Source organism: Tiliqua scincoides, chromosome 2 (assembly GCF_035046505.1).
Source record: "Tiliqua scincoides isolate rTilSci1 chromosome 2, rTilSci1.hap2, whole genome shotgun sequence".
NCBI classification, from domain to species: Eukaryota; Metazoa; Chordata; class Lepidosauria; order Squamata; family Scincidae; genus Tiliqua; species Tiliqua scincoides.
The window spans coordinates 73,713,562-73,996,466 of record NC_089822.1 but is presented as its reverse complement, the minus strand read 5'-3'; the positions used below and the strand labels follow the sequence as shown (position 1 = coordinate 73,996,466).

The following is a 282,905-nucleotide window of genomic DNA, read 5'->3' as shown; positions in this document are numbered from 1 at the left end:
AATGGAACGTACTTCTGAGTAGTCATGCATAGGACTGGGCTGTAAGCAGTCCTACTAGGGAAGGCTCTGAGCACCACCTAGCGGACACTTCCAAGAATAGCCCACTTAATCTCAGCCCAATAGCTCTCAGCATTGCTACCCCCCAATTTATGGCTATCCTGCAAGGTACCATTCAGGCACAAAAGAAATCTACACTGCCAATGCTCAGAGTTCATCATCAGTGTCCTTCTCCACCAGGGAGGTGTGGTGGGTAGGGAGGCAGAGTCCTTCGAAAAGCGCTGCCACTGTGGGTTCATTGCTCAGCGTTCATCATCAAGGTCCCTTTCCACCAGGGACATGGGGTGGGTGGGGAGGCAGATGAGGCTGAGCCTCCCCACTGTAATCCTTAAAGTGCTGTGGGTTCATTGCTTGGAGTTCATCATCAAGGTCCCTCTTCACCAGAGACATGCGGTGGCCAACTAAGGAGTTGGCCTTCAGTGGTGGGTGGGGAGGCAGGTGAGGCAGAGCCTCCCCACTGTAGTCCTTTGAAAGGCGCCACCGCGAGAGGTGTGTAAGCACTCACAACCCATGCGCATGCCTCTCTCTATGCGTAGTGGGAGGCAGAGAGGCATGCGCATGGGTTGTGAGTGCTTACACACCTCTCGAGGCGGTGGCGGCACCTCTCGAAGGACTGCGGCGGTGAGGCTGTGCCTCCCCGCCCACCACTGAAGGCCAACTCCTTAGTACGCTCTGTGGAGGCCCATGAGAAGCAGCCCCAAAGCAGGAGTCCCGTGACTTTGGCCTCAGCGAAGGGTGACCCGCCCCTGCAAAGGCACGAGGACCTCGCTGCCCATCACGATTCCAGCAGCCCTTGGAACGCCCAGCTCCCGCACCTGCCCCGCCAGAGCTGCGCACGCGCGGTGGAGCGCTCCCGCCCTTCTCCCTCAGTCGCTCCTTGATGGCGAGTCCTCCAGCTGGCGTCCTCAAAACAAAAGTGGGCAAGCCTCCGGAGACAGACCCGCGCGTGCGCATTGGGCGGTAGAGGCTGCGCTCCTTCCCTCCACCCCGGCTCCGGTCTGGGGGAGGGGCAGCCAAGGGGGCCAGCGCGGAGTGCAGGCGAGGCGGCGAGCCCCCCTCCCCCCAACTGACAGCGCGCCCCTCGGCCAGGCTCTGGAGGCGCGGCGCTGTGAGGGGCGCGAGGCCTGCCGCCCGTCAGCGGCGAGGGAGGGGATGGTGCCCGCTGCCCCAGGCAGGCTGAGGGGAGCGGCTGCGGCGGCTGCGGCGTCCGCCCCCGACCGCGTCCCCCAGCTGGCAGCCCGGAGGCGCCGCTCCTGAGGCGCCCCTTCCCTCCCGCGTCCTCAGCCCTGTCCGCCGAGGGGGCTCCCACCTGCCGCCACAGGTCGCAGCCCCGCCTCGCGACGAGGCCCTCCGGCGGCGCCCGCGGTTCAGCTGCAGAGCGGGTGAGGGGCGGCGGCTGAGGAGGGTCGTCAGGGGGGCCGAGGGGCAGGTGGCTTCGGGCTTGCGGGCGCCTCTGGCGGGCTTCTTCCCCTGCAGCGCTCGAGCCGGCGGGGCATGAACCTGGGGCAGCCCGCGGGCCAAGAAGGGGAGGAGAAGGAGGACGACGACGGCGGAGGCGGAGGAGGCGACATGGAGCCGCCGCCGCCGCCGCCTCCGGACTCCACTATGGCTGACGCCGCGGAGCGCAGAGTGGAGGCTGCGGCTGGGGAGCCCCTGCTCGGCGGGGGCCTGCCGAAAGAAGGGACGGAGGAGGACGCGAGCAGCAGCTGCGGCCCCCCCGGCTTGGAGCAGACCCTGAGCCCGGAGCTGCAGCAGGGCTACCGGATCCTGAGCGAGCTCTTACTGGAAAAGCACCGGCCGCTGACAGCGCCTTTTCTGGGTCCCCCCGGGGGCCCGGGGGCCGAAGGACCCCCACGGGGGGCCTCCGAGCAGGAGAGCCGCGGGCAGCACCTGTCGGGGATGTGGCTGCTGAGGATGGAGGAGAAGTTTTCCACCGGGCAGTACAAGGGGATCGCCGAGTTCGTGGCGGATTTCCGGCTGATGTTGGAGGCGTGTTACCGGCTGCACGGTGTCGACCACTGGCTCTCCAAGCAGGCCCAGAAGCTGGAGATGATGCTGGAGCAGAAGCTGGCGCTGCTGTCTCGGTATGTAGAGTGAGCGCGTCTCCACCGTCTTGGGACAAGAAGGAGGATAGTTCTGACTGCTGCTGGCTGTCCCAGTGAAACGAGCTGGTGCAGAAAGTTGTAGGTTTAAGGTTCTTGAGAATGCATCTACACTGGAAAGCTCTTCTTCCATATGGGAAGACACATGGAAGTCAAAGTCATACTGACTTTGAAAATCAGATTTGGAAACTGAACCTACACCCAGATTAACAGCGCAATCCTATGCATGTCTGCTCAGAAGTAAGGCCCATGGTTTTCAGTGGAGCTTACTCCCACGAAAGTGTGTATAGGATTGCAGCCCAAGTCCTGCCTCTGCTTGAGGTCATGATAAGCTAGTACAGTTGTTTTGGAGACAGAGCATAGTCTGTAAAACGGAGAAACTAAAATGCGAAACCACATCAGTCTGAGATGACAGGGGTAGACTTGTTTGTGTGTGTGTGTGTAGCTTTCAAATAGACTACAGCAGTGTTTCTCAAACTGTGGGTCGGGATCCTCTAAGTGAGTCATGAGGCAATTTCAGGTGGGTCTCTGTTGATTTCAATATTTTATTTTTAATGTATTAGACTTGACACTGCCAAGGTGTGTGACTGCATTTGGGGAAATGTTATACATCTGCCCTTTGAATAGGCTACTATGTATTTGCTTTTAACAATGACAGTAAATGGAACTTATCCCTGGGTAAGTGTGGATAGAATTGTTAAAAATTTTCCTGCTTGATGATGTCACCACTGATCATGACGTCTCTTTTGGTGGGTCCCGACAGATTCTCATAAATAGTGGGTCCCTGTACTAAAAATTTGAGAACCACTAGAGTACAGATCACAGGAAATCCTAAGAGTGCAATCTTAACCCCTTATGTCAGTGCTTTCCAACACTGACATAAAGCAATGAAACTCTGGGGTAAGGGAACAAATATTCCCTTACTTTGAGGAGGCCTCTGTGTGTGACCCCCAACTGCAGGATTCAGCACATGTCCCATTGGTACCACTATGCCAATGCTGGAAAGCACTGACATAAGGGGTTAGAATTGCGCCCTAAATTGCTTAATGATTGTGAGTATAGAACTAGGATTAATAACTGCACCTGGGTAAAAGGGTGTGATTTCCTACATGTGTCACAGAAAAACTTACAATTTTAAATTTGATAATGTATCAAATTAGACTTTAGTTTACTTCCTATTGTATTTCTGATTAAGAAACCAAGTTTTCTAAGACTAACACATTTTGTAATTCTTTGCCTTTTCCCTTTGGCATGTTTTCAATGGCATCAGAATTTCTGATGGTAAAACACACAATGATGCAAATAACTAGCAAACTCTGTAGAAGCAGAGGTAATTGTATGCACTCGTTCAAGTGCATATCAATGTGCTATGTCAGTTTACAATTTCAGCTAACTTTGTTGTAAGGTTTTCTTTGGAATACTCGGGGGTACTCTGGCCACTCCATTTGTAGCAGGTGAAGTTAAGCATACTGTGAGTTGAACTGATAGCATATTGTGTGGCAGTAGTTTAGGGCAGACCCACATAATCTGCGCACTTGGTAGCTGTTTAAAATTGCTATGCTTATATGCTATGAAATTCTAATGGCAAGCTGGTTGGATGCAAGTGTTCCAGGACACAACAGCTTAGATTGCAGTTTGTAAAACTTGATCTTTGCATGGTGGCACTTGCATGTGACAAACTCACTGTTGATTCATAGATGGTATATGCAAGATGCAGCTACCATGCACTCTACTGAATTGGGGCCCAATCCTATCCAGTTTTCCAGTGCTGGTGCAACTGTGCCAATGGGGCGTGTGCTGCATCCTGCAGTGGAAGAGCAGTCACTGAGGCCTCCTCAAGGTATAGGAACATGTGTTCCCTTACCTCAGGGTTGCACCAGTGCTGGAAAGTTGCATAGAATTGGACCCTTAATCTGCCCTCCAAGTTAAGTATCCTATGTGTCTCTGATGGAGTAGAAACAAGATGTTTTTATTTCATATTGCAATATGCAAGATAAGTGTGTTTATAATAGTTCTTGAAATAGAGTATATGTTTGATAACTAAAATAATAGTAATAGCCCCCCCCCCCAGGTATCTGTGTCTTGCTTAGTGGTTATGGTCACTTTGTGGTATAGGTGAATTAAAATGTATGCATACCCTCATGCTGATGCTAATAGTATGTTGATAGCGGAATCCAGATCAGCAATATCATGCCTCCACGTTAACATGTTATCTGTGTTAACAATGGGTATTGTGCTAAAAACAGAATGCACCATATACAACATTATGTTACCATTTCAGAAGAAATAAGCATAATTAGCGACAATGACAAAAACAGTGAACCCTTGATTTCATGGTCTAATGCAGCCATTTTCAACCACTGTGCCGTGGCACACTGGTGTGCTGCGAATGGTCCACAGGTGTACCACAGGAATTTGGGGGAAGGTCATTTATTAATAGGGCCAATGGGAGATGTGAGCCCCCACTGGCAGCATGGTGTGCCTTGTCAATTGTCAAAAACCTGGTGGTGTGCCTTGATCATTTTAGTGCCTTGTCAGTGTGCTGTGAGATGAAAAAAGTTGAAAATCACTGGTCTAATGGGAGAAGGGAATGTTCTTTAATGCAGAAAATATTTGTTTAGTTTTTAATGAACTTGAAGATGTCTGTTATTTCAAAACTCTGTCGAGGTCTTTTAAATTGAGGGTTCATTGTATGAATAGAAAAGGTCATATAAGAGTTTATAACAATGATGGCTTCATCTTTGAAAAATTGAGATGTTTATTGTGCGGGTTAAATTGATATGGGTGGCTGTAGTAGTACTTTTATGAACTCATATTGAACTGTTGCTTTAAAAAAGTCCAATACACCGAGAGTTCAGTTTTCCCAATACAGCAAGGATGATCAGAATGTGGAACAAGACTTTTGTAAGTGGATTCTATTGCTAGATATGCTCCAGTGCTAGATGTTTTAAAATACAGTACTACATGAATAATAAACAGCTCTCTACTCTCTGTTTTAGCGTATAGGTTTTATGCATAATGATCTTTGTTAGATCTGTTTGTGTACCAGTAGCCAAGTGGCAGATTCCTTAATTCTGTTCTTTTGTGACCAGGCATATCCTTTGCAGACCACCTCATTTTCTTACATGTAGTTGTTGCGAGGAAAAACATCAGAAGAACTTCTGAATAAAATTCATGTTTTTCCACACAGCTTTGGAAGCTATGATACAGCTGTGTATTGTACACGAAGCAGAAGAATGAATTTGTAGAGCGATGTGGGAAGCAACTGTTCGGCTTGTACGCGTTTTGTCACTGAACTTTTAGTTGAGCATGTACTGTAATTCAGGGCCGATTCCTACAGCAATGGAAGGCAGCTTCTATTGAGTTCACATGGAAAGCAGCTTGAAGGAATTATGTATGGTGGCTGCAGTTGATGTCTATTAACCACATAGTTTACCTGCATTTTGGGGGGGTCTCCACGTTACTGCTAGCATCTAAGCTCCAGTTGATTATCATCTTTTTTGTTGTCAGATCACATTAGCATGCTGTGAGCGTTAGTGGTCACAGAGTAAGAATAGCTGCTGTAATACATGGTTAACACTAATAGCTTGTTTGGGATAACTGAAAGATAGAATCTGTGCCCTCATTCTCAGTACATATGATCAGAGCTGATAACTGTCCATTTAGCAGAGGCGAATATGGAGTTCTTGTTTTTATTCAAAGTTTAGTGGGTTGAGACCACTATCTACACATAACTGAGTTTGGTTGCTGGATATTTTGTGCTTCTTGTTGAAAAACAGAAAGTCTCCCTGAGGTGCTGGAAATCTTTTTTAATAGAAACTGGAAGTGCCTTTCTGGCACCTCCAAGGGCCTCAGAACATCTCTGTACATGACCAGAAAGGTTCTGATTGCGTCTGGAGCTCTTGAAAAGGACAGAACCAGCAGATTCTATTATTAATAGGGGGTTGTCTGAGAACAGATTCTCCACGGATACTGAAGTTCAACTGTACTTGCGATGTATGTGCGGGGGGAGCACTATTTATATAGCATTCCCCCATATTCATGGATTCCTTATCCACGGAGATGGAACCCCCCTTCCTAGAACAGAACCCCTATGCATACACGGTCCCACCTGTATTAGTGACTGTAATAACTAAGAGAATAGAAAGGGAAATTGTAGGACCACTGTTGAAGAAAAAGGGACATTGATGTTGTACATGAAACTAAGGTGCTAAATTAAAACTAAGTTTTAAAAGGAGGAATCTTGACAGCAAGACACCAGCATATTATTTTCTGCACCATCAAGACATCTTTCCTGACAAGGGAACAACAGGCTTATTGAATAGTTATGAGCTGCTTTTTGGTGTTGCTGACACAGCAGGCTAGAAGGAGGTACTGAATAAACCTGCAGTATTCTGTGCTCTGACCTCTGGTGCATCAGGTCATCTGGAAGCTATTGATGCTTCATCTATTGCTGTAAATTCTGAATGTGCTCCTGCTCTTCAAGTAACTCTCCTGTCCAGTGAGGTCCAAATTCCTGTGGTAACCTATTTGCCTGGTCGTTGTCTACCCATTTGCTCCCATTTTACCTGTATTACCTTTGCTCTTTCCAAACTGCCCATCTAGTATTCACTCTCTGCTTGTCTTGTGCTGCAGTCTCATATGTCGCTATGCTCCCACTTGTTTATCCTAATAATCAATTACTTTTATCTGATACACAAAAGTGGCTGTTGCACAACAAATAGAATAAATAATAGTATTGCACATAGAGAGACACATGGATGCTGTGTATTTCCAGCTAAGAAGTATGAGGCTATTCCATCTTTGGCAGTTATCAGCATTTGGATGCTAAGTTTCTCAGGTATGGCTAATGAAGTACAAAAACTAATTGTTAAAATAAGAGCCCCTTCAACGTTAAGCATTTGTGTGTAGGAAAATGTTGCACTAACAACATAATTTGTGGTTGAATGTAGTGTGAAGGACCATAAGAGTAACTTCTTCAGTGCACCCCTCACTTGTTCAATCATTGCAAAATTACTTATAATTCATTGTTGGGTGTTTGGAAGCTCCTTCTTTGAAACTACTGGTACTATTTGACTAAAAGTTGTGTTCTTATGAATTTATTAATATAAACTACTATTAATCAGATATATACCCTATACTTTCAAACAAAGTACATGAATAAATGACCTGAGAGCCAGGATAATGTAGTGGTTCTGAAGTTGTACTTAGACCTGGAAGACCCAGATTCAATTCTAAGCTCAGCCATGAAGCTTCCTGGCTGACCTTTAGCCAGTCACTATTTCTCAGTGTCACCTCCCTCACAGGGTTGTTAAGGACAAAAGGAGGGAAAGAACTATGTACACCACTCTGAGATTCTTGGAGGAAGGGCAGTATAGAAATAATACAATAATTGAGCACCCACCAATTGGCAAAAGAATTGCGTTTTTGTCTTTATTCTCACTCAGAAACAGCTAATTTGCCAAGAGTATGTTTTGTAATCAGTCTTCAGGCTAGCAAGTTGTTATATTGAAGGTCCCTCAAGTATCACCACACACCACGTCAAGTACCACTAGTGATACCCATACCACTGGTTGAAAAAACACTGCTTTACAAGACCTGTCTGTAGTTGCTGGAATTGTTTTGAAACTTTGGTTGATCTTCAAGAATCCACTCAACCAGTCTATTACTTTAACATACATTGTCTGCAAGTTCCTAGAACAAATTTTCAATGCCTGACTTCTTGAAAGTTACCTAGAGTCAAAAACCCAGTGCAGTTTCCACCACCATTTGTCTCCTAATTTGACTGGAAAACTCTGGTTTACAAAGCTTTCCTGATATGAGAAATCCTGGTTTACAAAGATTTGCTTGATTTGTTAAGGGTTGCCCTGAAAGGAATATTGAACCCTTAGAGAACCTTGGATGACAAAGCAATCTACATGTCTTCATACAGAACATCTATAACAATACAGTCTTGGTTTACCATCCGGTTGACTTGTATAAGTCTCTTGAGCAGAAGGAGCATGTTGCTCAAGACAGAGTTCTCAGAGTATTGTTTTCTCTGTAAAGATGAATGGATTTGCTAAATCACTGGCTCCTGTGTGCTACTGTAGCCTTATGTATATGGCTTCTACGTATGTACTAGAGGACTTGCAATGTACTATATATTATTAAAATGTAACTGCAGTAAGTCTTTGACTACTGATGGACTGTACAAAATAGGTTTGTTAAACTGAAGGCCTAATCCTATCCAACTTTCCAGTGCCAGTGTAGCTGCAATTCAACCCCGAGGTAAGGGAACAAAGTTCCCTTCCATCGAGGAGACCTCTGTGACTGGCCTCCCATGAAAGGATTCAGCACATGCCCTGTTGGCACAACTGCATCAGCACTGGAAAGTTGGATGGGATAGGACCTAAGACTCCTTAAATCCATTTGGAACTAAAATGTGAGTTGTGTGGCTCAGTAGTTGCAAACACTTAATTCTTGGTGGTGGTACTGAACAACAAGCTTGCCTGCCTACTGCATACGTGCTACCTGAGGGTGGCATGTACACACATTCTGAATGTTTTGAGAGTGTTTACCTCTGCTTCATGGGCACTGACTGTACAGTTATACTGTAAATTTACAGAGCTTACACCAAACTAGAATTGGACTGCATAGACTACAGTTCTGTAAGGTGATCTGCCTCAGACCTTATCCATCATCCAAGGCTTTGATTATACCCTGAAGTGTGTGTATCTTGTATATAGTTTCTATGAAAAAGTAGCAATATTGCAAAAGCTCTTAACACAATTTGCCAGACTTGTGATATTATATGAAACAAATATCACATCCCTGAAGTTCTTTTGTACTCAAAACCTAAAAAGGGAATTCTGTATGTGCACAGGATGTGCTTTTTGTTTGTGTATTTTAGATCCAAATTTCAACACTAATAATACAATTGTTGCCTTCAAAGTATGAATCTTAAGGCTGCAAGGGAGCTCCAGAGCCCTGCTAATAAAGGAACTATGCAGTCCCTGAGTTTGTCTGACCGCACCCAGGAAGTTCCCTATGTAAAATTTCTTAAACTAAGACAGAAGCACTTTATATGCTGTTTGCAGAACTTCCTTCAAGCCTGTTTTATTAACTTTATAGTGGTGCCCCAAACTTTATTTCCATTTGTGTTGCTATGAAATGCAAATCAGATGCTTTTACTAGCGGGGTGGTAGTAAAGCCATCTAACATGTTTAGCACTGATGCCTTTCTGAGGAAAGGTCCAAGGAGGGGAAAATCAGTAATTGCAACTAAAAAATATGCCACTTTCTTTCCTTTTGCTGCAACTTTGTAAAGTGTGGTAACAATATGAACTGACCAAGCCTTGGCAAAATGAGGGTTTTTTTTCTTCAAGAGTTCTGTGAGAGAGCTTGTAAATACTGAACCAGTTTCAGGTTGAGTTGGAAGGGACTTTGCCCGTTACAAAGCATTTGAACCATCATGTCATGTACTTAACTGCAGTATGCTGCTAAACTGAAATCTCTACCTGACCACTAAACGTGCGATGATGCATTCATAACCCCAGTGTGTTTCTGCAGAGGGTAACTTAGTGCCAACATTTTCACGTTGTTTTGCATTCTTTCATTTAATAAAGTTTTTGTAATAGAAAATTTTTCACATTCTGTGTTGATTTAGTAATGCTACTTCCCACCTGGAGTTGCTTTTTGCCAGCTTGCACAGCACTCTGACAAATGTATTTCAAGATCAATGAGATTGAAGATATTTTGTAATCAATGTAGATTATTTAGTTGGGCGCTTTCTTGCTAAAGATGGCTACCTGCTCCCACACAGCTCTATCCTCTCCTTTGTTAATAATTAGTTGGCAACCTTCAGTCTCGAAAGACTATGGTATCGCGCTCTGAAAATAATTGTACCACCAATAATACCACAATAATTTTTGAAGCTGCAGTCCCATTTATTTTGGAGTAGATAATATTGGTGAGTTGTACTCTGAAGTAAACATACATAGAAATAGTAAGCTGTTTCCTTTTCCTTGTCTGACAAGACTAAGGGTGCAGTCCTAACCCCTTATGTCAGTTCTTTCCAGCAGTGGCATAGCAGTGCCAATGGGCCTTATGCTGCATCCTGCAGTTGGGTGTCACTCATGGAGGCCTCCTCAAATAAGGGAATTTTTGTTCCCTTGTCTCAGCACTGCATTATTCTTAGGTCAATGCTGGAAAGCACTGACATAAGGGGTTAGGATTGTGCCCTAAATGTGCCAACCTTTATACACTTATCTGGGAGTTCATCTTATTGAACTCAATATTTATTTTTGAGTGGATATTCATAGGATTGTAATGTTAATATGCCTGCTAAACTGAATTGCATCTGGCCTCCAGACTAAAAGAAGCAGAGGATGGATGGCACTTCATTGTTTGCATTTAAAGACTCCAGCAGGAAAAAATGCCACAGCAATCTTGAAATAGAAGAAGAAAGTGAAATCTCACTTAGCTCTCCAAAAGCACAGAAGTGCCTAGCCTCAAAAGACAATTCAAGCAGCCTTGTTAAGGAAGTTAATGAAGAAAGACCAATCAGAATTTATGAAAAAGTTTAGATGTAAGAATAACATATCCTTCTCAGGCAGAGGCAAGCTAGCCCCTCTGGCACCTGGGGCTATGACTCTCTATATCACACAGACATGTAAGTTCCTGACTTGGAAGTAATTGCAGTGATGTGATGATACCACTGCCAGTTTCTTCTGGATTATGGCATTTGGAGTGGTTGCATGTTGCTCTGAGCAGCCCACAACTACTCTGAGTGCTTGCAAGGGGGGAAAATAAGGTACTGTGGCAGCAAGGAGGCTTTCTCACCACAGCAGTACCTTGTACTGTGCCATGGGCAGAGAGACATTGGTATCTGCTGTCAGGGGTGCAAATTGGCACCCCCTCCAGGCATAGTGCCCAGGGCAACGTATCCCTCTGCTCCTCTTAGCTATGCCATTGTTATCAGGATACTTTAGTTGCTGAATCCTGCGCCTTTCATTTTTCATATGCCAGAGTCCATACCTGGCAACAGAGCTTGTTCTGAAGAACTTGCAAGAAAGTGTTGATGTATCCCTGACCAGGTCAATAGTGTGCATAGGACAGTCAGGGTGATTAAATCTGACTCTATTTCAAGAAAGATTTGTAGATGTGGAACATAATGCAAGTTACTGAGCAAGAGGATGATAAAGAAATTGTATAGTCCAACCTACACTTGATAGATTTTACAAAGAAAACTGGAATAAAAATAATATGTGAGACTTTCTTCCTCTCACATATTTCTTCTTCTCCCTTTTTCCAACTGTAGTCCCCCACATACTGCCCATCAAACTGCTCCTAAAACTCAGGAACTCCTAAAGTAGCTCCTACTACTCCTAAAGCCTGAGTAGACTCCAAAAACTCTGGCGGAAAAAGGAAATTTGAGCTTCTTGTTGACAAGAAATTGGGATTTCGGCTTCAAGGACCTATAGCATGTTGAAGTCTTTATGAAAGTCAGAAGACTGTTCCAGGCCTAAATGTAATGCTTTCTCAGATAGAAAAAAAAAATCCTCTACTTGGCAAGGAGAAAATAATTGAGATAGTGTCTTCCTGGATGCTTTGGTCAGAACATAATGGTTTTTTCTCACTTACAATGAAGATTAAAGGAGTTTTCTTTGCCTTTTCTGTGTTGAGCTTTGTTAAAGCTTCATCACAGAAGCCTGCCTGAGTTCGGTTCCCAAATATCAGGCATTTCTTTACATATAGGAAAAACTATAGAATTTCTTATTCAGGCAAGCTAGGCAAAAATTAGTCCTCTACCAGTAGCCAGCACTACAGTAGATTGCTGAGTACTTGTAGAAATATAAATAGCCCTGTTGTCAACTGAGCAGTATGAGACTGAGGCTGCAATACTAACCACACTTCCCTGAGAGTAAACCCCATTGAACAAAATAGAACTTACTTCTGAGTAGACCTGGTTAGGATTATGCCCTGAGTGCAATCCTGATCTTATTTACCAAAATGGCTCAGTGGGGCCTACACACAGTAGTAAGTAATTTAGATTACAACCTCATTTCTCTGCTTAAAGAAAATATAATGCATTCATCTTAATGTTTTAGGAAAAAAAGAAGTGGAAATTTAAAAATTGGTGGACCATTTGGTGGGTCACAGTGAGATACAGGAAGCTGAATTAGATGGGCTTATAGTCTGATCCAGCAGGGCTGTTCTTATGTTATTACGTTTGTTTGAAGTAACTTATTTGTCTGGCCCAAAATATGGAGAAATGTAGTAATAAGTATAAACACAACGTCACCACTTACCTTCAATTTTGCATGTCTCCTTTTTTGTATAACGAAGACTGCCCTTATTGTAAGAATATAATATGTTTATGTTTGTGTCTTGACAAAACGTGCATCTAAATTTTCAGTAAATGCAGTGTAATGTCCATGTAAGACTCTGACAAGAGTATTTCTTGGAATGTTACTGGGGTAATAGTAACCCCCTAAAGCTGTGTTTATCAACCAGTGGTATGGGTACTATCAGTGGTACTTGAGGTGGTGTCTCGTGGTACTTGTGAGACCCCTCGACCCCTGCTGCTAAGCAGTGAGACCACAAACGTGGCACAACGAAGAGCAGGAGGAGGCTTGGTTCGGTGAGCAGAGCTCCACAGAATGCTATCCTGTGTTCGTAACAGCCCTCCCTTCCACCCTGAGCCTGTTACTGGTGTGTGTTGCAGTCCCATCTGACCTCCTATCTCAGAAGTAACTGGAGATTATGTCATGGTGTGGTACTTCAAATAGGTGGACTAAGTGAGGTGGTACTGTGGAGGACAAACCTTGAGAAACACTGCCCTAAAGAAAACAGTGTCAAGTCATAAGTTAAAACCAAACTTTGTACCTATCCGAAGGGAAGAAAGGATAATAAGGAAGAAATCTTTGATGCTACAAAGGAGAGTAACCATTCTCATAACAGTTGTTTTCCTGTGTTAATAAATCATGTTACTCTACACACAAAGATTCACTATTTTGTACAAGGAAGATTCCTGAGACTGTTGGTTGGTACAAGGTGGAAAATACACTGGAGTATTGGATGGGAAAGATTACAGTAGATCTGCGGGTCCGGCATCTATGGATTTTACTCACTGTGGATACCAATGGATTATGATACATTCTGGGGTGACACTGGAAAGAGCAAGGAACCTCCATTAGACCGGCAAGTGGATTTTAATGTTTAAAAATAGCTGTAGAACCTGGGAAACTGCACAGTTTAGCCATACAAAGGTTTAAAAAAGCTGGTTTTGGCACACTATTTTCTTTTTAAAGCCCTTTAAATTTGGCCCCCAGTATCTGCAATGGGGGCAGTTTCCAGAATGGAACCTCCATGGATACTAAGGTCCTACTTGTATTCTTAGAATTATCTCTCAGGATTTACTTTGGCAGAATAGAATATTGTGTGCTATTTACTGAAATGATGATTCAACAAAGATGATAGTTATGTCACATCTTCAAGGGAAGACCTCAGTGCCTATGATGTTTTTGAAACATCCTGATATTTTTAGCCATGTTAAGGAAGAAACAAAGGTTTTACTTTGTATTTTTTAAAGTATATTGTGGACATTTCCTATAAACTACAGGTTTTGTAGGAGGAGGTCTGGTCTAGAGGGTTGAGCCTCCGTTTGCCTGAAGATAACATCCGAAGGTCGCCGGTTCAAGGCCACTGGCACCATGAATGGGGAGACCTTGAAGCAGCTGACAAGCCCAGTCGAGTTATTCCACCTGCTCTTGGAGAGATGAAGGAGCTGCTTGTCAGCCTGCGTGGGAGGAATCTGGAGGCCAGAAAGTGATAACAAACCATAAAAGATCCATCTGAAATGTTGTGGTTCTTTAAAGATAGAACCTTTCTTCAATTATAAAATTCCCTATGGGGATTTAGAATAGTCTGCCCATGTAAACCGCCTTGAATTAAAGTCTGAGGAGAAATCTGACGGCCAAGAAAGGCGGTATATAAATGCCTTTATTATTATTATTATTATTATTATTATTATTATTATTATTATTATTACAGGTAGTTCAAGGGCCTTTAAAAATGCAGATGGCATTAAATGACTGTTCTTACAGCTTCAACTTCAGGAAAGATGAAGTATTTGCTTATATGCCCAGAATAATGGCAGTTAGAATCAAAATGCAAACCTTAGGCTGCAATCCTATACACACTTGCCATGGGATTAAACTATTGAACACAATGGGAGTTGCATCTGACTAAACACTTGTAAGATTGTGTTGTAATTTTGCAGTTCCCAATTTAAAAAAAAACACACTTGTATTTTATGTATTAAGTACAGTAAACCACCTTGAGCTTTTGAAAAGGAGTATAAATGTTTTTAATTTTAAAAGTGCCAGTGAATTCTATAGGAATTTTAAAAAACAAGTGCGTCTTGGTATCCATGAGCGATCCATTCTCAGACCCCACCCCACCCCTGTGGATACCGAAAACCGCAGGTAACCAAATCCACTGTTTTGGCACCTTTAAAGATGCCTTCATTGTGAAGCCCGGAGACAAAAAATGTGATTTCTGTTTTTCCGCCTTTTAAGGCATTCTGAGGCCCAGGGAGGGATTTCCTGGAATGCCTTAAAAGGCATTAAAAAGTCACTTCCAGTTTCTCTCAGAAACCAGAAGTCATGTTTTTTGCCTCCGGGCTTATTTCTGAAGTCTTCAGAGGCCATGGTATGCATAACCATCAGAGAGGGTTATTTTTTTAAAACGAATATTTGAGATTCATTTTTATTTTTATAGAAATATTTTTCCAAGTATTATGCTATTAAAATATAGTAATAATTGAAAATAGCCTGCCTTCATAGTCATCAACAGAATGAGAGAAAGATGTCTCTCCATTGTACCCCCAAACATTTCTTATTAGGATGATAAAAGCTAGAAATAGTTTCCCTGTACAAAAAAAAGCAAGGCCTGATGACTTCTGTGCTGATTCTGCAAAGTTGTGAATACTACAGGTGGCTACTTGGTCTTCAGGAAATATAGAAGTAGCATGATACCCGTGCTTCGCTATTGGTATTTGACTACTTTAAATCCATTTTGACTCTATAAACTTTCCTCTGATTGCAATGAACAAGTGAAAGTTAGCACAACTACCCCATGTCAGGCAACACCCTATAATTATTGAAAGTCCTGGTTCCAACCATTTTTTTGTTTAATAAATTGTTATTTTTGTATTTTGAATTGGTTTTGTGCAATAATAGCATAGTACTTATGGTTCACAAAAGTAACCTGGTTTCCTTTACTTCACAAAAGTAAAGGAAAACTAATAAAAAAGTATATGTAGTTTGAATAAAGTGAAGTGTGTTAATGCAGAATAATGAAGTGAAATTCAAAATATGTTTGATGAAGAAATTACAAAGATAAGATTGTAGTGGGAAAAAAAAAATACCTACAACCGTTGTCCTCTAAAGGAGTACTTTGTAGACCACACTGGTGATTCTTCCCTCGGGTGCTAGGATCACCAGGCTGCTGGGTGAGTTCACTCTGGAGCAGGTGATGTTTAACTGCCCATGGGAGAAGCAGTTCTTCCTCAAGTCAATCCCTGCAACCTTCAGCGATTGCCCCGGGATGGTCATACCATGGTTATTGTTGATGGTCACAGCAAGCAGACTTTGAGGCGGAACTGTAGACTCTTGAAGTTGAATGGTTACTCTGATGGTATAAGTGGTGTACGTGGTATGAACATCGACTCCCCCTGAGCGCAGCCAGTGAACACTGTGGCCTCAATGTTGTTCCTGTGGAGGGCCTTCAGCTTGGTGGCATTGTAGAGTTTGGGTGGTTTGAGGTTCCGAAGCAACATTACTGGAGCCTCCGCTTTGAGAAGAAGCTTGTGGGCCAGGAAGCCAGGAGGATTGAGGGTGTCGAGGACCTCCACGGGGTAATGAACTGATCATCAGTTTGCACCACCAAGTCTATAGACCTATACTCCATTTCTGCCCCTCCAAACAACTTTAGAGTGTCATTAACGATGGCAGCCTTGTCATTCTTGGGGGTCTGAATGGCATGCTCACACTGCTGCTCCATGGACTTTTCTTTGTTATTGATGATATCAGGTTACATTCTGTTTGTGAGGTCTGCTAGGCTTGTCACTATTGAGCCCAAGCCTGCAGGATTGGTAACCTTTCCCTCATATTTTTGATACTCTCTGTCCCCTATTTTGTGTAGGAGTTTGGAAAATTGCACAGTGGAGATATAGCCTCTTAAGTGGACCCTTTATGTTCTTCCTGAGAGAGAGATGAGTGGCCATAGATATGATGCTTTGATGCACACCTTAATATTGTCAGCTTGAGTTTCCCTTGGTACTACTGGCAGAGTCTGCCAGAAGTCTCCAGCCAGCAACACAATGACTCTCCACATCGCCCCATTATTGCCCCGATCTTGTAGGGTTATATAGTGCCTCAAAATCCCTCTAACTCTTCTCTCAGTGGAAAACAGGGATAAGCAGAGCAATGGCTCCTATGAGGGAAGGTAGACTTTGCCACACAACCCGCAAGCAGAATTTCACATTGAGCCAAAAATACACTTCTGGTTTGCATGAGTGAGCTCCTCTCAGCAATTGGTAGGAGTTTGGGAACCTCTGTTCTAGACTGAAGAGCCCCAAAGTTGTAGCCTTTCCTCATAAGAATAAAGTGATGCCTCAGCCCACTAATCATTTTGGTCATTTCTCTTCTGCACCTTTTACACTCCTACTGTATCCTTTTTAAGATGTGGCTACCAGAAATAGAAAATATAATAAAATGGTTTATCACCTGCAATTATTCAGGTTGCTGTATAGGTTGATCAAAATACAGGTTGAGACTAATTATTCGCTTGGGTTCCATTCCAAGCACTCAGGTGGATTAAAAAAACACACTATAGCAAATCAATTTAAAAAACAAAGTTTCTTTGCTTCAGTGATTAAAAAACAGCCTTGCTGACCTTTTGACTCTAAGATAAGAGTCATTAAGAAGACAGTCCATCAGCACTTCACTCAGCCCCTCCCTTCACCAATGCAAAATGGTCATGTTTCTTTCATTCTTTCATGCTGGGGGAAGGGAGGGTTCCCGAAGGAGAGAGAAGGATTGATGGATTGTTAGCCTGCTGCCCCCCCTCTCTCTCGTGTTAAGGAGGCTGTTGTTAAAGGACTGTCCAGTTTTTAAAACTGATTTTAAAGGGATGCATTTTTCCCCTTCTCCAGGGATCAACACATTCTTTTTCATTTGCAGGGGCCATTTGTGTTGAGTCAAATCCGTGTATAAAAAATCCGTGTATAAGTAGGCTGGACCTATATAAGTAAAGATTTAAATGTTTATGTTTCAGAAATTTATGTAGCAGAAATTTTTTAAAAGTATTTTTTATTGTTGTTGGGTTTAATTTAGCACTATCAATGTATATATTATACTTGTTGGAGTGATATAAAAAGGCAGGTCCCTGATTTGTGTAACTTAAAATCAAAATTTTAATAGAAGGGGAGGGTAAAATGAAAGAGTAATCGATGATGATGAATAATGCAGTTGAATGTACTTAGGCTTCATTTCAGGAGGGTCATTCTATGTGAATCACACTTAGAATAAAACTTGTCATACTTAATAAGAAATGAATTTTTTTTGTTTTAAACTCACATAGAAAAAGTATATTTAAGTCTAAATTTTCACAATTTTAATAAAAAATGGTGTGCTAGTGACAGTTCAACTAGCTGTAAATCTGACACCAGTTGAGAGAGAGAACTAGAAGTGAACTCATTATAAAGTTCTTTTAATGAGCTTTTGTATTATATACAATGGGTTTAATACATTTTTAATTTTTTAAATTAAAAATTTTAAAATCAGTTTTCTCAAAACCAGACATTAAAAAAATTTTTTTTAAATCACAAAATTAGTTCATACTTGTCTGTAACTATCCACAAAAATTTTTGGGGGGGATGATGAAGGGCTCATAAGATATGAAAGGTAACACATAGTATATGATCAAGTGAAAATAGTGGAATCTGAATTTTCAGATTGAACATAAGAAGAGCCCTGCTGGATCAGGCCAAAGGCCCATCTAGTCCAACTTCCTGTATCTCACAGTGGTCCACCAGATGTAAATGGAACTTTATAATTTTTTATCAACAGCATAATTCTTTCACAGTATTTATACTGTTGTTTCACTGTGTATTACTTTTCTCAGTCTGTTCTGATGTAACTTCAATCAGCAGCCAGTATGCAGTATGGAATAATAGGCAGGATTGTATTGGCAATTGTGCAACAGAACCATTGCCCCTTTTCTCTTCCCAAACTCTGCTGGCAGATTTGCAGCAGAGTAGTAGTGTGGAGAGGAGGGGCAATTGTTCTGTACAGACAAATATGAACTAATCTTGTTTTTTTTTCAAAATTTTCAAAATGTTCATTTTTGAGAACTGATTTTAAAATTTAAATTGAGTTTTTAAAAATTAAAAATGTATTAAACCCATTGTGTTATATATCATATGAAAGCTCATTAAAAGGGCTTTAAAAAGAAGCCAATACTAGCTCTTTATCTCAACTGGTGTTTGATTTACAGATATTTGAAGTATCACTAGCATGCTATTTTTTGGTAAAATTTTGAAAATTTACATAACTGTAAGATTTAACATAATGAACATAGGGCAGTAGAAGTTGGTATTTTTGCATTACACCATCACATAAATAAGCACCGCAGATTTCATAAAAATCTAAAGAGGTCAGTTGGAAATAATGTGATGATTTGTCATGGAATGACCCAGTTAGGTACTTGCATAAGTCTCCACCTTGGCTTCCCTGCAGTCGCTTGTGTTGGCGCGCTTGTGCCGGCACAAGCAGCAAAGGTGGGCGGGGAGGAGGAGGGGGAGAGGTGTTCCTGGGCGGGGGAGGGCAGGCGTGCAGGAAGCCAGAGGCAGGGCTGGGACCCGGCAGTTATGCCAGATCCCAACCCCCATCCCCGTGGAGAACAGAGTGGCTTCAAGCTGCTTCGTTCTCCTCGGACGTGCGCTATCTCCAGAAGTGGCACAGGTCCGAGGAGGCCCATTGTGGCCAGCAGCCCTTACCCAGGGGTATGGGGAAGAGTTTTCCCCTTGCCTCTGGCTGAACCGCTGCTGCCCACAAACCTGTCTTGGATGCAGCACAAGCCTCCTGGCTTGCCTGCTCCAGCGGAGATTAGGATTGCTCTCTAAATTACCTGTTCAGAAGAAATCTATTATTTATGCAAAGAAAGCATCTACTCCCAAATATCAAATGATGACATAAAATCCAAAATTTTTCTAAGTGAAGAACATTTTCTGCTACGAAGAGCTAGACAGTCCAAATACAGGCAGCAGTACCACTTCAAGAGTAGCTTTATTTATTTTACTTTGCTCTTTTTGTAAAGTTTAAAAGTGTAGCTACTGGATTACTGCTGGTCAAGAAAAGTATTCTTGTGCATTGATTTGATTTTTCTTTCAAGGCATTTGAGAGAGAAGACAGCAATAGCAGTAACATCTACAGGGTTCTATGGGCTTGAAGATGAGAAGGGGACAGCTTATACTTCAACAAGGCGTCGTTCTACACCACGCAGTTTAGCAGGCTTGACCACAGGCGTGTTTGAATCCGTAATGGTTCAGGTTCTGAGACAGGAAGAGCAACTGAGAGCAAAAGAAGAAAAGAGGTAAAAGGCAAACATGGATTATTTGTAGCTGTTTTTTCCATTTTTTTCCCCAAACTTTGCTCCCTTGGGAGATCAAACATATCACTTGCTCATCATTGCTGACTCAAATACGGATATCTCAGATTTCTACATACACATTTAGGTAGTTTAGTATACATAGAACAGCATCAAGCATACTTTTATTATTTATTACTAAATTTATTTTTCATCTGAGATATATTTAGAGCACTGATTCTAAAATGTGTTTTAACTAATGCTTTGGGAATTACAACATTGATTGGAGTTAAAAGGATTTTTATTGTTCTGTTCCTTGTTCTGTGTCCGTTTATTCATAGTGTACCTTGCCTTTCATTATTGTGTTTCTGTACAGGTTGTTTTTAACATATCTGTCTGTTGAAATTATGCATGTACAGCAAAACATTTTGTATCAATATTTGCTTCCACATTTGCTAGAATTTGGTAATCCAGATATCAAAACACTTGTTCCAACTCTTAATTCTTTCAACACTCATTTTGTTTTTTAAACGTGGTTAATGGCTATCACGTTTCAGATGTTTATTATGGAAGATATTGTATAAGTTGTGGGGAGGAGTGAAGTAAGGGAGACTGGTGCCCAGAGGAAGGTGTTGATTGGGGAAGCCAACTCAGTGAATTTTATTGGGATGCTTCTATCGTTGAACTGATTTAACTTCCATGAAGACTTCTGATTATGCCTTTTTTTGAGAGAGAGCAAAGCTAGAATTGATTGGTTTGAAGAATGTCCTATTTCTATTATCTGGTCTGATGACTTACAACCCAATCCTGAGCTGCCCAGGGCGCGGGGCTGCAGCAGCGCTGAAAATGGCCGCTGCATCCTGCGCTCCAGGCAGCTGCCAATAGCTCCTCAGGAGAAGGGGACTTTCATCCCCTTCCCCTGGGTAAAGCGAATAGCCCCGCAATTGGCTACTCCAAAAGAACCGCCAAAAGATCAGTGATGAATCAAGAGCCTCTGTGTCGGGCAATGAGCCCAACGAGGAGGCTCTGGATTTTGTTGAATTTTACACCAACCAACCAAAAAAATGCTATTTATGTGTTGAGAGTAGAAGGCTTTATTGCTTTGGTTGTTGATGTTGACATTCTTGTAGGGGGATGTGTCATTTGTGTGTTTAGATTGAATAGAGTTGTAATTATATTTTCTCTGTGTTTAATCATAAATATCATAATCATAAATTGATCATAATGATGATCTTATGGTTGGTAAACTGAAACAGCTGGATCTTTCAATTTACCTCTTGCATCCTTGAGTCAGGTTGTTCTTTAATTTGCTTGACTGAAATTGCAGCCGTATAGGGAAAATTCAGGTTATGAAGGCTGGGCATTTTGAAAAACTTCATCACTGTCAGGGCAGAACTTATTAAATGTGCTCTATCTCAATCTCTGTCCAATTGTATGCGGATGACATGGTTCTTCTGTCCCGCATGAGGATTGACTTGAAACGCCTTATCTGGTGCTGTTATGACTCTTTAATATGTAATAGGTTACAACTGAATTTTGATAAATCCAAAATTTTAGGTTTTGGCAATCCATGAAAAGTTTTTACTTGGATGTTTCATGGTAATTCCATCCTGCAGGTCAGTGAATTAAAGTATCTGGGTGTTCTTTTTTACTGTAGACATTCTTGGTTGTTGCACTGGCAGACAGTGGTCAAAGCAGCTAATCTCCCTGCACAGGCTATTTTGCACTTCTACCACATTTGGGGAAACTCTTATATTCCTGCTAAATTTTTAATGCTAAATTTACTGTACAACTCCTGTATAGTATTCCAGTGTTTCTGTATAAGATCTTTGGAGACCCCCATTGTGTCCCCTATGCATCATTATGCCTTGAAGCAGGTCAGCATAGATTGGAGGCCGTGGCTTGAATTAGATTTTTAAAATTCTCAATGCGAATTTGTTTTAATTACTCAGGATACTCTACTCCAGGCGCTGCTCTCAGATTCAGTATTGCCCTTGGGTTTAACCCTGTTCACTAACAAAATGGGACTATCTCCAGTGTTGCTGGGCTCTTTGTCCCCAACTCAGGTGCTGGGTACACTTAGAACCAGGCTTCTGGACATGGAGAGGCATCGCTTTATGAAGCAGCTCTCAAGACATGCTCTTCATTACACTTTCAGCTGCCTCTACACTACGGTAAGAGGCCAGATTACTTGTATTTTTTGGATCACCCTCTCAATGGTTGGGTGTTTACCAGGGCTAGATGTAATATCATACCTTCTAATATCTTAACTGCCAGATTTAGTAGTTTAGCCCTGGAGTTGAGAGTGTGTGCATGTGGTCAGGGGTCTGTTGAATCATTGCAGCGCATTCTATGTTATTGTTTCTGATACCAGGATATTCGCCTGTATTATTTGAACTCTTTTTTTTCTTCTTTCCATTTTGGCTGGGCTGATAAGGATAAGAATCAATACATGCTGAAAGGAGCTAATAAGGAGTTGACTAAGGCCCCAATCCTATCCAATTTTCCAGTGCCAGTGCAACCATGCCAATGAGGCATGCGCTGCATACTGTGGTGGGGAGACCATCACAGAGGCCTCCTCATGATAAGGGAACATTTGTTCCCTCATCTCGAGGTTGCATTGCAGCTGCACTAGTGTCAGAAAGTTGGATAGGATTAGGCCCTAGTGTAGTTTATTATATCTAACTTACCATGCAGAGACATCGTAAATGGCTAGAATCTATTTCTGAGACTTAGGCTGCAATCCTAACCACACTTTCCGGAAAGTAAGTCCCATTGAACAAAATAGGACTTACTTCTGAGTAGACCTGGTTAGGAGTGTGCTCTTAGTTGTGTTAAAAATGTTTTTGTCAAGTTTTTACTATGTTTTGCTTTGTTATGGTATTTGCTATCTATTGGTTTTGTTTATTATCTATTATGCCAATAAAGGTTGTGGATTGGCATTTGTACTTAATTTCAGTTCTGAAACATACATCTACAATAACTCTTAACATCCTAGCATGAAACATACGTCTACAATAACTCTTAACATCCTAGCATCTATTGTCTTATAGTACAGTTGGGTATAGTATGTTGTAAGGAAGAAGAAGTTGAGTAAAAGAAAAGACCTGTGGTCCCACTGTGTTCCTTTCTTTTAGTGATATATCAAAGAACAGTAAAGAATCTCTCCATGGTAAATTGTCAGATTTTTATTTTCCTTCATGATATATTTAATTGCAGATTTTCTTACTTTTTAGTGCATTGGTGAGGATCAATAAAGCCAATATGTTTTACTGTGATTACTACACAAGTAGTCATGTGCCCTTTTATGATGTAAATTCTAATACAGATCTTGAAAGTTGAAATATTATCCCACAAATCAATATCCAGTATATGAAATTGATTGAACCTTCACCAAAATCTAAGGCTGTTTCAGTGCTGAATGTGAATCGGCTGCAATTCCTGTACCTTGCCTCTTCTTTTCTGCGTTGCTAATAGAGTACTTTATCTGTATTTATACTGGAAATAATTAAGAGACATCTGTTCCATGTCATGACATTGAAAATTTTCTCCTTGTTAATTGATGGGTCTGTGTTTGACAGTAGTGATTTTTTTGGAGAGTTACAAATTGGTTTGTAACTTGATTTGAAAAGCTTTTTAAAGGCATAAATGCAGATATATTTGCTTGGCATTCCGTGTCAGTCATTTTCTATACTCAAACCAACCCTTGTATTTGTATGTGTTTCCATAGCAGCTCACCTAAGAATGCATTGTCAATTGGAAGTATTACAATATACTGTAATTTCATGTTTGGAGTCAAAATTTTCTTTAAGGTTTTTCTTCTTGTTTCCTATTCGGTGTTTAAAGTACGTAGACCAGTGGTTCCCAAACTGGTGAAACACGATCCACCGGGGAAACAGAAGCAGAAGCAGGGCATTCCCCCTTAAGGAGTTGCCCTGCAGGGATGGCAGCAATGGTGCCAGAACAGTAGTTTCTGGACACAGCTTCCAATTGGAGATAAGCACTGTTTACCGCAGCAGGGAGGCCCGCAGAGGCGGCTGCAAACCTTCTGTGCCCTGCTGGAAGCCAGCGCTACCTCCAGATAAGTAAACAAGCTCCTTGGTCACAGCGGTGCTGTGATTGTGGCAGTGCTGGCCCTGCCCCCTTCTCGTCTCCTCGGAAACTTACCTGTTCCCAACTCCCTTGTAGGAATTTGGAAACCACTGGTGTAGACTCATACACATAGCAGAGGGACATCAGCTTTAAGAAGACATTAAGGCTGCAATCCTGTACACACTTATTGGTGACCAACAGCCTAATCCTAACAAAAGTTCCATGTGGCAGTCCAGCAGAGCCAATGCAGCCCTCACTGTATCCCGCACAGGACTAGAGGCTGCTGGAGGCCTCCTCGGGGTAGACAAAGCCCGAAGCAGCTTCCATGGGGCTACTCGAATCCACGCCAGTGATATCGTTGGCACAAATCAGACCCACCCCGTATTGGGGAGGGGGAATAGGATATGGCGGAGGCCTCTTTTACTATTCTTGCCCTCTCCCAGGTCTGGTCTGTCCCCTCCCTGCCTTCCCCATGTCCTGTAATGCCACCCCTGATCCCTTTCTGCCCACTCCTGCCCTCCTACTGGCCAGCAGAGCATCTACCTGCTCCAGCAGGTGCTGGCCTCCAACTGGCATAGGTAGGTCAGCACAGGCCATTCTGTTTCTTTATGGCACATTTGTGACTGTGTGTGTGTCCGTCCCAATGGTGGAGGCCAGCATAGGATTGGGCCATAAATTCAACTGAACACACTTCATTGTGTCCTGAGATTGCTGTAAACATGCATAAGACTGAGTAAATTTGGAGGATTGACTTCTGTGTAAACATAAATTAGATTGTACTGTTAGAATTCAGTCTTAAGACATGATCAAGCAGACAGTCATGCAGCACCATGTGGGTACACCTTTCAGATGAAAAATAGGATGGGATCCAGAGGACTGTGCAGGGAGCTTCTAAGTGTAGCGGCGAACAAACTGAGCTGCAAATTGGAACTTCCTTAGTTTGAATTTTATTACTATCCAAAACCCACTAGGTGGCTTTTGGCAAACCTCTCTCTGTCTCAACTCCCCAGATGCAATATGGAGATGATAATGTTGTTGGTAACATTGTTGGTAACAAAAGAGTTGGTAACAACTCTTACCAAGTTGTTGTGAGGATGATACCAAGATAGTACGTGTGAAGCACTTTGCAGGATCTAAAAGTGCTGACACCCGATAAACTGCTTACAAAGCTTTTTGGGAGCAGCCTCTGACATGGCACAAAAATCTGCAGAAAAAGGCCCAGGAGAGTCTTGATATGTGCGTGGAAGTGCTTGCCTGCACATATTTGAGGAGCTCTTTGGATCTTGGCCATTGGACTGCAGTTTTAAGTATACTTAAATAAAAGATTCATTTAGGAATTTAATTCTGTTGCAGTGCAGAACTATGCTTATTTACTCTGTAGCAAGTCTCGCTGTCTTCAGTTGGGTTTATCTCCAAGGAAGTGTCTTAGAATTAAGCCCAAATCCTTTTGTTTTTCTCCCCTGCCGATACAGCCGCACTTCCAGTATGCATACTACATCTGGGGTGGGGGGCAGTCCCAGAGTCGTCTTCCTTTGTTACCTTACCCGGATGTAAGTCTCCAGTGCTGAAACAGGTCTACTTGGACCTACACTGGCAATTTTGCCGGTGCAAGTCCAAGTGGGCCCAGGAAAGCAGATAAAGGCCTGGAAGGAAAGTAGGATATCAGCTTATCCACCCCCTTCCAGCCCTCATTCCGTCTCCATTTTCCCCTGTCTCCTTCCAGTTCCGCCCCCTCTCTACCTTCCTCCTACCCATTGTCCTGATTGGTCACCCCTTGGTGACATAGAAAGTCTGCTTGTAGGCTGCCACAATCACTTGCCACTTGCAGCAGCAAACCAGCTGCTCTGAACTGTTAGTTGTATTTTACAACAGCCATAAAGGACTAGTTAGTTCCAGCAGCATAAGGCCTTGCATAGGTTTGGACGGTTAATTTCTTACTGGAAACACTTATCTGGGAGTAAATCTTGTTGAACACCATGAGGCTTACATTTGAGTAAATGTAGTTTTGGGTTGTTAATTTTGTAAATAAATCTACAAGAGTCACTACTTTACAGAATTTTAACTCATCTACCTGTAAATTGATATCCAAATTAATTGATACCTGAATAAGAAAAAGAACAAACTGTATTCCAGTTTGTATATGACTTGGTAGCCCAGAGGCTAATCATGGGCGATCAGCCTGTTCTAAGCAAATGTATTTGGCAGCATTCTCCTGAATTAAAAACTGAAGAATTCAGAATAGTTCTAATTAAATAGAATCTTTTAGGAATATGAATATAGAGATAATCTTAATTTAGGATTAAGATTTAAGTTAAAATCTAGGACAAAGAAGAAATGCGCCTTACTGAAATAGAGGTCATCTCAAGTTTTTAGCGTTAATAATAGTATAGAGACACCCAGTTGTAATTGCGTTCTAATCTGTTGGAGATATTTGAAAAGTTATCAGAAAAATTTTGTTATGGGAAGGGAGAATCCTTATAAGCTAAGAAGCTGTGGGTTGCAGCCAGTGTTCTTTTTGCTTATTGATAAACAACTTGGGATCAGGGTACTTGAGGGACTGCCTTCTCTCATTTGAGAAGGTCAGCCACCTAACATTATCTGAGCTGGCTCTTCATTTGTCACCTCCAACTGAAACTAGGTTGGTGCTAGTAGCAGCACACAATAAGGTCTCTTCCATGGCAGCGCCATAGCTACAGAAGTTCCTCCCTTTAGAGTTGAGTACCTTGCTCTACTTGTCAGCCTTTCAGTGGACTTCAAAAACCTTTTTGTTTTGTCATGCATATATTAAACGTATTGATTTCATTTCTCTGCTGTTGTTTGATTCATTGATTTTTGGGTGCTGCTGCTAAGTTTAATTATTTTGTGGTGTTCTACTGTTTTCTATTTTTATTGTAATTGTGGTTTTAAAATTGTTGTCAGCCACCTTGGTTGCTCAGGTCACAAGGAGAGAAGCAAGATAGAAATATTTTAAATAGATATTTACGTATTTGTGGTGGCATAATTTCAACTATCATGTTACACAGCTGTGGCATGTTCGGATTTTTTCCTCCCAGTATTTTCTCGTCAGTGGCTATAGTCCAAACAGGGCATACAAATGATTGCTGCTTACTTAGTTTGCATCTTGAATCCTTTCAAGCTTATGATTAATTGGAGCTCATGTTTGATTGAGTGATAGGATGATAGCTGATTTTCTGGAAAAAAATTCTGATTGAGCAACATAGGAAATTTTCCATTGCTTTAATTGATTGGGATCTGATTTACCATGTCGAATTTATAAGCAAGCTAAAAAAGATACTCCATGTTAATTCTTGCATACTTGCATGGCAAAAAACGCGTTAAAAGCAAATCCATTTAAAAAACAATGTCCCTTTGCTCAGTGATTTAAAAACAGCCTTGTTAACGTTTATAATGCATCAGGCAGACAATCAGTCTCTATCCAGGTACTTAGAAAGGCTTCACTCTGAGGCAGCGATCCCTCCCTTCAGTGGGAACTGTAGTGTGGGGAAAGAATGGAGGAGGTGATAATCACTTCCACTTAGCATTCTTTCATGTGCTCAGGGGGAAGGGGTCACTTGCCTCAGAATGAAGCCTTTCTAAGCGCCTGGGGAGAGAATGATTGATGGATTATCTGCCAGCTGCCCTCTCCCACATCAACGAAGCTATTGTTAAACAACTTTTTTCCTTGTTGAAAGGGCTCTTCTTATCGCATTGAAATAAAACTTCCGGTGAAAAAACTGTGGATAATTAGGTTATACCTGTAGTCCCATTTGCACCAGTTGTTCAGTGAGATTTCCTCCTCCCAAGTAACAACAGAGCCCACAGGAGCCATGCAGCTGGAAAGCGTTATCACTACGAATTGTCTCCCCCGACATCCCTGTCTCCTCCCCCTCCCTGGTCTTCTCCAGCCAATTCTAAGGCAAGAAGCCCCTCGTGCTTCTCCTTCTGCCCTACCTCATCCAAAGAAAAAAATCAGACCACCCATCCTTCATCCAATGATCATTGGTTCCTTCAGAGATGGAAAAGAGAGCCCATTCCTGCCTCCCCTCCCCCGTTCCATGCAAAAGCAAAGCATTTTCCCTTCCCTGTATCCTGGCTAGAACTTCCCTGCTACTCGTCTGGTCTGAATGATGGCCCCGCAAAGACTTTCATGCCGTGAAAAAAGTAGAGCAAGCACACCCAGACACGGACAGACTTGAGACTGCATGTGTGGAGACCGAGTGCCAGGTCAGTGGCCTCAGACTTGAGTTAATGCCAGAGTCATTAATGCAGGTGACTCGAGTGTACACAGGTCAGCAAAAACACGTGCTCTTGCAACTCCCTGCTAGGCAGTAAGCTCCACTGAATGAAATGAGACTTATTTATGGGTAAACATGATTAGGATTGCCTTATTAATGTGGTTTAAATCTTAAATACATTAAAAGTTTTGCTTGGAAATTATTTTTGCTGGCATACTTGAAAGTTTTGGAGAACATGGCTACTCAATAGCATAGACTGAGCTTTCTGTTTCAGATTTAAGAAACAAATGAAAGCAGTGAGAATTGTTTACATATTGATTTTAGAACCACCAAATTAGTGTGCAGATATGTATATGCTTGCTTCCTAGGAATAGTTTCCTTCAAAAATTACTTGCAACTTTTGAAACTAATTTGACTGGTATCCATTCATTGTGTTACTATTTCATGATAGTATGCTTTTTGAGAAGTGGAAAATTTTATATGGAAAAATACAGTAATGAAAACTTTGTTAGAAAATGTGTTGCTCTGCTCCATACTGCTAGGCTGGGATTCAGATTTTCTGTGTTCTCTGACTGTCTGCCTCCTTCCAAACCCCTATATCTCAGGCAGACTAACTGTGTTCCTCCTACCCTGAATTTGGCTAAGCTATCTGTTATTACTTTCCCCTGTATTCCTGGACAACCAGCACCCAAGTTCATCTATCTCTTCCATGAAGTTCGTTCCTGATCTTCCTTTTGGCCCATTCTCCAGCTGCAACTGCTTTTCTGTCAGGATTGATTTGACAGGAGAATTGAATTCCACCTAATTTTCTGTAACCTAGATACCAGTAGACCAGTAGATACAGTAGACTGTAACTCATTGAAAATAGCATATTGTAAGGCATGTATGAATTTACACCCAGTCTTAGAACAGGCCAGAACAATGAAAGAAAAATTGATGTATAAAATGTGTTAAAGCACATTTTAAATGGGCCTCTAAAATAATCCCAAATTCAGCACTGTCCATGTTTAAAGAAAAAATGTTTTGCGTTGTTTCTAGAAGATGCCAAGGTACAGAATTTGGTGAGGTACCCAGGAAATTGGAATTCCACAGTTGGGGAGAAACCACTGAGAGGTTTTCTGTGTGTCGTCCTGCTGTTCATAATTGATGCAAAGAGGGTGCTGTTAAGAGGCTGCTTCCAATAGGACATGGAGAAGGAGGTTGGCCCTGAGGTATGTAGGGCTTGAACTGTATAGATGTTTAATAGGTAAAGAAAAATAGAAACTTCTATGGTGCTTGGTAGATAATAGAAACCACAATTAAGGGAGGTGGGTGGAAGGAATTTATGTACTAAAGGGGGAGTGCTTGGGGAGAACATTCTCGATCACTACACCACACAATGTTTAGTTAGGGTAGGTGCAGATATAGCACTTGCTTTTTTGATTTACAATAGAGATCATGTTCCAATTGGTTTATTTATCCTGTTAAGAAGGTGATTGTGCATTATATTGGGATGGGGTCTTCTATAGTTTTATTGATTGTTAGTACATTTTACTTTATTTTCTTGTGACTTAAATAGGGCGCATTCCTAGCCCCTTATGTCAGTGCTTTCCAGCATTGACATAAGGGCAGTGCAGCTCTGAGGTAAGGCAACAAACTTTCCTTTACTTTGAGGAGGTCCAACTGCAGGATGCAGCACATGTTCCGTTGGCATCGCTATGCCAGTGCTGGAAAGCAATGATGGAGGAACACTTCTGTTCTCATTGGGATAAAATTTCAGAAGAATTAGTGGATATGAATAAAACCTTTATAATTCCCTAATATTTGAAGGAGTTACTAAATATAATGAAAATATGTAGTGAAATATTTGTTACAGAGAAATAAAATGAATCTGAAAATACTTCTGATTACCTCTATGGAGAAGATAAATATGTTTAAAAGTTCAGTAACATTAAATAAAATATGTGATGTTTAGAATTTGTGGCATGATCAGACCAATGTCAAGCTCTTCAAATTCTATTAATATCTGTAGGAGAGATTTGCTGGTGTGCTTTGACTAGCTTATTAATCAGGAGATTTTTTTAAAAACCAAGAAAAATATAAGGTATTTTATATGTCTTTGTTTCTAAACATGCCTTGTGCAAGTAGAAAGTCACTTCTGCTTGAGTAAAACCCAACCTCCCCAATTTCCACCAATCTCACATTGTCCTGGAGGGTCCCCAACTCTTAACTGGATTCAGGGGAAGGCACAGGTGTTGCAACAGAGAGGGATGGTGAGAAAAGTCCATTGCAGAAGCAGTTTTATAAATGGCAATGAAATTTTTTCAGTTTATAGATTTATAATTGGATAAATTAGCCAAGTCTGTCTTTTTGAGCAATTAATATTTACAGCACAACTTTTTTTTATTTCGACGTTAAGAAAGGTGAATAACTAAAACTGCAGTTTTGTGAATACTCACCGCAGAGACTCACCTATAAGTTGACCCCACAGATAAATCGAGGGCAGGTTTTGAGGCAACAATCATGGAATTTTCTATGACCCTCGGATAAGTCGGAGGTTAAACTTAGGGGGGTGTCTGACTATAGCTTTGTCTGATTTTACCTGAGTCCAGTTCCTGCAAAATAACCTACCACTAATTGTTACCTAAGAACTGTAGTCTCTAATTTATTAAAAACATAGTAAAAGATCATAAGATACATTTTTATTCTTTTTTATATTCTGGTCTTCACCACCTTTTTGTAAACACTATCAGAGTAAGTGCACTGTAAACAACATACCAGTAAAACAGTGGTTCCCAACTTGGTGTTCACGTACTCCCAGGGACACTCAACAGGACCTTTAGGGGTACTTGAAAAAGAATGGCAGAAAAAGGCAGATCATGCTCCAGAATGCCTTGCAAGGACCAGCAAGACAGGAAGGGAGGTAGCTAGTTGACTGTGAAAGCCCCACCAATAGCTAGTTTTTGGTCATCAATTCATGTATGAACCAGTGATTGAAAACCAGCACAGTAAAAAAGCTGAAACATAATATAGAAAGTGATCAATCACCCAGAATTTCTCAGGACACTTCTTGTGCAAAGTCTCCTGGACCGCCGAGCTGCAGAACGGCAGGCAGGGGTGGGGAGGAGGTGTTCCAGGGAGGAGGCCGCGGGGTGGCGGAGAGAGGGCAGGCGGGAGGTGTGCTGGGGGGAGGGAGGGTAGAGGATCAGTGGAGCTCTGCTCCGCAGAATCCAGGGTGCTTGGGTAGGGCTGCGCACCCTTCACAAGCGCCTTTTCCTTTTCACAAGACCATTGTGGGGCTGCTTACCTCACTCGGGGTAAGGGGATGAATGTCCCCTTCTCCTGAGGCGCTTCCCACGGTAGTGCGGGAGGCGCTGGATTCGGTGGCAGCCTCTTCAGTGCCACCGAGCCTGGGCACCCCAGGCAGCTCAGGATTGGGCTGAGAGTGTTATAATGTATGTATTTCTGTTTAATATGGTTGATTGTTTGATTAAAAATATTTTGGGGAATTATGAAGGTAAAGAAAAATATGACTCCCAATTTTAAGCTTTAGATTGAGAAATGTATCAATATTTTGGAATAATTGTGTCATGCTGACTTTTCAATTCTTTGCCAATCAGGATTTAACAAGTATGTTTTGGACAGCTTGTAGTCATTGCCTTCTTCTCTTGGGCTGATGTGAAAGATTTATGAATGGTCATAATTTTATTTTCTTAATTTTAGATAATGATATATCCTTCAGGCCAAATAGCAGTGTTCTAAAATATTTTCCCATTGTTGTATACCAGAGATGTCAAATATAAGGGCCAGGGGCTGGATGCAGCCCATGGAAGCTTTTTATTTGAACCTCAGGCTCTCAGCTGCTGAGCAGTGCTGTTTCTGCTGAAAGGGCAGCCTGCATGAAAATTGGGCTCTCCCATATATTGAAATATGATCCAGATTTGTGTATTTTCTCTTCTGTCATTTGCAGCTTAAGAATTCCCAAGTGAGAAAAAGTGCTTATTTTTGGTTATGATCTAATGACATCACTTCTTGGCTAATGACATCGCTTCCGGCCTTCAGCAGGCATCATGAATGCTATTTTCCCCTCAATATGAAACGATTTTGACACCCCTGTTGTATACTGTGTTTGTTTTAACATTCTTATATATTGGCTAATGGTGTATAGTGGTAAGACTGAGTATGAGAAGATAGCTTTTGTTACATTTCCATTTTCTATACAATTTAATTGAGGAGAGATGTTTGACAGGGCCAGCCTTAGGACACTTTAAACAATTTGGCCAAATTGGGCCCTGCACCTGGAGACACCCCCCCCCCGCCCCCGGGACAGCAAGTGGAGTGCCCGCAGCCACAGCAGGCACCTTGCTCTGGCTTGGAATCATCCCTGCTGAGGCATTATGAAGAGAGCATGGCGAGTGGAGCATTGCCACTGGATGGCCCTCCTTCCCATCCACCCCGGGTTTGTTTAGCATGAACCCTGGCCCCAGAAGCAGTTGGCGGTGATACGGTAGCCGACTGTGTCGCTGCTTTAGCTCATCCTGGTGTGTAAGGGACCCCCACAGGGGCTCCTCCCCTGCAAAAATGTTTTGCATTGGACTCCACAGCTCCTAAGCCAGGCCCTGATGTTAGAATTAACATTATGAATTCTATAAGTCATAATACATTGAGTAGAAGAGGAAAAATAGAATAGGTGTATATTTTATTTCCCCCCCCCCCACTACTCAATATATTATGACTTACAGGATACATAATGTTATTTCTAGCATCAGGGCCTGCCTTAGGAGCTGTGGAGTCCAATACAAAACATTTTTGCAGGGGGGGGGGTCCTGCAGGGTTCCCTTACACACCAGGATGAGCGACAGCAGTGACACAGCTGGCTACAGTATCACCGCCAACTGCTTCTGGGGCCGGGGTTCATGCTAATCAAACCCAGGAGTGGACGTATAGTGTATAGATTTTTAATATATTCCTGGATCTATAGCTGTAGTGTCCAGTGGGAACAGGACAACATACGTGCATTTTGTCTACCATTTTGGTATTATCTATTTGACTTGCTCTATTTTAGTACTGCTGAATTATCCAATACTTAGTAAAAGTCTTGTTTCTACAAGTGTGTCTGCTTTCTGCTTTTAAAAATGTGTTGTTTTCTTGTTGCTGTTTTTATGTTAAACCTGTATTGTTGTTGTTTTTGTTTTATTAGGCTTCGAGAACAAGAAAGAAAAGATGCAGGAGAAGCTAGTCAAAAAGAAATAGAAGAATGGGAAAAGTGCCTCCTGGCTCAAGCAGCACCCACAAGGATGGAAAACATGTGGGAAATTCCAGCTATTGGTCATTTTCTGTGTTTAGCACAACATATTTTAAACTTGCCTGAAATAGTTTTCTATGAGCTAGAACGCTGCCTTCTGATGCCACAGTGTAGTGCTTTTCTGTCAAAAATAATGACTTCTTTGTTAAGTCCTCCTCATCGGAGATCAACCTTGCATCGAAGGCCTACTCTTCCTTACAGGACTTGGGAAGCAGCACTAAGGCAGAAAGTACAGCAGTGGTATACAGCTGTGGGACAAACTGATAATCCCGCCAGCTGTGCAGAGAAACTTGGTCTTTGTCCTCAATTTTTTGAAGTCCTCGGAGAAGTTAATCCTCTGGAGGAAAAACCATTTCATGAGCTCCAATTTTGTCAGAAAGTATGGCTGCTGAAAGGTCTTTGTGACTTTGTGTATGAAACCCAAAAAGATGTTCAAGATGCAGTACTTGGGCAGCCTATCCATGAGTGCAGAGAGGTGATTCTGGGATATGATTATTTAGAAAATGCTTATGTTCATTTCCCACAGTTCTGTGGTGCAGATGTACGAATCTACAAACAGAAGCCTTTTCATGCTCCCGAGTTTCCAGTTCCTCCCATCAAGGTAAAAAGAGTACCACGAATTAAACTGGAGAAAGTAAAATATGAATATGTCACAAAAAGCAATGGGGAAGTTAGACTTACTGCTAAAGAAGAATTATCTTCTCACACCAAGAAAGAGACTGGGAAGATCCACTTGGACCATTTGAATGCTTCCTCAGAAGAAGAAATGAAATACAACAGTGAAGACAAAGTTCATACAGACTGTAATTTTACAACAGACTGCTATAAGGAAAATAGGAATAAGGTAATTGTTCCAGGAGAGAATATTGGCCTTAGGGAACCTCTCAGCCCAGGTGAAATCAGGATTTTGGAAAATGGGGGGAAATGTGGTGAATCTTCAGTAGTGAAAACCGAGTCCACCCCGTTAAAGGAGAACACTCTTAAAACTTGCCAAATGCATGTGAATGGGAATCACAGTGACAATCCGGACACGAATTGCCACAAAGTTGCTAGAGAAGTGAATTCAGAGAATTCTTTTGAAAATAAAACACTAAAGCTTGGTAAAATGCGAGCAAAGAAGAAGAAAAAGAAAAAGAAGAAGTTAAAAGATATTTTGAATGAAAATCTTCAGAGAAAACGAGAGATTCACCTTCACTCACTGAAATCATACAAACCTGAGATCCAGAATAAGTTGTTCATGATGAAAAAGAAAGCAAAACACAAGAAGCACAAATCTGGTAAGATGGTTTTAACTATGTGGCAAGTGATGGGAAGGTGCTTTGAGCACTATACAGAGGCTGACGTAGTTCAAAGCTAAAAAACTTCCAAGCGTCTGGTTGCTCTTCTATCTATATATAATGCTGGCTCCTGTTGTTGTGATGGTTAATATGTATATTCAGCAAAAAATTTTCAAAGTAATGAAATGACCATAAAATATGATTGTGATGCCTAGGATTACAGGCGCTTTTTTTTGGCTATCAGGCGTGCTGTGATGCTTCCCTATTCATATTTTTCTAATCTGTATGGGGACCAGCAAAATCAGCATGGGTGAAAAGTCCTAAAGATAGACAGTTGCACAGAATACCTTGCATTAGTTAGGGCGCAATCCTAACTTTGGGGTTAGGCTGGCACAAATCACTTGCGCTGACCCAGGGGTGCCGCAAACATGCCATAAGGCACATTTGCACAGTCTCAGGAATCAGGGAGGCCAGCGCAAGGAATTGTGCTGGCCTCCCCACGCCAGATCCAGGCTCAATGGGGTAAGTTTGCGTCGGCCAACATGGGAGTCTGGGGTGTGTGTTGGGAGAGTGGGAAGGAATCAGGGAGGAGACATTCTAGGGCAGGGGAAGGGCAGGCAGCAGGTGTCCCTGGGGCAGGCGGACAGGCAACAGAGCCAGGATCTGGCAGTTTTGCCAGATTCTGACCCAGTTCCCAGCTGACACGGAGCAGCCTCTGGCTGCTCCATTGTACTTGAATCTGTGCCACCTCCTGAGATGGCACAGATCTGAGTAGACCCATTGGTACCAGTACAGCGCAACACGGTATAAGGGGAAAGTTTTCCCCTTGCCTTGGGTTGCACCACTTCTAGCCACATGTCCGCTGGCCTGCCTGCTCCAGCGTAAGTTAGGATTGTGCTGTTAGTGCCTTAACTTTACTGTCACTCAGGAGCACTACCATGCTAAACTAGTTCTGGGTGAAACAGTGTGAACAAGCCTTAAATTGACTTGAGTCTTAACTTGGGTTGTTTCAGTCTCTGATACGTAAGTTGAAATAGGAGCTCCTTTCACCCTTTTGTCCATCTGCATCCAGCTTCCTTGGTTTCAGGGTCCTTCAAGTCTGCTAACTACAGTTCCCAACCATTTCATATCTTTCACAGATGTTTGCCTCCATGGGGAGACAAATGTGTGAGGCCTTAGGCCACAATGTGAGGCCTTAGGCTCACACTGATGACCCATGTACTTAACCCCTCCCCCATCTGCCTCATGATCAACTTTTGTCTGCAGAGACCAGTGCTGATCACAGGAGGGGCTAAATACATGCATCATTGGTGTGCTCTTAAAAAACTTCACACATTTGTCTCCCTGTGGAGACAAACATCATCACAGGGCTTGTGACTACAGGTGTACTGTTAGTGACTGCTTTACCTCTGGGTTTCTTTGGCCCTTCGGAGATGTCTTCTATAATTGTTCTTCCTAAAGTAATTTAGGCTTTCTCATCAGTATTTACTGTAGCCCTGCTCCAAGATATACTGCTCTTGACCTTTCTGCCTCTAAACTATGTGGGGAGCAGGAAAAAGACGGACTAGCTGTTAATATGCTACTATTAGAAGCCAAACCTAAAAGGCACCTTTGCTTATAACTGCAGGCTGGTTTTGGAGCTGTGGTGACCTTGACAGCAGCCTGGGGCATTATGCTTGCAAACTTTGTTGTAACAAATTTCAGTAAGAGTTCATTATTCCTTTTTTTTATTTGACACAAATAGTGTACTAGGGATCATGCAGGACATTAATTTTTCCTCATCTGTCTCTTGTAGATTTTCCTTTGTCTCAGAGCCTTTGATGTGTTAAATTAACTCAATCCAACTTGCTAAATGTAAGCACAGTTAAACTCTTTTTACTGTATTTTGCTCTGGTCACTTGCCTGAGAATCTGCATGAAGCTTCCCCCTGACCTCCCTTTTTGCGTTTCTGCTGTTATAGTCAATACAAGGTTTTTATACCTACTATGTCAATACTTTGTTGAATAAATTTGTGTGAAAGATTGGTTTTAAGTTAGTGTAACATTGGAGATTACCAGAGAGCTTGGTAATATTCTTAATCAAAGAATATTTACACTAATGCATATTTTGTTTTCTGGTTTGTCACTTTGAATGATGTTTAATATTTACAATTCCAGGCATTCTTAAGTGGTCACAATAATAGTTTTTTTTTTACGTGGATTGAAATATGCCTGTCAACTTGTCATCACAGTCTAAAGCGGGGGTCTCCAAACTTTTGGCCAGAGGGCCGCATCAAATATCTGGCACGGTGTAGAAGGCCAGAAAAAAATTTAAATATAAAATTTATATAAATAAATTAGAACTGGAAGATGAGTGAATAAATGAATGAATGGGCTCATTCATTCAACCTCTCTGGTCCTTATAATACCCTCCAGATGCAACCAGAGCACAGCTCCAATCATGTTCAGCCAAGTGGGCCAGAGGCTTTCAGAGGACAGGAGGCTTGCCACGGGCCACATCCGGCCCCTGGGCCAGGGTTTGGAGACCCCTGGTCTAAAGCAGCAATTCAACTCCCAGGGAGTTTGAGCCCCATTGTAAGTTCTTGTGGAGGAGGGGGGAGGCAGTGATGCGATTGTCAGAATTGTGTCGCTGTCGAGGGGCGCAGGGGCTTGCTTAGACTGGAGCAGGCTCCCGGGAGTGCAGGGAGCTCTGCGCCAGCCTCCATAGGGCCTCCCAAAGTGTTCAAACTGTCAAAATAATTATCACAACTCATTTCCAGTTTTGCAACCAAAAACCAGAAGTGGGTTGCAATCATTATTTTAAGTGTCTTCACGCATCACGGGGCCCTGAGAAGGCTGGCGCAGGGCTCCTTGCACTCCTGGGTGCCTGCTCCAGTCTCTGGTAAACCTAAGCATGCCCTTGTGCCCCTCAATAGCACCTTAAGGGTGCAGGGGCCAGAGCTCTCTGGCTGGTGCATCCTGATGCCCCAGTTTGAGAACCACTGGTATAAAGATGTGGCCCATTCCATTGTAAAGAGAATAAGGATAGTGAGACATCAACTAATATAAAAATAATTTATATCAGAAATATACTGTGCATAGATTTAGCTGTACTTGCTGATAACTTCTGTACTGTGAACTAATGACAATTATCCACTTGATGAGATGGTCTTTGCTCATTTGAATATGTGTGAACAGCGCAAAAGAATCAGATATCTACAGTCTTCCCATTTTTACTTTTCTTTGTTCACTTGCCTGATTTTTACAGAACAATCTTTGTAACATTGCTGCAATCATGCTGCTGCTGGAGGAAAAGGGATTTAAAAAAAAAAAAAAAAACCTTACCTAAGGCAGTGCTGGCCTCTGTGGGGTGTTTGGGGAGCCTGTGGATCCCTTTACAGGGCTCCCCACATCTTCAAAGAGCTAAAAATAGTTAAACCAAAAAAAGGTCACTCTGGGTTTCACAATGAAAACCGGAAGTAGCCTCTTTTAAACTCTTTTTAGCTGTTTGGAGGCACTGAGACTCCTGAAGAGGGGTCTGTAGGCTCCCCAGATCCCCTCAGGAGGCTGGCGCTCTCAGGTAATTAAAAGAAACTCCTTTTACCCCTGGCAGCTGTGCAGTGATTGTGTTGCTGCCTTCACCCCTCCCCCCCAGGATTCCACGAAACTCCACAGATACTGAAATCTGTGAATAATGAAATCATGTGGGACAGGGTTGCGGTGCTGCAGGAACTCATTTGGGAGCCGCACCCAACCTCTGGAGGTCACACTGGCCTCTCAGTCTATTCAGAAGACCTCCCAGATGCAACCAGAAGCCACTTCTGGTTTGCATCCTTGACTTCTGGTCCACACACACAAAAAATCTTGAAGTTGTGCTTAAGTATAAAATGACTTAAGTACAGATCCCTGCAACCTAACCTGTACTTGAGTGGGGGAGCTGGTGTTTATAAAGCAATAGAGTTTTAAAAGAAGGGTAAAACAAGAGGGATAGGGAATGTGGTGGGAGAAGTATAGTGCTCAAGGAGGCATGTTTCTCATAGAGGCAATCTTGAGATTTAATTGGAATTCACTCAACATATCTTAAGATCCTATCTTGGTCACTGTGCTTATTTTACAGCCATTGCAATCAAGCCATTGGGCTCTCTAGCTCAGCATTGTTGACACTGATTGGCAGTGGCTCTCCAGGTTTGAGAGAAGAATTTTTCTTTCCTGTCCAGAGGTTCCTTTGGCATGCAAAGCAGATGCTCTTCCATTGAGTTACAGCTTCTCTCTTTCAATAACTTGTCTTAGTCATTGCCTGTCTTTGAAAGGGTGTTTTTCTTTTCTGAACATCAGAGCAATAATCCCTGATTGAAGATACAGTCTTTGGAAAAGTGGTTGCATGCTACTAAATGTTCCCTCAGTGAACTTTGTTCGTACTTATTGCTCATTACTCCATGCAGTTGCTTTTTTGGATCTTTTCCCCCCACTGGTTATCTTCTTCATAGCATAATCCCAGCTAATCTGGTGTCACATTGTGGGTGTAATGATATCTTAGTACCCAATGGTCAATCAGATTTAGCATTGTGAAAACATCATGGAAGACAATCATTGCTCTTACTCCGAATGATAGTGGCAGGAGGGGGGAACAGTAAAGACCTATATCTGGTATATGGAAGAGCAGGGAGCCTGGCTATAGCATGGATAATGCCAGGCTTTCAAGCCCAGCCTTTTGGAGCTTGGGACTAACATTTGGTGCAGCCCTCCCTGCTTGGTGCATGAAATGTGTTGTGCAAATGTTTTCCTTCTCGTCCCCTCTTCTTTCCCAGATCACCCTGCTCTCACAAACCCCTACATTGCCTGGATTAACCCCTGCCCAAGATTATACCCCTCCTTGCTTCTGTCATCTGCACATTATCCCAGATCACACCCTCTCCCGGGAGCATGGTAGTGGTAGTGGATGAAGTGCCACAGCCAATGGTGGGGAATGGGGTGAGGCCTTCTCAGCAGGGATGTGTTCTGTAGACACACCTGGCAATTGGGTGCCACCAAGGCCAATTGGAGAATTGCCCTGAAGGTTGCTGCCTGCCACACTAACAATGCAGGCACTTCCTGCCTCCTGCTCCAACTTCTATAGAGGCACTCCCCAGCCTACAGCTCCAGTTTCTGCATCCATTACTTATAAGTGGACATATACAGGTTAGGCTTCCTTATCTGCGAATTCAGAATTCTTGGTTTTAACAAACTGTGGGTTCCAAACCTGCAACATCACTGGAGGTGCTCTCCGGTGATGCCCAAAAGCCTTTCTGAAACCTGCAGAGGCTGGACACTGCTTCTACGGGCCTCAGAAAGTGCCCCCCCAATGTGTTTAAAGAGCACTATTTTTCTCCGAAGTGCTCTATAAACATCTCTAGGGGGCTTTCTGAGGCTTATAGAGGCTGCTCATGGCCTCAGAAAGGCTCAGATCCAACAGGAACAAGGTTCTGGTCACCTTTGGGAGTCCTGTTGGTTGCAACCTGCAGGTTTCATTATATGTGGGTTTTGGTATCCGCAGAGGGGCCGGGAACAGGTTCTCCCGCTGATACTAAGACACAACTGTATTTCATCACTATTTGCAGCCCCATCATCTAAGGGCCCAATCCTATCCTGTTTTCCAGTGCCGGTGCAACTGTGCTGATGGAGTGTACGCTGCATCCTGTGGTGGGGAGGCAGTCACAAAGGCCTCCTCAAGGTATGAGAACATTTGTTTCCTTACCTCGGGGCTGCATTGCAGCTGCACCGATGCTGGAAAGTTGGATAGGATTGGGCCCTCTATCACTGAAACTGGGAACACTTTTTTTGCAACCTGTGGTCAGGGCTCCAAAGTTTGGGATGATCTGTTTTCATTCAGCCTTTCATGCTACTCACAAAATTCTACTCTGGTAATGATCTGTTTTCAGTTGTTTCTGAGGAGCTGAGTCTATATTTTCTTAACAGTTGTTGTCATACAAGAGAAACAGCACTGTATTAGTCTACTGTTGTGAGGTGGAATGATCAATAAGTCATAGTGGAACTGAGATTATCTTTAATAAGGGATGAATGTTTTGGACAGCGGATATATGTGTGGTATCGTTGCATAGAGAACCAAAATCCCAGACACCTGCTCAAATTTGGGCTTTCTTAATATACATGAGGTTGGCAGTCTGAATGGCGGGGGAGAGCATTAGCACTCCCAATTTTTGGAAGCACCACCAATACAGTGTATAGTTATTTGTTTTTGTTGAATTCTTTGCTCCTTTTGATGAACTATAATGACCCAAAGTGAATGATTGCTTTTAGGGTTAATATGGACTATGTGCTCCTATCAGTTGTGCAAATACAAGGAACTGGGAATGTTTGCTTTCTTCTTTAGAGCTATGGGCTTTTACTGCTGACAAGCAGCTGTCCAGCTTGATGCAGGTGGAGTAGTACACTGTGATGGTGCAATTGTCATGTATGTATAGGATTTCAAGAAATCATTTTTATTTTTGAAAGTGTCTTCGGAGCCAACACAGCTAGCAGGCTTTAGAATATGAATACTGGAGAAAACCTATAAGAAGATTATCTATTTTTCATTATTGAATTAAGGTCTGAATTTTTCAAAGTTAAGCTGAGTGAATCTTAGGTCTAATTTTAACCCCTGCTAATTGGGTAATAACCCCTGCTAATTGGGTAAGAGGCACTTTTTCAAATGGGTGCTCCTTTTTTTTAGCAGGGGGAGAGTAACTGGCCCACCTCACCCAGCACTGTCTGTTCTAGTGGCTGTCTGCTGGTATTCATTTGCATCTTTTTAGATTGTGAGCCCTTTTGGGACAGGGAGCCATTTAGTTATTTGATTTTTCTCTGTAAACCGCTTTGTGAACTTTTAGTGGAAAAGCGGTATATAAATACAGTGGTACCTCGCATAACGAATGCCCTGCGCAGCGAAAAACTCGCAGAACGAAAGCGTTTTGCGAAGTTTGGTAACTCGCGCAACGAATTTTTATGACCTATGCTTCGCAAAACAAATTTTTTTTTTGTTTTGCTTTGGTTTGTCTTAAGGGGGGGAATCTTCATGTCAGTTTATGATCCCATTCACCCTAGTAAGGGGAGGATCTTCATGTCAGTTTATGATCCCGTTCACCCTAGTAAGGGGAGGATCTTCATGTCAGTTTATGATCCCGTTCACCCTAGTAAGGGGAGGATCTTCATGTCAGTTTATGATCCCGTTCACCCTAGTAAGGGGAGGATCTTCATGTCAGTTTATGTAAGTAAGTCCCATTGTGCTTGCTCCCAGGAAAGTGTGCACAGGATTACAGCCTTCAAACTCCCCACTCAGCATCCCCCCATCGCTCATTCACCCTCTCACTGCCCCATTTCCTTCACATTTCCCCCCATGATCACGGCAAAAGCAAGCAATTGAGTGCAGCTGCTCTGTCCTCCCCAGCTTAGAGCACAATCCTGTGCGTGTCTCCTCAAAAGTAAGTCCCATTGTGCTTCCTTGTTTCCCTCCCCATGATCATGGCAAAAGCAAGCAATTGAGTGCAGCTGCTCTGTCCTCCCCAGCTTAGAGCACAATCCTGTGCATGCCTCCTCAGAAGTAAGTCCCATTGTGCTTGCTCCCAGTAAAGTGTGCACAGGATTACAGCCTTCAAGCTCCCCACTCAGCATACCCCCAGTTTTTGAAATCCTCTGTACAGTATGTATGCCTTTAAAGAGCACTTAATAAACACTTTGTAAACCAAATTTGACTTTGTTCTGACTTTTCTTGCCCATAGGAACGCATTAATTAAATTTCAATGCATTCCTATGGGAAAACGCGCTTCGCAAAACGAAAAACTCGCATAACGAAAGGACTCGCGGAACGGATTAATTTCGTTATGCGAGGCACCACTGTACTGTTAATAATAAAATAATAATAATTTTATAGAAATACTACTACCAAGGATAAATAAAGCTGCCTGCAGAGATACCTGTGTACTGTGGTTCTGAAATACTGTAGCTTGCTAACAAATGTAACAGTTTCATTTTCAAGTCTGTATGTAATTTGATTTATTGGTGCAGATAGTAAATAATGTATATAATGTTTTCTTCTTCAAGGAAAGAAATCCATATCTAAAAAAGCTATTTCCAAGAAGAGAAAATCTGTTACAAAACCTGCTGTCCCAGAATTTCAGGTAAATAGATTTTTTTGTTTTCATTACTTTGAACACTGAATACTTTAATACAGGTGTGCGCTCCTTAGTGATGTTCCAACTAACACCGGGATCACATAACCAACCAACCACGTGTGGTCACATGGTTGTTGGGGGAGCATACCCCAACCCTCTGAAAGTGAAGGGAGCTCCCCTCCCCTCCAAAGGGTTGTCTGAGTCTCTTAGAGAAAGTGCACGTCCAATTGCTGGACTGAAGGAAATCGCATCACTCGTGCAATTTCTAGTTTCCTCCATGAAGGTGGAAGTCACGAGAAAGACACAATTTCCCTCAGTCTGAGCTTCGCAGAAGCAGCGAGTGAACCTGCACTGCCTCTGGGAATCTCAGACAACCCTCTGGAGGGGAGGGGAGCGGAGCATCCCCTTCCCTGCAGGGGGTCTGGATTGCATCAAGCACCACTTGACGACAGTGATCACTGTCCTGATCCTTGTTGTTAAGTGGCGCATGACTGTAATTTGTACTTCATATCATAGTAGGTGAAACTGAAGAAAAAATATTTTGTTTTACTCTGCTGGACAAATGCATTAATATAAGGTAACTGCATATTCAGTTGATACTAATTTATACTTGATACTAATTTATAACATGCTACGATTTGTCAAGGAATGACAATGGATGGCATCCAAAGATCCACATGTAGTTTTCCATACACATATTTGTTCTGTTCTGGCCAACATTGTGACCATAATGATGGTCTGTTAAATCCAAATATGTTTATGATAATGCACATGTGCAAAACATATATAGCTAGTTCTTAAAGAAATAGACAAAGTTTCTTATTTCTGTTAAATCAGGGTCTGTTAATCAAGAGTTTGTTGTGTTTATTGAAAAAAATAATGTGTGCAAGAGTAATTAATTCCTTTAACAAACACCTGCACTTCTTGTCATAGGTTATAGTAAACACATTGTCAGTATTAAATAATTTCCAAAGGTTTGTCAATATCAGAATTTTTAATGTTCTTTTCCTTGATTTAAAATGTTCTCCTTTGTTCTTATTTTAGCTTATTTGCACTAATCTTGATGAGCTCAGGGAATTAATTAGAAAAATTGAAAATGAACTTAAAGATGTGGAGAATATTAAAAAGAAATCAGTAAGTGTTTAATATTTTTCACTTTTTTGTTTATCTCCGGTCTGTTTAGTAAGGATTATCAGTTGTAGATATTTTTAATCTGTACTTTCTCTACATTAGATGAATTATGGAAATTTTTGTATGTCACTATATCTTCTTACTGGCTTTAGGGCCCAGTCCTATCCAAATTTCCAGCACTGATGCAATGCAGCCCCAAGGTAAGGGAACAAATGTTGCCATATCTTGAGGAGGTCTCTGTGATTGCCTCCCCACCATAGGATGCAGTGCATGCCCCATTGACCCAGCTGCACTGGAAAATTGGATAGGATTGGGCCCACCGTTATTAACTTCTAGGAAGGAAAACAATCGCAGAACTGTGTTTTAGCTTTACTTCTAAAAATTTTTTAATCAAGTAGAACTTGTGACTAACACCACAGATAGACAAATGGCATTTGTACTTCCCCTGCTATTCTCATTGCTGCATTATCAAGCACTGCCCTTTCTCCTCTCTTGTATCTAGTCTATGGAATTTAGATTGTAGGTGCAGGTAGTAAAGGAGGTTTATTTAATGGGGTTGGGGATGTGTGTGGCCAAACTGCTTCCTGAACCAGCTCTTAACATATATTTTCATTCTGCATCTGTGCTTGGTGGTGTTGAATATGTATCATGTGATTGCACAGAATTGAATTTAAAAAAAACACAACTGAACTTCAACAGCTGAAATTTATTCCCTTCAAGAACTGTTGATTAATGTTAGAAGGTACTAAAGAAGAATGCTGGATCAGAGAGACAACTTTTTAAGTGTTGAATGTTTTGCATTCTATTATCATGTAGGTTAAACAGTCTGATACTATGCATTTTTAACTTAGAGGTGAGCCCCACTGAGTTCATTTGGACTTGTTCTCACTTAAGTGTCCATGGTTAGCTCTGCAAGAGCACTGTATGCTTTTTTCCAAGCATTTTGGAATCTGTAAGTACAGCTCTGGTCTATTTTACGTTTACAAGGTAATGTGAATTGCAGACAAGTCCACTCCAGTTAAACAATAGCCGTATATGATGTTTGCTCTCCACCTCTAATCCTTTATCTAATTACCATGTTTTTTTTACCTAGTATTGCAGTGGATCTGGTATCTTTGTAAAAATGTTTCTTAAATTTCTTAAATTTTCTTAACTGCTCTTAAAATGCAACACCTTGATGATTAAATTTTGCTAAACATCCAAGAGCTCTTACTAGGTGTTTTCAGAATCTGATACATGCACTTAAAACAGTCCAGCCTTATTTATGTGTCTAAATCTGGGGATTTAAACCTAAATATTGGTTCCTGCTGTATTGTGCTAACTTGTATTCGGTGTGTTCAGAAATGGTAAGGCCATTTTTGCCCAACGCCTAAATGCAACAGGGATCAAATGTGTACACCTGTGGACTGGGCAAAAATGGGTTAACAAAAAGCTCAAAATAGAGTTATCATGCTTACATGGTAAATACTGCAATGAATTTTGTATTCCTTTCCTTTTTTTTTCTAAATGAGTTGCCATTTTTCTAGGCTCATCCCTAACTTTTCTTGACTGCTCATTTCATCTTTTCTTTTGCTGGGTTGTGTCTTTCTTTCGTAGTATAGTGCTCAGTGCCTGCATGTTTAAGAAGATATTCTGACTTTAAAGCCACACACTCTGTTTTGTGCATTCTTTACTTATTTTTTAAAGAATATAACTGTTTGGTTAGTGATATCTGCTTCACATTGGCCTTACATTGGCCTTTTTTATCCTACTCTTTACATATTTCTATATCTGATATAATTTATTAATCAGGAAATGTGTGTCCATAGTCATAGGTTTCATCATCGGATTGTGGAGAGATTGAAAGTTGCTAATGTTTTAAGTTAGTGCTAGTAAAATAAAAATAAACTAACGAAGGCATGATTTGACAGGTTGATCAGTGTCAAATTTGTTTCACTGTTTTCTTTATGAAACTTGGCCAAAACAAATCAGTTCACATTATCTAATAACAAACTCAGACACGTAATTACTGACAATTCCTATTGAACAGCTTCAGAATCAGATCTAGATGACAGTACCTGATGATTACCCATACAATATTGTTTCATAAGTCTCTAATACATATAACATTAGCAGTGCCAAATCTCTGCCTGCAAGCCTACAATCCAAATAGACAAAGGAAGAAACTGAAAGGAAATACAGTAGAGGAAGAGAGCCTGAGGTGGTAAGCTACAATTACAGTAAATACATTTTGAAGCCCTTATAGGAGGGCTATTGTTTGATTTTTTTAAAAAAAAAAGAATGAAGGAAAACAATCTAATACTGCTCAAAGGTTATGTATCATGCCAGCACTTCACTTCCATGGAATCCCCACCTGAATTGAGACAATTGTTTCCTGGGACAAGCTTTTGTCTCCCCTAGTCAAGAAAGTTGCTGCTAGAGAGCTCAGCCAGTTTGTATTTTTGTAAACAAAAGGCGTGAATCTTCTCAATGGCAATGCATGTGCTCAGGAAGCAGCAACTTTCTTGAGGAAGGGAAGACAAATGCTTGTCCCAGGATACAAGAATTGCCTCAATTCAGGTGGAGATTACAGCGAAGTGAATTGTTGGCATAGTCTGTAACTTTTGAACAGTATTAAATTGTTTTCCTTCATTTTTGTTTTTTTTAAAAAGCCCTCCTAGAACAGATATCTTGATGAAGTGAATTCCAAAGGTAAGATTTTGCGCCCACCCCCCCCCCCCCCCCAAAATGATGACAGTAGTAGACAGCAAGTGAAATTCTTGGTCAAGCTAAGGCTGCGGTTTTCAAACTCGCAGGAAGTTTGAATCCCGCAGTAAGTCTTTGCGGGGGCAGGAGGGAGGCAGCGGTGTGATCCCCAGTATCACGCCGCTCAGGGGGGCTGCAGGGGCTTGGTGCACTTGCCCAAGCCCCCTGCAGCTCCCCGGGGGTGCGGAGAGCCCTGCACAACCTTCGGCAGGGCTCCCTGGGTCAGGGAAGATGACAGCTGAGTGATTGCGCCCCGCTCCGCTAAACCGGAAGTGGTGCACAATTGCTCCACGTTCCCTTTTGACTGGGCTGCAGGGACTGGGGTGCACCCTCCAGTCCCTGTAGCAGCCGTCCCTGGCTGCGGGGAGCCGGGCACGAGCGCCTGCAGGGCTCCCCAGGTCAGGGAAAGTGAGAGTGGGGCGATAGCGCTCCACCTCCGCAAGTAGCACTCCACAAGTGCACCAAGCCCCTGCAGCCCCCTTGAGCAGCTCGATCCTGGGGATCGTGCTGCTGCCTCCTCTCTGTCTTCTGGCTGCCCCCGCCCCTTAAGGGGAAAGGGACCAGAACCCTCAGGCTGGGGCGTCACGACACCCCAGTTTGAATAACACTGAGCTAAGGGATTGGTATTTGAAGAATATGGAGCTCTAGGAGTAGAATATGGAAAAATTATAGAAGAAAGATTTAAAAAGGAGCAATTGAGTATTGACATTTAAAAGTAAGTAGTAGAATTGTAATTTGAACAAAGGACAAAGAAAGCCAGTGTAAAGAAAAAGGAGACATATGGTCATATTTATGGGCAAGAAGAAATGAGTTTAGAATCAAGAATGAATACCCTTTGTTTTTTCCTTTCTCCATCCTCAACCCATACCTTCCTAAAGTTCCTGTCTAAATCTAAAGGGCTAACAATCAGAGAGAGAGAGAGAGACCTGTAACAGCCACTGGAAAATATGCTGGGGTGAAGGGGGACAGTTGCTCTCCCCCTTCTAAATATAAGACACCATTTTGAAAGATGCTTCTTTCCCCAGTTAGCAGAGGGGTGCCACTATGTGATGTAAGGAGCTGCTGTTTTGAGAAAAACATAAAGCTCCATTTCATTTGTAGAACGAAATATACTCGTACATGGTTCTGTGTATTCTGTACACCCTGGCCATTGTGTTTTTGTTTTCAAATTGTTTAAATTAATTGCTAGTTAATATGAAAAACAATGCATGACTGATCAATGTGAAAATGAGTTGGGGAACCATTTATAGATATACAGTACAATCCATCTGATTAAATAGGCTTCCTGTAAGTCTGTCTATACTTTATTGATTTGATTTATATCCAAGCTACTCCAAGACTAATGTGGTATTTTCATATTTACAGGGAAGGTGGTATCATCGAAAGCAAGCTGTAAAGGAACTGCACTGTACTCTGATACGATTGCTAAATGAATTGTTACCGTGGGAACCAAAACTAATGAGAGCTTTTCAGAGAAACAGGTAATTAGTTGATTCCTTTTGAATGAGAAATGTAAGAGCCCAGCCCTAGTTACCTTATTTTGTAATTGCTTAATATGATATGGATAAAGAGCACTACTTTCTGCAGTACCTCTGAGTTGAGACAGTTTGAAAGCTGGAGGTAAACATGTAACCAGATCTGTATTTCCCTAGTCAGTTATGCAGTACTGCTGATGCTAGTTCGTACCACTGATGTTCTTTTGAAGGTCTCGATTAAAAAAGGACTATGATGACTTCAAAAAGCAACCAGACCATGACAAATTTACTAGAGAACAGTGGACTAATGAGGACAGTGAAATAAGTACTGGCAAAGACGTTTCCAGTGCATTAACCAGTGGGTCTTCAGAGCACGCTGACATTCTGAAAAGGGATTACACAGATGCAGGTAAGTGCTTTCCTAGGATTTGCAAGCACCTGAAGTGTTATAGCAGCTCTCATCTGGATTCTACTTTTAGTCAGCTACTAGGGAGCTTGGAATATTGGACGAGGCCAGGAGTAGTTACACATTTTTTAAATGTAAAAATTCAATAGCTTGTTCCATAGATAACGGCTGCAATCCTATGCACACTTCCTTAGAAGTAAGCCCCATTTAATATAGTGTGAATCACTTCTGCAAACACTTGCATAGGATTGCAGTGTTCCAGCAAAAATAGTGTGCATACTGCATAAATAATGTATATGTTCTATTGTCATCAATCATAATGTATGAATGATAACCATACACCTTCATAAATCCTCAGATTTTCCAGAAATTGTGTGGTTAGCATATTTTGATGAAATCATTAATAGTATTATCTCTTCAGAAGCTCTACTTATTCCTTAGAATGGCAACCTGCTCATAAACTGTTTTGGGGTTTTTTGGTTCTTAGAGCACGGGCTGGCCCATTCATGAGGCCGAGTGGGACAGTCACCTCAGGCAACAAATTTGCAGAAGCACCCATCTGTTTCTGCCCACTTGCTGCTGCTTCTCCCACTCCCTGGATTGCAAGAGGAGGAAGGGTACAGAGTGGAAGAAGATGTGTGGAGGGGAGAAGAGTGGTGGATTAGAGCATCTCAAAACACTCTTCTCCCCTCTATGATTTCTCTTCTGCTGTTTTCTAATTAAGAGAAAGGCAGAAGCAGAGACTAGCACATCACCAGGTAAGAGGAGCCAGTGCTTTGCACACCCTGTCTGGTGCCAGGGCTTTTAAAGCAGCTCTACTTAGAGGGCTAGTAAATTCATGTAAATTACAGTCTGGAAAGTGTTTATCTTTTTGCTTTGTAAAACAATACCTTTTGTCTCCCCAGATGACATGAGACTGTCAGAAATGGATATTGCTGCAGGAAAAGCCAGATCATTAAAAAAAGAATTGACTTGTAAAGAAATACAGAGGACACTGCCTAAATCGGTTAAACGTCAGTCCAAACAAAACAGTTACTTGGATGATAGCACAAAAGATTTTTCTCCAAGGAAGAAGCTGAAATTAAGTGCAGGTGATACTGCAAGCCTTACTATAGAGACTGATCTGCCAATAGATGGTTGCTTGAATAAACTTAAACAACGAGACTCCTTGGAGTCACTGGACATGTCTGCAACATCAATCTCAAGCTTGATGAAAGGGACCAAACCCATCCAGGCCTTGCTTGCTAAGAATATTGGGAACAAAGTGACCTTAACAAGTCAACTGCCAGCTGCTGCAGGTAGAAGCATTTCTGCTCCTGAAAAACTGATAACATCACCTATGGATTCTTCCCCAGTTAAACCAGTATTGCCCTGCCAGACCAGTTCAAAGAGTCCTTTACAAGTATTGTACAAAATGCCAGGTGGCCACTGTGTACCAATTGATCTGCATAACAATTCAGTGAAGATTCAGATGCAGCCTATGGCTGACTGTAAAGCAGGAGAAAAATCTCCAGGAGAGAAAATCATGCAGCAAATGCTTATTCTGCCCAAAAATTTTCTTATTCATCACAAAGAAAGTAAAAGTGTGACAAAAGAAATCCAGCCATTGCCACAAAAGACTACTGAGCAACACCATATTTCTCTTTCGCAACCGGCAGTTGTTAACACTACTTTAGCACCGGTCCTTTCAACTTCGGCTACAAATGCTGCTACCACATTTCTGCCTAGTACAGACTTTAAAAAGAATGCTACTCATTTGCCACAAGGGGTTAATGCCATTAACAGACTTCCAACATTGCCCTCCATAACCTCCGTAGGTAATGTGTTGTCATCAGTTGTGAAAATGAGCCAAAGTGAGTCCCCTAAAACTAAGACTGTAGTTTCAGCTGCCTCATTTCCTGTCGCTTCACCCACTGTTTCCTCAGCAGTTCAGACACTGACAGTAACAGTACCCAAAAGTGTTTCTGCTTGCACCAGCAATTCCACTCCAAGATTAGAATCCCCACAGAAAAGCAGTGACATTAGTGAACCTAAACAAGAACTGAAAACCATCTGCATCCGAGATTCACAGTCTATCCTTGTTAGAACACGAGGTGGGAACACAGGAATCGTTAAAGTGCAGACAAATGCAGACCAGATTTCCCCCAGTAACTTATCTCCTAATTCTGTTTTCACATATTCCCCTCAGCTACAGGCATTTTTAGTGCCAAAATCCACACAGTTGCCAACTTCTACTTTTCCAGCTGTAACAACAACGTCTAATTTCCCAACCCTTGTCCAGTCTTCAACGTCTGCTTCCAATTCAGCTGTTCCTGCTAGTAAGATTCAGGCAACAGGGAAAAACATGACACTTGCTTTTGGGCAGCCTAACAGTGGTACTGTGGGCCATGCAGTACAAAAAACAGTACAAGTGGCATCTCCCACCTTCTTGTCACCCATGTCATCATCCAACCTTGTTATGCCAGTACCACCAAAGGGTTCAGGTAATGCAATTAGCATTTCTCCAGGAAATATTGGGCAGAGTACCATAGGCACTACTCAAACTCCTTTTATTAATCCACAAGGTGATGTAAGTACTAAGTATCCCACTACACAGCCAGAAACCATGGCCACAAGCAATGGAAGTGTAATGAGCAATGCTCAAATTCCAAAACTGATGTTGGTCACAAATCCTCCCCTTCTTCCGGCCTGTGGAACTCCAGGAGTCAGCCTAATCCCTGCTCCAACATCCACTGCACAGAAACTGGTTTTCATTAATACTCCACTTGCCAATATTCAGTCAAACAGCAGTTTAACTGCGGAATCATTTAAACAGACTTTTCCTCCTTCTGTGGGCAAAACATACGTTAAAAGCACAGAGCAACCTCAGTTAGTCCTCATTCCATCAACTGTAGGGACATCAATAAAAGTAAATGCATCACCAACAGTTTCCCAGATAAAAGATGTGAAAATTGGACTTAACATTGGTCACGCCATTATAAATAGCACAGGTAATACTCATAGTGTTTCACCAATTAATATTATGCAGTCTGCAGCTCCCAAAGATGCAGAAGAAAAAGACAGCCAGAATGTAACTTTGCCATTGTCAACAAGCAGTGGTTTAATCCCACTATGTTCAAGTTTGGCAAGTCAGAGTATTGCATCAATCAAAGAGTCTCTGAATGTTGCAGCAAGAGCAGTAAACCTAACTGCAACTGTGACCACCACAACAAATGCATTTTTAGACTCTGTTTCTGTGACATTGAGTAGAACTATTGGTGGAACAAGGCCTACTGTTTTTGCTGGTGGAATAGATACTTCAACAAAAATAACACCAGTTTTGACTACTCGACTACATGCCCCTAATGTTGGAAATACTGTAGCTATATCAACTGTGAAAACAGGACATCTTGCTTCCTCTGTGCTGATTTCAACTACTCAGCCAACTGTGTCACATCAAGGTTTATCACCTACTTTTCAGTTGCCAGTTACAGTTGCCTTGCCTGGACCTGTGAATGGCACCCCTAAAATGATGCAGACAGGCCCCCAGTTGCCAGCAGTTCCAGCCACTGCACAATGTATGCCCCTTGCAAAAGGGCAGCAGTCCACATTGGTCCAGTTTCAGTCACCAGGAATTTCTGCTGCAGTGCCAGCAAATGGGAGTGTTCAAAAACCTCAGATGGTCTTGCCTCCTAATGCATCAAATGCAGGCAAGCTAGTTGGTTTTTCTAACTTGGTTCCCCTGCCTTGCCAGCCACTGCCTCCTAATTTTATAAAGCCAACTCCTGCTTTCACTTGTACTCCTGGTGCTTCTACCACTCCTACTGTTCCAGCTTCATCATCTGTGACTAGTGTGGGAGGACATTTGAATGAATCCTGCATTCAGCAGAAAATAATTATTAACACTTGTACTCCTTTAGCACCCGGAACTCAGATAATGATCAGTGGCACTCGGTTCATTGTTCCACCACAAGGCCTTGCAGCTGGCAGCCATGTTCTTCTCATCTCTTCAAATCCAAAACTTGGACCTCTTTTAACTGTTAGTAATGGCCATGGGTTTCAACGTTTACCCCATGCTCTTGCTACTCCGCAGAAGACTGCACAAGCATCAGGTAATGCATTAAGATGGCAACCATCCAAACAGCCACTGAAAAGTTCTACCAAAATTGTGAATTCTCTTGGGTCTGCAAATACTCTACCTATTGTACATGCAACCCCAGAAATTGTAAACAGTGTGGCAAATCCATGCACTCCTGCAATAACACTGTCCACATCTTTAAAAACAACTCCCCCATCTACTACTCTAGCAAAAACATCTTTACTTTCTACAACTCACATTGCTAACTCACAGCTACAAGGTAGTGCATCTGTACTGCATCTAGATACATCTATCAAAAAACTGATGGTGAGCCCAGAAGGAGCCATTTTGAATGCTATAAATACTCCAGCATCCAAAACTTTGGCTTCATCCTTCTCTTCTGACATGGTGTCCACAACCACAAATCCTGCAGTTGTCTTCCCAACTTTTCTGAAATCCAACATAGGTGTACCTGACACAGCTGCATCTTGAATTTAAAGTAACGAGCCGTTAAAATGTTGGGGCATTCTTTTGTGTATGGCATTTAATTTATAATTGTTGAAAACATTTGTTATGCTGTTCAAAATCTACCACAGGTGAGGCTGAAATGCACCCTAGGCGCATGTAATAATCAATTTTAATTTGAGCAGGTGGCAGCTGCCAGGCACAGAACAGGACTGTTTTTCATGCCACTGGGTTTGAGTGGATTCAAGAGTTTGTGTGACAGCCATATCACATGGCCAGCTTTGTCATTAACGGGTAACTGTTTTGTGCGCAAACGTAAAACAGCTCCTGCTTGCCCAGATGTTTTGTGCGTAAGGCCATCATTGATATTTCAAGAAATGGCTTGATACTAGATTGCAGCTGCTGTGGGTTTTTCATTTTTTAAAGTGGTGAGGGAATCCTCTTTAATACTTTTTTAGACCTGTGCTTTCAAAAGGTTGTTTAATAAAGTGGTTAAAAAAGACTATGTGTTAAAACATGTTGTAAAATGCAATGTTTAATTCTTGGCTAGCACATTTACAGGGATATGTTTCCTCTCACTATTCAGACTTTCCCATCTTGTTTATAAATAATACGGTATACTTTTTTTGAAAAATTTTCTTTGATAGTTCTTGTAAAAAAAAAAATATTTATGCATTGTAAAAATGCAGTCTATGGTGTAAAATTGTACATATTTCTGACTCCCTAACAGTATGTACTAAACTATGTGTAAAAAGAACTACTCTGTCTTATTTATGTTTTGTTTACATAATGTATAGTTTTTTAAGTATTTTAGTAATTTTGGACAAGTGTACTGTTAGCAATAATGCAGAAGAATCTGCATGTAATAATAAACAACGTTGCTGTATTTCTGCCTTGATAGTCCTGTGTCAATGTCCCCATAGAGGACTTGATAAGACAAGGTCATTAATCTATCTTTATTAAGAAATTGTGGGTAGCATCCTGGCTTGTGTTTCTGCTGTCTGGATTTCTGATCAGGAACAGAAGAATATTCTGCTTGCACAAGCGGTCAGCTCTTCCCTGATGGGGGCTCCAGACAATGAAAGCACTAGTCAGGATGCTACCCTAAGATGTTGGGAGTATACAAAAAAGTTGTGATTCTAAGCGTGCTTCAGCATCAGTTCTATTAACTGGTGGGATTTACAACCATGTCGATGTTCTTAAGGTTATGATTTTCTAGCCTTCTTGCATGTCATCTTTACATCAATTCTAACTCTCCCCCTCATGCTTATAAAATTCCCCCCTTGCTATTAAACTGTGGACATCAGAACTTGGCACATTTAACTATAATTTTTAGCTTCAGCTGTCCAAAAAGAAGATTGCTAGATTTGACAAACATCTATTAGATGAAACTTGGACTGAGGAATGTAGGAGTATTCCCTGCATTCAACTCTACTTGTTCTCAACTTTCTGCTCTGTGGATCATGGGGAAGAATGAGAGGGCTCTGTTTGCTCTTAGCAATATTAGCAGATAGTTAAATCACTTAAGCCAGATGGCACTGTGACATCATATTCACATATTGGATTGGATCTCAACTTGTCACTGTGTTCACAGAATTTCCCTTTATGAATGGGTTGAGCGCATGGAAAGGGTTCATGTGTGAACATACATCTTTTGTTTACAGGAAGAGCTTTCGTGGATACAGTGGTAAGCTGAATGTTCCTGTTGCAATTTCATGATTTGCTGGGAACATGCAGAGAAAAAGACCTTCCAAGAAAAAGAACAAAAGAGGCAGGGAAGCAATAGCTGGAACAAAAAATGGTAGAGATTTCTGCATCATTGTGCAGAAAATGTCGCTTTCATTCTCCCGTAGGTTCTCTGGAATTCAGGCAAGACTTCCTTCCCCAACGTGCCACTCACTGTGAATGGGGAAGAAAGGGAATGCATGTTCTTACCCAAGCGGTCAGGCTGTTGCTTCCAGTATTGCCATGCTATGTTGACAGTTTCATTGCCTACCAGCCATGGGTAATAGACTTTAATCCAACTCTACTTGCATATGAAAAATGTGCTGAATCAGTGTGAGGGAAAATTTACCTGATTGCCTCAGCAGATGTGTTCCCTTTTGCTCATTTCAACAGGTTTGTGTCTCCAAAAGGGTGGGCATGCATTTAGCAGGGTCAAAATGTTCACTAGTATTATTAATATGCTAACTAATCTCACCTGATCCTAGCAATTGCTGGATCTGGGTGTATGTACAGGCAAACACATATGAGATTCCATTTATATCAGTTTTACCAGCTGTACCAGTATTACAGTTTACCAATATTAATGTTTTTTGTACATTGACAAACTAATGCCTTCCCCCAAATCACAGCATTAGTATAGTTCCTATTGGGCAAAACATTCTCTTCAGTAATACCTTTTTTTAAAAATATGCAAAAACTGTTTAAAGATGGTGTGATATCGACAGAGATGCCCTGTCTTAGCAATTAATAAAAAATACCACCAACCCTATCCCGAAATGTACTCTTGCTAACAGTAATGCTCATGTTTTGATGACTATCAATTGATCAAAATAATTGGGGGGATGCCCCATTTTTCTAGACCTTATCACAATACTCCCTCACTAGTATATTTAATAGCTGGGAAACTCTAATTGGTTACCTTTGGGTACATAATTAGTTTTCTTAGTTGGTTTTCTTTGTTCAACTCTGCAGTAAGTGCCTGGATTACCAGTATGCCCAGGCTGAAATAACAGTAGACATGAAGCAATGATGTAAGAGAAGAACATGCATCAAACATGAAAATACTATTCCGTTACATATATTTAGGTCCAAATTAACCACAGGAGGGCTCTGTAGGCTTGAAATCATCCCCATCTCACTTCGTACAACTCATGTCTAGTAAGCTCAGTGAAGTGATTCTGCATGACAGACCTGCATGGGTGTCCTCTGCTAGACTGGTTTGTCTGAAACAAAGAGAATGTTGCTCATTTACATTTACATTTTTTAGCAGAATATCAAAAAGACCAAAGAGAGCAATGGAACTTGTGCAATTTTTAAAAATTCCATGGATTTGAGGAGGCCTGTTTTTTGCTTTTCAGTATTTATTATGCATTTCATTGAATAAGACTTGTAGAATAAAATCTCATAGTATATCTTATGCTAATGACTGCAGATAATTGGAATGAATATACAAAGGTTGTGATAGCAACACCCCAGATATCTCATGCAATAGGAAACAGCTGGATAGTCTTAAGCAATAATAATTTCTGGGGCTATTTATAATAGCATCTGTTCTTTTTCTTAAAATACTGCTAGAAATGAAAAATAGCACATGTGTTTGAGCCATGGCTTAGCACACATTTCCATTCTTATTGGTCCAGCTTCATGGTGCATAAGGTGGTGGCAATGGGCTGGTAGGGATTTTGTCATATGCTGGTGGAGCATCAGGCATCTGTGTCAAGAAATTTGAGAGAAGAAAAATATAACCATATGCACAGAAAGATTAGGAAGTTATATAAGTACCTAAACTAAGTTGCAAAGTGTCCCTGAAAGATTTCCCACATTTTTTTTTACCATAACCCATCATTCTGACATTACAAAATAAGAAACTATGTGTTTTTAATTCTTAAAAAGCCTTGGTTTTTATATTTTTTGTTAAATATATATGTTTGTTTACATATGCTCCACTAAGGCCTAAACCAAACATTAACATATTCAATGGAAAAATACATCCAGGAACCACATCTGTGGGTTTTGGCTTGTCTGGGATTGGTGACCCACACATTCACTGCAATCCAGGGTTTTCTTTGTGGCACAAGCCATACCAGCCCCTCCTCCTGTGTTGCCAGTCATCTGACAACAGACTTCCTGGATCTGCAGAATCCCAGCCATTTCCATCTGAGGCTTTGCTCTTCTCAGGGTGATACTTCATGGTTCAGGTATATACTGTACTGTAGTGTGATGCCTTGTCCTGCCTTTTACAGGGAACATTTCTCCCATGCTTTGCCCCTGAACTTCTACTCTTCAACCAAGGAAGTGAGGTTCCTTTTGAAAAAATGGGCTTCCCTGTCTGCTTCCAAGCAGGAAGTTTTCCCCAAAATCAATAAAAGTTCATTGGGGGAGGGGAGACAGATTGAGTGATTTCCCAAGGCAACCTTCCCATTCAGAACCAGGGAAGGGAGCTTTCCAGTTTTATGTAAGCAATCAAACACCCTACCACAATTTACATGCGCCACAGTCTTGCTTTTGTTCTAAGTTTTTGTTTTTGAAACTCTTTATTGGAGGCCCAAGAAAAGCTTCAGGCATTTGTTCCCAAACAAATCCCCTTAACCCCTCCTTTGGGTCAGCATTCACAAATTGAGAGTCTTTATAACAGTCTTGTTAGTAAACACCTTGTTAGTAAACACCTTCCCCCTTGGTTCATGAAGGTCTCTTTCGACAGCAAAGAAGCATCCTACTACTGAGAACGGTAGCTTCAGCCTCAGAAATATTGCTTCTCTCCCTGTCCATCCAAACCAAAGGTGAAGATCAATAGCAAAAACCACAGTTCACAAGCCTGCAATTCAAACTAGGTCCACTCTTGTGCCTTTCTCTCCTACTCTCCACAAGGGAAGGGGGTGGAAACAGCTGCCCCTTAAAGCTGGGACCATCAAGAGTAAGAGCTGTGGCAAAAGCCTCCCTCTTGGTTATCCCTTGGGCTGTCAAGGAAAGGTTTACTTAGTAGATGGAAAAGAAACAACTATCTTACCACATGGTTATAGTTGCTATTGTACTCCTGTAAAGGCAATTTGGAGCCCATCAGCAAGGCTCCTTGACCTTCTGAGGTCCTCAGAGTGGCTACTCCAAACTTCTTGCTCTGCAACACAGAGAGAGAAATGGGAGGAGAAGGAAGAGAAAAGGTACCTTTGAATGTACATAATTGGAATGCGGAGTAGGAGAGAAGATTAGGCACATTTTTGCATGTGTAAGGCTTACATTTTTTGGTCCATACTTAAGTCTAGCTGTCCAGAGGTCACACAATGACATAGGCTAAAATGTGTACCATTCTCTTCTATAGCTGGTCCTACATCATGCCATGGTGAAACCAATGTGCGTAGTGCCAGGTGCAAAAGAGGTGTTCTCCCAGCTCTGTTGCTACATTGCAGGGGTCAGAATTTTGCAGGGGTCATTTTCTTGTATTGCGTCTCCACAACACTCATGTAAAACACTGTTCAGTGGGACAACTCTTGCGTATATTGTCTAGCATGATGGAACCAGAGCATCTGCTTCCTATGACTAGGCCTAATGCTACAACACAGAAAAGATATGAAATTGCTTCTAAGCAGGGGTAGGGTGCACTTCCCTCACCACTGAGGAACTTACAGAAGTGTCCTCACACATGCAAAATTAGGGAGGACTTCTGAAGCAGAAAGCATAAATTCTAGGTTCACTGTATTTTTTTTAAGGCCCACTGGGTTTCTTTTTTTAAAGAAATTAAGTACTGGGGGATCGTAGAAAATCTAATTGAATTAATAATAATGTTGTGAGCTTTAGTTGTGTGTAATTGTGAGGAACCCAGCTATCCTTACCAAAAGGCTTTTATAACCACTGCGCCTTTTATAATACCAGCAGCCAATGATCAATAAAACTGCAAGAACCAAAACGAAAACGCCAATCCCAGCAGCCCTGTTGCAAAAGAAAAAGGAGACTGTCATTTCAAAACCCATTGCGAAGAAAGGGAACTTTCAATGTTCTCTATCAAATGTCAGTTTAATTAAAACAACTGCCAGAGGGGGAGCTGGATCTGTCTGTAGCAGCAAAATGCCAGTCAAGAGTCTTGTGGGACTTTTGAGACCAGTTGCAGCATAAGCTGCATATTGCAGCATAAGCTGTTCATGGAAACTGAGGTTACAACAAATGAATTAGTCTTTTGAGATGCACAAGAATCTATGCAGTTTAAAGCAGAGAAACACCAACTGTGACAGTTTACATAGCTTTCTAACAAATGTTTAATATGGAGAACTCCTTTTGTGTTGAAATGGAAGCATCAGTTTTGAAAATGTGCAAGAGCTGAGGTCAAAAATATTTCATTTTCAACTACTAGCTGCATATTGTGTGTATGTTTGCAAATCATCCAAGAGGCTCTGTCTGTCTCAGGTGGACCAAGTCCCACTGCAGGTCAGTACTCAGAAGAAAATTTGATAGTGTTGCTGAATATCCTAGGTCTGAGGGGACTTTCACCATAAAGATGCAATTTCATGCAAATTTACTTGTGAATATATTCCATTGACCTGTCTGGGCTCTGATGGAGCATTTCCTGAGTGATTTGCAATCCTCACAATATTTACACCCCTCCAGTCCTGCCTTCCCATGAATCTCTTTTCCTCCAAATAGCATCAAAGCACTGCAATGCAGTTGCCCCAAATTCCTTTCCCTCTCACATCTTGTTGTCTATCTTTGTATTGAGTTTCTGGTTTCTGCTTTTTTTTGTTTTATTTTTGTGTTTTACTTAACCCTGGACACACAGAACATTCATATAGGAGATTCACTTGTTCTCATTTTGTCACTAACACTAGATCAGAACTAGTTCCCCCCAGACAAAGGTATTGTATGTTCTTGCCGGACTTTTTATATTCCCCCATACACTTGAGGACCACCATTCTCACATTGACTCTACAATTGCCTTGATCGGCTGTGTAAACTGCAGAGAGGCAGTGTGGGTTATTCATTGCAACCTGTAGATTTCAGGGCTTGGATGCACTGAACCAGCATATCAGAAGCATAACAGTGACAAGAAATTCAAGCAAGCACCCCCTTAACTTTAGAATGATAGTTATCTTAAACTGGGAATTGATCTTATGTCTTGAGTTTTAGTAAAGTGTCATTCACCAAGCATGGTGTAAAATGGACAGAGCCATTTCTGCCTTCTTTGCCACAACTAAAAGATAAATATTTGTCCTTAAGCCATTTCTGCCCAGCCCACAGGTGTACACGTTTGATCTCTGTTGCATATATGCAATGCTGGGCAGAAATGAATTAAATTCAGAATAGGGCCTTCCCAGTAGTGGCACAAACTTCATGGAATTCCTTCCCTCTTAGCTTGCTCCCCCTTTAGAGGCTTTCTGACGAGGCCTAAAAACATGGTTATTTAGATCAGACTTCTGAGTCCTGGTTTTTTAAATATTGGATATTATGAGTTTTTATGCAGGTTTGGTTTTTATGAGTCTGACTCCTTTTTACTGTTACTGATTGCTGCTAGTTTTATTATTATTGCCTTCAGTCTTTTAATGTGATATTTTAATGCTGCCTTGTTTTAAGTAGATTTTAATGTTTGTGGTTTTTATTGTGCTTTTATGTTGTAAGCCACTTTGGATGCCTTTCCAGGAGATAAAGCAGGGTAGAAATTAAATAAATAAATAAAATGTGATGCCATGCTTACTCTTCTGCAGAAAGAGAGGGGTATCCCTTCCCCCTTCCAAAGTCACCATCTAAATAATGCTGTCCCCTGGGCATCTTGCTTGGTTACAGTTAAACCTGTAAAATAAACACAATTATAACTCTTCAGTATAGGATATCCCATAACATACTTGGGACATGGAACAGATGCTCACACCACCCACCCATCCACCCTCAAACACTTATTTTGCTTAACATCCAGTCTGAAGAAGAATTCTGGAAGAATGCAAAAGCTTGCCAACTACACTGTGGTATTTTAGTTGGTCCTGATCATGTCATCACCATTTTGGTTTGAAAGCTGCAGCTTATCTTTTAGTGTTGTATGTCATGCCTCAGCATTGCCTGGAGAACTGTGCTCCAGGACAATGGGACACTTTCTGCTAGGTGGGGCTAATTTTGTAATGGAGCCTTGCCACGTAAGAGGAGATCAGATTGGGCAGCAAAATCAAGTATACTTTAAATAAATAAAAATAAGCTTCCAGTTTTTCTATGTTTGGGGTCACTAGGCAGGTGCAGGCGGTGCAGACCGCACTGGGTGACACAATCGGGCGGGTGGCAAAAAAGAAAGAAAGAAAGCAAAATCAGTAAAAGACTGGGAGGCTGGATGTACTGAACTGGTAGACCTGGGCTCCACATTGGGAATCTAAGTTCCAAAGCTTCCTTTGCTGTAGTTGATGGGGGGAGAACCTTAGCAATGGGTATGGCAGCTGTGGCTATGGCTGGGGAGCCTCACTCCATCCGCCCTAGATAGGTAGACCTGGCTCCACAGACAAAAAGAAAGACCAACTCTGACCAGGAGGCCTGGTCTGGTAATTACCCTGCCTGGTAATTCTGGACTCTAGATAACCTTTGCAGCTGTCACTGCTGGGGAGTGTCAAAAGGGGAGTTTTGGACTATTTGAGAGTAAAGGCATTGGTGTAAAGGCAAAAGTTTGAAATTAATGTACACTGCTCAAAACAATAAAGGGAACACTTAAACAACACAATGTCACTCCAAGTCAATCACACTTCTGTGAAATCGAACTATCCACCTAGGAAGCCACACCAATTGAGAATCAAGTTCACATGCTGTTGCACAAATGGAGTAGACTCAATTCAAGGTGCTGGTTTTTTGACCTTTAAAGCCCTATACTGCTCTGGGCCAGGATATCTTAGAGACCGCCTACTCCCGTACAATCCGGCTCGTCCTCTCAGGTCATCAGAGAAGGCCTTTTTGCAAGTGCTGCCACCCAAGGAGGTCCGGGGGGCGGCTGCAAGAAATAGGGCCTTCTCGGTAGTGGCACCAACATTATGGAACTCTCTTCCCCTTGACTTGAGAATGGCTCCCTCTCTTGAGAGTTTTCGTCGAGGCCTGAAAACACTGTTGTTTAAACAAGCCTTCTGATTTCTGGCCTTCTTAACTTTTTTATACACCTTTTAGTTTTACAGGCTTGTTTCCTCAGTGATCTGCTCTTTTACTCTTTTAATCTGACTACTGTTTTTATGGCCTCTATAGTGTGTTTTTAAATGTTTTTATCTGCTATGTATTAATGTTTTTAAAATCTGTTTGTTTTTTTTAATATGTTGTTAGCCGCCCTAGGTCCCGTTAGGGAGAAGGGCGGGATAAAAATAAAGTTTTATTATTATTATTTATTATTAGACAACAGGTGGAAATCATAGGCAAGTAACAAGACACCCCCAATAAAGGAGTGGTTCTGCAGGTGGTGACCACAGACCACTTCGCAGTCCCTATGCTTTCTGACTGATGTTTGGGTGACATTTCAATGCTGGCGGTGCTGTCACTCTAGTGGCAGCATGAGGCAGAGTCTGCAACCCACACAAGTGGCTCAGGCAGTGCAGCTCATCCAGGATGGCACATCAATGCGAGCTGTGGCAAGAAGGTTTGCTGTGTCTGTCAGTGTAGTGTCCAGAGCATGGAGGCGCTACCAGGAGACAGGCCAGTACACCAGGAGACGTGGAGGAGGCTGTAGGAGGGCAACAACCCAGCATCAGGACCGCTACCTCCGCTTTCGTGCCAGGAGGAACAGGAGGAGCACTGCCAGAGCCCTGCAAAATGACCTCCAGCAGGCCACAAATGTGCATGTGTCTGCTCAAACGGTCAGAAACAGACTCCATGAGGGTGGTATGAGAGCCCGACGTCCACAGGTGGGGGTTGTGCTGACAGCCCGACACCGTGCAGGACATTTGGCATTTGCCAGAGAACACCAAGATTGGCAACCTCGCCACTGGCGCCCTGTGCTCTTCACAGATGAAAGCAGGTTCACACTGAGCACATGTGACAGACGTGACAGAGTCTGGAGATGGCAGGGAGAATGTTCTGCTGCTTGCAACATCCTCCAGCATGACCGGTTTGGCAGTGGGTCAGTAATGGTGTGGGGTGGCATTTCTTTGGGGGGCCGCACAGCCCTCCATGTGCTCGCCAGAGGTAGCTTGACTGCCATTAGGTACCGAGATGAGATCCTCAGATCCCTTGTGAGACCATATGCTGGCACGGTTGGCCCTGGGTTCCTCCTAATGCAGGACAATGCTAGACCTCATGTGGCTGGAGTGTGTCAGCAGTTCCTGCAAGATGAAGGCATTGATGCTATGGACTGGCCCGCCCGTTCCCCAGACCTGAATCCAATTGAGCACATCTGGGACATCATGTCTCGCTCCATCCACCAGCACCACGTTGCACCACAGACTGTCCAGGAGTTGGCGGATGCTTTCGTCCAGGTCTGGGAGGTGATCTCTCAGGAGACTATCCGCCATCTCATCAGGAGCATGCCCAGGCGTTGTAGGGAGGTCATACAGGCACGTGGAGGCCACACACACTACTGAGCCTAATTTTGACTTGCTTTGTGGACATTACATCGAAGTTGGATCAGCCTGTAGTGTGTTTTTTCACTTCAATTTTCAGTATGACACCAAATCCAGACCTCCATGGGTTAATAAATGTGATTTCCATTGATGATTGTTGTGTGATTTTGTTGTCAGCACATTCAACTATGTCAGGAACAAAGTATTTAATAGGCATATTTCGTTCATTCAGATCTTGGATGTGTTGTTTAAGTGTTCCCTTTATTGTTTTGAGCAGTGTATTTTGAGCCACAAGAGTGTTGATACCAAAATACAGGAAGTCAATTAGAATTCCACCTGTGAGAGAATAGCTCCAGAAAATATGGTTTATGTTTAGTCATAAGGTCACTGCAATTAGACATACTTGCTTTAACAGACTAAGGGCACCTGCATTCCAGCACTGACATAAGGACAATGCAGCTCTGAGGTAAGAGAACAAACATTCCCTGACTTTGAGGAGGTCTCTGTGAGTGGCACTGCTATGCCAGTGCTGGAAAGCATTAACATAAGGGGTTAGGATTGCGTCCTAAATGTAATTCAGTCATTTGTAGGCAAGTGGAACTTTTTTACAGATTGCTGAAAAAGTATGTTTAAGCAGGATAGCATGAGGATGTGAATTTTAGCTATGTATTCATAGCTGGATTCATTTTTGCTGGATTCATTTTTGAAGCATACAATTTTTTTAACTAAGCATTTTTTTCATTTTCCACTATGGATTATTTAATGATGTAAATATATTGATAGATTTTGCATGTTCTGTATGCAATGGTGTTTTGTATGTATGAATAAAAAAACTTTCTGATAAATTTATGCAGTTGCCATTGGTATAAATGCCTGAGGAAAATTAACCATTCACAGCAAATCAAAATGAATGGTTTAATCTAATTTGTATGACTCCATCCCTGAAAAAATCACATAAGCCCTTTTGACTGTCATCTTGCCTGCAGTTAAGCTGCTGAAATCCCATGAGAAGCAATGGGATTTAAGAAGCTCAACAGTGTGCAGGATCACAGCCTTTGGTTTCAGCTAAACAGCAGAAGAATGAACCAAAATAGCACACTCTTTATTTTCAGTTTAAAAGATATATTCCTATTTGAGAGGTATCACAATTTAAGAATGTATTTCCTAATCAAACACATTTCCTAGAAATAGGGAACTCTGAGAAAGCCTCTTCTAAAATTCTATTTTGAAAATACAAAATGACAATCCAGAGAAGTATATATGGGACTTACCTTTCTCCCAGATCCAGACTTTCTCTGAGTACTAAAGGCATCAGTTTTTCCCCCCTTTCCTTCTTTTTTTAATGTTTCTTTCTCAAGGCTAGCTCTCATGATAATCACGAGTTTGAATTCCTGGCATTGCAGCTTTTGATCACTCTAATTAGCGTGAAAGATTAAAACCAAAGGGATGGGCTTTGGCTCTTTTTACCATTTCCCCCTTATCTGTTCCCTCACAGCTAGAATAACTAGCTACTGAATTTTTAGGTCCTCCTGGAGCAAGTGTACACATAATAGTGTGGGGATTCCAGCTAATTTCTTTCCACAGTATAAGGTAGGGGTTGATCAATGTTGCAGGGGATTCAAACATTTTTTCTCAAAATAGCACAATTCTTGATTGTTCTGCAGGACAACTATCTTGAATGTAGAATGTTTGCAGTTGGAAAAATATCAACCCCCCCCCCCCCGCTAGAGCTAAACAAGAGCACTCTGTCCCAAGGACTTAACAAATAGCATTCATGACATCACTAGTGACACAAAACACAAACCCTCCTTCCATGACTGCAAATCTGTGTACTGTCTTATTGAAAGTATTTAACTAATTATTCAACAACTGTGTGGTACCTCTTGAACATGGAAAATCTGGCCTTATAAGGGGGAAAAGGGCAGATGAGCAAATCCATTGCCCTCTCCCTAGAAAAGATCATTTATGGATCTTCTTTCCCTATTTAATTTTGGAAGGTGGTGTATTCTGCATCAGTGATGTTTCAATAGCCATTTTCTCTGAGTAAAGCCACAGACTCTGGTCAATTTCACCTCCTACTGGATGAAATCAGAAAGCAAGGCATTGCCCTGCTAAAAAGAATGATGACAAATGTTATCTCCCATCATAATAAAATTGACAGGGATCCATTGCAATGCATCTTCCCCATTTATATAATGTCCCAAAGAGACTGCATATAGCACAAAGAGGGGCACTGCATGAGGATCATGCAGAGGAAAACCAAAAAATGTTTGGGGTGGGCTTTTCAATATAATCAAAGTTCAACTTTTTATTGAGCTTTATAGTAGCAATGGATTTTTTTTCTCAGAACACAAAGAACTGGAAAACTAGTGCAGCGAGCCCAAAGGAACTTGTTTTTCTCAAATGGAGGTCCTCTGTGTTTTTTACTCAGAAAGCTTTCAGTCAGCTCTGTGTAGACTAAGGGCGCAGTTCTATCCTGCGCTGAAACAGCTAACCAAGAGACTTGCACTGTATCCAGTGTGAAATAGGAGCCCAAAGTGGCTCAGCCCTTTCCCCTTACCTCCAGGTAAGGCACCCTGGCCCCTATGGGTCTCCTTGGACTTGCGCCACCTCCTGAGGTGGTACAAGTTTGAGGAGCCTAGAGCGACTTGAAGCCACTCCAAACTCCCCAAGAACAGGAGTTGGGATCCAGCATAACAGCCAGGACCCAGCCCCACCTCCCACCAGCCTGCCAACCCTGGAACGCTCCCTCCAACCTCTTCCCCGCCTACCCCAAAACCTTGCATTGGCCCAGCTGGGCTGACGCAAGGTTCAGTGCCTCTGTTGGCGCAGAGGCTTGGTTCAGACTCCACAGACACCTTACGGCACATTTGTGACCCTCCTGAGCCAGCGCAAGGGACTTGCACTGGCCCAAGGATGCCTCTGGATTGTGCCCTAAATAACAGAAGGATTGACTTGTTCCATATGACCTTGCCCTTCTCTGGGTTCCCCCCACATTCTAGTTTGGGTCTTTCTTTTATTTTTGTATAGCAGCCACATGGGGTCACAGCTTGGGTCAGATGAAGAGGTTCTTTCACTCTTTACTTCTATGATCTTTTCCCACTGAAAATCATACCACCAAAGCAGCCAATTAACTCTTAAAGTGCCATTTTCTGCAATGTCACCTTAGATTGACACTTAACTAGCCACTTTAGGGGGAATAATAGAAGCCACAGCCCCACACACAGCTGTTACACTAAAGAAAAAGAAAGATCTGTACTGCTCTGTAAATGTAATGTATAGTTCAGCTCTGAACTAAGGCAGGTAGTGACTAGAAGTTGCAATGGTGGACCTCCCATTATAGATAATGGGGCCCCAGGCGCGGAGCCTCACACACCTTTAGGACTCCACAGAAGCCTCTCAACGAGGTCGGAAACTGTGTTTCCATTTTTCCAGAAGCAAAGATTAAAGCCTCAGGGAAGCTTCCCCAACACATTCCATGGTCGAGCGAGGCTTTGTAAGCTTCAGGTAAGTGGAGGGGGTGAAATTCCCTGCAGGGGGCAGCAACATTCTGCGGGGAGGGTGCCATTGTGGACCTTTTCCCCGAGGTGTGGGACTGGGGAGGTTGACCATTGAGAAATGGGGCCTTGTTGGTTGTGGCACCACACCTCTAGAACTTCCTCTCCTGAGCATGAGATCTAGTTGGTGCCTTTACTGCTGGTATTCAGGTGCCCATGTATAAAACTACAGAGTCACATGTGTCTTCAAGTTACCATATAGTTGTGTACTACTTTATTTAAAAATTCATAGATTGAAAACAGCACATAGACGCAAGATAAATGAGGAATGGAAATGTGTTCCTTACATTGCAGACCAAGCCCTGACTCGAAAGGAAAAAAATGAGCAGAACCCAAAGCATGAGAAATTTTCTTGTATTATTGTGTTTCAAAACAATTCAGGCATACTGTATTTGCTTTCAGAACAAAAATGCATAATTGTGTATGAAGGAGTTCCTACAACAAGGAGTTCTTTGTCTCTGCCAGAGACGTAGGAATCGCAGCTAATGCATGTGATAACAAAACCAGGAGACTTATATTTTGCCATGGGCTGATTTAACATTTAACTTCAAATTCCAGATGTCAAAAGTCCATTATTCTTGTTGGCTGATAGAAAAATATGTTTAAAGTATTAATAGATGCTTTCAGTGCAGGCTGCTACAGAAAACTAATTCTATTCAACTTTCCAGCACCGATGCAGCTGCCATGCAGCCCCAACGTTCCCTTATCTTGAAGAGGCCTCCATGACTCCCCCCCCCCCCACTGCAGGATGCAGTGCATGCCTCATTGGTTGCATCAGTGCTGGAAAGCCGGATAGGACTGGGCTCCTATTTGCCTGAGCAGTTCAGAAAGAACAACATGAACTACCTGTGCAGGTTCCAGGTTTGCCCAACTGATATGCTGTATTTAACTCTTGAGCAACTGGCAGTTCCCTTGTTTTTTGTTAATTTGCATTCCAGAGGTTTCAGCAGTTGGCATCAGGCATCTTTCAATCCTGCTCAATGGCTATCCTGATGCAGTGGCCGCTGTGCCGGTGTAGGGTGTAGCAAATGTGCTGTAAAGCACATTTGCAGCACTGCATGAGTAAGAAGCGCTGGTGGGAAGGCAACCTTAAACATTCAAAGAGCCATTTGGACCCGTTTTCCAGAGAAAAGAAAACCTTGGGAGCCACAAAACTCTTTTGACATCTAAAATGAAGATAACACTGCATATATAGTTTTTTTTTTACCTTTATGCTCTTATAGGTCCCATTTTTATAATGTAGCCCCCTCTTGTCGCTTTTAGTTAGTTTTGTCATACATTCTTGTCCTGTGCCTGGTCAAGGGGGGGGGGATTTCTCTCTTCTTCCTGGCCACAACCATTTGCAAACAGTCTCTCTCTCTCTCTCTCTCTCTCTCTCATCCCTACTTTAATAGAATGGTGGGGAAAGAGAGAGACTGCTAGGATGGATGCAGAAGTTTTTATAGTCTCTTCCCCCTTCCTTCCATCCCCCCTTCCTCTTCCCCAGACCCCCCTTGACCAGATTCTGTGGGATCCTCTTTCTCCCTTCCCAGGCATCATCAGCACGTAATCCCAATCATGTACACGCGTGTCCACATTCGCAGTGTGTACACCCACCCCATCCTCCCCCCACACACACACTCCCCAAGTTTGATCCTTAAGCATAAGGTCTCCGGTGGGAGGCTCTGTGTGCCCAGAAAATGCCCCACGTTTGCATCAACCTCCCCTCCCTCCCTCCCTCGCTCCCCCTCATCTTTTCAAGCACGATCCTAACAGAGCCCTCTTCAGTCTTCCACCACCACCCCACTTCCCGGCTCTGCACATCTCTACCGAGAGAGCAATGCTGAATAGCACATTTCCGAGCCAGCCACCAACATCCCTCCTCTCTTCGTGGTAGTGATTCTGCTGCTGCTGCCATCAGACATGTCAAGGGGGGGGGAACGCACAAGCTCTGGTTCAGTTGGAAAGGGGAGCATCGCAAAAGCCTCCCCAGCCATGAAGCAGTTAAAGATTGGCTGCATTACATGATGGGACTTGTAGTCTTCAGGGAGATGTGACTGTTCTTTCCATCCTGGACTCTGGAGCTGCCCTAAGGTCCCAAGGGGGGAGGAGGAGGGGGAGAAAAAGGGCTTTGTGGGCGCTGAGTAGTGAGCCCCACTGAAAAGGACAGGGCTCCCCTCGCGCCCAGGGAGGCCCAAGACACCAGGCAGGCAGGCAGCCAGCCAGCAGGGACCATCCCTCGCGCTTCACCTGAGGGGAGGGAGAAGGGGCTCCCACCTGCCCTTCAAACCTGGGCTGTCACTGCGCGGGCTCTCACCGAGGAGGGGTGACAACACTTGGCAGCACCCTCCCTCAGCCCGGCCACGGGGGTCCCTGCGAAGCGCCCCCCGTGCCCGCCACCAGCTGCCCTGTCCCGCGGTTCAGCCCCCTGCCCGCTGCAGGGCGAAGGAAGGGCGCAGGGAAGAGGTGCCCGGCTGTCCCCTGCACCTGCTCGCAGTGTGGCGCCTGTGGGCACCTGCTCGCAGTGGGGCACGGGGAGCAGGTCCGGGAGAGCGCCACTGCCACTGCCTGCCTACGAAGGAGCTGCTGTGGGCGAGGGCGGCGCCCCGCACTCACCTGCAGCCAGCACCCGCAGCACATCGCGCCGGAGAGAGGCGCCCTCGGGGTTGGGCTGGCTGGGCGGCAGCAGCGGGGAAGGCGCCCCGCTTCCAGCCCCTCTTGGGAGCCGCACCAGAAGGCTGAAAGAGCCGCGTGCGGCTCTAAAAACACAGGTTGCTGACCCCAGGTCTACGCCATCCCACTGGCAACGGATCTGAAGCTATGGTTGCCAGTGCATGTAGATTCTGTGAAGGAAAGTTCTGTGTCAAGCGTTGCACAGGCAGGGAGAGGTGGGAATATAACAGGATAGGGTGGAATGGAGGTGGATCAGACCCAGATCAGCAGAGTTGGCCTCCGCCATATCCTATTCCCCCTCCTGAGCCTTTCCCCAAAAACCATATATTTAAATGGACTTGCACCAGCAATTTCACTAGCACAGATCCAAGTAGCCCCATGGGACAGGCTGGGGCTTGACATGGGAGAGGAGACCTTCAGCTTGCTCCTTACGAGCACTGGTTACACTGTGGGCCATGCAGCCCTGCTGTGCTGGCACTGGATAGGATTGGGCTGCCCATCTATCAAGTCCAGACTAGTTCTAGGTGCAAACCGGTGTGTGTAAGTGTATGCGTGCAGGCATGAGTTTCGGATTAGCAGCAATATGATTGACAGTCTAATTGCTTTTCTCAGAAATCAATGTATTTATTTCTACAAACCTTACTGCTTACTAGTTAAGTGTTCATGGGATTAATATGAAGAGCCTTGCTGGATCAGGTCAAATATCTATTTAGTCCAGCGTTCTGCTTTCCACAGAGGCCCACCAGATACGTCTGGGAAGCCCAGAAACAGAAGATGAAGGCACAGCTGTTCCCTCGCAACAGCTAGTCAAAGGCATCTACATTAAAGGATCAAGGCCTGATGCTTTAATCCAGGGGGTCTCCAAATCCTAGCCCAGGGGCCAGATGTGGCCCACAGCGAGCCCACAGCCAGCCTTTTGTCCCCTGAAAGCCTCAGGCCCACTCAACCGAACATGAACAGAGCTGTGCTCTGGTTGCTTTTGGAGTGTATTCCGAGGGCCAGAGGGGTTGAATGAATGAGCCCATTCATTCAGTTATTCACTAATCTAAGTTCCATCTCTAATTTATTTAAATTTTATATTTAAATTTTTTTCTGGCCCTCAACACTGTGCCAAATATTTGAAGCGGCCCTCTGGCCAAAAAGTTTGAAGACCGCTGCTTTAATCCATTATAACTATCACTGGTGTTTGGAGTGAACAAAGTTCCCCCACCCCCATCTTTCCCAACAATTGCCACTGAAAAATTCTCAGCATATTTCTCCAAAGCCTTCTGTGGTATAAACTACATGTATCTAATTCCTTCAGCCTTTTCACATACAATTTGTACTTTTAGGCCTTTCATAATGTTTTCCAGCTTGTACACTCTGCTTCCTTCTTGGACTAATTAACAACTGGAGACATTAGACTATCCTCTTCATACTATTTATTAATATTGTCCCTTGATAAGTTTCAATACTAGAGGTTATGGGAACAGCAATATAGATTTCTTAGGTTTAATTACAGTTCATTCTAGCCTTTCAAATGATCCACAAATTGTACTAGCCCATGCTAGTTCAATTCTAGCTAGTACAATTCTATGCTAGTTCAATTCTAGCATATCAAAACAATCAAGCAAATAAATCATTTACTTTGTTTGTTGTTGTCCTCTTGAGAAATGGCCTATAACAGCCAAGAAGGAAATGGAAAGGGCATTCATGCCCGAGAAGACTTTGCCAGATTCCTAAACAGATTAGAAGGGGGAAAACAAACAGGTCCATTTGTAAAGAAATATGCAGAGAATTTATGCTGCAATCCTACATACCTAGGAGCAAGCCCCATTAAACTCAATGGGGATTACTTCTGAATAGACATGCCCAGGCTTGCGCTTTGATGAATTGTTAAAAATCCATTTTCTCTTTTCTATTTTGTATTTAAGAGGAATCTTTGTGCTTTCTAACTGGCTGGATTGTGAGATATCTGTGCTGGATCCTTTGCATATGATTGGAAAGGTGTGAATCTTTTCTCTATACAAGAAAAAAATCCCTCACATTGAAAACAAGTATGTTCAGGAGAAGTGTTACTGGATGTACTTTTAAGGCATGTGTAACATGGGCACATGGGAGAAATCAATTTAAGAACATAAGAACATAAGAAGAGCCCTGCTGGATCAGGCCAAAGGCCCATCTAGTCCAGCTTCCTGTATCTCACAGTGGCCCACCAAATGCCCCAGGGAGCACACAAGACAACAGACACAGCCTGCGTCCTGGTGCCCTCCCCTGCATCTGGCAATCAGAGGCAGCCTGCCTATAAAACCAAGAGCTTGCACATACTACTGTGACTTGTAACCCGTAATGAACTTTTCCTCCAGAAATTTGTCCAATCCTCTCTTAAAGGCATCCAGGCAAGATACCATTACTACTTTCTGTGGCAAAGAGTTCCACAAACTAATTACATGCTGGGTAAAGAAATATTTTCTTCTGTCCTAATTCTCCCAACACTCAACTTTCGTGGATGTCCCCTGGTTCTGGTGTTGTGTGATAGGGAAGAGTGTCTCTCTGTTCATCCCCTGCATCATTTTGTATGTCTCAGTCATGTCACCCCTCAGGCGCCTCTTTTCTAAAGAGGCCCAAACGCTGTAGCCTTTCCTCATAGGGAAGGTGCCCCAGCCCAGTAATCATTTTGGTTGCTCTCTTTTGGACCTTTTCCATTTCCACTATATCCTTTTTGAGATGTGGCAACCAGAACTGGACCCAATACTCCAGGTGTGGCCTTACCATCTATTTGTACAATGGCATGACAATATTTGCTGTCTTATTCTCAATGCCTTTCCTAATTATCCCAAGCATGGAATTAGCCCTCTTCACTGCCGCTGTACATTGGGTCAACACTTTCATCAAGCTGTCCACAAGCATCCCAAGATCTCGCTCCTGATCTGTCTCAGACAGCTCAGAACCCATTAGCCTATATGTAAAGTTTTGATTCTTTGCCCCAATGTGCATGACTTTACACTTACTTAAATTGAAATGCATCTGCCATTTTGCTGACCAGTCTCCCAGTTTGGAGAGATCCTTCTGGAGCTCTTCACAATCTCTTCTGGTCTTCACAACTCGGAAAAGTTTGGTGTCATCTGCAAACTTGGCCACCTCACTGCTTAGCCCTGCCTCCTGGTCATTTATGAACAGGTTGAAAAGTACAGGTTCCAGGACAGATCCTTGGGGCACTCCACTTTCCACCTCTCTCCATTGTGAAAATTGCCCATTGACACCCACTCTCTGGACCTCAACCCATTCCTAATTCAGGAGAGGACCTGCCCTCTAATTCCCTGACAGTGGAGTTTTCTCAGCAGCCTTTGGTGAGGGACTGTGTCAAATGCCTTCTGAAAGTCCAGATATACAATATCCACAGGTTCTCCCGCATCCACATGCCTGTTGACTTTTTCAAAGAATTCTAAAAGGTTCGTGAGGCAAGACTTACCCTTACAGAAGCCATGCTTATTCTCCTTCAGCAAGGCTTGTTTGTCTATGGGCGCAATCCTAATGCCTTACGTCAGTGCTTTCCAGCACTGGCATAGCGGGCCAATGGGACGTGTGCTGCATCCTGCAGTTGGGTTTCACTCACGGAGGCCTCCTCAAAGTAAGGGAATGTTTGTTCCCTTACCTCAGAGATGCACTGCCCTTATGTCAGTGCCCTTATGTCAGAGCACTGACATAAGGGGTTAGGGTTACGCCCTAAGTGTTTTAAGATTTTATCTTTGATGAGGCATTCCACCATCTTACCTGGAACAGACATTTGGCTGACTGGCCTATAATTACCCGGGTCCCCTCTCCTTCCCTTTTTAAAGATTGGTGTGACATTTGCTATCCTCCAATCCTCTGGCACCATGGCCGTTTCAAGGGACAAGTTGCATATTTTAGTCAAGAGATCAGCAACTTTTCTTCAGTTCATTAATAACTCTTGGGTGAATGCCATCAGGGCCTGGTGACTTATTGATCTTTAATTTGTACAGGTAATTTCACATGCAGTGGTCGAATACAGTGGCCAATTCTGTAACTCAGTTAAATGGCATATAAGATGGAGAGAGAAAAAATTAAAGATGTTACAGTAGACAACATTTACTGTGGAGCTAATTCAGTAGTGGGGAGAGGGAATCCATTAAAAAAAAAATGCTGTGCAATATATTCAACAATCAACAATCACTCACACAACCAACCCTAAACGTAAGCGGTTTCTAGGTAAATGAAAGGAGAAGAGAATACTCAGACAAGAAATGGTACAAGGAAAAAGGAGTGAAAGGAGGGAGAACAGGATGAAGGGACATCAGAAAGGTAACCTGGGGAAGCTGGGTCTATAAAACCAAGGGATTTGCAGTCTCAGGAAGGAAGGCAGAGTGAAGAACCAAGAGGATGGAAAGAAGCAGGAAAAATATCAAGGTTTTATCTGAAGTGAAAGACTGTGGCAGAGTTGCAGGACAGTACCCTGTAGCCTGAACCAGGTGAGGAATGAGCCCCTAAGCAGTTCATTAAATCACTTCACTCACTTGTGGTTGGAGAAGTTTGTCTCTTACACAACTGAACTTTGAACTTGTGCACATTGTTAAGTTTTAAATCACTATGAGCAAAATCATAAGAACATAAGAACAGCCCCACTGGATCAGGCCATAGGCCCATCTAGTCCAGCTTCCTGTATCTCACAGCAGCCCACCAAATGCCCCAGAGAGCACACCTGATAACAAGAGACCTGCATCCTGGTGCCCTCCCTTGCATCTGACGTAGCCCATTGTCTAAAATCAGGAGGTTGATTTGAAATCCTAGGTTGAAATCCTATGGTTGTCTACTCAGAAGTAAGTCTCATTGTCTTTAATGGGACTCTCAGGATTGCATCCTATGCTATTTTTCTTATACTCTCTAGAGGGAGCTCCAGTAACACACCAGTGAACTACTCCTAGTATCACTGTGCAATCCTAGACATGTCTACTCAGAAGTCTCATTGTGTTCAATGGAGCTTATTCCCAAACCTAACTAGCTCCCCCAGTGCCAAGGCAGCTGTGCCAATGGGTCATGTACTGGATACTGCAGTGGGGCAATCTTGAAGCCCTCCTCAAGGTAAGGGAAGTTGCATTCCCTTACTTCAGTATAAACCTCCACTTCCCCAAAGCATCTTCTTAGATCTTCGGCAGCTATTTGCCAGAGCAGAGTAAGGGAGAGGGAAGGAGAGAGGGAAGAGGGAAAGGAGCCCAGTGCAAGTTGCTGCCACTGGGATCCACCCCTTCCTCCCCCGTTCAGCCTCCTGCCTTCCCCTTCCTCACCCAGAAACTCCTCTATTCCTCCCCTTCCCTGCCCCATTCCTCCCATTTCCTACTTCTCCCACACTGCATTCTGTGGGGGTGGCAGTCTCAGAGGTCTCCTTACGTCTGAGAACTTCCTTACCTCTACAAGTGTTCTTTACCTAGGGGTAAGCCTCTGTGGCACATATGGGTACACTCAGACTTGCCCCAGCAAAACTGCTGGTGCAGGTCCCCGTGAACCTGTGCTGCGGGCTGAGGTTAGGATTTTGCAGCTGCCTAAGCTGCCAAACCCATCCCCTTCCCTGCCCCCCTCCTGGACCCAATTCACCCCTGTTGCCTTCCCATTCCACCCACCCCATGCCCCCCGTAAATTTATTATTCCAATTGATTGGATATTATTATTAGTTATTTTTATTTATTATTATTTTACAATTTAGCCATTTAGTTATTTGATTTTTCTCTGTAAACTGCTTTGTGAACTTTTAGTTGAAAAGCAGTATATAAATACTGTTAATAATAATAATAATAATAACAATATTAATAATAATAATTCAATTACCATAGATACTCGCCTATAAGGCGAAAAATTCATGCCTTGGATTGCCAGCATGGATTGCCTCTTCGTCTTATCCCCGGGTCACCAACTAACTAGCTCGGACAGTTTTGGGGTATCGCGGCAGCTATCAGAAACCCAGAGGAGCTTCCATCTGGCTTGCAGCGCCCCTCCATTTGCTGCAATGCTTTTTTGGCTGCTAGAGACTGCAGCCTGTACTTGCAGGCATGACGGGAGCAGTCATGGAACCCCGGAGCTCTCCCATGTTCTGCAAAAGAAACAGGCTGCAGCCCCAGCATGGACGCAAGCTGCAAAGTCTGACTTTGCAGGAGTGCGGGCAAGTGGACAGGCTTGCAGAAGGGGAAAGTGAGGAGCTATGTATGGTAGCAGCAGTGGCTGCATTAGAAATCTCTCCAATTTGTGCTTTCAACTTGGAAGGCAGGGTATGGCAATCCCTTTTCCTCCCACTCAGTGTTCCTCCCTTGTGCCTTTGTTCTGGTTATTTGCACTGTAAAGATAAGATAAAGTCTATCTGCATTTTAAAGAGGGACACACCCACACTTTCCTGGGAGTAAGCCCCACTGACTATAATGAGACCTGAGTAGACATGCATAGAATTAGTCTCCAAGGGCTTTTGTGTTGTTGTGATGTCTGTATTGAGATCTGCCCCCCCCCCACTTCAAGTGTTCATTCTGAGTGTGAAAGGGCTTTTGCACTGGTGTTACTGTGATGTCTATATAGAGATCTTCCCTCCCCCACACCTTCTCCCTGTTTTTGCACTGGTCTGTATAGAGATCTGCCCCGCCCCTACTTCCATCTGTTGGTTCTGTGTGCAAGGGCTTTTTCAGGATCTGGCCTCGGGTAGAATCAGACAAAATTATAGTCAGACATCCTCCTAAGTTTTATCCCCGACTTATCCAAGGGTCATAGCAAATTCCAAGATTTTGGCCTCAAAGCCTGCCCTCGTCTTATCTGTGAGAACGACTTATCTGCAAATGTCTGCCGTATGTTATTTTTATTTGTTTTTAGTTTTAGCTTCTTGGGTCCTCTTTGTAAGAGAGAAAGGCGGGATATCATCAATATCTTAAATAAGTGTTCCATGGGGAGATATCCTTAGCAATGGGTTACTCACTGCTTACCAGCAGGATTACTAGAAAATGCACGAATGCTTTAGGTTTGAACAAGGACTGCACAATGGGAGTTCTTGACTGATGGTGTTAAAGGAAACCACCCACCTGGGGCCAAAAGTGAACTACAGGCACACATGCCCACATCCACCCACCCATGCAGAAGGATCCTGCATACTGCCAGGCAGTGGTGTAGCTAGGCCATTTGACACCCAGGGCCCATAAATTTTTGTCACCCCATATGACATAATTAATTATTTAATTGTTATTTATTTATTTATTATTAATTAATCAATAATTAAAAATTAATTCATTCACATTTTTATACCACCCTTCCTCTAAGCAGCTCTGGGTGGTGTGCATGGTTTCTCCCCTTATTTTGTCCTCACAACAACCCTGTGAGGTAGGTGAGACTGAGAGATAGTAATAGTCATGACATGAAATGAATAATAATAATGGCCAGAAAATAAATGCAGTGAATATTTCCCCACAAGCAATGGATGAAATTTTCATCAAATGGTATATAACATGATGGTATTATTCCTAAAAGTCATGATTTCCAGAATTTTGGTCACTAGGGTGTCATCCCCCCCCCAGATGTCTCATTGGCCTGTTTTGAGTTAAGGCAGTGGTTCTCAAACTTTTAACACTGGGACCCACTTTTTAGAATGACAGTCTGTCCAGGACCCTCATGAAGTGATGTCATGGCTGGAAGTGACATCAGCAAGCAAAATAAAATAATTATAAATAATTAAATTAAAGAAAAACAAAAAAGGAGAAGTCAGCCCTGTTTCACCAAGTGAATTTCTCTGTAGCCTGCCTGCAATAATACCCCCCCCCCTTAGAAAATCAGTGAGATTTTCAGCCCTCCCAATGCCCAGTTCAGTGTGAGTTCTTATATTTAAACCATAGCACTATCAGGACCCACCTGCCTTTACAAGTCTAAAAACACATAAAAATGGACCTTACCAGCTGAAGCCTGTTTTATTCTTTGGTATGTGCTGCCTTCTGGAGCAGTTGTTGAGCTCCACTTTCATCAGATTGGGACCATGCAGCTAGCCTTGCATTCCCCTTTACCTGACATGACCAGCAGCCAAGGCACGTTTGCTTACTCGCAAGTAAATGTGACCTTTTGGCTTACTTTCGCTTTCCATAGGGCTCAATACATTCTTCTGCTCGGAGGGAGGAACTTCTTTCTTGGGTGTTTTTGGGGGGCTGCTTTCATTGGACAGAAACCATTCTGGTGTCCTTGGACTAAGGCAAGTTCACCTATGCAAGATATGGCTCAGTTTCACTCTCCATAGGGCTCCATGCATTTTTTGGTTTCCGGTTTTTGGCCATAACTTTTAAATGAAAGGAGATACTTCACTCTGGTTTTTTTCATTGCATTCTGCTGGAAATTTGTCAGGGTTAGAAAACAACCCGGGAAAATTTGGCCTGGATAAGGTAAAGTCGAAGCTATGTGAAATGCTGAGTCACCATGAATCAGGTGAACTCACTAATTGTAACAGGTGTTGAGCTTGCATCAGGCCGAGGAGACACCACCCTCCTAATTACCACACAGTACTTTAAAAGGTCTGCAAGAACCATCATGTCCCTGGGAAGGCAGGGAAGCTGTTATCATGTATGTGGCATGTTGTGCTGTCTTTATGTTTTGTTATTATGCTGCTGTTATCTCCATTGTAAATATAGACTGAACTAATGAAGACTTTGTGTCCGAAGTGCTCTTTGTGTCGGCTGAGAATCTGAGGCTGCATTCTGCTGGCAGCAAACAGATAAGATGCTGCTCCTTCCCTGACAAAATTTCACATCCAAAAGTATATAGCATGATGGGATTATCTGTAACCTCCGCGATGTTGGGTCATTTGTGGTGTCACCCCCCCCCAAGGCTAGTACCTGGCACGGACTGCCCACCTGCCCCTCACTAGCTATGCCACCGCTGTCAGGGGAACTATATTGATGTTGTTCAGTCATTAAGTTGTGTCCAACTCTTCATGACCCCATGGACCACAGCGTGCCAGCCCCCTATCTAACACTAACTTCCAGAGTGTGTCCAAATTCATGTTTATCGTCTCCGTGATACTGTCTAACCATCTCATCCTCTGCCATCCCCTTCTCCTTTTGCCTTCAATTTTTCTCAGCATAAGGGTCTTTTCTAAAGAGTCCTCCCTTCTCAAGAGATGACCAAAATATTTCAGCTTCAGCTTCAGCATCTGTCCTTCCAATGAACAGTCAGGGTTGATTTCCTGTAGGACTAATCCTGTAGGACTTCCTGTAGGACTAACTGATTTGATCTCCTTGTAGTCCAGGGGATTCTCAAAAGTCTTCTCCAACGCCATAATTCAAAAGCATCTATTCTTCATGTATGCACCCAGCCACCCATGCAGAAGGATCCTTCATACTGTCTGGGGAACTATACGTGTCCTCAACTGTGGCTCTGCCAATCCCAAACCTGTGACATTGAGGAAGTAACCCAGACTGAACTCAGAGAAACAATTTAGTGCAAGTTGCTATTTTGGTACAGAACCAAAATATATTCATCATATTTTAAAAGGGGGACAAACAGTATCTTGGCTGAAAAGCACTGGAGGAAAGCAAAAATTTTTATGATTTCAATCATCTCTGTTTTTCCCCCTGTTAACTACAATCAGTAATACCTGTACTTTCCTGAATGGGTTTGTTTTTGGAAATGTTTGACATAAACCATTACTGAGAAAAATGCATACATGTAAAATCAATAGGAAAATGACTGTATTCCACTAAAAGCATTGCACAGTGTTCAGCAACATTGAAAGTTTTGCTATAACTGGAAAGTATAGTTCTCTGTAAACCGCTTTGTGAACTTTTCATTGAAAAGTGATATATAAATACTGTTAATAATAATAGCACTAGAAGAAGAAGAAATGAGAGGGGCCCATTTAGTTCAGCCTCGTGCCCCAAAAGGGGCATCTTTCTACAGACTGACCCACTTAAGCCTGATGAAAATAATAGCTGAGAAAGTACTGTAATTCATAAGCCTTAAGACATATCAAAGGAAACCATAATGCAACAATGAAAACAAGGCATGCATCTTGGCACCAACATGGCAGTAATGAATAGTTCTGTTAGTGTGAAGGAGGTGTAGGGGGTTTTAAGGGGAATTGGAATTATAAGGGATTATTTAATATATAAGAGGGTGATGGGACAGGTAACTGAGGGAGAGTACTTAACATAGAGGGAAAGGAAGTTATGCCTTTGAAGTTAGAACTGCATAGTTAGGCAGTGATGGAGTGAAAAAGGTGTGAAGCAGCAGGAAGGTGGAGGAAGAGTTAACTTTGAAGTGGAAAGCAGAAGAAATTCAGAAGGCCAGATGGCCTTGGGAAGGAGAAGGGCAGCACCAGGGCCCCAGATAACACACAGGTGCAGTTGATGAGATTACCCCAGGGAAGGGAAGTACTTAGGTGGGATGGGATGGCTTAGGAGAACCCAGGGGCTTATATGGGCAAGCAGCAAAGGGAGCTGGGGCAGCCCAATCCCTTCACAGAATAACATTTGAATATGCTACTTGGCTGATTTATTTCTCAACTGCAGTCAGGTCTGTGAACATCTTAGGCCAAAAACAAGCAATCCTTTAATCTTTCAACATAGGGAACTCCCAAGGTTTGTGCTGATCCCTAGAGAAAATTAGGTGCTGAACAGTATAAGCCTACGACTGTCTACTCAAACCTGAATCTCACTTAATTCAGTGGGGCTTGTTAACATAAGACAAGCCCAGCTGGATCAGGCCAAAGGCCCATCTAGTCCAGCTTCCTGTACCTCACAGTGCCCCACCAAATGCCTCAGGGAGCACACAAGACAATAAGAGACCTGCATCCTGGTGTCCTCCTTTGCATCTGGCATTCTGAGATAGCCCACTTCTAAAATCAGGAGATTGCACATACACACTTTGGCTTGTAACCCGTGATGGACTTTTCCTCCAGAAATTTGTCTGATTCCCTTTTAAAGGTGTCTAGACCAGATAACATCACCACATTCTGTGGCAAGGAGTTCCACAGACTAACTACATGCTGAGTAAAGAAATATTTTCTTTTGTCTGTCCTAACTCTCCCAACACTCAATTTTAGTGGATGTCCCCTGGTTCTGGTGTTGTGTGAGAGGCAAAAGAGCATCTCTCTATCCACTCTATCCATTCCCCGCATAATTTTGTATGTCTTAATCCCCCCTCAGGTGCCTTTCTTCTAGACTGAAGACCCTCAAAAGCTGTAGCCTTTCCTCATAAGGGAGGTGCCCCAGTCCAGTAATCATTTTGGTTGCTCTATTTTGTACCTTTTCCATTTCTACTACAGGTCCAGCCTATTTATACACAGATTTTTTGTACATGGATTTGACTCAACAAGAATGGCCCCTGCAAATGAGAAGGAATGTGCTGATCCCTGGAGAAGGGGAAAATGCATCCCTTTAAAATCAGTTTCAAAAACTGAACAGTCCTTTAACACTTAAGGACACTTAAGTCCCTCCTCCCTTAAGGAGGGAGAGAGAGAGAGAGAGGACAGCTGGCTGACAATCCATCAATCCTTCTCTCTCCAGCAGCCCCTCCCTTCCCCCTGAGCATGTTTGCATTGGTGAAGGGAGTGAAGGGAGGGGATGAGTGAAGTGGTTGGAGGAGGACTGATTGATGGATTATCTTCTTAATGACTCTTATCTTTGAGTCAAAAGGTCAGCAAGGCTGTTTTTCAATCACTGGAGCAAAGAAACTTTGTTTTTTAAATTGATTTGCTATAGTGAGTTTTTTGCCATCCACCTGGGTGCTTGGAATGGAACCCATGCGAATAATTAGTCTCAACCTGTATATTCTTTTTGAGATGTGGCGACCAGAACTGGATGCAATACTCCAGGTGTGGCCTTACCCAGGTAAGTGTATATAGGATTGTTCCCAGGTAAATCTACATGGGATTGCAGCCTGATGGCCCAATTCTATGTGGCCGCCATGCCAACAGCACACAGACACAACATGATGTCTATGTTATTCTAAACCCATCCTGGCAACACCATGCTGATAGTGCACTATTGCTGGCATAACAAGGGCCAGTCCTGTCATAGCAAAGCAATGCTGGTGCAGCCCTTCCCTGTAACACTAACACAGCCCATTATTATTAAGAAGCTTAAGGGCCCAATCCTATCTAACTTTCCAGTGCTGGTGCAGCCACAATGCAGTCCCAAGGTAAGGGAACAAACATTCCCTTCCCTTTAGGAGGCCTCTGTGACTGCAGGATGCAGCAACACAACTCATTGGGTCGGCTGCATCAGTGCTGGAAAGTTGGATAGGATTGGGCCATAAGAGTATTTACATACTGCTTTTCAACAAAAAGTTTACCTAACTAAACAAATCAATAAATGGTTCCCTGTCCGTAAAGAAACCACAAGCCATGGAACAGCATCTTGACATCAGTGCATCATCAGTGTGATAGTGACACATCTGCGTGTCAGTGCTATTATATTGGTGCATAATCAGTGTGACATCCATGTGCCATTGGTATGATGTTTAAGGAGCCATTCACTGCATCCAATCAGCCCCAACACTGAAGGCTAAGAAGCACCACCTGTGAGGACTAAGTAGGGAGAGGGGATAAGTGCAGTGTGAATGAGTGGCCAATGCTGCAGGGACATTCTCTGCCAGCCACTAGGAATGAACAACACAGCAACACACACCACCCCCAACCATTGGGAGATGCCCCAAGGAAATTACACACAAACACGCCACAACACTCCAATCACTGGCAGGAGCTACAATGGCATCAACAGCAAAGGAACTAAAGCAAAGAAGTGATCGAAGCCCCCACACCCAGAGCTCATCCCTTCATCCCACTCACACACACCCTGGAAAAGCAAATGAATACAAGTGATTTAATACCCACATACTGAGGAAATCCTTATTACGGATCTGGATTAAAATGCAATGACAGATGTATGGTTAAATCCCCCGATGGGTGGAAGCATGTACCGACCAAGTTCATTAGAGACAACAAAAATGATTAGATATGAAAATTTAGTGAAGAAAGATGGGAAATTAAAGACAAAAGAAGAATTGTCAAGGCAAGGTGTGGAGATGGACTGGTGGACTCTTTACAATTAGACTCAATATTTGGGAAAGATAAACAAGAATGTTTTTATCTGGATCAGACGCCATTTGACAGGCTGTTTTTAGAAACAAAATAAAAATATATCAAAAGAATGTATATGTTTTTATTGGATTTTGAGATGCAAGAAGAAACAATAAAAAAATGTATGATAAAATGGGCACAAAATATAGGTCATAATATTACAATAGATAAATGGGAACAGATTTGGAAGCATACTATAAAATTTACCAGAGCAGCAAATTTTAAAGAAAATGTATTTAAAATGTTTTCTAGATGGTACATGACACCAAAAAATTAGTAAAAATGAAACAGAATGTATCAAAAGTTGTTGGAAGTGTAAATGTGAGGAAGGAACATTTTATCATATGTGGCGGACATGTAAAAAAAACACTATTGGAGAGATATAAGAAATTTAATACAAGAGATTGTTGAATTTACTATACTGTTGAAACCTGAATAATTTTTGCTCATTTTGAATAATTTTAGATATTATAAAGAAAATGATGATGTATTTAGTTATTATATTAACTGTGGCGAGGACTTTATATGCCAGATACTGGAAGAATTCTAAAATTCCAATGAAAGATAAATTAATAGAGAAAATAATGAACGTGGTGGAAATGGACAGGCTTGCAGCAATTTTGGATCAACAGCAAAAACCGACAGACAGAGCAATGGAAATCTTTTTATGCTTGGTTGAAACCAAAGTTGTAGAAATAAAAGATAGGGCACTTAGATGAATGTATTATGTAGATAATATACTTTATGTGATTTGATATGATAGATGAATGATAAATGATATTAAGAGGTGAACATAGAAGAGGAAACCAATTAGGAGATATGTAATGATTTATTAGTTATAGTGATATACGAGAATGATATATGATTTCCTGCACCCTCCAATAGTGTATTTGTGTAGTGTGATATGTGTTTTGTATTATGTGTTATTTGTGTTTGTTTTTGGAAAAATAATAAAAAATTATATAAAAAAACAAACACACACCCAAGGAATGAAGACGGCATCCATGTAAAATATGGGATTGTGAGGGAGAGGTTGAGTGTGCCTGTTTCCCCTTTCCAAGGCACCTCTGCTGCTTGCCCTCAGAGGTGGAGCCACCTGTCTTGGCTCTACTTCCACAACCCTGACAGGCTGTGTAGCAGTTCTACACTGCTTTGGGAGGCACCCAAGGCTTTTGGGGCCTTGTTGCCTGAGGGAGTGCAAAGAGCACTGAAGGAAGTTGAGACAGGGGCTGATGTAGCAAGGAATCAGAGACTAAAGGTAGTTTTTGGGGAAGGGGAAATAAAAAGGTGTTTTTCGTGGTCCTTAACTTGCTGACAGTCTGCTCCTGTGCACTTTGGTCTGGCACCACAGGGCAGTTTATGGATATTGCTTTTGGAACCACCGTCTCCGTAAGGGAGGGCTGCTTAGTGTTTGATTGTTTTGGGGTTTGTTTTTTTAAGAACATAAGAACAGCCCAACTGGATCAGGCCATAGGCCCATCTAGTCCAGCTTCCTGTATCTCACAGCGGCCCACCAAATGCCCCAGGGAGCACACCAGATAACAAGAGACCTCATCCTGGTGCCCTCCCCTGCATCTGGCATTCTAACATAACCCATTTCTAAAATCAGGAGGTTGCGCATACACATCATGGCTTGTACCCCATAATGGATTTTTCCTCCAGAAACTTGTCCAATCCCCTTTTAAAGGCGTCTAGGCTAGACGCCAGCACCACATCCTGTGGCAAGGAGTTCCACAGACCAACCACACGCTGAGTAAAGAAATATTTTCTTTTGTCTGTCCTAACCCGCCCAACACTCAATTTTAGTGGATGTCCCCTGGTTCTGGTATTATGTAAGAGTGTAAAGAGCATCTCCCTATCCACTCTGTCCAATCCCTGCATAATTTTGTATGTCTCAATCATGTCCCCCCTCAAGCGTCTCTTTTCTAGGCTGAAGAGGCCCAAACGCCATAGCCTTTCCTCATAAGGAAGGTGCACCAGCCCTGTAATCATCTTAGTCACTCTCTTTTGCATCTTTTCCATTTCCACTATGTCTTTTTTGAGATGCGGCGACCAGAACTGGACACAATACTCCAGGTGTGGCCATACCATCGATTTGTACAACGGCATTATAATACTAGCCGTTTTGTTCTCAATACCCTTCCTAATTATCCCAAGCATAGAATTGGCCTTCTTCACTGCCGCCGCACATTGGGTCGACACTTTCATCGACCTGTCCACCACCACCCCAAGATCTCTCTCCTGATCTGTCACAGACAGCTCAGAACCCATCAGCCTATATCTAAAGTTTTGATTTTTTGCCCCAATGTGCATAACTTTACACTTACTGACATTGAAGCGCATCTGCCATTTTGCTGCCCATTCTGCCAGTCTGGGGAGATCCTTCTGGAGCTCCTCACAATCACTTCTGGTCTTTACCACTCGGAAAAGTTTGGTGTCATCTGCAAACTTAGCCACTTCACTGCTCAACCCTGTCTCCAGGTCATTTATGAAGAGGTTGAAAAGCACCGGTCCCAGGACAGATCCTTGGGGCACACCACTTTTCACCTCTCTCCATTGTGAAAATTGCCCATTGACACCCACTCTCTGCTTCCTGGCCTCCAACCAGTTCTCAATCCACGAGAGGACCTGTCCTCTAATTCCCTGACTGTGGAGTTTTTTCAGTAGCCTTTGGTGAGGGACCGTGTCAAACGCCTTCTGAAAGTCCAGATATATAATGTCCACGGGTTCTCCCGCATCCACATGCCTGTTGACCTTTTCAAAGAATTCTATAAGGTTCGTGAGGCAAGACTTACCCTTACAGAAGCCATGCTGACTCTCCCTCAGCAAGGCCTGTTCATCTATGTGTTTTGAGATCCTATCTTTGATGAGGCATTCCACCATCTTACCCGGTATGGATGTTAGGCTGACCGGCCTATAGTTTCCCGGGTCCCCCCTCTTTCCCTTTTTAAAAATAGGCGTGACATTTGCTATCCTCCAATCTTCTGGCACCGTGGCCATTTTGAGGGACAAGTTGCATACCTTAGTCAAGAGATCTGCAACTTCATTCTTCAATTCCTTAATAACCCTTGGGTGGATGCCATCAGGGCCCAGTGACTTATTGATCTTTAATTTATCTGAAAATTAAGGTCTGAAAAATTAATTTATCTGAAAAAAAAGGTCTGAAACATCTTCTCTTTTAACCTCTATCTGACTTAACTCCTCGGTCAGGAGGGGCCGTTCGGGCAGCGGTATCTGCCCAAGGTCTTCTGCCGTGAAGACAGATGCAAAGAACTCATTTAATTTCTCTGCCATCTCTAAGTCTCCTTTTATCTCCCCTTTCCCTCCCTCACCATCCAGAGGGCCAACCGCTTCTCTGGCAGGTTTCCTGCTTCTAACATATTTGAAGAAGCTTTTATTATTCCCCTTAATGTTGCCGGCCATGCGTTCCTCATAGTCTCGCTTGGCCTCCAGTATCACCTTCTTACATTTCTTTTGCCACAGTTTATGTTCCTTTTTATTCTCCTCATTAGGGCAAGACTTCCATTTACGGAAGGAAGCTTCCTTGCCCTTCACAGCCTCTCTAACTTGGCTGGTTAGCCATGAGGGCACCCTCCTGGATTTAGTGGAACCCTTCTTTCTTTGCGGTATACACCTCTGCTGGGCCTCTATTACTGTTGTTTTAAGCAGCCTCCATGCACTCTGGAGAGATTGGACTCTTTTTACCCTCCCTTTCAACCTCCTTCTAACCAGCCTCCTCATTTGAGGGAAGTCCGCCCGTCGGAAGTCAAGGGTTTTTGTTAGAGATTTGCCTGGTATTCTTCCCCCAACGTGCACGTCAAAACGGATCGCAGCATGATCACTGTTCCCCAATGGCTCAGTAACGTTTACATCTCTAACCAGGTCCTGCGTACCGCACAATATTAAATCCAGAGTCACCTGTCCTCTGGTGGGCTCCGTGACTAGCTGCTCTAAGCCACAGTCATTTAGCACGTCAAGAAATCCGGTTTCCTTATCATGACCAGAACACAAATTGACCCAGTCAATATGAGGATAATTGAAGTCCCCCATGATTACAACCCTGTCCCTCCTTGTCACCTCCCTGATCTGTTTCCTCATTTCAAGGTCCCCATCAGATTTCTGGTCTGGAGGACGATAGCACGCCCCCAGTATTACATCGCTGCACAAGCCTGGTAATTTAACCCACAGAGATTCTACGGTGGAGTCGGACCCACCTTCAATCTCTACTTTGCTGGATTCTATCCCTTCCTTAACATAAACGGCCACCCCACCTCCAACACGCCCCTGCCTATCCCTCCTGTAGAGTTTATAGCCCGGGATTGCGGTATCCCACTGATTCTCCGCATTCCACCAGGTTTCCGTTATGCCCACTATGTCAATATTTTCCCGAAACACCAGACATTCCAGTTCTCCCACCTTTGCTCGTAGACTTCGGGCATTCGCATAAAAGCATTTATACACGGAATGCCCCAGGATGGGCTGCTTATTCGCTCCTTTGTCCCCGCACCCTGTCATTGTGCCAAACCATCTATCACATCCCATCTCCCTACCTTTCCCAATTTCTTCTCCTACTCTGCCTTTGTCTTGTTGTTCTCTAACCTCCCCATCCTCATCCCATAGGGATGAGGAGTCCCAAACCGGATGCCCCTCGGCTCCTGTCGGCCTTCCCCCAGTTTTGCTCCAGCTGGGCTGGTGCAGAGGAGGGAAAAAGAGAAAAAATACAAGCTGACAGAAAAGGGCTTTTAGGAGCACCTGGAGGAACACAGAGGAAGGCTTTTAGGAGTTCATCTCCTGCCCTGGTGGCTCTGGCTGAGGAGCACAGTTTTTGATAGGAAGACAGATATAACAGAATCAAAAGTCAGAGAAGCAACTGTAAATATTACAGTGATCTTTCTGTGTAGCTGAAGGCTTGTACTTATGTTGATACTTACCTAGCGGTACCATACTTACCGATGCTTATGCTTAGCAATGCTGTGCTTATCGTTGGGATCCTGAAGGATGAAAATGAGCTCTATAACCCGTGCCGGGTGAGATAAGCTAGCTTTTTTTGTGGCCCCACGTCTGGGCACCAGATGTAGCAGCGCTACGCTGCTTTGGGAAGCACGCAAGGCTTAGGGCCTTGTGGCTTGAGGAAGTATAGAAAGCAGAAGCACTCTGAGGGTTTGAGAGTGGGAACTGGAGCAGCGAGGAGCAGAGCAATGAAAGAGACGGCAGACGTTCATTCAGAGGGTTGATGCAGGGAGCTGAGCTGGAAGCGGGATGGTGTGAGATCGAGAGAGAAGTCCGCCCCCAGCCAGCCTGACCCAGGCTTTTATTCATTCTTAAACATGTGAAGCAATACCGTGCAATACGAAGAGAATTACTGAAGGTTGCAAAGATTATACTGCTAGAGAACTGGCTAGCTCTAGCTAACCACAGCATAGATAAGAAGCACTTCTCCATAACATCCTATTGTTTACAGGCACTGGGCTTGGGGGCTCAGCATATTTCCAAGACTAACAAAGTGTGCTTTGCACACACAGCAGATGTGTCTGCTATGTTGCCACATATTAAAACCAAGCCCAGTGCCTGTGCATGATTACCACAGGCTGGGGGCTGTGTGGATTCTGGGAGCACAGGGGCCCCTCCTCCTGCAAAGTCCCATCCTGAGTCCAACCGAGGTAAGAAACAACTAAAGTGGGAAGAAAGGCTTGGTATGCTGGCATTGGTTGCCAAATGTTTCCTTATCCTATGCTCCATCATAGGAAAGTGAGCAGGGTAGGAGGTAGCAGATAGAGACCTCAGCCTTCATCTAGTCCACTCAATGGAAACTCCATGGAAGATCCCTGCCAGCAAAGTAAAAAAATAATTAAATATCTGTCACTAAAATAAAAACTAAAATTGTACAGAAATCTCAAGGCTCTCAAGGAGAGGGATCAAGCCAAACTAAAAACATTTGGAACCAACCACATATACCTTCTACCCTAAATGTTGAATTAATTATAAATTACTTCAGTAGGACTCACCAGTGTAGTAAAAGCATGCATTACTGAGAAAATTTGGAGAACTTAATACTCCTGACATTGTGTTTCTTCTGTTCTCACATCCTAAATTCTACTCCATCTGCAGCTAGTTCAAATGATGAAATAGTCATAGATATGCAAAACCAAATGGTCTAGCCAGTCACTTCTTTTATAAGCAGCCAGCTGGATATCCACGGTTTGTAACTACTTAAAATTCACTTTGACTCCAGTAAACTTTCCTTTGATTGCAATTAACAGTCTAAATATAGCACAACTACTCTATGTCAGGCAGCACCCTGTAATTATTCAAAGTCATGGTTCCACTGAATGACATGACCAACACCACATTCATGTTCATTGGCACAGCTGTACCAGCATTGGAAAACTGGATAGGATTGGGCCCTTAGTCAGCACATCTCTCTCTCTATATATATAGATACCATCTTGTTTAAATAATAAGAGAATGAAAATTTTATCAGCGCCACCTCCTCAGCTTCATTTAAATTATAAAATCGAGATTAAAAAAAAGGATCCTGCCAACTACACCTCCTAAATTCCAGATTAGATTTAAATACTCTTGGTCATTGTCTAGTTTTCTCCCATACCCTTCTAATATTTTGAAATTCCCATCTGCTACTCATTTAAATCTAATCTTATAAACACTATTTCTACTGAAATTGATATTGTTTTTGCAGATCATGGGTCCAGGTTTAACATAATGACACCCTGAGCTAAATTTTGCTCCAATGAACTGCTGTCCCCAAACACGGGAAACTTTTTCCCCAGTGAATGGCAGTCATTCATTGATATAAAACAAATTAACAGCCAAATCCTATGCAGAGATAGTCATGTCTATGTCTATTGAAATCAATTGACTTGACTGCACCTACTTTTGCATTGTATTGCACTCTAGGGTTATGTACTCAGGATACTACTGCAGTATCCTAAACTAAAACTATGCCCTGTCACTAGTGACCCTAGAATTTGGGAAAGAGAAGTAAGGTTTGCCTCTCCTTCAGCTGTCTTGCTGATTGCAGCCTGTTGACAACTACCACTCATTAGAACAACCAGTCTATCAGCCCAATCCTATGCATGTCTACTCAGAAGTAAGTCCCATTAAATAGGGCTTACTCCCAGGAAAGTGTGAATAGGATTGGGCTGTAAATCATTCACATATTGCAGATGAAAGCTGAGATGGGGAGAGAGAGTGGCTCTTCTAAGGCCATTTAAGGCCCAATCCTATCCAACTTTCCAGAGCCAATGCAGCCACATTGCAGACCTGAAATAAGGGGGGAAAAAACTTTCCCTTGACATGAAGACCTCCAGGATTTATCTCCCATAAGCAGGATACAGCAAATGCCCTGTTGGCAAGGCTGCATAGGTGCTAGGAAGTTGGATAGGGTTGGGTCCTCAGTGATTTCAGAGGAAAGCAAGATTCTAATCGAGGAAACCACATCACAGTGCCCTTGATGGTCCATGACACCTTGATGGTTCACAACAACACTGATTAGAGGAGAGATTTTTTAAAAAATTTTGGTTCATAGATCTTAATGGAAAGCACTAAAAACAAATTTTAAAAAATCCAAGCTTGCTCCTGTCTACAAATCCCCACCCTTACTTACACAGTCCCTTCCAGGCTCCATCTTTTGATTACGGCAGAACATGACCCTGGAAATTGACAGAGAAAAAGAAAAATAGAAATAGAAAAATAGAATACAAAAAGAAGAATTGAGGCATGCTTACGGATGAGGGAATTTTTAAAGCAGGTGCTTATTACCAGGGATGGGAGAATCTGGTGCAGCTTGACTTGAGTCAAGTTGCAAATATTGCCCTGGACTCTTGAAAATGAGTCCTAATGGGTGGACTTTTTGAGTTGTCCAGAAGGGTTTAATGACTGGAAAAAACTTGAGTCTCAAATCTTTCCCTTTAAAAGCCACCCATGGGAAAAAACAGGGCTGCTGCTGGGGTGTGTGCGCGTATATGTGTGTTGTGTCAGAGCTCTCTTTAAACACTCTCCTGCTGTCCCATTCCGTATGTAAGTAAGGCAGGAGGGGGTGGGATGAACTGTGTGAGAGCAGGGACAGTCAAGAGGGAGGAAAGTCACACACAGCAGCTGAGAGACTTACCAGTATGACCCATCCTTTGAAGTTCTACTCAGAAGTTGTCCCATTTGCACTGGTCATTCAGGGAGCCTCCTTCCTTCCAAGTAACAATGGAGTCATGGACTGGAAAGCTACAAACTGCCTCCCCCCCTTCCCTGCCTCCTTCCCCTCCCTGGGCTTCTCCAGCCAATTCTAAGGCAAGAACCCTCTTGGGCTCCTGCCCTCCCTCTTCCAAAGAAAAAAATCAACCTTTGTCCAATGATAATTGGTTCTAGACAAGAGCACCTGCGCCTGCCTGCCTGCCTCCCCCCTCCTGCTCCATGCAAAACCAAAACATTATCCCTTCCCTGCCTCCTGGCTGTTTGCCCGGTCTGAATGGTGGCTCCACAGGGTCTTTCATGCAGGGGGAAAAAAAAATAAGCAAGCACACACAGACACAGAGACTCAAGCCTGCATGTGTGGGGACAGAGTGCTGAGTCAGTGGCCTCAGACTTGAGCCAATACCCAAGTCATTGTGGTAGGTGCTTGAGTCTGTGTGAGTCAGCAAAAACATGTGTTCATTGCAACTTGGACTTGAGTAACCTGACTTGAGTTCCCATGCCTGCTGATTACATTGCCCATCATGAAAAACAGCTTGAAGTTTAAATAGGTTTTTAAAAAACTATACACATGCAAATTCCAGGCTGCCTTATCTTGTCACTCAACCTGTGATGAAACATGAAACCACCTTCTGTATTGAGGCCTGCTTTGATTCTATTGCATCATCAGTTTCAAAGGGACCACATCCCATGAATATGAAATGACAAATACTTGGTAGTAGAGTAAACCAACTCTGAAATACTGGAAATACTGGAAACTTTGAAATATTGCCAGCAATCCAGGCATCCCTTCCTACCCTGCCTTTTCCCTTTTGTACATGTTTGGTTTAGCAAAAGGTTTAGGCAGCTAATCCCAATGCAGTCCTGTGCATTATGTTCAGTGGATTGAGAGCCCAATCCTGGGCTTGGCGCTGCAGCTTCGTGCCGCTGTGCACTGTTGCAAACGTGCCAAAAGGCACATTTGTCAGGGCAGGAGGTCTGGTCTAGAGGGTAGAGCCTCCATCTGCCTGAAGATAACATCCACAAAGGTCGCCAGTTCGAGGCCACTGGCACCATGCGACCTTGAAGCAGCTGACAAGCTGAAGCCGAGCGATTCCATCTGCTCTGAGCGTGGGAGGATGGAGGCCAGAATGTGAAGCCAGATTGGAATGAAACACCTGAACGTAGTGGTTCTTGAAAGAAACTTCTTTCAAATTGTAAAAATCCCTATTTAATAAGGGATTTAAATAAAGCCTGCCTATGTAAACTGCCTTGAATAAAATCTTGAATAAAGACCAAGAAAGGCGGTATATAAATACCTGTTATTATTATTATTATTATTATTTGTGAGCCTCACAGCCAGGCTGCCGCTTGTGCTAGCCTAGCTGGGGCGGGCACCCAGCCTCTGCCGCTTGACGGTCTCACGGACTGCCGAGCTGTGGCACGGTAAGCAGGGGCCTGGAGGGGGCAGGGAGGAGGCGTTTCGGAGAGGGGGGAGGCCAGCAGGGCGCAGAGAGAGGACAGGGGAGGCATGATGGGGAGGCATGAGCGGGGAGGGGGCGGGCGAGAGGCAGGTCTGTGGAGCTCCGCTGCACCGGATCCGGTTCATGCAGGGCTCAGTGCCTGTCATAAACTTGGGGAGTTAGGAGACTTAGGGCTCTTAGTTCTTTTAACCTTAAAACCCTCAAGCCTCTAACCTGGTAGTACTGCTACCACCCTGTATGTGCCACTTTAGGGACACTGAGCCCCTCTAGGCTTACTACTAGCCATTGCAGGCACTGAGCTCTTTTCCAATGAAAGCCTCAGTCCTCAAGGTGCTAGACCATAATGAGTACTTGCAGTGGCGTAGCTAATGATTGTGTAGCCCGGTGCCAAGTTCAAAACGTTGCCCCAGAAGTGATGTCACCACCGGAAGTGACATCACACCTGGGTTTTTTAAAAAGTAAAAATTGGGAGAAACCCACCTCCTCACCCCAGCAGCTCACCACCCACTTGCTCTGCTGCCTCCCCCCCCCCCAGTTAGTAGCATAGCTAAGGCATATATCTGCTACCTGGGGTCAAAGAAGATTTTGTAGCCTCCCCTACATGACAAAATCATGGCTGAACACAGTCACGTTCTGGCAACTCCTGCGATGCCACTGGAACCAACCGTATTGGCCTCTACCTTTCCATTGGACCATTTCAGTGACGTGGAGAGGGGGGATTTGCTGCATGGGAAACACTCTATCCTCCATATCTACTTTACCCAGGTTTTGCGCACTGGAGAGGACACTCTGTTCCAGAACCACCATTCAGAGTGCGATACCATAGTCTCCCGAGACTGAAGGATGCCAATGTAGGGTTACACACTCTACAACAAGGCAGCAAATGCTAGAGGCATAAACGTCTAGGAAAATGTATCAGCAATAAAATAATAAAGCTAGCTTGCTATCTCTATTAATACCTAACTCTCACCTGGGTCAGTCACCCTTTCCAGATCACTTAGCTCTAGGAATACCTATGAGGCCAGGTGCCTATGCTGGACAATGGCGCTTACATGAGTAGCAGGTCGTGCTACACCCAAGACTCTCTGTCCAAGAGGGAACAACCACACCTCCTGGTGATCCATTATTATACCTTTATGCTAATATTACTGAGGTAAGTCCATAATTATTAGATTGCCCAATCAGAAACCTTAATAAGCAGAATCTTCTCAAAGTTGGCCTTGTTGCTAACTCCTCATAATTCTTCCCCCTCCTAACTGGAGATTCACAGCTGTACTCAATCACCCCTGATAAGGAGGCTCCTTGTCCACTTCCATGCCAAGCTCGCTAATTGGTCATAACTCTATTATCTGTCCTTTCTGGCCATCAAAGGAGAGACAACACATTCCATTCTTTTTGTTTTATTACCCTCATGCCTGCAGCTGTGAGCTACTAGCAACTTTCTCAGTTACACTTTCTCAGTTTGGTTCAGGCTTTTAATGCCAATTTAGGCCTAACCGGAACTTATTCATGACAGTGCCCTACAGGAATGCCTTTACATAAAAGTAAAGTGAGTAGCTCCAAGGCACTTACCTTACCCGGGAGAAGGGGACAAAAGTGGTGCCACCCACAGTAGCATGGGGCACACAGGATCCAGTGGCAGCTGTTCTCAGTGCCACAGAGGCTGTGGCCCCAGGCAGCTCACGATTGGGCTGTGAATTGTTTAGAATTACACCACACAATGTAGCTTTAGCCTTAGATGGAAAGACATCCATCCATCCTTATTTTGTACTATTCAGAATGCCTCTTTCTGGTGTACAGGTTGAACCTCATTATTTGAGTGGGTTCTGTTCCAAGCACTGGCAAAAAGATGGCAAAAAAACCACACTATAGCAAATCAATTTAAAAAACAAAGTTGCTTTCCTCCGGTGATTTAAAAACAGTCTTGCTCACCTTTGTGATATAAGATAAGAGTCATTGAGAAGACACTCTCTGCTTCACTCAGCCCCTCTCTTCACCAATGCAAAGTGATCACCTTTCTTTCACATGCTCAGGGGGAAGGGAGGGGTCACCCGGAGAAAGGAGGATTGATGGATTGTCAGCCAGCTGCCCCCCCTCTCATTAAGGAGACTATTGTTAAAGGACTGTTCAGTTTTTTAAACTGATTTTAAAGGAGTGCATTTTCCCCTTCTCCAGGGATCAGCACATTCTCTCTCATTTGCAGGGGCCTTTCCTGTTGAGTCAAATCTGTGTATAAATAGGCTGGACCTGTACTATCCTTTGCTTGCTCAATTCTTCTAGGTTCTCACAAGACTTTTGGAGTTCCATGGTATGAATGATAAGGAATTTCAGTTACGCAGTTACTAATACTACTTGTAGCACTAAAAACAACTTTTGCCACTTATATGTATTTGTAGATTTTGACAGAAAAGGCTAAGTGGGCAAAACCAAAACTGTAGGCTTCTATCTGAAGCCGTGTTGGTTGTTAGCTGGTGCAGCCATACCAGAGAAACCTGTATCTGTGAGATAAAGGGAGTGGCCAGCCCTCATCTCTTCAGATAGCGAGTTTCCCAGAGTAGTTAATTGGCCCAAGGACACCTTGATTGCAAATTCTCTCCAGCTACTTGTTTCAGGTTGGCACAATGATTTTTTTTAACATTTCATATAAGATTTCATTTGTTTGGCAACCTTCAGTCTCAAAAGACTATGGTATCGCGCTCTGAATGGTGCTTCTGGAACAGCATCTAGTGTGGCTGAAAAGGCCAATTCGGGAGTGACAATCCCTTCCACACTGGGAGCAAGTGTAGTCTGTCCCTGGTGTGTCTCTCTGGCTGTGGGCCTTCCTTCTTTGCCTCAGTCTGTTGGGCAAGTGTCTTTTCAAACTGGAAGAGGCCTTGCTGCACAGCCTGCCTCCAAGTTGGATGCTCAGAGGCCAAGGCCTAAGATTTCATTAACATTAGGAAAAAAGTACTGCATCCTGCGGTGTAAAAGATGCTTTGCTGGGGTGAAGAAGGCCAGTTGGTCTTGATACTGTTAAGAATGGCCATGGATGCATTCCTGGGCCTGGTGTGCATGGCTTGCAGCAGCAGTTAACACTGCATGCACCCCCCCTATCCTAGGCCCTGAGCCCTGGAATCTGCTTTCAAGCACCAAAGCGGAATCCTGCCAGAGGGAAAGTTCTGATTATGTATGAAACATGTACTCCTGTTAACTGGGCTGAGAGGAACTTGTTAAGCTTATCTAAGATTTATCTAAGATTTATAAATCTCAGCCCAGTTAACAGGAGTACATGTTTCATACATAATTAAGCTTATCTAAGCTTAATTATCTAAGCATACATTGTTAAGCTTATCTAAGATTTATCTAAGATTTATAAATCTTAGATAAGCTTAACAAGTTCCTCTCAGCCCAGTTAACAGGAGTACATGTTTCATACATAATCAGAACTTTCCCTCTGGCAGGATTCCGCTTTGGTGCTTGAAAGCAGATTCCAGGGCTCAGGGCCTAGGATGGGGGGGGGGGTGCATGCAGTGTTAACTGCTGCTGCAAGCCATGCACACCAGGCCCAGGAATGCATCCATGGCCATTCTTAACAGTATCAAATCTGGGAGGAAACTGGCTTGCCACAGCAGCTCTTTGGCTTGTGGATCCCATAAGCACGAAGGAGTGTATAGAAGTTCAGGGACCCAGCTGTGGGGCTACAGCTGCTGCAGAAGTTCATTTTGGTCCATTCTAGTGTGAGCCTAAATATGATGATGCTATTTTTCTGCAATGGATTTTCTATATTTCAGAGATTTTAGAGAGACTTAGAAGTGTGTTTGGTTTTCAATATATATCTAGCTGCCAATGCCATATAGTCAGGTAGACCTCAGCTCCAAAGACTATTGTGGCTGTCAGCACCCTCTCCCTACCCTATTCTGCCTGCTCCCATTGCCCCCTCCCCCTTGGGGAAGGGGCCCAGAACAAACTTTGTACTCCCTGATAAAATTCCTCTCATAGGCCCTGCCATGGGCTAAATCCTGGCATAGAAGCAGCCCTTGCCTTCCTTTGACTTCTCTTCTGCCCTTCCCCATCAGTAGGGGTGTTTGTTTTTGGTTAAAAGCGATCCTATGCACACTTTCCTGGGTGTAAGCCCCACTGAGCACCATGGGACTTACTTCTGAGTAGACACGCATAGGATTGCGCTGTAAGGCTGCGATCCTATGCACACTTTCCTGAGAGTAAGCCCCATTGAGCAACAGTGGGGCATACTTCTGAGTAGACACGCATAGGGTTGCGCTGTGAGTCCCCGGCTGCGGCGGTGACTGACAGCGGGCGGGGCGTGCGATGCTTTCCTCCATGTGACCCTGCACGATTTCCCATTGGCGAAGTGAAGGCGTGCAGCTCCCAGCCGAGCAAGCCTGACCTTCTGTCGCAAGCGCGCTGGTCCTGCGGCGGCACCGGCTGCGGGGCAGGAGCAGGAGCGGCGGCGGCCCGGAGGCAGCATGGAGTGGGGCTCGGTGGCGGTGGGCGCAGTGAGGCGGCTCCGCACTCAGGCCTCGCAGCAGCCGCGGCCGCAGAAGGAGGAGGAGGACGGCCGGGACTGGAAGAAGCCCGCGGGAGCCGCCGGAGCGGCGCGATGGGGGCTCTTGCCGGAGAGGCGCGCGGCGCTGCTGCTGCCGCTCTACTTCCTGGCGCTGCGCGGGCTGGTGGAGCTCTCCCTTCGGCAGCTGGGCTGGCCGGCGCGTGGCCCGCGGGAGTTCAGCGCCCTCCGCGCCAGGTAAGGGCAGCGAGCTTGCGCGGGTCTCCTCCAAAGTAAGCCCCGTCATGTTCAGCGGGGCTTGCTCCCAGGAAAGTGTGCACGGGACTGCAGCCCTCGGGGATGGATGCAGGCTAGAAGACTCCCTTTAGCACTTTCCTGGGAGTAAGCTCCCTGCACGCAGTGAGGCTTCCTTCTGAGTAGACATGCATAGGGTTGTGGGGCTCTCGGGCTGCCCACACTTTTCTAGGAGCAAGCTCCATGGACTATAATGGTGCTTACTTCTGAGTAGACGTGCACAGGATTGGGCTCTCAGTCGTGTGTAGGACAGAGAGCCTGGTCCTATGCCTGGCTACTCTGAAGTAAACCCTATTATAGTCCATGGGGCTTACTCTCCAGTCAATGTGGATAGGATTGCAGCCAGAGACGTTTGGCAGGTGTCCTTTGCCCTCCCTTCTTCTGCAAGATATGCCCTACAGCTGTTGATGGCAACGTATCACTGATGGCACTGTGCTAATGTGCACAGCATCTGTCCCTGTCCTCATAGCCTCCTCACCCTTGCATTGTTCACAGGCAGGGTGATGCACTTTCCCCTGCCCTTTCAGTGCCTGCATGACTTGAAGGTGCTTTGAATCCACGTTTGTGATTGTGATGAATTGGGAACCAGCAGGGCTTTTCCAGATCCTCCCAGCGCTGTACTGCACAAAAATATTTTCCTCTGCTTATGTTGCCTACGCATGTCCTTATGCGCCCTCCAAAACTCCCCGTCTCAGGAACAAAACCTGGCGCCAGTCTTGCTTGACTGGAGTAGTGTCAGTTTGGTGTTCTCAGTCGGTTCATTTTCAGGATAATTTTCCTATCATTTATAGTGGCAGCTTAGAGCCCATGCATAGCTCCTGTTACTTGCTCCGGTAAGTGACCACTGGCGTTTCTCAGAAGGCTTTCCTGCCAATTCCACTTGGATGCAAGTATTTAAATACTGAGAGCACAACCCGATGCTCCTCTACTCAGAAGTAAGTCCCATTGTCTTCAAAGTGTGCTAGAAAGTGTGCTTAAATTGCAGCTTAAGAGTCTCCCAGCCTTATATTCTGCTTTTAGTTTGTGTTTGTTGTTATGCATATTTACCTATGTGGTTCCATTTGCAAGTTAACCATTTGGGCTGAAGTTCACCAAGTTCACTCCTGTGCCTGTCTGGTGAGTGTGCTAATGTAGGAATATTGGATGCATGCAATATCTTGCTTTGTCATCTCAGTGTGTCTCTAAGGCTGCAATCTTATCCACACTTACCTGGAACTAAGCCACATTTACTGTAGTGGGACTTACTTCTGAGTAGGCAGGCATAGGATGGGGCCCTAAGTTGTGGATGTAAAGAAAGCCTTCTCATAAGAACATCAGAAGAGCCTGGCTGGATCAGGCCAAAGACCCATCTAGTCTAGCTTCCTGTATCTCATAGTGGCCCACCAGATCAGCGAGCACACAAGACAACAAGAGACCTGCATCCTGGTGCCCTCCCTTGCATCTGACAGGCATAGGTTGTGTTCACAACTATAGCTTAATCTGGCCTGAGCTCCATAATTTCCCAATGATAGGAGTTTTGAAGATAAGCACAACACTAAACAATTCCTTTCTTTCATTAGGACTGCAGGTGTTTTGGCTTGTCATTGTAGTCATTACTTGTCACAGTTGATCCCCTGCCACATCCCCTTCACATATCGGGCAACTTGAGGAAAGGCAGGATCTGGCTCAGTCTACTCTGGATTTTCACAAAGCCTTAAGCAGTACAATTTTCTCACACCCCTTGTCCCTTCTGCTCAAGTCCTGAACAAAGTGAAACAAGACCCAGCCTCTCTTCAATACCTTGAATACTTTCAGTGGATTTAGGGGAAAGGATGGGTCCATTTCTTTCACTTCTAAGACACCCCCTTTGGCATTTGGCTGCCAAAGCATAAAACTAACCATACTGATATTTTTCTGACCGGTTGGCAATCTTTGCACATATCGGCTTATGCATGGAAGGGCTGGGGGGGGGGTACCCTTCCAGAGGCTCCCCTGCCTTTTAAGTTATTTGAAAGCAGATAGTTATGTTTTGCATAGTGCATATCAGGTCACAGGTGGCCAGCTAACAGTGGACAGGCTTCAACATGCTCATTTGACCATGTGAGGCTGTCTTATATGGAATTAGACCATTGGTCCATCTTGAGTTCATATCAATTTCAATATTGCATATTTCTAAGTACCTATGCATACATGCAGAGAATCACTGCCATTGGCAGCAGTCCTCATACTGTCTCAGCTATAAGCCTTTTCAACATCAGTAAGACATGTCTTGAGCAGATAGTGTAGGACTGCATCTTTCATTTCTTCTGTAATGGTTTGTAAGCGCTTTAATGGGTGGAAAAACATAATCATAGAAAATCCTAGGCCATCCAGCACTGAATAGTGTCAAAAGCAAGTTACCCGCTCCTTGCCTTCCTGCCATCCCCACCTTCCTGACTGCCTCTCACCACCCAGGAATGCTTCCCCACTGCTTATCAGGGAACTTACTGCTGGAGGGCCTCTGACCCTCCTACTGGCTCCTTTTCACCCCTGACTACTGCAGTGTGCTTTATGGCACATAAACGGTGACAGCTGTTGCCGGGGCAGCATGTGCGCTGCCAGCACTTCTCATCATTTAGGATTGGGCTGCCTTACTCCTAGATCTTTTTACTATCAGCTTTCCTCCATCCTGCCCTTGTGCCTCTAATTTTTTTGTTCCTATTAGCAGGATTTTACATTTGACTCAGTTAAATGTCATCTTTTTAGTGTGGCTTCACTGATGAAGTCTGTCAAGATCAATTTGAATACTAATTTGGTCTTCCAGTGAGTTAGTTATCTCCCAACCCCCCTAACTTTGTGTTTCCCAACCCCCACTTCTGCAAATTTGAAGAGCATTCCTCTTCTTGGCCATCCAGATTATTTAAAAATGTTGCACAGCAGAGCCATGTAGTTTTCCACTTCATACCTCTTCCCAGGTTGGTATGGGACATTTAGTCACACTTATTCTTAACAGGTTGGCAACCAGCTTTGACTGACATGACTTGTTTTGTTACAGGTTGTGCTGGTTTCTAGAAATAGCCCATTCTTCCTAAGTGCTCACAAACATTCTGCTTAATAATCTGTTCCAGGATCTTTCCGGATAGTGACGTCAAGCTGTTCAGTCTGCAGTTTCCCAGATTCTCCCTTTTTCAAAGATAATATTTGCTGATCTTTTTCAGTCTGGCATCTCACCTCATCATCAGAAATTCTAAAAAATTATAGATGGTGGCTCGAGATCATATTCACAAGAGTCTTTGGTACCCTGGGGTGTTGTTCATTTGGTCTTGGGGACTTAAATTCATCTAAAGTAACCAGGTGTTCCCATACTATTACTAAACAACAACAGTATTTATATACTACTTTTCAACAAAAAAAGTTCAGAAAGTGGTTTACAGGCAAAGTCAAAAAATGAAATGTTTCTCTATCCTGAAAGGGCGCACAATCTAAAAAAAGATTCAAAAGACACCAGTTATGGCCACTAGAAAAGACTGTGCTGGGACAGTTACTGTCCCCCTGCTAAATATAAGAGAAACACAACTTTAAAAGTGCCTCTTTATCCAATTAGCAGGGAACTTTGCCATTTCTTTAAGTAATTGTGGCTGCAATCCTATCCAGACTTACCTGGAAGTAAGCCCCATTGGCTATAATGGCACTTAATTCTGAGTAGACATGCATAGGCTTGGGCTCTGTGTTAATCTATTAGAAACTTTAAAAAGCTACAATTTAGTAATAGGTTTATCAGCACTTTTGCGTAACTTTGGCTGGTGGATGAACTTCTTTCTGCTTCTAATAGCAAGTGGAATATTAAATACAGTCCTTACCCTTTGACCCTAATAGGATAAGGAATTTTACTGGACTTGTGTCTTTGTACATGTTGTACGCTTCGTACACTCCCAGGGTTTTGGGGTGCTCAGAGTTCTTGGTTCTTGAACCCTAGAGCCCTCAAGTACCCCTGTTCGGTAGTACTGCCACCACCCTGTATGTGCCAGTGTCTCAGTCCAGGGACACTGAGACCCTCTAGGCTTAATTCTTTCCCTTGCAGGCACTCTCTTTACTTAAAGCCTCAGTCCTCAAGTTACTAGTCTTCAATGAGGATTTGGTAGCTTGCTGAACGGCTAGGCAGGATTCTGAACCTTTATCCCCAACAGACAATGAAACAACTTAGTAAAAGGATTTTTACTTTATTAAATACATAGGGTTACATAAAGTTACAAAAGGCAGCAAATACTAGAGGCATAAAACTTCTAGGAAACATATCAGCATTAAAATAAGAAAGCTAACTGGAGATCTCTATTATTCTCTACTCTCACCTGGGTCAGCTTTCCTTTGTAGATCTTTCAGCTCCCAGTTACCTAAGAGGCCTCCTGGCCCTGGTGGATCAGGCTCTCCCTGCAGGATCTTGCACCCACAACCTTTTCCACCAAAAGAACACCAAAAAGACAAGGACAAAAGACACACCCCTTGGGCTTTGTTCTTATACTTTTCAGGCTAACAGGACTAAGGTGACTTGGTACTCATTTTAAACTGTCCAATCAGAAACTCTTGGGGACAGAATCTTCCAGAAGTGGGGCTGGATGCTAGTCCTCTTAGTTCTTCCCCTCCCCACTGGAGATTCATGGTCGCCTTTCTGTCTGCATAGGTGCTACATTATCACCTTCCATTGAGTTGTAAATTCCTTGCAGCTAGGAACTGCAAGCCACTTCTCTGTTACTGGTTTAGCTTGGTTCAGGCTTTACATGCTACTAGGCCCAAACTGTACATATTCATGACAGTACACATCAATTTAATCCTTTTATTATTGATTTCAATAGGAAGCAGAATTTGTTTGGAAGAGTTGTATGTTGCAATCAAGTGTGCATGCATGCATGTGTCTGAAGAATACTTTTTGCTTCTTACAGGGCGTATCTCGAAAATATTACTGCATTTGGTCCCAGAGCTGTTGGAAGTCCAGCAAATGAAGTCTTAACAGTCAACTATCTCGTGGAACAAATTAAAGCTATTGAAATGAAAAGCAATAATGTCCACAAGATTTCTGTAGATGTACAGAGGCCAACAGGCACCTTCAGTATTGACTTCCTTGGAGGTTTCACCAGTTACTATGATAACATCACGAATGTTGTGGTTAAACTGGAACCCAGAAATGGAGCTGAGCATGCAGTCCTGTCCAACTGCCACTTTGACTCTGTACCTAATACACCAGGTAGGTACACTAACAACGGCAGGAGCAGCAGCTGCAGCAAAAATAAGAGATGCAAGGAAATTATATTGTTGTGTCAGATGTGTGTTTGCTTTTGGGAGCTGAAACCAAGAAAGCCCCAGATCTTATTTCCAGTTTGTGGAAAAATTATGTGATACCTAGAAGTAATTCTTTGCTAGTACAAGTTCCTGAACATCAATAATTACAATTAAAATTGCTTGGTTATAGTAAATCTTATTTTATTTTTGAACTCCTGTTTAGTTTCTGATCACAGAGAGAGTAACAAGGAATAGACACTAGCATCAGTCATACCTGTTTTCTGGCTTGAGATGCATACTTGGTGTTTGGGAAGGAGAGTGGTGATAGCAGAGTGTACATACAGTGATTCCCTGTTGGAGGAGAGAGCCTAGTACAGGGGTGCTCACACTTTTTTGGCTTGAGAGCTACTTTGAAATCCAGCAAGGCCCGGAGATCTACCAGGGGGGAAGGAAGCGTCTGACAGACACCCCCTTTAATGTATGGAGCCCCTGCTGGAGTCTAGTCAGTTTCGTCAGTTTTGTTGCTGCATGCCTGAAGAGCAGCTAAAGTGTCAGTTTCAGTGTCAGCTTAGTGTCAGCTAAATATGTCAGTTTCGTCTAGTCACTAGACGAAACTGACATATTAACAGTTTGGAGAGACAGGGCTCCACCATCTACTCATTTTGCCTCGCGATCTACCGGTAGATCGCGATCTACCTATTGAGCACCCCTGGCCTAGTGGCTTGGGAGATTACCTTTCCTTGTTTGGGGCAGGGGGGGCTGCAGTGGAACTCTGCAGAGGACCAACCCCCTGTAGCAATGGTGCAGTCCTGAAAAATAGAAAGGGTTCTGATTAGTATTTGGCTAGCAGTAGCAATGGTTGGGTCTCTGGGCTTCCCCAAAAGAGAGCTCCCAGTTCTTATTTTTTGCAAAAGGAAGTGATATTTAGGCAACCCAGTTGATAGTGGAGACTTGGCCAGGGCAGAGACATGAGGGAAGTGCAGCATCTGTATGTTGCAACATGGGATTCCCTGCCCCATTTATTTACCTATGTGGAGTGCATTGCTCTTCTCCTGTTGGGGTGGCAAAATAGAGGTTCCAGTAGTCGGGTTGGGTATTTGTGTGTGGAGACTTCCTGAGACAGAATAGAATTCTTAGAAGACAAGAGTTAACATTTTTTGCCATACATGTTGTGAGGGACAAGTGGATGTTTGTGCACAATGCTCCATTTGTGTGCTAAGTACCCTTTCACTTTGGTTCCCATCACCAAAGTTCTCCTTTGAGCAGCTAGAAAGGTATAGTCCTGTGCAGTACATTGTCTCATCTAAACTGTGGTCTCCCCAGCAGAAACTGTTGTACTGGTGTTGGTGTGTTGTAATTGGCTGCCAAATGTAGTCTGTATCCTATGCTGCATCATGGGGTTTGGTACTAGTGGCAGGAGATGTAATTATCTGCTGTTGTTCCCTTCCATATTGTTCCTTATGGTGTTACTCCTAGCTGTGCCTGCTCTGTCATTCACGTAGCATTTTTCTGGTGTTTGGCCATGTCCATTGTAGAGTTAAGTTATAGTGTATGTCAATTCCTCTTTATTTCTCCCATGTCCTAACCTAACCCATCCTTTCCCTGTTTTGGCCTCTTCGGTGGCAGAGTTGCTTAGTTGTCTGTCATCCAAGCTAAATCAATATGATTTTTTTCTGGCATTGTGCTGGCATCCGCCAGCAGGCCTCTACGCTAGCAGAGCCTACAGTTGCCTACAGTTATGCCTATTGCTTTCTGAAATGCTGACCAGTAAAAGGAAGCACTCAAACTAACTTTATAAGAAGTGCTTTCAAATATGCAGCCCTGGCCAGAGAAGAGGATGCTCTGCTTTTTTGGAATCAATATTTTCTAAACTCTTCTGGATATTTGATGTTGTATGTAGAAAACAATGAAGGAATCATTTGTTTAGCCAAATACGTAAATACTGTATCTGAGTTTGAGATTTGTTGTAAGAGATTAGTTTGAAACAGTAATTTATTATACTAAATTTCTGGTTATTTCAAGGTGCCAGTGATGATGCTGTTAGCTGTTCTGTGATGCTTGAGATACTGCAGACACTTTCAAAGTCACCTGAACCCTTGAAACATGCAGTTGTATTCCTGTTCAATGGTGCAGAAGAAAGCATCTTGCAGGTAAGAATTAAGTAAGTAGATGTATAAAACATCCATTAAAACATGAAGACCTAGATCAGGATCCATGGAGCTAGTTTAGATGTGCCTTAAGTGCTTGGGCATGAGCAGTGCAGTTTTAAAACCCCCATGCCATATCACATGCCCCCATGCCATATCACAAATCATTTTTGATAGTCCTTTCAATTTCAAAAGTGAATTGTGAAGTACTTCTTTAAGAAACTCAAGTGCAAAGTCTTTTTTGCAATTTTTTTGCCTTTTCAGCAAGGCTCAGAAAAGCCCCCGGAGGTGAGGGGAGTACAGCTTCCTTCAGCTCCAGAAGCTTGGGAGGGGGAGGAAAACAGTGATCAGGGACAGACTGTTGCACATGCGGCCCTTTGCTGGCTGGAAAGTCACTAAGCGACATTCACCTGGTTTCTCGCTATAGTTAGGCTCTTTTTTTGCACTGTACATGATGAAATATAAGATGTAAATTGTGTTATGATTTCTGATGTTGTCTTAGATTCACCATTAGTCAATATGGTATTGTAATAGTGATCTGGTTTCCAGTGAAGTGATAAACCTGTATTTATACAGTACCATTACAGAGAGGTGAAAGCTCCCATACTGGAGTGAAGTTGCAGAAACACGTGGCCCTTTTGATGATATGCCCCAATACTCCTAGCACTGTGCAATTAAGAATCAGTGCATGGATGTCTTCTCCACTGCTTCCTTCTGGCATCTCATCTCCACTATGAACTGTGCTGAATGCACATTTTGCTTATTTTCAGTTTTTTTGCACACTTTTAACTTCCCAAAAGCTCTTGTGTATGTTCAGCAGCTAAAAAGCTGCTGGGGCATCCTTTGCAAGCAGCCTTTGCCTGGAAATTCCCAAAATTATTCCAGAAACATATGTTTGTGGATTCCCCCCCCCCCGATTATGAGTTTCACTCTTCCAATCAGGTAACCTGATGGTATCATCAAAGCAAAGTTATATATTTCTCAGTCGACAGGAAGTGTTGGTTGTTCTTGGTCCGTCACCAGAGTGACCCAGTCTCTAGCCTGAGATGGTGGCAGTGGATATAAACTACCAAGATTTTTTCCCTGTTCAGCTGCTGGTTCAGTGAAGAAGAAGGGGAGAGTAGAAAACAATATGTGCATGCTAACCACTAGGTGTTATTACCTTTGATCAGTCTGCCTTCTTCCAGGAGTCCCTTTTCCTGACAGGAGCAGAATATCCAAACCACCCTTAATTGTGCAGTTGACTATTGTTATATTAATCTAGTTCAGGATGGGCAAACATTTTGGGAGGAGGGCCACATCATCTCTCTGACAGTGTTTTGGGGGCAGAAAAAAAATTGATTTACATTTCAAATTTGAATAAATTTACATAAATGAATACATTAGAGATGGAACTTATATGAATGAATGAATTTTACTGAGCTTATTTAGAATACACATGAGTACTACAATACAGGCATGTAGAACTATGAAATGCTTGCCACACACCTCTTGCACTGTGAAAACATATAGACCAAACCAGAAACACATGGTGTTCAGAGGCCATTGTGAGGGAGGGGGTAAAATAATGCCCAGGGAAAAGCAGAAAACACAAGATTTGCTCTAACTTGGCCTGCAGCTCATGTCTGGTGGTCATGTCCAACAGTTGCGCAGGTTCCAACAAACTTCGACGGACCAGGCTCATTGGAAACTGGGGGATTCCTGCGGGCCAGATTGGGGGACCCTGAGGGCCACAAATGGCCCCTGGGCTGGGGATTGCTTACCCCTGATCAACTTTATCAACCACACTATTAGGGATGATTAGGCTTCTTCCCCCATGTGATACTGGTATGCCAGGTTTGGGGAGACATGCTTATTCTTGCTTCAGCAAGCACAGTACAGTATTTGTGAAAGTCATTTTGTCTGAACTGGCCTTTCATATGTCGGGGAGAAAGGTAAGCTTGCACCTGTAGTGATACAGCCTGGATACTGCTTTGTGTTCTCCATGAGAACTAGAGCATGTAATTGTAGATGGGTGATTACGAGGAGAAAGTAAAAAGCAATCTCTCTGTGATTAGCCTCCTTCTGAGTTTCTTCTAGGTTCTTTGTGGTGTATTGTTGCTTAAATTTTTGGTTTTGTTAAGAGGCTCTCAGATAAGCATTGTGTTTACTCTGCATGGTGCTTGGTTAATATTTTGACAGAATACAAATAGTTCAAAAGTATTGCTAGTTTTTATTTTAAAACATCTTCTATCTTTGCTTCTCATCAAGGCTAGTCATGGTTTCATTACACAACACCCTTGGGCTAAATCAGTGAGAGCATTTGTTAATCTGGAGGCTGCTGGAGTAGGAGGCAAAGAGCTCGTATTTCAGACAGGTAAGCTGCTTAGTGCCCTCATGTATCTTTGGGCTAGCATTATTAAAAAATACACTCTGCTTCAAGTCAAGGATGGATTTTCATATTTGATACAGAATTGGTCTGGATATAACAATGGGACTTCAACGCATTTTTGAACAGCTGAATTGTTGTTATGGCCCTAGAAAATGCGAATAGTAAATATAAGGTGCAGAGAAACACTTTTCATGCCTAAAACAAATGTAGGAGAAGAAATAATAACAACATTACAGGTCCAAATACATGGATTTTTTGTACATGAATTTGACTCAACACAAATAGTCACTGCAAATAAGAAGGAATGTGCTGATCCCTGGAGAAGGGGAAAAATGCAGCCCTTTAAACTCACAGTTTAAAAAGCTGCTTTTTCTTACTCTTGTGTAGAGACAGTCATGCAAGCGATTAAAGGTGAAACCTAATTATCTATGTATTTTTCTATCTCAACATGGTGAGAAGGGCCCTTTAAATTAAAGGTAAACAGTTGCTTAACAATAGCCTCGTTAACAATAGTGAATAGAGAATAACAGAATAGAGAATAACAATAGCCTTGTTAACAATAGTGAGAGAATAACAATAGCCTCGTGTGAGAAGGCAGCCGCTGACAGTCCATCAATCATTTTGTCTCCAGGCTACTTCAGGTTCACTCCAAGGCAGCAACCCTTCCTTTTCCTTGAGCACATGAAAGAAAGTTAATCACTTTCTTCTGGGTGAAGGGAGGGGTTGCTGACTCAGAGTGAAGCCTTTCTAAGTGCCTGGAGACAAACTGATTGATGGATTGTCTGCCTAATGACTCTGTCTTAACATCACAAAGGTCAGCAAGTCTGTTTTTAAATTACTGAGCAAAGGGACATTGTTTTTTAAATGGATTTGCTTTCATGCATATTTTGCCAACCACATGAGTTCTATGAACAGAACCCTAATGAATGACTCAACCTGTACTCTTCTTCACCAGTTCCTTTTTTCCAAAAAATAGGTCTAGATAAAGATAATGACAGTTCTAACATGATTTTAGAGAGGCCCTCTGAGAGCTACTTAGATATCAGGCAGGAGAGAAAATTTAGAGTCCAATCCTATCCTCCCCATCCCCCTCCCCTTTCCCCATTGATGCAGCTGCACCAAAAATTCATGGGCTGTATCCAGAGCAGGATAGGGGAGAGGAAGTGGAAAGGGGAAAATGTCCCTTTACCCTTCTGTAAGTTTCCCGTTTGCCCATGGGTCTCATCAGCTCTTTAGCCGGTGCAAGACTGAGGAGAAGGAAGGGGCTGGGAGCTTCTGAACAGAGGGGACAGGGACCAGCACGTGCCATTGTGATCAAGTAACTGTAATTTGTTAACAAGTGGTTTCAACTTCCGTTTGATAAAGCAACATTTTAATGAAACTTCCTCAGTTTATTCATCCAAGACATGCAGTTAAAAAACTTCCTCAATTTTCCCCCCTTATTTCCCCCCTCTTACCCCATGTGGTAAGAATGGAGTGTACTAACCTCAAAGATGACTAACAAAATGGACTAACAGTTATGGACTAACTGACTAACTGGACTAACTGAACAAAATGGACTAACTGTTAGTCACTAACAGTGACTAACAAAATGGAAAAAGATCCAAAATTGCAATGCACAAGACTCGTTGAAATGAACAAAGGTGTTGAAAGAGTACAGCAGTGCCTCCCATGCAGTTCTTACTCATTTTACTTAGGCGTATGTTGGAGAACATCCCAGCTTATTGTGCTTGGAGTAATTTTTCTTATTTTCAGTTATTTCTGATGCAGTCTGCAAAATAGTATTGTTAGTACTGTCTTTATTCCCTTACTGTAGAAATAGAAGAATAGTTTTCTTCAAAAGGACTGTAAAAAGTTATTGTGAAACTAGAGTACCACTTCCGTACTCTCGTTTACTAAGCTTTATCATTTGATCATTTATTTTGGTTATGAAGTCTAAGTAACATCAGTCTATGTTGGTGTTTCTCAACCAGTGGTATGGGTACCACCAGTGGTACTTGAGGTGGTGTCTGGTGGTACTCGTTGGACCCCTGGACACCTGCCGCCTAGTGACGAGACCAGCAACGCGAGACAATAAACAGTGGTAGGAGGCTCGGCTTGGTGGGCAGAGATCCAAAAAAGCCCTCCCGTCCACCCTGAGTCTCTTACTGGTGTTTGTCGCATTGCAGCTGGCCTTCCAACCTAGAAGTAACTGGCAATGATGTCATTGCCAGTTACTTCTGGTGGTACTTCAAATAGGTGGACAAACATTAAGAAACACTGGTCTATATCATAAGGCCACTGAAACTGTACATGCAGTATCATGAGTATTCTAGTCTCTGTTACAGAACACTGACAACTGAACCTATCTGATATTGCTCAGTTCACATGTTTCTGCTCTGAAAACCTCTTGTACTTGTTGTGGCTATAGATATAATGAGATTTGATTGCCATGTAGTATTTAAAGCTGTCCTTCTAGTTCAGAGCAGTTCAGCTCTCTTTAGCAGGATGTCTTGGGGCAATTGTAGGAAGCCTCTAAATATCTCATAAACAACCTCTTCGTACATGCTTGCTTTTTCCAACACCAGGTTTAAATGATTGACTGACTGGGTTCTCAGCATTCCTGGATCTTGTTCTTACAAGAATTTACAATATGATTATTGATATATGTAAGCAATAACAAAGTGAAAGGAACAAGCAGATTTTTTTCTCAAATTAAGGATTTCATAGTGTTGTGTAGCTATATGATTCACAGTTGATGTAACTTTGCAGTGCAGTTAAAAGTATTTGGAGCCTCTAGATTTTAAGACAGACTTCAGAACCCTAAGATTTACTGTTATTAGAATGAAAATCATTTATGCATTTTCTCACTCTGTATAATGCCTACCTTGTTCCTTTTGGGTGGGACCAGCTATAAGCAACATATGTGACAAATCTAAAGCTGAATGACTTCTCATTTTGTGATTGTTTTGTAATTATTGCAGGACCTGAAAACCCCTGGCTGGTACAAGCATATATTTCTGCTGCAAAACACCCATTTGCTTCCATTGTGGCTCAAGAAGTGTTTCAATCTGGTGTTATCCCAGCAGAAACAGACTTCCGTATTTACAGAGACTTTGGCAACATTCCAGGTATGTTAGACTGTTTTATTAGGACCCTTATTTGGACTTACTTGGAAGTGTTACCTGGTGTATTTTAAAACTTGCGTAACATGCATCCAAGGAGGGGAAACTATTTCTTGTGCTGGAATCCTGTGTAGTGGCCAGTAGTCCGATTCTGTGGTTCAGTGGGAAATGAGGAAGGAAACAAGCGTGAAAGGTGCAACCAAATCAACTTTATTGTTGATAATTGGAGAGGAGATCAAAATTACCATATATACTTGTGTATAAGTAAAAAATTATACCTGAGAAGTAACTCTGAATACTTGAGTCGGCTTATACACAGGTCTATGCAGTGAATAAAGCTTCTATTGGAGCAGCTACCTGGTGAGGTGGGGGTGGAACTGGGCTGAGAAGCAGGACACAAGGTGAGGTAGGAAAAAAGGAGTAATTTTACTTTCCAGTAATTATTCAGCGGCAACAACAAAAAAGGTAGCTATTTTCGCTTCTTCTCCTTATAGGAAGAGAAGTGGAGGGACTTATGGGAATTGTAGTCTCTTTGAGGGCTGCTGCTATGGAAGTACAGCACTGTACTCACAAAACCTACAACTCCTATAAGCCCCTTCATCTCTCCTTTGGTCTTAATATTTAGTCACATGAATAAAAATGTAAGATTTTCTCTGTGTTGGCTTTTTAAAGAGAGTGCATGGTAGCTGTAGGGAACTTTGATCAGACTCAGCTTTAAACCTTCCCTCCATCCTTTTCCTGTTTGGTAGTGATAAAAGATGGCTGTGTTTTGTCATTTTGTCGTTGGAGTCACCTCCAGTCAGCTTTTCTTATATTAATTAATGTCTTGGTGCTCCCCTGACTCTCGCAAAAGCTCCATTAATCCTGTGCCCAATCAGCTAGGGTGGTTGCTTTCTTCATCCTCTTCCACCATTCTGCCCTCAGGAATCCCAGATTTTCAATGTTATTGGGCTGTTGTTTTTTTCCTGTTGCCATAGCAAGACATTGATATTTTCAAAATTACTGAGCTGCATGGATTGTCTTCATGCAGTTTTTGTTGTTTGTTTGCCAGTGTCTCCACAACTGCACTTGCTTCAAAGCCCCAGCCAAGCCCATTTGTATGTCGAGCATCTGTAATTTTAATGCTAATAAGTCGGGAACCTTCTGTAATGACCTTATAATATCACAAATAGCAGAGCAGGCATAACTTTCTCCTGAAGGGAGAACTTTTATGGCAAGATACCTACCAGCAAAATGCATTCATGTTCTGCACTTTCACACAGTGTTACAAATGCAATGTTAGCAATTACTTAGAGCTGTTTATTCAATACAGTTGTTCCGTGTTCATAAAGGTAGCAACATCTTTAATATTTTTGATTAACAGTGTGATTGATTATATTGATAGGAATCGACTTGGCTTTCATTGAAAATGGTTATATCTATCATACGAAGTATGACACAGCAGACCGAATTCCAACAGATACTATTCAGAGGGCAGGTTGGTATTCAGAGTTTCTCATGGATACTTATCTCAAGCCTCAAATATGCCTTTCCATGTTGGTTCTGGTGATTACCCCAAGTTATAGGCCCTAGCTTAATCCTTGTTCAGAGAAAAAGAAAACCATGGTTTTTGTTAAGAGGGATAACTAGATGAAACCGCTCCCAATTAATTGTATTTGACAGTAGAAGTCGGTATGTGTCAAAATAACACGGTACATCACTTCATATCCTGTAAATAGAAACACACAAATACATTCATACCATTTTATTTTATGGTGTATGTATGTTCTCAGTATGCACTTTCACAGTGCAGTCCTATGCATATCCACTCAGAAATAATTCTTATTGATTTCAGTGCAGTTTACTCCTAAGAATTTAGTGGGGTTTACAAGTCAGAGCTCCCCCTCCCCCCTCTTTACATAGATCACTTTGGACCAAGTATGCATATTGCTTGTGTTTGGAAGGAGTTTGGATTCCTTCTACTTTTCTAGCTTAAAGAAATTGTGTGATTGGGATGGAGATGCACACTGGTTTGAAGAAATGGTAAATAGCAGAAGTAAAGTAAGGATGCTTAGCCTGGGTAGAAAGTTACGCCACTGGGAAATCCAATTTAATTAATATTAGTATTGTACCCCAGATGGTTTTTTGCACACAGGAAGGAAAGAGTTAAGGGTAATTCATTTTACTTTGGGAATATCATGTATCCCCAAACAGATGGGGAGACAAATCATCCCCAAACAGATGGGGAAACAAAACATGCAAAGTGGGATGGGAGAGAAAGAAGAAGGGTGATGAAAAAGGAGGCTACACTTCCCCTGCTAATTGGGCAAGAGGCACATTTTCAAGTGGGTGCTCCTCTTTTTAGCAGGGGGAGAGTAACTGCCCCACCTCACCCCAGCAGTGTCTTTTCTAGTGGCTGTCTGCTGGTGTTCTTTTTGCATCTTTTTAGATTGTGAGCCCTTTTGGGACAGGGAGCCATTAGTTGTTTGATTTTTCTCTGTAAACCGCTTTGTGAACTTTTAGTTGAAAAGCGGTATATAAATACTGTTAATAATAATTAATACACTATGGCAGACCAAAAGCAAGCAAGGAAGAGAAACCAGGCTGGGGGAAGGAAGTGAATGGGATGGACATGAGTTCAAAGTGAGGTGAGGGATAGCAATGCCCTTCTATGATTAGGTTATCACTGAAGCCTGCCAAGCATCTTGTCCTAAGGGGAGAAGAAGTGGATCTCAGGAAACCTACTACCTCCAGCAATCTATCTTCCCCCTTATCGGTTTCAACCACATCAGTCTGGGGACCCAGTTTAAGTAGGCAGTGATGCCACCTGTGTGAACAGAATGACAGGTGGTTGGCTGGGACTTGTTAACTGTTGGACATTTGAGCATCCTTACTTGGGTCCAAGAAGTGCTCCTGTATGTCTGCTGTGCCCTAGTGCCTTATGTAAACAAACCCCTTAAGCAGTGCGTCCTCTGTATGCCACATGCTGTTTCTTTTTACAGTGAAAAAGGATGTTCTCTCCCACTTCTTTTGAAATAGACTTCCCACCTTGGGAGGAAGCAACAGAGAGTGAGACTCAAATAAGCATGTAGAACTATTATTCCTTTGCACAGTAGTTCTCTACAACTATATTTTAGAGAGGGTAACAGGTTTTCGGTTAGAGTTTGGTTTATAATGTTTTTAAAGTAGTAAGAATTACCACATAGGATCTTATTTCACTACGTTTACAGTATTTCTTTTGACAAATCAAATTGCATTTCTTAAATGAACCAGGAGTTTTCCTTTGATTTATTTCGCAGTATCACTTATTTGCAGAATTATACATGTAAAGGTTCGGGGAAAAAGTAAATCCTAAATATTTGTTTTTATTTTTCCAAAGGTGAAAACATTTTGGGTATGCTGAAATACTTAGCAAAGTCAGACTACCTGGCCAGATCTCATGAATATCGACATGGAAACCTTGTCTTCTTTGATGTCTTTGGTTTGTTTGTTCTGGGTTACCCAGCTCGTGTTGGTGCTATTATGAACTGTATCATTGCAGCACTTGCCATTATTTATTTAGGCAAAAAGATATTGCAGCCCCGAAAAAGAGGTAGGTCTACTTTAATACATTACTTTCTGACGAAGCAGAGCTGTCAGGCACGCTGAAGAGACTGTCCAGGCTGCCCCAGACTGGACTGTCAGGGCTGAAGAAGAGTGTAGTGGAAGACCATAACTTCTCCCTAGGTTTATTTTGCAATATAAGTTTATCCCTATTTGATTTCTGTAGCTTTCTGCTCCCTTGGATGGTTTTTTGTCAAATTATGTTTTATCTTTATAAATTGCAATCTAGTATAAAGTATTCCGCGAATATTCTTGTTATTACGTAAATTACTCCAAAGCAAGGTATTATAACTTAAAATACCTGAATTAAACTTGGTCCAAAATATACTACTTGTAACTAGAGAATAAATAACAAAAAACAGAGGATTAGTCATTTGCATCCCAGGTCTTGAGAGAGAATGTTCAGGGTTTAGGTTCTCTGTTGCCATCTTTTGTGATGTGAAAAAAAGAAAAAAAAATCTTTTGGGATGCGATACACATATTTTGTGTATATGCATGTGTAGAATCCTAGCCAACTCCAGCTACAATAGATGGTCTAGGCCAGGGGTGTCAAAGATGAGGCCCACGGGCTGAATCTGGCCCGCAGAGCCATTTTGGACGGCCCCCCAGGCTTTGGGGGAGTTTGAGGCTGCCCCAACCCTGCTTGCTCCTACTGTGAGCAGAGCTCTGCAGCCGGAATGCTCTGCGGCTGGAAAGAGTTCCGAGGGCTGGAGCGGCCGCACATGGCGTCCCTGGCGTGGTGTCCCTCCCACTGGCTGTGACCGGGCCCCACCCTCAGCTGAAGGCTGGAGCAGCTGCGCATGGCGTCCTCGGTCCTCCCTCTGGGTGCGAGCAGGGCTCGCCCGCAGCCGGAGAGAGTTCTGATGGCTGGAGCAGCCGTGTGCGGCGTCCCCGGTCCACCCTCCAGAAGGGCAGCTGATGGCTGGAGCACCCGCGCACGGCATCCCCAGCCTTTGGTCCTCCCTCCAGCCGCAGCCAGAGCTTTCCCGGACTTCAGTTGCTGCCAGAGGGGGCCTGGGAGCCGGAGCCTATGTATGTGGCTTCCCTGGCCCTGAAGAGTGGCAGGTAGATGGGGGTGGAGGGGCCAACTGGGAGGCTTGGCTGGCTGGCAGGCAGGGGATGCTCTGTGGTAGAATGGGGGGTTGGGGGTTGGGGGGGGCGACTAGGAGGTTTGGCTGGCTGACGGGCAGGGGATGCTTTGTGGTAGAATGGGGGCGGGGGCAGCTGGGAGGCTTGGCTGGCTGGCAGGCAGGGGATGCTTTGTGGTAGAATGGGGGTGGGGTGGGGTGAGGCAGTGAATGCGTGGTGGTAGAATGGGGTCTGGGGTGAACTGAGGCAGAGGATGCTTGGTGACAGAATGGGGTCTGGGGTGGGGGAGGCAGGGGATGCTTGGAGGCAGAATGGGGTCGGGTGGACTGAGGCAGAGGATGCTTGCTGGTAGAATGGAATCTGGGGTGGGGTGCGGTAGCAGAGCAAGGGGGAAGCCTCAGCTTTTTAAAAAACAGGAATTGGTGTCACAAGTGACGTCACTTCCTGTGTTCAGGTCACTTCCGGGTGCCACATTTGGAGTTCGGCCCTCAGCAGGTGCCCTGAATCCAGTGTGGCCCCCAGGATGAAATGGGTTTGACACCCCTGGTCTAGGCTTTAATGCATTTTTCCTTCTCTTTCAGCAGTGAGTTATTTGAAAGAACTTGCCATTGCGTTTGGTTTCACAATCCTTAGTTGGTTTGCTACCTTGGTTGGCATCCTTATTGTAGCCGTGTTTATTTCTGTCATTGGACGCTCCCTATCTTGGTATAGTTACTTCCATGTCTCCAGTTTTCTGTATGGATCTGCAGCTCTGGCTCAACTAATTCTTGCGCACACGTTACTCAAGACATTCTACTATAAAGTAAGCATTGTTTAAGTATACAGTTAACTATGGTAACTGTCTGTATTTCCTAATTTGTACAGTGTGATGGTCAGCTCAGTTGGTTTGTGCGCCAAGTCCTTTTTCCGTCTCTCCTGACAGATTTGGTGCCATCAGCCTATTCTTTCCTGGCTGAAAATCTCAGGCTGGGATGTTTCTTGTTTTGGTAGAAATAAGAGCAACTTAAGGAAACATGTTGACAAGGCAACTTGAGTGCCTTGGTTGTCTTTCACTCCAAAGTTTGGCCTGCAGTTAGAGGTTAACTGTGTTGAAGAAGAACAATTTATTTAAAAGATTTCTATACTTCTGTTCTCTCCAAGAGCATCCCAAGTGACTCACAGGAAAACAAACTGCAGAAGTACAGCAATCTGTAAAAACGCAAATCAGCAAGAGCACATGAGAAATCAGGAAAGGCTTGTTAGAAAGTTAGCAATTACATTTTTTTAAAGCTAAGGGTCCTAATAATAAATATTGTCCGTAATAATAACATAGTCATACCAGTATGAGTTACAGCAGGTGGGGGGCATTTACATCAAACTGGCCTTAGATTTCAGGAGCTCCAGAACACTAGGGCTGAGGAGAGAATAGTGTTGCTATTTTGTCCCCCACCCCAACTCTGGCTGCAGCTTTGAGCTACTGTGCAAGGAACATAAGAAGAGCCCTGCTGGATCAGGCCATAGGCCCATCTAGTCCAGCTTCCTGTATCTCACAGCGGCCCACCAAATGCCCCAGGGAGCACACCAGATAACAAGAGACCTGCAAGGCCTCCTGGGAATTGTAGTTAAGAACATAAGAACAGCCCCACTGGACCAGGCCACAGGCCCATCTAGTCCAGCTTCCTGTATCTCACAGTGGTCCCGCCTCAGGACAAGACAGCAAGAGGCCTGTATCCTATTGCCACTCCCTTGCACCTGGCATTCTGAGGAACTAGAGGTGTCAGCCAGGAGGCTCTCTGACATTTGTGGCCCAAAATGGAAGAAAAACAGAGTAGATTGTCAATTTTTAACTGTTTTCAAATCCTTTTGAGAGGCTTTGGCCTGAAGAGCCATCTATAAATACATAACAAATAGGAACTATTTCATTCTTCAGAAACAGATGTCAGACATCAGGGCATATTTAGTGATAGTCTGAAAGAATCAAGTTTCTCCAGGACAGGTTTGGGGATAAACCAAACAAAAGCACAGTGGGAGAATTTCTCAGCAGATCAATATGGTCTGAATACATGTTTGTGTTCTTTAATTTACATTGTCACAAGAAAAAAAAATGACTGCAGTCTGCTTTCTTTTTTTTAGATGAAACATTGACATTAAGCCTAAGGGCTTTCCATCATAAACTGAGGGGTTTATGTTGCCATTTTGCTTCTCTTTTCCCAGACTAAAAACGAACAGTTCCTTGGAGAGCTCTTCTTTGATGTTCCAGTGATTTTTTGGTCAATTAAGTTGGTCTTACTCACTTACCTAGGAGTTTCCTCAGCATTTATTAGTGCAATATGGGTAGCTTTTCCTCTACTCACAAAATTAATTACCTATAAGGAACTGAAAGAAAAAGGTAAAAAGATCATAATTCTCACCTCTCTTACATGGTTCATATAAGCTTAACAGCAAGTATTGTATGTGAAGCATTTGAACACTTGAAAGAACTACTGTATATAAATGCTAATTATTCAGCCAAGTATGCTAATAGAAGTTTAGAAAATAATTTTGCTACAAGGATTTTTCCCCTGACCAGAAGCAATTTTAATTTTTGAAATTAGAAATGGAGAATGAATATATTTGTTAATATAGACCAAAATTTTATGACACATATTTGTATAACTGATGGGAAAAAAGCATTTCATGTGAAATATACTGTATTTTGCACTATATCAAGACTTGGATCCAGCCTTATGCAGCATGAGAGACAAAGTGGCCTGACCAATTCCAAATGATTTCCCTCTCCCATTGCAGTCCACTGTGCAAAGCCCCTTATTGCTCTTGAGGGTACACCAATTCTGAGCAGCAGCTTTTCTCTTGATCTCGGGGGACTGCAGTGGGAATGCGGGCAAGAAAGCTTCCTTATGCAAGCACAGTTCTGCTGATGTTTCTTTGGATCCAAGTCATAGTATTTTGTTTGTTTTGTTTTTCCTCCCAAACATCTCTGTGAGAAAGGACATTCCAAATGCCACGTCTACATTGCAATTGTTCTGTTCCAAACTTGGTGGAAATACTGGGTGTCTGAATAAATGTGTAGAGTCAGGTGCTAATAAACTGCATTGTCTATATAAACGCTGGCAAGTGATTATTTACATGTTCTTTTTTTGAGTCTCAAGCAAATATAAAAAATAATTAAGGGCCAAATCCTATCCAGTTTTCCAGCCCTGGTGTAGTGGTGTCAGTGGGGTGTGTGCTGCACCTTGTGGTGGAAGGGTAGTTATGGAGGTCTCCATAAGGTAAGGGGACATTTGTTCCCTTGCCTCGGGGCTGCATTGCAGCTGCACCGATGCTGTTGTTGGATAGGATTGGGCCCTAAACCAACTATTGCCTTTTGAAGATACCTATGCCAATGTATGGTAATCACATATGAAACAGCTTGATTCCATCTAGTAGCATGGCTGTGGCTTTGATGTCTCTTCCTATGGAACTGTTCTCAGCAAGGCAGCTCAGCTGCAAGACACCAATGTGTTATGATGGCAAGTGCTGTATTTTCATGTGTGAATTTTTTTCTAGTTTTGTGGCATCTTGCCATGGAGGAACCTCTGGTGTGCTACTTGCAATGGCAGCCCGCCTCCGTGATATGGCATGTCACTTTTTGCGATAGCTGCAAAGGACTTTGCACTGCCCGAATGCTAATTTTGACAATGCAAGGCCTTGGACCGTTAGTCTTCTTGGAGAGCCCTACCTTCTAACGACCACCAGCCATTTCCAGCATGTACTAATGACGGCACATCAAGTGGTCATTAGTACAAACACCTTCTGGTTTCCCTTTACAGAGCTCTTTGCTGGACTCCTACTTGCAGTTGCCAGCTCCTACCAGCAAAGCCAATCATAGTGTCCTGGACAGAGCATGTGGAAGGAGTAAAGGGCTGGTATGTCAAACTGGTTCACTCTGTTCCAGCTTGAAATATCATCCTTTTTAATCTTTTGATAAGATTAATATTTGCCTCTCCAAGACAGATTACTGTAAAGCAGCATATTTGTCCAGTTATTCCTTTGATCTTTCACGTGCAGGCACTGTTCTGCAGGCTTGCACACACAGCTAGATTTTTAAATTGCGAAATGGTGCTGATAGCACTTTGGCAATTAAAATCTGTTGTGCCTGCTTTTTTTAAGTTCTGAGGCAGGTAGATCCCTTCTTCTTACGTTTTTGACTATGTCAGCTAACCTTATCTATTTTGTCTTAAATGAGAAAAGGTAATATTAAGGTCTAGTATTTCTATACTGCAGGTTACTGCTTATTTTATTTTTCTTTTCTGTGTTTTGTAGGTGCCACTATGAAATTTGTTTCCCTTTACCTACTGGGAATGCTTATTCCACACCTCTATTTAATATACCTCAACTGGGTTATTTTTGAAATGTTCATTCCCATCACGGGACGCACTGGATCAGAAGTTCCACCTGATGTGCTTATGGCTGCATCTATGGTTATAATGTCTATACTTCTGTCTTCTTACTTTGTAAGAGTGCATTTTTTATCATTTGTAGTCTACAAATTAAGATGGTTCAATTACTTGAACCATAATTAGAACAAATGGTGTACTAAACTCTCAGACAAATTTTTTGACCTGAGAAAATTCTATTAATCATTGTTTTGCTCTGGGATAGTAAGAGTCTTCCGAGCTGTGAATATTTGTTTTCTGAGCCCATTTTCCTAATGTTTCCTCTCTTTCATCTTAGAGCAGGGGTCTTCAAATCCCGGCCTGGGGGCCAGATGTGGCCTTCAGCGAGCTTCTATCTGGCCCGCGGCCAGCCTCCTGTCCCCTGAAAGCCTCTGGCCCACTCGACTGAACATGATCAGAGCTGTGCTCTGATTGCATCTGGAGAGGGTTCTGAGGGCTGGAGAGGCTGAGTGAATGAGCGCATTCATTCATTTATTCATTCATCTAAGTTCCATCTCTAATTTAAATTTTTTTCCTCACCACTGCACCAGATATTTCGTGTGGCCCTCTGGCTGAAAAATTTGGAGACCCCTGTCTTAGAGGGGCATTGCCTGAGCGCTTGGATTTTAGTTGAGACTTGCCATTGCCTGGGTTTCTGATCTCTGATCACTTAGCAACTCAGAATTTTCCCTTTTGTGACAATGTGGGTAACAGCAAATAAGTTATTAGCACCCCCTGCACCCAAATAGTCTCAGGTTGCTCACTTGCATGAACAAATCAAGCGGTAGGTGACTTGAACGGTCAGCAGAGCATTAAAGTTAATGACAGTTTGAGATTTTCACAGTGCTGCATTCTATATTCATGCCCAAATGTCATGCTTCTTTGCTCATGGAATGTACTCAGTGCTGGCAGGACTGAAGGACAGGAATGAAAAACTAGCATCTGGTACCTGCTTGACTATGGAGCTTTCGAAGAAAGTTTCTAAGAATTACTGGGTTGGATCGTAAGAGGCTTTTGCACAATAAAAGGCACATACCTTCACTCTGGAGTTTTTTGCCAATCCCCACTTCCCTGTGCAGCAATCTACACCCCATACCGTTGTCAGTATCCTCTAGCCCTCGGGATTGGATTTTCAGGGAGCTGGTTTGGTGAGGAACAGGCGGGGAGATTCACTTGAGTGAGCATCCGTAGGTTCCAACATACAGACTCTCAGCCTCGCTTAACTTGCAAAGCTGTTCTGAGAGGAGCAAAATCTATGAGCTACAGTGCTAAATAAATATAAATCTTAAAGCAGCTTGCAAGTTCTCCAGGCTAGTCTTCTAGCTATATGAAGCTGTATTTTATAAATGAAATGCCCTAATTCTATGTTTGTTTTCTGTTTTTTAGCTTAATTTTGTCTACCTTACCAAGAGCACAAAGACAATAATCGTAACGTTAGGAATCATTTTTTCAATCACATTTGCCCTTGTCTGCAGTGGAATCTTTTTTCCTTTCAGTTCGGATTTAGCAAATCCCAGGCCTAAGAGAATCGTTCTTCAGGTAAGAAGTGCTTTTGAGGGGATCCAACTATTTATTAAATCATGTGAATGTGTGTTTTTGTTTGTTTTACCTTCCATTGTAACAGAAATTTGAATAAAGAGACGATTCCTAGTGTTAAAATACAGCTCCTTGTGCTCATCCACAAAACTGGGTGGAAGGAAGTTTACAACTGGGGAAATTTCCCACACCCTTTGCTCCACTGTTCCCCTACACCTCCTTAAAAGCAGTATCGGAACATACAGATCCAGATCTGTATGTATCAGGGAACTGTATTGTATGTATCAGATCTGTACTGTATCAGGGATACAGTATCAGGGAACATACAGATCAGGGAACATACAGATCAGGGAACATCAGATCCAGGGTACAGAATAAAGGGCTACAGAGGAAATGGGAAGTCTGCTCAACTGGGTGGAAGCCCTCTCTGACCCCCTTTTGTTGATGCATGTTACGGAGCTTTGAGGACTTTTGTACTTCCTCCAGTTTCATGTTCAAACTGCAATAGCTGAAATAAGAAATTAACTATAGCATTCAACCTGGGCCATCACTTCTGGGATTGTGGTGGAATTTCTTTCAATAGATGATTAAGAGCCCAATCCTGTGCTCGGCGGCACAGCTCCATGCTGTCGAGCACAGTCACAAACCTGCCGTAAGGCACGTTCCCGGGGCTCATCGCCAGGCTCCCGCCCGTGCTAGCCCAGCACCAACTGGAGCTGGGCTAGCGCAGGGTGGTCGCCCAGCTCCCCTGGCTCAGTGGTCTCCTGGACTGCCGAGCTGCGGAACGGTAGGTGGGGACGGGGGCGGGGAGGAGGTGTTCTGGGGAGGGGGGAGGCTGGCGGGGGCAGAGAGGGTGGAGGGAGGCATGCCAGGGGGCAGAGAGGGAGGAGGATCCGTGGAGCTCCGCTCCGCAGGATCCAGGGCACTTGTGTAGGGCTGCACACCCTACACGAGCGCCTTTTCCTTACCACCGACCTTTAGGTCAGTGTTAAAGTGAGTAGCTCCATTGCGGGGCTGCTGACCTTACTCGGGGGAAGGGGATGAAAGTCCCCTTCTCCCGAGGCGCCCCCCAAGGTAGCATGGGAGGCACTGGGTCTGGCGGCAGCCTTCCTTGGTGCTGCCGAGCCTGGGCACCCTGGTCAGCTCAGGATTGGGCTGCCCGTAGATTGTAAATATACACTTTGAAATTTTGAAGCATTTAAAGCCCGCTAGGGCAGTGTTTCTCAAACTGTGGGTCAGGACTCACTAGGTGGGTTGTGAGCTAGTTTCAGGTGGGCTCCATTCATTTTAAGATTTTATTTTTAATATATCAGACTGGATGCTTCCATGGCATGTGACTGCATTTGGGGAAATCTTACAGATCTGTACTTTTTACAAGCTACTATATATTTGCTCTTAACAATAGTAAATGGGACTTACTCCTAAGTAAGCGTGGTAGGATTGCAGCCTAGGATTGTTCAAATTGTTCCTGCTTGATGATGTCACTTCTGGACATGACATCTCTTCTGGTGAATCCTGACAGATTCTCATTTTAAAAAGTGGGTCCCAGTGCTAAAAGTTTGAGAACCACTGTGCTAGGACATTCGCTTATTCCTTGAATTGGAAATATTTATTGTCACTAATTGCACCTGGGTGTTCATGACATCACAGTAGGTGTAGCTACTGCATAACAGCCCAATCCTGAAGCTGATGGTTCTGCTTGGTGCAGCAGTACCAAGACAGCTAATACTTTATCCAACAGCTCTGCAAGGCCATCAGAGGTCTCCTCAGGGGAAGGGGACTTTCTTCCCTTTTCCCTGGGGAAAGCCCCAAGTCCCGCAGTGGGGCTTCTCAAGTCAGCACCGGTTATTTTGCCAGTGCAGACTTGAGAGACTCTGTGTTGGGCTTTTCAACCTGACACGAAGGCCAGGATTTGGCTCTGTCGGTCTCACCTGTCTCCTGTCCTGGTTCCTCCTCTGCCCTTTCCTCCCCCACCCTGTTCCGCCCACTCCCCTGCCTCTCCTGCCCGCCCCAAAATTAACTGTTGGCTGGTGCTGCTGGAGCACCAGCTGGCTCTCCATGCAGTGCTGAGGCTTAGCAGCAATTGGCACTGACTTAGCGCCAACAGCCCCTCCTCTCTGGGTGTAGTGGATGTGCCTTGCAGCCTCAGCACCAGTGAATGCGGCCTTATAATTTAGCCATGCAGGGTTCTGATTTACAGTCTCTTTGGGCACATTCCAGGATTTTAATTAATTAATTAATTAATTAAATTTAATTAATTAATAGATATTGCTTTTCTGGTGCTCAAAGTGGTGTACAGCAATATAAAACAATTCAATATAAAATACAATTAATAAATTAAATAAAACCAATTAAATGTAACCGGTGAAGATAAAAGATGTATGGGGGGCCCTCGTATCCGCAGTTCCCACATCCACAGTTTCACTTATCCATTGATTGGGTCTGTGTCCCCCCACACCCTCTCTGAATGCAAGCGGAGCTCTGCTCCCCTTGCCTCTAAAGCAGGGGTGCTCAATAAGTCGATCGCATCGACTGGTCGATCGCAGGCTTCTCTCCCGTCCACGCATTCCTGGGAGTGAGCCCCTTTGACTCTACTGGGGCTGACTCGTGAGTAGACCTGGAGAGGAGCTGCTCGCAGGCTTCTTTCCCGTCCATGCATCCCTGGGAGTGAGCCCCTGGCAGGCTTGTGAGCCCAGGGAGCAAGCCCAGGGAGCAAGCCCCTGGCAGGCTCCTCCCTGGGAGAGGAGCCACTGGCAGGCTTCTCTCCCGTCCACGCATCCCTGGGAATGAGCCCCGTTGACTCTACTGGGGCTGACTTACCTTTCCCCTGTTTTTGCACTGGTATGTATGGAGATCTGCCCCCCTCCCAACTTCCATCTGTTGGTTCTGTGTGCAAGGGGTTTTGCACTGGTCTTGCTGTGATGTCTATATAGAGATTTTCCCTCCCCCACACCTTTCCCCTGTTTTTGCACTGGTCTGTATAGAGATCACCTCCCCCCCCCACTTGTATTGGAATAGAGGAAGATCTGGTGAGGAGGTAGATGTGGTGTCAGCAGTGGCCCCTTTAAGGGTAAGGCCTGGGCATCCAGCAGAGTGTGCTGCACACTTCACTTCAGTGCAGGTCATCAAAGTAAACTCAAGTAATTACAAAAATGTTTATAGTTAATTATGTTGTGTTGTGCAATATTGGCTCATGTGGTTATGCAGGCTACACCAACATACATTGTACACATAAATGTTATATGTTATGATGGCGTGAACATTGTAAAAAAATTCTGGTAGATCTCCGGGCCTTGCTGGGTTTCAAAGTAGCTCTCAAGCCAAAAAAGTGTGAGCACCCCTGCTCTAAAGGGTCTTCTGAGCCCAGCTGGAGCTTCCCCAGCCTTCCTAATGCCTTGCAAAGGCATAAAAACGTCACTTCCGGTTTTTGGTCAGAAACCAGAAGTTTTTTTCCCCGCTCTAAGATTAATTCTGAGCCTGGGAGAGGTTGTGGGCAGGCATGCACAGCCTTTGCTGGGCTCAGAAGACCCTCTGGAAGCAAGGGAAGCTCAGCTCCCCTTGTTTCTGGAGAGTGGGGCGTATTCTCTTGTATCCATGGTTTCACTTAACTGGGGTTAAGTGGGGTTCTGGAATGGAACTCCCGTGGATACGGGAGCATACCTGTATAAACATCTTTATTCTGAACTGAGAGAATGGCCCTTCTCTCAGTTCAGAAATATGAAGCATTCCATGATAATCTCTTGTACAGTATTCTTGAATCACTGCAAATAGACTTTGGGGTTTCCTCTGTGGACAGGAAATAATCTCCATGTTGCAAATGTGAATGTTCTTAGTTTGCTGAATAAATATCAGCAAGGCAAAATCTGTCAATTTTCTGACAAATCTTTTTTTTTTTTTTATCACTTTTGTAGCACTTGAGCAGAAAATTTCATGACTTGGATGGCCACTTGATAAAAAGCGATTCTGGAATATGGGTTAATGGGCTTGACTATGGTGGTATTTCTTATGTTACTCCTCATATACCTGAACTCAATGACTCTATTCGAACAAAATGTGACGAAAAATCACCTCTCTGTGGGCTGCCTTGGATCCTTCCTGTAGACTATCTGTTCAGGTTGGTAGCAACATCTCCTTTGTTACCCCTTTGGTTCTGAATGAGAATGATCAACCGAGTAAAGACTTCTGAAAATCAACTATATACTTTAAATCTAAGCAATTAACTTGCTCAGTATGTGTGCTGCAAGTGCCTTTTTGAGGCACAAAGTGAACAGTGTGGAACTTTTTTAAAAAATGAAAAATTACAGTAAATTTGTCAGAAGGACAGTTTGTAATATTTTTTATCTCTTAAACACGTTTTCCCAAATTTGGTGTGAAAGAATATGGAACACTTTCCAGCACTAAAGGCCTAATCCTATCCAATTTTTCAGTGCCGGTGCAGCTGTGCCAGTGGGGCACATGCTGCATCAGTGCAGGAAGGTTGGATAGGATTGGGCCCTAAGTCATCACAGACAAAACTGTAGGAAAGCACAGTTCTCCCTGCTTTAATGAAAGCAGCATTGTTACAGATCTGTGATATGTGTGTACAGATATATGGTAAGCAGAACAAGGAAAGGACAGATTTACAGACTGAAGGACCTGTGTACATAAACCCCCACTAAATAGAAACAACTTTGCTGCCTTGCTGATATCTGTGATGTCATGGGGCAAAAAGTAACCTGATGAAGACTAGGGGTCCATTCCTATCAACTTTCCACCACTGATGCAGCTGCAATGCAACCCCAAAGTATGGGAACAAATTTTCCCTTACCTTGAGGAGGCCTCTATGATTGTCCCCATCATAGGCTATACACATTCTCCGTTTGCATGGCTGCATCAACGCTGGAAAGTTGGATGGAATTGGGCCCGAAGCCAGTTATGAACAATGTTGGATAAGGTACCTGTCAAGAGCCCACAGTCACCCAGGAGTCAGCCCCTGAAACCTCTGGCAGCTGGCAAGCACTGGCCCTAATAGTACTGACAAAAAATGGTCAAACTGCTTAAGGGCACTGTCTCTGTGCACATGCGCCATGGGAGGCCCAGGACACAGCTCCCCCCCTCCCCCCAAATTGATGCTGGAGCTATTGCATGTAATGTGCCCTGAGTGTCACGCTGTTCTTTATCTATCCAGGTCTCACAGAAATCCACAGTCACAATGGGCATATCCTTTGTTGTACTCAATACTTCTTTTCAGTGATCTGTGCCACATCATGGTGAAAATCACTTTTTATCTTTTAGAAGATCAAAATGACTAGTCCTTGTGATTTCTTTTGCATGTTGTTATATGGATGACTCTAAGGCAGTAACTTCAATTTTTCAGTCCTTTCCTGTTTACCAGTGTAATATAGCCAGTCATATTATACCAAGCCTTCTAATTAGACAGAATTGATACTGAGCAGCCATATAAGGTATTTATACTGCTTTTGAGAGTCACATTGAAAAACAACCCCTTTTTTTTATAGAAAGAATTGGTATCTCCCTGCTCCTGCATTTATTCCCAAGAACTCTATTCGCTTTCAACTTCTATCCAGAGAACAAATGCCCAGGGATTCTATAAAGTTAACCTTTCAAGTATCAGGTGAGCTTGTGCAGGCCATCAATCTGTGATTTTTCAATAGAAGATATTCTGGGTTTTGCCAGTAATGATGTCAGTAGTGAGGGTACAGTAAATAACCCTAGTAGCTCTGTCCATATAGCCTGATGTACTAGCTGTTCCATTGCAACACATATGCTTCTGAAAGAGGCTCTTGTCTATGAAAGAACAAACTGCAATAAGTCTATAAGGTGCCGCAAAATTCTGGTGATTGTTTTTCTGCAAGTAGCTAACACCCTTTGGATATGTGACAACATGGCAGCTGCAAATTGCAATGCCAAATATCTAGCCCTTCTAAGCAGGCTCTTAAACATAAGTCATTTACATTTGGACATTTCTGGTAAGATCTGGAAGTGAGCTGGAAACTTTTCAGTATCAGTAATCTGTTCTAGAACCCTTTTGTTCTTCATTTTCCCCTGCTGTTTAGATGAGACATGTATTACAGACTTATACCTGCTTTCAAAAATGGTCTAGATGTCATGGCAGTTAACAAAAAAACTTGGGAATTCGTAACTTTTGTGAAATAACTGTTAATTTCTTTGGTAGAGACCTCTGTTCCCTTTACGCAACAACCATTGCTAGTGATTCTTGTGGTAAATTGTACTGTGGACTTATGGCTAGTTCTGTCTTCTGTTAGTAGGGGGGAAAATAGCTACAGTAAGTGGCTGGGGCATGAGGAAGATTGCTTTGTGAGAAGAAATCCTTGGCAGCTCTAGGGCATGAGAAAATAGCTCCTCCTTTCTGTATTCTATGTTCATATGAAACTCTTTGTCTGCCTGGTGTTTTAGGTCCAAGTCACATGTCACTGTATCTTCGAGTGCATCAAGGGGCAACATTGTCCAGGTGGTCTCTTGGAGATGGCACTCCTGTTGTTAATAGAGATGGGGATTATTTTGTGTATTATTCACATGGGCTCCAAGCTGGGCCATGGCATTTCTGGATAGAGTTGAAGGTAAGAGGAAAAGGTTGCTGTCCTTTCTCCACCAGTTCTGATTTCTGATACCTTCATGTCCTGGTCTATTAAAATGTTTGTCTTCTGTGGGGAATAGAGTTGTTAGTGAATTATGTTGATTTGTTAACACCTTTTTAAGTCAATATAGGATTGCTTTTAATCCAAGCTTTCCCCCCCCCCCCCCAGTTTGTGAATTATACTGCCCTGCTCCTTGCAAATGGACAAAGCCTTTGCTTGGAAAATGTCCTTGATACAGGGAGAGTTTACTTATTTCAGAAGGAATGCTATGGAATTACATGTGTTGTGTACTGCTGAACACAGCAGTATTCTGAAGATAGAAATGGTGTTGTTAATCCTAGGCAAATGCTAAGCACACACAAATGCTAAAGTCTCCTGTCTTTTAGTGGTAGCCAGCTAGAGACATAACAGTACAGCTGCTGCTGCTGTTGCATTGCAAGATTAGAGAGAACATTCTTCCAGCTTAGCAAAAGAATGTAGAAGGGAATGTGTGGGCTTGGTTTTTCTTATATTTATACAATTTAAGAGGGTTCCCCCCCCCCAAAAAAAACCTGCGCTACTAATTTCAGTACTACATAACCAGAGCTGAAGTGAATTTGCTAACCCTGATTATTGGGAAATCTGGAGCACTATTGTAGATACAGCTCTAAACTATGGTTAAAGCAGATAATGGAACGAAGGAAGGGGAATTTACAGTGGAGAGGATAGGAAGTGTTGGCACTGTCCCGTTCTCCTAAGAATGAGTAGAAGATCAAGACTGTTATATCTGCACCAGATATACTCTTACAGTACTTCTTCTAATGACTGTTGTGACTAATCAGATATTTAATAGATAGAAAAATCTTCTCACTCTTAACATGTAATATGTTGCTGTCAGTATACAGGTGAGCTTCTCTTGACAAAGGGGATGCGGTCCTCGATTCCAGTCATTAAGTGACACTGTTGTTAAATGGCATCACCTTTTAAAAGCCTCTGGAGCAAGGAAAGCTATGCTCCCCTTGCCTCTGGAGGCTTTTCTAAACCCCACGTGTCTGCCCGCAGCCTCTGCGGGGATCAGAATGGCCGATTCGACCAAAACTGCTTCCAGTTTTCAGAAGAAAACCCGAAATGACATTTTTCTGCCTTATAATTCTGTGACTTGGGGAAACTCTTCAGGTTGCTGCGCCAACATTCCTCAAGGTTAGGCTTGTGCTATAAGGTAGTTAATATTTAGGCACTCACAGAGCATTCACAACCTAAGCTAGGTAAGATATAAGCCAGCAAAAGAAAAAAAATGAAAAATCTGGGTCATTGACTCCCTTTTTAAAATGTCATGAGATGTACATTGTCCTTCTTTAGGTTTGAAAACTGAAATTAAGAGCAATCTGTCTCCTGCTTACTAAAGAGATAATTTCTGTTTTTCAATGTCCCTCTTAGCCTTTTAGCTGGTCCCCTGAACTTGCATTAGCAAAGCCTGGGGGTTGATTGCCCAGTTCAGTGTTGAACTTGAACATTTCATTTATTCTAGCTGTTGCATTTTGCCAGTAAGTATGAGCATGTTTGCGCTCTAAACATGGAAAGGTAGGTTGGTGGACAAAGTTTTGTGCAAACTAGCCCTGTGTCTAGAAGTAGCTTGAGATAATATTTGATTAAAGCTACTTTATTTTGACTGCTTTTCAGACCTCAGAAGAACCCACGAAAGGAATGGTCACGCTTGCTATAGCAGGCCATTATTACTTTGGGGAAGATCAGTACACAACTCAGCTACATGCCTTATTAGAAAGATTTCCAAACTGGACATTTCCGTCAAGCTGGGTCTCCACCTATGACCAGTTTATCTTTTAATCCAGAGGTAGCACAAAGGTCAGTTGTTTTCCACAAGTTTCCAGATGCAACTTTCCATACACAGAGTACTGGGCGAGTTGGAAGAGAGAGATACGTTTGACAAAACTATGGAAAAATACAACAGCAACAAGTGTACTTCTGTGGCAGCTTGAATACAGGAAAAGATGGTGGATTTCTTGTACCTTGTCTTGGGGGGGGGGGGAGGAACCTCTGTGTTCTTATGCAAAATGTAAATCACCATTTTCTTGCACTGGACTGTCCAGTTCACCAGTTGTTTACTTACCATAAAAACTGTCTTTGGGAAGTGACTTTAGAGTAGTCCTCCTGGGCATTTTGCAATAAAAGGGGCTGACTGTGCAGAAATTCCAAGCACAATATACTTCACAGGCTTTAAGTAACATGAGTGCTACCCTCCTTGTAAACATCTTCATCAGAGTCTTAGCAACTAAAGTAAGGCTTTTGCTCAGAAACTTGTAAGTGGCTGTACATCATGGATCAGGAACTGTTAAAGACGACCAGTCCTGAAGAACTAACACTCATTTCAAATGCACTCTATGATCAAAGCTCTGTCAGTTATGATGCCAGAGAACTTGAGGATTCCTACATTTGCCTTTGTTGGCCCTACTGTATTTCTTTCTAAACCTTTGTATCTGGATCCTTATATTAATGCTTTACTACAGTGTCTTTTGAGTAGAAGTTGGATCAAACCCAACTTCTGCTCATTTTTCCATGGGGAAAAAAGCTGCATAAAGGCCAGATGTATAAATCAGATGCAAGCACATAGCACTTTTGTGTACCCTCCTAAGCACTGAACCGCCACTGGCCTTCTGTACCTGTGTGTTTTGTGTTTGATTTGAACTGAATTATTAACCTTATATTGTTTGATTTCCTATGAGTTTTTCATAATCCAGTGGAAACCTTGAGTTTTTACTGAGTTTATAAACTCATAGGGGACAGTAAAATTGCATTGATACTTTGGTTCCATGTCTAAATGTAGAAAATACTCTTGAAAATGTGAGCAGCTTTTGAGCAGACAGAAGTTCATAGTCATGTGAGCATTTAGTAACTCAGCAGGTATTTCTGATATATTTTTTCCCTTTCCACTGATTTTTATTAGTATAATTATTGAAATATTCAAAGACCAAACATTTCTCTGAACATTTCTCTGAACCAAACATTTCTCTGAAATTTTATTCACTGTTTAGGTCCTCAGTGAGCAAGATGGGCCCTTTGTCATAGTGCTGTAAAGCCAGCATTTATTAAAATGTTGTACATATTAACTCATGTTTATTATAAAGAGGCTGCATTCATAAAAAGAAAAACAAACCTGGGCAGACACTACATCAAATAGATAACCTTTAGATGCTTATATTAGCTCCTTGAGTTCGTTGAGAAATATGTGTAGTCTGGCTGCTCATGCCAAAATGTACAACCATATGTTCTCATGGGGACTAGGATAATTTTAACCATTTCAGCAATACCATCTCAAAATAATGATTCAACTGAAAGCTTAAAATGGCCATATCATATGTGACGGCTACATACACAACCACCCACCCACCCACTGCTCCCCCCATTCAACAATATGGTAGGAATCAGATAAAAGGAGTAATAGGAAACTTTGTTTAGGTGGGGATGCTACATGCACATATTCATATGTCATGCCTGCTGCCAAGATATGTACAGGTGATCAGATCTGAGGACATTACCTAAACTCTCACATATCATGTGTCAGCTTTCTTCATGGTGAATTGTGTGTGTACACTAGTCTTCAGTTTTATTGGAATAAATTTCCAGATATCTGGCACCTCACTTGAAAGGAAATTGCCAGTAATTTTAAAAGTTCATCAGCATGCTTAGCATAACATGTAAGTTGACTTTAACAACACTATTTTTACATTGAACCCATATTGTTTCAAGCAAAACTGACCAAGTGCAACCTCTAATAAGATTTGCATGAACCCTTAGCTCACAAGAACTGTTCCTGCATGCAGTATTTTCCATTTAGTCTATTCATTTTTTTCTGTAGAAATAAATATAGTGTTCATCTGTCTTACATGTCTTGTCAATATTTGCAGCTTAATTAAGAGACTGTGTGCACATGTTGTATCAGCCAACAAACCCAGACTGGGAAAAATTACAATATCCACAAAGCCTCCCCCCCCCCCCCAAATACTTATATTGTGCCTCTGAATTTGTGTATTTTTAAATAACTGTGCATGATGCATATGGAGCAATGAAAAATATCTAAGGGCACAACCCTTACATCAGCACTTTCCAGCAGTGGCATAGCGATACCATGTGCTGCATCCTGCAGTTGGGTGTCACTCACTGAGGCCTCCTCAAAGTAAGGGAATGTTTGTTCCCTTCCCTCAGAGCTGCACTGCCCTTATGTCAGTGCTGGAAAGCACTGACATAAGGGGTTAGGATTGCACCCTATATGTAACAGAGCATGCTAGGAACATCAGGCCAAATATTTTTGTTCCTTGAAAGAAAACTCTCTTTGCTCAACTCAGGTTGCATTGTTTAGTCAGCTGTAGAACAAAATTGTAGGATTTTTTGTGAACCTCAGCCTTGTTTAAAAATAATTGTTCATTAATTCTGTTGTTGGCAATTCTATGTTGTAATGCTAGAGCAAATGGAAGACAATGAAAGCCCCAGTTAGCATGAAGTTCTGAGTGACAACATGAATTTGTTGAACAAAGATCTTGATCCTATCACATGTCAAAAGTGGTTGCTTCAGTCTACCAGAACTGTGGGCCTAGTTTTCAAACACAATGAGCTGGTAAAGAGTTGGACTGTTCTAATGAAGGCTGCAGATGATAGCTCATGAGAGAATACTGCTGTAATGGGGGTGGGGAACCTTCCACATAATAAGCAGGCCAGAAGCAGGTTTTAATGTAGCATGCTAATTATCTCTGTATGAACCTGGAGCGAGGGGGGAGATTTAATTTGAGCCTCCACCTGCATTCTTAAGAGCCACAACAGATATAATAGCGATTTAGGAACTGGACCATGGTTTTAAAAAGGTTGGAATGTATGTAAAAAAGAAACTCAAAGATGCTGAATAAAATATTATGAAACATTTTCTGCTCAAGCTTAAGTCACTTTATTGCAGGTAGAAGCCAGCGTGGTTTGTACACACCTGAATTTTTCCTTTTGTTTGCCTGCCTCATGGAGCACAGGTTTATCCTGTAGTTTCCATGACATTCAGTGGAGTTTACAACCAGGTAAATGTGCTTAGATTGCAGCCTTAAGTTATTTAGTCTATTTGAAGAACAAGGGGAGAGGACAGTTAGAAAGGGGACATTTCACTGGAGAGCCAGCAACCTGAAATAACATAATGTCACAAAAGTGACTCTAGTGGTAAGTACCAGAGCTAGGGAGAAGACGCAGCTTGGATGGTAGGGTTAAATATATAGTAAATGTCAAATCACCTTGGTCCTAGGAGCAATGTTGGAATGGCCCAGAGAACAATCCCAACATTGAGGTAAGATGCTTACAGGAGTATTTGAGGACAAACCATAGGAAGGATATAGGGAACAGAATGAACTCTAAAGCTTGAAAAGCAGTGAGGGAGGGAAAAGTGAGGATTGGGAAAATCCAATCCTGCTGGATTTGGCAAAGAGCCAGCTAGCTCTGCCTCCAAAACCATTGGGGGGCTGGGAAGGAGGGAAGCAGCAGAAGGCAGGTGTCAGGTTTCAGTGAGGAACAAGGCAGGTAATGACTGATTATATTCTAGGTGTGGGAGCAAGTAGTCCCAGAGCAAACAGGAGTGGCAGCAAATGTATGTTCCCCGATAAGCAAGCCAGACAGAGTGGCTAGGTGTGTGCAAATGGAATTTCACTGAAAGGTGTGGCCTTCCTCCTGGCCTGTGAATCTGAGGGCCCTTCTCATCAGCCCCGCTTCTGAATCACAATAAGGGCCTGGGGTGTGCTCTTAACAGCTATCCAGCACTATGTAGAGATAGGAGCTCTCCTGAACACTTTAAAAAGGACTTGTCAGGTAACATGCTGCTTCATCTGCAAATTAAAATATTTGCTAGACAGGCCTCTTAAATAAAAATAAGCTATTTTCAACCTTTTTCATTTCATGGCACACAAGGCACTAAAATTGTCAAGGCACACCATGCTGCCAGTGGGGGGTTCACATCCCCATTAGCCTTACTAATAAATGACCTTCTCTCAAATTCCTGAGGCACACCTATGAACCACTCACAGCACACCAATGTGTCATGGCCCAGTGGTTGAAAATGGCTGGTTTAAATGAATATGGTTAAAGTCACAAACACCTAGAATCAGTATAGATGAAAAGACACTTTCCCATAGGCAAGGAAGGCATTTGCAGGTCACGCTTCTTAGACTGATGCCTTAAGGGTCACACTTCTAGGTTACATCATGAGATGTACTGAACAGATTATTATAGGAGTTAAGCAATAGAATGGGATACAGATGAGTCAATAAGGTGGAGTTCCTTCAGTGACAGCAGTACCTTTCTCTTTATTTGTGTCAAAGGGCTCTAAAAGATCAGATAAGAAACTGCTTGGCTTGTTACAGAAAGTAAACTTTGGGTTTGTAGACAGCAGTTGGAATTTGTCTAGAAGAAAGCAGATGGAGGCTTGCCTCTGTTCAGAGGAAGTAGAGCAAGTCCCAGCAAGAAGCATGTAACAAAATACTCATCTGCATGTTACTGTTGCCTGAGGTAGGGGTTAGTGGTTGACATTACATGTTTGATTTAACATTCCTTTTTGAACCCCAAAAAATTGATATTTTATGCCCTCATAGTTACAAGCAACAACAGTACAAGCTGACAAGAAGTATGGATTGCTAGGTCTTTTCCACCCTTTGTCATTTTATTTGAAATTATTGCGCATGTATTGCACTGGGGTCTTACCAACAGTGAGACTATGCAATAGCAGAAAACTTAGTTACATTTATCTACGAAAAGACAATTGAATTTTGTCCTTTGAAGAAATATACAAAGTTGTAGCCAGTAATTGTTTTGCCCACTTTGAATACATTATCAGGTCAAAATTCATATGGAAAATTGCATAAAACCGAGTAACTGTCCTGGGGCTATGGCAGACCATGATGCTCATACAGCTGGCATGACAAATGATTTTGGTCCATGTCAGTAATCATTACACCCACATTATAAAAATAAGTGTTAGTTTTTGTATAAAAGTAGAAGTGTTGTATTCTTTCATTCCAATTGCACAGTACAAGCCAACCAATGCCTATTTTTAATACTGTTACAGGTATTTAATATTACACATATTGGGGATCGCAGATAGAAAAAATAAGTACCTGAAAAAACAACCATGACTCTGCTGCAGCCAGTTTTTCATAACATTGTATGATAGTTAAAATAAACATCTGTAATCAGTTAGAAGTATATGCATTATAAAATATTTGCAAGGTGGTGGTTTTAAGTATATACACTGTACACTGCCATTACAAAGCCTTAATAGCAGTTGTACATAAGGTGGATCTATTTACATAAAAACGCCTCTTAATTTACAGGTGAAATAAATAAGAACTGTCAGTAATTGGTTTAAAAAATTCTGATTAGAAGACATTGCAATAGGCCAATGGAAACAAAGCCTCTGGCAACCGATGATACTCTCATGAAGAGCTGATGAAATCTCTGTCACATCCATGTGGAAGTGCAACTCTGCTTTTAGTTTTTCTGGAGTTAAAGATATACACATGCAAGATAGAGAGGTGTACTCTCTACTGTAGTACAAGTACCAAAGCATAAACCGAGTATCTGAGAATATACAATACTATTCACAAAACATACAATATATTTTACAGTTCTTTAATACAAAAAGTTTAGTGAAAACATAATCTCTTAAAACAAATAGAGCCTAATTTAATCAGGCCATCATTTCCTGTAGGCAATCTAGCTAGGCAACATGAACAAACCCTTAGTATAATAAGCCATTGTCATCTTCACTAGCTTCATTGTTTAACTTTTTAGAAGTGTGGGTTCAAAAGCCAGATAAGCCAGAAATTGCACACACACACACTAAGCATTGTCTTGTTTTCCAGGGGGAATGATTAATTTAGGACCTTTTCCCAAGATGGTGTTGCTCCAAAAAAGGGATCCAACAATGATTTTGTGCACTGATGCAGAACAAATGTCACGATCAAGTACCCAAAACATATTTGAACAAAAGGAAAAAAAGTCTTAATGAGATCTTTAAAATAAAACGAGTATTGTGGTATGAAAACTATAATATCCTTGCTTTCCATATAGTCATTTTATAAATGAAAGTCAAGACTGTTTATTAAATTTAAAGGAGCTTCTCTGGTTAATACATGTAAAAACAATCCAGCATTGAAATCAAACGCATGTTTACGCCTTGTCTGAAGACCTGGACTACCTCCTTCCAAAAGCAATATTCTTAAATGCCTTTACTTTGTTGTGCTCTTATTAAATAACACCTGACAGTTTTAAAACTTAGGACACAGTGCAGTCATAACTGCCTTCCTGGAGTGGATCCTCCTTGTCCAGTCCAATCATGTCATCCTCGTGCCGGCTCATGCTGCTACTACCAGTGTCGCTTTGAGGGCTGGCATTGTGGCTCGCTGAACTCCTGTTTTCTTCTGCCCTTGGACTGGCTTGTTCTGACACCCTTGATAGGTTCACTGGCTGAAAGGCTTCTGGTTGTACATGTTCCTCTGCTATCTCACTCAGCTTCTGGAGCTGTGGTTTGATGACTGTTAAAAACGGCTTATACCCCAGGCTAAATAACATTAAGGAAAGAGGAAGCTGTTTTAGTTCATTATCTTAAAAGTCCAATTCAGATTTTGACCTTCAGCAGGCCATTAGAACAAAGGGCTTGATATTACTATAAACAGAGCAAACCCAAAGCTTGTACTCCTAATAAAGAACAAACAAGGATTGAGAAACCTTTCCATTAAACAGCTACAACTGTTTATCAGGCATTACACAGATTTTTCAATTTTCCCTTATCATAAGGTAAAACTGCCATTGCCTTTCTTCAAGATAGCATGAGAGATGGGCAGAAAATGGATGCCACTAATTATTCTACAAAGTGAAATAACTCAAAAAGGGGAATTTTCGTCCATAAAAATAACTAGGGTTTACAGCATATACATTCATGCCCTTCTAGCGAATACAGTGGGGAACATTTAATCCCATAAGAAAATAGAATAAGGTAGGGTAGGAACTGTAGAAAGTAGCAAGTGGTCCTGACTTACACATATTCAGTATTCCCTCCCACCCTCACAGGGGCAGCCACCCATCATACAAGTTGAGAACTTCAGGTCAGGCAGCAATTTGGAAGAGAAAATAAGCTGGCAGGTCCACTTACTGCAGGGCTTTTCAAACTGGGGCGTTGTAACGCCCCAGCCTGTGGGCCCTGGCCCCTGCCCCCTTAAGGGGAGGGGGCAGCCTGGAGGCAGCAGCGCAATCCCCAGGATCGCTTTAGTGGAGGCGGGGCGCGATCGCTCTGCTTTTACATTCACTGCTGTAGGGAGCCCTGCCAAAGGTTCGCACCGGGCTCCCCACACCCTGGGGAGGCTGCAGGAGGCTTGGGTAAGTGCACCCAAGCCCCTGCAGCCCCCTAAGTGGCATGATCCTGGGGATCGTGCCCCTGCCTCCCCCCCCCCGCCCCTGCTGCCTCCCCCCACCCCCACAAGCACTTACAGTGGCTCAAACTTTCCATGAGAGTTTGAAAACCACTGACTTATTGCACCCATCCTTGCCTCCATCCTCTTCACACTAGCATGCAAAAGGAAGATGGTGAGGGATTATTTCTCCCTCTCTTGGCATCCAGCACTGAAACAAATGCCTTCTACTCCTCTAATGGCCAGCAGAGGGAATGTTAAGAGCCCAGCATTCCCTGCGTAGCTATTAGAGAAAGTGGATGCTGATGGAGAGAGATAAATAGGGAGCTTACCATGTGGTGCACTGAATATTGAGAAAAGGATAAAGAGGATTTACTCTCTTTCCTTCGGTATGCTGCCTCCACCTCTAACAGATGGCAGAGGAAATGCTAGAAGGCCAGTATTCCCTCTATAGACATTAGAGAAAGCAGCACTAATAGCACTCAACACTAAGGGAGAGATGTAACCTCCCAATCCCTCCCAACTTCACTTATCTTTCTCCTTTGCCATCCATTGCCATCACAACTGCCACTTCCTGTACTAGCTGCAGACAGAATGCTGGACACTAAGCATTCTCTCCACTGGAGGACAGTGGTGATGGCAGTGGCAGTGCTGGGTGTCTAAGGAGAGAGAGGTAAGCCTGCCCCACGCTCCTTTCAGAGTCCAGCATTGCTGCTGCCTCTTCCTCTAATGGCCAGTGGAGTGTCTAATGCAGTGGTCCAACATTCTGTCTGTGGCTAGTACAAGAACTGGTGGTAGCACTTGATGCCGAGGGAAAGAGGTGGGTAAAACAGGCAATCAGGGGTTACCCTCCCTGATACTCCAGATAATGAATACAACTGCCTGACAATATCGTAATATACAATGATGTCCCTTTAAAAATTTGAAGGGCATGGGGAGGAGGAAAAGGAGCATGCAGGCCCAGGCACTGGCAAAATGTTACTATCCAGGATGTTCCCTTCAAGAGCTTGGAGGAGTAAGAAGATATGCAGGTGGGGCTTACAGCTGTAAAGGACAAATATGCAGGGAATACATGCATCTTGTTCCTCAAGAAGTTGGGGACAAAAGGGGGAATGCATCTATAATGAAGAGACTTCAACAGGGAATTCCTGTACTATCAATAAATAGAACACTCTACTGTCACACTACTGTATCCTCTTTTTTGTTTTTAAACGTTGAAGCAAGGATTCTCCTATCAGAAAGTTTCAGCAATTGAAATAGGAAGATTTTGCAAGACTATTCCTTTTTAACAACTAACTCACATCCATTTAAAATGCTGTGCTAAACTGTCTTCAGATTTAGCTGACAATGTTCAAGATAATAAGGCTCTTAAAACTTACTTACCAATCTGTAGAAGCCCATCTGTCTACTGCATGTAACCCTGTCTTGATATTCTGCAACATCTCTCCATCAACCTCTGAAGATTGTATTAGGCTAAAAATTTGGTTCATTATTGATGATTCTCTGAGAATAAGGCCTATAATTATGCACCAGTCAAGACAGCCAGCTTCCATGAAAATATGAAGCAAATACCTACAGAAAATAAGGATGCTTTTTTAAGACCAGAAAAACCACTACTACTCCATATGCCTCCTGCTCTCATCAGTTAAAAATACTTCAAGGAAGACATCTAAAACACGCATCCCTTGAATATAAATTGTATTATTAGCTGCTCTGTTAGTTCTTTCAGGGACAGAAGACAAATATATAATAAATATCCAACCTCACTCACCGTAGCTGAACTTGTGATTTGTGTGGCCCTTTATTGGCCAGCTCCAGAGAGATATGTTCCAGCTCTGACTGCGTCAAACTCAATGTGGAGAAATTTTCATCCAGCATAGTCCAGTCTCCATCCACTATAGAGCTTGTTTCTGTCAAGTCTGTTGCTGAGCCAATACTGCATTCATCACCTGTCAAATACAATTAAGGGAATATAGGCGCTTGAAGACTGTACTTCTACAGCAAACCTCACAGAATGAAGTCCTCTAGATCAGTGATTACAGACTGAATTGCAGGGAAGCATTGGATTCCAAAATGGGCAGATCAGAAATTGCAGAGAAGCTTCCTTAAAAGACGCATTCCCTACACTAATTTTTCTTATCTTAGGGTGCATTCTCAGTTCACATAGGGTACCAGTGGGGCCCAACAGGCCTATGCAATGCTCCATGTAAACTGAGTGAGCACTCTACATAATTACACTCTAGATCAGCAGTGCTCAAAGTGCTGATTGCACACACCAGGAATGCATTCCCTGGTACAGCCTGCGCTTTGAGTTCCAGAGCTCTGCATCTCTTCATGTTCCCCAATCAGGATGACGTGACACTCTGGATAGTAGCACCTGCCCAGAAATCTGGGCGCAGTGCCCACTGGAGCATTGCACCATGGATGTGACAAGCCAGAGCGTCGCGTCATTCCGATTAGGGGACATGAAGAGACACAGCATTCTGGAATGAGGAGCGCCAGTCACCAGAGGAACAAATTCAGCCAAACGCTGGATCTGGCCCTCAAGCTACGGTTTGCCCGGCCCTGTTCTAGAAACAGCCGCCTTGGGCATATGCTCTGACATGGGAAAGGTGAAGAATAAATCTTTTAAATAAATAAATGTTCTGGAATCCCCTGAAGTACACAGAGATTGTATGGCAGTATTATAGGGGCTCCTCAGATGATGGGTTGACTTTCAAGGACAGAAGATACAAAGTTTGAAAAAAACATCACTTTAGAGTTTAAGAATGATTGTGTTACTTATTATCACTGATACAACGTGAGAGCACAGTGCCATACAAATGGCCTGATAGTTAATGAGCAAGGCATAGACAAGAGGAGGATAAAGTCTTGAACTCCTATATGCAACAAGAACCCAACAAGGTCATCAGGGCAACCAAAGGTGTTTCAGTTCCGAAATCCAGTCAAAAACTGGAATGAAAGGGATCTTGATAATAATCCATTTCACCCAGGAAATGGTGGAGCTGATATGCCACTACCTGCTCCATCACCTTAACCAGAAAGGGAGGTTTGGAACTGGTCAGTAATTATCCAGTGAAATGCAGGGAGGGCTTTTCAGAAGAACCACTGCCTAGAAGTCAGCAATCATTATATTTAAAAAAAAAATTTTTTTTTTCAGAATTTAGAACACATTTGCAGAGAAGGAATGAAAGAAAGCAAAGAATGGGAATTAGCAAGTCACAGACCTTTATTTAAAAGAGGTGAGAGAAATGCTTCCTGCATGTGGGGTCCATGGGACGATGCTGCATCCATTTCTCTCTGGGAGGAACTAATACTCCCTAGCCAGCTGTGACTTCTTGGTGCACTTGGAATGCTGGTGTCCACTTCCATGTTCAAAAAATTGTCAGCAGACTGCGATTTTAAGAACTGCTCACCTATTACTAGAAAAAAAAAAGCATAGTAAGAATCTACAGTTATGACAGCCAGGAAACAACTTGTCCTGGATTTCATACCTAATTCAAAAAAAGTACTCAAGTTGCTTCCGAGTGTATTACATTTGCCACACTAGAAGACATACACAGCAACACTAAATCTTGACAATGCTACACATACCAATGGCATCCCACAATGAAACATATTACTTCCCGCTATGCACTTTAAAGTTTATTATATTCATCAGCTGTGCATTCTCCTCTTTTCAGTTACTATGTGTTTCACATTTTATCACAGTTATCTAAAACAGGGGTGTCCAAAGTTTTTGGCAGGAGGGCCGCATCATCTCTCTGACACTGTGTTGCTGTGTCAGGAAAAAAAAGAATTAATTTAAATTTAAAATTTGAATAAATTTACATAAATGAATATATTAAAGATGAACTTATATGAATGAATGAAGGTCTTGCAATAGCTCAATGCCTATAAAAGGCCTTGCACAAAGCAAGGCTGGCCTTTCCTTTGCTGCCGCTACTGCATCACAGACGTGAAACAGCAAACAGTGGAGGAAGCCCTCATCCCACAGCTCATGTGAGAGGTCAAACAGTCACCCTCAAGCTGAAAGTAGCTGTGTTGTGCCAGTGCGGGCTCCAACAAATCTCCAGAGGGCCAGAGGCTCATTGGAAACTGCAGGCTCCCTGAGGGCCACACTGAGAGGCCTCGAGGGCCGCATGTGGCCCCAGGGCCGGGGTCTGGGCACCCCTGATCTAATAGCATAAACTACCTTAAAATAACTAGCTTAAAAAGAGACCACTAAGCTACCTATGTAATCAGACTGGCTTTGGACAAAACAAAAAATGAAGGTAGGAGAAAGAATTCACATTTTGCTCCCTCTGCATCTGTGTCACAGCAAAAGCCACTTTCACTTTCTGGTTACTAACAGAAAAGCTGAGAATACCTGTCCTGTACTTTCCATTCTTGAGAGGTGAATTTATGGAACACACTGGAATAATAGGAAATGGCCAGAGAAAATCATTGTGCAGTTTCTTCAAAGCAGTCACAAAATCTTCTACACGGGCTGCTCTGGTGCGCTCCTTACACAACCAACCTATCAACTCAAAGCCCAGCTGCGCAGCAAAACAGCCAAGGTCTTTAAGCCTGATTTCTTCCAGAAGGCGCCGTGCATGTCGCCAGAGCATCATATCAATGTACATGTTCTCGGCACAGTCACTGTCCTTACTCCACCTATGAAGGAGAGAAAAGCACATATGTACATACAAATTTATGTTAAGATTTGCTTTTGTTGCACTTCTTGCAGATCTATACCTTATCTTCCAAGAATGCTGGACAGATTATGAGAATCTGATAATATTCTGAGATCAAATCCAACATCAGTACTGAAATTTAAACTCTGCCGAGTTGTATAACTGCACCATGCTGAAACATAACCAGGAAGAGACCATTTCCCATCCCATAGATTAAGTTGTACCATAACAAGAGATTTAAAAATTACAAATTACCTTTGTAATAAAAAAAAAATTACCTTTTACCAGATGGGCCAGATGGCATACTTAAGGTTTTTTGCAAATTAAACTTGCCAGCTGGAAGGTTGTCACCAGACTGAGACAAACTAATGCTGCGATGTCTGAAGAACTCAAAGCCACCACTCGAACTAGGTTCCTGGATGGAAGATTGGCAAAAAATTATACAAACAGCTGTAGGTAAAGCTGGAGTGCAAACACACACACACACACACACACACACACACACACACACACACACACACACACACACACACACACACACAGTGTTTTTCTAGAGTTTTTCCTGGTCACTTGCTAATGAGTTTTTGTTTGGAGGACTGCCTGAGTGAATTAAGCGTATGGAGGTTCACTGCAAAAACTAGTTGTCCCTCTGCAGCATGGCGTCATTGGAAAATGACCAGGAAGAAATTAAAGTACTGCTTTCCCAATTACATTCTACAGACATACAGTAAGATCCTATTTAGCAATGACAAATTACAAGAAGAGTACTGCAACAGGAGTTGTAATTTAGTACATTTCCTTTTCAAACATGAATCTTCTAAGCTGAAAAGACCTTTAGTAAGAGAAAAATTAAGGTTCTCACTAATTCACCCAAGCATCAAAAGACACAGACGTTGTAAATTAAGACTTCACCCTTAATTTCTGTGCCATGTAAACAGTAAAGATGTTCTACTACTTCACATACTGGTTCAGTTACAACTCCCCCAGTGTTTCCTTAGTCTTTCAATTCCAATCCTCCTCTTCTTAATACAGTGGCGTTGCTAAGGGGTGCGGGCCGCACTGGGTGACGCGCCCTGGGGGGGGTGACACGCCCTGGGGGGAGACGTGCTAAAATCGGAGCTTTAGGGCCCCCCCCGTCATGCCATACACCGTTGGATGTGGAATCTCCAGCGGAGTACAATGCAAAAAAACTGAATTGAAATAGCTCCTTTCCTTCAAAAGCTATGGCCAAAAAACCGGAAAGAAAAAATGAATGGATCCCTATGGAAAGTGAAAGTGAGTCGTATCATGTGAGTAGGCGTGCTTGCCATAGTCCCTAGGAAAGGGCAGGTTCAGAGGAATCCAACACCAGAATGGTCCTGATCCAATGAATGCAGCCCCCCCAAAAAACACCCAACAAGGTCCCGCCCTCCCAGCTGCGAGTCTGAGCCTGAAATGAAGCCACGTGGCCAACTTGCCTTGGTCCATTGGAAAGGGCAGGCTGAGAGGACTCTGAACAATGTCAGAATGGTCCTGATTCAATGAATGCAGTCCCCAAAAACACAAATGAATGCAGTCCCCCAAAACAGCTGTAGTACATTGAGCCCTATTGAAAGCAAAGCAGCCTCATGGTCACGTTTACTTGTGAGTAGGCAGACGTGCCTTGGCTGGTGGTCAGGTCAGGCAAAGGGGAATGTGAGGACACCAGAATAGTCCCGATCCAAGTGCAACAAATGCTCCAGAAGGCAGCCTCCCCCCCCCCCAAAGGACAAAAAAAGAGGCTTGAGCTGTTAAGGGGAAAGTTTTCTATTTTGCACTTGCAAAGCCAGGAGGGTCTTTGTATTGATATGGTTGAAACAGAAGAACTTTAAACTTGGCATTGGGAAGGGTTGGAAATCTCACTGATTCTTTTTGGGGGGTTGTTATTGCAGACAGACTACAGAGTAAGCTCCATTGACCACTATGGGACTTACTTCCAAGTAGACAGGCATAGGCTTGAGCTCACAGGCTGCAATCCTACCCACACTTTCCTGAGAGTAAGCCCCATTGACCACAATAGGACTTACTTCAGAGTAGATTCACTTGGTGGAACAGGACTGGCTCCCCCTTATTTAATTATTTCTTTTATTTTAATTTGCTTGATGATGTCACTTCTGGCCATGACATCACTTTCAATGGGTCCTGGACAGATTGTCATTCTAAAAAAAGGGTCCTAGTGCTAAAAGTTTGAGAACTACTACAATAAGGTGTTAGTAAGTTGACATGGGGTGAGTGAGAAAGAGAGAGAGAGAGAGAGAGAGAGAGAGAGAGAGAGAGAGAGAGACTCTATAAGTTTTCAAAATCACTAAAATCAGAATTTAGAGGAATAACACCATCATGATATATATCAATCAATGCGTAATTTCATGCAGAATGCAATGAAAAACCACATTGAAATATCTGTGTTCTAACAAAAGGTACAGACAAAAAACCAGTGGGGGTGGGGCGATGGTACATTACACGCCCACCACCTGGGCATTGCCCCGCCCACTGCATAGGGTAATATGCAGGCCTCCCGCACCGGGTGACATGAATCCTAGTGACGCTACTGCCTTTATAGCAACCATCATCAGCGGCCAACAGTGGCGTAGCTAATGATCATGTGGCCCGGTGCCAAGATCAAAATGTTGCCCCAGAAGGTATGTCACAACCAGAAGTGACATCACCCCCGGGCTTTTTAAAAAGTGAAAATTGGGAGGAACCAACGTCTTCCCCCCAGCAGCTCACCACCCACTTGCTCTGCTGCCTCCCCCCCAGTCAGTGGCATAACTAAGATATATCTGCTACCTGAGGTCAAAGAAGATTTCGTAGCCCCCCATGACAAAATCAAATTTAATTAAATAAATAAAAAGTTATTGGTTCCATGCTGTATCATAACATCTCAATGGCACTCAGAAAAATCAATCTCATAGGTCAGTCTGGAGTTAAGCAAATCCACTCTTTGTTCCACAAGGCAGTTTTCATTTTCTTGTTAATTGGTCATAACGTTTGATAGAATACAGATATTCCAGTGCAGTTTGTTGAATTGCATTCAGCATAAAATTACCTTTGCAATGATATATAACACGATGGTATTATTCTTACACACCAAGTTTTCCACAATTTTGGTCACTACTGTCAAGCTCAGTTTGTTGCCCCCCTAAAACTTGATGCCCGGTACAACTGCTACCCCCTGCACCCCCTTAGCTACACCACTGCTGACCAAGACGTATAGTTCTTTCCTTAAATGCTTTCATTTGGCTTGGGGAAACTGGCATATGTTAGCAGTGACAAAGGTGGTAGTGAAGGTAAAATAAAACTGACATATTAAGGGTGTAAAGAGGGTCACGGGAAAATCAGCCGTAAGCATCTGTATCAGTCTGTGTCATGTGAGTCAACAAAGAAAAAGTTGTAGTATGTAAGTCTTACACTTATGATTAAGTCATTTCTGCCCAGCCCACAGGTGTACACATTTTATCCCTATTGCGTATTTGCAACATTGAGCAGAAATGGCTTCAACACAAATATGACTGAGCTTTGCAGGAGTTTGACTCTGCTTAAAATAAATTAAATATTTAGAACTTACAGTTTGAGTAGGGCCAGCTTGTTTTGATAACTGAACGGTTACTTTGCTGGTTTGACTTTTGGTTATACACAGAACTGGAATCTGCAGCTGAAGATAAGCTTTGCAAGAGATTGGCTGTCAGACTTAAAGCTTAGAATTTGCAAGCATATACCTTATATGAGATGCTGATAAAACACTGAGCCCAACTTCAATGTTTCCTCCAAGTTACCAAGGAAGAGAACTGACAATGAAACACCAAAGAGAAGTTGTGGGTGTACTGAGCCCATGTAGTACACAATATGTGAGACAGTACAGCATCTTTACTGCTTACATAGTTTTGAAAGAAGTTATTACTTCCTTTCTTCACTTTAACGTAGCTTGTCAATTGTGACAAAATAGCATTGTTTGTTCTCCCATTAGGCTAAAGATGAAACACAAATCTCTCTAGTAATGCGCATGACATATTAGTACAGTAGTGACCTCTTGATAATTACTCAGTATACACAGACCCACTGTGTTCCTAACCTGAGTAGTAGGTGTAGGAGGTGGTGTCTCCGATTCTCCAGAGCCAATGGCTTTCAGAAATCTTATCATGTGCCGACAAAGATCCCATTTCCCCTGCTCCAAAGCAGTACTAAAGAGCAAAGTTGCATGCTGCCTACTAACTGCTGGAACCTCCATGTTCTATAAGCAACACAAAGTACTTTTAGATAGAAGCCACAGATGTCAAAATTAGACATAATTTATTACAATTAGAAGTCACAATTAGATACAATTTATCTGCAACTGATAACTCCTGCAAAAGAAACTAAAAAAAGAGGAAAACATACACTTCAGACTGCTCAGTTTCATTTCATTTTGGAGATCCAGTAACTACTGCTCCAATTTAGCACTCCATGGTTAACTTGCGAGTTGTAATGACATGGAAGCAGATATATGAACCAGTGTCTCTACATGACAGTTTCCAAGAGTGATTGCGTGGGGGCCACTGAGCATGTTTTGTTCATAAAATGAAGGATACTATTGATTCAACTACAGAAGTTGGAATCCTCCCCCTCCTCTTCCTCATAAATCTTTGTTTAAATCCTTCTGTAATCAAAGTTTACATTTTTAGACAAAAGGGTATAACAAAAGAAAAAGAGCTGAAGCTGTTGCTTCCTTTGGTGAAGCATGCTTATAACAAATCCCTTTTTGCAACAAAATGATTGAATACCATTACCTGCAGAATTATAAGGTAAGAGGCAGCTGTGTCTAAGTCCTGGGCCATTAAACACTCTTCAAACAAATCTTTTGGGTTTCCAACAGCAGCAAAAAGGTAATTCCACAGGGCGTATTCCGTCTTCCTAGCACAATGAACAACTGTCTGCAGGAAGAGGGGGAACTCGGTAATGAATTTAGCCACAGTGGGAAGTAGAGGATCGGGAATGGGATCCCGCGAGGTAGCTTCTTCTTCGAGCACTTCATGAAGCATCAGTTCTAGTACGTGAGGGAAGTACGGTAACGTGGCACATGAGTGAGCCAAAAGCAAGGCTTGTTCACCTAGATTCCTCACCAAAAGCTGGCGTAAAATGTGATGGAGGTAGATCTGAGATGTTCTCTCAACAATACAGAAGGGGAAGAGAACCTCTAAATGTTCTATAGCGCTGTTGTGAGCGTATAAACAGTCATAGAGCACAGTGTCATTGACAGCACCAAGAACCAAGGCATCTTCAAACAGGACAGCCAAGGGGTATATGTTAATGTGGAAAGGCAGCATGATCCGTCTTGACAGAAAGGAATGTGGTTTGCGGTGGTCCCTGGGAAACAAAGGAAGCCAGACTTTCATACCTGATCCACCACAGCTGAGCCATAAGGCCTCCAATAAATGTCGTTTCTGTTTGTTGGAACGGCATGTAGTCCAAACATTTTCAACAGACTGGGCAAGAACAACTGGAGCACAAAATGGCAGCTAAAAAACCAACACAAATTCATGTAAGGCCATTTTCTCCTATATCATCATGCAAGTTCTCTAAAAACATCAAAAACAACCCAACAGTATTTCATACACTGTGAAACAATTACAGTTCTATATGAGCCACACAGAAGACATACATCCCCCCTCACCCTCCACAAATCAGCTCAAATTTGTTCCATCCTCCAATCTCTTTCCCTGTCACTTAGATTTTCACATTTCTCCCCCCACTCTTAAGTACTTTCCAATACAATTTTTTTTAAAACTGAAACAAAAATGTTACTTCTTTGGATCAATTCGACATTTGAAGTACAAACATCACAACTCCAGCCGGCAAAGATAACATCCTATAGTCCTTATTTGGTTTCTAACTTCCACCAGGTATCATAAATTAACCAGGGGGACACAAAGGTAAAGATGAAATTTGGTAAAGTACTTCAGTTGTAACGTCAGTTATGGATTGCAGAAACCCATTTTAAGCCTTTTGTGAAAGGACTGACACATCTTCGTAATTATTTGTGTTTATGAAGAAATGGTATTTGTAAATGGACAGTCCTATACATTAGTTTGCCAGCTCTCGCTTTCAGGGGGTCTACTAGGTAGATAAACTCCTTTTAAAAATAAAATTCAGAACAGTTTTAGTGAGAATCAGTGCCAATAGTTGCCGCAGGAAGTGGGTTGTAAATACTTTAAGGACACAAGAGCGCTAGGCTTCTTTAACTAGAAGGTGTGCACTGCATTGTAAACTATTACTGATATTCACCTGGCACATTCCTTTGATACTTTTGAAAGATAAAAAGACTCACAAGTTTCCTTTGGTTGCAACTGCTGTCCTTTTCTCGTATCTGTGGTCCAGATCGATCCCTTTGCACCATAATTAGCTGTCCTGCTAGGTTTAACATAATGCTCTCTGCTTCACAGGCCTTAAACAGAGAAAATTAAAGTTACATTAAAATTTCTAGCTCTGCAGTCTTTAAGCCAAAGTGCAAAGTATACCCCCACTCCCACAGTATTTATAAAACATTTAGACATATACTAAGGGCTGTACATAACAAATGGGTCCCTGCTTGCAACTTCTTAATCTAAGTCCACGCACATCTTATCTCTGTAAAATTACCCACAAAGACTATCAATTTGTAGGGGCCAAATCATGCAATATGTAAACTGGAAGAAGACATATAATACCACAGTGGTCCCATACACATCCATGATTACCTAACCTATGATGTGGCGCACATACATGTCTGCCAAGTGCTCATAATCCTTTCACTTCAAATAAAGGGGTAACTTCAAAACAGATGCGTGCAGCACACCACATCTAACTGTATCCCTAGCTAGGCTGTTGGTCCATGAGCACCCTAGAATAACCTGCAAGGAAACAACTCAAGTAGATACCTGGCCCTTAACACAGGCCTCCAACTTAACTAACATGCAATATGTGAGGAAAAGGAATTGGGACATGAGGCAGATTACATGTCAACATGTCTATCAGGAAAAACAAGAGAGGCCATGAAGCAAGAGTAAAAAGATGACATTTCAATAAGCATAACAGACTCACTAGGGAAGTGTTTGAGGAGTATCTCAATGAAATAGTAAGCTGGTTGAAAACAACTGGATCATTAATACGATTCTTAATTTTTCATTTTAAGAATAGCCAGAGGCTTCATATTGACAAGGAAATCCTTTAATAAGATCGGTAACATACTATCCAATGTTAGTATTCTGAATTTTTTTCCATGTCTGTAGGTATTATTTATACTAGAAAGGAAGAAGTTTTGAAAAAGTGGAGCAAATAACACTGGCTGACAACAACTTTTTTAAAATCAAGGATGTTTGAATGAATTTAGCATATTTTTCCGTTTTGCCCAATGGGTTCTAGTTTGGGTGGTACACCATAACCATGTTATAAGCCTATTTAAACAGCTTCCTTTTGAGAAAGCTGCCATCATGGCAAACTCCTCACAAGGAATGAAAATATTATGCCATATCCCCAAAACGAGAGTCAGCTGGGCAAAATCAATGCCAATTTTGATTCAGTGCCCCAAATATAACCAAGAATAGATCTAACTTTTAAGACAGTAAAATGTGTGCTGGCTTGTGTAATTTACTGATCCAGAACACTGCGGAACATTAAGCAATCAGTTTCAAAAACAGTTTAACATTTGAACAGTGTTGCTCAACAAGGTCAGGGGGTAGTTGGACATATCTGGCTAACACTGATGGGAGTCAGGAGGCTGGGTCCTATCACCTCCCCTCATAATTTGAGTACTGCACAAATGCATAAACTTCCCTGGAGATATTTGTGGACTCATAACGAAAGCCACCAAGCATACCTACCTGCTGTGGCATTTTTAAGCTGATGCCAGTCTCTGTTCGCACAGATGTCAGAGTAACAGACACAACAAGGAAAGGATGAGGAATATAACGTGACATTGAAACCTCCTGAAGAACCTGAATACTGGCAGTAGGATTAGGACTGTAAAGAAAAAACAGAAATAACAATGATACAGGTATAACCCAATTATCAATGGATTTTTCACCCATCGTTTTATCTCAAAGTGCTGACAAGGGCTCTTTCAATTAAAGGAAAAAGGTCGTTTAACAATAGCTTCATTAATGCGAGACAATAGCCTCATTAATGCAGCTAACATTCCATCAATCATTCTCTTTCCAGGTACTTAGACCAGCTTCACTTCAAGGCAAGTGACCCCTCCCTTTCCCCTGAGCACATGAAAGAAAGATAATCACTTTGCATTCTTTCCCAGCACTGGGTCCTGGGTGTAGGGAGGGGGGAGTGAAGCCTTTCTTAGCACCAGGAAAGAGAGTGATTGATGCATGTCTGCCTAATGACTGTCTTACATCACAAAGGTAAGCAAGGCTGTTTTTAAATTGCCTAGCAAAGGGACATTGTTTTTTAGATAGATTTGCTTTAATGCAATTTTCACCAACCATTCTAGGAATGGAATTCTAGGAATTCTATGAATTCTAATGAATTCTAGGAATGGAAACCTCGTGAATAACTCAACCCGTACTCCTCACAGTACACCACATTAATTATAGAAAAACCTATTCTTCTATATGTTTAATTATTTTATTTCTAATGACTTCTTTCCACAACTTTATCCAGAATAGACATTACACTGACAGCCTGTGATTTTCTGGATCTTTTTTTTTTTTTTTTTTAAATATCAGTCCTTCATAAGAACATAAGAACAGCCCCACTGGATCAGGCCATAGGCCCATCTAGTCCAGCTTCCTGTATCTCACAGCGGCCCACCAAATGCCCCAGGGAGCACACCAGATAACAAGAGACCTCATTCTGGCACCCTCCTTTGCATCTGGCATTCTGACATAGCCCATTTCTAAAATCAGGAGGTTGCACGTACACATCATGGCTTGTAACCCGTAATGGATTTTTTCTCCAGAAACTTGTCCAATCCCCCTTTAAAGGCGTCCAGGCCAGAAGTCATCACCACATCCTGTGGCAAGGAGTTCCACAGACTGACCACACGCTGAATAAAGAAATATTTTCTTTTGTCTGTCCTAACCCACCCAACACTCAATTTTAGTGGATGTCCCCTGGTTCTGGTGTTATGTGAGAGTGTAAAGAGCATCTCTCTATCCACTCTGTCCATCCCCTGCATAATTTTGTATGCCTCAATCATGTCCCCCTCAGGCGCCTCTTTTCTAGGCTGAAGAGGCCCAAACGCTGTAGCCTTTCCTCATAAGGAAGGTGCCCCAGCCCAGTAATCATCTTAGTCGCTCTCTTTTGCACCTTTTCCATTTCCACTATGTCTTTTTTGACATGCGGCGACCAGAACTGAACACAATACTCCAGGTGTGGCCTTACCATTGATTTGTACAATGGCATTATAATATTAGCCGTTTTGTTCTCACTACCTTTTCTAATGATCCCAAGCATAGAATTGGCCTTCTTTATTGCCGCTGCACATTGAGTCGACACTTTCATCGACCTGTTCACTACCACCACAAGATCTCTCTTCTGATCTGTCACAGACAACTCAGAACCCATCAGCCTATATGTGAAGTTTTTATTTTTTGCCCCAATGTGCATGACCTTACACTTACTGACACTGACGCGCATCTGCCATTTTGCTTCCCATTCTGCCAGTCTTTAAAACAACCTTCTGAACATAAGAACATAAGAACATAAGAACAGCCCCACTGGATCAGGCCATAGGCCCATCTAGTCCAGCTTCCTGTATCTCACAGCGGCCCACCAAATGCCCCAGGGAGCACACCAGATAACAAGAGACCTCGTCCTGGTGCTCTCCCCTACATCTGGCATTCTGACTTAACCCATTCCTAAAATCAGGAGGTTGCGCATACACATCATGGCTTGTACCCCATAATGGATTTTTCCTCCAGAAACTCGTCCAATCCCCTTTTAAAGGCGTCTAGGCTAGACGCCAGCACCACATCCTGTGGCAAGGAGTTCCACAGACTGACCACGCGCTGAGTAAAGAAATATTTTCTTTTGTCTGTCCTAACCCGCCCAACACTCAATTTTAGTGGATGTCCCCTGGTTCTGGTATTATGTGAGAGTGTAAAGAGCATCTCCCTATCCACTCTGTCCATCCCCTGCATAATTTTGTATGTCTCAATCATGTCCCCCCTCAAGCGTCTCTTTTCTAGGCTGAAGAGGCCCAAACGCCGTAGCCTTTCCTCATAAGGAAGGTGCCCCAGCCCCGTAATCAGCTTAGTCGCTCTCTTTTGCACCTTCTCCATTTCCACTATGTCTTTTTTGAGATGCGGCGACCAGAACTGGACACAATACTCCAGGTGTGGCCTTACCATCGATTTGTACAACGGCATTATAATATTAGCCGTTTTGTTCTCAATACCCTTCCTAATGATCCCAAGCATAGAATTGGCCTTCTTCACTGCCGCCGCACATTGGGTCGACACTTTCATCGACCTGTCCACCACCACCCCAAGATCTCTCTCCTGATCTGTCACAGACAGCTCAGAACCCATCAGCCTATATCTAAAGTTTTGATTTTTTGCCCCAATGTGCATGACTTTACACTTACTGACATTGAAGCGCATCTGCCATTTTGCTGCCCATTCTGCCAGTCTGGAGAGATCCTTCTGGAGCTCCTCACAATCACTTCTGGTCTTTACCACTCGGAAAAGTTTGGTGTCGTCTGCAAACTTAGCCACTTCACTGCTCAACCCTGTCTCCAGGTCATTTATGAAGAGGTTGAAAAGCACCGGTCCCAGGACAGATCCTTGGGGCACACCGCTTTTCACCTCTCTCCATTGTGAAAATTGCCCATTGACACCCACTCTCTGCTTCCTGGCCTCCAACCAGTTCTCAATCCACGAGAGGACCTGTCCTCTAATTCCCTGACTGTGGAGTTTTTTCAGTAGCCTTTGGTGAGGGACCGTGTCAAATGCCTTCTGAAAGTCCAGATATATAATGTCCACGGGTTCTCCCGCATCCACATGCCTGTTGACCTTTTCAAAGAATTCTATAAGGTTTGTGAGGCAAGACTTACCCTTACAGAAGCCATGCTGACTCTCCCTCAGCAAGGCCTGTTCGTCTATGTGTTTTGAGATCCTATCTTTGATGAGGCATTCCACCATCTTACCCGGTATGGATGTTAGGCTGACCGGCCTATAGTTTCCCGGGTCCCCCCTCTTTCCCTTTTTAAAAATAGGCGTGACATTTGCTATCCTCCAATCTTCTGGTACCGTGGCTGTTTTGAGGGACAAGTTGCATACCTTAGTCAAGAGATCTGCAACTTCATTCTTCAATTCCTTAATAACCCTTGGGTGTATGCCATCAGGGCCCGGTGACTTATTGATCTTTAATTTATCAATGAGGTCTGAAACATCTTCTCTTTTAACCTCTATCTGACTTAACTCCTCGGTCAGGAGGGGCCGTTCGGGCAGCGGTATCTGCCCGAGGTCTTCTGCCGTGAAGACAGATGCAAAGAACTCATTTAATTTCTCTGCCATCTCTAAGTCTCCTTTTATCTCCCCTTTCCCTCCCTCACCATCCAGAGGGCCAACCGCTTCTCTGGCGGGTTTCCTGCTTCTAACATATTTGAAGAAGCTTTTATTATTCCCCCTAATGTTGCTGGCCATGCGTTCCTCATAGTCTCGCTTGGCCTCCCCTATCACCTTCTTACATTTCTTTTGCCACAGTTTATGTTCCTTTTTATTCTCTTCATTAGGGCAAGACTTCCATTTACGGAAGGAAGCTTCCTTGCCCTTCACAGCCTCTCTAACTTGGCTGGTTAGCCATGCGGGCACTCTCCTGGATTTAGTGGAACCCTTCTTTCTTTGCGGTATACACCTCTGCTGGGCCTCTATTACTGTTGTTTTAAGCAGCCTCCATGCACTCTGGAGAGACTGGACTCTTTTTACCCTCCCTTTCAACCTCCTCCTAACCAGCCTCCTCATTTGAGGGAAGTCCGCCCGTCGGAAGTCAAGGGTTTTTGTTAGAGATTTGCCTGGTATTCTTCCCCCAACGTGCACGTCAAAACGGATCGCAGCATGATCACTGTTCCCCAATGGCTCAGTAACGTTTACATCTCTAACCAGGTCCTGCGTACCGCACAAAATTAAATCCAGAGTCACCTGTCCTCTGGTGGGCTCCTTGACTAGCTGATCTAAGCCACAGTCATTTAGCACGTCAAGAAATCCGGTTTCCTTATCGTGACCAGAACACAAATTGACCCAGTCAATATGAGGATAATTGAAGTCCCCCATGATTACAACCCTGTCCCTCCTTGTCACCTCCCTGATCTGTTTCCTCATTTCAAGGTCCCCATCAGATTTCTGGTCTGGAGGACGATAGCACGTCCCCAGTATTACATTGCTGCACAAGCCTGGTAATTTAACCCACAGAGATTCTACGGTGGAGTCGGACCCACCTTCAATCTCTACTGTGCTGGATTCTATCCCTTCCTTAACATAAAGGGCCACCCCACCTCCAACACGCCCCTGCCTGTCCCTCCTGTAGAGTTTATAGCCCAGGATTGCGGTATCCCACTGATTCTCCGCATTCCACCAGGTTTCCGTTATGCCCACTATGTCAATATTTTCCCTTGTCACCAGACATTCCAGTTCTCCCACCTTTGCTCGTAGACTTCGGGCATTCGCATAAAAGCATTTATACACGGAATGCCCCAGGATGGGCTGCTTATTCGCTCCTTTGTCCCCGCATCCTCTCATTGTGCCAAACCGTCTATCACATCCCATCACCCTACCTTTCCCAATTTCTTCTCCTACCCTGCCTTTGTCTTGTTGTTCTCTAACCTCCCCATCCTCATCCCATAGGGATGAGGAGTCCCGAACCGGATGCCCCTCGGCTCCTGTCGGCCTTCCCCCAGGGATCAGTTTAAAAGCTGCTCTGCCACCTTTTTAATGTTATGCGCCAGCAGTCTGGTTCCATTCTGGTTCAAATGGAGCCCGTCCCTCTTGTACAGGCCCCGCTTGTCCCAAAACGTTCCCCAGTGCCTAACGAATCTAAACCCCTCCTCCCTACACCACCGTCTCATCCACGCATTGAGACCCCTGATCTCCGCCTGCCTAGCTGGCCCTTCTGGCATGAAGGTTGTTTTAAATGTCTGTCTTAATATATGAATTCCTAAACAACTCTTGAGTGAGTGTTTTCTGGACCCAATGATTTGTTAATGTGCTCTAGAATCTCACTGTCACTTCTATTTGACTCATTTCTTCAGACTCCTCCCCCCCCCCCCCCCGCAAAACAATTCAGATACAGGCATCTGAATACAGGCATCCTACAACTTCTGAAGTGAAGTTAAGATAAATGCAAATAAAACATTCAGCTTCTGTCCCATTTACATAAGCGCTTTAACCTTGCATTTTATTCCCTCATTATTGAACTACCCAACTGCCCCCGCAAGGCAGGTTTTCTGCTTTGAAGTATTTAAATACGTTTTTATTGTTTTATTTATTTGCCTTGATCATGCAATCCTTATATTCTCTTTTTGAATCCTTTGTTAACCTATTCTCAGACTTTAAATGGGTAAGAAGCAGCCACTCGCAGTCATGGAGCTGGGCGTAGTTCTACCTGGTAAAGTGAATTATTAGAGCCAAAACTATTTCTACCTTTATTGTCAGTTACATTTTCTAGTGTCTGTGTTCCTTTGTATTCTCATTTTGGCAAGATTTCCTTTTTTTGGAAGGAAGCCTATTTGACTTTTTGTGTTTCCTTAACTCTACTCATAAGTCATGCTGGCTTCCTCCCAGATCCAGCAGTAGCATTTTTTCTACTTAGTGGCAGAAAGGCTTGACAAGACTTGTCTTGTGTTTTCTGACTTGACTGAAATATTTGTTAGAAATATTTTAAATGTGTAAGGCAAGTTATTTCACTGAAGAGCCAGAAAATGAACACTGTGGACTCAGCATACTTTATAAACAGACTTGTGCACTGAAGTTTACGTTGCTTAAAAGGGACATTTCAACAGCTGTACAGAATATTCTTACAAGGCACCACACAACCATATGGTGACAAGGTCATAACCCCTGCACCAAAGTATAAGCAGCCCACCTCCTGCCAGCTGGTTTCCTCCAAGCCCAGCCCCACTCACCAGCACTGCTACACTGGTGCTTTCGTGCTGCATATAAGTTTTATGTAACTGATGGACCTACATGCATCCTCCTGGATAGCACCTTGACAGCCATCACAGTAACCTCAATCTATACATGTCAGCTGAATGCAATGACTTAAGAATCTTTTGAAGTTTTATAAGGAAGGACAAAGCTTGGTCCCCCTTCCAACCACAGGCTGCCATTTTACCAGCAGCATCATTAACCATTGTTTGCAGAGCTGAAGTGAACCCTCAAGAAAAGACAGTCAAGCTTCCCAACTTGCTGAACTCTCCACTTTCTATTCCATGAATTCTACAATGGAGTTCATATACATTAGTAATGGCTGGCAAATTTCTGAGCTACTAAATACAGACTAATCACTATAGCTGCACTGTAGTAAACATATTAGCAACAACTGTTTGGTACCTGATCTTATATGCAATTATATTCTCAAGTGTGCCATCGAAAACAATTTAAGTTGCTTAGCCCCTCCCCCTAAGCAACTTAAGCAGCGAACGAAACAGGACGGTCTCCAGGATCAGCTCTTGAAGATTACCTGTTTTTCACCTGAAACTGCAGGTCTAGAGACCTGGTAACAAGTGCTAGGAGAGGCACTGTTATCCTGTCAGCGTTAAAAGTATCTGGAAAGTTTAGAGCTCGGCTGGAGAGCTTTCTTTTCAGGACTTTGGCGGTAAGGCAGCAAGGGAGGCAATGCAGAAACCATCCGTGCGACAAGCTGCTGAACCCCTGTGGAGATACCATCTGATCCAAAGAAGATATTTGGAAGAACTAAGTAAGTGCTGCTTATGTTATTCAAATTCCAGCTATAAAGGACTGACGTAGCTCAAGGTTTTGGAAGATAAAGAAGAAAGAGGGGGAGGAATCCTTCACTTTACTGCAGAGAAGATAATTGAGCACTTGGTATTATATGGAGCATGATTTCATCGATAAACATTTATAAATGTGTAACTCTGTACTGGATATAATTTCCTTTTATTAGATTTTGGACTATTTTGGATTCTTCATTACGGCAGGATTTCATGAAATATGGACTGGTGAATAGTCTTTGTTGTGTCTATTAAGAGACAAAAATTCTCCAAATTCCATAGAAAAAAAACAAAAGGAAACTTTATAGTAAGAGAGAGTTGACATCTAGTGGACTAAAAGAAAACTGCAAGGAGAAATGATGGAACTCCCAGAAGATGAATGGCAGATCCTGATCCAGAGACAGCTGGAGAATTTGCTTGTGATGAGCAGAAATCAGGTGATTCAAACTCTACAAATACAAATTCATGTGGAAACTTTAAACCAACAAGCATCTAAGCTGTGTGAATTGGAAGTAACACCAGAAAAAACTAATGATCAAAAATAGCTGCAAACCTTCAGTCTCGAAAGACTATGGTATATGCCTACAGCACCCGGTATTCCCAGGCAGTCTCCCATCCAAGTACTAACCAGGTCTGACCCTGCTTAGCTTCTAAGATCATACAAGATCGGGCATGTGCAGGGTAACAGTTGCTGCATATGATCAACAATTTGAGTTACTAACTGATGCGGTAAATTGGAAGATAAGATTTCAAAAATTATTGGACTGGAATGGAAAAGAGATACCACAAAAAATAGATCTTGAAGGGACTGATCAAGAAATTGGTCAAAAGATGGAGAGAATGTATCATGGAGTTGTTGGGAGGAGTAAGAAGAGGATGGTTTTTCAAGAAGCAATTGTTGAGAGATGTTGCTATGAAGTTTATTAAGAAAAGAAAAAAGGAAAAAAGAAAAAAGTTTAGAGATATGCAAGATTTGAATATTCAAGATAATGACATGATTTGATAGTTGTGTAATATTTGATTTGAGAGAAGAGAAAATATATGTTAGTATTTTATAGGTTAATTTTGATGAATTAGATTTAAATTTGTTTGACATTGTTTTGGAATTTATAGATGTGGAAATGTTATGAAGGCAGAAAGTCAAGTTTAGAAAATAATGGCTATGTAATATATGAGTGAAGAGAGAAAAAAACACTCCTGAATCAGCCTTTTCAGCCACACTAGACGCTGTGCCAGAACCACCATCCAGAGCGCGATACCATAGCCTTCTGAGACTGAAGGTTGCCAACGTGATGAAGATAATGACATGACTTGGTAGTTGTGTAATATTGGAGAGAAGAGAAAATATATGTTAGTATTTTACAGGTTAATTTTGATGAATTAGATTTATATGAATTTTGATGAATTAATTTTGATGAATTAAATTTAAATTTGTTTGATATTGTTTTGGAATTTATAGATGGGAAATATGAAGGTAGAAAGCAAAGTTTAGAAAGTAATGGATATGTAATATATGAGTGGTTCGGTAGATTTGTTTATAATTAGATTTATGATAAGTATTTAGTAGTAATTTGTATTAGAATAAGTTGAACTAATAAAAGTTTAAGATTTTATTGAAAGAAGGAATATAAAGAATGATGGGAAAAGAAGGGGAGAGATAATTATGATGATGGAAATTAAAGTATAGAGAATATGAAACAGGGTTTTTAGAGATGAATAAGTATTTTTTGTTTTTTTCCCCTTTTTATAATTGTTCTTTTTTATTATATTAAGAGATATAAGGAATTATTGGTAGAACGAATTAGTAATTGGAATATGGTATCCTGCAACCTCAATGTTGTGATGTATGTGTGTGTTTTTGTATGTGTTTGTTTATGCGTTTATGGAAAAACAAAAAAAAGAAAACAATTTAAGATCATGCTGGACTTGATGAAATCAGGCCCCACCCTAAAACTCACTAAATCTTCTACAATGATACTTTGATTCAGCTGAAATTCACAAAATGAAACAAAATGAAATGAGACAGATAAAGAAGAACAGACATTTGCTGGAAGTGCAAACTTGACCTCAAGTTCACCCCACCCACATACCCAGATTATCTTTTGGGGGGGGGGGGGTCAGAAGAACAAAGTGACCTTCATTCCTTGCTCAGACATTACATTATGTTCGTGCTGCTAAGAGTATAAAAGGGACTTATTTGCCATCTTTCTTTTTTATTGGGATTAAACCTGGCATAGAGCAAAGTGACATAACAATGTCAACAATGGCTACAGATACTTGCCATACTTTGAAAGTTTGCTACATTTGTTACTACAGTGTCCAAGTGCTATTTCGGAAATTGTTTTCTTGCTTTTTTAGTCTTGTAAACACTGTAGGATAAGAACTGAGGTTGCACGTGTATGGTAAAAAAATGATGTTGTAAAGGGTAGGTATAGGATAACGGACTCAAATGATACTCACCCATCAGACTTTCTTTCAATACTGTAAAGGCAAATAGAACAGTCTCCTCTGAACAATATTACAATGTCCCGAAAAACACTGAGTAATAACGTTTCTGCCTGCACTTTGGTGATATGGGCAAATGCATTGTCCAGGTTGGCTGTTCGCAAATATATCCTTAGCTGCAAGAACATCAAGACAGAAACAATGGTGACATTGTTTTCAAATGTCTTAGAAAATAACGAACTCTCCTAACTCGGACAGTATCCTGAAATACAGATATGAGATATGAAAATATACACAAAAAGAAGGGACCCACAAATTAAGCCAAAATGATTCCCACAATTAGACATCAAAATCCAAGCAAGTAAGAGGCCAGGAAGTGTTTACCAATACTCAAGCCCTTCCCCCAAGAGAAGGTTTGTTACATAAGATTTGTAAGCTAGAGTTTGGTCAGTAGAGCCTCTATTCTTCTCTCCAGACATACAGCCCTTGCTAAAAACACTGCTACTTTCTGAGATGCTATCAAACATTTGCATTCACATTGCTGATTGCCTTATCTGTCACCCCTGAGGTCCTGTTCAAAGAAATCATGAGCACATTGTAAAGTGAATAATTTATTGTAAAGTGAGCCTGGTTTTACTACAGAGACATCATTGTAAAGTGATTTGATTGTAAAAAGAGGCCCCGCTGTATTCAGAGCAGGGTGGGTGTAGGAAGCACATTGTCCACATCTTATTTTGTGAGGTATCCACAGTCCCTGATTAAATTCATTAACACTCCCTGAACATAATATATGTGGCCCATTGCTTCGACAATTAAAACTCACCCAGATGCAACATTCTAAAGGCGTAGGGACCAGTCATAACACATTCCTTACATGATCAGGTATGCAAATATAAATGACGTGGGAAACAGTTACTATTAAAACAGACCATATAAGCAGAAAGTGGCTGCTAGCATGTCGCATGTACAGTTCACTTCACACTAGCCACTGACAACAATATTTCCTGGGAGAATTCATCAGCAACTCTAGCTTTTAAAAGTCTTCTATTGGAAATATTTCTGAATCTCATCTCCCTGTCCCCCTTGTAACAGCATTAAATGAAGACAACAAACCTCTGCCTTACCTCTTCTTGACGATCACTTAGATTATAACATGCAAGAACAATGAAATCGTTCCACCAAGCTAAGCCACCAGTCACAGTCATATTTTGTTCCTTTAAGGAAAGGTAAACATTAATCAATATTTTAATCCATCTTTCACGACAATCAGTTTAGCCATAAACATTACTAAATTGTTCACTGTCTTTGTAAATTGTATTCACCGTTCCATTACTATTAAGTGTTAGCAATAGTAGGAAACTTTTAATGCAGTTAGTAAAATTATTTGGTGGTATCCATAAAGTTGGGAATCCAAGGATTAACTCAGATGGCAATCATATATACATTTATCTTGGACAGAGCACGCCAAACTAAAGTCTATGGGCTGGATCTGGCATTTGGAGAAAGCCCTTCCCACTGTGAGCAGTGCTTACCATGCTGCCACTTCTTTTTTTCACCCAATCTGGGCATAGGGACGCTCTGGGCAGTTGTGTCTGCCTGGAAATCCTGATGTGAAGCCTGCTGGGACAAAGGGCAATAGACGCAACTGTCCAGAACGTCCCTATGCTCAGATTGGGTAAAAAACAGCAGCGCAGTGAAATGGTAAGTTCTCCTCTGGATGGGAATGGCTTTATCAATGCACAGCGGTCTCCTGTTTGGAGACCAATCATTTAGGACTTAATTCTGCTGTATTCTGTGGGATTTACTTCTGAGTAAACATGCATAGGATTCCTCTTTTAATGACTTAGAGTCCAATCCTGAGCTCGGCACGTCAGCTCACCACCAAAGCACACTGTTGCAAAAGTGCCATAAAGCACGTTTGTGAGTCCTAGCACTGGTGCTCCACTGCTGGTAGCCCAGAACCAGTCTGCACTAGGCGAGTACCAGAGCTCTGCCACTTAGCAGTTGCATGGAACACCAAGCAGTGGGGAGGTAGGTGAAAGTGTGGGGGGAGGTGGGGAGGTGGTGTTCCAGTGGGGATTAGCTCCATTGCAGGGCTACTCGCTATACTTGGGGGAAGGAGACAAAGCTTCTCTTCTCCCAAGCAGCCGGCGGCAGCTGCCTGGAGCATGGTGGATGCAGTGGCAGCCATTTTTGGCACTGCTGCAGTTCCGCACTCTGGGAACTGGATCGGGCTGTTAATCATTTTCTCTCAACTTGTTATTGTCTCTGGTATGCTCCTCCTCTTTCTTTCTGTAAATAGCATGAGGAAGAGCTGCACAGCCTTTTAATTCTATGTCTTGCCATACTCTGGATTCATACACCGCCCCACAAGGCCACATTATTTATTCTGAGGTAAAAGCTTGCATTAGAGCCAATGAGTGCTTTTCTCACCAGGACAAATGACACACCTGTGGTGTGCAATGAAGATCAGGACTATAGCAGAGAGTAGAACTTACAAGTTCTGTCCAGGCCACCACAGAGTCCCAAATTTGGATTGTTCCCTACTCAGAACGTGCTATTTAAATAAAAAGCAAGCATGCCAGAAACAATGCTATGGTTAAATTCATGTCCAACTTGGTCATCAAAAGATAAACAATGTTTATCCTTTCCTAATTGCAGATATTCACATGCAACATATTATATAACAAGACAAAATGGGCAACTAGTGAAATGTCTAAAGGCCATTTCCCTTATTCCAAAGATGATGGTGACAGTGGCTGCATCTGCTGCGCTAAGAAAGTTTAGTTACATTGAGTGGTAAGTACCTTAGGGCTTTTTCCCTAGTCACCTCTGCTTTTCTCTCCCAAAGAGAACTTATGTTGAACTGTCAAGGCTACAGAAAGACTAAGGGCACAGGCAATCTAAAGGCCCCCAAAGTTGCTTGGAACCTGTGCCCACTTTCAAGTCTATCAGTGAGAGGAAAGCAGCACCAGTATGTCCCATCTGTAGTTGCCCTCCTCTTCAGCAAACACAGTATCAGAACAGCCAACTGCTTTCTGCTTGGAAAATTCTAAATGCAACTCTCTAGAAACCTGGGGATAAGGCAGAAGATATAACTACAAACAACTTTCTCCTCCATAATTGTGATAATTGAATAACCTGTATTTAAAGAAATCTAATCAATACAATGGACAAGCAGCAGCATACAACTAGAACATAATTTTCATTATATGAGGGCACAATCCTAAGCAACTTTCCAGCACTGTCATAGCTGCGCCAGTGGGGCGTGAGCTGCATCCTGCAATTGGGGAGCAGTCACGGAGGCCTCCTCAAGGTAAGGCAAAGCTTGTTCCCTTACCTCAGAGTTGCATTGTCCTTATGTCAGTGCTGGAGAGTTGGTTAGGATTGCGGCCTGAATTGGAAAAAGGTATTTTTCAAACAATTATAAGTTTTTTCTTCTTCTGATTATAAAACTGCCACTCACCTGGGTAATATTTCCAAATAGCTTCCATTTTTTAGAAAGCAAAGAGTAATGTGCAAAACCAAACTTGCCAACTACAGCTACATTCTGCCCCATCTTATCAATAGCAGAAAACTGTTCAAGGGAAGAAAGAAAAAGGAACAGCGACAAAAGTGTCAGGAGATACCTGCCATGTTTAATACAAAACAAAATAAAGTTTTTAAATACTTAAGTTTTACAACGACATCTAATGGAATGACTATCCTACTGTTTTCTATACAAGTTATAGAAAAATAATTTACATATAAATGCTATCAAAAAGGTATAAAATATGAAGATTTAACATAACTCACCCTTATAGGCCAATTTATCTCTAGATAGGTACTGTGAATCTAAAACAAACCACAAAAAAAGATATCACTGATAATCACGCTGAAACATTTTTCATTTGATAAACATATTTAAAATCTTGGCAATTCATTGCAGGTTGTGTTTTACAATATGTTTATCTTTATCTTGAACAACCCCACAGATTCAAATACAATCTTTTCTTTCCCATTTACTTTGGAGACATCCACAATATGGATCAACACAAACTTTGTATGACTACTTCAAAGCATTAGAAACAATTACATGAACACACTATTCAAACCTGGGGTGAGGGCAAATGTGGACTTTTTTAACCTACTATAAGAAACATTTCCAATTTCTGAAGGTGTAAATGATAGTTTCTCTCTGAGTGAGTGAAAGAGTGAAAGAGAGAGAAAGAGAGAAATACCTTGGCTCAAATTCCTGCTTAGCCAGTTATTAGCTCACTAAGGGTGCAATCCTAACCCTTTATGTCAGTGCTTTCCAGCACTGACATAACGGCAATGCAGCTCTGGGGTAAGGGAACAAATATTTCCTTAATTGGAGGAGGCCTCTGTGAGTGACACCCAACTGCAGGATGCAGCACATATCCCATTGGCACTGCTATGCCTGTGCTGGAAAGCACTGCCATAAGGGGTTAGGATTGCACCCTAAGTGGCTTTGGATAAATCATTAGCTCTCAGCTAATCCTCTTTTCAAAGGTTTCTGACATGCATATTGTAAACAGAGGTATCAAAAACATAAAGGAAAGATTATCTCACGGAATCAGTAAAGAGGGAAGGTAGCAAGTTACCTGTACAACATGCCAATGTCTGTGCCCTAATAAAGTGCTTAAACCCTGAGAATCTAAGCTCCCATCTGAAAACTGGCCTCTTTCTCGGAGGGCCTTATGTTCAGAACTTCTAGGACTCTGAGCTTGTACTGCATCACCACTGTTCAAATACAAGCGATCTTCTCCTTGAAGGAGGACCTGCTCCTGGTTGCTCTACAAAAACAAATACTTCAGGTTAACAAACAGAAACCAAAATTCATGTCTCAGTTATAGTGACACAAACCAAAATAAACAGAGGATGTTGTTTCAGTTTAAAGTGGCCATCTTGATTTCTGAAAGACTTTGCTTCGTTATTGAAGTCAACCATCTTGCATAGCAGTATGACTTGGGTAACCTGTTGAGTGCTTTGTTGTTTTTTTAAACAAGAAATACTTTGTGCTGTGACAAACAGATCCAACAAAATAGTTAGGTGACCTAGAACTATATAATACATTAATTTTAAAAATTAAAAGATTTAAGAACACTTACCATGCATGGGTTAACTGTGAGTGCACTCTTGATGAACTGAAACTGCAAGATGCCAAACTGCTGGGCTTCAGTTTTGCACTCTCCCTCTGTCATTGAATTCCTAGAACTATTTGCATCAATCACCCACAGATGATAGCCTTCTGATCCCCAACTCTGAAAAGAAAAGTCAAACTGTTTTTTTATTTAAAACTACTAGAAAATATTGCAGGGGAGAAAACATTTTGTAGGTAACTACCATTCAATAATCCAGAGACCCCATAATAAGAATATCAAAGTAGTGTATAACTACTGCCTTCCTCTTCCATTATCCACCTCTCCCACAGCCTTCTCTTTTGCTTTCCCTCCCTGGCCGTTCTTCCGTATCTTCAAATCCTTAATGCTGCTTAGCATTACCTTCTTCTGGCCACTCAGGTGACCTCAAGGTCATGTGCACAAGCTAGTCTCTGGTTGCCAATGCACACTAACAGTGCCCATGCACACAAGCTATTTGTATCCCACCTTTCAGCTTCCCCGAAAGCACCCAAGTTTGCCGTCTCAACTGAATCAGTGGCACTTGCCCAAGAATAAGTGCCTCAGTGTCTTGCCAATGTCCCCTCTCCAAATGTCAGGCTTTATCATCATTTCCTCCTTTTGCTAGAGGAAATACCCTTGCAAGGGTGCTGAACAGGCCATTTTCTAACAGCACAATCCTATAAATGTTTGCTCAGAAATAAGGTCTACTGTGTTCAATGGTATTCCCAGGTAAGTGTGTAAAGGACTGAAGCCTAAAACTTGCCCTAACACAAAATTAATTTTTTGCAAATCTCAATTAATATGAATATATTTTTCTGTTTAAATTAGGTAAAAAGGACTCTGAACATTCTTGGATTATATCATTAAAACAAAAAGAGTCACATTACTTATACAATGGGGGAGGGGAATTCAAACTTCTCTAGAATAGAAGTTATATTTAAAATAGATCTCTCCAGGGCTTTAAACATTTTTTTTTAAATTGTTATGCTCAATAGTACTTACCATAGAGCTAATCTTTAGAGGGTCTTTTTTTGTACCATCAGAACGATAACTAAAAACAAAAACAGAATAGATTCAAATCTTGGGTACCCCTTAGGTAGGAGGAAAGGTGAGACAAAAATTGATTAAATAATAGCTGGACATTAATAAAATGTGTTTTTTAAAGTGTTTCTATACAAAAGACATGCTAGTGACAATATCTTAGTCTACTTTCAGGATATTAAAATCAGACACACAAATATTCCCTTCTAATCGTGATCCTGAATAACTAGAAGCATTTTGATCAAGATTTTAAAGTAGGATAAAAAGAACGGCAAAACCAAGCGTTCCTAAAACCGATCACCGTAAGGGCAAGCCTAAAAGGAGTTTGTAGCATCCAAAGAGAATTAGGGGCGAACCTCTCAAAGAGAGGAGCATTTCATTAATTTCTAAGGTGTTTCCAGTAGGGCAAACTTGTTTCTAACAAACTGCAATGAGCTTTAACAGCCTCCTCAAAAAAATCTGCTAAATTATGGCTGATATAGAGGGCTGGCAAAAACAAAACTAGTGTGATTATGGAGGTCTTATGAAAATGACAGCAATACATGTGTTAAGCAAAATGCTAACTAAGAAATTACCAACCAGTGTATTAAACTTTCTCAATTATACTGATTCAAATATACTCACGCAAAGTCTCCTCCTAGAGTACAGATCAGCTGGGCACCAAACACACTCCATAAGGAGAGGCCTCCACATTCCCAGGTCACCATAACAACACAACTATCAGGAGACCATCTGATTAGTTTAACAGCTCCTGTCTTGTTCCAAATATCTATTTAAAAACAGAAATCATCAACTACATAAGTATATCAGAGAATATGAACTTTCCTCCTTTTTTTAACCATTATGAAGATGCATACCATTTATGTTCTGAATGATTAATATACAAGTGTTACAATCAAATGCATCAATTGCAAATAAAGATTATCAAACGTTTAACATAATTTCCTGCCTCCCAATGTACATTCATGCCTGTTTGTGTAGTGAACATGAATGGGAGATCTTTAAACTCTTCCACATCTACATTCTGCCTTCCTCTTGCCTTGATATAAGCTACTAGTGTTCTCTCACATGAGTAACTTCAAACAGAGGGAGAGGGATGGATGGAACTACCCTCTAACGACTTACTTGGCAGATTCAGAAATGCCTCCGGAAAAACGTTTGTATAACTGCAATTTAGGCAAAGTAAGAACATCTATACACATTATGTTGTGCTGTTCCAGATATCGAGCGCTAAGACATCAATTTCTCTCCCCCTTGATCAGTGCTAAAATAGGGCATTCTGAGAATGCTACCATTCAATTCCTATTGGTGGATGATGTCGAACATATCACCCTTACAGTTGCACAGCTCCTAAACCTGAGTAACTTGAAACGAGCTAAGCTATCAGTCCCAAGCAAACATTGAGTAGCTTGCATCATAGCAAAGTCTGTAAAGTAACTGGCTGATTTTTTAATAATATATGTATGTATAGTGTAATGTATATGTGTGCACACACACATATATATGTGTATTGTTTTAGTTTCTATTTTCTGTATGGTATTTGTTCAGAGATGCTACCTAACAAATATCTGTGCCTAAAGGTTTTGTTCAGTTGAGTTGCTGGATGGAACTACAGCATAGTGAACAGCGACTGCGCTTTTCTAGAATTGGGTTGTTTTTATTTATTTGTTTTGCTTTTTGTAGCCTACAGTAACCTAAGAACAGAAGATAATGTATCCACCACATATAATAAAAAATTCCCTCAATTCTTTACTTATCCAACTTTTGTTTGATGACCTCAAGTACACTTTTACTATTTTCTCTAGAATTAAATACCATCTATATATTTTATATAATTTCTCTTTTAAAGAATAACCCTTTTAGTTATTCTAATACCACTTTAATTTTCACAATGTTTGTGTTCCAAGTTTTCATTTACATCTACTTTGATTTAATATAATTAAACTAATGGTTCATTCAAACATGCAAGTTGTCAGGATCCCCCAAACCAACCAGGCTCCTGACCTACCTCGAAGGGGTGTCCCTGGAAGGGCAAGTTGGTCAGCTGGAACAAAAGAGAGCCCCCAAACTGGCAGAGGACTGCCGCCGTCAAACGCAGCTCTGCAAGATCACAACAGGGACAAAAGGGGGGCAACCCCAGGTAGAGGGGGAGAGCAGAGCAACCGTGGCAGGGGCTTGGACGGAGGCGCAAGAGGCACCAGACAACCCCTCACCTGAGGGGCAAACTGAGAGGTATGGGGAAGGAGGAAAGAGGCTGCTGGCCATAAAGCCAGGAGGGGCCAGGGGATTTCCCTTTAAGCCTCACCAGGAAGGAACAGGCAGAGACAGGGAAGTCGCAGCTGGCCCTATAAAGAGGGAGAAGGACAGTGATGAGCTGGCTAGCTGGAGAGTGGCAGGAGGTGATGGTTCTGTCTACCCTTGCCCAAGACCAGAGCTACAGCCACAACAGGGAGGATGACCAGGGTAACACAAACCCCCTCCCCCTGCTACTATTTGAGGCCTTGCCCCAGGGACGCTCTGGGATCTGCCCATGGCAGAAGGGTCGCGACCCACCAGCTTGTGTAATGATGCCCCATTCCCTTTAAGGGGCGGGGGGCAGGGGAAAGCAGCAAAACAATCCCCAGGACCTCGCCCCTGTGGGGGGGGGGTTATTTTTTAACAAACCATATGTGCTCCCAGGGTCCAAGGGGTGTGGGGAGCCCTGCGGAGCACTTGCAGGGCTCCCCGTGGCTTCTAAACAGTGAAAGTTCCAAGCACGACTAAACCAGATCCACTTTTTGTGGCTACAATTCTTAGGGCACAATCTAACTAGATCTACTGAAAAGTAAGCCCTATTTTGTTCAATGGTGCTTAGTCTCAGGAATGTGTGGTTAGGATTGTAGCCTTATACAGTTAAAAAAAATCAGTAAATTCATCCTAGAATACTGTGGCCATGATTCCGAAAACTAGCTCCAAGTACTTCATCAAATTTTCCCCTTGCACAAACCAGTGCATGGGAGACACATTATGAAATTTGTACCTAGTTAGATTACTGGTACTGTGTCACAGTCTTCCAGATGGTGTTTATTGCCATAATTTATCAAATCACTTACTTGTTATACTAAGTGAAAATGAGTTACGTACAAAAAGAAAAGCAAAACTTTGAAATAATTGAATATGGTTTAACTCACCAGGATATTGTTTGGGTGTTAGTTCCAGTTTATGAGACAGCTGCATGGCCCCTGTGGTATTATCTATTGTATAAACTTGCACTGAACCACTGGGGAAAAAAATCAGTTTATCAACGTTTATACATGTGCTTTTCACATAAAGTTAGGTTAACATTTTAAAAATCAAACCATGCTGCTGACAATGCAGCATTACATCAGACAACAAACAAAAGTTGCAAACCTACATATACTTACTTGGGCCTTATACTCACTAAATTCAACTGGACCTAGCTTACAAATAAAATGTATAGGATCAGGTGGTCATGCTGGGTTCAGAACTTCAGCTGAAAATGTTACATGCAATTACATAAACTGAACTAGAGCACACCCAAGTATATTACTAAACTCATTTTGAGACCCAACTATAAGAAGAGTTCTCGAAGTGAGTTTAGAAGTTTGGCTACAATGCAGCGTTTCTTGAACTGTGGGTTGGGACCCACTAGGTCCCAAACAAATCAATTTCAGGTGGGTTGTGAAGCACCTAGCTCAGACACAATTGAAAATAATTGAAAATACCCAAATCTGAAGCAGGTCACCAAGGCATTCACAGGTGGGAATCCATTCATCACCCATATCTCTGATTCTCCCACCCCCAACTAGGGCGCTGCTTGGCATCTACATTGCTGGGAATTCATCCACCTCATGGAGGCAGCACCCAGGTAGGGCAGTACATGGCCTTCTCTCAGACCTTCCCAGAAGCACAAGGAGGGTGATGAACACCCAGCAAGTAGACTCTACAAAGAGCTCCGCCCCAACTTATCTTGACATTCATTCAGTCAGAAAGCTAAAAATGAGAGAAAACTGAATTGCAAGTACATCTGCTTTGACCATTTAACAGTAATTTCCAATATATTACATCTCCTAGATAAAATATATATCATTTATTATATCTGTCAAATAAATTGGCAACCACAATTTATCTCCATTAATCAGGCTGAAGGCCAATGAAAGATCCATAAAGGTTGTGCACAGGGATATGCTCCAATATTTCTTTTGGGGATCCTCAATAGTTGTAGATTAAGTTCAACAGAGCATATCAATCAATAGATCTCATCCAACCCTGCAGTAATATTAAACTCCTGCAAGACATTTTCATGAGACACAGAACATAACCAACAAGCAAGAGGTCTGTTCCAAGGGAAGGACAAAACAACCACCAGTTTCCTTTCCCAGAGGATTCATTCAACCCTAGAACTATATGTAGGATTCGGGGGGGGGGGAGCTGTGTGAAAGAGAGGAAGACATGCTAGAAAGCCAAACTGATCCTGGATTTCTGCCTAGGTTAGAAGCGTCATCATATGGGTTCCCATTGGTGACACATACCAGTACTGTAGCTTACAGTAATACTTGCTCATTTACAGACACAAGAACAACTAGATTGCACACATCTCTTTGAAAAAGAAATGGGCCTTTGCCTACTTCAGTTCTAGAGATTTACCTACATTCACATCCTTGCACAGTCCCAAGATCAACTTTGCAGGAGTTATCTTAAAGGAGAAAGCACACATGTGTGTCCATACACACACACACACACACACACACACACACACACACACACACACACACACACACACACACACACAGAAAACTAGAATAAGATCTGTTCACATTTTTAACAATGCCTTTAGTGTCTTCCATGCATTACAGTCAAAAACTGATCACATACACTGAGTATTTAAGGTTGTAATTCTATGCACACTTTCCGGGGATAAGCCCCATTGACTACAATGTGACTTACTTCTGAATAAACATGCATAGGATTGGGCTGCAAGTATCTCAACTTGATAAACAGAGCTCAATTTAACATGTCTGTTTCAAATACCCATCACTATAAAATTTCCACTGTCATAACATGTGCTGGTGATGATATATGTCAACCTAGTAGTACAGACATCTTAGAATTATGATTCCTTATCACTAACATGAAATCTATGCAGTACTCTAGTCACCAAATTAAGGAGTCATCTGTTTGAAATGTGCAGTGCCTTTCAACCCTGAAACAATGTTTGTCACAGAAGTTCTCCTTCACTCCTCCAAACCTACTCCTTCAGTTTGGAGTAGGGTGATGCACAGAGCAAAGAGAAGGAAGCCAGACTACTAATTAACATAACCTGCCACATCCATCCCAGGAACAACGGCATTTTCACACATATATACCGCAGGAGAAATTGGTACATTGCTCTGAAATATTATCTAAAAGTAGAATAAGAAGAGTTTCAAGTTACTCAAAGTAAGGTGACCAACTGGGAGCAAAGATCTGTCTAACAAACATTCCAGATTACTGGAACTTCACGTGTTTAGACAGTTTAAGCATGCAAAAAATTTAAGAGTGTACTTCGTTATGGTGGTCAGAGTATCAGCAGTAATGAAACACCTGCCAGTTCAAATCTCTCCTAGTCTGACATGTGATTTGCAAAATGCTTTGCTTCATTAATAACTGGGTTCCAAGAAACATTACCCTCAAGTCAGGGCATGTTCTGTATTTTTCTTCAAAGTACAGGTAAAATTCTCTTATAAAAGGCCTCCCAATCAGGGAGTCAGAAACTTAAAGTACAGCTTTGTTTAAAAACAGATATATTAAAAGGAATACATCAATTTCATTTCCTTCAGACTCTGTTGAGACATACAACTTACTTTGCACATCCAAATGCCATTAATCTGTATTTGTTGTTTACAGCTACACAGGTTCCATCCAAAACATCTTGTGCCCAAATGCCATGGAGCTGCTGCAAAATACATTAAAGGATTTTATAAAAAATCAAGTTGTACAATCTTGATTCTCAAACCTACTACATCTTGAAAGTATCCATACCACACAGTCCCTTTTGAGTGCAGTGACACTGAATGTTCCATGCACTGCAAACACAACATAAAAGATTCTTTCAAAGTTTGCTTTTCCCCTCCTCCAAAAGTGAATTCCATATGACACTGAAGTTGTTAAAGCCAATTTTGTTAAGTTGTTAAAGTGAAGGTGCTAGCCAAAGAAAGTTAATCATGACTAAGGTTGCAATCCTATATACACTTTCCTGGGAGTAAGTGCCACTGACACAATGGAACTTAAGCTAGTCACAAATAACGCATTTCATAGATTTCAGGGGTGTATAAACATTGCAAACTTTATTTGGATACAACCCCTTCTATCAATAGCTCATTGGTTTTGTATGTATTACATAAGAACAGCCCTGCTGAATCAGGCCAAAGGCCCATCTAGTCCAGCTCCCTATATCCCACAATGGCCCACCAGATGCCTCAAGGAGCACACAAGACAATGAGATACTTGCATCCTGTTGCCTGTTCCTGTTGCATATACACATGTACGATATTTGTCAAAACACACAGCATGCCAGGAATTACTGTTATTTAGGGCTCCTTTATATATTCATTTCTAACAGAAATGTAAAAATAGTAAAATAGGTCTGGACTTGACTACTCACTGATCATTATCTTATTTAAGAGACAATAAGAGACCCTCAAGGTGGCTCACTTTTGGAAGAGTGACAGTACATGGGCAAAGTCACCCAGCGTACATATGGTCAGCAAATGTATTAATGTTGGCAAGAAGTAGGGGGAGTTGGTTCCTAGTTTAAAGGCCTGTGGGTTGCCCTCTTTTACGTTGCCTGGACTTCTCTTGAGCAGCTTCTTTTCCTGTCTTGCTGTTTCTGCCTATGTATAACAATGGCTGCAGGTCTCTCTTTGTTCCAGTAAAGGTCTTAACAAAAATCAGTTTTCTGATTTTCTGATATGCAACTACAGTCTAGAAAAGGCAATTAAGTGACAAATGAAGTGCTAGGTGCAGTAAAGAAGCATACCTCTGCTGTGAATCCACTTGACATTGGTGTAATAAAACCAACTCTGCCATCATTAAACACAACAGCAAATCCATCAAGAGTAGCACAGTATTCCATATCTCTGATGTGCACATCTTCAAAACCCAAAAATGAACCTGGTGAAAAATAAGGCCAATTATTAAAAGTGCCATTTTTCTACTGTAATCTTTATAATTTTTCTACATAATAGCAGAATATATATAATGTATGTTAATAATATAATGGAATAACATTCTATACAGTCCACATCTATAGAATAGGAAATGATCGCTAATAGGAAAAGCTGAGACATAATTTTATGTATTCTATGAATTTTAAGTGTTAGCCCACTTGGGTACCCTTCGGGAGAAAGGTGGATTACAAATCCAATAAATACTAAGTAAAATAAAATAAATAATCCCCTTTTAGCATATACAGTGAGGCTTCCTTAACCATGGGCTTGGCATTTGAGGATCTGAATATCTGCAGATGCCGAGCCAATGGTTGGAAGGCTTCAGAGGACCTCCTGGATGTGACTGGAAGTGTACTGGATAAACCAATAGTGCCTTCCAGTCGTGTCCAGAAGGCATCTGAGGAGGCTGCGAGTCCACATGTGACCTCTGGGGGCTGGGAGTGGCCCCCAGGTAAGTAATTTTGGTGTCACACACACACCCTCCTGCATATTTCATTATCCACAGAATTTGGTATCCATGAGGGCCCTGGAATGGATCCCCTGAAGATACCGAGGGCCCACTGTAGTATGTTTCCCCTTTTGGAACAAATAGGAAAGAAATAAACACCTCTAGAAGAATGTAGGTCCAGAGAAAATGGTACTGTACAGAGGTTTACGGCTTTTCTTCCATTTGTCATGCCATTCCAATGAATAAGATGGAGCAGACCATCAACAGTAGCAACAAGTAGATCCTCTGGCATGGACTGTAAACTACAAGAAAGGTATGTTAGTCAATACGAAGACCAAACAAAGAAAAGGGTGAATACATACCATGGACAATTACATAGTTGTTAGAGTTTGGAATATTTTTCATTTACATAATTAGCATAATGCTTCGAAAAGAGTGATTTTACCCAGAATGGCAAATTACTGATGTTTTACACTAATAAATTTTAAAATAAAAGCAAGCATTTCAGCAATACGAGGCATAGTTCAGGAAACAAGGGAGCAAAGCCATAGGCAGTGACAGCACAGCCAATATCCTCTCTCTCTTCTTGGCCTAGATCCACGTTCCCAGGTCCACTTGGACTTGTGCCAACAAAATTGCAAGTGCAGTCTGATTAGACCCATTTGGGCAGCAGAGGTTTACCCCTGGGGCAAAGAAACAAATGGTAAAGGTCTCCAGAGGAGACCTCCAGGACTGCTCATCCTCCACAGGATGCACTGCATGTTCTGGTGACACAGCTGCATTGGCAGCAGGGGGAAGGATTTAGTTAGAATTAGGCTGCCAAAGAATTATTTCTTCACAGATGAAAGACGTGAACAAATGCAACAAAGTGATAAATGTATGAGGAAAAGCATAAAAATAACAAATTCAAATGATTCCATAATATATGAAATTTACACTGCTGACAATTGCAGTATTCTACTTTTAGGTACTTCAATATTTATGAGATACAATTAAAAAACCCAATTCTATGCATCATAATACTGCAGGAAATTCCAGATTAATGGAGCCACTAAAAACGAGATGTGTATACTAATGTGTAATATAATATAATATATAACTGAGACTATCCATGTCTAATACATACAATTGATGAAACAGAAATAATACATTCACTACAGTGTGCATGCATGTGCACAACTGTTACAGTGTTTCAGGGAATTTAAAAATTATTTGAGAGATAGTGCACTGCATTCTAAAGAGTATGTTTCTAAAGTGTGCTTTCAGAAACACACAAGAGTCAAAGAGAATTATGATGCTTGGATCTCACGGTTCCAGACACTGAAGTTGGAGTTTACATGCCACTCTCAGTATGTCTATTGTTATCTGATTATCAACTACCTATCAGTTTGAAAGCAAATTCGGACCATCTAAAAATAAGGCTATTGTTTCTATATGCTTGGGGATGCACGATTTATGCACAATTATATATGTTTTTAAATGGAAAACTCAGATGTCCTGCCCCTCTGGACATGCCCCCTTCCTTGCAACACTTCAACACCTTATCCAATGTTGCTGCCAAAGGTCCTCTGATCCTCAGCAGTGGCTATTCAAAGGACTCAAAGGCTTCAAGAGGAACAAAGGTGTGGAAAAGTTGGCTTTCATGTGGGTAGCACTCTGGATGCTACCCACAGACTAGACATAATTATCAGCAAGCATTTAAAGTTACCGGGAAACTCAAGCTCAGTTGTTATGGGTAACAACTCTGCTGTTAGTACAGCAGTCACATCAACATCCATACTGTTAACAAGTGGCCAGGTAGACACTGACATTGTTACAGTAGCATACAGAATGTAGTATTGGTACTTTTATCAAATACTAAACAAAACTTCTAAAAATCTATATTCCATCCAAATGAAAAGATAAACACATTCCATGGACATGACATGTAAGCTCCTTTGCTTGACAACATCACACAAACCCATTTTCCCCATCCATCAAATGCTGTGTCAATCACTTCTTTATTTACTGGCACCACAGATTCTGCTACATGCCTAAGACTGGTACCAATAGCAGATATATAAATGGGAATTCACCATACCTTGTTATAGAAGCTTGCAAATCCAACACCTGTTTCTTTTCTAGAATTAATGATGGGGCACATTGCTCTTCTTTAAAGTGTGGCGTTCCCTTCACATGCGGGCTTCCTCTTTAAAAAAAAAAGAGTACTCAACAAAATTTTAAGTAATAAATGTTACAGGGCTCCCTAAGGGTAATTCCAGATGGCTAGTTTACTCTATGAAATTATCACATGTGTCCATGCGCTATTTACAGATTGTTCACACTGACACCCTTATTTTCCTGGTGGTAAAATAGTCAAGTTTATTCTTAGGGAATCCAATAATAATTTAAAAAGCAGCAGAGCAGCAAAACAGTCACAAGTATTGGCATCTTTTTGACATTCATCAGGCCATAAGAGAAACAAAGGTAAAAAGGGAAGGGGACAGACATTCTGGGCTGCAAATACACTTGCTATCTACTACCACATGAAGGAAGACTGTAATTCCAAATGGAAAACCAATGACTGTCTATATGAAGAACATTCCCTGAAGTGCCCTCAGCTACTTCTTGAAATAAAGCTACATCATCCCTCGTTATCCACTGAGGTTCTGTTCTAGGAGGTTCCACTAGGAACCCCTAGTGGATTAAAAAAATCCGTGGATAAAAACAGTGGAGAAATAGATTTAAAGACCCACTTCCAGGGTTCTTGCCCCTCCATTGTTCCTAATGGAATAAGATCTTGCCTCAGCATCTGCAGGGGTTTGATTCTGGGACTCCCTGCTGAAAACATAAAATGTGTTAAATAAAAGCAGTTTAAAAAAAAAATAAAAAAGTGCATCCCTTTGTAGCTGTGATTTAAAAACAGCTTTTCTTACTGCTGCAGAGAGGCAGTCAGCAATCAGAAACGCAAAGTACCTCCTTCCATTTGTCTGGCTCAGCTGAAGAATGGAATGATCACTTGCATGACTGTCTCTCTACAACAGCAGCAGTTTTTTTAAACTGTGATTTTAAAAGGATGTGTTTTTCCCCTTCTCCAGGGATCTGCATATTCCTTCTCATTTGCAGAGGCCATTCGTGTTCAGTCAAATCCGTGTATAAAAAAATCAATGTGTAACAAGTTTGGGCCTGTATATATTATGACCTAAAGAGAGATTATATACTACATTACACATGAAACGCTAATTGATGGTTATGGGACTTTGCTAGGAATCTTGGATACAGAATGGATGTGGACACCAAGAGTGCAGTTCCACTTCTGTTCTTCCCTAGCTATGAGGCAATTTCAAGGGAGTGTCATGACATGAGAATTATCTATACTGTTACTCAGCCCTAACATAAAAGAGCCACATTTTCCATGCAACAGGAAACAAACCTTGTCATTATACAGAATGTAGTAACAGCAATGTGTGATTACAGACTCTTTTGCACTTCTTGAACAAGAAATAAACAGCTTTTAAAAACTTATTTATTATTTTAATTACCATGTTAAACTCAAGACAACAGCTAACACAAAATTTTAAGACTTCCACTTATCTCTACTACAGTCTTACAAACATACATAATATCTAACTTTATAATATTTAATACAATAGAGATTAAACTTAATATTAGATCCCTCTTATATCTATCTCTTCTATTCAATCTCCAAATCCACAGGTATATAATTCATTATAATCTAAACTCTGCAGGAAAATCACAAATTGCTTCTACTCAGTCAAGAATGAATCTATTTTCTTAGGAAAATAATTAGCTTCTCAGAGATTATTTTCATGAGACGACTGCCCCATATAAAACAAAGGTTCTAAAAAAGTGGCACTGAAGCCAAAAGTAATCAAGATGTGAAACAGTTCTTACAAAAAAAAAGATTAAGTACAGAGCCTGTAGTTCAGGACTGAAGTTTGTCCTAATTATAAAATGAAGACTTTTGTAAGCATTGGTTGCCACCTTGATGGTGCGATGGTTTTCACGCAGATAATTAATACAGTCATGACAGAGAATTATAAAAACTGGTTAACAGGTCAGACAAGTGTGAGAACCCAAATCTCTTCTAAGATAGATCCCTCCTTTAAGCAAGCCAGTACAGAATGCTTATGCTCCTATCAAGGATCATACTGCCCTTATGAAGCTAAATACTCTTTCAGAAGTCTGTTCAGTCAGCTTCAACACAGATGTCTTAAGTCCAGGCCTCAGTTTTATGCTTATCACATGAATGTGAAAGCCAGAATCTTTAATAGGACAAAACACATTTAGGCAGCTTCAGGTCTGAAGGTTTAAATCCAGGCCTCAGTTTCATACTAACTGGATGCTACAATCTCTCTCAGGATTGAACCTTTTTAGACAGCTTCAGTTCAGAAGACTTATTCCTATATCTCAGTTGACCACATCTCAACTCCTGAATAATGAATGCTGAGGTAAAAACAAATTTCCCTCTTCCTTATCTTAGTGGAATCTTGGCTATTTGCTTCAAGGAAGTTAGCAACAGTACCAGGTTAAAAAAACAGATAAAGACTGTAAGTGATGAACCTAACTGTGGAGGAGCTGAGCGATGACTTCCCCATAGCATAGGCTCTAGGCAATGCTAACAGCTCTTTCTGATCCCTCATAATAATAGGCAAAGAGGTTCATAATGTGGGTCCCCCAACACAGTCTTGCCTACTGGTTAGGGGAGAGGAAAAAAATTTTTTTGTCCAAAGCAAAGATAGTTCTTTTTAAAAAGAGCTAACAAGTACCAACTCAAAAGAGATAAAACAAAGCTAAAAATACAGGCAAAAATGTCTTCATTTTACAATAGTGAAGAAGAAAAAGATAAGTGAAAATAGATTCTTTTACAGCTGCAGAAGCAGCAGTCAAAAAGAAACTGAGGAATAGAATGTTCTACCTTTCCTAAAGGCACATGGCTATGCATGGGGTTTCCCCATTTGAAGCAAAATTTGAAGTTTCTAAGGCCATCTCTGCACATGAACAAAACCCCACATACATGTAACTGCACAAAAAAGCAGCAGCAGGTGGTTCAAGTTGTAGACAGAGCAATGAACCTTTATGTACTATCCAAATTGTTCATGACATGGCTGTTCTAAGCAGATGGATGGTTTGGAATTCAATAACATATAACTTCCTCCATAACCAAGTTAAGAAATAAGAGATTAAAGAGCCACAAATACAATCTCAGTTCCATGTCTGGGTCAAAGCTAGACTAGCAGAGATCTAGGAAATCTAATGTGTCTAGGTGTGTCTGGAGCTAAAATTCATTGGCCTCTTCTATAACCTTTCCAAAAACAGAAATGTTGGGACAGAAGCCATATTTGGCCACTGACTTGCAAAGCAAAGATTTGATTTTCTAGTGAGCATGCCAATTACAGAAGTTTTGTTGTTTTGTTTTTTGGTAATGCAGAGCCCGAGTCTAAAACAATTCCTTGGCATGTATATTGATGTCTCCCACAATAAACTTTTTTTTAGAAATCTCAAGCCATCATCAAGAAGAATTTGATGAACTTAATCAAGGAGTCTAGCATGTAGCAAAGGAACAAATAACAGAAATATATTTATTTTATAGAATTTATACCCTGCCTTTCTACCCTGCTAAGGGCACTCAAGGCAACTTACAATATACAGGTGTGTGCCACTTGACAGGGATACATTCTCCAATCCCCCTTGTTATACGATTAGGTCATTAAGTGAACATTAAGTCCAATCTATTGCCTTTGTTGTGTAAATAGACACCCCCTGCCAGACACTAGGTGGCTGCACAGGCTGCTATTGCATCTTCAAAGATCCTATCCCAAAGTGGATTAAACTAGAACTCTCTGGGCAAAACACCAATCCAAAGGTTGGTGAATTCTGAAACACCAATGAAATCTTGGTGCTCTGTTTACCTTGGCTTTGACAGTGAACATGAATGATGCCAAATGTTTAGAAATCTATCAGTATGGGATGTTAAGATCATGAAACATGGGGTTCTTCCTTGTTCTCTTCCTTCTCATCCAGTGTATTTTCTCTCCTCCAGTTGTGCTAACACTTCAAATGAGTGCTCACTATTTCCCCTCCAACTCTCTGGTATCCATTAATTACAATCCTGCCTGGGTTCACAAGTTCCGAGAAGGAAAAGGCCTGAGGACATGTTTCTGTGATCATCAAGCTTGAACTAAGGACAAACACAGTCTTGTAACACTTTCTTTGTCTAGTACCTTAAATAGTCTTCTCCACAAGCTATAAATTCATTAATGTTGCTATATTTGAAACTTCCCTGCCTTGCTCTTTCCCTGTCACAATGGCCAGCTTCACAATACATTCCATCTGCCTCCTTCCCCCAAACCCAATCTCTGTACTTCCCCCACAGATAAAATTCACTTATCTCAAAGAGAGCTAAATTTAACACATTTCTTTCCATTTAAAGTCTTAATTTTAAACATGCTCCAACATACTAAGCCAGCCTCTGAAATGATCAGTATGATGCAATATTTGTATCCAACAAAATAGAGACGTGTTATATATATGCAAGGTGGTTACAAAAATTTCAAGTGCTTAGATGCAGCACACATCAGTCTTAAGCCTGTTTTCGCATTTCAATTGCTTTGACCTTTAAACAATGAAAGCATGTTGCTGTCAGAAACAGGAAGGAATGCTTCACTATGCTGCCACATCAGCAGTTGCTGATGTTCTGTTCAAAGTTATTACAGTCACTTCTCAAAGGTGTCTAAAGAAAAAAAGAAGGGGAAGGCCTCAGGACTGCTCCTAGTGGGCAAGAGGCCCACAGCATGCAAAACATTTCAAAGAACTTATACAGTATTAACAGGGTACTATATAACTAAAATCTACAGTAACTGTGACTTTAATGCAACACTGGGACAAAATGGCAACAAAATTTAAGAAAAATTTTGCATTACAATTCTAGCAAAAGCAGAAAAGGCTATGCTTATATTGCTAGTGATCTCTTCTGAAATAAATTTCTCTACAACAGGGGTGCCCAAACCCTGGCCCTGGGGCCACTTGCTGCCCTCAAGGACTGTCAATGCAGCCCTCAGGGTATCCCCAGTCTCCAATGAACCTCTGGCCCTCCAGAGATTTGTTGGAGCCTGCACTGGCCCGATGCAACTGCTCTTAGTGTGAGGGCAACTGTTTAACCTCTTGCATGAGCTGTGGGATGAGGGCTCCCTCCACTGCTTGCTGTTTCTTGTCTGTGATGCTGCAGCAGCAGCAAAGGAAAGGCCTGCCTTGCTTTGTGCAAGGCCTTTTATAGGTCCTGAGCTATTGCAAGACCTTCATTCATTCATAAAAGTTCATCTTTAATATATCCATTTATGTAAACTTATTCAAATTTTAAATGTAAATTAATTCTTTTTTTCCCCGGCGCCCGACACAGTGTCAGAGAGATGATGTGGCCCTCCTGCCAAAAACTTTGGACACCCCTGCGCTACAAGTCCAAATTCACATAATTTACTGTTGTTCATAAGTTCACATATGCTGAACTTGATCTTGTCTGACATGAGCCTAATTCCAGATACTTACACAAAATAACTTTTTGGGTTAAGTCTTAGTCTAATGCTATTTTTATTTGGCTTAATTTACTATATTTTAAATCGATTTCCCATCATCACACTAAAATGCTGGTTGAAGACTGAACTGCATTCTTTGTGCATGAACTTGGGAACAGCATCCCAGAACACTATCTTTCAGCCAAAGGTTGACACTTTGAACTGGAAGACAGATCAAGCAGTTGGAACAGTGCCATCTGTACTTCTTTCTCCATTCAAATATCAACTGATATTTATACTTTGATTTTTCTACAATGAATTGAATAGATAGTCTGAGGAAGACAACCCCTCAAAATCCAACACTATTGCTGCCATAAAGAAAGTCTCCATTAACACCCTAGAAAAGCAAGTTCTTTCATACACACATTCCTTTCCACACTATCAGCCAAAATATGCCCCAACTGGATGTTAGCTTTTGCACAATACTTCCATAAATCCATTTTGAAGGATAACAGAATATAATCCCATCTGTATTCAATAAAAGAGATGACAGTTTTGCTTAAACAGGGCAATCATGCTGCTGTCCTGTCCACCTGTAGGTCCAAGTCAGTTATTTTTAATATGAAAGAAGCATCATCTAGAGAAGAAAATACCCAAGGTTACTGGAAAGAGATCAATACTAGAACCTACTGTCTCCAGTTACTGGCATTATAATGACTACAACTGAAAATTCTACTTTATTATATTAATTGATTAGCTCTATGAATTCCAAACTTCTGACATCATCCAAAGTAGATTCTTTTTTTTCTAGTGTGAAAGAGTAATTACCTGCCCCTTCAGGAGATTACTCATGCTACTGTTGCTGCCTGCATGGAAGGAAGGAAGTCCAAAGTAACAACAAATGCACAGATGCAACAAGGCACTTTCTCTCTGTACATGTACTTTAGGCTCACAGAAGCTTTTAATTCCTTACTAGCAATTTTCTCAATGCACAATTATTTTTGAGAATGACTAGTTAATAATTTGTTAGCAATATTTTAGAAGAAGATTTAGGCCTAACCAATTTTCCAGCACTGACATAAGGGCAATGCAACTCTGAGGTAAGGGAACAAACACTGCCTTACTTTGAGGCCTCCATGACTGCTCCCCAACTACAGGATGTAGCATATGCCCCACTGGCACAACTGTACCAGTGCTGAAAAGTTGGTTAAGTTTGCACCCTTAGAAACATAACTCCAAGCATTAAAATAATGAGCAAATGACTTTCAAATCCAAACTTAATTTGATAAAGTTCTTGTGGGAATAATCTATCCAATTTTGTCCTCCTGGATCATTTCAGGCTTCCTTTTAACTAGGATGATTAAAATACACTGAAGTAGGAGTTAGTGCCCCTTGTTCAACATGCAAGGCAGCACAAGCCACTGTTCAGCAGAAGGGGAAAATCCTGCTCTAGGAATTGAAATGATTTATTCAAAACACTTCTATCCCACCTTTCTAATTAGATACCATGAACTGTAAAAGCAGTTTCACTACTATTAATACAGAGACCAAGCAACCAACACATTATACAGAGAACTATCATACATCAAATGCCAGCAAATGCTTTAGACCAGTGCTTCCCAAACTCCTGCAGGGGAGTTGGGAGCACTGTAAGTATGTGGGGGGGGGGGGGGGGGAGGCAGCAACATGAACCCCAGGTTGAAAGGGGTTTTTTTTTTCTTTTACACTTACCCACAGCCAGCGCTGCAGTCCTAAGCAGTCCACAGGAGCCCTCCACAGGGCTCCCCATAGCTGCAAGTCTTTTAAAAAAGAAAAAACAGGCATTTCACGATGAAACCAGAAGTACCCTTTTTTTCTTTAGACATCTGCAGGTAAGGGGAACCCTGTGGATGGCTCCCCTGGCCCCCTCGGGACTGCAGGACTGGCTGCAGGCAGGTGAAAAAGCAATCCTCCCATCCCTGGCAGCAGCGTGATCCTGGGGATTGTGTTGCTGCCTCCCCCTCCGCCCCTTAAGGGATAAGTGCTTCCCTGGCTGGTGGGTTATGACCCACCAGTTTGAGAACCACTGCTTTAGACAAATACAAGTACATTAATTGGCACCTAGCACACAAAAATACAGGAGGCTGACACATAAACCTATGAGAGGCATTTTTAAAATGGAATACCACCACAGAAAAGGTCGCCACTCATCCGACCTCTGACAGAGTGGGTAGCTGAAATAGGCCTCAGCAAAAGACTATTAAAAGCCAGATCAAACTGTCAGTGTGTTCTGATTCACATGATCTAAAAAGTTTAAAGTAGCAATATGGGGTTTTGCCTCTTTTATAAAAGATATCTCAATGTATTCCATGAAGTAAAGCCTAGCTACCTCTATTAACGAGTTTTTGACAAGATATGTTTTTGATATAATCAGATATTTTGTATGCGAGGCAGCAAGACAGGATCCCATTATATGAAGCCCTCTCCCCATAAATTCACATCATTGCAACTGAATGTGCAATTTTCACATTGAATGAATTCACATTCAGCAACTCTTTTTTATTAATGCAGTACATCAAATAATTCAATACGTTTATGAAGAAACAATTTGAGAATGCAGCTGTTTTTAATCATTATACAATGGAAAGAAGTGAAGCATCTATGGCAGACTTACTTGGGATAAACTGGCTCATAGAGGTACTTGTCTCTTGCTGATGAAAGATTAAAAAACAAGATGTAGCCACCTGCAGTCTGAAACAGATCAGATATTAAAAATAAGAAAGATGCACATGTCTAAATGATCTTCCATTAACTTGAGCTAGAACAATTTCAAAGTATTGTTTATTTAACATGCTAAATATGATAGCCAGAGAAAACCCAGCACATATTTTTTTCAAGCAAGAAGATTCTTAGGAAAGTACGCATACAACTTCTACAAAGTTTAATTGAATATCCCAATTTATTTATATACTTACAAGGATGTTTATTTTCTAGGTCTTTTCCCTAAAAGCATGGGATACCACTGTTTCTATATGATAATGCTAAGAGCTACATACTGGTTAAGATCCAAAGAGGTACTTAAGGGTGCCAAAGGGTCTGGTTATGTCCAATAGGATTCTTGTTTTCATGTTTATCCTTTGAATAGAAGATTCCAATGCTATCTCAGTCTGCTTATATAATTCCCTGCAGTTTCAAAAGAAGTGTGCCCATCAGTTGGGGTGGGAGGCTGCTACTCAACAGACATAAGCTGCTTTAGGTGCATGGAACAAATAGTGTAGTTCCTTAAATACAGGCTACTCTTTGTAAACCCAAATAACTTTTTTTTGTTCATAACAATGTATTAGGGTATAATAGTTTGCTGTTCAACTCCTAAGCACGGCATATATTTGTAATTATGGTTTGCATAAAAAAATGAAGATTCTGCTACTTTAAATATGCCACACATAATACATCTCTAGTGGGCAGATCCAAAAGGGGAGTAAGGGGTTGATGGTTAGAAAGGGAGTAGACTTCAGCTTGTTAGATGGTTAACAGTATCAACCCTAGTGAAAAAATATATTTTAACTATGCTGTTCCATTCTAGGCATTTAACACTGGCTGAGTATGCTTCACCAAGCCTCAGAGAAGAAAAATAAAAGGTTTCAGATTTCTTTCCAGACATGGTTTCCTGTTTTTCAATTAAGGATTTAGAAGAAGGAAACCATACACTTGTTAGCCTATTTCACTAGTTGTTCCACCCAGCAGCAGCTCTCTTCAGTTTTAGAAACAAAACTATTACAAATCCAAGATAAATACTTTTCATCTTGAAAAGGAATGCACTGAATTACAATGAGGTTGTTTTTTTAATTAATTTTAATGTTTGTGAAACAAGATACAAAATTAAAGTTTCTACTATATATTCCCAGCTTGCTTGCTTTCCTATTTAGCAATTACATTAAATATTTACACTCACTGCTTATCTTAGGCCAGCAGAAAGAGTAAAGCAATACAATACAGAACTGTCATTCTGATGTTAACACACAAAAGACCTTCTTAAATTCCATCTTCAATGGAAGTTGATAATGTTACAGGACGTCTGTCCTCACTGCTATAAAAAATAGCCAGAATGAACATTTACCCGAATTTTATATTGACAACCACAGATCAATCACATGGCTTGGATACTTATAAGAAGAGTTGCTGCTGAATTTCACTAATAGTCAAATTTGCATCAAATTACTAACAGCCCAATCCTGAGCGGCCTGGGGTGCAGGGCTGCGGGAGCGCCGAAAATGGCTGCAGCTGCATCCTGCACACTTCGAGCAGCCACAGGCAGTACCTCAGGAGAAGGGAACTTTCATCCTCTTCCCCTGGGTAAGGAGAGTAGCCCCGCAAAGGGGTTACTCAACTCACCACCAACAAAAAGGTTGGTGGTGAATCAAGTTCCTCCGTGTTGGGCAGAGAGCCCAACACAAAGGTTTTGCATCCGGTGGAGCTATGCTCCACCAATCCTGCCTCCATTACCCAGCACGCCTCTCTCTGCCTTCCACCCGCCTCTCCCCATGTCCCTGCTTACCTCTCTGTAGCAAAGGTTGGGTGCCTGCCCAGCGGTAGCCCAGCGCTGGGCTACCACCAGCACTTGCCCACTGTTAGGGCCTGCAAACATTGGGCTCTGACTTTGCAACTGGCAAAGACAAATTCTGTAATGTCTGTTCTGTCCTAATCCTATAAGACTCAGGGCACAATCCTAACCCCTGGGTTAGGCCAGCACAAGTCACTTGTATCGACCCATGGGTGTCACAAACATGCCGTAAGGCACGTTGTCACCAACTCAGGAGTTGGAGGCCAGCACTAGGAGTTGCGCTGGCTTCCCTGTGCCGGATCCAGGCCTGGTGGGCTAAGCTTGCACTGGCCAAGTTTGTTTGATGCAGGGGTCGGGGGGGCTTGGGGAGGAGGAATCTTGGGGTGGGGGAAGAGTGGGCAGTGGGTATTCCTGGGGGCAGGTGGGCAGGGAGCAGTTTTGCTGAATGCTGACGCTGGGCAGCGCGGAACAGCCTCTGGCTGCTGCATTCCAGTTGGATCTGCGCAACCTCATCAGGTGACACAGAACCCAGTAGACCCATTGGCATCAGAAGTTTTCCCCTTGCCTCGGGTTGCGCCGCTTCTGGCCCCAAATGTGCACTGAATGCAGCGCAGGCCTGTGGGCCTGCTTGCTCCAGCGCAAGTTAGGATTGCTCTGTCAATCTGAAAAAATATCTTCAGAATGTAATGGCTGGAGGTGACCATTCATGCCTTTGTAGCCTCGAGAGTAGACTACTGTAATATTCTTTATGTGAAGCTACTCTAAATGACTGCCCAAAAGTTTCCATTCCTAGCAGAAATGTGCAGTTTTATGAAACACATTAATCCCCTATTTATATACCAGTTTGGTCCTTGAGGTTTCCCCTATCTGGGTACTAGCTTGGTCCTTGAGGTCTGTACAGAAGTTGAAACAGCAAGTTCTTGTCATCCTAGCGCTAGCATAGCTGGGCAAAAACACCACCAAAAGATGTACTGTGAATGCACAAAAGTGCCAATGCAGCTTTGCATAACTTGATGTCCATAACGCTGGGATCCACTGTACAATTATTTCCATATCTAATTCGCTTCTCATTATCTTTCAAGAATTCCAGGAACAAATTTCAAGACTATTAAGACATCAATCACTTAAAACACTGAATAACTTTAAATGCCACAATCTACTGCAATCTACCATGCCTTAGATACACTGTTTAACTTATAAGTCATAAACCCCTACAATTCACCAATAATCTCCCTAGAAGCATCATCACTGAACCCATATTCAGAATTACCAACATTGATTACCTGATCCATTGACAGGACAGGAACATACTTTGCTACTGCTATTAAAAGCTTGTTTCAAAAAAGAAGAAGGCAGTCAACCAGAAATCATATTTCAGCTTTAGCAGAACACTACTTTGCTTAGGTTGGTACAGTAGGTAAAAAGTTGATATTCCTCAGGTATTTTTGTATGTTGTAAAAGTAGCCACCACCACAGGTCAGTTTCCAATAGACAGAAATGTTCAAACGCTCTGCTTTGATCCATCAGGATGTTGCCAACAACAGGGCTAAGATACTATAAATGGACAAGACTAGAAAACAAATATCAACTCAATCTAAAACTTAAACCAACTTCCAAGAACAAAGAATTAGCTAGGCAAATTCATTCAAGTTTTGCTTTGTTTTTATGGATTGCCGTTGGACATTCACATGACTTTATAGCATCTGTTCTAAACCTATGGGACCTGTACCTAGGGAGGGTGTGAAGGGGGTCCAGGGGTACATGAGGTGCTCTAAGAATTAAGAAAACACTTTGCCTAGCACGGTTTAAAATTTAAAAATCCTAGGATTGCATGAGGCACAAAAGGTTACGAAACTCAGCATAAAATAAAGGTTAAAAACCTCACAATTTTATATTCCAACATTTGTTCAGCCACCAGTGAGACAAAGGCAATTTCATTTTGTAAATTTAAAATTTGTTAGGATATCCATGACCAAATGACACCAGCAGTTCAACAGGCACTTTGCTTAAAAAACAATTGACATGTATCTCAGACAAAAAGGGGTTAGAACATTACTAAAAGACAACTTTTATTCTAAATCACGGGTGTCCAAACTTTTTCGCAGGAGGGCCACATCATCTCTCAGACATTATGTCAGGGGCCAGGAAAAAAAATGAATTTACATTTAAAATTTGAATAAATTTACATAAATGAACATATTAGAGATGGAACTTGCATGAATAAATTAAGGTCTTGTGATAGCTCAAGGTCTATAAAAGGCTTGCACAAAACAAGGCCAGCATTCCCTTCGCTGCCACTGCTGCATCACAGCAAGCAGTGGAGTTAGCCCTTGTCCCACACCTCACACAAGAGGTAGAACAGTCACCCTCATGCTGAGAGTCCAGTGCCGGCTCCAGCAAGTCTCTGGAGGGCCAGACGCTCATTGGAGACTGGGGGCTCCCTGTAGGCCGGATTGGGAGTCCCCAAGGGCTGAAAGTGGCCTCCGGGCCGAGGTTTGGGCACCCCTGCTCGAAATAAAGCTATCTTGGGAAGCAACTGAATGTTGAAGTTTTGCAGCCAGTTTTGTCTTTTTTTTTTTTTTTGCTTCCTAAAGACTTAGCATAAGACAAATACCTTCATTTTTGCACAGCTAAAAATTTATTTGAAGCTGCAGCTTTAAGAAGTGAAGAAACTTCAAGACAGAGTTGTAATCCAGACTTTCTGCTAAGTGTATAGGTTTACAATCTTGTTACCATGGAGTAGTGATTACAAAATGAAAATTTTAAGAATATTTAAGGACTGCTTAGGCATTTATTTTGAAAGAACTATCCAAAATTAAGAAGTTGACACTGCTACTTCGTTGGATACATTGAATATATGTATGGAAGTGGCTATTTATAATCTGGTTAGAGCAATACAATTTTTGCAGAAAATACTATAATTAAGATTATTGTTGAGGCCAATGCATACATAAACAAACTGAAACCAAAAGTAGCATGTATGAAGCCTTTCCACATTCATGTTCACTCAGATCTTCCAATACATATACAAACTGCTTTGAATACGGCCTCTCATGAAGCAAACTTTACTATAAATGTTCCTGCCAGAGCCATACATGCATCCCTTAATGTTTCAGACCTTAAACAAGCACAGCAGTTATGTAGCTTTCCCCTAGGTATTTCTATATAACCTTTACGTTCTTGGTAGCATCTTGAGAATAAACAAAGTTTGAGGTGCTTTTAACTCACATGGAGGGCAGAAAACATGATGTTAGTTTAAATTCTGTATCTTTTAGGCATATGCTAACAATAGAAACACTTTATTTTATTATGGATACTGGCCTCAATTTTTAAGACCAATGTCAATGTAATCAATGGCACATTCAAGGTTTTAAACAGAGTTAGAAACAGCAGGGCTCTTGTTCATTCCAGGTGGTAGGACACTCAACTGGAGAGAGCACGAACTTTATTCAGCTTTATTACCAGTACTGCCTCCTAATGCAAAATGTCATACAATTAAGTAACACACCAGAGCAAGTGTGCACTCAACCCTACAACTAAAACATTCGCCCTCACAAGCTTTAGTTATTAGAGTAATAACTATAATTTGAAGTGCTAAATTACTTGATGATTAATATCAAAATTACCCATTATCACTTTTTCCCTTCCCGCTCCCCATTTTGGACCCAGTTGCACAAATGTGCCCAAACTACTGGTAAACAAATGCGTTATATATAGCATTATGCATAAAACCATCTTTTCTCTAAAAAGTCATTACTTCTCATCATAATTCACCTTTCTTGCCAGTTTGTACAGAACTGATCAAGTTTACCCTGGTGTAGATGCTAACTAATCAAGCAACACCTGCTCAGTTCACACCATTCTCCTTTCCTTCACAATCCCACCATGTCTTACTCATCTTAAGTCTTAAGACTTAACTGAAGATTTCTTGAGTTTACTCAAGATCAACTTTACACTTCCCCACTCCCTTACTCAACATATGTATGGAAATGTCTAGATACAAGTCTGGATACAAACATGTATCTGTTTAAAGAAAGAATTCAATTTTAGTCATTAATATTACCATCTTCCAGGATTCAGCTCTATAACATGGTTGTGCAAAGAGCCAAAAGCTACTTCGCCAGAATTTGTCTTGAACTCATGCCCAACTGGTCACATATTAAATAAACGCCTTATCAACCATTTCAGAAATGAAGAAAAAAAAGTAGCTTGGCAATGCTAAGCCTATACTAAGTTATACAATACTGTAACAAAAAACCATAATACAAAGCTAATATTCTCTCAGAATAAATCTAGATCTCTTTTAAAATCCTACTTTTTGTTACAGAACATTGCATTTCTTTGGCAATCATCATTCTACCACCAAACCAATTTTGCATGGTACTATCTACCCCACATTCTAAACAGAGCTTTTTTACTCACTGAAACAGCTATCATGGTGCTGTCAGGCCTCCATTCAGCTTGATCATAGGGTCCAAATTGCGACACTGCCCTTGGTAATTCTCTGTAGCTTATAATTAACACACTGGGCTGGGGGGGAAAAAGGAGAACAGTGGTTACATCTCGGTACTGATTTTTTTTCAAAAAAGACAAAACTAAACCTACTGGAGATTACATTCCCAGATATTTCTCACCCAAACAGCTGTTTCAAAAAATGCATAGGCGATATAAAAAGGGATTTTTTTTCAACACAGCAAAAACCATTCTATTCTGCATCTTTGAAATCTGGATTTGTCCAATATTTTTATAGTTGTTGATTCATGGCCAAAATGAGGACACATATCAACAGACTATAGTCCAAGTTTGAAGAATGCATATTAAGTCCCTTTTCAGCAAACTATTAGGAGTTTTGGCTAGGAAAATGTCAAGTGTCCAAACATTTCATCCAGATAAGTACTGATGCCTTGAAATATCTAGGCACACCCTATAAAGGGCTTGCTCCTAACAAAATATTGATATCTAGCAGTTTAAAATATTTATTCAAAATTTGCATTTTTCTTTGTAAAAAGAAGTCTTACTAGAAACAACATTACCATGTTATCAAATTCGCTTCTTCAGGAATTCAGAAGCAGACATAGCAATGCAACAGTTTCACATAGGAACACTTAACATTATCCCTCCAGGGACAATTTAAGGGAGATGCATGTTATATACCAGTGATGATGAACCTTTCAGTCTGGCATATCAAAAAATTTGGAAAATGTCTAACTTGACTCTTCTGGTGTGTCACCCACCCCCAAACAAAAGAGAAACAATTCTTTATATATTTGTTTATTTAAAAAAACAAAACTGTCCAATCATGTGTGGTGCTATGTATTATAAAGAAGCATCAAATAATTACAAAAATCATGCAAAGTAAAACACACATAGAGTTTTTGTTGGTGAACACTGGCATGTCACCCAAAACATGGAGTGTCACCTTCGACATACATCTCATAGGTTCACCATCACTGTTACACAGCAAGCTTATACTGAAAGTCAAACTTGCAGGGAAGGAACAATGTGTTCCTAGGACCTTGATTTTATTTATTGCAGTGTTCTTCAACCTGTGGGTTATGACCCCAATTTTAATCACCAGAATAGCCAATGTTTGGCATGTGCTATTTACCCTAATACTATTTCAAGCCTATTTGGGGGAGGGGAGTGTTAGAAAATCACAATCTTGTGCCTAAAGAGGAAGTCAGCCTAACCTCAGCTTCTCTTAAGCTTATTGTCACTCTCCCAAGGCAAAGGAAGAAGAAAGTTGCAGCAAGCACAAGAGGGAATAAATTGCAGCTGACAGCAGTTGCCAAATAAATTGAGGCAGTCGCAGTCCACTTGTCCATCCACTTCTTTGTATAAAGAGAAAGGAGCTAAGTCATCACTGTTGCTTCACCAACTTTCATGGGTGAACCAAGCAGGTGGCATGCCAGGGAGGTTCGGCTATTTTTAATTACATTGCATTTTTCTTGCATTCATATACACTTCTCTCCCAGAAATTCTATTGTAGAAGCAGAAAAAAATCTGGAGCTGACTCCCCACTGGAATTTTGGGGATTTGTTCTCCACTAGAATAATGGAATTTGCTCCATCCTACCTTTTCTTTCTTAAAACATTTTAGTTACTGTAGGAAAGAAGGGGTAAGCTAGTAATTCATCTACATATCAGACATCTACTAATCTGAATTATAATATAGACAGAGGAATCCCATTGAAATAACTGATTACATATACTAACTCTAAGATTTTGAGATTAACATTACAGACTCCAAAAGAGACTTGCTCAGTCCAGAAAAGCAAGAGTTATGATGAAGCAAAGGGAAGTATGGAATCTTAGTAACTCATGTATACTACCTAATCCCAACATGCTTTGTGATCCTGCAAACTAAGAATATAACTCTGACAAGTACCAGTATAAAGCATTGCCATTTCTCAAGTTTTATAGTCATCTACTGCCACAAGCTAACTTTATAATGGGCCTCTGTAAGTTAGTTACGTATTGTCTTGTCTATTGTCTACATTAACATAAAGTTAATGTAAATTAAATACTTTAAAGGCCCAAACCTATCCAACTTTCCAGTGCTGATGCAGCCATGCCAATGGGGCATATGCTGTGCAATAATAATACTAATAATAATAATAATACAGGTATTTATATACCGCCTTTCTTGGTCTTTATTCAAGGTGGTTTACATAGGCAGGCTATTTAAATCCCTGTAGGGATTTTTACAACTGAAAGAAGGTTCTATCTTCCAAGAACCACAACATTCAGATGTTTCTTTCTGGTCTGGTTTCACATTCTGGCCTCCATCTTCCCACGTTCAGAGCAGATGGAATAACTCGGCTCAGCTTGTCAGCTGCTTCAAGGTCGCACGGTGCCGGTGGCCTCAAACTGGCGACCTTGTGGATGTTATCTTCAGGCAAATGGAGGCTCTACCCTCTAGATCAGATCTCCTGCCCCTACTGCCTCCTACTGTGTACTGCAGTAGGGAGGGAGTCATGGAGGCCTCCTCAGGGTAAGGAAATGTTTGGTCCCTTATCCCGGAGCTGCACTGTGGCTACATTGCTGCTAGAAAGTTGGATAGGATCTGACGCTAAAACAGGCTCATTAACTACTGAACACTTGAGAAAACGCATATTTAGTATTGCATTTCATTGACAAGAGGCATTATTACATTGGTTTCAGAGGAAGCTACCTTATACTAAGACTATTTATCCACCTAGTTTAGGACTGTCTACACCAGCGGTCTCTAAACCACTGCATGCCACCAAAGGCTTCCCTGGCACTTCGGTTCAGCCTCTGTGAGGTGAACCTTGGTGTGCACCTTGGTGGGCTAATGAAGGACACCAGATCTGGCCTGCAGGTCAAAGTCTGGAGAACCCTGGTCTATACTGAATAGAAACTGCTCCCAGAGTTTCAGACAGATTTTCCCCAGCTCTATAAGGGGATGCTAGGGACTGAATCTGGTTTCTTCTGCATGCAAATCTTCTGATCTGTCACTCAACTCTTTATATCACTAAATTTATTGATGTAATGTCAGCTACTTCTTATTCTGTATAGTGAGAACAATGGCAACTTCTAAAATATAACGATGTGACTTCTAAAATATAACAAAGGTAACCACAAAAGGTAGAATTTTTTTTTTAATTTAGAACTTGTATTCTGCTCTACAAATTTAAAGGCACACCAAGCAACAGACAAAAGAATCTCACCCCCCCCCCAAAAAAACCCACAGTGAAGTCTAATACCAGCAAAAATAATATGGTTTCCACATAGTGCCAGAATTACTCAATCCTGAACCCCACCTTTGTTGTTCCCTCATCACCATTTTGTGCCACCTTTCAACAACTGTCGTCCAGACAGCACCTTCTATTAAGGATCGCTAAGGGAGTTGAAATGAGCAGTTAGAACTTGCTCAGCACATGACAGTCGTTTATCTCTTGACCTAACAGATGCATTTCAAATGAAAAAAAATGGTTTTATGTATCCTATTTCACAAACAGATGAAGCCTTCTTTTGTTACCATTTTTTATAAAGCTCAAACTATTTCAGCTTTTTATAAAACAAGTTCCTGCTTCAAGTATGTCTTAAAAAGCTGCACATACCTACCTTATATCATCACTACTTTCAGCTCATATTGCAGTTGCTCTGGTTATTGAGGATCCTTGATTTATTTATGCCTAACACAGTGGTCAGAACTATGGCAGATTATTTCCAAGAATGTTTATTCATCGTTGTCACTTACTAATGACTTGTCTAACAATTATTTAATCCCACTGATTACAAATATTGAAACTCTGCTCTAATTTGATTTTATCTCTTTAAAAACAGATAATGCAAAGGCAACATTTGAGGCTCTTCAGCCTTGAAAGAAGGCACCTGATTAAGAAATAGTAAATTATGCATGGAATGACAGAATTGATAGAGTTTTTTCCTCTTGCATAACACCATAACTAAATCTGACTGGTGGGAGAGTTAGAACAGACAAAAGAAAATATTTCTTTAGGCAGTGCCTACAGTAATTACTCTGCGTAACTCATTGCCACAGGATCTGGTGATGGCATCTGGTCTAGATGCCTTTAAAACGACACTGGACAAATTAATGGAGGAAAGGTTCATCACAAGTTACAAGCAATGATGATTATATGCAACCTTCAGGTTTTTAGCGTAGCCTATCTTGGAATGCCAGTTGCAAGGGAGTAGCAACAGGTATCTTGTTATCTTGTGTGCTGCCCAGAGGCTCTGGTGGGCCACCGTGAGATACAGGAAGCTGGACTAAATGGGCCTATGGCCTGATACAGCAAGGCTCTTCTTCTGTTCTAAAACTCACATATAATTGGATCATTAAAACACATAGACCTTTCAAGTCTTGTGTTTTCTGACTTGACTGAAATACTCATTAGAAGTATTTTAAATGCGTAATGCAGGTTATTCCATTGAAGAGCCAGAAAATGAATACTCTGTTTGGACAGCATACATTAGGAACATACTTATGGACTTAAGTTAACCTCCCTATAAAGGGGACATTTCATCAGCTGCACAGAGCATTGCTACAAGACACCACATAACCATGACAACTTGTATACCTTGGTGTCAAGATCTTAACCTTTGCACTTAAGTGGTCCACCTCTTGCCGACTGGTCTCCTCTCCCAGCCCAGCACAGTCGCACTTACCAGCACTGCTATTCTGGTGTTTTGTGCTACAAAAAGTTTTATGTAACTGATGAACTACATGCATCCCATGAACAGCACCTTGGGAGCTATCTCATTAGTTCCAATGTCAGCTCAGTGCAATGGCTTAAGAAGCTTTTAAGTTCTGAAAAGGGCAAAGCTTTGTCCTGTGTTTCCAAACACAGGCTGCCATTTTACCTGCAACATCATTAACCATTGTTTGCTGCAGCTGAAGTGAGCCATTAAGAAAAGACAGTCCAGTTTTTCCACTTGCTTAACTCTCTATTTTCCATTCCATGAATTCTACAGTGGAGTTCATATACATTATTAATGACTGGAAAGTTACTGAGCTACTAAATACACACTAATCCCTGCAGCAGTATTGTAGTAAACACAACAGCAACAACTGTCTGGTACCTGATCTTATATGCAATCACGTTGTCAAGTGCTCCATGAAAAACAATTCAAGTTCACACAGGACTTCATGAAATCAGGCCCCACCCTAAAACTCACTAAGAATTCCACACCCTATAACCCACAAGCTATGTGAGGTATACCAAACCTCCTACAGCTATGGCACCCTCACCCTGGCCATTAAATATCCCCTCCCCCTTTAAGCCACTGACCTTTGTAAAGTGGACATTTAGCAGTCAGACTCACAACCAGAGATTGTCATCAATGCTCAGGACACCCTAAACTTCTCCCATTTCTAGGCTATCAATGACATGCACCATTGTTTGTACATGCATGCACACACACAGCTTGAGAAGTTTGGTTTAAAGGTTTGAAATTGTGGCAAAAGAGATGAAAATCCACTCTGAACACATACCGTTTCAGAACAATGATCCATATGCTCCTGTCCATTTTAAATAGCAACGGTTCACAAAGTTTGATATTATTTCCTGTCCTGCTACTAGAGAGTTTCCAAACTAGATATCTTAGGCTGGAACAATAAATATCAATAATTCCAAAATTAGCATTCTACCATTATAGCCCCTCTCCACACTATTACAGAGGCCTTTTAAAAAAGAGAGAGAAAGGAAAAAAAACTTTACTTGCCAAGGACAGTTGAATGAATTTAAGATATTCGGTTGTGAGAGAGCCAACACCACAGTTTCCTCACAAGAAACCTGCTTGAATCAGCATATAAAGTGGCTATGCTATAACCCCAAAACTAGAGCCTATTGGGCAAAACTGATGCCATTTTTGGATTCAGCATCCCAAATATACACAAGAATAGGTCTAACTTTTACAACAAAAAAACATGTGTAGGCCTGTATTACGTATATATAATTCTGCTAAGAAGCTTAAGACATATTCATGATTCTCCCCCTGCTTATTTTATCTCAACAAGAATCCTGTGCAATAGGTTTGGCTGAGAGATGCTGACTGGTCGACGATCACCCTGAAAGAAAGGGAATTTCTCTTCTTTCTAGGGTTCAAGTCTCTCTCAGTCTAGTCCAATACTACATGACACGAACACTACATACAAGTACAGCACACACACATGGTATCATGAGACTGTGTGGAACCTCACTTGGCACTTCAAGGACGCGAGAAGTTGAAGAAATCAGTCTACTATACCCCAGCACATACATAATATTGAGGAGATTTCTTATTGCAGTGGCAGGAGTTTAATACAATTAAGGAAGTTAGTTTTCTCAATTGGAAAACAAAGCCAGTATCTCATGCCAAATACTAAAAATAGCTCTAAACTTCTTTTGTCATTTATCCACTGAAAATTGCTATTACTATGCAGTCAATCTTTATATATGAACTTTCATAAATAGAGTTTTGGAGAAAAAAACTTTTAAAATATGGCCATAAGATAGGTCACAGAAAGAAAATTCCTTTGTGACCACGGTCTACAAACACATATCTCCTGAAAGAGAAGCACAGTCAGGTGAAGATACAACTCTTCATACTGAAAAAGTCCTGTGTAAACACATATACATACTGATAACCCTGTTCTAAGATAACAGTTTATAATCACAAAACATGTTACTTTGGTATAAGAATACAGGAATTACAGACCAAGGGTCTCTCTCAGGGGTGTCAAACATAAGGTGTGAGGGCTGGATGTGGCCCGCGGAAGTTTTTTATCCGGCCCTCAGGCTCTCAGCTGCTGAGCAGTGCTGAGGTGTTACTGCTAAAAGGACAGCCCCACGAAAATTGGGCTCTCCCATATCCTGAAATATGATAAAGATTTCTGTGTTTTCTCCTCTGTCTTTTGTAGTTAATGAATTCCTAAGTAAGAAAAGTGCTTATTTTTGGTTATGAGTTGTTTAATGACATCACTTCCTGCCTAACGACATCACTTCCAGCCCTCAGCAGGCATCATGAATGCCATTTGGTAGAAATAAGTTTGACATCCCTGGCTGGTCTATCTAGTCCAGCATTCCACTTCCAATAGTGGTTGATAATCTACTTCTGGAACCCCACCAGCAAGGCATAACCTTGTCTGTCCCTAGCATTTGGTAATCTGATGTATACTGCATCAGAACAGAGGTTACACTTAGCTATCATCATGACTAATAATTACTGACAGACCATAAATGCATTAACCTTATTTAAAGCCATTTAAATTGATGACCATCACCACATCTGATTGCATATACTGCATGAAATAAATGCTTCTTTTGCCAATCCTGAACCAATCATTACATTTCTGCCCAACGTTGCATGCACGCAACAGGGACCAAATATGAATACCTATGGGTTGGGCAAAAGTGGGTTAACTAACTTCATTTGTTGACTCCTAGCATTATGCCAGCAAGAAAAATATTTCTTCCCATTATGGCAGTGGTTTTCAAACTCTCATGGAGAGTTTGAGCCACTGTAAGTGTTTGCGGGGGCGGGGGGAGGCAGCAGGGGTTGGGGCAAGGCAGCGGTGCAATCTCTAGGATCGAACTGCTCAGGTGGCTGCAAGGGCTTGGGTGCACTTACCCAAGCCTCCTGCAGCCTCCCAGGGGTGCGGGGAGCCCGGTGCGATCTTCAGCAGAGCTCCCTGCAGCACTGAAAGTGAAAGTGGAGCGATCATGCACCCAAGCCCTTGCAGCCCCCTGAGCAGTGTGATCCTGGGGATTGCGCTGCTGCCTCCTCCCTGCCTCCAGGCTGCCCCCATCCCTTAAGGGGACAGAGGCCAAGGCCCACAGGCTGGGGCGTCGCAACACCCCAGTTTGAAAAGCCCTGCATTATGGTGTAGTCAGGCACTGGACTTGGATCTGGAAGATCCAGGTTAAGATCCCTCTCAGCCAGTCATTTGGGCCAGTCACTATCTCTCAGCCTAACCTAACTGAAAGCGTTGTTATGAGGACAGAAGGTCCATGTATAAAACCCTGAGCTTCTTAGAAGAACAGTGGTATAAAAATGTGAAAAATAAAATGAATAAATAAAAATAAAATAAATAATTTATAAATCTCTCTTGTGTTCCATCCTGGTTCTCACAATCACAAATACTTGGCATCAGAGAGCTGGTTACAAATTTGTTTAACATCACTGACCTAAAGTATCTTCAGGCAGGCTCATGTCAACTTATTCAGCACTTTATATCTTGAAGCCAACATTCTTAAGGCTGAGGAGCAATTGCTCAGTACTACAGGCCACAAAAGTGCCATCTGAAGCTTGTATCATAGGTAAAAGTAGAAGCAAAACAATTTATTGGTATTTAGAACTAGAGTGCCTATGAATTTCAGCTTCCTTTGCTACCCTTTACTAAAGTCAATATTTCTCTGATCTGGTGTAACAAGAGTGATTATGGCTGCAATCCTCATACTCTCCTGGGAGTAAGCTCCATTGAACACAATGGATTTACTTCCAGCTAGACATGCTTGGAATTGTGTTGTGCTAACTGCATTATTCTATTTAAATCAGGCTACAATCCTATGCACACTTTCCTGTGAGTAAGTTCCATTGAGTACAAACACGCATAGGATTGAGCTTCCAAAGTAATGAAAGAGGTCTCAACCTAAAATCTTCAGCAACAGATTGATGGGATACTTGAAAAAAACAACTGCTAACTTGGCATGGGGGGGATAGATGCATTTGCTCATAGCAAAACTGTTGTGAAGAAGCTGTGGTTGAAAGACACAAAAACTGAGTGCTTTGTGTAAAATTTAATCTAACGATTAATTCCTTTAATGCCTAGTGAACACTACTTGGCTCTTCTTGAACATGCATTTTCCCCTGGAATTCAGATACCCACAAACTACAGGATTAGGAATCTGGGATTACATATTTATGGATAGAGGTGTTTGGTTCCGGTGAGTAAAATAGGATTACAGCCTAAGTTTTATTGAATACAATGGGCTCAATAAAATAACACCATTTTCAAACGCATCTATTTATGGCAGTTTCGAAATTACTATATTTCATGACTTTCACACAAATAAAAACATACTATCAATTGAGAACAACAATACTTCAAAATTAAAATGTAGCTACACATTGTGATTATGATTATCTAGAGACTGGGGAGATTACAGAAATCTACTGCAAAACACTACTACTACTGTACTTGAAATATTTGCATTTCCAAGCTGAATACTACAGAGTAACAGAAGACAGGACTGGAAAGCAGATCAGATAAACCACCAGTTTAGATCAAAGAGAAAAGACAACATGGGGAAAAAGTCAATTTTAGTTTCAACAGCTACGTTAAGAGTGTTAAAAGACAACTGACAAAACTGCTGCCAGGTTCTATCTACCCTTTAAGAAGCACTGTTTTAAACCCCATGTTCTCCTAGTCCCAGCACTACTTACGCAAGGGAGCAATACTCCCAAACCAATCAGTTAAAGACCAAAGTGATGAGGCCACAAGAAACGTTGGTAAACACCACTAATTTTAAAAAGACTCCTCAGACATTTTGCTTGAGGATAAATGTCTGGGGACCTATACCGACAGCACAAAGATGCTTTTTAGCCACCTCTCGTCTCCTGTGTAATTTACTGCAAGAGTCCTGCTCAAAATAAAATCCACCACAACACCCTTGCAAGGTAGGCCAACTATTCTCAAATTTGCTGCTTAAGAACAAAGACTGAAAGAGAGAGGCTTGGGACAAACCATGCACTGAACAAGCAGGCCTCAGAGATCTGGGTGAGAGACTCTTAAGCACTGATGGGGGGGTAAGTGGGGGGCTCTTCCCTTCACTGGTGTGTGTGGGCAGGGGGTGAGCTGGGGGCTCTTCCCATCTCTGGTGGGGGGTGAACGGGGAGTCTCTGGTGGGGGTGAGTGGGGGGCTCTTTCCTTCCCTGGTGTGTGGGGGTGAGCGGGGGCCTCTTCCCATCTCTGGTGGGGGGGGTGAACGGGGAGTCTCTGGTGGGGTGAGCGGGGGGCTCTTTCCCCCCGGTGGGGGTGAGCGGGGGGCTCCCCATCTCCGGGGCGCGGGGCAGCAGAGAAGACGGAGGCGCGCAGGGACGGGGCGACCCTCACCCTGCCGTTCCAGACGCTGAGGCGGGACGGGGACAGCACGGCGAAGAGCGTCCTCTGCAGGTCGGCCTGGATACGCAGCGGGGGCTCCGGAGCCTTCAGCGGGCAGAGCAGCCTCTTGGGCCACCCGCTCAGGAAATACATGGCTGGTGAGCCTCCGGCCCGGCGCGGCACGGGGGTGCGGCGGCGGGGCCCGGGTCCGAGGAGGGCTCAGCATGCGCCCGGGGCGGCGGAGTCGCTGCTGCCGCGCGGGGGAGGCGCGGGGGAGGCGGGCATCGTCGCGCCGGCGGCTGGGCCCCGGTGGGTGTTCGCAGGGTGGGGGGCGGTTACGGCGCGAGCCCGCGCAACCCTCGCGGCGTCCTCCCCCTCCTCAGCCGGCCTCGGAGCGCCCGCGCCACTTCACCGCCGTCGAGTCAGTCTCCGCCGGAGAGAGCAGCATAGGGGAGCGCGCGCGCGTGCACGGCGGCAGTAGCAGCCTAGCTGAGGGGAGGAGGAGTCGCACCGGACCCCGCGATTGGCCCAGCTCATGCGGAAGTGACGACATGACGGCAGGGAGGACCACAGAGACGGAGGGGGAGAGAGCGGCACGCGGCGCCAGGCTTCCTGTTTGTGTGGAGGACTGGGGGGGGGGAGTGCGACGTGTCTGTCAGGCTGCTGCGGGCCTGGGCGGGACTCAGGGGTGGCTGTGGGCTCAGGGGTGGCCAGCCCTGAGGGAGGGTAGCCCTTGTGCTGTGTTGACTCCACTGGCTGCCAGTGTGAGCACAGGGCACTGCTCCGGAAGGGCCTCTGGGGCTTCTGCTGTGGCCTGGTGCTGCTGCCTGCCTGTGTCGGGGCAACCAGCAAGCACTTTGCCCTCCTGCAGTGGAAACAGGGAGCTCTTTCTGCCCCCCCCACCCCGTCCAGGGCCGCTTCAACCCATGGCCAGGTCCCTGGGCTCTCAGGCACTTGGGCCCCCTCCAGCGCTTCAGTCCTTCACCCCACCGCAGCCCATAGCCTGACCCTGGCACGGTCGGTGGTGGCCGCAGTGCGTAGCCCCTGTCTGTTCTGAGGGTCTCCTGACACATTCCAGGGGCTGAGTTCCTGGTGAGTGCAAAGTGCCTCCACCATTGGAGCCCTCCAGCGTGGGTGATGGTGCTCCAGTCAAGAAGAACGATGGGCCCCTGGTCCCTGTGGGGCTCCTGTGCTTCAGCCTTATGAATCATACAGTACTATCTGCTATCAGCCTGCTATCAGTCCTGCATACAGTCCCACCTGCTATCACGGTGAGATGAGAAGCTACCTTCAGTGCAGGTTTTAAAATCTACTTTGCCCTGGTTTGGCCATATATGTACTGCATATAGACAACTGAACAGAAGATATTTCTTTACTCAGCGTGTGGTTGGTCTGTGGAACTCCTTGCCACAGGGTGTGGTGATGGCATCTGGCCTGGACACCTTTAAAAGGGGATTGGACAAGTTTCTGGAGGAAAAATCCATTACGGTTTACAAGCCATGATGTGTATGTGCAACCTCCTTATCCTAGAAACAGGCTATGTCAGAATGCCAGATGCAAGGGAGGGCACCAGGATGAGGTCTCTTGTTATTTGTTGTGCTCCCTGGGGCATTTGGTGGGCCGCTGTGAGATACAGGAAGCTGGACTAGATGGGCCTATGGCCTGATCCAGTGGGGCTGTTCTTATGTTCTAACTCTCACCTAGTCAGGTAAGTATATGATTCCAAAAGTACTGGGAAAAGACCAAGAGGAAGACCAGAGAAAAGATGGCTCAGTAACATCCTGGAGGACTTAAAGTATGCAAGATGTGGTTTACCAACTGCCACACAACTTTGTCAGTATCACACAGAATGACTTAGTACTGCAATATTCAGCTGGTGTGGCATGGCACACTGGTGTGCCATGAATGGTCTGCAGGTGTGCCTTGGGAGTCTGGGGAGGGTCATTTATTAGCAGGACCTTTGGAGGATTTCAGCCTCCCGCCAGCAGCGAGGTGTGCCTTGTCAGTTGTCAAAAAACTGATAGTGTGCCTTGACCATTCTAGTGCCTTGTCAGTGTGCCATAAGATTAAAAAGGTTGAAAATCACTGGCATAGTATCATTGAGGGTGCCGCTATGTTGTTTCAATAGGAACTTATTTTTAACATGGAGGTTGACAATACACAAAGAGAGAGTCCAGGGTTTCTGAACCTACACAATCTTATGCATGACTGTTCAGGAGTAAGTCCTATTGTGTTAAATGGAGCTTACTCCCAAGAAAGTGTGCATAGAATTGTGGTGTTAGTTGGCAACCTTCAGTCTCGAAAGACTATGGTATCGCGCTCTGAATGGTGGTTCTGGAACAGCATCTAGTGTGGCTGAAAAGGCCAATCCGGGAGTGACAATCCCTTCCACATGAGGAGCAAGTGTAGTGTGTCCCTGGTCTGTCTCCCTGGCTGTGGGCCTTCCTTCTTTGCCTCTTTGCCTCAGTCTGATGGCCAGTGTCTCTTCAAACTGGAAGAGGCCATGCTGCCTCTTTGCCTCAGTCTGTTGGCCAGTGTCTCTTCAAACTGGAAGAGGCCATGCTGCACAGCCTGCCTCCAAGCGGGCCGTTCAGAGGCCAGGGTTTCCCACCTGTTGAGGTCCACTCCTAAGGCCTTCAGATCCCTCTTGCAGATGTCCTTGTATTGCAGCTGTGGTCTACCTGTAGGGCGCTTTCCCTGCACGAGTTCTCCATAGAGAAGATCCTTTGGGATCCGGCCATCATCCATTCTCACGACATGACCGAGCCAACGCAGGCGTCTCTGTTTCAGCAGTGCATACATGCTAGGGATTCCATCTCATTCCAGGACTGTGTTGTTTGGAACTTTGTCCTGCCAGGTGATGCCAAGAATGCGTTGGAGGCAGCGCATATGGAAAGCGTTCAGTTTCCTCTCCTGTTGTGAGCAAAGAGTCCATGACTCGCTGCAGTACAGAAGTGTACTCAAGACGCAAGCTCTGTAGACCTGGATCTTGGTATGTTCTGTCAGCTTCTTGTTGGACCAGACTCTCTTTGTGAGTCTGGAAAACGTGGTGTAGTGTCATCATATTTGTGCCTGCTGAACTGATCAGGTTTCATGAAAGCAAGACCAACTTTCAGAGATACAAGCAACCATACATTCTTAGTGGTACAACCTGCTCTAATATTTCAGACTTTTACCATCTCGTTAAATGGCAATGTAACCCCTCTGGTAGCACAATATTATGGATGTATACTTGATGGTATGTCTCATTAAGCTCAGTGGGGGTTGGTTATTTATTTAAAAGATTTATATACCACTTTTCTTATGCTCAGGGTGGTGTACAGTTAAATAAAAATAGAGAACCAGGCTGCTGAAGTGGTTCTGGAGTTGGACAAGACCTGGAAGATGCAAGTTGAAATCCCTGCTCAACCATGAAACTTTCTGGATGACCTTGGGCCAGTCACTGTCTCCCATAGGTGGCCTATGGAGAAGTAGGTAACCTTTTCCTGGCCACACTTTGTCAGCAGTACTGCATGCTCTAGGCTGGTGAGGGATAGGATTGACCCACTAGACCAGGAGAGTCAAACATAAGGCCTGTGGGCCGAGCGCAGCCCCTGGAAGCAATTTATCTGTCCCCATTATATTTGGAATCTCCCAGCTTGATAACTGGGCTCTCTCATCTCTTGAAAATATAATTTGCACATTTTCTCTTCTATCATTTGGAGGTAATGCATTTCTATGTGAGAACAAAGTGCTTATTTCTGACCATCATCTGCTTAATGATGTCAGCAGCACCATGAATTTCAGCCCTCTGTATGAAACAAGTTTGACACCCCTGCATTAGACTGTTGGGGCTGTAGCCTTGTATGGACTTACCTGGGTGTAAGTTTGATTGAACTCGGTAGGACTTACTTATGGGTAGACATGCATATGATTGTGTTGTGTTCACATAGATACAAGCATATACCACAAGTAAGTGCGTGAGTTTATATGCCAAGTTGTGGTATATCGCGTGACCTATACTGATTTTCTTTTTGTCAAATACAATTTTCTTTGCAGTTCATTCATAACATCACAAAATCTACCTGAAGTAACAAGTAACAAAATCTACCTGAAGTCCCACAAAATACATGTGTTTTGTTTTTTTCTTTTTGAATGAAAGTTAAAAAATGAAGTTTTGCTTTGGTGGCTATAAAACACAGGGGGGAGCTACAGAGCTTGATATGTTGTAGAGATAAATGTGGTTGAAAATCACTACCTGAGTCGGAAATCTATTAAACATTTGCTTTTACATCCCAACTACATTGGATCAGTACCGAAACCACAACACATTTTGAGTAGGTCCTTAGCACAGTTACAAGTTTTCAGAGAGAGAGACAGACACTGGATACAACAATGAAAAAGCTTATACTGTACAGTACTACAAGTGACTGGACAGCTTGTTCTCTTATTAATTGCAGCTACTCTCAAAGCACTCTGAGTGTCCCTGGCCTGTTTCTCCAAAATGACTGACTGCTTTTTCTTAGAGTTGACCCTAGTATTAGGCAATACCATGCAGTGAAATTTGGCTTTCAGATAGTTAAATAGCAAAAGTGTATGCGCTCTGTCTCTCTCACCACTCTGAGAAGGCTGTTAAAGAGACCCAAAGAAGGTGATCTGTTAGAACCTCTCTGTACCTGGAGGAAAAAACCAGTTATCTTTCTTAGGCTGCAATCCTAACCACTTTCCTGGGAGTAAGTCCCATTGAACAAAATAGAACTTACTTCTGAGTAGACCTGATTAGGCTTGTGCCCTCAGATGCCTTTCTATCTCAAACCAATTGCATTTGTTTGGAAAAGTTGAAAAAGGAATGGTGTTTTTTCAGATCATTCTAAGGCAGGGGTGCTCAATAGGTGGATCGTGATCTACCGGTAGATCGCGAGGCAAAATGAGTAGATCGCGGAGTGCTGACCCCCCCCCTTCAGGTGCCTCTGGGAGGAAACGCCGGGAGTAATAATATATATATATATAATATACAGTATTTATATACCGCCTTTCTTGGTCTTAAGTGTGGCTAGGATTGCAGCCTCACAGCCTAATCCTAGGCATGTCTACTCAGGAGTAAGTCCTGTTATACTCAGTGGGGCTCAAAGTACACCAACATACATTGTACACATAAATGTTATATGTTATGATGGCGCGAACATTGTAAAAAAAACTCTGGTAGATCTCCGGGCCTTGCTGGGTTTCAAAGTAGCTCTCAAGTGTGAGCACCCCTGTTCTAAGGACATAAATGGTGTCATTCTATGTCAAGTTCCTTTCCTATAAACACTCACACATATAGTGTTATATATGATTATGAATCCTGTTGTGAGCGGAGAGTCCATGACTCGCTGCAGTACAGAAGTGTACTCAGGGCGCAAGCTCTGTAGACCTGGATCTTGGTATGTTCCGTCAGCTTCTTGTTGGACCAGAATCTCTTTGTGAGTCTGGAAAACGTGGTAGCTGCTTTACCGATGCATTTGTTTAGCTCAGTATCGAGAGAAAGAGTGTCGGAGATAGTTGAGCCAAGGTACACAAAGTCATGGACAACCTCCAGTTCACGCGCAGAGATTGTAATGCAGGGAGGTGAGTCCACATCCTGAACCATGACCTGTCTTTTCTTTAGGCTGATTGTCAGTCCAAAATCTTGGCAGGCCTTGCTAAAACGATCCATGAGCTACTGGAGATCTTTGGCAGAGTGGGTAGTGACAGCTGCATCGTCGGCAAAGAGGAAGTCACGCAGACATTTCAGCTGGACTTTGGACTTTGCTCTCAGTCTGGAGAGGTTGAAGAGCTTTCCGTCTGATCTGGTCCGGAGATAGATGCCTTCTGTTGCAGTTCCAAAGGCATGCTTCAGCAGGACAGCGAAGAAAATCCCAAACAAGGTTGGTGCAAGAACACAGCTCTGCTTCACGCTGCTTCGGATGTCAAAGGGGTCTGATGTGGACCACTCCACTCACAACAGGAGAGGAAACTGAATGCTTTCCACATGCGCTGCCTCCGACGCATTCTCTGCATCACCTGGCAGGACAAAGTTCCTAACAACACAGTCCTGGAACGTGCTGGAATCCCTAGCATGTATGCACTGCTGAAACAGAGACGCCTGCGTTGGCTCAGTCATGTCGCGAGAATGGATGATGGCCGGATCCCAAAGGATCTCCTCTATGGAGAACTCGTGCAAGGAAAGCGCCCTACAGGTAGACCACAGCTGCAATACAAAGACATCTGCAAGAGGGATCTGAAGGCCTTAGGAATGGACCTCAACAAGTGGGAAACCCTGGCCTCTGAGTGGCCTGCTTGGAGGCAGGCTGTGCAGCATGGCCTTTCCCAGTTTGAAGAGACACTTTGCCAACAGTCTGAGGCAAAGAGGCAAAGAAGGAAGGCCCATAGCCAGGGAGACAGACCAGGGACAGACTGCACTTGCTCCCGGTGTGGAAGGGATTGTCACTCCCGGATTGGCCTTTTCAGCCACTCTAGACGCTGTTCCAGAACCACCTTTCACAGCGCGATACCATAGTCTTTCGAGACTGAATGTTGCCAATACAATACAATGATTATGAATGTATTTTAATCAAGATTCAAGTTTTATTGTTTTTAAATGTCTTATTATATATATATAATGAGGTGTTTACTCACAAGCTGCTTATTTGTGAGCCTGAAGCTATGGCACGAAGGTCTGCACTGGCCCACCAGCACTGCACCCAGGAGCACTGCTGGCCGGAGCAGCTTGGCTTATGCTGACTGGTGAAGGGAGAGAGGCAGGGAGGGGGCATTTTGGGGTGGGGGAACAGGGCAGATCAGGCCCAGAAGAGAGAGGCAGGATCAGCAGAAGCTTCCTCCACCATATACTAACCTTTTCCCCTGCCCTCCCAACATGACATCAAGCTTCCTGGGTTTGCACCAGCTAAATAGCTGGCACAGATCTGAGAAGCCCCAATGGGCAGGCTGGAGCATTACTCAAGGTAAGGAAAAATATATCCCCTTATCCCAGGGAGACCTCCAGCCACCTCCCAACCTACACTGGATACAGCACAGGGCATGCAGCCTGGCTGTGCTGGCACAGATTAGGATTGTGCTGGGAGTTATAATACTTAGGAATAAAGCATATTTTCTTTAGGGAAAAAGTGCATTTTCTTTAGGAAAAAAGTGCATTTTCATTAGGAAATAAACACACTAAGGCTGCAATCCTAACCACACTTTCCTGAGAGTAAGCCCCATTGAACAAAATAGGACTTACTTCTGAGTAGACCTGGTCAGAATTGTGCCCTAAGATATTTGGCTGTCTTTCAAGAAATTCCGGATTTTAACTAAATAAGGGTGTTTTAACTAAGTAAGGGTGTTTTAAGTTGAGTTGGAAAATATGCTGATCTAGGCAATTATTTTTAAGATTAATTATTGCTGTTTTCCACAAAAATGCCCTCAGCCTAGTTCCCTCTTAAAACAAAAAGGGACTTTTGTTTGAGGAAATGGAATTGTGTATGTGCAGAAAAACACAAATTGAGATCACAATCCTATTCACACTTTTGTGGGAGTGAGTCCCATTGGACACAAATCACTTACTTCTGAGTAGACATGCATAGGATTGGGCTCTAAATTGTACATATAAAGAAGTTTGCCCAGGCATGCGAGGGCAGTCCAATTCAGCTCTGGATTATGTTTTCAGCAAAATGTCTTAATTAATTTACAGGTCTGATTTTCCTTGAATAGGCATTAATCCAACAACAGTTTTTCAACGGCTCTCCCTGTTATAGCTCACAAAATTGACCTACAGGACACTTGGATGGAAAAATCATGTCCAGGTTTCTTGCTCCTTCATTGTTGCCCCAGAATGCATTGATATAATAGACACTATACAGCATTCAGCCACTAGATGGGGTGAATTATGGAATCTAGTGCAGTAGTTCTCAAACTTTTCACAACAGGACCCACTTTTTAGAATGAGAATCTGTAGGGACCCACCAGAAGTGATGACATGACTGGAAGTGACATAATCAAACAGGAAAATTTTTAACAATCCAAGGCTGCAATCCTATCCACACTTACCCAGGAGTAAGTCCAATTGATTGTCATTGTTAAAAGCATATACGTAGTAGCCTGTTCAAAGGACAGATCTGTCACATCTCCCCAAATGCAGTCACACACCATGGGAGCATCAAGTCTAATAAATTAAAAATAAAATATTGAAATGAATGGGGCCCACCTGAAATTGGTTTGCAACCCACCTAGTGGGTCCCAACTCACAGTTTGTGGAACACTGATCTAGCAGAATGAAATTATAATTATTTAACAGCATGAGGATAGGAAATTGGATTTTAGTGCTTCTTTCCTTGTTACAAGGTATTTAAAGGTGAACCTCAGTATCAGTGGTGAATCAAATCAACGGATACCAAATCAGTGGATACCGCAGTCCCACCTGTAGTCTCACTGTATTCAATAATCATCTGAAAACTATGAGCAGGACAGTAACAAAGAGCTGCCTCTTATATATCCATACTCCCAACAGTGAATCATTAAGAAAGAAGTCTTTAAAGCCAAGTGTAAGTTGGAGCACGTGGATGCTGGAGTGGTTGTTTTGTGAAAATCCCCATTTTCCTTTTAAGTTGTGATTTTATATCTGGTTATGTTATTATGGACTAAAATATCATACGGGCCAAGCAAACAGGCCCAAGTTCCAAAAACCCTGGTAAAAGTCACAAGTTTACACAAACTCCGGCTCTCCATGCACACAGCAACAAAGACTTTAGCAGCAAAGACTTTAGCAGCAAAGTCTAAAGAGTAAATTGTCCTCTCAATCACTGTAAATCGCTGTTTAAGTGTTTCTTATTGTAAGTCAATCACTGCATATTGTGTAAGTTTCCCTAGCCAGGGAAGCCAGCCATTAGACCCATTGAATTCTGCTGATAATAGACATCATGTCTCCAAATTCCCCGCAGGGGCGCTACCCCCTCCCCAGGAGGCCAGTCATGGCTGATACCTGATCATCCTGTTTTTCTTACATGCACCACGTGTCCCAATGTGTGTAGTGGGCATGCGCATCTAGGACCCTTGTAAAGGGACCCTCTGCTTACTTTTTGCAACATTTATCATCATTGTACAGCAATGTAATAGTGAGTTTTTCACATGATGTTGAGTTTGCAACCCCCCTGAGCCTTTGGCTATATGGGTGGAAAAGAGGATATGAGGCAATTGTTCTTATGAAAACTATTTTTTCTACTTGTGAAAAAACTTAATGCAGTGCATTTATACAGTTGCTCACAAGCGTTGATTCCTAATGTCTCCATTAAAATAAGATGGGTCCAGATTAGTTCCACATGGTGGCACTAATTATGTCCACTTTGTCTTAATTGTGTAAAAAACAGTGAATGTAGCGGGCAAAGGGATTACTATATTTTCCTGCAGTGAATAAAAAGTGGTTCCATTCTACAGGTGGCATCCCAACCAGAGCTCCTACAGAGCTAGCAGAAGCTTCTTCCGTTCAGAGAGAGAAAGAGAGCTTTTGTTTGTCTGGTGATCTCCTGACGGTGGAAGCCCTAGGTACTATGTATTTATGTTGGAATTTCCAACTTGGTTCACTTTTTACAGGGCAGTTACATTACTTGATCAAATCACTGTCCCACTTTGTGTTCTCCAACTTTCATCCGCCTCTTATCAAATTGCAGAAAACCTGCCTTTTTTTGGAAAGACCAAAACAGTTGGGCAATCTCAGCAATCCTTAGCAATACTCTTCCTTTTATTTTTTAGAGACAAGATTTTGACAGGGCAGTGATGTGTTGGGTCAATGAGCCTATGGTTACACAGTGACACTTTGGAACACTGTCACTATAACTTTTCCTGTTGCTGCCGTTTTATCAGCTTGTTTTAAATTGCTCTTATAATCTGTGGTATAGTGGCCTTTTGCCTGTATATTTTAATGATTAAAGTATTTGCACAATAGCACTTAACATTTGTACTGAAGTGCTTAATTGTCTTAAGGTTCATTTTGAAAAATGTACTACCTTTCTGGCTGTTGCCATTTTGGATTTCCTCCCCCTCTGTTCTTTATACTAGTGCTAAAATAATTGTTAGTTTCTCTTTTTGAAAATAATTATTAAAGTCATTGAGCATTCATGCCTAAAAATGCACTTCAGAGCATATTAAACAATTGAGGTTTAAAAAATGCATTTAAAGGTTTTGTACCTCCTACGCTCACCAGTGTGGTCAAAACATATCCCGATGAACAAGAATAGAAAAAATGCTGTACTCCCTGAAGCATGAAGCCTTTTGCAGTTCGGCATGACTCTTCCAGCAGATTAGCAATGATTAGGTAATGCTGGTGGAAGTCATTTGTCCATCAGTTGATAACCATTTTGTTTCACCTTTACCATTGGTAATGCATGAAGCCTCATCTTGAGCCAGACTTCTTGGTCCTTCTGATCAAACGTTTTCAGCTCTGATCAGCAGTGGCTCTTCACTGTCAGTCAGAAGCTAGATATCTGCAAAGATCTGGCCTGTCCTCTCCTTGCTGCCCCTAGATTTCCACCGCAGCCCTCTTCTTCTCAGTTGCTGCTCAACTGCAGCAACAGCCAAGTATTTCCTCCCTGGCAATGCTAGCTGATCTAAAAACAAAACTATTCACTGGGTTGCTGATCTGACAACCCTAGAGCTATCTAATCAGACTGAGAATTCACCTGGCCCAGTTCAAGACAACATCAATGAAGGGAGAGAGGATCAGCAGGTAGGAAGAAGAAGAGTTTAGTCTTTCCCTTGCAAATTTTCCACACCAGTAGTTGTTTTTACCAATTAGAGCTTGCTTCTGATTTCAGAGTCCAGTTGAATTTCTAAAAGCTCTTCAAGATGGCTGAAGGGATATTTGCAGGGAAGAATTGGTAGATGGAGGAAGAGCCAAGTATTCCTTGTTGCCTGTTCAGTCTCCACTGCAACTTGAGACTACAGGTGGGGCCTCACTGAATTGAATGGTGCAAAAGAAAGCAAATCCCCCTCCCTATAGAAAACAAGATATCAGAGAGAAGGATTCTAACCCAGCTTTCTCCCTGACATATTTGTTTTCTATGCAGAATTATTTTTGTTTATTTTTTAATGGAAGAGCATAGATTCACTCAAGTGAGCTCTGGCTTGCTGCCTAAGGTTATACAGTCAAGACAGAGGTTTACCACATCCATGAAAATAAAATCTCTTATATGACTGTTAGCATTCATCAATGTTTTTTTTTTCAAAATCGGAAAAAACTTTGTTCAGATGCAGTGAAGTGACAGCTTGTGTGCAGTTTGGTGACGCAGAAAGTACAGAAGCTTGTCCTAAATGCACGTGTATCGTATGGTCAGGAGGTTATAGATGAAGCCATCATCCGTGCATACTTAAGTGAGCACAACTGAAGCAGAGACAGCTGGCACAGAGACTTCTAGTTGCAGAAACCTGAGAGTTGGCTTCACTTTGCTTTAGGAACAGCAGCATCCATTTTTCTTAGGTGTTAAGATTCAAAATGAACTCTGATTGGATGTTGATACCAAAAATGAACTCAGAGACTGATTGGATGTTGATACCAAAAATGAAGAACAAGAACCATGGTAGGGGCTGGTGGTGGCAGTAGTGGTTTTTTTCCCCTTTCTAGTTTTGGCAATGGTGCAAACAACACAGCAGCCACTGGTAGGTAAATGAACTTTGAAGCCATATCAGAAAGATGCAAACTTCATGGGCTATGTCTGGACCTCAGCCACTGTATAGGAAGTGCCACTACATAGGAAAGTCCCTGGGGGAAGGGCCATGGCTCAGTGACAGTTTGCATGCAGAAGGTCCCTGTTTCAAGTTCTAGCATCTCTCGCTAGAGGCAGAGAAAAATCCCTGACTGAAATCCTAGAAAGGTGCCGACACTCTGTCTTGACAGTACTGAACTAGATCATCCAGTAGTCCAGGGCTTTTCAGACTGGGGCGTCACAACGCCCAGCCTGTGGGCCCTGGCCTGTTTCCCATTAAGAGGCAGGGGCAGGGAGGAGGCAGTGGCACGATCCCCAGGATCGCACCGCTCAGGGGGCTGCAGGGGCTTGGGTACTCCTACCAGAGCCTCTGCAGCCTCCCGAGGGTGCAGGGAGCCCTGTGTGACCGTCTGCAGGGCTCCCCAAAGCTTCACAAGAGAAAATGGAGGGATTGTGCTCTGCTTCTGCTAAACCGGAAGTGGAGCGCAATTGCTCCACTTTCACTTTTGAAGCATCAGGGAGCCCTGCAGATGGTCACACAGGGCTCTCTGCACCCACAGGAGGTTGCAGGAGGCTTTGGTAAGTGTGTCAAGCCCCTGCAGCCCCCCTGAGTTGTGCGATCCTGGGGATCGTGCCACTGCCTTCTCCCCACCCCTGCAAGAACCTATTGTGGCTTTCAAACTCCCTGGGAGTTTGAAAACCACAGCAATAGTCTGATTCAGTATAAGGTGACCTCTACAAAAGGTACCAGGCAGCAAAGAGAGTTGGTCATGTTGTCATAGTGTTTGCACTATGGTTCATAGTTTACAAGTACAGGACTGCAAGTAACAAACAAGCTACACAAGCAGGGGCATTTATTCACCTCAAACAGGCCTGTACATCTTGCAACCTTATGAACAAGCTAGACACTGTCTGCTGGAGGCTTGCTATTTCTCTTGTTTTTGCTGTCTTGCCTGGGTGTTACAAGTGTGCCTAGTAAGTCACAATGCATGACTGGGAAACCACACTCAGCTTGGTGGATCACTCGAGTTATATATGCCTGACATAAATCATCTAGAGCAGGGGTCCCAAACTCTGGCCCGGGGGGCCAGATATGGCCCACAGCAAGCCTCTTTCCAGCCTGCAGCCAACCTCTTGTCCCCTGAAAGCCTCTGGGCCACTCAACTGAACATGACCAGAACTGTGCTCTGATGGTGTCGGGTGTTCTGAGGGCTAGAGAGGTTGAATGAATGAGCCCATTCATTCATTTATTCACTCTCTAATTTATTTATTTAAATAAATCTTTAATTAAAGATTAGAGTTCTATCTCTAATTTATTTATTTAAATTTTATATTTAAATTTTTTTCCCGGCATGCCACACCACACCAGATATTTGATGCGGCCCTCTGGCCAAAAAGTTTGGAGAACCCTGATCTAGAGCAGTGATTTTCAAACTCTAGGAGAGTTTGCACTACTGTAAGTCCTTGCAGGGGTGAGGGGGAGGCAGTGGGAGCAGGGGGAAGGCAGTGACGCGATCCCCAGGATCACGCCGCTCAGCAGGGCTGCAGGGACTGGGATGCATTCACCATTCCCTGCAGCAGCCTGTTGGGGGTGCGGAGAGCCCTGCGCGAGCGCCTGCAGGAAGTTTTGCAGAAGTGGAACACAATCACTCCACTTTCACTTCTAACGAGCTGGGTGCCCTGCACCCCAGGATGACTGCTGCAGAGACTGGCGAGTGCATCCAAGTCCCTGCAGCCCTCCTGAGCGGTGCAATCCTGGGGACCACATCGCTGCTTTCTCCCTGCCTCCCCCCTGCCCCCACCCCTTAAGGGGAAAGAGGCCAGGGCCTTCAGGCTGGGGCCTCACGACGTCCCAGTCTGAAAACCACTGGTCTAGAGTATCCTTGGGGAATTAGACAAGCTTTTTTCTTAAACAGAGCAGAGCTTTTCTCATACCACTGTTGCTCAATGATGAAAAGGCTAGGAAGAAGCTCCTTCCATCAGAAGAGTCTTTGGATACAGCCTACAGTAATGAAGACTTCTGAATCCACTGAGTTGTGTGATTTCACAAACTGAGACAAAACCTGCCTCTGAAAGTTTGCACTTTCTCCTCAAAAACCTTACTGATGTGGAGGAATTATATGCTAAGTAATTGCTAAGTAATAATGGAACTAATCAGGATAGCTGTAGTTCACTTGTTTGATGCTTGTTCTTTCATAAACTGAAAGAGAAAGTTTTTTTAAAATGGTACATACTGGGGCTTTTTAAATGACTCACACATGCACAATTCAATTAACATGGCTTATATTAGCAACCTAATGGGCAGCCCAATCCTAACATGTGCAGGAATAGGCAGGCTGGCCGGCCTGCACTGTATCCAGCATGGGGTTGGGGCCACATGCGGTGCTATTCAGGCAAGGGGAATTAGTTCCCCTTATCCCAAGTAATGCTGTGCCACCTAAAAAGGTGGCATAGATCCAAGCAGCCTGGCTTTAGCCCGGGCCATCCAGGAGCGGGATTAGGATCCAGCATAGGTGTTGGATCCTGGTCCAACCTCCTGCGCAGGCCTGGTCCCCACAGCCCTGGGACGCCCTCCCCCCACCACCACAGGATGCCCTCCCCAGACCCCTGTGCTAGCTCCCCATTGCTAGCACTCATCTACCTTGCTGCCAGTGCAGGGACCATGAAGTCAGCCTCCTGACTCAGCAGGTGGCGTGAAAGTGCCTTACAGCACTTTTGCAACACCTGGAGGCTGGTGCAAGGGACTTGAGGCAGTCTAGGGACAGTTAGGATTGTGCCCTTACATTACAAACCTATGCATGTTTACTAAGAAGTAAGCCAATTGCATGCACATATAAATGCAGATAGGATTGTATCCAGTGGTGGGATTCAAATAAATTAACAACAGGTTCTATGTCCTAATGAGAAATGAGCAACTCCGCTTCAATTGTCTGCCACAAAGGAAGTTGAAAGACTATGACTACACTCCTATACTGTACAGTACACACTTTCTGGGAGTAAGTCCCAGTCTACTCGCCAGTTGGGGAGGGGAGGCGTGGGGCGGGCAGCTGGGCTGCTTCTCTCGCCCTCTTCAGCAGGCTGCATCTGCGGGCGCGCCGGCTGTTCGCGCCCTTTCGCAGGAGCTCGCAAGGGCTGGTGAGCAGCAGCCGCGTCACGGAAGACTCCAGTTGGCCGCGTCCGGCTCGCCCCTTCAGCCCCAGCAGCCTCGGCACCCGCTGGGAGCGACCCCCTTTCCCCCGGGACGGGTTGGCCCCACACGGCTGCTGCCCCCAGGAGGGTTAGCCCTGACGTTTCAAGGTGCAAGCTCCCTGGCCAACAAACGGTTCTTAGAACCAACAGCTGGATTAGGTAGGGGTTCTATAGAATAGGTGAGAACCTGCTGAATCCCACCACTGATTGTATCTTAAGATTGTAATCACGTGGCACACTTACCTGACAACACAGTGGGGCTTACTTCTGAGCAAATATGCATAGGATTGCATCATATTAACTACTGAACAGAATGGTAACTTGACAACATGGTTGTTTTAGTGATTTAATTTGTGAAGTGTATGATGTCATGATTTGTTTCATGACAACCTGATGAATAGAAAATGACAATTCTTTCCAAGGAAACTTTTGTATCCAGATTTTCAACCTACAAATATGGCATTGCCTCAGTTGTAATGATATTTTATTTCAGTTGTTTCAAGAAAGTTTGCTTAAATTTGGAGTTCCAAGCTATACATTACATGCAAGGGCTGTGAGTGATCTCCCAACTTTAAAAAATATTCATAATAAAGAATATTTAACCCTTTTTCCCTGTACCATATCCCTAATCCTGAGCCCAGCTATTTTGTTTTTTTTTGTTTGTTTGTTTGTTTTGAGAAGGGGGAAATAGCTATAGTTTCCCCATACAAAGCAGCTTGAGGTGTGGAGGATACACTTTTTGGGTTGAGTCCAAAGGTTCCTTTGATGGAAGGAGTCATCTTCCAAAGGGAAAGTATCTTCCATCAGAGGAAAAGGACTCTTGGACCTGACTCACTTCAGACTTCACACGTGAGACAAGATTTGAAAGAGGGGAACTTCTGTCTTGCACCACACAGTTGGAGGCCACAATTCTGTGCTTGCAGTTTCCTGTAAGTGCCTGTGAACACAGTGGGACTTCTGATTGAATATGGATAGGATTGGGCTGTGTCAGCTGCTATACTGCAACAGCTTATGAACTAAAAAGGAGCTTGAGTTATTCTCCTGGCACAAAAAAGCCATCAGTAAAAATGCTATATAGGCAATAACATTAAGCTTACATAGATTTCCATCTCTGCACACTCAGATTTCTTGGAACTGAAAACTGGGACATAGCATCATGGAACAAACGGCATGTACTTGGATTACCCCCTTAAACTGCTGAACAGGAACAATTTTTTTTCCTTTTTGTAATTCAAAATAGACATTGCTGAAAAGCAGAGAGAACAAATGCATACTGTCATAATAACCAAAACCAGAAGCATCAACATTATTCCACTTCTCAAATGCTGGAACTTCCTTATATATTTCTAAAAAATAGAAAGTGCAAAACTGCAAACAACCGGGTTACAATTGGTCACGTCCATGCAGGCTCTTTAGTTAAAGTTCACTGCATTTACATCCTTGCTTGCATAAGATCCAGATGTCTTTCTAAGAAGAGAAGAAGAGAAGGAGTCTTAGAAGAATAATATTTTTCATTTTGTGTTAAATGATTATCTCCTGTGATTAATAAGACATGTAAGAGTCATTTCCCCCCAGTGAGGTTTTAATCACTGTGCATTTCATTACAGACACAGATTACACTTGAGAATTCAGAAATTAACACATAGAGAATTCCGGTTTCTCAAATTAAGGGACGGCTGGTAATTTCCAGAGCCACATCTGTAGCTCTCAGTGTTGACATACAGGAAACATTATAGAAAAAAACAAACCTGCTTAAAAAGTGAAGAAAGATTAGAAATTATTGCCTTTCACATGCTTGACCACATGTTTTGCATGCATATTTTCCGTCTTTACAATGAAGTCGCTAAACTTGCCTTTTCTCTCTGCAAGTAGCCATTAGATGTCTGAACTGAAGGGTGATGGCTGAGGATGAAAACAACACTGCAAATTTCAGAAGCAACAAGGCCACTGAAAAATAGGATATATATCTAAATAGAGCTGGCAGCTGGGACAGGTAATGCAGCAATGCATTACATGTCCCAAAAACAAATGGTGCCCCGTGGTTTAACTTGGAGCCAATTTTGGTGACAAGTCAGCTCCTGGTTGGATAAATGGGATGGTGGAGAGGCATTCCTCAATCAGTCACCTCAGATCATCAGAATAACTAGAGCTATTTCATTGAGAATGTAAATCTCTGATTTTATTATTTTATATATGTGTAAAAGGGTGTTGGTCTTAATTTTGTGTATTTGTTTTGTTGTCTGTGATTAGCTGGTCGGATGATTGTAAATAAAGTATCTATCTATCTATCTAGACTATTTCATACACTTATGCTACAAGGAACACTCTATATTCGTGGTGGAGAAGTACTGTATTTGTAACATGAGAAGTCATTTGTATGTATGGACAATTTCTGTAACCATTCCCTCTTTAAAAGGAGGGGCTGTATAAATGGACATAGAGGGTGAATCTCATGTCACATTGTATGCATGGTCGAGGAGCAGGAACATTCATGCTCCTCCACCCTATGTATGGAAAACCCTTGGATGAGCTGCATGTGGGTCAAACCAAATTCATGGACACAAGTTCCTCACTAAATCAAATGCAGACACTTCAAAACCACACTACGAGCTCTAGGGGAATTTCTAAACAGGTACAAATTCAAATGGATGGATTCCCTGTTACATTCCTGTTATATACTTCCATTTAGTAACTCTGAAAAGTACCTCAGTATGGTGTGATGGCTGTTGGCTGGCTATTTCTTTTATTTGACAGATTACTAGCGGATAGACCAGATGTCTAATTCATGTTTCTTAATGGACCAGTTGTTTAATGAAAGCTAATGAGATCCAAAGATACCACAAAATTGTTTGGAATAAAAAAGTAACTAGAGCAGGAAAAGGTCAATCCTCCACCAAGCTAAGGGGAGGAGCTGATGCAGTTCTTGACCAAGGTGAAGCAATGTACAGCATGGTGCCCAAAATTCCCCCCCTTGTGCAGACACACCAAGTCTCTCTCTCACACACACACACCACAACCACCACTGCTTTGCTTGCCCAGTGTGTTTTGAAGAAGAGGCCAGGCAGCAGCACAGCAATCCCAGAACACTCCTCACCCCATTTCCATCACCATTGCTCTGCCTTCTTCCCTGCCCAACTGCTTCTTAAAAACGACAATGTTAACTCAATGTTAAAAACTGATAATGTTGGGAGTGTTTGAGGAAGTGCATTTTGAAAAAGCAGGTGGGTATTTATTTACTTACTTACTTACTTATTTATTTAATATTTCACATTTTTAAGAAGAGGCAGTGGGTAAAGAAGATGCAGTGGAAGATGTACTTCTCCCAAGAACATACATGATAGCTAAGCCAGGTGTAGTGTGGCAGGGTCATCACATGAGTTTGCACTGAACACACATAAAGTAGGGTGAATAGCATGGCGTAGGTGGAGGGGAATATGGAATTATCCCCCTCTCCAACCTTAACTTGGTCTACTCCAAGTACTTTTTTCATTTCTGTCTCAAAAGCATAACCCCTCTGCTTTACATGTGATGGGGGCAGACTTGTAAAGAAATAAGTGTCTACTTCTATCACATCAAGTCTGACCCTGAGGCTTATTTGCAAACAAAATATCTTTTTATGCATCATCAGCATTTGTTTCCTGATTTAGATATTGTTCTAAGAAAAATTAACCAGGAAGGAAAGAAGCATGCCATTTGTGATTTAGCTCTGAATTACTTACTCATTTCTTTGGTAACTTTGATAACATCATTTCTGTCTTCTGCCTGGCAAGTAAATTAAAAACAAACAAACACATATTTGATCCATTATTTCCCAGAAATTTGTAATATCACATTAAGGGAGCTTCCAGTCATAGTGTCATGCCTTAGAATGCTCAGTGCAAATTTCCAGGCCAGTTTCATTGCTGCCGGCCTGTCCATGAGGCCAACTGAAGCAGTAGCCTCAGGCAGCAAATTGGTGAAACATGTCCATCTCTGTCCTCCTACTTGCCTCCACTGCTCCTCTTTCTCCTTTCTGGATTGGAAAAGGAATAGGGGAAGATGAATGCAGAGGAGAAAAAAGAGCTGAGCTAGAACATTAGAGAGTGGGAGGAACTGAGGCTAGAACATCCTCAGGTAAGGGGAGCAGCATTTGGTATGCTGCCTCAGGTATCAGGAGGTCGTGGCCTGGTCCTGGCTAGCAGGACTGGAATAGGCTGCAAAGCTACCATAATGTCAAAACACCAATATAGCTGAAAACCCTCTCAATAGGAAGCATCTGTTCTTTGAGTACTTCTTGTTTCGGTCTACTGTGATTGCTACTAGGGGAGAAATCTGGAAGCTGTCCTAAAGCAGCATTTTTTAAAACCAGACCAAGTATTGTAGTTCTTATCAAAACACAATGACCCTGATTCAGCTGGTGATTAAGTTCCACTAAACACAACAGGATTGTATTTAGTCATGACTACCTTCCTTCATTGGCTTCAGTGGGATGATCACAACTAATGCTAGCAACACGTTCCCTTCTAAGGTAGAAATGAAGTCTACAAGTTTTTTGCACTGTATGCAATCCTATTTCTATTCCAGTCTACATTATGCGCATTAAAGCTTCTTCGTGATTGCCACACAGTATATGTATTTATTTCCAAATTTCTGGCCAGTCTTTCTCAAAAAGCAGTCAAAGGCAAATCATAATCTAGAAATCTCAACATCCTTATAACATTTAAAGATGAAGAAATTCAGAATACTCAATAAATAAACTATTATCATAACAACATCAAATCAGGAGATGAAACCTTATCCTTATGTGAATCATAAAATTATGTACTGCTGTCTAAAGGGACAAGCAACATGGCACAGGTGGGTCCCTTTTGGGAACACCATAACATTGAGCCATGACTGAGAAGGCTCTGTTCTGTGCCCTTATTGACTTTATGGAATGATGAAACAGGGTTTCATCTGAAGAGCTTTGTAGATGCAAGCTGATATGGAGAAGATCCTGCATGGCATCAGACATTGGCTAGGTTAGACACTGGCTGAAGTCCACACCCTTCAGAGGACACACCGTTCAGACTGAGTCCAGAGCCATCAGAACTAATGGCAGTGGTAGCACCCAATGAGCCATCAAGTGGGTGCTTTGGGGGGGGAGTCCCTATGCAGGACTTTGCCCAGAGCCCCTGATAATAGCACTAGAGAGACAATCTCCAACTTTTAACTGAAGATCCAATATGAATAAGACTAGTCTGGAGAATGAAATTTAATATTTGTTACATAAATTTAAAATTATATTTTTTTATTATTAATATTATCACAAAAATGCTTTTTAACGAAGATCAAATGGTTTCCAAACGGTTTACATAGCAAAATAAATAAATGAGTGATCCCCCCCCCCCGAGGGCTCACTATCGAAGAAAAGAAGCAAAAAGAAAACTCCAGCAAATACAGCCATTAGAAAAGACACTATGCTGGGGTGAGAAGAGGGACAGTTGCTCTCCTCCTCCTAAATATAGGGAGGAGCGCCACTTCAAAAGGTGCCTCAGTCATATCAAACATCTCTTTCATGTAATATGCAGAGGCAGCCCTCTTCAGAGAGATGGTTGTAGTAGATACTGGCCAGAAGCGTTTTAAGTACCAAATGACTGCTGGTTGGCAAAATAGGATAGGAGAGATAGAACCAATACTAGCAACTTACCTCTTTGGATGCACAGATTTTTGAATGATTTGCTCCTTCTGACTTTACAGATGAATACTGGTAGAAGAAATGATGCCAGCAAGCAAATTGGGAGGATAAATAAAATAGGAGATGGTTTCTCAGCAGTTGATGTATGCACTGGATCTATAAACAAGAAAATCCCATTTATTATTTTTAACATCATAAAGTCTGGATATACTCTCTAGTTATGTGAAAGGAACTTCATTTAATCAATTTGGGATAAAAGCCCATTTTCACAGGCCTCAATATGGCGGATCTGCTTCCCACGCCAATTGTGAACATTCACTATCAAAGGTGTCTTTCACTATGAATTGTTGTGTGAAGAGTGCTGCTCAGAAGCCTGTGTGCATTGGCATTTAACTCACCCTTCCAAATAGTACTAGCTGAAGTGCCCACCCTTCACACTATTATCCCAAACCCCTTAACGTAACCCTAAGCCAGTAGCACTTCCCAGTGCTGACAATCATCTTCCATGTACAACAATGCTTGTTTGCTAACTGGGCTGAGAGGCATCTTTTAAGTGGCAGTTCTCTTATATTTACTGGTGGGGGAGCAATTCCATTCTTTCAGCTACCCTGTATCTGGGTTCCCTGACCCTCAGTCTCCATGCTTCATATATGACTTATTCCCACTCATATTTCCAGTCTTTGGTCTCCCTCTCTACACACATACCTCAGTCTGTTTTTAGGGTTTTTGCAAGGTTATAATTCCAGCCAAATAGACCTTGCAATTTCCTCACAAAAGCAGTGCTAGAAAAGCAGCTCCATTGCCAACATTTTAATTAAATGAGAACGTTTGTGAACATTTTAGGTCATCAAAGTAGCTCAGCAATCACTTCTATATCCCTTACATATTGCAGAATAGATTCCATATACATGCAAATATATGGTCCTAAGTAATACAATTCCACTAAAATAATATCCACAGATTAAAATGAAGCCACATATGAGTTTTCACCTAATGCAAACACTGATGTTTGAGTTGAAGTGTTCTGATTCAATTTCTTATTCCAGAATACACAGCTGTAGTTTCCAGCAATTCTTGGTTGCAATTTCAGGATGCTGGTTATGTTGAAAAGTCCATCCTTAGTCAGTTCATATGTAGTGTTTGCAGGCATGCTGACATTGGGATTCTTTTCACTGTACCAAACAACTTCTGCCAGAGGATACCCTTCTGACTGACAAGTTAAGATCAGGTCTTCATCTTCTCCAATTTCCTGGAGGTTTATTCTCTTGTAGCGTGCTGCACAAAAAGTAATGGATTACATTCATCACTCTGAAATGCTTACATTACTTTGGCAAAATTATTTATTTTCACTTCTTTGGGGCTGATTCACACAATTAACTTATACAGTTAAGACAGGGATGCCCAAACCCTGGCCCAGGGGCCATTTGTGGTCCTCAGGACTCCCAATCTGGCCCATGGGGAACCTCCAGTCTTCAATGAGCCGCCGGCCCTCCGGAGACTTGCTGGACCCCGCACTGGCCCAACACAACTGCTCTCAGTGTGAGAGCAACTGTTCAACCTGTCGCATTCGGGTCAAGGGCTCCCTCCACTGCTTGCTGTTTCATGTACGTGATGCAAGAGGCAGTAAAGAAAAGGCTGGTCTTGCTTTGTGCAAGAACTCTTATAGGCCTTGAGCTATTGCAAAATCTTTTTTTTTTCTTTTTTGCATAAGAGCTGGATCAGGCCAAAGGAGCATTTACCTTTGTGTATCTCATAGTGGCCCCCCAGATGTCTCCAGGGTCCCACAAGACAATCAGATACCTGTATATCCTCTCTCCACTCCCCTGCTTCTGACATTCAGAGATAGGCTTCATTCATATAAGTTCCATCTCTAATATATTCATTTATGTAAATTTATTCAAATTTGAAATGTAAATTAATTCTTTTTTTCCCTGGTCTCCAACAGTGTCAGAGAGAGATGATGCAGCCCTCCTGCCAAAAGGTTTGGACATCCCATCCAAAAGATATCATGCACTTTTATGTAGAGACCCACTTTCAATATGTACCTACATAAGGCCTCCTGGTTTAAAGGTTCTTCAGGACATGCTGAGCTAAAATGACAACATGAGGTTGAATTATCAAAAGACCAGCCACCATACCACCATATGAGACAGATTCATGGAGGAAAATTTCATCATAGGCTGCAAGTCATGGTGACAATACGCAGCCTTCAGATTTTAGAGGTAGCCTATCTCTGAATGTCAGAAGCAGGGGAATGGCAAAAGGATATACTGGTATCTTGTTGTCTTGTGGTCCACTGGAGGCATCTGGTAGGCCACTGTGAGATACACAAAGGCAAATGGTCCTTTGGCCTAATCCAGCTCTTATGCAAAAAAACCAAAAACAAAAAAAACGTCCTTTCACAGGCCTGCCTGTGAAAATATTCAAAATCAAAAAGATAAAATGTCCCAGCGGTTACCTTTTGTACTTTGTAATATAGGCGCGCCAAAGGCTACACATGTACATACATTAAATGGGAAAGGGCACTCCCCCCAAACATAAAGCAAATCAATTGTACCTGTGGCCTCAATGATTTAGGGCTCAATCCCATCTAACTTTCCAGCACTGGTGCTGCCTCAATGCAGTCCCGAGGTAAGGGAACAAATGTTACCATACCTTGAGGAGGCCTCTGTGACTGCCTTCCCATCACAGGAAGCAGCGCATACCCCATTGGCACAGCAGCACCAGCACTGGAAAATTGGATAGGATTGGGCCCATAGATGCCTACATTTTAAAACAAAGCATTTTTAAATAGTATCAGTATGGGACAAGTAAGAATGAGGATCTTGACTTATTTTTGCTACTTGGACTGTGAGCGTGGTTTGGACAAGCATGGCCCGTGCCATTCACCTGCCTTAGGAAGTGAGGCATGCATTGAGGTTTTCCACATCGCTTCATGCTTAGTTTTTTTTAATGAAGTTTCTCCTAAAATGCTGAACTTGAAGCAAGCAAAATTAATATACAGGAGCACCATTTTACACATGAAGGACAATGCATTTGATACTAGCACTGTTCAGATGTAATGCTAAACCATGATTTAAAATTATGTGCCTGGGTCAGGATATGCCTCAGGCTTACTCACTATCTTCCTCTCTCCTTGATGCATAAGCGAAGAAGATTTAAAGTTTCCATTTGTGGTTTGAAACAAACCACAGTTTACTGTTTTGTTTGAATGCAGGTAACTGAGGTTTGTTCAAACCTAATTAATAAACCAGGATAAAACTGCGGCTTTCCAGTTTGGTTTGTTCACTAATTATAGTTTGTCCCACCAATGTGGTTTAATTCAACCAGTTTTTTTTCAGGTCTGGCAGAGTATAGGACAGGATGAATAGAAAACAGAAGGTTTTCGTTGGCTGTGAAACCTAAAGGATTTGGGGTGCATGACCTAATGTTACTTTTAGTACAGCCTGCCATTGTGTTTGTTTCTCAATCTCTGTAATATCTATACCAGGGGTGCTCAATAGGTGGATCGCGATCTACCGGTAGATCACGAGGCAAAATGAGTAGATCGCGGAGTGCCGACCCCCCCCTTTCAGGTGCCTCTGGGAGGAAACGCCGGGAGTAAGGCCCATTGTACTCAATGGGGCTTACTCCCAGGTAAGTGTGGCTAGGATTGCAGCCTCACAGCCTAATCCTAGGCATGTCTACTCAGGAGTAAGTCCTGTTATACTCAGTGGGGCTCAAGGTACACCAACATACATTGTACACATAAATGTTATATGTTATGATGGCGCGAACATTGTAAAAAAAACTCTGGTAGATTTCCGGGCCTTGCTGGGTTTCAAAGTAGCTCTCGAGCCAAAAAAGTGTGAGCACCAAGTGTGGGGTTGGGGCTGGTTGCAGCTCAATGGATTTCTCTTACCCAGGGTAACACAGCAGCAGCCCCAATGGGGCTCTTTGGATCTGTGCCACCTAAAGAGATGGCACAGATCCGAGCAGCCCTGTGCTATGCTGGGTCACTCAGGAGTGGGGTAAGGATCCAGCCTAAGTGTCGGATCCTGACCCAGCCCCTGCTCAACCCCAGGCCACCCATGGGCCCACCTATTGCCTGCCCTCCCCCAGCCCCAACTTCTCCATTCTGCCCTCCCCAGACCTCCATGCCAGCCCAACATGAACTTACTTAACCTCTCCTCTGGTGTGCCAGCCTCATGACTCGAGGTGGCACGAAAGTGCCTTACAACACTTTTGTGAGACCTCTGGCCAGTGTAAGGGACTTGTGCTGGCCCAACAGAACATTGGGATTGCACCCTAAGAAACAATAACGAGCATCCAGTATTTTATACCTCCAGAGGAAAGTAATACTGTGAAGGAAAGCAGAATATTTAACATGTTTTTTCTTATGTGGCTACTAACCTACAACTTCCAAAGTAATGTACTTGTAATCACTCCCTCCGTAGTCAATGACACAGATGTAAATTCCTGCATCTGTGGGCTTTACTTTGGTGAGATGAAGCACAGAACGTCCCATTTGTAATTCCTCCTGCAGCAGTGTGGCTCTCCCCCTGTAGTCTTCGTCTTGCAGGGTGAGGTCTTCTTGCCCTCTGTGGAGCTTGTAAACTTCTTTTGATTTTTGTGTCTCTGACTGCATTCTGCTCCATAAGATACTTAAATGGATCAAATTTAATTGGGAATCTACTGGAAAACGGCATCCCATTTTCACATCACTCCCATATTCTGCATCATAATGTGGCTGAAGAACTTCAACTGTGAATAGAGCTGAGAGACAAGATACTGCTTTGAGTATCCTTCAAAGCAAAACACTGTCATCTTGGTAGCACTAAAGGGATAAAGGATTCCCTGGTCCATGGATTTCAAGACTGTAAGCCCTTGCTGCTGTAGGAAATCTTTGAGTGCAATCCTAGGCATGTCTACTCAGAAGTAAGCCCTATTAAAGTCAATGGGGCCTACTCCGAGGTAACTGTGGATAGGATTGCAGCCTCTGTCCTTTCTGATGTAGGATCTAGCTCTCCATTCAGCAACAGCAAGCTGCTTTACAAACTGCTCCAGTAGAGGAGGAATTTTCTAGGTCATATGGAAGGAATATGCAATGGGGCTCTTTCCCATGCCCACATTGCCTTTCCAGACTTTCAAGCAGAGCAGTCTGATTTGGGAAGTACTCATGAAACCAGAGCAGCGTGGCAAGCATCTTCAATACAGTGCAAAGCCAATTAAGGTTCTTTGAAGGAGTTTCTTTGCAAGTAGCTCATGAGTGCTTGGTCATCTTATTTTTAAAAGAAAATGTTTACATTACCAGTAACAAGCCCAGGGGCACTCAGAGACCAATTTCATGCCATGCATGTTCCGAAATGATGCACATCACACATACTACAAGGCAGTGACTGGGTGGTGGAATAGTTTAGGAAGCTCTTTTTTCAATGGGTGATGGCCAATATCCAACTACCCCTCCACCATCATTTGTGAATAGACCTGAATAGACACAACATGAATCCAAGCTTTGGACTGTTCATATCAGACCAATTTTAATTAGATTAAACTACATCAGGAAGGAGAATTGTTGGTTTAAAAAAACAACACATAATTCCAAATATGAAGTTCTTCAATGAGAGCAATACAGTACAACAGAGAAAATACATTGCTCTCAAAAGCCTTGTTGTCTTGTTTCTCAGATTGTGTCTAATTTATAGCTGCCTGCCCTTTAGTTCTTGAACCCACCAGAACTTCAATCATTCAGACATTACTAAAGGATAAAAGCACAGTCCCCTGGGAATGTGTATATCCCATTGCAAGCAGCACTGCAGGATGACTAGTGCTAGTGAGCTAGTGCTGCCCCCCTCTTCTTCCTGCTCTCTCAGATTAGAGAGCTCATTGAGGGAACAATCCTAACCAGGTCTACTCAGAAGTAAGTCCTATTTTGTTCAATAGGCCTTACTCTCAGGAAAGTGTGGTTAGGATTGCAGCCTAAAGCGGCTCAGTGGACAGCAGGCTGGAGGGGGTGGGAGCAGGCAGACACAGAGTGTGGGGTACCCCTTGTCACCTGCCACTCCAACCAGCTGCTTCAGTCAGTCTCATGGCTGGGCTGGCCCCAGTTGTGAACAATCCATGCGCAGTAGATAGTTTTGAAGGTCTGGGAGGAATCCTAAGAGGAAGGAACAACTCTGAAGATCCAACTGAAGCCCATCCACATAGAAGTGCTCACCTGTCATCACATGAAACTGGATATCCAGCAACACAATTCGCAGGAACAGCAACATTTTCCTGAAAAGGATATGAAAGAGAGCATTAACACCACAAATATTCTTAAGTACATCCTCAAGTTGACACATGCCAAGGGGCTTCGCAGTACCCTTGCCAATAAAAACTCACCTGTTCACAGATAAATGATGTTCCTCAAGACAGCTCCTTTACCCCTAAAGAAGCTGATGTACATGCTAAGCTTGAGGAGCAAAACATTCCATTTGGTGGTGAGTTCATCCATAAGCCAAGAACCATCACAGCACCATGGTGACCAAGGCCAGCGCAACACTTCCGCACACCTCCAAGATGACACCAGGATGGCTTTTGCATGCAGGCTTCCCAGAGCGGCTGTGCCAACTGGGTCAGTCAGAGCCCAGGATTAAAAGATCCTCACTAGCCTGCTTAAAACACATGTGAAGGGCAAATCATGCGCTTGAGACCCCAACCCTGTGCATGTCTACTCAGAAGTAAGTCCCATTCTGGGCAACGGGGCTTACTCCTATGTCAGTGTCGATAGGCTTGCAAGCTGGGAGGAAGGGATGATGTGGGGAGGATCTGGAGTGGAGAAATGGTCGCTAGGGAAAGGGCTCCCCCATCACCTTCCACTGACACCCCGCGCCTTGTGGGACACTCACTGCGAGCCCCCAGCAGTAACTGCACTGACAGTTCCTCCTCCTCCTCCTGCGTGCCCCAAGCCAGCTAGGAAGGCGCAGTTCCAGAAGAGCCCTGAGCGGACTTACTCAGTTGCCGGGGGCCTGGAGCGTCTCCGCGAGCAACGAGGCAGTCACTGAAGCTCCTTCATCCTCGCTCAGCCTCTGCGCTTGTGGCGGGCCACAGGCAGCGGCCCCGGGGAAATCACAGGGCGGCTCTTTCTCTTTCGTTCTGAGTTCCCCCGAAGTAACCTCAAAGCGCGGCCAGGCGACCCCCCTGATCCTCCAAGCCGCGCAGAAAGAAGCGCGTCCTGAACCACCAGCGCAGTCTCCACCCGCGGCAGCGCAGCGCAGCGCAGCGTACCTGGGGGCTCCGCCCGACACTGCCTCGCGTCCTCCAGGGGGCGCCAATGAGACTCTGGAGCCCGGTTCCTGGAAAAGGCAGAAGGACAGCCCACAGCCGCCCACCACATCCGTGGCATGGCAAGGGCTGGTTTGCTGCGAGGATGTCAATCAACCTCGGGCCGGTTTTCGTTACACAAAGTGTTTCTCAAGCTGTGGGTCGGGACCCACTAGGTGGGTCACGAGCCAATTTCAGGTGGGTCCCCATTCATTTCAGTATTTTATTTTTAATGGATTAGACTTGATGCTACCATGGGATGTGACTGCACCTGGGGAAATGTGACCCATCGGTACTTTGAACAGGCTGCTCTGTGTAAGTTTTTAACAGTGATAGCTATAGTCAATGGGGCTTACTCCTGGGCAGGATTGCAGCCTAGAATTTTTAAAAATCTTCCTGCTTGATGATGTCACTTCCAGTCTAACATAACTTCCAGGTTAATGACATCACTTCCAGTGGGTTCCAATAGATTGTCACTCTAAAAAGTAGGTCCCACTTTTTAAGTGCTAAAGTGCTAAAGTTTGGGAACCACTGCATTATGGGACTGCAGCCCTTCCAACATGCTCTTAAAAAGGCGTGCTCTGGAAAAAGAAAAGCTTCCCTGCCTACCTTTCAGTCAAGCCTACCTCACAGGGTTGTTGTGAGGATAAAAGCAGGGGTGGGACAACCATAGACACCTCTTTGAGCTCCTTGGAAGAAGAGGGGGATAACATTATAATACAAGGATTTTCAAAAATGAAATAGTCATGTTCATATACCTGCCACTTATTCAAGTGCTGCAAATTGTGGACGTTGTTAAGAGATGCATTATTTGCATATACACTGGAGAAAGACAGAGCTGCAGAGTTGATAGCCCTGGTTGCCTTCAAGGTTTCTTGATTCATTCAGGATAATATAATAATTTGGGTCAATGCTATTTGTTTATTAAAAGCATGTTCTCTACTTAGGAAGCATGTTAAGTAGTATGCCAAATAACGTACATAAAACAGTAACAACTACCTAAAACATTATCCATGAAGATTTTTGCACATAGTACCAAGGTCCTAACCCTGAACAGATTTGACTCATTTGACTTAGTCAAATGATACAGACATGATACACTAGTCTGACACTAGTGTAGTCTGACACTAACATTTTGGTTGACAGTTTTAAAGAATAATCTTGCATGTTTCTACTCAGAAGCAAGTCCCATTGTGTTCAGTGAGACTTACTCCCATGAAAGTGTGTATTGGACTGCAGCCTTAATAACTTGCATCAGGATGTAAGTATTCACAAACAGGGCTGTGGTTTTGTTAAAGATGAACTTGCAGATCTCTGCCACATAATGGTAAAACATACTCAGGCATGATTATATTTCCTCTGAACCCATAGGGAGCCATTAGTTATTTGATTTTTCCTCTGTAAACCCCTTTGTGAACTTTTTTGTTGAAAATCGGTATATAAATACTGTTAATAATAAGGCATTATGCAAAGAGCCATAGAAAATGCTGGGCCTTCAGCATTTTCTTCAGTCATGGACCAGTTCTTGGTATGAGCTCTTGGCAAAGTGACATCTCGGGTGGTAGCCCCCCTCCCCCCCAATTTGGGATGGTAGGGGAGAGAAAGAACAGCAGGATGATTTTCTTGGCTAAGATGCATTAAAAACATCACTTCCGGTTTCTTCATGAACCTGAAAGTTGCGTTATTTTAATTGCCAAGCTCAGTCTGAGCCTGGCAGAGGCCAAAGATGAATTTCTGCAGCCTCTGCTGGGCTCAGAGGACCCTCCAGAGGTGAGGGGAGCAGAGCTGGATGGGGGGGGGAGGCATTCATCCTTATTTACGGTTTCAGGTAACCGTGGAGGTTCTGGTATAGAACTCCTGCTGTAACGTTGGCACATCTGTAGTTAACTAAGATTAAGGCTGCAATCCTATTCACACTTTCCTGGGTGTAAGCTTCATTGATCACATGTCTTATTGTCATTGAGCTGACATCAGTTCATTTTCACAAATGGAGGTAGGTCAGTTCCTTTCATGCATCCTTACTAATACCAGAAAATAAAGACTGTGATTAATACACTACTGGTTCCTAAAAATGTGAGCATGCATATTTTTATTAAGTTTCTAGGGTGGCAATCCAATGCACACTTACCCTGGAAGGAAGCCCCACTGAACATAGTGTAGCTTACTTCTAGGTAAACATAAAAGCATTGGGCTTCAATACATGCATGGTGTTAAGGCCTCGGCTGACCTTTCTTAAGGCACAGTGGGGGCAAGCTACATTTGTGTCTTCATTGTCTGCAGGTGAATGTGTTTGTACAAAAACATCTCCATTTTTTGTTTGTTTAACATCTTACTAGACATCACTTTGCTAGATGGCAAGATCAGTTCACAAGTGGTTTTTTAACTTTCGCTTTTACTCTGAATGTCAATGAAGGCACAGACTTAATCACATGCTTTTACCATGTGCCTGATGGGAAATCACAAGCTGGGCACTTCTTACTGCTCTTTTCCTTTCATGCAACACCATTCTAGAACCAGCTGTTTTCCCATGAAACAATTTTTTTAGATTTGTTGCAGTGGCTTTCACTTCAATATGATGCATATTTTCTCACTATCACTTTTTTGATATTTTCCAGATGGTGGAATGAGGTGGAATGAGATTGGGAAAAGCTTCGTGCTTTAGTGTGCAAATGGAACCTGGAGATAACAGAATTGCCTAAATCAGTGGTTCCCAAACTGTGGTCCATGGCTCACCGGTGGGTGCTGACCTAATTTGTGCTGGGTCACAGAACTGACAATTAGACTAGACCAGTGGTTTTCAAACTCTCCAGGAGAGTTTGAGCCACTGTAAGTTCTTGCAGGGGGGGGGAGGCAGTGGGGGTGGGTGGAAGGCAACGGTGCAATCCCCAGGATCGCACCGCTCAGGGGGCTGCAGGGACTTGGGAGCACTTACCCAAGCCTGCAGCCTCCCCAGGGTGCAGGGAGCCCGGTGCGAACCTTTGTTAGAGCTCCCTGCAACAGTGAATGTAAAAGTGGAGTGATCGTGCACTGCCTCCACTAAAGTGGAAGTGGAGCGCAATCGCTCCACTTTCACTGCTGTGGGGAGCCCTAGCAAAGGTTCGCACCAGGCTCCCTGCACCCTGGGGAGGCTGCAGGAGGCTTGGGTAAGTGCTGGGGATCGCACCACTGCCTTCTCCCTGCCTCCAAGCTGCCTCTGCCCCTTAAGGGTGGCAGAGGCCAGGGGGGCAGAGGCCTTAAGGGGGCAGAGGCCAGGGCCCACAGGCTGGGGCGTCACAACACCCCAGTTTGAAAAGCCCTGGACTAGACTATAATTAGACTAGACAATTAGATTAGACTATGTGCACCAAGGTTCATCAATCTGCTACTTGAGGGGAGCACTATGGCCAGATAACCTTTACAGCCTTACTGAGGATTGAGTAGTTTTGTAGTTCTAGACTGGGGGATGAAGGTCACAAAGAACAAATCAGAGTAGAATCATATAGAGCAGTGGTTCCCAACCTTTAGGAGCCCACAGACAACTGAGACAAAAATTGGAATTGTCATGGACCATATGTAGCTGTGTATGGTTGGGCTTCTGCCCTCTGTTAGTTTTTCTCACAAGCACTCTCCTACAGACTATCAGAGAGGACAGAGAATGGATCACCCACAGCCACAGCTGACACTTAAGTGGTTATGGCTGTGGGCAGTCTCCACTGTCTTTGGTGGTCCATGGGAGACTGCTTGCTCAACAAGACACTGAAAGTGATCAAAGACTATTTTTACCTTTGAGATCTCGTGGACCACGTCTCAGGGTCTCGCAGACCACCTGTGGCCCACTGACCACAGGTTGGGAACTAGTGATATAGAAGTTCTTGCAGAACATCAACTGCAAATGCTGTGTTAAGCTAGAGGTTATGCCACCAGGACATGTGAAGGACCCATGTCCCTCATAAACACAGATCCTGGTTTCAAGGTTAGTGCTAACAATGCATTAAAGGTCACTTAAAGCGGACTACTTACCCCTAACATATTTTACCTGCTTTCAGCCCAATCTTATGAGCCTGCTGCAATGCCATTCCAGAGGTGCCACATGCTTTATGGTGGTCTTTTCCTGCCATTCTGTGCAGCTGGGCCATTGCCGCAAGTGGAGAGTGGCAGCGCACCAGTAGCCTCCAGAAAAGTGCCAGCTCCAGTAAGTCAGTGCAGGGGGTGGGTGGTAGGAAGGGAGTGGGTAGAAGAGAGATGGGAGGGGTGTGTGTCAAGACTGGGAAGGGGGTGGTAGCAGCAGCGCTGCCAATATCCCCCTTCCTCCCAGGTTCATTCCGTCTGGCTCAGGTCTGAGTAGACCCATTGCAGCAGCAGAGACTTACTCCCAGACAAGAGAACAAATGTTCCCTTATGTGGAGCAGACCTTCAGGACTGCCCCCCCCCCGCAGGATACAGTGGCAATGCTGCATCAGCGGGGGGGGGGGGAGCAGTAGATAGGATGGTGCTGTTTGTCACGCTCACAATCTTGAAGATCAGAAGGATGAATTCTTCCTTCCCCTTTTGATTCAGGGCAAGGGGAATTCCAGATCACATCAGTGTAGAACTATCTCCAGAGGAGGGGGATCTCAATCAAGTTGTCATGCGATTTGCATGCATGATTGACAGAACTGGGACAAACTAGGACTACTGTTGTTATTCAAGCAGAAGCAGCATGGAATGAAAGAATGTGAGCTTGTAAGAGTAGCTTAAGAGGAGTGTCACCTACGTCTTAACGCTAAGCTATTCTTTGAATTCTGTGCCCTTTTTTTGGTCCCTTCTTCCTTTATGCCATCCACCCTGGTCTTTTTGCCTGTGCCTGCAACCCACTTTTCTTTCTGTCTGCCCTTGCCCTTCAGTTCACATTTGCCATCACTTGCTCCATGATCCAGACAGGCCCTGGTGATTGACCTAACTCATCCAGAATCTTTATCTCAGGCACAGACTTCCTGGTCCCTGAATGGCACCGCTGTGACCCATACTTGTCTCATGCCACTGATGCACCTATTCCAAACTGAAGTTAGGGGCAGGAGCAGCTTGTGAGCGAATGGAAGATAGTTTCAGTCTCCTCACAATATTGTACAAAGAAAGAGAATATGATAGGATATATAGTTTATGGGCAGCCCAATCCTATCCGCTCCGGTGCCCAGAGGAACCACGGCACTGAAATGCCCAAGGCAGCCTCCAGAGTAAGGCTCTGAGGTAAGAGCACTAAGGCAGCCTCTGGAGTCTCCTTGGGTAAGGGAGCATTTGCTCCCTTACCCTGGGTAGAATGCCACCTGCGGTAATCGGTCTCCTCAGATCTGCACCCGCATTTGAGTTGTCATAGACTCAAGGTGCCTGCGTTGGGCTTCCAGGCAAGGGAGAGAACACAGGACATGGTGGCAGACTCCGCTACCATATCTGTCCCCCTCCCAAGCCTGATCCTCCCCTCTCCCACCCTGAAAAGCTGCACCAGCAGCCAGCGGTCAAACTTATCACTGGTTGCTCCCTGCATCGTCCTTGTGGCGCTGAGGCCCAGCACCAACTGGCGCTGGCCCAGTGCTTATGCGCTCTCCTCCCCAGGTGCTACAAACTTACTTTACAGCATGTTCACAATACCCATAGGTTGCTGCTCCAGCCCATAGGACTGGGCCCTTCTTGTATTTATAAGCCACTTTTTAAGAACAACTTCACATATGCCAATGCACAGAACAACACCTGAAACAAGAACTTCAAAGATTATAAATTCAGCAAACTAACAGCAGGTTGAAAATACATTTGTAATAAAGCATACCATTTCTGATCAGCCAACAAAGAAGAGAAATGATCCAAGGATTGTACATACCACCACAGCTATTCCAAAATGCAATTTTCTGTTTAGGATTTTAATATCCTGAGGCAGACCTTTAAAATGTACAAAGAATTCTTAAAGCTAATCTTTTCTGTTGCCACCACCAATATAAATTACTCGTAAGGGGTGTAAATATTTATTTATTCAACGTAAAAAGGTATATCCTAAAAGTATTGTGCTTTGATTTATAAGATTTATAGCAGAATCTTGTATGTGTTGATGCTTGGCTTAATCCCAGGAACATGCTCTTAGGTTTGCAGCCCCAGGCAAGTGTATGGGGATTGCCCCATGTTTTCAACAGCAACGTTTCGTTCATGGTGAAAGAGCTAAGTTTGCATCTAACTGCAATTCAGAATGAACAAAATGGAAGACTGGGCAGCTGCTCTCACTCAGTTCCACCTTATGCTACAAACATGATCTTACATCACTAGCCTCTTCATATGAGTGGTATACCATGGGATCTGTAAACTTCATCCAAACATCATGTCTTTCCTTCTGAGAAAAGACAAATCTCAAGTTACTCTTCCCCCCCCCCCCCCCACAGAAGCAGAGTCATGAACATGTGAGAGCTCATGGCTCCCATGAGACACTGTTCCTATGAGCAGGACATTAAAGCACACTTTTTTAGTGTTCTGTCGCTGCCAGCGTATCATCTCTTGATAGCGTGACTGACTCTTAGACCTTTTGCCAAAAGAGTTTGTACCACTGGCCTAACCAGTGATTCTTACAACATCCAACAAACCATGAAAGTCACACAGTTTGTAAGTTTCTCCTTATTATTAACAGTATTTATTAACAGTATTTATTTTCAACTAAATGTTCACAAAGTGGTTTACAGAGAAAAATCAAATAACTAATGGCTCCCTGTCCCCAAAGGGCTCACAATCTAAAAAGATGCAAAAGGATACCAGCAGACAGCCACTAGAAAAGACACTGCTGGGGTGAGGTGGGCCAGTTATTCTCCCCCTGCTAAAAAGAGGATGTTTTATGTCCTTATTTTGCTCTCTTGTTAAATGAGAAAGGTCTTCAGTTTCAAAATAAAAATCAAGCTGGTTTAGAAACAGATTCATATATCTTTCCTCTCCCTCTCCTTCTACTTTTAAGTTTAAAACCTAAATAACTGCCTCCCTTAGTCAATGCCATCTGGGTCTTCAATAATCACTCCTATGAAGAGGCTACAAGCCTATTTTTTGTTCTAATGTTTAATATTCGCATTCTGCTTTGCTGTTTTCTAGCCACAAAACCACATGCAATAATATTATGTTATATAACTTTTCAGTTGGCTGCCACAGTGATGAAAGCAAGCAATGTGAGTAGGGTTCCTAGACACATCTCAAAATCTGAGATTTCTGGAGACAGGCCTAGTGACATGTTTGATTGTACATGTATATATTATGCCAATAATGGTTTTGATTATGTAAGTCACAAGACTGCCAGCCCTTGAAAAATGGGGGAGGGAATCTGGTACCAGGGACCACAGGTAAAGGGGTGGAGCCTAGGGGCAGTTCTCTGAATAGTCTGAAATTAATCTTTGCCACTCATTTGCTTAAAGAAAGCAAAAGGCTGGAGAATAATTTTTGACAAACTGAAAATCCTAAGCGTAAAACTACATGCACATGTAATCATGCTATGTTGGTGGATGAAGGTTCATTTTGTTTATAAAAGAGGCTTGGGGAGCTCTTATAAAAAGCATGGGTTTATGTGCATCCAGATATATTGTAATGTGCACTTAGAAATCTAAACGTGAACATGGCACCTGGGTATAAGGTGGCTCGTGTACCCTGTTAGACTGAGACTCAAGACTGTCTGACCTAGTCTGCAATTTTGTGGACCCTTACTTGGAAGGGAGTAAACCCTACTGAGCACAGCAAAATTCACTCCTGGAAAATTTGCACAGGATTGTCAACTTCGATTGGCTCATATGTGCGAAATGGCCCTCTGTTTTCATAGATCTTGCATAACATATAGAATTGTCACCTGTTAATTGAAAGCAGCAGTCATATTCTCTTGAAATTCTTGATTCCAAAATACACAGTGAAAAGTATCTGCAATGTTTCTGTGGACTCTAAGCATAGTAGTTACATGGAACAGCTGGTCTGGTGATGCCACAAACAAAGTGGCTCATGTCAAGCTGTAGGTTGTGAGGAGCAGTGAACAAACTTGGGATGCCTTTAGCCCCGAGCCTGCTGCTGCTTCCCTCCAGACTACTAGTGGTGGAATGGCTCTCTCCCCATTTGCACAGTATAATATTGCACTGTATATACTGTACATATTGTATACATCACTCACATGTGAGCAGGATTGAAAGCGATCCAATCCATTATCTCACTATTTTGTGCAATTCCTGTTAAATAAAATAGGAAGTGTGGGACTTGGTGGGAGTGATCCCAGCCCCTTCTGTACTTTCTGTTTTTTTTAAAGGAACCACATCAGGATAGGGACCACAGCTAGATAGGGAAGTGGGTTTCTGCCATGAGCATGCCCCTTCCCCAAAAAACCACACAGAAGGCAGTGATTTGCTTCCCTACATCTTTCTTCATTGATTCCCTTTAAATAAAGCAGGAAGTCAGAATGCACCAAGTGTTCTGCACTTCCTGTTTCATTTAAAAGGAATTGTGTGAGGAAGGAGGCAGGGAAGAACACTGCTATCTTTTGTGAAGTTTTTCCTGCACTGGTGGCTGTTGCTGCTATCCCTACCCTACCTGGGGGCAAGGATGGACACGAACAAGGCAGTGGAGAATTTTCTGCAGTCCTGATCTACTCCCTCCCTATCCACATGTTCCCTGGGGTTCTCAAGCATCAGGAGCTGCCCACTTCCCCTAACTGGGCCAGCATCTCCCAGGCAGCTTCCTCTCTTTCTCTTCTTAAAACTGTGTGGGACTCTCCGAGGGTCATATGCTGCAGTTCATGAAAATCTTGCCTTACATTCATCCAGGGGTTCCAGGGCATAGCACAAGGTGTTCTAAATATAGGCCCTGTAGGGTAACAAGGAAGAAAGAGAAAAAGCTCGCTCAGTACTAGTGCCCAGCCCCTACCACCACCCCTGTGCACACTATTTGCAGCATTGCAAGGACACATTTTGCAAAATTAAAGGTTCCAGAGTCAAATCAGGCAAATATTAAGATTATTATTAACAGTATTTATATGCTGCTTTTCAACAAAAGTTCACAACGCAGTTTACAGAGAAAGATCAAATAACTAATGGCTCCCTGTCCCAAAAGGGCTCACAATCTAAAAGATACAAAACACCAGCAGACAGCCACCAGTACACAATACTGCAACATTTGCTCTCCATTTGCAAGCTCAGAGGTTCCCAAACTGGTAGGTTGTGATCCACCAACCTGGGAAGCATTTGCCTATGCCCCAGCCTCTGGGGGGTGCAGGGGAGTCCTGCAGAGCCCTCCCCAGGTCTCCCCAAGCATCAAATTCGCTAAAAATAGCTGTTGGAGACCACTTCCTGGGGATCACATTGCTGCCTTCTCGCCTCCCTGCCCCTTAAAGGGGCATAGGTCAGTGCTTCCCAGGCTGGTGGTCATGACTCACCAGTTTGGGAACCACTGAGCTAGCAATTTGACTCTGGAACCTTTAAGTTTGCAAAATGTGTCCTTGCAATACTGCAAATAGTGTGAACAGGGGTGGTGGCAGGTGCTGGGCATCAGTGCTGAGCAGGCACCCCCCCTTGAGGCCAGTGTGACCTGCCTGTAAGTTAAAAAAACAAACAAAAAACTCTTCTATCTCAGCAGCGGTGTGATCTTGTGGATCATGTCACTGCTGCAGCCCCACCTCCGCAAAGACTCAAATGGTTCCCTAGTTTGGGACCACTGCACTAGCTGATGCTAACTTGCCTACCTCTTACACAGCAATGTCAAGATCCCCGCAGCAACTTCAAGTGAATTTCCTCTTGCAACATCACTCAGCCTCTTTTACAGTTGTAAAAACACCCTGAATTTTTCTTTCTTTATCCCTACAAAACCCAAGTCCCGTTTCCTTGCCCTCTTATGATATTTTCGCATGTTTCACAATCAGGTAATGTTCTCCCCAAAATCAGTATCATCTTTCACTTCACTGAATCAATTTTTTCCCTCCAAATTTCCACTGATTCAAAAAAATAAAGTTCTTTGTTGTTTTAAACAAGCACAAGGAACCAAATTGCCAAACTCACCCACCAAATCAAGTTCTGGCACAGATTTACAAGAGACAGTTGCACTGACCGAACATGCCTAAGCCGCAATTACAGAAGCCATGTGTTATAAGGTCAATTGTTACAGTGTACTAGTCGTTACACACTGACACTAATGCTCAGCAATGCTGCAAAGTGAAACCACATGTGGCCCAATGTCTTGGGGTAGCTGAGGCAAGGTACCACATGCTGCTGTAGCCCCTTTCCTTCTCTTTCTTGACTTTCTGACTTCCCCTCTTCCCAGAGCTTGTCTTTTTCTCCCTTCTCCTCTCCCCCTCAGCTAAGGTTTGCCTTTGTTTTCCTTCTTATTTTATTTCTTATTACTTATTTTACCTACCCTACACTGTCTCCCATCCCAACCATGCACTGTCCACAAGCAGGAGAACAAAGGTGAATGGAGACAACCCGCTAAAGCAGCAGTGGCAACAGGCAGGCAATGTTCACACACAGAGTACCCAGGGATCAGAAAGAGGCTGGTGCCAATGGTGGTGGCAGCAATGGGAGGGGGCAAACCGATAATTTTTGTCATGAGCCATGTTAGGGTTTAATTTTTAGAATATACGTGAGATGAATGTAGCAGGGTTCTTGAGTGTATGTGTGGACAGGAAAAGAGGGCTGGAGAAAAAGCTGGATGCACTGATGCACCTGACAGCAGATTCTCTGGTTTAGTGCAAAGCAGAGATCTTTGGAATTCAGACTGCCCTAAGAACCCCCCAAGTAGATCCTTCAGTTGGGCTGGAATTTGATTACCTTTGTGCCAACAAGGGAGAATTTTGCATGACAACCCCTTCCTCCTGCCTCATGCCAGCCAGCCTTGGGTGAAACTGCAGTGAATTTGTTGGAGTCTGATGAATGAGTGTTAGGTAGATTGGCAAGGGACTTAGACCTGCCTCAAATAGAATTTGAAATGCGCTTTTAAGTGTTGGCATGATGTTTGATGTTTGAGCACCCCGAAACATCTGGGACCTTTAATGACTGCTAGCAGCTATACTGGTTTGTAGCTCAAAAAAGTTATTCATAACAAAGTCCTACTGAAATTAGGGCAGGAGGTCTGGTTTAGAGGGTAGAGCCTCCGTTAGCCTGAAGATAACATCAGAAGGTCGCCAGTTCAAGGACACCGGCAGCTCCCTGAAAGGCTGAGAATGGCGAGACCTTGAAGTGGCTGACAAGCCGAGCTGAGTGATTCCACCTGCTCTTGGTGAGAGCAAGAAGCGTCTTGGCTGCCCTCCATGTGAGAGATGGAGCTGCTTGTCAGCCTGCATGGGAGAACTGGAGGCCAGAAGTGAGACCAAACCAGGAAGATCCATTCTGAAATGTTGTTGGTTCTTGAAAGAGAGAACCTCTATGATTGTAAAAATCCCCTGGGAGGGATTTAGAAACGCCTGCCTATGTAAACCGCCTTGAATAAAGTCAGAGGAGTAATCCGATGACCAGAATGGTGGTATATAAATACCTAGTTGTTGTTGTTGTTGAAATTAATCTGACAAATCCATCTAATTGATTTCAGTAGTCCTTAGACATGATTACCTTGCCTTGGATACAGCCTGTTATATTTTAGTGTGAAGAAACAATGAAGCTAATTTGTCCTATCACAGGCTGCCATAGATAAAATGAATCCAACAAAAATCAAGAGCATTACTGCAACCACCAAAGTGAGACTCAAAATACCCTTTCTCAAATAAGACGGGCCTGCCCATTCTATAGGTCCAACTAGGAAGGTCATCATGACTCCAGGTTTTGTACCAGTGTAACTATAGTTGGGATACTCTGTTTTCCCAGCAGCAGGGCAAATACACATTAATAGAAGTAGAACAAACTAACAAGGCCACTAACAAACCCTGCTTCCACCCATGACTCAGAAAGATGTTTACTGGTGGCATCCCCATTACTCATGAATGGAAGTCACCAATAGCAATGACAACATTGGAATGATGTCAAATAAGTCATCCCCCTTCTCAACTGCAGAAACCACAGACAAGCAACTTTCTGGGAAAAACGCAACAGAACCTTCCCCATTCCAGGCCCTCATAGCCCAGTGGTTTCTGGAGGCTTGCACATGGCAAAGCTGTGGTTTACCATGGGCTTTAAGAAAAGGGTTAGTGCCTCGTTGTGGTTCCAATACATCCAGACAGACAGTGTTTATAACACTGTACACAATGTATTTGTGTTGGGCAAAACAGTATTTTGCAAGTGTGAGAGGAGGGGAACAAAGTGGAAAAAGAGGAATTGAAACTACCATGACAAGGGTGAAGAAGGTACATTGTTGTGTGTGGAACAGGAGAAAAAAATTCAATCTCACGTACATCTGTAGCAGGGTGTAATGGAAATGCACATGATACCTTGAGGTGATAGGATGTGGTGTCAGCAGTGGCCCCCTTAAGGGTTAAAAGCCTGGGCATTCAGCTGAGGGCATGCTGCACAGCTGCAGCCACTTGAAGGCAATAGGGCCCTCAGGCATAAAAGCAGCTGATGAAGGGCAAGTTGGGTATGGGTAGTAGAAGGAGGAAAGTGTGAGACTGGATTAATGGACTGATGAGCTAATGGACTTCTGGAAATGCTGATGGGTGAATGGACTTTAGAGACTGCTGGAACAGACTGCTGGAGACACTGAGATTGGTGTTTGGCTGCCATGCCCAAGACCTGCTGAGGACCAAAGTGCTGCTATAGTGGTGGGAGGAGCTGCTGGCAGGAGAGGGAGGAAGGAGGATCTCTGAAGGTTAAACAGGTAGGCTACCCTGGTGGTGGGGTCCACCAGAACCAGGGTCATTTTTGGAGAAAGAAGGGGAGCTAATTAGCTTAAAGTGGGCATAATTCTCCAGCCGGAGCTTGGACTGGGAATCCGGCAGAACAGAGGGGATGTGGTAAATATGTTTGAAACTGATTCCACACTGAAATTGCATAAACTCAAGCACTTCAGCTGTACTGAAGCGATCCACAAGGTACTTAACTGGACTTTCAAACATAGAAGTGAAAATATCCACAATGATGGATTTCTCACTTCTGCAATATCAAAAGCTCTTTTTAAATTGCCTTCTTTGCCATCTCATAACCCCAGAGAGAGTGGCATTATCGGCTGCCTTACAATTGTGGAACTCCCTTCTGGTAATTCATCCAAACTTTTCCAGAAGTGTTATATAACTTCTGGAGAGCCCAATCCTGTGCTCAGCAGAATGGCTCTGTGCCATGCTAGCCTCAACGCTGGGCTCCTGCCTGTGCTAACCCATTGCTGGTCGATGCTGGGCTAGCGCAGGGTTGTTGCCCAGCTTCCGTGGCTTGGCGGTCTCCTGGACTGCCGAGCCATGGTACGGTGGGCGGGGGCGGGGAAGAGACGTTCCGAGGAGAGGGGAGACCAGTGGGGGGCAGAAAAAGGGCGGGGGGAGGCATGCCAGGGAGAGGTAGGGAGGCGGGTGCACAGAGCTCTGCTCCGCAGGATCCAAGGTGCTCATGGAGGGCTCTGCACCCTACACAAGCGCCTTTACTTTACCGCCAACCTTTTGATCAGCAATAAAGTGAGTAGCCCCATTGTGGCTCTGCTTACCTTACCTGGGAGAAGGGGACGAAAGTCCCCTTCTCCTGAGGCACTTCCCGAGGTAGCCCGGGGTGCGTAGGATCCAGCGGTAGCCCTTCCTGGTGCTGCCAAGCCTGGGCGCCCCGGGTAGCTCAGGGTTGGGCTGTTATATAGTTACTGATGGTATAGGAAATCTTCCTTTCTTAGGATAGTGGCTTGCTAACAGACCTGGGTGGTTGGTTGGCTGATAACACAGGTCAACACACATTTTGCTTCCTTAAACGTTATGCCAATTCCTGGGTATATTTGGGGTGCCGATTCAAAAAATGGCATCCTACACCATGGCTTCCTCATGAGGAAGCTGCTTGAACCATTCACTAATGAGGCTATACTATATCTCCAAAACGAGACATGATCCGGCAAAACGGATGCCATTTTTGGAATCTGCACCCCAAATTCATATCAAACCACCATAAAATTTGGGGAAAACTTTTATGACCCTCAATTTTGTAGGCCTGTGTAATCAGTGGCAACCAATTACTAGAGTTGCTGTCCTGATAGTTTCACTTTCCAAAAGCAGGTGAGTGAGATTCTCAACTAACTATCAGAGCTTGGAGAAAGGGATACCCTTTCAGCTAAACAGAGGAGACAAACAAATTGAAATCGGTTGCAATTTGAATTTTTCAGTTCACATCTGCAATCTGAATTTCGGAGAGAATGAGACTGAGAAGAACAGTGCTGTGAATTGATGGAAGCAGAAGCATCCTTGAAGCGCAGTTGCTTTCTTTGTAGACCTGATGCAGGATTTGCAAGTGTTCTGCCTGCTGAAAGAATCAATTTGTCTCCATTATGCTAAGCATATACAGCAGTGATTTTCAACTTTTTTTATATCGCGGCACACTAAAATGGTCAAGGCACACCATCAGCTTTTTGACAATTGACAAGGCACACTGTGCTGTCAATGGGGGCTCACATCCCCCCAATGGTCCTATTGATAAATGACCCACTCCTAAATTCCCGCAGTACACCTGGGGACCATTCGTGGCACACCAGTGTGCCACGGCACAGTGGTTGAAAATGGCTGATATACAGGGTGAAACAAGCCCAGTAACATTAAATTATTAGAAGCTGCACATTCAAGCAGGTGTACTGTCCAAACAACTTAGTATTTATACTCAATTTTAAATCTGAAGAGCCACTTCCTTTAGGAAAAAAAGAAAAACATTCACACTCCAAGTGCTACTTTAGAAATTTTTGCAATTTTCTTATGCACTGCTTACATAAGCCCTCTTATGTTCTATGTCAGTATGGAACATTGTACAGTGGTGAGCTGTGATTTGCAATGCATATTCTCATGCATACACAACTATCTGTGCTGCAGTGTGCAGAAACAGACACTTGCGTGTAAAATAGACATGCTAACCTAAACTAACCCATTGAGTTCATGGGTATGTATTCTCAGGATAAGTGTGCATGGGATTGCAGTTTTAAATACTTATATTGGTTTGTATCTCAAGACAGCCATGACTAAAAGTTTCTAAAATTAATGGGGCCTGAGTTAGCCACAGTTAGTTGTCTCACTTATTTCTATGACGCTTAACTAAATCAAAGGCCAAAACTTTGATTCAAAGGCCAAATCAAAAGGCCCCAGACATTAAAACTCAGCTACTGCCCCCCATTTAATGATCATCCTCAATAAACTATGATCTCTCTTAAATGTTTGTCTTCTACAGGAGAGGAAGGCTGTTATTAAATAATCTTACCTGAGAAAACCCACTCAGCAACCAAGTGCTGCCACACAGCTACACCAAGAATCAACTGGCGATCAGGCCTCTGCAAGTCAGGATGCAATCCAAACTGTGCCCACGCGTAGCACAAGTCCCTTGCGCCGGCCTGGGAGTGTTGTAAACATGTCGTAAAGCACTTTTATGCCTCTGTGCATGTCTGCTGGACTGGTGCAGGGATGCATGCTGGCCCATGGAGGCCACATCCAGCCTCCGTGCTGACAGGACATGGCTTGGCCGGCGCGGGGGGGGGGGGGCTGGCGTGGGGAGGAGGCATTTTGGAGCAGAGGGAGGACGGTTGGAGGCAGGTGGGAAGTTGGAGGCAGGGCCAGGCTCCAGCACTTATGCCAGATTCTAGCCCTGTTTCCGGGCAGTGCGGAGCGGTCCTGGCTGCTCCATTCAGCTCGGATCTGCGCCACCTCATCAGATGGTGCAGTTTCGAGTAGACCCATTGGGGCCACTGTGGCTCTCCCCAGGGTAAGGGAAATTCTTGCCTCGAGCCAAGCCTCAGCCAGCTCCAAACTTGGGCTGCATACAGCGCAGGCCCACCGGCCTGCTTGTTCCAGCGCAAGTTAGGATTGCACTGTCAGTAAGTTTGCTTCTGCCAAGATTTTGCACGTCGTTACAACATACTCTGAGACAGCACAACACTTCCTTTTCCTCACTTTCATATTCAGCAAAATTCTTCAGGGCAGAACAGGGACAGGCAAGGGGCTTGCCAAAAATGGAAATCCAAGAACTCAGGAAACAAATTGTCATTCCTGACTGACACAATAGCTCTTCACAAAGTAAAAGAACAATGTATTGTTCCCCAAGCATGCACCCAGTCGTGTACTGGTAATTTCTAACATAGTGGTAATTTTTGAAGATTTGATATTCAAATCCATGGATGCTGAGCCTGGGGGTAAGGAAGGCCCACTGTATAGGAAGTCTAGCATGTTCTGCACTCTCAGATGGCTGAACACGGAAGTAAATGTACGTGGGACCAGTTCACTCTTTGCCTTGACTGCCTTGAAAATTCTCTGCATCTGAGAAGATTGTGGCTCAGGCTAATGTAAGCTGGGTCTAGCTTACGTGTAAAGTGCAGAACATACCGCAGACACTCACCTGTAAGTCAATCCCACAGATAAATCAAGGACAGGTTTTGATTTTAAAAAAATCATGGAATTTTCTATGACCCTTGGATAAGTTGAAGGTTAAACTTAGGGGGGGTGTCTGAGTGACTAATTTTGTCTGATTTCACCAAAGGCCAGATCCAGAAAAACAACCTACCAGTAATTGTTACCTAAGAACTGTACAAACTCAAATTTATTTAAAAAACATTGTATTAGAAACACAGTATACATACATAGTATAGCAAAAACAGTATTAAAGATAGATAATCATTCTTAATAAATTAGAGACTATCTCATAGATCATAAGATACATTTTTATTCCCTAATTTTTAAATTGTATTCTTTGCAACCTTTTTGTAAGCACTATCAGAGTAAGGCTACAATCCCATCCACACTTTCCCGGGAATAAGCACCATTGACTTTAATGGGACTTACTTGGGAGTAGTCAAGCCTAGGATTGGGCTCTAAGCAGTGGCATCGCTAGGAGGGTGCGGGGGTGCGGGCCGTGCTGGGGGATGACGTGCCCGGGGGGTGATGCGCTCAAATCGCGGCATTAGGAGCTACCCTGTCATGCCATACACCGTTGGATGCAGAATGTCCAGCAGAATGCAGTGCAAAAAACAGAATGGAAATAGCTCCTTTCCTTCAAAAGTTATGGCCAAAGAACCGGAAAGAAAAAATGAATGGATCCCTATGGAAAGTGAACCATATTGCGCGTTAACTTGTGAGTAGGCATACTTGCCTTAGTCCTCTGGAAAGGGCAAGATGAGAGGAATCCAACTACACCAGAATGGTCCTGATCCAATGAATGCAGCCCAAAAAAAAACACCTGAGAAGGAGGTTCCCCCCTCCCAGCTGCAAGTCTATTGAGTCAGAAACGAAGCCATGTGGCCATGTTTACTCATGAGTAGGCAAACTTGCCTTGGTCTGTTGGAAAGGGCATGCAGAGAGGACTCCAAAAAGTCAGAATGGTCCTGATCCAATGAGTGCAGCCCCCCAAAAACACCCCAAAAGGAGGTCCCTCCCTCCCAGCTGCGAGTCTGTTGAGCCCTATGGAAAGCAAAGCAGCCTCATGGTTGTGTTTACTTGTGAGTAGGCAGACGTGCCTTGGCTGGTGGTCAGGCCAGGCAAAGGGGAATGTGAGGACACCAGAATGGTCCTGATCCAATGGAGCTGAGTGCAACAAATGCTCCAGAAGGCAGCCTTCCCCTCCCTAAAAAGGACAAAAAAGTGACTTGAACTGGTAAGGGGAAAGTTTTCTATTTTGCACTTGTAAAGCTAGGTGGGTCTTTATGTGGATAATAGAAGAACTTTAAACTGGGCACAGGGGAGGGCTGAAAAACTCACTGATTCTTTTGGGGGGGTTGTTGTTGCAGGCTGACTACAGAGTAAGCTCCATTGACCACTATGGGACTTACTTCTGAGTAGACATGCATAGGCTTGAGCTCACAGGCTGCAATCATACCCACACTTTCCTGAGAGTAAACCCCATTGACCACAATAGGACTTACTTCAGAGTAGATTCACTTGGTGGAACAGGACTGGTTCCCCCTTATTTATTTCTTTTATTTTAATTATTTATAATTATTTGCTTGATGATGTCACTTCTGGTCATGACATCACTTCCAATGGGTCCTGGACAGATTGTCATTCTAAAAAGTGGGTCCCAGTGCTAAAAGTTTGAGAACTGCTGCAATAAGGTGTTAGTAAGTTGACACGGATGTGCGTGTGTGAGAGGCTCTACAACTAGGGTTCCCAACCCATGGTCCACAGACCACTGGTGGTCTGCAGTGTCCCCCCAGGTGGTCCGCGATGTCTCTGGTGAAAAAAGAAAAAAAATGCCCTTCCAGGCAGAAAAAAAACCTCTGCAGTGCCAGCAGCCAATCAGAGCAGCTCAGAGCCAATCAGAGCATAGCCTTTTGCCATCTCCTGCCTCCCCCCTTCCCTCCTTGTCTGTGAGTGCCCAGACAAGCAAAAAAGTAAAGCGCAGGCGCCTTGTAAGGTGCGCGCACTTTTGTGCAGCCTCCTGGTTCAGCTGCATGCAAAGGAGAGGTGCCCTGCTGCCCACTGCCTCCATTCCTTGACCATGTGCCTTCAGGTGAGCCCTGGTTTCTCAAATTAGGGGGGGCCTGGGGAGGAGGCGGTGGGGTGTCCTGGGGACGGGGAGGAGATGGGGGACCTGAGGAGGAGGAGGAATCGGAGTGAGGAGAAGGAGCAGGCTCCCAATGGCATGGCTGGCTGGCTGGCTGGGGGGGGGTTTCCCTGGGAGTGGGTTTCTCTGGATGTGATTTCCCTGGGAGTCTGAACTCCAGCTGGCCAGGGAACACAGAGGAAGGGAGTTGGAGGCAGTGTGGCAGCAGGAGAGGGGAGAAACAGTATGCTCAACCCCCAGCCCTGGTACCCCCTCCCCAGTTGGCAGGATTGGGCCCCCTGGATGTGCTCTTCTAACGCCCAGGGATGGAGCAAGGGATCCAGGCAACCAGATTTTTGCACCCTTTTTGGAGAGGGAAACAGGCAGCACCTCTGCTGTCTTACTGCAAGCTGCCCACCTGGCGAGAAGCAATCCCAGAAGTTGCAGAACAGGCACCACTGTAGCAAAGTACAGCAGGTGCAACCCCTGACTCTTCCTCCTCAAAGAGCAGCAGCAGCAACTTTGTCCATGGGAAGCCCTCCCCACCCCACACTTGACCAGTTCCCCTATCTCCTCAGATTGCAATCCTATGCATGCTTACCTTGGAGTAAGCCCCATTGACTATAATGGGACTTATTTCTGAGTAGACATGCCTAGAATTGGGCTGTTAGTCACACTGTGGCTGTGATGGACTTATCCAGAAATTTTTCCAATCCCCTTTTAAAGGCATCTAGTCTAGACACCCTTACCACATCCTGGAGCAAGGAGTTCCACAGACTAATGGTAGAGTGGGCAGTTGTTGCTATAGGCTTGCTCATGCTCTCTTTGTCCTAACCAAAGTAGTCCACAGCTAGAGAATGACAGCAATTAGAACAGGAAGTGAAGAGAGCCTCTTTTTTTCTCTAAAGACCTTACAGGGCACATCAAATGGACTTTTCTTCCTGTGACATGCAGCAGCCATTCTGAGACATCTCTCTGAGCTGGTGCTTCCTTCACATGTCTCTTCTCCTTCAGGACCGACCTGCCTAAAGTGTGTTGAACACTTTCCTAAAGACTGGACTCACAAGTAAGTTTGGGTGGTGTGGAGAGGGGGGAGCAGGGCCAGGGCTGTGCAACAAAAGGACCTGTGGAGGGGTGTGTTTGCTTTTCGTTGGCTCATTTAACTACCTTGCATGACTTGTCTATAATCCCCTTGTGCTCACCCTCTCCCTTTTTGAAATGTTTTTCCACACTTAAAAGAGGCAAGGGCTGTGCGTAATGTGGTCTGATGTGGGGGAAAAGAGACTGGATTGAACTGGGTGGGTGTGCAAACCTATGAGTTGGGGGGAGGAATTATTTTGTGTTCCATGTATTCCTCTGGATTCATGTAAAAATGTTCCAACAGCTAGCTAATGGTGAGGTTTTCCATGCGTTGTCTTTTAGAAAATGGCATCAAAGAGGAAATATGACAGCAGTTACATCAAGTTTGGATTCACTGAAGTTGAACTAAATTGAGAAACAAGACCCCAGTGTGTGATCTGTGCCACTGTTCTCAGCAATGAAGCGCTACAACCTGCAAAGTTAGAACGTCATTTGAATGCCGCCCATCCTAATTTGAGTGATCGACCACCAGAATTCTTTGGAGGAAAACTGGAGAATTTAATGAAAATGAAGCTTGGAACAGGTGGTGCAAGATACACAGCATATGAAAAACTACTGTCCACGTCATTCAAAATGGCACAAATAATTGCAAAAACCAAAAAACTGCACACACTCGGTGAGTCAGTAGTGAAGCCTTGCTTGCTGACTGCTGTCGAAGATGTTCTTGGTGAGGAAGCAAAAAAGAAAATGCAAGAAATTCCATTGTCAAACAACACACTGAAGGTACAAATTGAAAAAATGTCGCATGATATTGAAGAGCAGCTTCTGGTAAAAATTAAAAATTCACCTTATTTTGCTCTGCAGTGTGATGAGACTACTGACATTGAACAGTGTTGCCAATTACTAGTCTTTGTCCGATTTTTAGACTAGGACAACACACTCAAAGAAGAATTATTACTGTCGCGAGAACTGGAAACTACATCAAAAGGATCAGATGTTATGAAAATAATCAGTGATTATTTTAAGAAGCATAGGATTATGTGGGAAAAGCTTGCTGGTTTTTGTTCAGATGGAGCTCCTGCTATACTAGGATCACGCTCCGGTCTAGCAACATTGGTGAAAGAGAAGAACTGCTTGACGTTGACAACACACTGCATCGCCAAGTGTTAGCTTCCAAAACACTGCCGGAAGACTTGGCTAATGCAATGAAACTGGCCATAACAATGGTGAACACTGTCAAAAGCAGTTCACTTAATACACGTGTGTTCAAAAAATTGTGTGCTGATTTAGACGCTGAGCATGAAATACTACTTTTTCACACCGAAGTTCATTGGCTTTCCAAAGGAAACATGTTGGGACGGTTATATGAGCTCAGGGAGGAGCTGAAGTTATTTTTAATTGAGAAAAACATGAATGGTTTGTTGGAGCAGTTTTGTGATCCAAAATTCCAGGTGTGTCTGGCCTATCTTGTGGACATTTTTTCACATTTAAACAAGCTAAATTTGCAGCAGCAAGGTTCTGGAAATAAAACATTGGAAGGCACTGCAAACATCTTCATGCTCCAGGACAAACTTCACTCATTTGTTTGCAAAATTGAATTATGGATAGATAAAGTCAAGACAAAGAACTGTTTCGCTTTTCAAACACTGAAAACCCTTGTTGATGACAAGAGTTATACTTCTATCATAGCAGAAGTCCAAGGAAGCATTCTGCGCCACCTGCAAACGCTTAAAGATGAATTCATTTGATACTTCCCAGAATGCTACAGAGTTGGTGGAAGCGACCCAGAAAGTGATTCAAAACCCTTTCACCATCAAAGTTGGGGAACTGCCTGATGAAATTTGGGAAGAGGTCATCAAATTACAAACTGACAGCAACTGCAAGGAAGCTTCTGAATCTGGCACAAACCTTGAGGAATTCTGGTGCAAAAGGGCAGTTTCTTATTCTCAGCTTCGGAAAATCGCCTTGCAGTACCTTGTGTTTTCAACAACTTTTTTGTGTGAACAGGGATTTTCTAGTCTGCTACTGATGAAAAATAAGCAGAGGAATTGGTTGGACCCTAGTGATGACATGCATGTAGCTTTGAGCAGCAGTATAAACCCAAGAATTTCACAACTAGTGAAGCAAATGCAAGCACAACCATCACATTAATTATGAAATAATCTTATATATTACAAATTTAATTGTATCTTTTGTGTGCGGGGGTGGGGGGTTGCTTGTGGTCCCCACTATCTCCAAATTCTGCCTTGGTGGTCCCTGAGCTCCTAAAGGTTGGGAATCACTGCTCTACAAGTTTTCAAAATCACTAAAATCAGAGTTTGGAGGAATAATACCATCATGTTATATATCAATCAATGTGTAATTTCATGCAAAATGCAATGAAATAAACCACATTGAAATAACTGTGTTCTAACAAAAGGTACAGCCAAAAAACCAGTGGGGCGGGGCGATGGTACATCACCACACCCACCAGCTGGGGCGTTGCCCCGCCCACTGCAAGGGGGGTGATGCGCTGGCCTCCCACACCGGGTGACACATAGTCTAGTGACACCACTGGCTCTAAGTGCACTGGAAACAGCATACCAGTAGAACCAGTAATCCAATCCTCCTTTAAAGTGCCTTAAGCCAAAGGCTCTACATAGAACACACAACTGCGAGTGTGCCATTCAATTCACAGCAGAGAGACGTCAAGGAGGAGTGACTGAGAAAGTGCAGCTGCACATTGTTGCACCTGATTTACCTGGAAGTAGACTCTCTGCGCAGGAGTTCCTGGCAGCTGTGCTTCCTACCAGCCTGTGCCCAGTCGGTCCCCCCATTGCTCCTGGAGCCAGAGGAGGCAGGGCATGCGGGGGCAGCCTGCCGCCGACGTTCTCCCGCACCTTCTCAGAGCCCTCTGCATGCACTCCCTGCCACAGTCACACCACCTGTGGCGGCAGAGAGCAGGGCAGGGGTGTTCTGGCTGCTGCCACCAGACTGTCGGAGGGCAGGGAGCACGTGGGGAGTGTCCTGTGCTCCCACTCTCAAGCTCCCGACTGTGGCCAGCAGGGAGGGAGCACCTGGCAGGAGTGAGCAGCACAGGGCGATCCCCGCGTGCTCCCTGCCCTCCCTTGGTCTGGCAGACCTCCCTTGGTCTGGCCCTCCCTTGGTCTGAGGGTGTGAGGGAGGTGGCAGGCAGGCTGACCCTGCACCCCCCCCCGAGACTCCAGGTGCAACCGGCATGTTACAGGCTGGGGGGAGGGAGGCACAACTGCCCATCCTCCTATCAAGCCCCCCCCCACACGGGTGCAAGTGGCCCCCTCCGTCTGCTGGGTGCCTGCAGAGATAAGGCGAGGTGGGCAATTCTCCTGTGAGTTTGGGGCACAAATTTCTCGCCCTATAGGTGAGTATCTAGGGTAAGCCAAGTACAAACCTTCTAGCAGGAGCGCACTTTAATAATGAACAGACCTTGCCCCCAACTGTTTACCCCTATCCCTACAAGCAGGAGAGGCATATGCATGTTTACTCAGCAGCAGAGATGGGCACTAAGGTCCTAAAGACTCGACCTGAGTCACAAAAACACACATTTTCCATGACTTATGGGAACTTGAGTAATGTGCATCACCAACTCGGGGACTGACTCATGACTCGGGGGTCTGACCAGAAGAGAGTCATGACTCATATAGACTTGAATAATGAAGACTCATCATTTGGGGCCCAAGACTCAGCCTCCTGTATGTGTGGGAGTGCTTGCTATCTTTTTTTCCAGCTGTTTCTGTGTTGCCCCAAAAAACCTCATAGGCTGTGGCATACCCAGGGCTTCTGGCGTCCAGGGCAATGACAGACATCATGACACCATTTAGCATCAGCGCACTTGCACTCCAACTGCAACAGGAAGCAGCTGGAACGTGAGTCAGCGCTCGGCAGCCAGCAGGACAATTTTGTCCAACCAGCTTCTGAAGGCCACATGCACTTCATCTACTTCCTGACAGGGAAGCAGTTGGAGCGCATGCTCTGGTGCCCCCCTGATGGCATCCATGGAGGGTACTATGTTACACCGCAGGGGCAGTACGCCTCTGCTTGTGGGTGATCTGGAAGTTGGCATCCAAACCAGCCCATGCAGCAGACTTGGTCGGAGGATAGTAGGTTAGCTCCAGGAGGTGCGGGGTGGAGGGAGGCTGCTTAAGGTTGGGGGGAAGAATCAGAAGAAGGCAGGGGCAGCCAGGATGGGGGGGGGGGAACAGACTCTCTTGTCCATCTCAAAAGGAACAGACAACTGATTGGCTGAAAGAATGACCTGATTTTTTTCTCTGGATGAGGGAGGAGAGAAGAAGTAGCCCGATGGATGGGGGAAGGAGTTCTTGCAATAGGAAAAAATGCCTGGATAGCCTAAGGAGGTGGGCAAAACACGGGTGGTGGTGGTGGTGGCGGCGGTGGTGGTGGTGGTGGTGTTTTCTTGTGATAGAAGAATGCCTTCAGAGCTCCTCCACATGGGGGAGGAAGCATCATGGACTGACACCAATGAGACTTCTGAGTAGACCTGCAAAGGATTGGGTCATAAGCCTTCTGACTGTTGCAGGTGACCCTCCCTCCTGCCTGCCACTTTTGTCTCCTCACACTGTCTGTCCCCTCTGCCCTTGCCAAGCTCAGACGCCTCCCTGTTGGTCTGTGGCATGCTGCTCAGCGCTCCTTCAGTAGGTGAATCAAGAATCATGATGTGACCGGGAAGGGTCTTATCACTGGAGTTTGCATGGAACTGATCGCTTTTCTTTACTGCTACATTCACTTGAATAACAGCACAGCTTTTGTTTACATAAATGAAATTAAAATGGTGGTTGAAGTGAAGGCCTTCAACACATTGCTGACTGCAGGTGGGATGGGAACATCAGGGGAGTGTTAAATGAGAACTCTGATGCACACCACCAGCACCTCTGTGTATTCTGCATAGCTGCGCCTGACTTGCACCTTGATTCGCTTTTCAAAAAGATTCTGACTTGAGTCAAGATTACTCTAAGAAAGGCTCAGGACGAGTTGCAACAACTGCCCATTATGACTCACGAGTTGAGTCAAGGGGTGAAGACTTGAGACTTGACTCAGGACTCAGCGCAGTGACACCAGCACATCCCTGCTCAGCAGTAAGTAGCGTGGCGTTTGTTTTTTTTAAAAACCCTTAAAGATATGTGCATAGGATTCTAGCCTTAAAGTTACTTCATTTTGGCTGGATTTTGCTCTATAAATTTTTCAGTAAAGACAAAACTGAAACCAGATCATTTCCCATTGCAGGAAGATAAAATCCTGGAAGTTACTCTGGGGATTGCACAGGGTGTCATCAACTTACTGGCACTGTCAGCCAGAAACAGAAAGGAAAAAAAAAATACAATGCTGAATTGCACTTCTCCTGAAACCACTGTTTGCTTACTAATAAGTAACTAGAAGCCTGAAACCACAAAACTGACTGGATCATGTCCAACGTCATAATACACATGATGTTCAGGTGCTCACACACCCTACTCACAATGCTCTGCTAACAGGAGGAGCTAGGATTGGCATGGCCTCATCAGGATCCAGTCCCTTGACTTAGGAATCCCAAGGCCCTTGGTTCTCTCCTTGCCTGCCTGCTTCTATTCTGCTGAAAGGACACAGGGCCAACCTCCACTTTGTTTTTGCCCTGCCCTACTTTCTCCAGGCACCACCACTCTTCTACTCAGTACCTCCACCACCCATTGTTGCTCCAGATGCCTGCTTTTCAGTCTACTGTGTACTTTGTCCCACTTCCTCTAGTCACCATTCTAAAGGGAAGTGTTCTCTTTACCAGCCTCTTCACCAGTATAGCTCCTCTCTCCCTTCCCCCATATCATACAGCCCTTCCTCAACTTTTCAGTGTTGTGCAAGGATGCTTTGTAGCCCCCACTGATGAGTAGGGCCAGCTCCAAATTTGAGGATGCCCTGACAAAGGACTATCTAGTGGCCTCCCTCCAACATCCATGTCCTTCATGTGGGTGCACAAGCAGTAGCAGGCAACAGCTGTGATGCTTCTCTCAGCACCATGACTTGGCCCTGGTGGGCTTTCCTAGCAATGAGTGGCAGCAGCAAGAGCCACCATTTTAATCCTCCATAATACCCCTTTGCTCCAAAGAAGTTTTATTGAGGGGAATGGAAATGGTGTCTCCAGCAACACTGACACTAGGAGGCGTGCTACTGGAGAGCAGAGACAAAAAGGCACAGTTAGAGCACAAGCAAGGGACCCTTTGCTCAAGAATGCTGTGCACTCTGCTAGCTCCCTCCTTTCCTGATCTCCTCAGCCATTCTTGCAGACTCAGCGGTGAAACCCTGTGCTTTGGAGTAGCCAGCATTGCTAGTACTAGATATTAGGAAGGCATTAAGCTCCCCCTAGCAACACCCCATCTTCAGGTAATAGAAGTTAATCTTCCTAGATGGCCCTAAGCATTTATTTAAATACTTATTTTGTTATTTAAAGCTGCTGAAAAGTAGCTACTTCTTATTTATGATAAATAAATTATAAAACACACACACATCTCAGGTAGTCATGTTGGTTCTTTTAAAAATGATTCAAAATCCAAAGTAGGCCAATACTTTTATTAAATTCAACTAAAACATCACAGTGTAGTCAGGAAGCCTGCAAGTTCTCTAGAATTCTTCTTGAGGCAGGATGTTAAGGAAAAGCCAGGTCAAGTGACAGGTACTGTACAGGTGCATCAGGTAGAGTAGGCACTATACCCAACCAGAGCTATGCCAGAAAAGGCTGAATCAGTGCAGCCTCTTTGACACAAGAGAACAATCTATGGTGTGAATAGTTTTTATACCTTGTTTGGCAGAAGTTACAGAATCAAGTAAATGCAAAGGCAGTGCAAACCTATCAAATAAATACTATGAAAATTTCAGCAGACTAAAAGCATTGCATTGTGCTCCAGAAATGAAGTAGTGCCATCTAGTGAGCAATGTGCACTAAGTCAGCAATCATTCCGAGAAAGCAAATTGCTGGCTACGTAATTGTAGCCAGCAATTCTGTAGCCTTCTGTTCTCTCAAGAAAGGCTTTAAGACTGGACATATGCTTAAGGGCACAAACCTAACCAACTTTCCAGCACTGGCATAGCTGTGACAGTGGGGCATGTGCTGTATCCTGCAGTTGGGGGGCAGTTACGGAGGTCTCCTCAAGGTAAGGCAATGTTTGTTCCCTTATCTCGGAGCTGCATTGCCCTTATGTCAGTGCTGGAAAGTGGGTTAGGATTGTGGCCTTCGTCAGTGAGCATCTTGAACAGATTTGCATAAATGTGGACATGTAGAAATGTGCACATGGGTGCACAAGCAGTAGCAGGCAGCAGCAGTGGTGCTCCTCTCAGCACCATGACTTGACCCTGGTGTTCTTATGTTCTTAATTAGCAATTACTTACACCAATTCTTGGGTATATTTGGGGTGCCAATTCCAAAAATGGCATTTGTTTTGCCCTATCATGTCTAGTTTTGGAGGCACGGCATAGCCTCTTTAGTGAATGGTTCAAGCAGCTTCCTCATGAGGAAGCTGACACCATGGCTTCTTCATGAGGAAGCTTCTTGAACCATTCACTAAAGAGGCTATACTATATCTCCAAAACGAGACATAATAGGGCAAAACAGATGCCATTTTTGGAATTGGCACCCCAAATTCACATCAAACCACCATAAAGTTTAGGAAAAACTTTTCTGACCCTCAATTTTGTAGGCCTGTGTTATGGTTCAATGCTGTCTGTGGCATTTCAAAGTTCTAGATACAGAATGAATTATGTACTTTATTGGTACTTTGGGTTCTTCTTGAACTAACAACTTTTGCAGTTAGAAAACCTTTGCCATTTTAATGTTGGAAGCCAAGTCTCCCGTTGTTCCTAGAAAAATTAACAAATATTTCTCACATTTCCATTGGGGCTCAGCTTATTACTCTCCCCAGTAGGGGCAGAGTGATCTGGCGCAGGAACTCATCATGTCATCTCCACATAAGCACACCTTCATCGCCATGACCCACTAGGACTGTAACCCCCCCCCCCCCAAAAGTTGGGGACTTACTTCTGAGTAGTCATGCACAGGAGTGAGCTGTTACTCCCCCCCCCCCCAAAATGCATGCATAATAAGGCTCTTTGGCTGCAATCCTGTGCACACTTACCTGGGAGTAAGCCCCATTGACTAGAATGGGATTTACTTCTGAGTAGTCACGCATAGGCTTGGGCTGTGATCCCCAAAATAAGAGTGCATAGGAATGGGGCGTTAGAGACTCTTTGGTTGCAATCCTGCGCACACTTACCTGGGAGTCAATCCCATTGACTAGAATGGGATTTACTTCTGAGTAAGCATGCACAGGAGTGGGCTGTTTCAAGGCCCCCAGCCCGCCCTGTGCAGCTGCGGATCTGGCCCCCCCTGCTGCCACTCCACCTTTCCTCGCCCTCTTCAGCTGCTGAACAGAAGTCAGTTCATTGTGAGCACAAACTCCGGGCAACTCCCTTGTCGGCCGCCTGCATAGCGTTGTGTCGGGGCATCAATCCATCCGCCGCGTTGTTACAGGCTGCCCTGGCCAACCGACAGCTTTCCCTGGGTCCAGCAAGAGGCTCTGCGTCCCGCAAGAGACGGAGTGGATTCCAGGCACCGACCTGGAAGAGCTCGGGCTAAAGGGAGGAGCCGGAAACGCAGGTCACAGAAGGAACGTGTTGAGGTCGGGTGCAGGCTCAGCATTGTCGTGGAGTGGCAGGAGGTGAGCCGCTGTCGTGCCTTGAGCTGGAGGCATGATGGAGGTGTAGGGGAGGACCTGGAAGCATGTGCAATGGGTGTGGGCCTGAGCACACAGGCTCTGTGGGGCACAGCCTGCTTTGGGAGCATTGAGACAGGTGCACAAGCAGGGGTGTGCAGTTGCACAAAGGCTGGAAGAAGGGAATGCAGAAGATGTGGCAAGAAGAGTAGGCGATGCACATGGTGCTATGTGTGTGTGTGAGGGGGGGCAGTATCCCAGAGGTACTTGTCCTCCTGCACACCGCCGCACTGTATTTCTGGGTATGCTACAGAAATGAAGCTTAAAAATCACCTGATTTGCAATTGGGGCAAAAAATAGTGAGGAAAAAAGTGTTAGTGAAAGTGAACATGTTTTTCTTTCCCTTAAGTAAACCTGCAATTTCACTTAAGACCAAGGCAGGGTGTAGAACTGGAGTTATGTCATGTGCGGGTTTGGAACCTGCTACAGAGAGTGCTTGTAATAGGTACAACAGGTACTCTCTTGTTTAGGTGTCAGCAGCTTCCTGGCACCTTTCATTGCACACTAGCGTCATCCACATCCTTGCACATCTCAGCATAATTTCTTGTGCTCCGTGTATGCTCATGCAGTTGTAGCTTTCTCTTCACTGTAGATAAAATATCCCCTGAGTATGTCACTCAATTAGTTCTGCAATTTGTTCTTCTCTTTTAGGTTCAAAATGGGATTCATTTTTTCAAAATCTATGAATGAAAACCTAAAGACTCAACAAGAGTTCATGGCTATGAATTCGCGGCTTCAGGTTGGCATTTTCCTCTTCAGAAAAAAGTATTCTTGAACTTGATAAAGAGAGCTGGTTGATGATCATTTGAGAAGTTTTGAGACTGTGTATGGTTTTTACAATGCGTTTTAAAGTACTGAGACCAGCTTGGCACTCCTGACAAGTTCCAGCTTGGCACTCCTGACTGGAGGCTGGGATTTGGTACTGGCAGTTTGCCTGCCTGAGCCTACCATCCTTCTTGCTGCCTGAGTGTGCTGGCAGCACTGGTCACTTTGCCCACTGGTGGGGGCGCTAGAGGAGTCATGTTTTGGGATAACATACTGAAGATGCTTACATACAGTTATCCGGGGTGGCGAAACATTTTTGGAGCATGTGCCCAATTGGCAATAATCCTCTAAAAATTTCTTCTGCGTGCCCACGGTAATTTTGAGCAGCATTTATTATTACTATACTTGTATTTTACAAATTTTTTAATGGAGGAAAACAAAATGCCTGAAAGGATTTTTCTTTTAACATCTGCACACCCCATCCTTTTACTTATAAAATGTGTGATCTGCCTGCCTGATTCATGTTGCTTCTGTTTGAAATGGAAGTGGTGAAGTTTGGGTTCCCAGCCTGCTCTGCTGCTGTTTATATCAAACAGAAGTGACACGGGCCAGGCAGGCTGCAGGTCACACTCCTTGTAAATAAACTAAAAGGAGGGGGAAGGTTCCAAATCATCTGTCACTGCTTATTTGTAGGGAAGAAGAGAGCGACCAAAACAGTGGTGTAGCTAGGAGGGTCCAGGGGGTCAAGTGACCCTGGGTGGCACATCTGCAGAGGGCAGCAGCGCCCCCCAGCCATGCTGCCCTCCCCCATCAGTTGTTCCAGTTACTTCCCACCCTGAGGCCTTCTGAGAGCCAGAGAGGTTGTGTGTGGTCTCCCCATCCCTCAGAGGGCCTTGTAATGCCTTTGGAGAGCCTAAAAATGTATTTTCTATTTTCTCAGGGAAACAAAAAATGATGTTTTTAGGCCCTTAGAAGACCTTCTGAGGGCCCAAAGTACCAGAATACAGTTATTAAAATTGAATTGAATGGGAGAGTTAGAATGCACAAAAGGAATATTTGTTTACCAAGCATGTAATTAAACTGTGTAATCCATGGAAGAACAGGGGAGGGAAGGCCCTGGAAGAACTGAGGGGAGGGAGGGAGGGAAGGTCCTTACCACCTCACTATGCCCTGTCCTCATATTAGATTTAAAGTTTAAAGGTAACACATCCCTTTAAACCCCATGCAAGAATGGAGCACAAAGCGAAAAGGGATTATCCAATTCCTGCTTGCATATAGTGAGTGGCACTGCTTGTTAACAAAATTTGTTCACGTGCCACAGGTTCACCACATCTGTCCTCCCTTGTTCTTATCTTGTACATGCTTGCTGGACAGGGCCGCTGGTGCAACACTCTTGAGGCAGAAAGAGTCTATAATTTCCACCTCACTAGAATTTTGCAAGCTCCCCTTTTCATGAGTTGCCTTCAACATTGTAACTAGACATGGGTAGTCTTTATCCAAGGATACAATGTTCGCTTGCTCTGTTTTAGCAAAAGCAAAAGTTCTCTGCTACTTTAAGACTAGCTCCATAATGTTGGCTTGTGGATTTCTTTTCAAAGCAAGTGATGCCAATGTTGCTGGCCCACTGTGATTGGGCCACAGAGCTTCTGAACTGCTGAGTTTTTTAAAAAGTGAATTTGAAATCTCAATTGCAAACCTTACTTGTGTAGCAGGGGCTTGGATTAGGATCACAACATAGAGCTGAGGTATTCAATCTGTGCGCCCCATCTCCCTAGTGAGGCGTGGCTAGCCTCCAGGGGCGTCGCCAGGCATCTCAGGGAGAGAGGTGGCTGGCAGCTGCTCTGCTGCACGTGCTGCCTCCTGATTTGCTGCTTTTCCGAGGCTGAGAAAGAGGTGGGTGGGGCAGTGTGAAACATGGTGGGGGGAGGTGGGAGAGAAGTCTGGCAGGGCAGACAGAGGTGCTGCATCTCATCATGGAGCTCTCTTCATGTGCAACCTCGCCCCAAGGACTACACTCCCCAGTGTGCCCCTCGCCCTGGGCATACTGAGATTGGTCAAGGCTGGAGGAGAGAAGAGTGCGGAGGTGCTGCATCTCATCAGCAAAGGGGCGCTCCTGGCAGGCTTCAAACTGGGAGGGAAAAGGAAGTACAGGCAGTGCAGCGCTTTCCTCTGCTCCTAATGGGGGGGTGTCTAAATGCCCCAGCCTGCATCCCTCCGTCTTGCCTGGGGGAACAGGGGTGGCATCTGCATGCTGGGTGTATGTGTGTGAGTAGCCCCCGTCTACTTTGGTGTGAGTTGTAACCTTGCTGTTTGTGGCTGCAATCCTTTCCACACTTTCCTGGGAGTAAGCTCCATTGACTCAAATGGGGCTTAGAAGTAAGGCCTACTCAGACCTACATAGGCTTGGGGGTCTATGTCAGCTTAACAAAGGATCCTCACCTTTCTCTTCCCCCCCCTTAAAAAAAGAAAAAAGCCACTCTTGAGGGCTTTGTCTCCAAAAATTGATTAAAAATAAAAATCCCCATTCCTTTTTAGCCATTGCCCTTTTTCCTCCTGCCTCCTTTGGGGGGGGGTACTCTGTTGGCTGCTATTGTAAGATGCACAATCCTAACTAGGTCTACTCAGAAGTAAGTCCTAGGGTGTTCAATGGGACTTACTCCCAGGAAAGTGAGTTTAGAATTGCAGCCAAACAGTCTCTGGGTCTCAGTTTGCATCAGTTTGCAATTAGCAGATACACACAAAACAAAGTCTTCCCCTCCCCCAGCAGATTCATCACTTCCCCCCTCCCCTTCCAAAACCCTCCAGGGGTGCTGCTAACAAACTCAGGGCACAATCCTAACCAGGTCTACTCAGAAGTAAGTCTTATTTTGTTCAATGGGGCTTACTCTCAGGTAAGTGTGGTTAGGATTGCAGCCTCAGAGTGCTGGCAGCCTTGTTTCTAGTGTATAATTATGCAACACCTTCATCCCCATTTTTGGGGTAACTGAGGTGAGGTGTTGTAATGGGGAGCCGTGGCCAATGGCTACAAGGATCAGGGGAGGCGGGAGCCGGAAAAGTTCGAGAACCACTGACATAGAGGTAAAGGGTATTTAATCCTTGACCTCTGTCTCAGTTTTCTGATGAAATTGACCCTCATAGAAGCTATATCCCATAAAGTACACTAAAGTGTGGAGGTAAAGGTCTTTTCAGGGTGGTCCTGATCCTAGCCAGTGCTGCTCACAAGTAAGACTTCAACTGCACAGTCTTGTGGTTGATATAACATGTAGCTTGGCTCTGTGGTGTTCCCCTAGGCATGTTTGCCAACTCTGATGAGTCACTACAGAGACTTCCACAAAGAAATATACAGAACTTTCATTTTATATAATTGGATCTTGACAGTGCAGGAGCATGAGTTTGGAATGTCTGTTGATGACTGTTTTGATGACTAGTTGGCAGAATGTTCTTAATGCACTCCTATTTAATTGGCTTTTTGCAATGATACTGTATAGATTGCATTATTTCACTGTCATTATCATGATCAAAACATTACTGTGCAGATTCCCTTATGGGTACAAGTCCTGGAGTAAACAACATTGTCAGAAGTTTGCTATTTTGGTGGGTGGGTGGAAGAGAGGAAGGAGCAGATGTTGGAAGAGGAAAATAAGGTGGTTGAGTAGAAGAACTCTCTCGTCTAAGGAATACAATCTTTTTTCAGTATACTGCCCAAAGAGACTCTGGTTTCACTGGGCACTTGCTTCCAAGAAAGAGTGACAAAGATCATAGCTGAAATGGGAAAAGCAGGATTCTGCATCTAGCAGTAGCCCTTGAAAGAAAGAACCCCTAGTTCACACCTTACTCCCTCATAATGAGTTTAGGATGAAGCCCCATTGATTCTACTTGCAGGTCTACACACAAGTTTGAGTGGATGTAACCTGTCTGCCCCCCTTCATGATTGACATGTTGTTGTTTGAGTGAAATCTACCTGACTAGAAATTCACACACACAAACTTTGATTCATTTGAAAAATTCAGCATGTCATGAAGATTGCTCTTGCTTCTCTTCCATGAACAGGTATGGCCTCTATCCGTGGATCTGGCATCCGTGGATTTGCCTTACTGCAGATGCTGGACCGATGGATCACCCCCCCTGCAGATCTCCCAGACATGACTGGAACCTCATTCCAGTTGCATCTGGAGCCCTTCTGAGCCTTGGAGAGTGGCACTGAGTGCAGCCTCTCTGATTCTCGTGATGCTGCCTGAGATCTTTGGAAAACTTCTGGTATTCAGCGAAAACTGGAAGTTGCGTTCTAAAGGCTCTGGGCAGCATTCTGAGCCTCAGCAAGGCTGCATGCAGCAGCACACAGCCTCTCCAAGGCTCAGAAGGGCTCCAGACATGACCGCTCGCATTCAGAGCCCAGGTGGGAAGAAAATCATGGATTTGATTATCTGCGATTTTTGGTATCTGTGGGGGGTCCAGGAATGGATCCTTGCGGATATGAAGGACCCATCTGTATATCCTTCACTTTGAAATCAATATTTTGGGATCAGGGTTTTTAATCCATAACAAGCAAGTTAAATACCTAAGCAGGGCTTTGACCTGCTGAAGTCAGGCTGTTATGAGTGATCCTTGTGCTCAGGCATGGCAGAAGATTTGGGACCTCCTGAAGTGGGGGGAGGGCAACCATCCTTGACTGCTCCCACCCACCTACATGATAAAGCAGCTTGGCAATCCTGCCTCCTTACTTGTAGCTCTAGCATGGCCTGTTTCTAAAATATAGGACTGGTGAGAGGCCTCCCCAGAGATGCGGGTGAGGGGATGAATTAGGGCAGGACTGCTGCTTCTTCCTGCCTAGCAGCCAGACAGCAGAGGCCAGACAGCACAACACTATGTTTTTCCCCTGGAGGAGGAGGGAGACTAACATTGACCCTCTTCCTGCTTGCTCTTGTTAAGCAGGTATAGGATATTAATCTATATTAAATTAGGTTCCTGAATACCATGTTGAGCTGTTTCATTTTACATGTTAACGGAAGTACTTTTACTATGTACCTTTTTATTTCCAAGGAAGCTTGATTTGTTAATGCTCAAACCTTCTTATTGGGATTATGGTTGAAACCTTAATAAATGTTGCTACAAGTAGAGCAGAAGATATATGAGTGCTTAGTGGTTGCTTTCTGGCAATTTTCTGTAATAATTAGATTGGTTTCACACATAGCTGCCAACTTCATTTGGTATTAGACAGTGACATTGTGATAACTTTTAAGGGATGAGAATAATGCTTTTGACTGGGGTGTGTGTAGGTGAAATTGAAAACTTGTTTGAGGAAGTGGAGTATTACATTTTCTGTCAGCAGCATCCCATCACTGACTAGTCAATAAAAATGTAAGGATTTAATATCAGCTTGGCTATGTTCCTGGGGAGGAGGCAAAACGCTAAGTTTTTTTTCAGGTACACCTATGTAAAGCACCCCTTGCCCCCAGAGCTAGTTGTGGCTTCAGAAGTAAATTCCATTGTGTACAGTGGACTTTTCCCCACAAAAGTTTGTCTAGGGTTGCAGCTCATGATTTATAATGTAAAACTTTTAAATTTCTTAAAGTTTTATGCATGGACTTTCCCATCTGTATCTTTTAAACTGCTTTGTTAGCAAAAGAAGACAAAATAGATATTTGGGTGATTTGTCACATGTACTATACCTTTTTTCTGAAGAATTTTCAAGTTTACAAAACAAGCTATAATAAAACCTTTACATTCTGTGTCAGTCTTTGTATGCAAAACTTGTGTGTGAAGTAATTTTGAAACATCTGTATTTGTGGATATTTTAATCCATGGCTGTATTTATTATTTCCTGCTAATGTGCTGCACTGCATTAGTAATTGTTATTGTTCTAACGTTAAGCATATGAAAGCACAGTTGCTCCTGTTTAACAGACTGGAAACTGAAAAAGAATCATACATAGGATTGTGGATTCAAGGGTACACAAGAATGCCTATCCCTGTATGAAAGAGCATTTTGCTTTATTTTCCTTTCTACAATTGATGCGAAAAACAATGTCAAAAATGCCACTTCTGAATTCAATTAATGCATATACAAAATGTATAAAATAGAACTTCAAATCCAGTAAATAAACCATTGTTCTAATGAACATGTGGGTTTTTAGTCTTTGGGCGTTTTCACAATGAAATGCATTTCAGTTTCCCCACTTTTATAAAAATAAATGAACTGCATGGATTTGGAGTTCAACTACATGGAATGGTCAACACACATTCTCATATTGACTCTTTGTTCCTGCATCTCTGTTATCACAAACAGATGGACGCAAGGCTGGAAACCAGGCAGCACTTGGGGGACTGGTCAGCAGAATGCACTGCAGCTTCTTCATGGTTTCACCTTTTGTTACCCTATGCACACCTCTGCCTCCTGCCATTTGAATAGAGCATTATGGGAGGAGTGAAGTGGCCTCTCTGCCTTGCACTGCTGCTCTTTTTAAATGATGGGAGTGGAGGTGGCTGGCTGGGGCAGGAGGAAGAGGGGTGCATTGGGTGGCAGCAGCAGATGAAGAGCAACTATAAAGACGAAGATGAAGAGCAACTATAAAGAGGGGGGCCATTTTAAAAAATCAAATTATTCCAATTCTTGTTACACAGGAGATTCAAATGTGTCCACAACTTTGGTTTAAACTGAAGGATAACCTGTCATTTGAGCAAGTAGGGATACTACCTGTCTCTATCTTGTTTTCTTCTATCTCCACGCATAGAGCTAGGTTACACATAGCTGTAGTTGACACACAAGCCCACTGCAAGTGTGCAAAGAGCGGGCAGAGCTGCAGCTGGGTCTTGTTCCTTTGCAGGTGCTATTTGTGTAATTCAGTGTTTTCAAGTGGTTGATGTGTGCATGACCATAAGATTTCCATGATGGTAGTGGCCACATTATAAAAAAAAAAAGGAAAATGTGTGAGTTACATAAGGTCTATTTCTACCTAGGGAGGTTATGCATGCTTAGGGTTCTCTTAGTTATGCCTGGTTATTTTTTTGTGGACAGTTTGGAATGATTGAAGAGGTCCATCTTTTCCTAACAGTAAATGTGAGGAAGATTAAAGTAGAGAAGAATTTTTAGTACAAGCTGGGTTTTTTTTGAGTCACACAAAAAATAACTTCCATAGTATTATGGAGGAGCTGAAGAAAAACTTCCCTGTAGATGAGCTGTTCAAACAAAAATAAAGTATTGTGTTTTCTCTCTGCATTCAGCTGGAAAGGCAGCTCCTGATGCAAAATCAGATGCGAGAGAGGCAGATGGCTATGCAGATTGCTTGGACACGAGAATTTCTCAAGTATTTTGGAGCATTCTTTGGACTTGCAGCTATAGGTCTATCAGCTGGGTAAGCATTTAATTTCCCCCCCTATATAACTCAAATAAGATGGATTGTTCTTTTCCTTATGTTTTTCGTGTTCTGTTTTGAGAGAGAAATGCTCCATGAACTTGCTCATTGGGTGTGCAGATCATGTGCTCTATTAACACAGAAAGTTTTCATCATTTAAGAAACTGAAAATAATATGCTGTTTTAATATGCTGTTTGAGATGGTGCAGGCAATCACTGACACAAGCAACCCCCCCCCCCCATTGTGCAGGCAATCACAAGCAAGCCTTCCCACCAAGCAAAGCATGAGATATAGCCTACAATCCTCTCCACACTTTCCTGGGAGTAAGCCCCATTGACTGGAATGGGGCTTACTTCTGAGTAGAAACGCATAGGGCTGGACTCTTAAAGCTTAGCATTCCAACTGTGAAAGAAGCAGGACAGCTGGCAACAGGAGGGCTGAGTACGGAGTGGAGGGGATTGATAACAGCTGCCTTAGTTTCCTTCCATTCGAAAGTGTTAGGCTGCAGTGTATTTGCGTAACTCTATGGAATTTAGCACAACACGTTTTTTGTTAATTGCGCCAAGTCACAGAACGGAACTAATGCGGATAAATAGGCTCTACCTGTATATGCATTCTGATTGTTGTCACTCAGTGCTAATGAGGACTCCACAGTTGTCATGAGAGAATCCAGTACGTGCCCAACCACACATGACACACTGTCTCTGTTGACATTGAACATGTCTTAATTGATGTGCTAGATTAGCAAGAGAAGAGACGATTGCATTCTCCCACTAATAGTTTGCATTTATGAATAATGTGGAGAACATGCTCTCAGAGCTTCAGGAAACCTGTCCAGATCTTCTTCCAGCTGATGAAGAATTATTGCATATGTGCTACAAATTGACAAGGGAGAAAACCCCCAAGTTCTATAGCATAACTGCAACTTACCAATTAATCAAAAACGTAATTCATATTTGATACTTAATGTGTTGATAATCACACAGCTATATGTTTTTTCTTCTCTTTTTGTTGTACTGTACTCTGAAGATCATTCATTTTATTTGGCTGGATATGTTTAAATTTAGTTGCTTTTGTTATTGCTTTGTGTTGGTTTTATGCTGTGATTTTTTTATTACGTATTTTTTAAAAATTTTATGGTCTTTTATAAGTGTTTTATATTGTTGTAGACTGCCTCAGATCTTGTGAGAACGAGGTGGGATAGAAATCTTTTAAATAAATAGAATGTACTAAGGGTGTAAAACAGGTTATCCACATCACTGGCTCACTTAAGCAAAACTGAGCCCTAAATTAAAGAACATCTTAGTTTGGAGCAACAACATGTTTAAGTTTATGATACACTTTCAACACAAAAAAATCTTAATACTAGGGATCTGAAGTACATTTTTTTTGTTTGAAGTGTTATAATGCTACTTTTTTTTTTTAAACAATAAACAGGGCAATCAAAAACAAGAAGCCTGGGCTCTTCATTCCAATAGTTCCTTTAGGCTTTATATTTGCCTACAACTATGACATGGGTTATGGATCATTGCTACAAAGAATGAAAGGTAAGTATTGCATATCTTGAAAACAATACACTGGCAATGTAAGATCTGTGATATCTGCACTGCAAATGTGTGTGTTTGTCTAATAGTATAAGTCTATATTTTTCTTTAAGGTGAAGCAGAGAATATAATTGACACAGAGTCTGCTGTGCTAGAAATGCCAAAAGGACCCCTCACGTTTGAAGGCCTTGAAAAAGCCAGAAGAGCACAGAGCAAGTTTTTTATTGAAAAATAACTTTTGTCACACGCAGTACTTCAAAGAAAAATCTATTTGTAATCATGTTTCTGACTAAAATGCTCTGGTCTAGAGTGTATGCAGAGCTCTTTCAAAAAAAGTTAAGATCTCCCCAATCAGGTGATTGGCAGGAAAGGGGATCCCTAAATGTAGTTCCTTGATCCCCCTCTTGAAAAGACGATGGGCAAAATGTTAACTTTTTAAATAACAGTCTGCACACACAGCCCCAGCTGCTGTAACAGAAAAAAACTGTACACAGCACCCTAGCTGGATCAAAGTAAATTTTTTTAAAAATTATGGGTATTGTAATACAGTGTACTTTATAAAATAAAACTATTAAATGAAATTTAATAGTAGTTCACTTGGTTTTTCTTGATCATATTGTGTGTGTGGAGGTGGGGGGGGGGTATTTTGTTCTTGTTGGGCTTAAAAATGGTCCACCAGACAATCCAGTATGATCCTGGTTTATTGGGAGTGCTTAAAGAACATTTCTCTGGTTCTGACGTCATGGGGAAATATTAAGAAACCAGTTCATCTGCATCCAAAAACGGTGAACACATGTTTGTTAGCTTATTGATGATCATCTGAACTAAACCAATGCCATACATTTCTAGTCTAGGTGCATGTTGTTAGTCCTTAATACACTGATTCTTAAGCAGTAGATGGATGCAGACTGGGAGGAATGAAGTTCCAAGAAGTGCCCTCTTGAGACAGATGGTGTCTTCCTTTCCTACTAATGAAGTCCCCTGGGAGTTGTTCCTCATTGATCCATGATGAATTTGTGAGGTGTATCCTTATTGCCCCGTTATCCTACTGTGATTTGGGAAGAAAGGAATTGTTTTTTTTTTAAAAAGCAGCAGTTCTTTAATGTTTTCCTGTGTGTAACTTTTGGAGAATTCCGAAGATATTCTATTTCCCCTTCTTTAATGCCAGTATTACAGAGTGCTCTCCAGCAGAGGGTGAGTGGGATATGGTATGCGACTGTCACTCCTGTGAAGGGATCTTTGGCTCATGATACACCCCCATGGTAACTTGGCACTTGATGGGGGGTAGTCAAAGGGTCAGAAGTAACAAATAAACCAATACTGATTTATTGAAGAATTCTTTACATACAATACTGGGCAGAGAAGGAAGGCAACAGAATCAAGCAGAGGCAGTTGAAATCAGTTTTGCAGTTGACCAAAGCTGCACTGTTTCTATAGAAGAGAGCCTGGGGGAAACACTGGCAAGGTAGTTAGTGTGTCCTTTTTGTGACTCAAAGAGGGGGAGATAGTTCACTAGTGGGTGAGTGCTAATGTGTCGGGAAATGAGGCTCCTATTTGCCCAGAAAGTAAGTGGATTCCTTGAGGAAAAGGTTTGGCCATGTGTCAGGGGAAAGGACTCAAGAGAAGACAAGCTAACTGAGAGGGCTAGTGCCTAGTGGTCAGCACATACGCATCCCTTTTCTACTCTCTGCTTTCTCTTTATTGGACCAGCAACTGCACAGAGGAGAACCTTGGTAGTTTATAACTGCCACCACCCCAAACTACAGAACCAAGATGGAGGGGGCTATGGGGAAGAAATCCCTCCTGAGAGACCATTGAACCACAGGGCTTCTTATTGAAAATCAAACTTACAGTAATGTCTGCAGGATGAAGGGATGTGAACAACCTACTGAACTACCTGTGAACATGGACTAGGCATGCAAACTGTCAAAATGTAACAAGTTTAATTCTTTTTGTTTTAGACTTAAGTAGGGGAAGAGGGTTGAAAAAGTTGATAAGGTACATGCAGGCTCATCGGAAATGCCTGATTTAGCAAGATGGACACAAAGCAGCACTTGCTCACATGGATTCAGCAACCTGTAATGACCAGCAGCTTGAGCTGGGATGCTACTCAAGGACCTGTTTGGGTCCTGACCAATCACCAATAAACTAAGCTGAGCTCTGCATCACAACCTTATCCAAGACACTGGTTATCACTTAAGTTTAATAAGTGGAATTTTATTGCACTCTGCACTACAGTGGTATTCAGTACACAGTCACCTGCTTTTGGAACAATCACATTTTATTGGCTGGGCTTCCTGCTGTTTGAAGTAGGAGGTCTTCTTACAATCACAATGAATGAGCTCTATACAGGAAGCTGCCACTTCTGGGAAAGCTGTCCCTAAAGGTTGCCAGCTATCACAGTCCTTCTCACACAAGCCCTATTCACTCAGGCAAGGCACATATTGCTTGTATTACAAAAGGTGCAATCTTGGTGCAATTTGGCACCCATTTTAAAATTAAAGAAAATAATACGTTCTGATTGTAGCATTATAACTGAAATTGTTCGGGCTGCCTAGAAGAATATCTCTGCCAATATACATGTTTGTATCACAGTAGGAATTAGCCTTGCATTATCACCAGCACGTGGAGCTGGGCTTCTATAGGTTACCAAAGGCAGACTGATGTAAGAGTAGGTGTTCTTACAAGTACTGTGGTCCCAAGCTGCACAGGGCTTTAAGCCATTTCTTCCCATCATTGCATTTATGCAACAGGAATCAAATGTGTACACCTTTGGGCTGGGCAGAAATAGGTTAAAGATGAGTATCAATACTTTGAACTGTGCAGCTCTTTAAGCATGAGCAAGAGAAGTTCACAATGACCAGTTCCAGTTAACAGCTCAGCAGCTATATTCTGAACTGTAGTTTTCAGGTGGTGTTTACAGGCACACAACGTATTACACATTACCCATTATGTAGTCTGGTCTGGAGGTTTCCAGAGCAAAAGTAACTCTGGCCAGGTTAACTCTGGCAGGAGGAAATGCAGCTGATACACCGGTGTCTTAGCTGATTGGGCAGAATGCCCCTTGAGCCTGATAATAGGTGGGCAGAATTCCTGAAAAAGTGGAATCAAAGAGCACCCCAACTGCAAACCTGATTTCTTTAAGGGCAGTGTGACCCCACGAGAGCACGTTGAAACCACTTTCTGGAACAGACAAAATGCCCAGCATTAGCAGAAGACTTTTAATATACCTTACCAACAATGGTTTAGAATTGCATGACAACCACATACTTGAGCATCTTGCCCAGTTTATTTATAACCAGTTTAAAATTTTCAGAATTCAAGAAGGGTACTCTAGGAATGATCTCACAATTTCTTCCTCCAAGGGAGCTGCGACCACCCCCTCTTGCAATGAAGCATTTGTTATCTCCTGGACCAAGCCAGTCAGCTCTCTTCTGGGAGATATCAAAATCCAAGAAGGGCAAAGGTCAAGGAAATGCCTAAAACACTCCTCCAGGCACCCTGTCTGATCCCACCAAACAGGGCAAAAATGGTACAGTATTCTAGATGCCTCCTTAGGATCAGCTGTAGAACTAATTGGATTCAAGTCAAGGAGATTGTTAGTGATTTTATCCTCAGTGTCTAAAGTTTCCCTTGCAATTGCTAGGGGAAAGGACAATCAGTCACTCAACAGATAAGAGACAATGGCCTAAGAGAGTGATGATACAGACCTTATCTTTGAATACATCCGCATCTCATGGCTGTTTAACAATGTGTCCTTTGGCTGTATCCTTGCAAGGAAGAATAGCTTAGAGCAGGGGTGTCAAACTCATTTCACACAGAGGGTCAAAGTTAGCATTCATGGTGCCTGCTGAGGGCCGGAAGTAGCATCCATAAGCAGAAGATGGCCAAAAATAAGCACTTTGTTCTCACACAGAATCGCATTAGCTGTAAATGACAGAAGAGAAAATGTGCAAATCTTGTTCATTTTTCAAGATATGAGAAAGCCAAATTATCATGCTGGGAGAGCCCAATTATAATGGGAGGCTGGATAAATTGCTTCCAGGAGCCGCTTTTGGCCTGAGGGTCTTATGTTTGACACCCCTGGCTTAGAGATTAAGGGGACTATCCTAACCTTTGGATTAGGCTGGTGTAAATCACTTGCGCCAAGCCGGGGGTGTCGCAAACATGCCACAAGGCAAGTTTGCACCAACTTAGGAGTTGGGGAGGCCAGTGCAAGGAGTTGCGCTGGCCTCCCCATGCCAGATTCAAGCCTGGCAGGGTAAGGTTCAATCGGCTGAGCTAGGTTGATGCAGGGGTCTAGGGGAGCATGAGGGTGGAGGAGACGTTTCGGGACGGGAAAGGACAGGCAGTGGGCATTCCCAGGAGCAGATGGGCGGGGAGCAGGAGGCGGGGCCAGGATCCAGTAGTTATGCCAGCTCCTGACTCCGTTCCTGGGCATCATGGTATGGCCCCTGGCCGCTCCATTCTGCTTGTATCTGCGCCACCTCATCTGGTGCCACAGATTTGAGTAGACCCATTGGGGCCATTGCAGCGCAACATGGGATAAGGGGAAAGGTTTTCTCTTGCCTTGAGTTGCGCCACTTTCGGTCCCAAAATTGTGCTGGATGCCTGCTGGCCTGCCTGCTCCTGTGCAAGTTAGGATTGGACTGTAACAGCCCAATCCTAATCTGCCCTGGAGCAGGCAGGCCAGCGAACATCCAAGGCAAGGTTGGGGCCAGTTGTGGCTCAGCAAGGGGAATTGCATCCCTTTCTCCTGGGTAAAGCTGCAGCAGCCCCAATGTGTCTACTTGGATGCGCTCCACCTCAAGAGGTGGTGCAGATTCAAGCAGCCCAGAGCTGCCCTGTAACAGGGATAGGATCCAGCATAAGTGCCGGATTAGGACCCAGCATTTTAGCCTTCTAATATACAATGGAAATATTTGGATGATTTTTCCCCCTGTACCATAAATAACTTACACAACCTGTTTGACTGTGCTATGCTTTAATTATTCATTAGGTACCAGTATTAAAGAATTCAGTAAGTTTACTGGAAGAATTGGTATTATAAGTTGTATAAGGAAGCCTGAGTTTTAGTGTTAATAGACACAGCCTGCTCAATCTCTTAAAACAATTATATTAAATTTGCTTTAACACCACCTGCCTCAATAATCTCAGAATATGTCAGGTAACTTGGAGCAGAGCTTCTGATGATAGTCTTGAAAACTGGCAAGTTTGTGCAGGGGAAGGCAATTATTTAGGTACCTTGGTTCCAAGCTGTTTAGGGTTTTAAATATTGAAACCAGCACTTCGAAATGTACATGGAAATGGACAAGGAGCCAGTGTATCTGATCTTATTTATTTTGTGTACAAACATACCTATCCTGCTTTTCAGCTGGCTCCCAAAGCAACTTTCAATTTAAATCTATAAAAGACTACATATAGTACAATTTATTGAGGGGATGTACTTATGGGAGCCATTTCTGGTCCCTAGCCATTACTATTATGGGCCAGGTTCCATGGAAAGGGGACTGAGTTCAGGGTCTGGCTCACTGTAGTCTAGAGATACCAGTCCACAGAGGTTTTCAAAACTTGCTGGCTATAATCCATACATTCACCAGCCCCAGTCCAAACTGACACTGAGGCATGGAGTCCTTTTGACAATCCCCTTTGTGCCTTCTTGCTGCCCCGCCCCCCATTGCCTTCACACACACCCTTTCTCCTTCTCCTTCCCAGGCACTACCCCACCACCATTGTCTTGTTGCTGACTCCCCTTTCTACTTGCACACCCCAAATGCTTTTTGAAAGGAGAACCAGCAGGATGAAGATCACAGCAGCAGGCGGAAGACTTAGGTAGGGGCAATTGCCACAATCCTTCCCCTCACTCTTCCCTTTTTGGCTTTTTGAAAGGAGAGCAAGTGGAAAGATCACAACAGTGTTGTCTGTGACACAGCCTCCCCGTCCCCAAGCCGTTTTCTCCTCCAGCCCAGCCAGCACTGCAAGCTTCCCGCTTGCTTTTTCAAAATGGTGAGACTGCAGCAGTGGTTGTGCTATCCAGATAGCAGAGTACATCTAGTCGAAAGGTTGTGTGGGCAGCAGCTCAGTGAAGGTGGTTGGCAGGTGCAGGGTGCATGTAGCCAGTCTGTTGATTCCCATGCACCCCCTAGCCTACTGCGTGAGAATGCTACAACCCACCATGTAAACAGGCCAGCCATGATACTGTCACAGGGCCCAATCCTATCTGATTTTTCAATGCTGGTGCAGTTGTGCCAGTGGAGTGTGCACTGCATCGTATGGTAGAAGGGCAGTCACTAGGGCCTTCTCAAGGTATAGGAACATTTGTTTACTTACCATGGGGCTGCAGTGTGGCTACACCGAAGCTGGAAAGTTGGATAGGACTGGGCTCACAGACAGCAAGCATGCAGTTGAATTTTGCACCACCCAGTTTCCAGTCTTCAGAGATAATTCTGCTGCACAACCCATTAGAGTAGACCAGAAAAGAATATATGTGAAGCTGGCAGAACAGTCTGAAGCACTCTGTAAATGTGAGGTGTCATTTGCACAGTGCATGTTTCCTAAGTATAAGCCATTAATTGCTATAGCCTCATTTTGTTTGGTTAGAGCAGCCATTTTCAACCACTGTATGATGGCACACTAGTGTGCTGTGAATAGTCGGCAGGTGTGCCACACGAGTTTGGGGGAGGATCATTTATTAGTAGGTCATTGGAAGATGTGAGTCCCCCACCAACAGTATGGTGTGCTTTGTCAATTGTCAAAAAACTGATTGTGTGCCTTGACAATTTTAGTACCTTGTCAGTGTGCCATGAAACGAAAAAGATTGAAAATAACTGGCATTCTGTGAACAGTATATACATAGGTAGCACTACATTAATTCTGCCCAATGTTGCATATATGCAACAGGGATCAAAATGTGTACATCTGTGGGTTGGGCAGAAATAAAGTGATGCTGTTGCTAAATGTAGTGTGCAGGTGTCCTTTATTGCAGCTGCCTTGGGCATTTGCTTTGGCATGAGAAAGGTGGGATATAAATTTCTTTAATCATCATCATCATCACCAGACTGTATCTCCCTCACAACTCAGGTAGAAGAGGAATGCTGCAAGTCTATCAAACAGTAGAGGAAGAAAAAAAGAGGCCTTGAATAATATATATATAATAATATATATTATTATATATAAAGGATAGCCAAGAGGATTCACAAGAGGATGGTTAACAATGAGAAATTATTAAATTTAATAATAATTTAACAAATTATTAAATACCAAAGAAATGAAGCAGGCTTATTCAAAAGAAAAAAAGAACAAACCGAGCAGAAAAGTGGGGAAATAAGCCACTGCATGGACAATATTTGCGAGGCATTACTGGAAAAACAAACATCACCAAGACCTGGCAGTGGCTCAAAAAAGGCAACCTGAAGAAAGAAACAAAGGGTCTGATAAAGGCTGCACAAGAACAGGCATTAAGATCAAATGCAATAAAAGCAAAAGCAGAAAAAATAACAAACAGCAAGTACTGTCCTTGCAAAGAAGTCAATGAAACAGTAGACCACCTAATTAGTTGCTGTAAAAAGACTGCACAAACAGACTACAAGCAAAGGCATGACAAGGTAGCAGCAATGATACACTGGAACATCTGTAAAAAATTCAAGCTACCCGCAGCCAGAAACTGGTGGGACCACAAAACTGAAAAAGACACTGAAAACTATTATGTCAAAATATTATGGGATTTCCGACTACAGACAGACAAACACCTATCACACAATATACCAGACAAAACTGTAGTCGATAAGAAAGAAAAAAAAGTCAAAATCATTGAGAGCCCAATCTTGAGCTCCAGGGGCACGTGGCTGTGGCAGCACCAAAAATGGCTGCTTCCGCATCCTGTACACCCAAGGCAGCCGCAGGCAGCACCTCGGGAGAAGGGGACTTTCCTCCCCTCCCCCTGGATAAAGGGAGTAGCCCTGCAATGGGTAAGAGGTAAGAGCCTTCATGTCAGGCGCCAAGCTGGACTCAGGCTCAGGATCTGGTGGAGCATTGCTCCATTGGTCCTGCCTCCATCACTTTCTGCTCCCTCTCCTGGCACACCTCCCCCATCTCCCCAACCTCCTCCTCCCTCCCAGGAACGCATCCTCCCTGCCCTGCTTTCCTCTCTGCTGCTCGGCAGTCTGTGTGACTCTGAGCAGCGGAGGCCAGGGACCCGCCTGATGCTAACCCAGTGCTGGGCTAGCACTGGTGCTTGCCTGGTGTTAGGGCTTGCAAACAGTTTGCAACAGTGCGTGCCGGCAGTAAGCCAGTGCATGGAACTCAGGATTGGGCTCTGATACAGCAATACCAGGGGATAGCAGAGTGGAAGTAAAAGAGCTGGAAAAAATAACAAAATACAAATAGAAATTGAAAGGCTGTGGCAGAAGAAGACCAAAGTGATCCCAATGGTGATTGGTGCTATTCCAAAACACCTGGAAGAGCATCAGGGCTGCAGAAATTACCATCAATCATCTGCAAAAAGCAGCTTTACTGGGAACAGCTTACATCTTGCAAGGATATAACAGCAAAACAGAATGAAAACCAGGCCTCCCAGGTCCTTGGGAAGGGCTTGATGTCTGGATAAAACAAACCAGTCATTAACATCTATCTGACTGTGTGAAAATCTCATAATAATAATAAGGATAAGGATTTACATGTTGATGAATGTTGTGGTTTTTGTGTGCACATATACGATTGTTATCCGTTGTGTTATTTTGATGTTGTTAATAATAATAATAATAATAATAATAATAATAATAATAATAATAATAATAATAAGGTAATAAGTATAGATGAGGTACCAACGAAGGATGGACGCTGTGCCAATTATGGCGGTCTTCTGTAATTCGACTGGGGTTATTGCCGGGGTGTCCAGTTGTGCAAAGTACTTGTTAAATTGCGTTGATATTATTCCTAGTGCACCAATTACTATTGCCAGCACTTTGACATGCGTCATCCAGATACGTGTCAATTCTATGCACAGGTCACAGTATTTGGATACTTCCAACTGTCATTTCTCCAAAATTCACGAGTCACCAGGAATAATAATAATAATAATAATAATAATAATAATAGCAGCAGCACATAGCCCTATGCATGTCTACTCAGAAGTAAGTCCCATTACAGTCAATGGGGCTTACTCCCAGGAAAGTGTGGATAGGATTGAGCTGACAGTTGTTAAAGGGAATAGCCAAATGGCTACCAATCCTATGCACACTTTCCTGGGAGTAAAGCCCATTGACTGTAATGGGACTTCTGAGTAGACAGGCATAGCATCGCGCTGCACATGCGCACTCCTGGTTCCCCAGGAGCAGCTTGGGGCGGTTGTGGGTGGGGAACCAGACCCAGCAGCCCCTCTGCCTTCTTCCCTTCGCAGAGTATGGCTTGGGCTGGTGTGAGAGCCGCTTCCTGCGCCTGAGTCGTGGCCATCTGGCGTCGCTAGCCAGGTCCAGCCCTCCGGGGTGCCCTGAGGCGAGGCGAGGCGAGGCGCTTCCGCTCGCTGGGAGTCCTCCAGCCCGGCGCTCAGGCGAGTGCGCTGGCGCAGCGCGCGGCATCTCCAGCCTCCCCCTTGCGCACGGCTGTGGGGACGGGGAGCCCGGCGGCGCCAGACCCTGTGCAGCAGCAGCCTCCGTTTTGCAGGGAGCCTCCCTGCAGCGTGCAAGCGGCTCCTTCCCCTCCCCTTGGGAGCCATGGGGGGGGCGGATGGAGGCGAATGGCTCCCAAGGGGAGGGGAAGGAGCCGCTTGCACGCTGCAGGGAGGCTCCCTGCAAAACCTAGTGCACCGCCCCCCTCTAGCTACGCCAGTGGCCCCGTGGGGTGGGTGCTGTCCCGTCCACTCACCAAAAGCCGGAAACCAAAAAATGTATGGAGCCCTATGGAAAACTAAACCGAGCCATATCGCATGTTTACTCGCGAGTAGGCAGGCGTGCCTTCGTGCGTAGGAAAGGGCAGGCTGAGAGGAATCCAACGACACCAGAATGGTCCCGATCCGATGAACGCAGCCCCCCAAAAATACCCAAGAAAGAGGTCCCTCCCTCCAAGCAGGCAAATGTATGGAGCCCTATGGAAAGTTAAGTAAGCCACGCAGTCGCGTTTACTCACGAGTAAACCAGGTGCCTTGGCTCCTGGTCAAGTTGGGCACAGGGGAGTGCAAGGCTAGCAGCCTGCTCCGGATCTCATGAAAGTGGAGCTCCACAGATGCTCCAGAAGGCAGCACCCCCAAGAATGAAACAGAGGCTTGAGCAGGTAAGGTGGGCACTGGGCACTGATTTATTTGGGGGGGCAGGGATGCGCGGATCCAAGGGGGGGGCCATTGTTTCTTAGCCTGCTGGGCTCTGAAGCTGCCCCCTCTCCCCACTTTCCAGGGAGGAAGCCCCACTGACTATAAGGGGGCTGACTCCTGAGTAGACAGGCGGGGATCCTGCTTTGCTCTGAAGCTGCTCCCTCTCCCCCACTTTCCAGGGAGGAATCCCCACTGACTATAAGGGAACTGACTTCAGAGTAGACATGCATAGGGTTGGATGTCTCTCAGACAGCAGTCTGTTCCCCCCCCCCCTTCAGTTAGCCAGCTGGAGCTATTAGGACACACACTTAAACATATTAGAACCAGCTGAAAAGTCAAAGCATGAGCAAACCTTCCTATTCAGTTCACTCTCACCTTGGATGTTAAGCATCTCCCCAAAAGGGGGGTGGATGGGGAAAAAGGATGTTTCATGGTTAAAGGGGGGGTAGACATGCCAAGGATTGGGTTCTCTTAGACTGCAAATCTGTCCACATTTGGGGGGGGGCGGAGGAGAAAGGAGGGCAGCTCTTGAAGTGCTTCTCTGTTCTTTTTGACATGATGAGAATCCCAGCCTTTCCTACCTTGAACTGGGGGCCCAATCCTATTCAACCTTCCAGCACTGGTGCAGTTGTACCAACGGGACATGCACTGCATCTTGCAGTGGCGGGACAGTCACTGAGGCCTCCTCAAGGTATGTGAACATGTGTTCCTTTACCTTGGGGCTACATTACAGCATCACAGGTTCTGTAAGGTTGGATAGAATTGGACCCTTAATTAGATTAGCTGATCGTGTTGCAAAAAGAACAGCTGCTGTCATTGAATGTCCCTGTTAAAGGCATAGGAGACCTGTGGTTTTCCACATTAAATTTCCAAAGCAGACTTTCCACATAAAGACTTTCCTAACCCCTTATGTCAGTGCTTTCCAGGGGCTTACTCCCAGGAAAGCATGGATAGGGTTGTAGCCTAAGAGCCCAGTCCTAGGCATGTCTACTCAGAAGTAAGTCCCATTATAGTCGACGGAGCTTACTCCCAGGAAAGTGTGGGTTTTATACACCTTAAGTTTAACAGACTTTGGAAACAATGAGCATTTTTTGCTTCACTAAAAACTAGTCAGATACGTTTTGCATATGTACATCTCAATCAACTTCAATATATTTGGATTTAATGGACTGCCAGTATAAATGGACATGGCTTTCCCTCATTAGTCTGTTAAATTGGAGGTTTGCTGTAGTACAAGGAGACACAAAAAAGAGAAAGAGAGAGAGAGGTAAATATCAATTTATTTAAATGCATGTAGCATTCTGGAAGAAAAGGAGTTGTCTGTCAAGCGCAGTTCAAAAACAACTTTTTCCTGCCAAGCTACATAGGCACTCTTAGTAATACTAAGAATGCTTAAGGTCACAAGCCTATGCATGTCTACTCAGAAGTAAGTCCTATTCTGTTCAATGGAGCTTACTCCCAGGAAAGCATGGGTAGGATTGCAACAGTGACATTTACATTGGATAATCTCTCAGTGATTTCCTTAATTTTATCTTAATAGAGTTTGCTCAGATGAACAGTGACACAGAACGAGAATATGAAGTTGCAATCAGTCTTGGAACCTGAACTGGAGCAACTACAAAGTGTCAGCCAATCAACAGGACAACTATCATTGAATGATTTGTTTAATTTATATGATGAGTATAATGAATATATACTTCTGAAAATTTCAGTGAATATATCCACCAATTAGAAGATGCTGCCCACAAAAACAAAGGAGGACCTGGGGTCAAATTTGAGTCCAATTATGTGGGCTCGAATAATTTCCCTTGGAACAAACATCTCCAAAGGAAACTTGTCTATGGGGGTTGCTGGAATGTGCTGTAAACAGGGATGTACCAAAACTGAGATTAGTGTATTATGTTAAGTGTTTGATATATTTTCCTATATATTCCCAGTCAGTTAACTTCTAACACACAGAATCTAAATAAAATAGGAAAACTGCATTTTATTTGTTCTATTTGGAGAATGAAACTGTTTTAGTAGCTTAGATTCCAAATTACATACTGTACTTAGATTTGAAAGGACATCTTCAGGTTTATACAAATTGGTAGGAAGTGGGTTAGTAAGACCTCTCTAGTTATTTATATTTCAAATTTACAAAACTGCCAATATTTAGGAAAGTAAAGATTAGTGTTTTTGCCATCCTATTTGTCCTAAAAATAAAGACACCCAATTACAATACTGCTGCTATGAATTTATATCCACAGTTATTATGAACTGAAGTCATGGCACATTCCTATTCCTGGCTAGTGCCGGTGCATTGACGACTGCAGCGGCCTAGGCAGGTGTTGCTAAAGCACCCTAAATGCTCTGTGACACCCCATGAGTAAACATCACCAGCACAAAGGCCTGTCCCTTCCCACTAGCGCTGGATCCCAACGGAGCAGGTAAACCCCTGCTGGGCACCATCGGGCAGGGGAAGGGGGGGGGAGGTATTACGGGGTAGAGGGAGGGCAGAGATGGGGCAGATCAGGCCAGGAGGGGCTGGGAGTGGCAGCACTAGGCACAGATCTGTATAGCCGCATTGTGCAGGTTGGGCCTTTACCCAGGGTCAGGAGACTAATGTTCAGTTACTGTCACCTGGTTGAATTATGAGTGTGACTGAAGCGAACAATTAAATACCCTGTTTTTCCATCAACTATGCTCACAGCCTGAATTGCCAAGAACTCAGTGGTTAGGTGTCAAAGTAGTTAGCTTTCTGTACAGAGATATATAGAAGCCTTCTTAGGGCTAAACCACATGTTTAAGCAAAGGCCATAATTAAAATGCAGGCTTAAAACTGGAAGTGTGTCTCTTATTGCAAAAAACAGCAGGAGCAGATGCAGACCAGGACCATAACCCAAAGTGGCTTGTGCCTCTGAAATAGTTTACAGCAAATTCTGTAGTTACTTGGAGTTTGGGGGATTGCAAGGGGAAGTGCTAAACCCACATGTCTTTCCTTTATCCCAGTCTGCATCCCAATCCCCCGTGACAACTGTTAATGAGCTATATTTTTAGTTTAAGCCCATCTCTTAATGACAAATTTAATGTACTGTAATCTGGTCCTCTGGTCAGACAATACTCATCTGACCAGCTACATTCTGCACAGTTAAGTGTGCTCTATAACCATCAAATCTCTATTTCTTCACCATCCTTGTCCCCTATTCCATATGTATTTCACATATCAAAAGTTGCACTTTCAGCCTGGGAAAGCATGCAAGCAGGTTTCTGCTTATGTTTCTTTGTGTTGGAATGGGGCAAGCGTATTTGGTTTGTCCATATCACTGTCTACAAACTGGATAGCGAAGGGTAGAAAGCCTCTCAGAGGCATAGTGTACCTATAATTAAACATATCCATGCAAACATCCCAATAATTGGATCTAGAAATTAGCAGCAAGAGTTGAACCAGTAAGAACCATTTGTCTCCTTCACTGACTTGCAATTTTGTGTTTTGTCAGTAACATAATTTTTATTCACTAATTGGTTTTTTATTTACTAATCTGGAATGTATAAGTGTGCAAAGGCTTGCAGCATCAGAAGTAGTGTTTTGTGCCAGCACAGCCAAGATTGTATCCTAACTTCCTGGAACATTTTTCTTCTGTCACCCAACTGCCCAGCCTCCACTCCAAGGGAATAACAACCATAAGACAGAACGGGGAGCTCATACCCTTGCATCTTCCCAAAGGGACCAACTCAAAGAGGCAACTCCCCCTTAGTGTCATTGCCTGTGGTGGTGGTGGTGACCTACCAATAGCAACCAGTCCCAGGGATTGGCTTTGGGAAATACCCCTGCATCCAGAAGATGCTAAGTTAAGTCTCAACTGGGCTAGATGGAAAGTTATCTGCTGTGGCTGCTGCCACCTCCTACTTATTGCACTTGCACTCTTCTCCTCCTCTCCCCTCCCAGCAAGCATGGGGCTAAAGGTGAAACTTTCTGCTGGGGCACTGTGGTACTGATCTCAGGCTTGAATCCCAGAGCTAAGAGCCAAGTGCTGTTTGCTTCCTGCCCATTCGCCAATGGGCACACAGAGGCAGCAGCGCAACAAACACAAACCATTTCTGCCCCAGGTATTCCAACAACTACTGTTAATAAAAATTCCAGCATTTCTTTATTCCTGGCTACTTCTAATTCCAGTTTCCTTCAAACTCTTTGTACAATATCTTTTTGGACATTCATATTCAAAATACAAAAAGAACAATATTGGAGATAAAAGGGTGGCATTGGCTTTGTTATCTTTTGTCCTTCTATCCCAAACTCACAAGATCTATGATTCTATCTGGCCTTCAACTGTTTCTCCAGATGCAACCATGTATATGCCATACTGTGAATGGTGGGGACAGAGGTCAGTCAGGTTGGATATTAGGTAAGGACCTATGTCCATGAGGGGCTTCACCTGGCCAGACCAACTACTAAATCTTCAATGGCAGTGGCAGTGCCCAATGCAACTTCTGCAGGTGGGTGGGGCACTGCGTGGGGCCCAATGAGATTTGCCCCAAGGCTCCCAGCTACCTGACATGGGTGCAACACATCATCAGTGATTCTCAAGATTGCAAAAACTTCCCTTTTCTCCCACCAAGTTGACTTACCACACTGACTTGGATGGAGAAAGGGAAGCATCTTCAGGCACTGAGAAGAAGAAGAAGATAGGCCCCCACTTTCACTTGCCTTAGACGCTGTTATCTCAAGGATCTGGGGTGGGCAGAGGAAAGTTAGACCTCTGTCGATGCTTCTTGTTTCTGCTGTAGTGACAGCTATACAGTATTTCCAATTGCTTTCTGCCTCTACCTCAGTAGTTAAGTTTGCCTCACAGTTAAAAAAGTGTAGTCCAGCTGGAGAAGATAAGATAAAAATTAACTTTAACTGCATGACCGTAACAGGGCCAAATCCGACATTAACGCAAAATGCCAATGGAAGCTTTTTCCTCTTTAAACAGCGGGGAGGACATGTGTTGCAGAACCATGCTGGAGGCAGTCTCAACTCCCCAACCACCCAGCACAGTTCCACTCCCTTTTGCTGTTTCATATGACCACTACTGAAAAAAACAAAACAATCATGGACATTACATAATCGGCATTATGTCAAATTTGGTCCCTTCAGTCTGCCTGTGAGTTTCCTCAGATCAGCAACTGTAAAAATGTAGAAATAGAACATCTTCATATTTGACCTCTTCTGATCATGTGTTTGTGTTGTTTCCCTGCTTTGCCATTCTGTAGTCCGTAATGTTCTGATCATCAAAGACAGTTGTACCCTTTTATTAATAGATCAAGTCTAATGCTTTAGAAAAGGAAAACAGGAGAGGCTCTAAAAGGAACAAAATGACTAGCAGAAACTGTACCTGTGAGCTGCCCAGATCACAAGGCAATGAGGTCCTGCACACTATAAAAGAGAGGGAGGAAAGCGTTGTGGCTGCCAAGGAAAGAGGGTGTGTGGGGCAAGGTTGTCAAACAGCCCTTGACGCTGAGCTTAGGGTCCAGTAACAGGAACAGTGTGGCTGATAGTGAGTGTCCAAGATGGAGCTGAAGTTGATCCTGCTGCTCCTGCCAGCTGCACTGATGCTAGAACGGAGCAGTCAGAGAGACCCAAGAGCAGGAAAACCAACAGCACAGGTAGCAGCAAGGAACGCTGTCAGGTTGTGTGGTAACGCTCTGAAAAAAGCAATCATATATTCGTGTGGAGCATCCCGCTGGAAGAGGGAGGAAATGGATCCCCCAAGTCCTGGTGAGTGATTAGGCAGTTGGTAAGGCCCCTGCCTACTTCATGACTTACACAGATATGATCCTTGTGTATATTGCTTTAATTCAGAGGAACCAACATGGATTCAAATACTCATCTGACCTCTAAGTCAACTTTGCATGCTTGGTCGTGAGGACAACAAGGAGGTGAAGGAGATGAGGAATAATGTGTGTTAAGTACTTTTAAGCTTGTACTTTGGATGAAGCACTCTTGCTTTCTTGCCCCCAAAGTTGAAACAGGACACTCGGGGGATCTGGGAGACTGTTGGAACCCTAACTATTTCCTTCCAATCTGTAATGCTCTCTAAAATTTAAAAAGGTTTCACATACACTTGAATTCATCAAGAATAGAACAGCCAGATTGTTGACTACCATCAGCCAGTCCCTGACTTTCAATTCTTATTCACACTTATATATTGGGTGGAAAGAGGGGCCACATATTTAGGGATGGCATCTTAGCTCAGTGGTGGAGCACAACAACTATGCATGGCTCCAGAGCAGCAGGCACCCCCCCTTCCCTCTTTGACTGGGCCTAGTCTTGACAGCCACAGGATATGTATGAATGCAACCTAAGTTTGGCAAGACCAAGGCCCCAATCTGATCCCACCATCCAGTGCTGCTGCAGCTGTGCTAATGGGCCATAAGCTGCATAAGCTGAAGATAGGGGGCAATCACAAAGGCCTCCTTACAGCAAGGGAATGTTGACCTTACCTCAGGTTTGCACTGCGGCTGCATCAGTGCTGGAAAGTTGGATAGGATTGGGTCCCAAGTTTACCAAAGGTGGTGAAGAAGAGCTAGAAGTTCCACTTTAGTTTGCACACAATAATCATTTTGTTTCATCTTCTGCTCTGCCTTAACAGAGTCAGTTCAAATTGGTAGCAACAAAGCCCTAGAGAATGAGAAGTTGCAATCAAACTCAGATCCTGAACTGAAGCACCCGCAGGGCGAAGGTCCTGAAGATAGAGAACCGTCCTGGTCAGAGTTACGTGAATACTATATGGACGACAAGAGAAACATTCCAGAAGTCAAAGACGATGAAGATCTGGAAAATGACCCTGATCTGAAGCAGGTGCGGCGTGACCACCCACCCGATGCAGAGCCCTCCTGGAGTGACTTCTTAGATTTATACAATGACAAGGAAGATATTGCCACAGGTGCAGAAGGTGCAATCCCAGATCAAAAAGGGCCGGCTAAAACTACTGGATCCGATTTTCCACAGGCCAAAGTAAAAAGAAAACGTGACAGTAAACAAGAGATGGCAACAAGGTGTTGTGATGTAGGATGCACTACAGATGATATCACTACTACTTTCTGTTCATAGGATTATATTGCTTTACTTATAGTATAAATACTGGATTGATTACAATGCTGCTTGAGTATTGTGCATGCAGAGCAGAGGGAACAGCGCTTTTCATCCTCTTGGTCTTGAATTAATTGTAAGAATCGTAGAATTTGGGGGGGAAATGGATTTAGCGAAGGATCATTTTAAATCTTTTCTTGTCTGCAGTCAGTTCCAATCCACTTAGCTTATAAATGTGGCTCCAACTGTGACTAGCTTTATTTTGGATTGTGACTTCAAGCAGTACATGATTCCTTTCTGCTTGTTGTACCCACAACCCTATCTTTTGGGAACTTGTCTGTAAACTTATACTGGATGTTCTGGGAAACTTGTTACACTCTCCCTTCAATGTTGACTCTAATTAAAGAGTACAAAATGTAGCATAAGAATGGTGTTTATTTTATGTAGTACATGGCACACACTGTTCCTACATTCTCTTACTTGAACTATTTAACATATAACTCAGGCCTAAAAAGCAACAAATCCCAACTGCATGTAAAATCAATAAAATGGGTAGATAGCGCTATTTCCAACTTTTGTGTGGATTTAAAGATAAAGCAACGCAGGGCCCAATCCTATCAAATTTTCCAGGGCCAGTGCAGCTGTGC

General features: G+C 43.2%; 6 protein-coding genes across 11 annotated transcripts; 3 read left to right on the top strand and 3 right to left on the bottom strand.

The window, feature by feature from the left end:
* The first annotated feature begins 1,059 nt into the window (after positions 1-1,059).
* BRD10 (bromodomain containing 10) lies at positions 1,060-53,973 on the top strand. 3 transcript variants are annotated; one of them, XM_066617590.1, is made up of 8 exons: positions 1,060-2,141; positions 19,601-19,801; positions 33,302-34,683; positions 42,738-42,814; positions 43,853-43,942; positions 48,050-48,165; positions 48,390-48,568; positions 49,471-53,973. In XM_066617590.1, exons 1-8 carry the CDS (start codon positions 1,552-1,554, stop codon positions 53,112-53,114), a joined length of 6,279 nt encoding a protein of 2,092 aa, XP_066473687.1. In that variant the 5' UTR covers positions 1,060-1,551; the 3' UTR covers positions 53,115-53,973. The 3 variants fall into 3 exon arrangements, with proteins under 3 accessions (XP_066473687.1, XP_066473688.1, XP_066473689.1); XM_066617591.1 differs by lacking the exon at positions 19,601-19,801; XM_066617592.1 differs by lacking the exons at positions 1,060-2,141; positions 19,601-19,801 and adding an exon at positions 29,274-29,333.
* Positions 53,974-56,454: 2,481 nt separating this feature from the next.
* On the bottom strand, positions 56,455-60,563 carry MLANA (melan-A). Its single transcript, XM_066618582.1, has 4 exons — positions 60,490-60,563; positions 58,640-58,736; positions 57,820-57,927; positions 56,455-56,523 (listed from the first exon to the last, which is right to left on the bottom strand). Exons 1-4 carry the CDS (start codon positions 60,561-60,563, stop codon positions 56,455-56,457), a joined length of 348 nt encoding a protein of 115 aa, XP_066474679.1.
* Positions 60,564-96,627: 36,064 nt separating this feature from the next.
* ERMP1 (endoplasmic reticulum metallopeptidase 1) lies at positions 96,628-132,020 on the top strand. 2 transcript variants are annotated; one of them, XM_066618373.1, is made up of 15 exons: positions 96,628-96,997; positions 101,950-102,251; positions 104,309-104,436; positions 106,684-106,789; positions 109,768-109,914; positions 111,293-111,385; positions 113,267-113,479; positions 115,164-115,381; positions 116,773-116,947; positions 118,861-119,051; positions 120,360-120,512; positions 124,421-124,623; positions 126,008-126,123; positions 126,927-127,090; positions 128,768-132,020. In XM_066618373.1, the coding sequence occupies exons 1-15, from the start codon at positions 96,723-96,725 to the stop codon at positions 128,930-128,932; spliced, it is 2,649 nt and encodes an 882-aa protein (XP_066474470.1). In that variant the 5' UTR covers positions 96,628-96,722; the 3' UTR covers positions 128,933-132,020. The 2 variants fall into 2 exon arrangements, with proteins under 2 accessions (XP_066474470.1, XP_066474469.1); XM_066618372.1 differs by having other exon boundaries at positions 115,161-115,381.
* A 1,743-nt stretch (positions 132,021-133,763) lies between these two features.
* Positions 133,764-199,446, bottom strand: RIC1 (RIC1 homolog, RAB6A GEF complex partner 1). Of its 2 annotated transcripts, XM_066618370.1 has the most exons (26): positions 199,032-199,446; positions 188,874-188,981; positions 182,565-182,641; positions 174,481-174,588; positions 172,560-172,702; positions 171,763-171,896; positions 170,588-170,679; positions 167,915-168,003; positions 165,369-165,513; positions 164,706-164,754; positions 163,692-163,844; positions 163,185-163,376; positions 162,376-162,414; positions 162,047-162,157; positions 159,705-159,794; positions 158,596-158,756; positions 149,057-149,195; positions 147,526-147,642; positions 145,988-146,716; positions 145,294-145,452; positions 141,485-141,621; positions 140,900-141,186; positions 139,758-139,952; positions 138,302-138,479; positions 137,914-138,102; positions 133,764-135,683 (listed from the first exon to the last, which is right to left on the bottom strand). In XM_066618370.1, the coding sequence occupies exons 1-26, from the start codon at positions 199,170-199,172 to the stop codon at positions 135,398-135,400; spliced, it is 4,248 nt and encodes a 1,415-aa protein (XP_066474467.1). In that variant the 5' UTR covers positions 199,173-199,446; the 3' UTR covers positions 133,764-135,397. The 2 variants fall into 2 exon arrangements, with proteins under 2 accessions (XP_066474467.1, XP_066474468.1); XM_066618371.1 differs by lacking the exon at positions 199,032-199,446 and having other exon boundaries at positions 174,481-174,586; positions 188,874-188,958.
* Positions 199,447-214,365: 14,919 nt separating this feature from the next.
* Positions 214,366-226,805, bottom strand: LOC136641108 (programmed cell death 1 ligand 2-like). Of its 2 annotated transcripts, none has more exons than XM_066616749.1 (7): positions 226,529-226,805; positions 225,751-225,809; positions 223,947-224,309; positions 220,545-220,829; positions 219,567-219,710; positions 217,618-217,660; positions 214,366-215,365 (listed from the first exon to the last, which is right to left on the bottom strand). In XM_066616749.1, exons 2-6 carry the CDS (start codon positions 225,803-225,805, stop codon positions 217,644-217,646), a joined length of 864 nt encoding a protein of 287 aa, XP_066472846.1. In that variant the 5' UTR covers positions 225,806-225,809; positions 226,529-226,805; the 3' UTR covers positions 214,366-215,365; positions 217,618-217,643. The 2 variants fall into 2 exon arrangements, with proteins under 2 accessions (XP_066472846.1, XP_066472847.1); XM_066616750.1 differs by lacking the exon at positions 226,529-226,805 and adding an exon at positions 225,918-226,005.
* A 28,267-nt stretch (positions 226,806-255,072) lies between these two features.
* Positions 255,073-265,487, top strand: PLGRKT (plasminogen receptor with a C-terminal lysine). Its single transcript, XM_066617376.1, has 5 exons — positions 255,073-255,186; positions 255,892-255,979; positions 263,226-263,356; positions 264,795-264,904; positions 265,015-265,487. The coding sequence occupies exons 2-5, from the start codon at positions 255,899-255,901 to the stop codon at positions 265,134-265,136; spliced, it is 444 nt and encodes a 147-aa protein (XP_066473473.1). The 5' UTR covers positions 255,073-255,186; positions 255,892-255,898; the 3' UTR covers positions 265,137-265,487.
* Positions 265,488-282,905: the final 17,418 nt, after the last annotated feature.

Coding starts and splice junctions, on each gene's coding strand:
- ERMP1 (XM_066618372.1), top strand. CDS start 96,723: ATGGAGTGGGGCTCGGTGGCGGTGGGCGCAGTGAGGCGGCTCCGCACT. Junction 113,480..115,160: donor ATTGCAGCCCCGAAAAAGAG/GTAGGTCTACTT, acceptor CTTCTCTTTCAG/CAGTGAGTTATTTGAAAGAA. Junction 120,513..124,420: donor CTAAGAGAATCGTTCTTCAG/GTAAGAAGTGCT, acceptor TCACTTTTGTAG/CACTTGAGCAGAAAATTTCA.
- MLANA (XM_066618582.1), bottom strand. CDS start 60,563: ATGCCCAGGGGACAGCATTATTTAGATGGTGACTTTGGAAGGGGGAAG. Junction 58,737..60,489: donor CCCTCTCTTTCTGCAGAAGA/GTAAGCATGGCA, acceptor CTTTTGCAACAG/GGCTGCTGGGATTGGCGTTT. Junction 56,524..57,819: donor ATAGCAACTATAACCATGTG/GTAAGATAGTTG, acceptor TTCTTGACACAG/ATGCCTGATGCTCCACCAGC.
- LOC136641108 (XM_066616749.1), bottom strand. CDS start 225,805: ATGTTGCTGTTCCTGCGAATTGTGTTGCTGGATATCCAGTTTCATGTG. Junction 224,310..225,750: donor CCAGTTTCATGTGATGACAG/GTGAGCACTTCT, acceptor CTTGTCTCTCAG/CTCTATTCACAGTTGAAGTT. Junction 220,830..223,946: donor CATTACTTTGGAAGTTGTAG/GTTAGTAGCCAC, acceptor CTTTTTGTGCAG/CACGCTACAAGAGAATAAAC.
- BRD10 (XM_066617590.1), top strand. CDS start 1,552: ATGAACCTGGGGCAGCCCGCGGGCCAAGAAGGGGAGGAGAAGGAGGAC. Junction 2,142..19,600: donor AAGCTGGCGCTGCTGTCTCG/GTATGTAGAGTG, acceptor TTTTCTTTCAAG/GCATTTGAGAGAGAAGACAG. Junction 34,684..42,737: donor ACACAAGAAGCACAAATCTG/GTAAGATGGTTT, acceptor TTCTTCTTCAAG/GAAAGAAATCCATATCTAAA.
- RIC1 (XM_066618370.1), bottom strand. CDS start 199,172: ATGTATTTCCTGAGCGGGTGGCCCAAGAGGCTGCTCTGCCCGCTGAAG. Junction 172,703..174,480: donor TTGCAAGCTTCTATAACAAG/GTATGGTGAATT, acceptor CCTTTCTTGTAG/TTTACAGTCCATGCCAGAGG. Junction 149,196..158,595: donor ATTGAAAGAAAGTCTGATGG/GTGAGTATCATT, acceptor TTTTCTTTACAG/TCCTAATCCTACTGCCAGTA.
- PLGRKT (XM_066617376.1), top strand. CDS start 255,899: ATGGGATTCATTTTTTCAAAATCTATGAATGAAAACCTAAAGACTCAA. Junction 255,980..263,225: donor CTATGAATTCGCGGCTTCAG/GTTGGCATTTTC, acceptor CTCTGCATTCAG/CTGGAAAGGCAGCTCCTGAT. Junction 264,905..265,014: donor ATTGCTACAAAGAATGAAAG/GTAAGTATTGCA, acceptor TTTTTCTTTAAG/GTGAAGCAGAGAATATAATT.